The 231,866-nt window shown below is 42.1% G+C and overlaps 12 protein-coding genes, 3 long non-coding RNA genes and 3 other non-coding genes across 26 annotated transcripts; 12 read left to right on the top strand and 6 right to left on the bottom strand.

Moving 5' to 3' along the window:
* Positions 1–755: 755 nt before the first annotated feature.
* Positions 756–4,275, top strand: LOC118398315 (transmembrane protein 42-like). Its single transcript, XM_052470594.1, has 3 exons — positions 756–1,127; positions 1,767–1,913; positions 2,118–4,275. The coding sequence occupies exons 1-3, from the start codon at positions 948–950 to the stop codon at positions 2,247–2,249; spliced, it is 459 nt and encodes a 152-aa protein (XP_052326554.1). The 5' UTR covers positions 756–947; the 3' UTR covers positions 2,250–4,275.
* Positions 4,276–5,943: 1,668 nt separating this feature from the next.
* Positions 5,944–14,995, bottom strand: LOC118398314 (palmitoyltransferase ZDHHC3-like). 3 transcript variants are annotated; one of them, XM_035793525.2, is made up of 7 exons: positions 14,905–14,995; positions 10,885–11,219; positions 10,233–10,357; positions 9,289–9,385; positions 8,904–8,985; positions 8,323–8,453; positions 5,944–8,004 (listed from the first exon to the last, which is right to left on the bottom strand). In XM_035793525.2, the coding sequence occupies exons 2-7, from the start codon at positions 11,188–11,190 to the stop codon at positions 7,846–7,848; spliced, it is 900 nt and encodes a 299-aa protein (XP_035649418.1). In that variant the 5' UTR covers positions 11,191–11,219; positions 14,905–14,995; the 3' UTR covers positions 5,944–7,845. The 3 variants fall into 3 exon arrangements, with proteins under 3 accessions (XP_035649418.1, XP_035649415.1, XP_035649417.1); XM_035793522.2 differs by lacking the exon at positions 14,905–14,995 and adding an exon at positions 14,733–14,880; XM_035793524.2 differs by lacking the exon at positions 14,905–14,995 and adding an exon at positions 14,165–14,723.
* Positions 14,996–21,238: 6,243 nt separating this feature from the next.
* LOC118398313 (tetranectin-like) lies at positions 21,239–22,880 on the top strand. The gene is made up of 3 exons (XM_035793521.2): positions 21,239–21,485; positions 21,813–21,911; positions 22,030–22,880. The coding sequence occupies exons 1-3, from the start codon at positions 21,389–21,391 to the stop codon at positions 22,425–22,427; spliced, it is 594 nt and encodes a 197-aa protein (XP_035649414.1). The 5' UTR covers positions 21,239–21,388; the 3' UTR covers positions 22,428–22,880.
* Positions 22,881–23,028: 148 nt separating this feature from the next.
* LOC118397693 (CUB domain-containing protein 1-like) lies at positions 23,029–37,062 on the bottom strand. The gene is made up of 11 exons (XM_052470588.1): positions 36,838–37,062; positions 30,795–31,028; positions 30,170–30,520; positions 29,839–30,048; positions 29,326–29,682; positions 28,812–29,174; positions 28,331–28,528; positions 27,769–28,131; positions 26,774–27,130; positions 24,551–24,635; positions 23,029–24,419 (listed from the first exon to the last, which is right to left on the bottom strand). The coding sequence occupies exons 1-11, from the start codon at positions 36,902–36,904 to the stop codon at positions 23,888–23,890; spliced, it is 3,117 nt and encodes a 1,038-aa protein (XP_052326548.1). The 5' UTR covers positions 36,905–37,062; the 3' UTR covers positions 23,029–23,887.
* A 12,382-nt stretch (positions 37,063–49,444) lies between these two features.
* On the top strand, positions 49,445–65,215 carry ppp1r18 (protein phosphatase 1, regulatory subunit 18). The gene is made up of 4 exons (XM_035793520.2): positions 49,445–50,519; positions 51,688–56,037; positions 63,090–63,309; positions 63,595–65,215. Exons 2-4 carry the CDS (start codon positions 51,757–51,759, stop codon positions 63,612–63,614), a joined length of 4,521 nt encoding a protein of 1,506 aa, XP_035649413.1. The 5' UTR covers positions 49,445–50,519; positions 51,688–51,756; the 3' UTR covers positions 63,615–65,215.
* Positions 65,216–71,087: 5,872 nt separating this feature from the next.
* cratb (carnitine O-acetyltransferase b) lies at positions 71,088–94,023 on the top strand. Its single transcript, XM_035793519.2, has 15 exons — positions 71,088–71,587; positions 79,838–80,068; positions 80,294–80,412; positions 82,158–82,211; positions 82,500–82,653; positions 83,943–84,117; positions 85,402–85,492; positions 85,684–85,771; positions 85,978–86,078; positions 86,257–86,376; positions 88,160–88,282; positions 88,897–89,032; positions 90,110–90,172; positions 90,264–90,401; positions 92,050–94,023. The coding sequence occupies exons 1-15, from the start codon at positions 71,537–71,539 to the stop codon at positions 92,251–92,253; spliced, it is 1,848 nt and encodes a 615-aa protein (XP_035649412.1). The 5' UTR covers positions 71,088–71,536; the 3' UTR covers positions 92,254–94,023.
* Positions 94,024–96,351: 2,328 nt separating this feature from the next.
* Positions 96,352–103,839, top strand: LOC118398309 (lysosomal thioesterase PPT2-A-like). Of its 2 annotated transcripts, none has more exons than XM_035793517.2 (8): positions 96,352–96,862; positions 100,057–100,210; positions 101,096–101,191; positions 101,327–101,434; positions 101,570–101,653; positions 101,898–101,982; positions 102,508–102,562; positions 102,674–103,839. In XM_035793517.2, exons 1-8 carry the CDS (start codon positions 96,686–96,688, stop codon positions 102,815–102,817), a joined length of 903 nt encoding a protein of 300 aa, XP_035649410.1. In that variant the 5' UTR covers positions 96,352–96,685; the 3' UTR covers positions 102,818–103,839. The 2 variants fall into 2 exon arrangements, with proteins under 2 accessions (XP_035649410.1, XP_035649411.1); XM_035793518.2 differs by having other exon boundaries at positions 101,873–101,982; positions 102,674–102,822.
* Positions 103,840–108,980: 5,141 nt separating this feature from the next.
* LOC118398308 (40S ribosomal protein S5) lies at positions 108,981–111,939 on the top strand. Its single transcript, XM_035793516.2, has 6 exons — positions 108,981–109,130; positions 109,935–110,044; positions 110,315–110,524; positions 111,003–111,131; positions 111,480–111,578; positions 111,763–111,939. Coding segments are annotated over exons 1-6 (618 nt in total). The 5' UTR covers positions 108,981–109,129; the 3' UTR covers positions 111,832–111,939.
* Positions 110,104–110,235, top strand: LOC118398905 (small nucleolar RNA SNORA3/SNORA45 family). The gene has a single exon (XR_004828726.1). It is a non-coding gene; the product is annotated as a small nucleolar RNA SNORA3/SNORA45 family (small nucleolar RNA).
* Positions 110,693–110,820, top strand: LOC118398904 (small nucleolar RNA SNORA65). Its single transcript, XR_004828725.1, has one exon. It is a non-coding gene; the product is annotated as a small nucleolar RNA SNORA65 (small nucleolar RNA).
* On the top strand, positions 111,262–111,392 carry LOC118398906 (small nucleolar RNA SNORA3/SNORA45 family). The gene has a single exon (XR_004828727.1). It is a non-coding gene; the product is annotated as a small nucleolar RNA SNORA3/SNORA45 family (small nucleolar RNA).
* Positions 111,940–113,869: 1,930 nt separating the features above from the next.
* On the bottom strand, positions 113,870–121,671 carry LOC118398307 (N(G),N(G)-dimethylarginine dimethylaminohydrolase 2-like). 5 transcript variants are annotated; one of them, XM_035793512.2, is made up of 6 exons: positions 120,187–121,671; positions 118,303–118,979; positions 117,844–118,032; positions 117,144–117,263; positions 115,101–115,244; positions 113,870–114,076 (listed from the first exon to the last, which is right to left on the bottom strand). In XM_035793512.2, exons 2-6 carry the CDS (start codon positions 118,609–118,611, stop codon positions 113,960–113,962), a joined length of 879 nt encoding a protein of 292 aa, XP_035649405.1. In that variant the 5' UTR covers positions 118,612–118,979; positions 120,187–121,671; the 3' UTR covers positions 113,870–113,959. The 5 variants fall into 5 exon arrangements, with proteins under 5 accessions (XP_035649405.1, XP_035649407.1, XP_035649404.1 ...); XM_035793514.2 differs by having other exon boundaries at positions 118,303–118,975; XM_035793511.2 differs by lacking the exon at positions 120,187–121,671 and adding an exon at positions 119,937–120,086.
* LOC127909399 (uncharacterized) lies at positions 120,080–125,778 on the top strand. The gene is made up of 3 exons (XR_008071022.1): positions 120,080–120,157; positions 123,550–123,665; positions 124,411–125,778. It is a non-coding gene; the product is annotated as an uncharacterized LOC127909399 (long non-coding RNA).
* On the bottom strand, positions 125,097–135,883 carry clic1 (chloride intracellular channel 1). 2 transcript variants are annotated; one of them, XM_035793508.2, is made up of 7 exons: positions 135,731–135,883; positions 135,355–135,433; positions 133,185–133,294; positions 132,903–133,028; positions 131,468–131,574; positions 130,709–130,890; positions 125,097–128,989 (listed from the first exon to the last, which is right to left on the bottom strand). In XM_035793508.2, exons 2-7 carry the CDS (start codon positions 135,394–135,396, stop codon positions 128,828–128,830), a joined length of 729 nt encoding a protein of 242 aa, XP_035649401.1. In that variant the 5' UTR covers positions 135,397–135,433; positions 135,731–135,883; the 3' UTR covers positions 125,097–128,827. The 2 variants fall into 2 exon arrangements, with proteins under 2 accessions (XP_035649401.1, XP_035649402.1); XM_035793509.2 differs by lacking the exon at positions 135,731–135,883 and adding an exon at positions 135,652–135,730.
* Positions 135,884–144,622: 8,739 nt separating this feature from the next.
* LOC118397765 (uncharacterized) lies at positions 144,623–149,437 on the top strand. The gene is made up of 3 exons (XR_004828482.2): positions 144,623–145,239; positions 145,420–145,519; positions 147,200–149,437. It is a non-coding gene; the product is annotated as an uncharacterized LOC118397765 (long non-coding RNA).
* Positions 149,438–176,211: 26,774 nt separating this feature from the next.
* Positions 176,212–180,240, bottom strand: lye (lymphocyte antigen-6, epidermis). The gene is made up of 3 exons (XM_035793507.2): positions 180,054–180,240; positions 177,174–177,284; positions 176,212–176,942 (listed from the first exon to the last, which is right to left on the bottom strand). The coding sequence occupies exons 1-3, from the start codon at positions 180,103–180,105 to the stop codon at positions 176,725–176,727; spliced, it is 381 nt and encodes a 126-aa protein (XP_035649400.1). The 5' UTR covers positions 180,106–180,240; the 3' UTR covers positions 176,212–176,724.
* A 10,840-nt stretch (positions 180,241–191,080) lies between these two features.
* On the top strand, positions 191,081–192,204 carry LOC118397764 (uncharacterized). The gene is made up of 2 exons (XR_004828481.2): positions 191,081–191,749; positions 191,992–192,204. It is a non-coding gene; the product is annotated as an uncharacterized LOC118397764 (long non-coding RNA).
* An 8,223-nt stretch (positions 192,205–200,427) lies between these two features.
* spaca4l (sperm acrosome associated 4 like) lies at positions 200,428–210,974 on the bottom strand. Its single transcript, XM_035793506.2, has 3 exons — positions 210,807–210,974; positions 203,148–203,258; positions 200,428–202,650 (listed from the first exon to the last, which is right to left on the bottom strand). Exons 1-3 carry the CDS (start codon positions 210,856–210,858, stop codon positions 202,424–202,426), a joined length of 390 nt encoding a protein of 129 aa, XP_035649399.1. The 5' UTR covers positions 210,859–210,974; the 3' UTR covers positions 200,428–202,423.
* Positions 210,975–231,866: the final 20,892 nt, after the last annotated feature.

Below are 231,866 nucleotides of genomic sequence, written 5' to 3'. Positions count from 1 at the left end.
ACGACGAAACAGTCTATAGGGAGGAGGTCAGAGACCTGGCCGTGTGGTGCCAGGACAACAACCTCCCCCTCAACGTGATCAAGACAAAGGAGATGATTGTGGAAAAAGAGAACCGAGCACGGCCCCATTCTCATCGACGGGGCTCTAGTGGAGCAGGTTGAGAGCTTCAAGTTCCTTGGTGTCCACATCACCAACAAACGAACATGGTCCAAGCACACCAAGACAGTCGTGAAGAGGGCACGACAAAATCTCTTCCCCCTCAAGAGACTGAAAAGATTTGGCATGGGTCCTCAGATCCTCAAAATGTTCTACAGCTGCACCACCGAGAGCATGATTGCATCACTGCCTGGTATGGCAACTGCTCAGCCTCCAACCACAACGCATTACAGAGGGTATTGCGAACGGCCCAGTACATCACTGGGGCCAAGCTTCCAGCCATCCAGGACCTCTATACCAGGCGGAATCAGAGGAAGGTCCTAAAAATTGTCAAAGACTCCAGCTTTTATTTCTTGTTCTTATCCATATATTTTTTAACTGCATTATTGGTTATGGGCTCGTAAGTAAGCATTTCACTGTAAGGTGCATGTGACTAATACAATTTGATGTGATTTATATTAGGATTAATTGGGGGGCATTTGATGGATGAGACCTCACTCACAGACCGAAAGAGTCCTAAAAGAAATACATTCTTATCCAATATCAACAGAATTCCCAAACACGTGATGCCGCTGAATAAACTACTGATCCCACAATGCTACACAGCTGTGGAGTTATTTTGTCCAACCACGTCGTGCACCTACCCGCTGACAAAGTATTTTGATTGGTGTGGCTGCCTCGGGACGGTTGTTGGTAGGAAGTAGCCTACAGATTCTGCCCACACTCTCACTCAGCTCAATACCGCTGTAGAAATGTGATGGATTAGAGAAATATGTGCCTCGGTTGTCAATATGTTGTTCCCCGGCGTTTTCTATGCGCTTCTTGCGGGGTTTCTCGGGGCTGTCGCATCTTCATCTGCAAAGCTGTCACTTGGAGCCGATTACCTAAAAGGTGTATGTGAAACGGGGCTACGAACATGGGGAGAGCAGCGGAAATTTAGACAACCTGACGAAACTACCGCTTGTGACTGGGTGAGGAATCGCCGCCGTTTAAATGCCTGAATTATTAACGTGATGGGATTTGGGTGGCTTCTGAATAATGTAGATGTCAATTTGTTAGCAAAGCAATTCGTCCGCGAGTAGGGAAGTTTGGGTTTTCCAGTGATGAGTTTAGGGGTCCAGATTCCAGCTCTTGCGCTCAGCATCTCTCTCTGCTGGACAGGCGCGTGCTGTGTCAAGCTCGTGTCGTACACGCGTGATTGAACGACATACCTAGTGCAGTATTACGTCATATATGTTTGTGTTAAAGGAAGATATTTTCATATGTGTACTCAATCATTTTATTTATTGCGGCCAAATGCGAGTCTGGTTTAACATATGGGCAATTTTCCATTCAATGTCAATATCGTATTGTTAATTGGGCTGCTTGAAATGACCTTCATGACGTTGGGTACGTGGTGACATGATTTTTAAGGTTGATTTATTAGCCATATGATTTATTTGTATAGCCGTTAGGTAAATGCATGTGGAAAATATATATATATATATATATATCAAGACAAATAACTAAAATAGGCCCCAAATCCATGGAATGCAGCTCAACTATTTGATGTGACTATAGTCCAAAACAACGTTGTTTTCATTCATGTTGTTTGTGTGTGTTTGCTTCAGCTACACATCCCACTGAGGCTGATTTGTGGGGGGCTGCTCTTCGCCTGTAATGCTGTGATGTGGACGTTCCTCGCTAAGGCGCTCCGGTACTCTTCCTCCTCCACCCGAACCACTGTGACCACTACCGCTTCCAACTTCGTATCTTCCGTAAGTACATGTTTCCCTGTGGAAAAGACACTTTGTAAATAATGTATAGGCCTAATAGCCTACAAGTGTATGGTTTGAATTAATAAGCGTAACACAGATTTCCCTTTTTAAGTGTTGTCAGAGAAGTGTAATGTATGAAAAGTGTAATATATGAGAAGTGTAATATATGGTGCACTAAATTGAAATGCCTGTATTGTGCCACAGGCCTTTTTGGGGCAGCTTATCTTTGGGGAGACCCAGATTGCGTTGTGGTGGGTGGGAATCTCCCTCACGTTCTCTGGCCTCCTGGTGCTTCAGAGGGCGGCCCCCAACGACCGAGCCAGGAAGGACGAATGACAACCTGTCGGAAAGGCACAACTCATTAAGTGATATAGAAAGAAACCAGTAATGCAACCTATAGCCTACTATCTGTGACAAACAATGGCATTTCTCGGGTGAACGGCAGTCATGGCAACTTTGGAAGGGAAAGCACTGTCAAAACATACCATGTAAGGAACACAGAGTGATTTATCGTTTGAAACACTTCGACATCCTCAGCAATGTGTGCTTGCCATCGATTCTTCACCATGCTTACACTCTCCGCTCCAGATCACAAAAGCTTTCATTTTGCTCACCTATCCTAAGATGACACGAGCTGTAGACTTCCACACCAACGTTGCGTCATCGCATGCTCAAGGTGATGCGTGAACCCGAAGTGATAAGTCTCACAAATGCTGCTTACTGCTAGACATGCGCAAATACAGCAAACACATAGATATTCTCATCGCTTACTACAGTATCACACGTGACGTGGCTCAGAGAATATACTTCATGGCCTTCTGTTGTGTCATGTTTATAGCCGAATATATTGAGGGATTGACCCTCACACATTTTTATGTGGATTCTGAGGAGGTTTGGCCTTGCCTGCCTTTTTTTATAGCAAATGTCTAAAAGAAAGTTCCTAACGAGGTCTAAACCCAAGTAAGTCGAACCAAAGTACACAAATATGTTGATCCTGCCTGGTATCCACTGTAACCACAGCAAGGCTCTGTCAATGCAATGTGAAGTCAAACTGCTAAAGTGGCCCGAAAAAATAGTGACATTCTCAGCTGCCTGTAAAGTAATACGGTTTAGTTCACTCCAAAATCAAAATATGTAAGACATTTTCAAACCTCAAAAGTGGTCTAATGTTGAGATGAGACCAACTCCAATGAATGGAAAGTATAGGCACCGTCTAACTTAATAATTTTAAGAGGGTGCCTGTCTTTCCAATTCATTTGGAGTTGAGTTACAGAGCTGGATCTACACAGTAGACGGCCTGGACTTCTTGACATTAGCCCACGTCTGACCTCAATTTAAATGTTGGAGTGAACTATCGCTTATTTCCTTTGGCAGAAGGGACTTAATTCTGACTTAATAGGGTGTCCAAACAACAGTTACTCCAATATCTGTCCTTTTTAATTGAGTGCCACCAGCTTTTGTGTTTCAGCTGTAGACCCGTGTCACATATAATGTCCATCCTAGTTTTCCATTGCAATTAAACCCAGTTTGATGTTATCCTCGGGGTAAGGGAACCGTCCCGTAGCACAGTCCCTCCCTCTGCATCTTCCAAGACTTCCAAAAGGTCAAATGTTGCTGTGGGGTTTTTGAACCAAACTACAGAAAGTGGTGTTCTATAAACTGGCATGTTTGTACTCCCAACAGTGTACTTCCCTGACATTCCTTAACACTGTGATGCGCTATTGTGGAAATGGGCTTTGTGCGTAATACCGACAACAAACGTTACTGTAGACAGGAGTTTGACTTTACAACTTTACTATACGATCAAACTTTGCTGTTTTTTTTTATACATATCAAATGCATGCAACAACTAATAGTAGCTACCTGTATTCTGACTGTATCTATTAGACGATGATGATGTGTCTGTATAAATGTAGAAGAACGCACACTATGAAATCGATTCTCCTTCCAGTTGCAGTACATTACAGACTGCAGGTTGTGTGTGTAATGTAATCTACTTCCCCGGCAATGTGACGATCTATGCTATTGAATCAGGACGGGAGAAATTGGTGCCGAACATTTCTCCTGTGTTCAAGTCAGATAAACATTTACCTGTGACGCCACCATCACCGAGGGCAAGAGGAATCAAATGCATTAGAATAGTGGTTACATGAAACTCCTTTTGTTCGCCAGCCCCTGAATGGGTCACATTTGTTTGAACGAGTATACTGTAGATATGGATATTATAAACTGTAGAGATTAGTTTGGGAGGTGCATATGACTGACCTGATAAACTCTGTGTTCCTGATTAGTGCAGCACGGGGGCTCTACAGGAGGAATAAAGAAAGGGAATGTATTATAAATAAAAATGTATTATTAAGAATCCTTGAAATGGTTACTTGGACAAGCCACCTCTCCATCCTTTGAACATGTTGCTCTTAGGAAATTGTGTATGATAAGTGAGGAAGTCTCAGAAAATGGCTGTTAGCCAATAGAATTAGATTGCACATACTGCTGCTGTGTCTGTGTGTGACAAACTGTCATAATTTCTTGGACAACAGATGCAGAGAGAAACAGGTGTTTGGGCAGACCTAAATATTTTTTATTTATAAACCATATCTAGTCTAACAACCTATTTTAAACTAACATTTGTAAGTGTCAATATTTTCAATTTGACGGTGCACAATGTTTAATAAACCTCATCTCGGAAAGTGAACTTATGTTGATCTAAAATTAAACCATCAACGGAAAGAGATCCATACCCAGGCAGCATTTTTAAGATTACAGTCCAGTAAACTTCTCAGATTAGCTAATAAATTGACTCTGACAAAGGCCAGTGTGCTATTAGCATACCAAGTAAAGCATACAATAAATTGAAACTGTACAGAGAAAATAGACTTATGAAAACATAAAAGGTCATTCAGAATGCAACACTACACTCCCGATTCCACAGATACAATATTTACATTTACATTTAAGTCATTTAGCAGACGCTCTTATCCAGAGCGACTTACAAATTATAGTGTCTACCTGGATACAGTCTTAAAGGGATAGTTCACGCAAACTCACTATCTACTAAAAAACATTGAGTGAACAATCCCTTTAAGACAAATTAATGTTGAGACGGTGGACCATTTTTGAAAAAAACAATACATTTATTGTAAATTTCCATATGAAAGTAACTTAAACTTTTGCATTCAGATAAACATTTCAAAGAGATGCACATTGGGAATCTATTTACGGCAAGTGTGTGTTAAAAAGTGTATAAATAGAGACATGAGAGAATACCAGTCCCTTTGTCGTAACAGAATAGGATAGATTTGACAACTTCCCAGCATATCCTGTGTTAATGAGTAGGACGCGGTCTTAGCGCTTCTGATCTGATTGATAGTAATTAAAAAGAGACTGAGCAAATTGACATTGCCACAAGCAGCACCACAGATATTGAGATGAGTGAGATGCAAAACTTCACTCACGCAGTACCTGTGCATGGGTTCGCAGCAGTATGGAGTTTAGCCTCGCTCTTCCAACGAGCTTGACCCACCATGCGGTTTACTTTGTGCATCTGTGTCATATGGCGGAGTCCACCTTTAATGAAAGGGGCTAGGGTAACATGAGCTTTAAACCAGCCTCTTCCTAAGGAACCTCGTATACCCTTATTACACCCGTCTCTCCTCAAAAAGACTCTGGCACAGACGGACATGAATCAGATTCAAGAACTTCCCACTCCAGTACACAGATCTACAAATTATTAATACATGCCTGTGAGGCATACTGATATTGTACATGATCAGCTGATAATTAGTTGGAAAGGCAAACTGGAATGAGCTGAAAAAGCACATTTTAAATGATAAAATAATCAGTCTGGTTGGAGAAGCATTCATTCTGATAAGATAGTTAACTTTTAAAAACCACAGTATTTGATAGTCACTACATAGAGATAATAAGGGTTCATCAGTTCAAGCAGGAGATGGCAGTATTGAGATGTAGGTAGTTTAGAGTGTACCACTTTAAAAGAAAAAATGGGCATCAAATCAGAAAGAGACAGTAGTAGATTTGATTGAAGCATCTTTAAAAACTTTAAAAAGTCACCCATTCGGTAAAAAATAAACTACTTAGAAAAGGTGACTATCACAATACAAGTCACTAAAAGTAGCATTTACATTCAATCTTAATTGATTCTTTAGAATATAGCACAAATCTACAAACGTGGTCCATACACACTTCAAATGGCATCCATTCCTTTGCCAATGCACTCTGTATTCTACATTTAATTAGCAAACAATTTAGTTTGATGAACACAACCATTGTTCATACAGTGAGGGTCGTAAAACCAGAGAACATGTCAGCAAATATATTCCACGTAAATTAAGCTGTGTCTCAAATGGCACTCTATTCCCTACACAGTACATTACTTTTGACTACAGCCCTGTGGGCCTGGTCAAACGTAGTGCACTCTATTGGGAACAGAGTGCCATTTGGGACACAAGCCATAGCCGTTCTATTCGTCACCAACAGCCCATGTTTTTTCTACAGTAAGGCTCGCGAACACAATTGATTGTGTTATCATTTTCTCTTGATTGTTTGCAATCGATGCCTAATTACTTCGACTGCTATGTATCTAGGAGACCGGTCTGTGACTAAGTTTGAATTAGCTAGCATTGTACACAATGGTGACTTAAAAAAAGGACTAGGCAGTATGGTCTTTCAGTCTTCAATGCACATGTTCCACTGGCCTAAATTGCATCACCAATGTTTGCTCCACAAAGCTTAACTGTGCCAGATTCATAAACAGAACGTCAAGCCGATAACCTGTTTTTTTGACATGACATTTACAAATTCCATTCAGTGAACACAGGGAATTACACTTAGGTGCATGCTTCTGTTAAAAAAAAAAAAAGTTTAAAATAATATGTACATTTCATTGACCAGTTTAGTTATTGGGTGACCAATTGAAAAATCTCAGAGGGCATCGTGATCATTTTTCTATAGAAACAGTTGTCACATACACCAACCAGTAAGACAGTGGAACAACAGAACCATCCACGGCCACCAGCCAGTTCCACAGTTGGACTTTCAATCCATTGTTGTTCCCAATCTCATCTTCAGCCTGTCCTTTTGGAGGGGACCCGTCCTGCACATAGACATGACTGATAGCCAGTGACAGGAAGCAAATACCCTATTCAACTTAAACTTGAGATTACAAAAATCTCTTTACCCAATTTCAATTGTCTTATACGGCAAAGAATCTGCAGCTTGCAGGAAAAGATTTGGCTGTTCTAAACCGCAAACGTAATGCCTTGTAGGCCGTTAGTACTCCAACAGTGTGGCGCTGGCACCAAAGCCATAGCTTACACCATTTAGGCTACATTATGGAAAGGCAGAGGTACTGCTACATTGGAAGACAAAATCTGCCTTTCGGAACTGATTGGCTTTTCAGCGGACGAAAACCATATGAATTCAGCTCATGCGTTTGCTTCGTTTAAGCCTAGTCCTTAAACAGGAAATGACAAAATACAGGAAATACTTGGGTTTAAGAGCATTTCCATTTCCGTTTCTATCCCAAAGGCAAAGCCCAGTCTTTAGCCAGCTCAGATACAGGCTCTGGCCAGGTTACATCAGTAAGTGCTTTCTTCAATGGTAAAACGTGAGAAAAGCAGAGGGGCATTTTACAGTTCATGGTTTTGTAGGGCTTGGCAGTGATCGTAAACAGAAGAGAAATAGATATTACTTCATACAGATATCCAAATGTGTGGCAGGTATTCAAAACAAGCAGAAAAAAAATATTTTTCACAAAGAAAAAAAAATGAACAAAAACAGAAAAGAGAAAGGGTCATAAGAGTTCATGCTCAGTGAAGCCAGGCGGTGGGAAGACTATCGCCCCGTACGCGTCATCAGTCCGCACCCTGAAAGACAAGCTGGTAGCACGGGTGCTGGAGCATGGCTTCCCGTCTCAGACAACGTACTGGTAATAGTCTGCCTTCCCGTGGTCAGGTGTTGCAAAGGGACTTAGCCAGGCTATAGAGAACGGATGGCCAAATACCACCCTCATGTTCATCCACCTTGTCCTTTTAGCCCATCTCCTCTCCTCCTTTTTCAACTGCTCTATGCCCTGTAGATAAGATCCAAAAACATGCAAAACGTCAGCAACATAATCCTGGCTATTTACCGTATACTTCTTCGGGACAGTTCTTAAGACCCTCAAATAAAGCTACAGGCAATATGAATCTAAGCACTAAGCAGCAGGGTTGGGGTCAATTCCATTTAAACTCAGGAAGTAAACTGAAATTCTAATTCCAGATTACTTCCAGAATTGAAATTGACCCCCAACCCTTGCTAAACAGCGACCGTTAAGAAGGTAGAGAGGAGCACTGAGTGAGGGAGTGAATGGGAGCAAAGGGATGCTGGTGGTGGTGTTCAGTTCACTTACTGTCTCATCGGCACAGATGGAATGGACCTGGGTCCCAAACATCACTGAGGTAAAAATGAGGAAGAGGAGTCCCTCAAAGCAGAGGAGGATGAGGAGGATGACGGTCGCTGGAGGAGAGAATGTACTGCACTCTTGGGAGGGCCGAGGGAGGGAGGGAGGGAGGGAGGGAGGGAGGGAGGGAAGGAGAGAAAGGTTTAAACTGGAGGGCACTGATGGTCTCGAAGCTGAGGACAGGTGCACTGGATTCCCTCTCATCAGGTAAGTATTATCTTAGGACTCAGGGGACAGGAAAGGTGAGCCAAAAGTTGAAATCTTGTATGTATCAGGTAAATTGACCAATTAAGTCATGCTCTAACAAAGTGAGCCAATCAAAGGATGTGAAAGGAGAACAATCTGGGTACTGGAGAGGAAGACAACATGACACTTGAAGAAATGGAAATAAATAGTTACAAATGGAAACCACAACACCAAATCCATTAAATGTGTTTCTCTGTTGCAGACTTGCCACACAAAGTTAAAAAACAGTATGGTGGATTTGGCATAGCATGCTAATACATAGCGAAAAACAGCATGGTACTCACTCGTCCAGTCCGACTCAAAGCAGAAGATAAAATGAAAGGCAACCATGACCAGGGCATGGAGGGATATCAGTGCAATGTACATCTGAAGGGAGACAAAGAATATCGTAGTAGCATTACATTATTTAACCGTGCCGTACTCTTATTTCGAAAATGCAACTCTTTATTTTGTCAAGATTTTGAATAATGTGATGTATTGGTGAATGTGAGGGAAAGTTTACAGGTTTTGTAGGAGGAGATGGATAGTTGAATTAGTCAGCGTTAACTAAGAGGTTTGAATGCTTGGACACCAGCAACATCTCATGTGAGGGAGTGAACAACGGTGTGGAGTGAATGTATGTTTTGAGTAATAGGAGCATGTCGGAGTCGCTCGAGGCTACACACTCACTGTGAAAAGCACAAAGAATTTCTGGTTCTTCTCTCCTACGCAGTTGTTTACCCATGGGCAATGGTGGTCCATCTTCTTGATACAGCGTTTGCACACACTGCGAGGAGCACGCACACGAGGAGATGACATGAAAGCAGGGTATAGCCACATACAGAAGAGGCCTGGAAATATGGTCCAAACCGTGACCTACACACGCTGCTCCTTCTGGGTGCATGAAGACCAGCCAGAATGCATAGTTAATTATCAGTCAACTCAAAACACACACCAACGCACGCAGCAGAGAGAGAGAGGGAGGAGAGACCCACACCACCCCTAGTTGCACGGTACACACTCTCTGCATCCCAAATGGCACTCTAATTCCCTATATAGTGCTCTACTGTTGACCAGGGTTCCATTTGGGACAAACACCATGTATACATTGGAGGTGAGAGACGGGAATAACCTCTAAGCTGGATTGTACTCTCCATCACACAAGGGAGTCAGGGGACGTATATAGTCAGTCTGCTACCCTCGGATATCTCAACTAGGCCCTGAGACATCATCAATCGATCAATCATCTGCCCTATGGAGCTGCAAAGGCTGCAATATGCTTAAATAGAGGTCCTCTGATACCATGGCATTCTCCGAAGGTGGAACAAGTGTATAGTATAAATATCATGATACCATCCTGTACGTCACATCAATTGACATTTATTTTGATCAAATATAAATACCAAGTGTTGCTTCTTTTTCCTAATTCAACTTTGTTTTTAGCCAGTTCCGTCCCTTGAAACTAGGTTCAAAGCACTTCAAAGTCCGGGGAACTCCTTCTTAGCCATCTAGTAAGTACCAGTGGGTATAGGTAATGCAGCAGGACTGAGGCTGAACAACATTGGTGGGAAAGAACATTTGAAGAAAACAAGTGGAATTAGGACTGGGCTCTCTAGACCAGTCCTGTACAGAACCTGCAGTGGTGAGCTCTGTCGGGCTTGATACTGCAACACTTGGGACATTTGTAGACCACCTGACCGGGCTTGAGCTGCAGGCTCTCTATAAACTCCTTGGTCGCGTTCCCTTTAGGCACCGCACCCTGGGAGAGAGGCACGGGTTAGGACAGGGGCATTCAATCATACCTGAAAACCAATACACAGTTTCGAAGTTCTCTACAAGCAGGTTCTCTTGGGAAGACAACTTATTTCAAGATTGAAAGCTCAACATTTGACAGTTTTCGCCTGAGTCCCCACTCAATAACATCTCCTTTCTCCTGAAGTGTGCACTCGTTCACTACTGCCCACAAATCTAAAAGCATTGGATTGGTGGAGGCATGGGCTAGTGGGAATGTCCAGGAAGAAAAAGAAACGCACACCTATTAAGACGTGGTGCTGGCTAGCGGAGTAGAAACTCTAGGAGCTCAGATGCAAAAATGTTATTACCAACGTTTCGACAGCCAAGCTGTCTTCATCGGGGTAGTGGGAATGTCCACCATGTGATTTTTAATTCCAGTAATTTCCTTTTAAATCAGTGAAGGGACGTGAACAAGTGCACACTTTTGGGGGAAGGAGAGACAATTGGAAGAAAGCTACAGAATCACTGACAGACAGAGACAGCCAGACTAACCGGGTCTGTGCACATGGCCCGGGCGTGTGAGGCCAGGGCGAGGAAGGCGAGGACACTGAACAGTGCACCGTTGATTAGACTATAGAGCAGGTTCTTGGCAGGCAGCAGCACGACGAAGAGCACCACGAACTCGGCATAGAACACCAGGCACCAGGTGATGACGCCGCATACGATGCCGCAGCAGTCGCGGATGAACCACATGGTGTCGGAATGGGGGAGGGTTGGGGGAGGGGCGCAGTGCTCGGGCTGCAGGTAGCCGGCTTGCCTCTCGATGTCCCTGCAACGGTTTGCCGGGCTCTTCCTCATTCTAGAGCGGCCGCAGCTCTCGCCGCATGCTGCGGGGAGAGAAGGGTTTGGGACGGTTAGGGATAGGCTACAGATACAGGTGTGTCAATGAAGTGATGTCTGACGTGCCAATGTTGCATCGCATTTCCTGTGTCGTTGGTATGAGCTGTCGTTGTAGTGTAAATATATAGAGGGGGAAGTGACAAACTACAGGTGTATAGAGAAGAGAGAAGGAAGTGAGGCGTCAATGTTTCATTTTCTGTGCAGACAGTATTGTTGGAATGTGGTCTCTTTTCTGTTATGTTTGAACGTGGTGTTGTGGACTGTAAAAAAAAAATAAAAATAAATAAAAGGCTAGACACCTAGATAATGTGCAGTCTTTTAATATAAACTTATCTGAACCGTGGCGACGTATCAGCTATGACATGCAAATCAATCGTCTGTGCAAACAGACGATAACGGACAAAGGGAGTGCGGGAAGAGACGGCGGGGGAGAGTTTATGAAGTCTGTTTAAATATTCTGAAGTCTTTAATTCAATTACCCTGGTCAAAATGTCCCTGGGGTCAGTTTTGGCCCACATTCACTAGAAACAGGAAGTCAGGGTAATAAAAATTGCCTATATGTCCAAACTTATTAAGAAACAGCCTTACAAGTTAAAAACAGCTGAGTATTCCTAAAATAAACACCACTGCCTTTCAAATGTATTAAAATCAATCAAATGTGTTTTATAAACAGCATTTTGTCAAAAAGTGCTCATACAGATACCAGCATAAAACCCTAAAGTGCAAGCAATGCAGATGTAGAAGCACAGTGGCTTTCATCCATCCACATGGCCAATTCACTGGTATTTTCTGTGTAATCTCACTTTTATGATTAGCCATACTAGCTTAATTGAGTTTTAGCCAAATCGGCTTACGGGGAACCCTGATGCAACTGACATATTCCTGCCAAAACCGTTTTTATATCAAGTTTGTAAAAGCCCACTATTCGGGCATCCCTAACAGCGTCGTCTGCGTTAGGGGAGCGTTTATCCGGGGTAGGCCGTCATTGTAAAATATGAATTTGTTAACCTTTATTAGTCAGTTAAATCAACATTTTAAAAAACAATGAGGTACCAATGACATTAGTGTTGGGCGATGTCCAAAAGTTGTTGACATACAATTTATAAACTGGGTGGTTCGAGCCCTGAATGCTGATTGGCTGACAGCCGTGGTATATCAGACCGTATACCACGTGTATGACATAACATTTATTTTTTACAGCTCTAATTATTAGCAATGAGGTACCTCAGGGTTTGTGGTATATACTGTGTTGTGTCGTGCCTAAGCCCAGCCCGTAGCTGTGGTATAGTGGCCATAAACCACACCTCATCGGGCATATTGTATCAGAACAACCCGTAGGTGAATCAATGTTGAGAGATGACGGAGGGTGTCACTCCCATAAAGTGAACAAACTGTTCATTGAAACCCAATAAGTCAGGAACTTCACAGAAAAGTTGTACTATAAACATCTCTGGCCGCTGCATAAATCCAGTGACAATCTGTTACCAAGGACGATGCTACATAATGAATTGACTTCTAGCTGCTTCGGGATTTGTACACAAGCAAAAGCACTTTCAAGAAAAACACTGAGGCAAGCATCGATTAGCTATTATCTGCTAAATCAAAGCTCTTTTGATTGACTAGAAGTGGGAGTGTATAAACTCCACCACTGAACGACATGCTGCTGTTATCCTGAAGAAACTGATTGACTATAGTATCGTCTTTGTCTTACAGCAGAAACTAATTTCACAAAAAAACTGCCATTCTATTTTGCCATTCAAGACAGCAGTAATTGACAACAGTCACCCATTTAGCCCAAGTCTCTGAATTCAAGCGAGACTCCAGTATCAATAAACATAATGTCTAATAGATATGACACTAAACAACTTTGATGGACCAATTAACCATTATGGAAGACTGGATTGTGAGCACTACACTGTATGAGCTCTATACAGTTGAATGTTTAATAAATGATTTATGGGGCTGCAGGACGCCCTGCTGCTTGGATGCCTCCAACAGTAATTAATACAACTGAGGAATGATGGCAGACAGAGGAAGAGAGCACAGGATAATGGGAGTGAAAGCTGGGAGTTGATGAGGGATGTGGCTCAATAGGATGAAATAGCAGTTAATTAACAGTCTGGTGTGATTTACGTTAATAAGCCGCTGCTAGCAGCCCCTTGACTTACATAAGCATGTCTTGGGTCTTATTTAGTAGTCTAGATTTAACGTAGTAAGCCTTTGCTATGTCGATCACAATGATCAGTCGTGTCCTTAGTTTAATTGTTAAAATGTTGTATTTCGATGAACAATAAACAGCAAATGGTTGTGTCAAGAACCTTGTATAAAGTTTTCAGAATGGAAATCCCAAAGCAGATAAGTACCGTTACTCTGGCGCACGAGAAATCCGAAAGATTTTCTGCAGTTGAAGAGATGCAATCCTAGGCAAAAGGCCGGCAGGTGGCGATATTGATCTGGTATTGACGGTATTGCAACCATATCTATTCATTTGGAGATTTTTCTAACAAAAAAATTCCACTGACAGTAATAGCAAAATGACCAAAACGGAATAAAAATGGTAAATTAACCCGTCAAGTCACAATCAACGTTATTGAGCTAGAACTGCAAAGTAACATGGATTCATTAGCTAGCCATACTCATGAAAATCCTCTCGATTCCGTCAGATTCAGAATCTAATGCTAGCTAGCTAGGTAGTAGGCAGACACTAGGCTACTTTACTGTAGTGTATGTGGGAGACACCAGGGGATTGGGGGGGGGTGTTGGGGGGGATTGCACTGTGTAGTCTAGTGCATTTGTGTGTAGTTAGGTAGGTAGGTCCAAGGATTAGCGTTGTTTCACATATTTGGTGGCTTGATTTAGCTAGTAATAAGCTTGCTAATTTAGTTAGCTAGCGAGGTAACGTTTAGAAACAACCATGATCATTTCAACTCACCCCTTTCGTGGTCGAGGAAAGAATTTTCAGAGAACAGTCCTCTTTTTGATTGTCTGGCACGCTAACGTTAGCTAGGGTACACCATTCACAACAGCAAGTCGTAGTTGATTGTAGATAGTTAGGTAACTAGTTATCCTTGCGAGCGTGGGGTTAGTTGGCAGTACACCCCCTTGATGTGTCTCACGATTCACACTTAACGTGTCGAGTCCATCGTTAAACTACAAAACCATTTGGTTTCGATGTTCCGGGTATTCATATGGAAATTACCATACGTGCAGACCTCCTGGTTGGGTGGGTGCCCTTTCCCTCATTACTTAATCTAGAAAGATCTTTGGCAAGCAAGGAACAAACGGAGGAAAAAACAGGAAGTGCCCTGCCTTCCGTGCACAAGATTTATATGAGCTCTCTGGCGTTCCAAACACCTGAGGTTGCCTCTTAGTTAACAGTATATTTGTTGCCTCTGCTAGGAACATATATCTCTACCAATCTACTTAAAACCGACCTAGGATATCAGTGTAACTAATAGTTTAAAGGCCGACAGGTGGCAATATGAGTCGTTTCATCTTACCGTCCAAAGCAAACGCATGCAGCTGTCTATATAGTGTATACATATCCCCAGTGGAGCAGTTCATACATCAAACATACTCCAATCAGGATGGAAATGCATTGATTTCCTCCTTAACTCGATTTAATTGCAAGAAGGAATAAGGAATGTAAAAAAACGTGGAAAATATACATACTTTCTTTATGAAATACTTTTTCACCACCATGCTAGTGGCTAATGCTACTTCCTGATGATCTGCCCTGTATTCAGACAGGGGCAAACAACAGACTACTGCAACCTGATTGGCTGAATGCAATACACAACATCTAGGGGTGTATTCATTATAGAAACGTTTACTGTTTAATAGCCAAACGGAAGCAGACAAAACGGGGAGGGACCTACCTGAATTTGTCCAATAGAAACTCTCGTTTGCGTTTTCCATTTGGAGAACCTTTTGCAACAGAATCAGCTTAATGATTACATTTACATTACATTTAAGTCATTTAGCAGACGCTCTTATCCAGAGCGACTTACAAATTGGTGCATTCACCTTATGACATCCAGTGGAACAGCCACTTTACAATAGTGCATCTAAATCTTTTAAGGGGGGGGGGTGAGAAGGATTACTTTATCCTATCCTAGGTATTCCTTAAAGAGGTGGGGTTTCAGGTGTCTCCGGAAGGTGGTGATTGACTCCGCTGTCCTGGCGTCGTGAGGGGGTGTGTTCCACCATTGGGGAGCCAGAGCAGCGAACAGTTTTGACTGGGCTGAGCGGGAACTGTACTTCCTCAGTGGTAGGGAGGCGAGCAGGCCAGAGGTGGATGAACGCAGTGCCCTTGTTTGGGTGTAGGGCCTGATCAGAGCCTGGAGGTACTGAGGTGCCGTTCCCCTCACAGCTCCGTAGGCAAGCACCATGGTCTTGTAGCGGATGCGAGCTTCAACTGGAAGCCAGTGGAGAGAGCGGAGGAGCGGGGTGACGTGAGAGAACTTGGGAAGGTTGAACACCAGACGGGCTGCAGCGTTCTGGATGAGTTGTAGGGGTTTAATGGCACAGGCAGGAGCCCAGCCAACAGCGAGTTGCAGTAATCCAGACGGGAGATGACAAGTGCCTGGATTAGGACCTGCGCCGCTTCCTGTGTGAGGCAGGGTCGTACTCTGCGGATGTTGTAGAGCATGAACCTACAGGAACGGGCCACCGCCTTGATGTTAGTTGAGAACGACAGGGTGTTGTCCAGGATCACGCCAAGGTTCTTAGCGCTCTGGGAGGAGGACACAATGGAATTGTCAACCGTGATGGCGAGATCATGGAATGGGCAGTCCTTCCCCGGGAGGAAGAGCAGCTCCGTCTTGCCGAGGTTCAGCTTGAGGTGGTGATCCGTCATCCACACTGATATGTCTGCCAGACATGCAGAGATGCGATTCGCCACCTGGTCATCAGAAGGGGGAAAGATCATCGTCCCGTCCTTCGGGGCCCAGAGGAGATCCCTCCCCTAGGCGCCGCAGCGCTGTCAGGCCGTGGCCGCCGGGACCTAGGGTGTTGTGGGGGACCCTTCGCCTGGGGTCGAGGCCCCCTTCCTTTCGTACCACCCCAGGGCTTCCGTGGCTACCATGGCCACTGCCTGGGGGGTGGTCTCTACGTTTTTCGCTACCAGCAGATTACGGGAGGACCACAGTGCTTCCTTCAGGCACGTGAGGGTGGGCCAGAGCTTGGTGAAGGTCTTTGATGGAATAGGCCTTCGGCCCACCCCATACAGCACGAGCTGAGGTGTTAGGTCCTCCTCTGCTGGCAGACACGAGGAGATCAGGGGGCCTGCTTCCTTCCACAGGTCCCTGGCGGCTCTGCACTCCCAGAGCATGTGCCTCATCGACTCTTCTTGGCCGCAGCCTGGTCGGGGGCACGCGGATGTCCTCGCCATGCCCCGTGAGTGCATAACGGCCCTGACCGGGAGGATCTCGTGGGCGACCATCCAGGACAGGTCCCGATGCCGATTCAGGAGAGCAGGATGGGCCACGTTGCGCCAAACCGTTGTGGGCTCACCTATAGCGAGCCCGCGCACTGGACATACTGGTTCCCGCTCCTGCACAAGAGAGAGAAGAGAGCGGTGTTTTGTTAAGACCGTGACTGTTTCTTTTTCCAGTTTAAAATGTCTTAAAAAACTTCTGGAGCTGGACGTAGGGCGGGGGTAGCAGGAAAGAGACTGGGGCTCGCAGGTCGACTGGGATCAGCCTCAGAGTCCTGAGGTAAGATCCCAGCCAGAACCGTGCAAGGGCCTGAGTCTTGTTGTTGACCGGGGAGGTGGCAAGAGTAAGATGTAACGCTGTGTAGCGGCTGCCCAGGAACAAGTAGAGGTCAGGCAAGCCTTTCCCCCCCTTGGACCTGGGCCTCTTGACCACCTCCCTCCTCAGCCTCTCCCACTTGCCTCCCCACAGGAAGTAAAAAAGCATTCGCTCCAGGTCTAAAATACTCCTTCGAGAGGGGATAAAAACAGAACTGATTAATAAAAGCACAGGTAAAATCACAGCTTTAATGATTAAAACCTTGCCCTCAAAAGTCAGCTGTCGTAGTCCCCAAAAACCCAGTCTCTGTCCCACAGTCCCCAGGATTCCACTCCAGTTACCGCTCCCTCCTCCCCCCCGGTCAAACATTACCCCCAGTACCCTTATGTCCGTCCGTTTAACTGTCAGAGGTAGTCTGGTCAAGTCTGGGTCTGCCCACGGTCCGAAGAATTGTGTGGCATATCAAGAAGCTGATTAAACAGCATTGTCATTACACAGGTGCACTTTGTGCTGGGGACAATAAAAGGCCACTCTAAAATGTGCTGTTTTGTCACACAACACAATGCCACAGATGTCTCAAGTTTTGAGGGAACGTGCAATGGCATGCTGGACTGCTAGAATGTTTACCAAAGTTTTTGCCAGATAATTCAATGTTCATTAATCTACCATAAGCTACCTCCGTTGTTTTAGAGAAGATGGCAGTACGTTCAACCAGCTTCACAACTGCAGAGGGGTCTGCTGATGTCAACGTTGTAAACAGAGTGCCCTATGGTGGCGGTGGGGTTATGGTATGGGCAGGCATAAACTATGGATAACTAACACAGTTGCATTTTATCAATGGCAATTTAAATGCACAGAGATACCGTGATGAGATCTTGAGGCCAATTGTCGTGCCATTCATCCGCCACCATCACCTCATGTTTCAGCATGATAATTCACAACCCCACATCGATCGCAAGGTCTGTACACAATTCCTGGAAGCTAAAACTGTTCCCAGTTCTTCCATGGCCTGCATACTCACCAGATATGTCACCCATTGAGCATTTTTTGGGATGCTCTGGATCAACGTTTACGACAGCACGTTCCAGTTCCAGCCAATATCCAGCAACTTCACACAGCCATTGAAGAGGAGCGGGACAACACTCCCCAGGCCACAATCAACAGCCTGATCAACTCTATGGGAAGGAGATGTGTCTTGCTGCAGAAGGAAAACATTGGTCACCCAGATATTGCTGGTTTTCTGATCCATGCCCTTACCTTTTAATTGAAGGTATCTGTGGCCAACAGATGCATATCTGTATTCCCAGTCATGTGAAATCCATAGATTAGGGCCTAATTTATTTATTTATATTAACTGATGTCCTTATATGAACTCTAACTCAGTAAAATCTTTGAAATTGTTCCATATTGCATTTGTATTTTTTGTTCAATTTTAATTGCCATAGGCCTCGGGCATGTGCAATTAAAATTGATTTACCGACTGGACCCATCCTCTGTTAATTTAATGTGTAAGGTGATGAGAACTGCGCGAGCTCGTTATCTATGTCAGCCAATTCCAACTAAATAAAACGTATAGCTGAAACTGGTTCCGGCTGCTCACCTCACGTACGACTGCTGCTGAGGAGAGAGCGAGTGAAATGAACCTTGGCCTACCTAGGCTGCTGTTGATTGCGAATATATAGGTATTTTTCATTTAAGTAAAACCAAAGTTACAGGTGAACGAGTATAGTGAAAAGAAGCAGACAAAGGGATTGTCATCCGTGGGGACAAGTTTTAATATTGTAGTGGACAAAGATGAGAAGAACGTTGTCACGGCCAAATGGACTGTCTGCATCTCGCTATTCAGCATTGATGCAATTTTCAAACTTTAAAGTATGTATTTTCGTATTTATTATTATTTATTATTATGATTCAGTTAGGGCTGACCCCAATTCGTCAACCGAGATAGTTTTAGTCGAGCTTTGCGCTAATCAATTGCGCAGGCCTAGACTAAAAGCCTATTTATGCTTAAACCAATGTATTCTTGATCCAAAAATGTGGTAGGAGAGAGGCTCCATGTGGAGGGTTTGACGCAATTGCTGAGCCTCCAGAGGCATTCAGAGGCCATCCTGTATGAACACAAACTCACTTATATGACAACAGCTCTGCGAAGCGCAAGAAATATGAATGCTCTGACTTCTGCGAAGGCCACATCATCATAAATGCTGCATGGCCAATGCAGACGTTGGATTGACAATGCGCCCAGCTGCACGTCTCCAGTGCGTGCGCTCTCTCCTGCTAATTTGCGCTCATTAATTGTTTCATAACTTCATTGAGTGAATTGTTTGCGTTTGATTGTTAGTGTATTTCAATTCCCAATTACATATCACCAGTAGTACATTTACCGTTAATTCCTATAATGTCTAATCTACAATGTTTGTTACTTTGGATAAAGTCATTTATTTGAAAGCATTCAGTATTATTATTCCAGTCTTCCGATTGTCATTGTCGGAGTGGACACATTGTTTGCAGAGTACACAAGCTATGCTAACCGTATGAGAAACACGATTTCGTTTATTTCATTCCTTTTACGAGTTTTGTCAATTTTGTCATTGTCTTTTATTTGTGGTGTACGCCACACTGTAGGAGAAGGTGTGTTCAGTGGCCAGCCTGATCTTCTCTGTCACACACAACGGGACGGTCAACTGCGTCAGGAAGGTGGGAGGCAGCCTGGACCCAGAGAGCATCTTTGAGATGACAGAGGTGAGAAAGGACACCTGTGCTCCTCTTCATATCATCTGTCCTCTCTCACCCCAACAAACGTATTAGCATTGAATGTTCAGCTGTATCAAGGTTTAACCTTATCAGCACATCACAAAGTTGTTTACACAATTACACCCTTTGGGGGAATTTTGTGCAGAGGAAATTCATGAAGTGTGTGTGTACAGTTTATTTGGTTTATGTGAATGCAATGCAATGTATATGTATACAGGTGCTGCATACCGGAGAACGCTACACGCTCACACCCACACACAGTCTTGTACAACTAACCTAGTGGGGGCACACAATTCAGTCCCATCCAAAACCCTTTTTTCCCATAACCCCTAAACCTTACCCGTACCCTAACCTTAACCTGAAAACGTAACTTTAACCCTAAACCACACCCTAGCTTCTAACCCTCACCCTAAACCTAAGCCTAGCTCCTAACCCTATACCTAATTCTAACCTTAACCCCCTAGAAATAGTATTCAACCTTGTGGGGACAATTTTTGTTCGCTTACTATTCTGGTCCCCACAAGTATAGTTACACTCACACACACATATTTCTATGCTCTGTTGTATATCTCTACAGACGGAAACGGGTAGGGAAAGCCCTCATGGAGCTTCTCCAGAAGGAGAGTCTGGGAAAGAAGAGACAGAAAGTAGGCTTTAATTTTTTTTTAACTATTAGGTTTATGCAACAGTGTTAAATTTGTCTGTCTTCCTTACACTTCAAAGCAGGGACATTTTGAATCACCAATAGAAATGACCTGTATGAGTATTTTGATGAAAGGTTAATGATGTTTACTTGAGTGCTGAACTAAGGTGGAGGCGGCAGATGGCAAACATGTTTTTTTTACCACTACTGAGTTTACAAATAATGACCAAATTCAACACGTGTAACTTGAGCAGTGTGTTCTTGCCATTCAAATGGCTCCAATAAAAACTAATCCTCTTACTTTTGTCTTCCAGATTGGTCAGGATTAAACAAATGTTCAGCATTTAAGTGAAGTTAAAACCGTAGAGTACTTATACGGTATACCTCTATAACTGAATATCTTTTTCTGTAATTGAGTAGATACTCTTGACGGCGATAGTCACTGTGTCCTATTGTCCTTTAACACGTGTCAGATTCATCTGAGGAGCATAAAGTGCACATCCAAAAGAGCAGATGTGAGACAGGACCATTTCCACTGCCAAAGAACCGTAGCCTGGAGCATATGATCTACTTTGCCAGAGAGGAGACCGGTCCAAAAAAACCCGTATGTTTACTACTTCACCATTTAAAAACGTGACCAAGATCCTGAGTAAAAATAACAAATAAAAGCAAAGAAATTAATTTGCATGGCAATAACACCAAAGACAAATGATTTTAGTTGACCATAATGTGAGTAAGAGATGCCATTTGACTCAAATTAGAACCACTACACCCTATTGTTCTTTTTCAAAGTACAGGGTGGGACCACTGGGACATCCAGAAATCAGATAAGGATGTCACAGTGCATGTGATGTCTGGGACTGAGAGAGTATCAGGTTCTGAGGTTGGACAGCTCCAGCTCCAGGCAGCAGTTTTCAATTACACTGTTTTTTCCTTTTGTGGAGGACTTGAGGACATAAATTGCTAGGCTCCACATTGAAGCAGTCATTCAACAACAGACCTAACCATGGAGTTCAGAAGAACCTGTTTGGTTTTTGGAATACTCCTCTTGGTGAACTGCTCATTCCAGCAGGCTTTCTCTACGAAGAAAATGGTTAAAAAGGGTAGGTGGTGGGTGCCTCGCACTCTATATAATGGTCAGAATGATATTTATGTCCAGTGTTTAAATTATTTTTAAATCAATCATTTTGAATCTGAGAGAAATTAAATGTTTGTTACACACAGCTCTCATTGTTCGGAAGATGAACTATTTTGAGTATAATAGGATTTTATTAGTCTTGCCAGAACATTGCCTGCAATACACATCAATAATTTCAAGCAACACATCTGGCATTGCCACCTCACTAGAGCAGTAGCCTATTGCTCAAACTTTGCGTCATCTTTGAGTCCATCCTGTTCCCCTCCCCCGTTTCTGTTCTGTCATGCTCCAGATGAAGGCAAAGGCGCAGCCATAGAGGAGCTGCAGAAGCAGATCAATGACATTGTTCAGGATCTAAATATTATGAAGGAGCAACAGGCTTTGCAGTCAGGTGAGATTCACACACACTGGTATTGTTCAGGAACTTTTGGACATAAATAACAGTATCGGTTTCTGTTTTAACACTTCTAAAGACGCTCTGACACTACAATTTTCACTTGGCTCCTCAGTTTGTCTGAAAGGGGTCAAGGTTCATGGCAAGTGTTTCCTGGCTGAGCCGCTGAAGAAAAGCTACCACACAGCCTTTGACGACTGCATTGCCCTGGGGGGTGTACTCGGTACCCCCTTGTCCAAGGACCAGAACGACCAGCTCAGCGACTACGTCCACCAGAGCATCGGCCCAGGCGAGCAGATCTGGCTGGGCATCAGCGACATGGTGACTGAGGGCAACTGGATAGATCAGACGGGTAACCGCATCCTCTACAAGAACTGGGACTCTGATTCCAGATCCCCAAAGACAGATCGTTCCCAGAACTGTGTCATCCTCTCGGAGGCCACTGGTGGGAAATGGTTAGACAAGAACTGTCGTGAGGAGAAGGCCTCTGTCTGCGAGTTCAACATAGTCTAAGTCGTGCCATTTGTTAGTTGCATTTCCCATGCTTGAATTATATTTTTTGTTCGCTACCATGTATTCTTATCCACAATGTACGCTTTGGTTTTAAATTCAACCCCTGAAAATGTATATTTTTTAACATTTGGAACAAGTTAAACACTTTTCTAGAGATGATAAGGTTATCAAAAATGTTGGAGAATTCTTTATAAAACATGGTGGTTTCTTGGACACAGATTAAGGATTATCCAGGACTAGGATTAAACTGTCCGGCGAAACTGTCCCAATGACAATGACACATTTTCATGTGAATTTGCACAAGTATGAGATCCTTACGTTACCATATAGAATGCTTTCCTATCTAATTTACAACAATTATTTCAGAGTGCTAGCCCTTTGAATACTTGTTTGTTTTCATCACAAGATGTCTAGCCTGAACACAAAATCTCAATAAAAATTATGAAATTATAATAGGGGCTTGTCTAAGAAAATGTAAAGACATTGAAAACCCAACTATTACACATTACTGAACAAAGAAAACATCTTAATTTAACATGTATCAAATCTTGTAGCGGGAAAAGTGACGTATTTTTTAAAAATATACATTTTTAAACCTTCGAACAGATGAGACAAAATTGTAAACAGAGGTGTATTACCGCAAGAGGATTGTCATAATCTGTTGACCCTTGGCATCTTGCTAAAGGTTTGGTTGTTTCCCTTAAAAAGTCCCTCTTGGTAACTACTTAAATGAAAACCTGCCATACAATCATCCTGCCTTCCGTGGTTGAAGTTCCTGTGGTTATAACAAACTACAAGCCAGGACTTTAAAGGTCACAGGTTTTAGCCAAAGGATGAAAGAATGTCACTTTTCCCATCACAACAAGACACCTTCTGAAGCAATATTGTTTTGGATTGATTCCCTTATCTATCCTAGATACAGTATTATTCACAATATCACACTGTACTCAGACCACTCAATGTCTAAGGAATTTATAAAAATAAAAAAAATTGGCAGAGAAATTTATAAAAACACATATTTACAGAGGAAAAACCCTTGCCACAAGGCATAAACAACACTAGGTACAAAACAAGCAGCCCGGCTCTTAAACCCATAACACACCAGTGTCCAGGGCAACATTCAATATATACTAGCATATAAAACTATGAAAATACTTTGAAGAAATATACACAAAAACCAAGTAGACCAGTAATGTAAACACAGAAGAGCAGCACCGTGTGTCGTTTCAGAAATTATTCTCTGGGAGCTTGGAGGAAACAGACTCAGGCTCCAATGAAAGGCAGTAATAGTAATTTGTCTGATGGTCTTGTGCAGTAGGCACAACACCACTAATACAGACTCCCTGAATGTTACGCAAAGGCGGCACATTTACACCCCATTTCTCCACTGCAGTGAACCTGAAACACGTTGAGCTATGTGAAATGAGTAACAGTCGTCCATCTCACAGTACCGCCTCACGCTAAATGGATTCCTCCCCCTTCGAGTCGATGAAGGTCTCTGGATCCAGGATTTGGTTTGCCCCCGACAATCTAATCGTATTAATGTCCCCAGTGCTCTTGAACGTGTAGAGCTCATTGTCTACCATCCTGCGGTCCATGAAGCCCATGCTGTCCTGGCGGTCAATGGGCGTGCGAGGTCTCGACGGGATGAAGGTTTCCGACGGGTCCAAGAAAGGTCTATACTCGTTCATCTCAGGCACCAGTTCAGGCTCATGGTCTGCAGCTGTCTCTGTGATCTCTGGCACTCCATCCTGGAGCGCCATGAACGTCCGATAGGTGTCGACCGGCTGTCCTTGGAAGTGGTCCTGGATGGCGCCCACGTAGCTGGGCTCGCGCAACAGGTGGCTGTACACCATGGTGTCTTCGATGGAGGCGTAAATGTGAGACTCGCTGTCCGACCGAGTTTTGGGGAACACATGATCGCCTGGGATGAAGATATTCCCTTTCCCTATGCAGATGGAAGCCTCATTGACCATCGCTCTTTTCTTCTTCCTGCAAAGCACGAAAGAGGAATACAAATGGTTGAGTCAAGAAGACATCACACTATGGGGGGGGGCAAGTCATAAAATGACCTCAACATCAAAGCTATGTATGGATTGTTTTGGTGAGGCAGGTGTTCTTACCTGAACACCAAGAAGACTGTCAGCACAATAAGCATAAGGAGCAGCACTGCTCCCACAGCACCCAAGATGCCGCTCAGGAGCAGCTCTACAGAGGGACACACACAAGGAGAGAATCGTGATTACATATGGTAAGAATGAGACAAATATAGCTGCAAGTAGCAATAAAATGAGGTGCTGGCGTATGAGCAGGCTGGAACACAGTTGCATAGACGCATTATAAACCCTTCCTTGTAACAATTAAAAACACTCATCTTTGATGTATTGCGTTGCTTTTCTCAAATGTACTAGAGACCGTAATACATGCTGAGAGTTAAGGTTCACACCTGAATTGCATGCAGTTTCATTACAATGTTGTTATACATACACAGGACCTTCAGAAAGTATTCAGACCTCTTGACTTTTTACACATTTTGTTATAACTTTACTCTAAAATTGATTAAATTGCCCCCCCCCCCCCTCAATCACAGTACCCCATGACAAAGCAAAACAGATTTTTAGAAATGTTGGCTAATTTATTCAACATAAAAAAAAATGTAAGTATTTACACTCTACTCAGTACTTTGTTGGAGCACTTTTGGCAGCAATTACAGCCTCGAGCCCATTCTTCTATGCAGAGCCTCTCAAGCTCTGTCAGGTTGGATGGGGACCATTGTTGCACAGCTATTTCCATGTCTCTCCAGATGTTAGATCGGGCTCAAGTCCGGGCTCTGGCTGGGCCACTCAAGGACATTTAGAGACTTGTCACGGAGCCACTTCTGCACGTGTTAAAGCTATGTGCTCAGGGTCGTTGTCCTGTCCGGAAGGTGAACTTTCGCCCCCAGTCCGAGGTCCTGAGTGCTCTGGAGCAGGTTATCATCACTAGTCTCCCAGTTTGTGCAGCTGAAAAACATCCCCACATGATGCTGCTGCCACCATGCCTTACCGTAGGGATGGTGCCAGGTTTCTTCCAGATGTGACACATGGAATTCAGGCCAGAGAGTTCAATCTTGGTTTCATCAGACCAAAATAAATGTTTCTCATGGTCTGGGAGTCTTTAGGTGCCTTTTGGCAAACTCCAAGCAGGCTGTCATGTGCCTTTTACTGAGGAGTGCCATCTATCTGGCCACTCTACCATAAAGGCCTGATTGGTGGAGTGCTGCAGAGATGGTTGTCCTTTTGGAAGTTTCTCTTATCTCCACAGAGGAACTCTAGAGCTCTGTCAGAGTGACCATCAGGTTCTTGGTCACCTCCCTGACCAAGACCCTTCTCCCCCGATTGCTCAGTTTGGCCTGATGGCCAACTCTAGGAAGAGTCCTGGTGGTTCCAAACATCTGCCATTTAAGAATGATGGAGGCCCCTGTGTTCTTGGGGACCTTCAATGCTGCGGAATGTTTTTGGTACCGTTCCCCAGATCTGTGCATCGACACAATCCTGTCTCGACGTGCTACGGACAATTCCTTTGACCTCATGGCTTGGTTTTTGCTCTGACATGCACTGTCAACTGTGGGACCTTATATAGACAGATTTGTGCCTTTCCAAATCACTTCCAATCAATTGAATAGACCTCAGGTGGACTCCAATCAAGTTGTAGAAACATCTCAAGGATGATCAATGGAAACAGGATGCACCTGAGCTCAATTTCAAGTCTCATAGCAAAGGGGGTGAATACTTTAAATAAGGTAGTTGTTTTTTTATCAAATGTGCAAAAACTATTTGGAATAAGGCTGTCATGTAACAAAATGTGGAAAAATTCAAGGGGTCTGAATACTTTCCGAAGGCACTGTGTGTGTGTGTGTGTGTGTGTAGAGAGATATATCTCAACACCTGCTTTGAAACAAAGAGAAGTTGAGTTATTAGGGTTTGATTGAGAGCGCAATATTTATTTCCTAGAAAGTTGTGATTTTCTCTTCCATCTCTTGACATATCGCTGAGCTTTTTTCACACTTAGAGGGATGAACATATATTTTGAGTTGAGTCAAGCCGAGTCAATACTGTGTTGATGATTATGAGATCATCAAGTACCCCTAATAATTCCCATACGTGTGTATTGATGTCATTTACGATATAGACATCCAATTAAAACAGCTATTATTGTTTTCTTTTTGCCCTCAAATTTTAGATCACTTCAGAGTTGTTGAAATAACCAAAAAGGTGTTGTGAGACGAATGCTAGAATTATGCAGATATCTTAGCACAAACATATTAGGTCACAACTCTATCGTAACATTACAAACAGGACCCTTACGGCTAGTCTTCTGCAGGGTAACCTTGCTGAGCACACTGAAGTGTCCGTTCTCCGGCATACAGTTGGACATGTTGAGGTAGAAGCTCTCAGGGACCATCAGCTTATCCTCTGCCTCCTTATCCTCCCTTCGACTCAATAGCTCCTCTGGAGAGCCCAGGGTCTGCACCTTGATGAACGTGTGCCCCTTGCCACACTTGGGCTGGCTGATGTTGGTCAACAGCAGGTCGGCCTGGAGGTGGCCCGGCAGATTGATGATCCAGGACACGGTGGAGTATGGCTTCATGCCGCTGGGCCAGTTTGGGGTGGCCAGGAGGGCAGGGGAACCCATTCTGGGCTGGACTGTATATATGATGCTGTCTGAGGGACAAAAGGAAATGACGAAGAACAATACATTTTCAATACAGTTTGAACACAGTGGTTGAAGAGAGTGAGAATGTCATTTTCCATTGAAACGATTGTTAAAACAAATCCCCTTGCCATTGCTGTATGTTTGTGCCCTCTTGTGGATGTTACACAAGGAACCATAAAAAGGTAAGTGAAGAGAGTATTAAAGTAACTGTCCATCTATGAAATATGTCCTACAATTAACTATAAAATGAGTGAAATTGTTTTCCGTACAATTTGTTTAATTAATTAAGTTAAAAAGCAGCTTTTCTGTGTTGGAATGGTGGTGTACCCCCAACAACAGAATGGTGTGGGCTTATAACGGTGATTAAAAATATTAATTAGAAATAGACCGCTGATTGGTCAGCTCATCCTCCTCATGCGTATGACATAATACTCTGAGGAAACAGAAAGCATTTTTGAAACGGTCTGTTTGAGATACAAGTTTGAAGTGAATTTATGCTTTGGCCACCAATAGAGGTACAGGATGAGTCAACAACATTATTTGGGTATGAGTTAACAGAACTGTCAAGTGAGATTGTAACTGAATAATTACTTTAAAATATTTTTTTAAATGAAAAAAACAACAACTGCGAAACCAGTTAGCATACCTGAGATTTTTTCACTGAAGGACACATTGAGGAAAGGCCCTTGAATCAGGCTAAGGTCCTTCGCTGTGGCAGTAATAGAGACGTTGGAGTGCACTTGGATTTTGCGAATGATGCCTTCGGAGCAGAAGTAGCCAATGGAGGACCCATCACCCTCTGCTATGTGAAGGGAGACACTGCCATTGCACTCCTGTCCTGGCAGGGACTGCCTGAGGTTTCCTGTGGGGGACAGTAAATCCACGGTGCCATATACTGGGATAATGAGGTGCCAGGTGAAGCTTTGAAGTAGCGTAGGGAGGCACGTCGGCATTTTAGGGACCGTGAGGAGAGTCCCAGTCACGGAGCACGAGTCTAAACTCCGGCATCCTGGAATAGATCCACAGAGGCTTGAGATATTATAATGGGTTTACATACATTCATATTCATAGTCCATCACATCTTTAGATAAACAAAACACAAAGATCATTTGTTCTAGCTTTGTCACAAATACACTCTAATAAGAAGCTTAAGTTTCTATGTTTTGGAGGCAATACATGCAACGCTAATGTATGTATTGTTACAGTACCTATGGTTTTTACAGCTGTCAGACGTAGGTCTTCACTTGGACAGTCCAGGAAAGAAAGCCTGGCTTTGGTCCCTGAGGGAACTGTGATCTTCTCCTGGAGCACAGAGTCCTTCCTCATCTCACAGTAGGGGTCAGATCCCCTCTTCTCAAAGTGGAGGACTAGCCCTTCATCCTCTGACAGATTTACAGTGCAGAGAACTGACCAGGGAATAAAAGACACAGGCACAATCATCTTCTGAGAAATAGGTCACCGATTACCACTCATTTAATTTGATTGAATTAATGAATGAATGAATGATCCGGCTAATTTTAGGCTACAATATGTTTTTTAAACATTTATAATGGAAATATTAGTATTATATTGGTTTGGAAAAGTCTAGGGTTGGTTTAACAGATTGCATGTATAGAATAAAGAAGCATTTTTGTATCTTACAACGCAAATCATGTCATAACAATTTATGATTGCCAATAGCCTTTGTACCTGGATGGCCGCTCCTCATCACTGAGACCCTAAATTTGAGGGACAGGCCCGGTTTGGTCCTGTCTGTCTCACAGTTATATAGGGTCATGGTGAAGCTGCCCTGCCTGTGTGTTGGCTGGGGGTCCGCCAGGGTCTTCTGGATGCCCACCTTCCCACGCGCCTTGTGGTACATCACCATCACTTCCTTCTTCTGGCAAAGAGACTCTGTGTGATTCAGGAAGTTAACCGTGTAGTTATGCATGCCGGGCACCGTGAAGTCCCACCTCATCAGGTCGTCATCAGGGAAACCTTTAGGGTAGTTGGCTGAGAGGAAGTCTGTATCTGACACCCCTCGAGGTAGGTTGACTTTTACCACAGCCAGCACTGGACGGAAAGGGGTTAAATGAGGTATAATGACATGACAAATTCTGTAAAGGGAACTCTCCCGAATACATACAAGCTAATAGAGATTAACTCAGTGACCTCAACAGGCATTTATTTTTTATGGCTCCTCCAACAGCTGCCAGACACTCACTTTTAATTTCCGGTCCGACGGTGACCTTGAAGTCCAGCGGCTCCAGCTTCCTGTCCCCAGGGACCTGCAGGGACACCCGGCCCTTGTACAACACCTGGATCCTAGTGATGCTGCCGCCTGGGCAAAAAATGCCGATGGTGGCGAGCCCGGTGCGCTGGTACGTGATGATGGTGTAGGTATGCTCGTCAGGACAGGTCTCAGAGGGTGGAATCTGTCTCATTCCCGGCGATGGAAAGTCCAGCTGGAAGGAAAGGCCAGGTGGAACTTTCAGGTCCCAGGTGAAGGTTCTGTTGAAGTCTGGGAAGAGGGAGGACTCCGTCTGGACGATGTTCCCGCTGCAGGTGATCTCTGTGCAATCTGGAGGAGGAAAAACATTGTATTAGTGAAGCTAACAGATGAGCAGCTTTTGCACTGTCGAGACTATTTCATTGGGTCCATTGTGTTAGGCATGCTCAATCAAATGCTACTAGAAGTCAGGTCAGGGGCCAGGAAAATGGGTCTGAGGCGTCTTACCAATCTCCCTGTTGATCTCCACACTGAAGACATCTTGTGGCTGTGGGCAGCTGAACTTCACAGAGGTGTTGCGGGCAGCTCTCAGGACGAGTTCTTTGGGGTTGCAGGTAGGCCCCTCCCCAACACACACACTGCACTCTTTGGCTTTGGTGTTTCTGCTGATGGTGACGATAGTGTCTGGCTCTGGAGTCACGGAGATCATCCGGCTCTCTGAGGAAAATTTGAAATGTAAACACTAATTTATAGATCTGATTTCAACAAAAGATAATTCACTGTACATACACTTCTCACATTAGAGTTAGACATGAACAGAACAGTTGAAAGAGCTTACGTTTCTTTATTGGTTTGGCCGTGAATATAGAGGAATCCACCTCTCTTCCTTTTGGAACTTGCAAAGACACCGTGGCTTGGCTCGGTATATGAAGGTGAGCCACGAGGCCATTCTTGCAGTATGTCTGAGTTTTGACCTCTCGTTCAGTGTTGGTCCTGGTTACAGTGTACTGGTAGCCATCTTGACACAACTCTGATTCAGTCATCTCCTTCAGCCTGTCAACAGGGAAGTCCAAATTCATAACGGTCTTCTCCGGCACACTTAGGTCCCAGACGAGTGTTCTAATGAACTCTGAGAAGAGGGAAGGTTGAGCCACACCTGTGGCAGGGCTGCAGGTGTCATTGGTGCATTCTGGGTAAAATAAAATCACATAACAGGTAAGACCAGAAGAAACCTAAACAAAACCTGCTTAACGGTTCACCCTTGGGGCCAGATCTAAAAGGTAGCCTTAGCTGTTTTTATGCAGCATCTTCGCTGACAACTACCACCCCAGGATGTCAAATTCTGAAGCATCTGCCTGTGTTGTACATATTTTTGACTGTGTAAATACGGCAATACTGGTTTGATCGAATTGAGCTGGCAGTCTAAAATGAAATCCAATACTACAAAGTTTCTCTAGACTCACCGATTTTCCTGTGGATCTGGATGACGAAAGCACTTTGTGGTGGTTCAGTGCAGTTGAAGAGCAAGGTGACATCCTCATCGGGGACCAGGGCCAGCGATGAGTGACAAGTCGTCTGGGTATCATTCTCAGTGCCATTGACCTTGCATACGGAACACTGTTCCAATGGAAGGAGCAGTGAGGACGACACAGTCACAGTCGCATCTTTGTCAGGGCGGATGGTCATGCGCAGACATTCTGAGTGAACAGAACGAAGAAAAGGTTATTTTGAATATTTTGCAAAGTCCAAACTGAAAAGGCTAGTTCACTACTATGTCATTGTATTGAGTAGTAAAACTGTTGTTGGAGTCAATGAACAGGCTAAGAGTTTTGAGCTAAAGGTAACAAAAATACATGGGAAAAAAAATATTATAAACAGTGACATAGTAGTTAAGTTTCACTGAACATTGGGAGCAGGCTAGAACCTATTGTCATGTCTGGACTTAAGGCTGCACCAGTTATTTCACAAATACACATCTGTACAGAACACTACATGTTCCTTCAAAGGAAAATATGAATGGAGGTTCTGGGCAATTCCACAATAACGGAATTACGCTTTCACTTAGTTTTATTTCACTTTAAAAAAATGTATACCAATCAAAAACCATTGATTTCAAAGTTTAACAAACCATACAACTATGCACAAGGCCTAGTTTGAACAATTTCCACTGAAAATGTAACAACAACTAATTTAGTGGAAGAACTGTGCAGATGTAAACTTTAGTAACGGAAATATGGTCAAATCTATTTTTATGTAAGCACATTTTCCAAAAACTCTTAAATATCCACTCCGAATGAAGATTCAAAGATGTCTTCAGAAAGAATGGGGTGTCAAACTATGATTGAAAAAAATATATTTTGGTTATTGAACTACAGCAAGTGAATTGGATTTATACCTGGTAACGGAATTATGGTAATGGATTCCTGGTTTGTACTACACAGAAATGCCAAATTATGGATATGAATGTCATTCTCCTCATGCTTCACAAGTTTGGGCATCACACAGCAGAGCACAGTAGAGTACAGTGCAATACAGCACAGTAGGGTAGAGTTCAGTAGACTGCAGCAGAGTACAGTGAGCCCAGTACAACATACTGTTCTCTACTTCTTTACTGTACTCTTCTGTATTGTACTATACCGGTACGCCATCCAAACTTGTGAAACACGCCTATGATAGTCTGGTCTGTCTGTAGATGTTAACATCGGGGTCAGGAAGGGACCAAATTGCAACTACTATTCAACATCCATGAACGTTCGGTGCTCAGTGGTTGAGGATGCTCGTTACAGTAAATGGAAAGAGAAGGGGCTCATGGGTAGGTGTCAGTAAGAGCTGGGAGAAGTGACATTAACTGGAGCGTGAGAAAGGCAGAGAGGGAGAGAGAGAGAGGGAGGGGTTTTCCAGACTTGACTATTTAAAAACTCTTGTGGTTTGACCACCAGACAACAGAAAATGCCAACTGTGGTTTGTGACTATTTTGATTTCCCATTTTAGCCAATTCAGTTGCAGTAATTCTTTCCGTTTGGTAACGGAATTACGAGTTTTAATCACTTAATAATTCATAAACAAAATGTATGAGTAAAATCACTAACTAATTGGTAGGTCTGGCATTACTTGTTACTTCTGTGAACTTACATTATCCTGCCTCTTCATGAAGGAGAGAAATTAGAAAATATCTTAGATGTGTGGGTTTTTTGTAACAGAATCACAAGGCAATATTTCTTAAACTTACAGAAAGTATATAAAAAAAAATGTAAAAACTAAAATATAAGTGTTGATATTAGTTGGCAGAGGTCTTTACATCAACATTAGTGTTTTGAAGTATTTCTGATACCTTTTAAGACACCTTTTCCATCTGTTTATCCAGGAATCTTTCATTTTTAAGATGTAAAATTATTGAAAAATGCCTTAATTCTCCAAAAATAGACTGTTAGCTTCCATATGTCACCTAACTTGACATACCTAACTTGACATGTTCCAATCAACTATGGTGCTCATGGGTCCTGTTTGTTTTTTTTACCCCCTTTTCCTCCCCAATTTCGTGGCATCTAATTGGTAGTTAAAGTCTTGTCTCACCGCTCCAACTCCCGTACGGACTCGGGAGAGGCGAAGGTCGAGAGCAGCGCGTCCTCTGAAACACAACCAAGCTGCACTGCTTCTTGACACAATGCCCACTTAGCCCGGAAGCCAGCCGCACCAATGTGTTGGAGGAAACACTGTGCACCCGACCCTCCATAGGAGTCGCTAGTGCGCGATGGGACAAGGACATCCCTGCCGGCCAAACCCTCCCCTAGCCCGGACGATGCTGGGCCAATTGTGCACCACCCCATGGGTCTCCTGGTCGTGGCCGGCCTTGACAGAGCCTGGACTTGAACCCAGAAACTCTATTGGCACAGCTACTTAGACCACTGCGTCACTCGTGCGCCACTTGAGGCCCTCATGGTTCATTTTTAATGGAAATGCCCTTCTGTTACATTCAAATTGTCAGGAAGTACGCTGTATCAAGTCCTGTGTCAGATGACTGGTCTATGCCCAAACTTACCATGGTAGGATCTCTTTTGTCTTTGAATAGCATATCGACATATGAACAATTCAACATTAATAACATAACCAAACAATGAAATATACTCTATTGGCATATCCAAGTTCCAGAGTGGGGATCTGATGCTTTTACAGTTATAATATAATTTGTAAGCATTACCAACAGAGTATCCTCTACCAGGCTTTCACCTTTATATGAAAGCCTGTAGAAGTTCTTGTCAGAAAGAGGCTTAAAAAGGGATAGTTCACCCAAATTACACATTGGCTTCCTTACTCTGTAAGCAGTCTATGGACAAGGTATGAAAGCAATCCATGCCTGGGTTTAAATTCCTTGGCACGGTTTCCACATGCTAACGTTTGAGTATATGTGGCACAAATCCAATTCAAGTTATGGGACCGATATTACCCTTTTTGTCCATAGATTGATGACAGGGTGAGGAAACCAATATGTCATTCTATAATTTGGGTGAACTATATCTTTAAAATAAGTTAGAGTATCTAGAGACGGAAGCGAAAGCGAGACATCCGGCTCCCTTTATCTAATAGGGGCGGGGCCGCTCTGGTTTGCTTATTTGGGTGCATTCAGTTTGCGGAACGGTTTGTACTGAACAACACGTTACCCCAAAACGTTCTTGTACACTCTTGAACAGACAAAGGTATGTTGACACAGTTCTGTGAGTGTGCCTTGAAGCAATGAGTGACGTATTTAAAAGGCAGCGGTGCATTGCGGCCCACAACCCAAACCCTCTCCGTTTTTCAACTGATCTTTCAGTACAGCACCATTTCTATTTAATTCAACGTTCCACTACGTTTTTCCGTACTGGATACTGGAAGCCGAGGTTACCAACAGAGTGAATGAGAAAATAGATGAAAAATGTTCGCCCTCTGTGGGTGATTAGCAGGATGTGCAATGATACAAGTAAACAGAGGGCTGTGATTGACATCGTAGGCAATTTAACCAATTTCTCTGTAAAAAATGGACAACAACTTTAAAATTATGTTACACAATATATAGAAAAAGTAATCAGATATCGTCATGTTTATATTTATCAATATTAATTAATTAATTAAGAAAATTGTTATTGCAATCAAAATACTACTCATATTACAGAGCAAAGCGGAAAAGCTTAATATTTTTGCTTTGTAGCAACTGGCTATGTAAAAGGACCCATGAGCACCAAAATGCAAGAGTCTATATTTTTTTGAAAGTAAGGTATATCAAGCAGACGGAAAAGGGTTTTAGAAACATCTACCAGAAAAAGTCTTAATACATCAAAACACTATATTGTTGAAGTTAAGACCCTTGCCAACTAATATCAACATTTATATTAACTTTTGCAGAAATGATTTTCCTCTTGTAAATTGTATAAATATTTTGCAACTGCACATGGGGACAAAGATCATACTTTTTGGAGAAATGTCCTCGGGTCTGATGAAACAAAAATAGAACTGTTTGGCCATAATGACCATCGTTATGTTTGGAGGAAAAAGGGGGAGGCTTGCAAGCCGAAGAACACAATCCCAACTGTGAAGCACGGGGTGGCAGCATCATGTTGTGGGGGTGCTTTGCTGCAGGAGGGACTGGTACACTTCACAAAATAGATGGCATCATGAGGAAGGGACATTATGTGGATATATTGAGGCAACATCTCAAGACATCAGTCAGGAAGTTAAAGCTTGTTCGTAAATGGGTCTTCCAAATGGACAATGACCCCAAGCATACTTCCAAACTTGTGGCAAAATGGCTTCAGGACAACAAAGTCTAGGTATTGGAGTGGCCGTCACAAAGCCCTGACCTCAATCCCATAGAAAGTTTGTGGGCAGAACTGAAAAAGCGGGTGCAAGCAAGGAGGCCTACAAACCTGACTCCGTTACACCAGCTCTGTCAGGAGGAATGGGCCAAAATTCGTCCAACTTTTTGTGCGAAGCTTGTGGAAGGCTACCTGAAACGTTTGACCCAAGTTAAACAATTTCAAGGCAATGCTACCAAATACTCATTGAGTGCATGTAAACTTCTGACCAACTGGGAATGTGATAAAAGAAAAGCTGAAATCAAGTACTCTCTCTACTATTATTCTGACATTTCGCATTCTTAAAATAAAGTGGTGATCCCAACTGACCCAAGACAGGGAATTGTTACTAGGATTAAATGTCAGGAATTGTGAAAAACAGTTTAAAATGTATTAAATGTAAAATCAAGTCAGTATCTGGTGTGGCCACCAGCTGCATTAAGTACTGCAGTGCATCTCCTCCTCATGGACTGCACCACATTTGCCAGTTCTGTGCTGTGAGATGTTACCCTATTCTTCCACCAAGGCACCTGCAAGTTCCCGCAAATCCGCAAATGAGACAAAACCGTGACTCGTCAGTGAAGAGCACTTTTTGCCAGTCCTGTCTGGTACAGTGACGGTGGGGTTGTGCCCATAGGCGAAGTTGTTGCCGGTGATGTCTGGTGAGGACCTGCCTTAAAACAGGCCTACAAGCCCTCAATCCAGCCTCTCTCAGCCTGTTGCAGACAGTCTGAGCACTGATGGAGGGATTGTGCGTTCCTAGTGTAACTCGGGCAGTTGTTGCCATCCTGTAACTGTCCCGCAGGTGTGATGTTCAGATGTACCGATCCTGTACAGGTGTTGTTACACGTGGTCTGCCACTGCGAGGAAGATCAGCTGTCCGTCCTGTCTCCCTGTAGTGCGATTTTAGGCGTCTCACAGTTTGGACATTGCAATGTATTGCCCTGGCCACATCTGCAGTCCTCATGCCTCCTTGCAGCATGCCTAAGGCTTGTTCACACAGATGAACAGGGACATCTTTCTTTTGGTGTTTTTCCAGAGTCAGTGGAAAGGCCTCCTAGTTTTCATAACTGTGACCTTAATTGCCTACCGTCTGTAAGCGGTTAGTGTCTTAAGGACTGTTCCACAGGTGCATGTTTATTCATTGATGGTTCATTGAACAAGCATGGGAAAAAGCGTTTAAACCCTTTACGATGAAGGTCTGTGAAGTTATTTGGATTTTTACGAATTATCTTTGAAAGACAGGGTCCTGTCCAGTGTTTGTTATTTTGCCCATCTTAATCTTTTCTTTTTATTGGCCAGTCTGAGATATGGCTTTTTCTTTGAAACTCGGAATTCCGTAGTCGCCTCTTTACTGATGACGTTGAGACTGGTATTTTGTGGGTGCTGTTTAATGTACCCGCAACATTAAATATCTATAATATATATTTCTTATCTAATGTTATTTTAAAATGGACAAAAAGTGCCTTTATTTAAAAAACAAGGCCATTTTTATTAAGTGACCAAACGTTTGAACGGTAGTTTATCAAACTAAAAACGAGTGACCACTTTCTTTCTTCAGTTTAACGACATATTTTGCAACATTGAGAATGGGAAGGCCACACTCAATACATAATTAGCAACTGTTCGTTAACGCCTGCTTGCTAAGTTTGAAAGAATGTTATGAAAGTTCTCTCACCTGACAGGTTGAGGAGCAAAGTCACAATTCCCAGGAGCGCTCGAGCGCATTTTTTTGTGAGCCGCATGTCCAATGATAAAACAACAAAGAGATGTGCCTAAATGATTCCGGATAAATGTTATCAAACCCACGATATTTGCATTTTGAAAAATCTCAGGTTAAAACATTCGATGGCGGTGACAGAGCAGTAACTTCCTGATGTACATTACCTGTTACACACAGAGGGCGTGTACGCTACCATAAATGGGTAGGTAACCTGTTGAAACTTGACCGAATAGTGTAGTTGACAGGCTGGTCTCATAGACGAGACGTAACATAATAAATGAAAATCCAGGACACTCAAATTAGTATGATATAGTATGTTGAGTATTGGTGTGGTTACATAACAGAGAGATTACTTAAGGCAAAAACAAAAGCAGGGTGGTTGATCTGGTGCATAACGTGAACATATAGCAATTGTTTTTGTTTTTTACATTTTTGTCATTTAGAAGACGATATCATCCAGAGTGATTTACAATAGTGAGTGCATACATTTTCATACTTTTTTGTCATACTGGTCCACCCCCCATTTGTGTTCCAATCTCATCATGGACAACTTTAGCATTTTAGCTAATTAGTAACTCTGCATCTACTTAATCATTTTAAGATACAGTACCAGTCAAAAGTTTGGACACACCTACTCATTCAAGGGTTTTTCTTCATTTTAATATGTTCTACATTGTAAAATAATAAAACTATAAAATAACAGATATGGAATTATGTAATAATCAAAAAAGTGTTTGAGATTCTTCAAAGTAGCCACCCTTTGCCTTGATGACAGCATTGCACACTCTTGGCATTCTCTAAACCAGCTTCATGAGGTATTCACCTGGAATGCATTTAACAGGTGTGCCTTGTTAAAAGTTAATTTGTGGACTGAGCCAATCAGTTGTGTTGTGACAAGGTAGGGGTGGTATGCAGAAGATTGCCCTATTTGGTAAAATACCAAGTCCATATTATGGCAAGAACAGCACAAATAAGCAAAGAGAAACAACAGTACATTATTGCAATAAGACATAAAGGTCAGTCAATCCAGAACATTTCAAGAACTTTTAAAGTTTCTTCAAGTGCAGTTGCAAAAACCATCAAGTGGGGGCGGAGCTTGCATGTTGGAGTGAACCGCTGTGTGTGAGAGAGGCTCCTGCAACTTTTTTGCGAAACAATCTAACTTAACCTGGACACCAAAATCGAGGGCACTATTCGAACTGTGGCTTCGCAGCAGGGGCGTAGCCAGAATGTTTTGGGGGGATAGGCCTAGAAAAATTTGGATAGGCATTTTTTCTATTTGTTTATTAGATTTATTTTGCGATGTGCACCGTATATTATTTAGTAATACGATTGTTTTATACTAGTGCATAGTACTTGGAGCAACCTCGTTACATATACAAATAATTACCCATCCCAGCATATTAAAACAAGACAGTAACTTTAGACCAGTTGCCAACTTGCCAACAACATAAAACTTATCTTCAGGTGCACTTTAATCCTGATGGGCAAACAAGCCTATATTCGATGTTACCATTTATACCATGGCGGGCAGTAGTACTATAGTAGTAGTACCTTACCTTTAGTAGACATATCATAAGGCGTCACAAGGCGCAGACGGCGAGGCTGAAGTGGTTCAGCCAGCCGCTTGTCATTATGTGCGAAGACGATTTCTTATCCTAATTGTTGTTGAGAAAAGTCTCTCCACACTGCATGATGTCATTGGAAGGGTGACAATGAGCCTGAACAGAGTTTATATTAGGGAAAATATCATCAGAGCAGCTGTACACTCATTATGGAGGAAAAATAATTCTTTCCCATGTTCATTTTGCGACTCAACTGCTGAATAAAAACAGTGAATTCAGCATCCTCAATTGATATTAATGATGATCGCATGTGGTCTTCAGCTGCACTTTAAGGCCGCAGGTTTGAGATTCTTTGGAAAAGGAGGCTGCCGATTGCATAATCCCATACAGTGAGGGAAAAAAGTATTTGATCTCCTGCTGATTTTGTACGTTTGCCCACTGTCAAAGAAATGATCAGTTTATTTGAACAGTGACACAGAATAGCAACAACAAAAATCCAGAAAAACGCATGTCAAAAATTTTATAAATGGATTTGCATTTTAATGAGCGAAATAAGTATTTGACCCCCTCTCAATCAGAAAGATTTGGTGTCTTTTATACAGGTAATGAGCTGAGATTAGGAGCACACTCTTACAGGGAGTGCTCCTAATATCAGCTTGTTACCTGTATAAAAGACACCTGTCCACAGAAGCAATCAATCAATCAGATTCTAAACTCTCCACCATGGCCAAGACCAAAGAGCTCTCCAAGGATGTCAGGGACAAGATTGTAGACCTACACAAGGCTGGAATGGGCTACAAGACCATCACCAAGCAGCTTGATGAGAAGGTGACAACAGTTGGTGTGATTATTCTCAAATGGAAGAAACACAAAAGAACTGTAAATCTCCCTCGGCCTGGGGCTCCATGCAAGATCTCACCTCGTGTAGTTGCAATGATCATGAGAACGGTGAGGAATCAGCCCAGAACTACACGGGAGGATCTTGTCAATGATCTCAAGGCAGCTGGGACCATAGTCACCAAGAAAACATTTGGTAACACACTACACCGTGAAGGACTGAAATCCGGCAGCGCCCGCAAGGTCCCCCTGCTCAAGAAAACGCATATACATGCCTGCCTGAAGTTTGCCAATGAACATCTGAATGATTGGGTGAAAGTGTTGTGGTCAGATGAGGCCAAAATGGAGCTCTTTGGCATCAACTCAACTCGGCGTGTGGTCCTAGCCCACTTGAAAGCACTCTCTTCTGATATTATATTTTTGCAAGAAACCCACCTGAAAAACAATTCTCATAGCAGACTTAAATGTAGGTGGGTGGAACAAGTGGTCTTGCACAAGAAGTTTACATACACCTCATCCAAATACATTTAAACTCAGTTTTTCACAATTTCTGACATTTAATCCTAGTAAAAATTCTGTTTTAGGTCAGTTAGGATCACCACTTTATTTTAAGAATGTGAAATGACAGAATAATAGTTGAGAGAATTATTTATTTCAGCTTTTATTTCTTTCATCACATTCCCAGTGGGTTAAAAGTTTACATACACTCAATTGGTATTTGGTAGCATTGCCTTTTAAATTGTTTAACTTCGGTCAAACATTTTGGGTAGCCTTCCACAAGCTTCCCATAACAAGTTGGGTGAATTTTGGCCCATTCCTCCTGACAGCTGGTGTAACTGAGTCAGGTTTGTAGACCTCCTTGTTTGCACACACTTTTTCCATTCTGCCCACAAATGTTCTATAGGATTGAAGTCAGGGCTTTGTGAGAGCCACTCCAATACCTTGACTTTGTTGTCCTTAAGCCATTTTGCCACAACTTTGGAAGTATGCTTGGGGTCATTGTTCATTTGGAAGACCCATTTGCGACCAAGCTTTAACTTCCTGATTGTTGTCCTGAGATGTTGCTTCAATATATCCACATAATGTTCCTCCCTCATGATGCCATTTATTTTGTGAAGTTCACCAGTCCCTCCTGCAGTAAAGCACCCCCACAACCCCCGTGCTTCATGGTTGGGATGGTGTTCTTCGGCTTGCAAGCATCCCCCTTTATCCTCCAAACATAACGATGGTCATTACGGCCAAATAGTTTTATATTTATGTTTCATCAGACCAGAGGACATTTCTCCAAAAAGTATGATCTTAGTCCCCATGTGCAGTTACAAACTGTAGTCTGGCTTTTTTATAGCGGTTTTGGAGCAGTGGCTTCTTCCTTGCTGAGCGGCCTTTCAGGTTATGTTATGATGAACGTGGCACCTTCAGGCGTTTGGAAATTGCTTCCAAGGATGAGCCAGACTTGTGGAGGTCTACAATTGTTTTCTGAGGTCTTGGCTTACAACTTTTGATTTTCCCATGACATCAAGCAAAGAGGCACTGAGTTTGAAGGTACACCTTGAAATACATCCACAGGTACACCTACAATTGACTCAAATGATGTCAATTAGCCTATCAGAAGCTTCTAAAGGCATGACATTATTTTCTGGAATTTTCTAAGCTGTTTAAAGGCACAGTCAACTTAGTGTATGTAAACTTCTGACCCACTGGAATTGTGATACAGTGAATTTTAAGTGAAATCATCTGTCTGTAAATAATTGTTGGGAAAATGACTTGTGTCATTGCCAAACTGACTTGCCAAAACTATAGTTTGTTAACAAGAAATTTGTGGAGTGATTGAAAAACGAGTTTTAATGACTCCAACCTAAGTGTATGTAAACTTCCGACTTCAACTGTATATTCTGAACAATAAATTATCAACATTTCATCAAATCTGTCAGCCTTTCCTTTCTTACTTGGACCAGTCGTCGCTGTGAATTTGTACATTCTAACACGCTTTCAATTGTAATATTTGAATCGACCTTCTTTCTTTCTGCCTGTCCTTGTTCTGTATGTCACTTTGTATTATTTACTTTGTACCTAGATCTCTGGGTCTTTCTGTTTCTGTCTGTTCTTTTATGTTTAGATGGGAATTGCACACATCTTTTATACCTATACACCATTCTTGTGGGTGTTCAATAAAGAATATTTGAACATAAAAACCATCAAGCGCTATGATGACACTGGCTCTCATGAGGACCACCACATGAGAGGAAGACCCAGAGTTACCTTTGCTGCAGAGGATAAGTTCATCAGAGTTACCAGCCTCAGAAATTGCAGCCCAAAAAAATGCTTCACAGAGTTCAGGTAACACACACATCTCTACATCAACTGTTCAGAGGAGACTGTGTGAATCAGGCCTTCATGGTCAAATTGCTGCAAAGAAACCACTATTAAAGGACACCAGTAATAAGAAGAGACTTGCTTGGGCCAAGAAACATGAGTAATGGACATTAGATAACCGGTGGAAATCTGTCCTTTAGCCTGATGAGTCCAAATTTGAGATGTTTGGTTCAAACTGCAGTGTCTTTGTGAGATGCAGAGTAGGTGAATGGATCATCTCTGCATGTGTGGTTCCCTCCGTGAAGCATGGAGGAGGTGTGGGGGTGCTTTGCAACTGACACTGATTTATTTAGAATTCAAGGAACACTTAACCAGTGTGGCTACCACAGCATTCTGCAGCTATATGCCATCCCATGTCTGTCAAAGTTGAAGTGTACATATGATGAAAATTACAGGCCTCTCTAATCTTTTTAAGTGGGAGAACTTGCACAATTGGTGGCTGACTAAATACTTTTTTGCCCCACTGTATGTGTATTTTCATAATGTTGATGTCTTCACTATTACTCTACAATGTAGAAAATAGTCAAATTAAAGAAAAACCCTTGAATGAGTAGGTGTGTCCAAACTTTTGACTGGTTGTGTACTTTTCAACCAGTGGAGGCTGCTGATGGGAGGACGGCTCATAATAATGCAATGGCATCAAACCATGTGTTTGATGTATTTGATACCATTCCACGTATTACACTCCGGCAATTACCACGAGCCCGTCCTCCCCAATTAAGATGCCACCAACCTCAGGTGTTTGTAAATACTTAGCATGTTAGCTAACCCTTCCCGTAACCCTTCAACCTAACCCTAACCTTAACCCCTAGTCTAGCTAACTTTCATCACGTAGCTGACTTTAGCCACTACAAATTGGAATTCATAACATATTATACGTATTGCAAATTCGTATCATTAACCAGTAACATATAATACGAAATGGATGATGGACATCCACAAATTAATACATACCGTGCTAAACGTAACATATCGTACTACACTGAACAAAAATATAAACGCAACATGTAAAGTGTCCCATGTTTCATGAGCTGAAATGAAATATCCCGAAATGGTCCATATGCACAAAAAGCTTTTTTCTCTCAATTTTTGTGGACACATTTCTTTACATTCCTGTTTGTGAGCATTATCTTTGCCAATATAATCCATCCACCTGACAGGTGTGGCATATGAGGAAGCTGATTAAACAGCATGATCATTATACAGATGCGCCTTGTGCTGGGGACAATAAAAGGCCACTCTAAAATGTGCAGTTTTGTCACACAACACAATGCCACAGATGTCTCAAGTTGAGGGAACATGCAATTGGCATGCTGACTGCAGGAATGTCCATCAAAGCTGTTGCCAGAGAATACAATGTTAATTTCTGTACCATAAGCCACCTACCACGTCATTTTTGAGAATTTGGCAGTACATCCAACCTGTTTTACAACCGTATGGCGTCGTGTGAGCGAGGGGTTTGCTGATGTTCACATTGTGAACAGAGTGCCCCATTGTGGCGGTGGGGTTACGGTATGAGCAGGCATAAACTACGGACAATGAACAGAATTGCATTTTATTGATGGCAATTTGAATGCACAGAGATACCATGACGAGATCCTGAGGCCCATTGTCGTGCCATTCATCCGCCACCATCACCTGATGTTTCAGCATGATAATGCAAGGCCCTATGTCACAAGGATCTGTGTACACAATTTCTGCAAGCTGAAACAGTCCCAGCTCTTCCATGCCCTGCATACTTACCAGACATGTCACCCATTGAGCATGTTTGGGATGCTCTGGATCAATGTGTACGACAGCGTGTTCCAGTTCCCACCAATATCCAATGCCTTCGCACAGCCATTGAAGAGGAGTGGGACAACATTCCACAGGCCACAATCAACAGCCTGATCAACTCTATGCAAAGGGAATGTGTCACGCTACATGAGTCAAATGGTGGTCACATCAGACACTAACTGGTTTTCTGATCCACGTCCCAACTTTTAAAAATTTAAGATCTATATTCCCAGTCGTGAAAAATCCATAGATTAGAGCCTAATGCATTTATTTCACTTGACTGAAAAATCTTTGAAATTGTTGCATGTTGCGTTTATATTTTTGTTCAGTCTAATTTGAGTGTACCATCATTTTGTTTACAATGTAAGTCCAGGTTGTTGTTGAAGCCTTGAGCTGATACGTCGATGGAACCTCATCTGACATGACACCCCTCTCTTTGTTTCGGCTTTACTGATGCCCTACATTAATTATAGTATTTCATTAGTTGTGACAAGACTGCCTTTTTGAAAGTAAGTCTGTGTGGCAGTGTCAGTTAAATTATATTCTGAAGCATTACGGTAATAATGTGAAGATAGAAACCCTAGAAAGGCCACACGAGGGCAGCAACACACAAGTAATCTTCACTAATTAAAGTGTTTCCAGATTTCTGTTAAATATGACCTATAATTACTTACAATATGAGTGAAATTGTTTTCTTTCCAAAAAAGTGTAATTAAAGAATGTTAAAAAGCAGCTTGTTTGTGTTGGAATGGTGTGTGCGTATACCGGTCATTAAAAATATGAATGTGGGTAGTAGACTGCTGTTTGGCCAGCTCTTCTTCCTCTAGACTGCTGTTTGGCCAGCTCTTCTTCCTCTAGACTGCTGATTGGCCAGCTCTTCTTCCTCTAGACTGCTGATTGGCCAGCTCTTCTTCCTCTAGACTGCTGTTTGGCCTGCTCTCCTTCCTCTAGACTGCTGATTGGACAGCTCTTCTTCCTCTAGACTGCTGTTTGGCCAGCTCTTCTTCCTCTCAAGACTGCTGATTGGACAGCTGTTTCTTCCTCTCGACTGCTGTTTGTGCCAGCTCTTCTTCCTCTAGACTGCTGATTGGCCAGCTCTTCTTCCTCTATACTGCTGATTAGACTGCTGAAGAAGAGCTATACTGCTGATTAGAGGAAGAAGAGCTGCCAGACTGTTGATTGGCCAGATCATCCTCCTCTGGAGTATTACATCAGAGTCTATGAGGAAATAGCTATACTTCTTTTAACTGTCTGTTTAGGATACAAGTTTGAGGTAGAGTTTTTCTCGAATGTATGCTTTGGCCACAAGTACAAGTATAGCACGAGTCAACAACACTATATGGGTATGAGTTAACAGAAAATTAACTTTTTAAAGTGTGATTTTCACTGAAAAGTTACTTTAAATGAACAGACTGTCAAAACTTCACACGTGTTAAAGCATGAAACACACTGAGAATCTCACAGCCAATAGACTGCCAATAGGTACTTATCACAGTGGGAGGCTGTTCCTTCTCTTGCTAGAACAAAAGTGGTACCTGCTGCGTGAGGTGTGCCAACCCGGTAGCAACAAACCTACCGATTAGGGACAAGAACTGTGACTTGCTTTACTCTCCGGAGAAGGGTGCCTTTGAAAGGAGTGAACTGGAGTGGTGTTACGTGTTGAGGATGGCCAACTGTAGTTGTGTGATACCCGTCGTTTGGTGCAACGCAGACCCAGTGGAGAGTTTTGATGTAGCGTTTTTACCAGATAAAGTCAAGTTAGGATATGTCAGTTATCCCGTGACATCTTTTGTCCTGAACCCATTACGGTGTTTTAGGTGTCAAGCTTATGGTCATGTGGCAGCAGTGTGTAGGAGGGAGATTCCTAGATGTGAGAAGTGTGCAGGAGGACATGAGACCAAGGAATGTGTAGCATCTGTGTAAAAAGTTGTGTTTGTAAACTGTAGGGGCACCCATGGTGCTGGAGATCAGAGGTGTCCAGTGAGAGAAACGCATCAGAGCTTTTGACGTTCGTGGCCATGGTTGTCAACTGTACCGCAGGAATGAAACGTAAATCACAGAGGATAGATGTTGTGGTGACAGCTGCAGAGAAGTACTTGGGTGTATGAGATTTTACTGCAGAAGAGTTACAAGGTGTTTTGAACGATAGTGTCCTGTCCTCCCAGGCTGCTAGCCTGGTGTAGGATCTGATAGGGCCAAAGTTGTGGAATAGTGATGAGATTTTAATGGGTGTAGGGTTACTTGGTAGGGCATTTTTTCCCCCATACTACAGAATAGTAAACTAACACACAGCCAATACAGTAGGTGACGGCATGCTCCTGTAACATTTGTTTGCGGACCGCCATATTACCAAAGAAGAATTCATCCACGGATGAGCCAGTCACACTTAATATGCAATGTAGGCTATGGGATGGTGGATAGCTAAGTACTTCCTCCAAGATAAGTGTCCACTATGTGGCTAGTATTGTCATTGTAATTAAATCCCAATGGATTAGCTAGTTTCCATGAAATAGCTGCCGAGTTAGTGCAGTGTCCTTATGTTGCGCTAGCTAGCGAATATGCTAACAGACACTAGCTAGCTAAACATTTGGCTATGGGCTGGCACCTTCGGGATTATGGAGATTGAATTCAAGCATTTCTTTGTCATCTTGCTAGGTAGTTATCTAGCGGTGGACATCTGGCTAGTATCAACAAAGATTTGTATAACTAACTCAAGATAGACCAGAGCCTGTCATTTCCAATGGGTGCAAATGAATCACAGTGAACAGGACAAGCAAGGTCAATGAGGTGGGCAGAGCCAAGCACAAGCTAGAGAGATCCTATTGGCGCGGTCTAGCATGTATTTGCATATTTCCATTAGGGAACGCCTACTATGTGAAGCACGTGTGTGCAATAACTCAATACGCCCTTGCACTCCCTCTAAATATATATTTTTTTTAATTGTCAAAGAGTATAGTCTACATACTTAGTCCATTCTGTTTGTAATAGATTGTAGTTTTGGAAATAGAAAACTGTATTGAGATAAACATTTTCATCAATGAGACAATTTGCAGAATGTTGGCCAAAATCCATCTTGCTCCATCTTCTCCCACCGCTGGCCACTAGGCTTCCTCTCTTCACCATATTTGGTAGTGAGTGGAAACGGCAATCGGATGCTTCACATTTATATATCTGGTGAAATATCTTGCTCATTGTTCTATCTGTGGTATCAACAAAGGTTTTCTACAAAACAACAACATTCGTGCACATACCTTGGATTCTAGACCCTGAGCAATACGCACAGATAGGCATTGCCAAACAACTGAGATTGAGATTTAAGTCTGTATGTTGGCCGCAGCCTCTCTATGTTAGTGATGGCTGTTTAATAGTCTGATGGCCTTGAGATAGAAGCTGTTTTTCAGTCTCTCGGTCCCAGCTTTGTTACACCTGTACTGACCTCGCCTTCTGGATGATAGCGGGGTGAACAGGCAGTGGCTCAGGTGGTTGTTGTCCTTCATGATCTTTTTGGCCTTGCTGTGACATCGGGTGCTGTAGGTGTCCTGGAGGGCAGGTAGCTTGCCCCGGTGATGCGTTGTGCAGACTGCACTACCTTCTTGAGAGTCTTGTGGTTGAGGGCCGTGCAACTTTTTTTTTAAATCCACCTTCTCCACTACTGTTCTGTCGATGTGGATGGGGGGGGGGGGGTGCTCCCTTTGCTGTTTCCTGAAGTCCTCGATCATCTCCTTTGTTTTGTTGAATTTCCTGACACCACACTCCGAGGACCCAGTCCCTCCTTGTAGGCAGTCTCGTCATTGTTGGTAATCAAGCCTACCACTGTTGTGTCGTTTGCAAACTTGATGATTGAGTTGGAGGCATGGCCACGCAGTCATGGGTGAACAAGGAGTACAGGAGAGGGCTGAGAACACACCCTTGTGGGGCCCCAGTGTTGAGGATCAGCGGAGTGGAGATGTTGTTTCCTACCTTCACCACCTGGGGGCGGCCAGTCAAAGTCCAGGATCCAGTTGCACAGGGCGGGGTCGAGACCCAGGGTCTCAAGCTTAATGATGAGTTTGGAGGGTACTATGGTGTTGAATGCTGAGCTGTAATCAATGAACATCATTCTTACATAGCTATTCCTCTTGTCCAGATAGGGATAGGGCAGTGTGCAGTGTGATGGCGATTGCATCATCTGTGGACCTATTGGGGCGGTAAGCAAATTTGAGTGGGTCTAGGGTATCAGGTAGGGTGGAGGTGATATGATCCTTGACTAGTCTCTCAAAGCATTTCATGCTGACAGAAGTGAGCACAATGGGATGATAATCATTTAGTTCAGTTACCTTAGCTTTCTTGGGAACAGGAATAATGGTGGCCACATTGAAGCATGTGGGGACAACAGACAGGGATTGATTGAATATGTCTAAACACACCAGCTAGTTGGTCTGCGCATGCTCTGATCTTGTAGCGCATTCGATATGCTGGTCAATTTTAGGTAGCCTTGTTTTCAGATTAGCTTTGTTAAAATCCCAAAATACAGCCTCAGGATATATGGCTTCCAGTTTACATAGAGTCCAGTGAAGTTCTTTCTGGGCAGATGAGGTATCTGCTTGGGGTGGGTGACTATAATCGAAGAGAATTCTCTTGGGGGATAATGCGGTTCGGCATTTGATTGTAAGGAATTCTAGGTCAGGTGAACAAAAGGACTTGAGTTCCTGTATGTTATGATTGCACCATGAATTGTTAATCATAAGGCATACACCCCCACTCTTCTTACCAGAGAGATGTTTGTTTCTGTCGACGCGATGCATGAAGAACCCAAGTGACTGGACCGACTCTGACAACATATCCCGAGTGAGCCATGTTTCCGTGATTCAGAAAATGTTACAATCTCTGATGTCTCTCTGGAAGGCAACTCATGCCCTAATTTCGTCCACCTTGTCTAGAGATTGGACATTGGCGAGTAATGTGCCCAGAAGCGGTGGATGGTGTGCTCTCCTTCTAAGTCTGACCAGTAGTCCGCTCTGTCTGCCTCTCCTGCGGTGACAATGTTTTGGGTCGGCCTCTGGGATTAGATCCCATGTCCAGGGTGGTCCGAACAAAGGATCCGCTTCGGGAAAGTTGTATTACTGGTCGTAATGTTGGTAAGTTGACGTAGCATTTATATCCAATAGTTCTTCCCGGCTGTATGTAATAACACTTGAGATTTTCTGGGCTAACAATGTAATAAATACATAAAAAATAATTACTGCATAGTTTCCTAAGGACCTGAAGAGAGGCGACCATCTCTGTCAGCTCCATCTTGTTCATTTTATTTGTAATGGAAGTGAGAGTCATGATCAACAGCTATCTCGGGAGAATCAAAGAGTTGGAATACAAACTAAATATACAAGGAGCTCCAAAAGTATTGGGATAGTCAAAATGTTTGGTTGTTGTTTTGGCTCTGTACTCCACTTTGGATTTGCAATGATACAATGACTATGAGGTTAAAGTGCAGACTGTCAGCTTAATTTGAGGGAATTTTCATACATATCGGGTCAACCGTTTAGAAAGTACATCACTTTTTGTACATTGCCCCCCCCCCCCCTCCCCCCATTTTAGTGGATTTTAAAAAAAAAAGTATTAATCCAAGTATATATTTTATATCGCCAATGAACATAATGTGACATTTTACATTCCACCAACAAGTGCAAACTGCTGTTCCACGCGATATTTTTGTGTCAGAATTTGTTTATCAGTGCTGCATTCTACTGTTGTCTTTCGTTTTGTTGTTTTTGTCCAATTATTTTTGCTATGCCCCCCCACACACACACACACACATTCTGTCACATTTTGAACGTCTTTGTTTTATCCTTTTCTCTCCATAATCCTTGTTTTATTGCGCTGTGCCCTTGATATATCCTTTGTGTTGCAGTAATTGCTGCTGTAAATCAATGTAAGAGGACTTGAATAGCTGAATTCATTCCAGGGGATTCGTTGTATTGTCAACATGGACGATCGAAAGGAGAAGTTATTCATTGTTTCGTTACGTTATATAGATTTAATTACAATCACAAAACAAACATGGATACATTTAAGATATTGCACTGGAACAAATGATAAGCAACTACAACAAAATGTCAATAAATGCAAGCTGTAATACATTTCAAATCAAATGTTAGTCGTGAAACGCTTACTTACAAGCCCTTAAACCAACAATGCAGTTATGAAAAATCCCCCCAAAACTAAGAAATAAAGTAACAAATAATTAAAGAGCAGCAGTAAAATAACAATAGCGAGGCTATATACAGGGGGTACCGGTACAGAGTCAGTGTGCGGGAGCGTTGTACATGTATTTTTTAGAGTTACTTTAACTTTGATTTAGGCTCTTACCATTGATGTAGTCTAGGCCATTCTCTTATGCATGATTCCTCAACTGTCTGATCTGGGCTAACTACTGTAGCTGAGCCTGCAGATTATTTTACATAACAGACTGATTGATTTCCTGAGCATGTATCCTAGTGTAGGCCACTTTGATGTTATCCAGAATTTACGATGAATTCCACCCGGGACGAAGGGTTGAAGCTTTTCACATCACGTCGGGTAACTCTCATCACCTCAATCCCGACTGTCACCATCACGGTCTGACTGCGGTGACCCCCTTCTCTCCTTATTTCTTCTCTCTCTCTCTTCCAATTAGTGGGACGTAGGGATGAGGGGTGGGTGACCGGCAGACGGGAGTCTTCTTTAAACGCCTTTTATTAGGTCGGCCAATATGGTGTGTGCCACTAACTCCCCTGACGGGATTTAATGTAATTATAGGATTACAGTTGTCGGACAGCACTGCAGCCGGGGAATATTTACTACCAATGGAGGTGTTTTAAGTGTATATACACTGATTCACTGCGAGGTCATCTTTAAATAACGGAACCATATAAACATTATTAATCCTGACTTTTTGACATCGATTAATCAACTACATCGGAAGCTAGATACAGAACAACCTTCGAGGTAGTATCTCGAGCGCATTACGCACGACGGGAGGTACACAGTCGCTCTTCATTCAGCAGATGAAAACTCTCAAACCGACACAGAGGGGGATATAAAGTATTACTGCGGAATACCAAGGATTTGGTAAGTTTGGAGGACGATTTTTTAACATCATTTGCACCCAGGTTTAAAACAAGGAGTGCGAAATTGTGGAGAACGTTTGGAGTGCAAACGTACAGCTATGTGCAGAGGCATAGTGTGCATGTTACAAACCTGTTAAGGATGTGACCCTTTTTTTCAATTTTCGCCTAAAATGGCATACCGAAATCTAACTGCCTGTAGCTCAGGACCTGAAGCAAGGATATGCATATTCTTGATATCATTTGAAATGAAACACTTTGCAGTTTTTGGAAATGTGAAATTAATGTAGGAGAATATAACATATTAGGTCTGGTAAAATATAATACAAAGAAAAAACATAATTTTTTGTACCATCATCTTTGAAATGCAAGAGAAAGGCCATAATGTATTATTCCAGCACAGGGTCAATGTCGATTTTTCACACTAGATGGCAGCAGTGTATGTTACAGGTTTTAGACTGATCCAATGAACCATTGCGTATCGGTTCAAAATATTGTATCAAGACTGCTCAAATGTACCTAAATGGTTTATTAATACATTTTCAAATTTCATAATTGTGTGCTCTCCTCAAACAATAGCATGGTATTATTTCACTGTAATAGCTACTGTAAATTGAACAGTGTAGTTAGATTAACAATAATTTAAGCTCTAGCATTTTAACCCCATTCCTGAAAGCTAAGACTCTCTGGAACATGGACATGCCTTCTGTTTTCCTCTATGGTCAATTTGTCGCACATAAGAATGTAGTTGAATAGCCCTGTCATGGCCCTTCTAAGGACAGCCGTTCCATTCCCTGTTTTAATTAAATGATTCAATTTGTGCAAAATTATGGAATTCACATGCCATTTCTGTTGGCACGGAAATCTCTCCATAATGACTATGCGTCGATGGTATGTTAACTTTTTACGATTAGGGAAAGTAACCATGAGGGGAGGACGAAGCCTGTGTAAAATGTAATCCAGTAAATAGGCTACGTGGTTGAGTTACATAGCCTCTATACATGATGTCATAGAAATATACAAAGTAGACCTGTTAGTAAGCTACATTTCAATAAAAACATCTATTCGGATTTGAAAGCAAAGTGAGTCACAAGGAATATGCTATACAAATGAAATCACAACATATGGTTATTATATTTTTTATGAACATCTTGCTATGTCCTTTTTGACAGAACTGTTGCCAGAGCATCAAACGAGAGGACGATTAGGAATCTTGCCAAAAGCAAAAGCTCTTCTCTGTTATGTCTGTCTCCTCTTTACCGGAATGGAAACAACTCCTGCTGGAGCGAAAGAGGAGGGAGGAGGAGGAGCGAGAGAAGAGAGAAAAAGAGGAGGAGGCCAAACTTGCCAGCATGCCTGTTTGGAAGCGAGGGATCATCCAGAGGAGAAGAATGAAACAGGAGAGTTTCGGGGACAAGGAAAGAGAGGGCCCCCTCCAAATCAAGGAGGGCAGGTCCCCTTCTGATGCTGTGAGTGACCCAGACAGCGCTACACTGGTGCAGCTGGGAAGTGAATCACCACTCAGCCCAGAAGTCACAGGGCCTTGGCTGGATGAAGAGTCTAAACCGCAGAGTCAGGTGTTAAGGGAGACCATCACCCCTGTCCAACAAAATCCATTCATTCGCACGCATGGCGGGTTGAGAAGGGGAAGAGAAGAAGAGATGGCTGGGGAGATGGGCCACGAGAAAGGGAATGAGCAGGAAATAGAAGTAGGGAGAGAGAGGGAAAAGGAGAAGGAAAGAGGCCATGTCAAAGGTCATGATGGGGAGTCTGGGAGGGGAAGAGATATAGAATTAAAACTACAGCGATACAGGGAACGGAGTAGGGGCAGAGAAAGGGACAGAAGTGCCGGAAGAGAAACGAGCCGGGACACCGTGAGAGACAGGGAAAGGGAATGCCCGAGAGGGAGAAAGGAGGAGGAGAGGGAGGAGGGAGACTCAGATCCTCAAAACCCCAAGTACCCCCATCCACTAGTCCCAGGCCTTCGTACCATCAGAGCAGACAACATCATCATTATTGAACAGGACAGAAAGGGCAGTGATGAAAGGAGGGGTAGAAGGAAAGAGTGGGAGAGGGAGGTGATGGAAGAGGAGCAGGAAAAGAGAGACGTAAAGATGGACCTCAAGGAGTTTCTTTCTGGTGGAGGGAGTGTCACGGAGATCCGAGCATCAGAGGTATTGGTCATTAAACCCTTAGCTGGCACTGAGGACTGCAGGAGTGCAAGTCTAAAAGGGGCAGGCAGGGAAGGAGATGGCAAAGAGAAGGGAGAGAGAGAGGCAAAGTGCAATAAAGATGGAAGAAAGGACTGTGAGAGGGGGCTGGAGAGAGAGGTGGCGTGGTTGATGATGAAAGATAAAGAGAGGGAGAACTTGAGGGAGAAAGACCGACCACGAACACACACAGCTTCAGAACAAGAGGATAGGAAATGGGGTGACACAGCTGACAGTATCCACAATGAGAGAAGAGTTAGGGTGAGTGAGCTGCTGAGTAAATTTGGGGAACATACAAAGAAATTCAGGGAACATCCAAAGCCCCCGTCCCGGTCTAAAAGCTCAGATTGTTTCAGCCGGCCTGGCAGGGACAGAGACAATTTTGGTCTGGACGAGGACGATGATGGAGACAGGAGAGGGGAGGAGAAACGTGCAGGATTCAGGGGTGTGCCCAAGCGGTCATTCAGCTTCTCTGACCAGGTGATATGCACAAAGGAGAATGGCATGCAGGATGAGGGGAACCATGATAGGAAGGTGGTGGAGAGGACATGTTCAGACAGGAGGGTGGCGCCTCGGGGAGATGTAGTGGAGGGGGAATGGTCAGAGAGGGGAGGCAAGCAGGGGGGCTGGACCCGGTTTTCAGATAAAGAGCGGGTGGGGAAGCATAGAGAGGGATTCATAAAAACAGACAGGGAGGAAGAGGGGCAGCCTGAGAGACAGCCTGCGTTGGAAAGTAACACAGGGAAAGAGACTGACCATGGGGTCGAGATTGTAACACGAGTGGAGTTAGAATATCGTAACACGGGGACAGAGGAACTAACACAGAATAGGTGTGAGGAGGCAGGGTTTACAAGGGCCTCAGTTAAAAACACAGAGGCCTCATTTGCGCAAGGAGTGCCCATCAAACACGATGGGCGAGAGAGAGCAGTGGAAAGAGAGGTAAAGCGAATGACAGAAGAAAGAGAGAGAGGGATGGAGAGGGCGAGGAGCACAGAGAGAGAGGTGGTGGTTGGAAGACAGGCAGAACCTCAAGTTAGGGACAGAAGGGGGTCAGAAGCCATTAGAAGAGGATCAGATGCAAGGGATGCCAAGAGGATGTCAGAAGTAAGGGACTGCACAATGTCAGTTGAAACAACTCAGCAAAACTGTGTGATCACCCTCTCTGTAGACAGAGCCAGTCCTCCTCAGTCTGTCGAAAGCCATTACAGACGTGTCTCAGCATTGACAGAGTGTTCAACCACCTTGCTCAGCGCTGTGGCACACAGAGGAACAGATTGGCGTAGTAGTCAAGGAGCGCCAGGGAACCATTCAACCCAGTCAGCACTATCACAGCACCCGGGGGAACTTATCAACAAGACAGGGAGAGTCGGAGAGACAGCCAACGAACTTGACAATCACAAAGGGACCCAATCATTAACTCAGGATCGCAAACGTGTGACGAGGGAGGACACAGAGAATGTGAGAGGGAGCAAAGCTTACAGGGTGCCAAGTGAGGTGAGCAAGGAGAGCGCACACTCACCTGGCACACACGTGCACAGCCACGTCTGCCCCGAAATGTCCGTCCAGGAAGTGACCCCTGAGTCTCCCAAGTCTCCAAAGCACGTTGCCACAGTTGGAATCCCTCCAACGCTACTTGAGCGACACATACCCAGGACAGTGTTCTACGGTGTGGGGGAGGTATTAGAGAACAAAAGGCCAAGCCTCCAAAGCGACGACGACCAGAGCTGCGAAGGAGAGGGAGGGAAAGGTGTGGAGAGGCGGGATAGTTGGAGGATCGGCAAGCCTTTGTCTCGTATCGAATCCCTGCGAGAGAAAATCCGGCAGAGGGAGAAGGAGAAGGAGAGGCTGAGGAACACGGAGGGAGCGGTAGCAACGGGGGATGATGGAGATGCGACTGAGGGAATGAAAAGGGCTGGGACTAGAAGGGTTAGAAGAGCTTCAAGTTCAGATAGGTGTGATGAAGGAGAGAGGGGGGACGAAATGGGGCGAGAGAGACAGAGACAGGAAGGCTCTGCACAGCAGACAACATCCACTCAGTTTTACGTCACACAGGAAGCGAGCGTGTCAAAAGCCGACCCTGAGCTTCCTGTTCCTCTCTCATTCTCGCAATCTGTCAAAGGAGAGGAAGAAAGCGATCACACGATCGAGAGAGAGGAAGATCCAATAAAACATGTAGTAGATGAGTTACGGTGTGACAGGGGTCGGCAGAGAAAACAGGACACCAGAGGCAGAGGAGGAGAAGTAGGAGAGGATAAACTCTCGGAGGAAGAGGACAGGTTGCATTATCTGCCTCCTTCACCCTCTCCTTCACCCTCAGACTCTTTCTCCCCCTCTCTTGCTGAGATGAGCCGGATCTATAACCTGAAAACAGTGGGGTCCAGGACGGCGGTGTGCATGAGTGAGAGGACCGTGGATAGGCCTATCCCTATACATGCACCCAACGTACAGTCCCGCATATCAGCAGAACAACAGGAGCCAAGCAGTCTGGAGAGATCCGTTGGGATGCTGACACAGAAGCAGCTGTGGGGTGGTGGTGGGGCATCTGGAAATAAGGCCTCTTGTGATGAGAATTCCGGACTTCAGAAAATACAGCGTCAGGTGGAACAGCTTCAGTTGCGAGAACAACAGGAAGTACAGAGACTATCACACGATGACAACGCAGCACAGTCGACTTTTAGTAAAAAAACGAATTTGAAAGCTAAAGAGTCTGAAGCTCAGCAAAGCACAAGGATATCACACAACCAGCCTAATAAGGAACCTCAACAGATGCATCCGAGGCAAAAGGACCAGCAAACACCTCTAAATCCCAGAAAATGTCAGTCTAATCCGCAGTTGCACTCTGAAAGGCCTCCTCAACCCAATCGTGCCCGATCCATTACCATCAACTCCAGATCTCTCCTGACCCCCTCTCCTGAGAACTCATTACACCCAGACCAGGGAGTCCCGCCCAGCACATCATCCTCCCCATGCTCACCCTCCCCACCCCAGTCCCCCTCCGTCTCCCCCCCCCCTTCACCTTCTCCGATCCATTTCACCATCAGAACAGGCTCTGGAGGCCAGCAGGCCAAGAGGGGCACCACCATCACCATCACCCCAAGGAAGCCTGTTGGAGGGGCAGCCGTGGAATCGGTTTCAGTATCCTCAGGACCCTCAGTCAAGACGTCTACCAAGTCCCAGATGCCTGTCCTAACCGAGATAGTGGAGAGAGGCAAGAAGAGATACCCCACTACGGAGGAGATCGAAGTGATCGGCGGATATCAGAACCTGGATAAGTCTTGCCTGGTCAAGACTCCCAAAGGGAATCCCAAAGGGGTGAGTGTAGTGGGGTCATATGCCTGCAAATTGTATTGATGATGTATCAAATCAAATCAAATGTATGTATGTATAAAGCCCTTCTTGGATCAGCTGTTGTCACAAAGTGCTGTACAGAAACCCAGCCTAAAACCCCAAACAGCAAGCAATGCAGGTGTAGAAGCACAGTGGCTAGGAAAAACTCCCTAGAAAGGCCTCTTGTAGTGATGATTATATCTTGTGGTGATGATCATGGATCCTCTCCCCTAAGGTTGGATTTAATAAAGACCAAAAAACAAACAAACAAAAAAATAGCAGAAAATGGCTTCAATAGACTATCAATATGTTATGGGTGTACTGTGACTATCAGAAAACTTCACCTCCTCCCTGCCTGCCTCCATTTGAACCTCCAGTCCCCAGAATGCCCCCCCATCATCATGTAGAATCCCCTTTCGCTAGTATTAGTACATCCCGTTTGATTGCACTGAGGAGTTAGAACACGTCGACTGAGCTAAGCCTGTTAAAGCCTTATCAAGCACGACATCATGATTCTCAGCTGTAAAGTCACCTACTAGTAGCGGTGGCTCTGGTCTCGTTTAGTAATAAACAAATTATAAACCCTGTGTAAATCATTTGTTAGGGTAACTGTAATGTCTAGTGCTAACAGTCGATTTCAAATGAGCATTCATGTAACACTTGAGAGAGCAGAAAAAGTGGAGAGGAAACCACAATGACAGAGCCACTCAGCCAGAGGACTCCTCCTCCTCCCTATCTCTTTCTGTCTGTCTAACTTGAAGTTTTGCAGAGAGGAGCTATGTGGGTTGTGACTCAATCGTCACTTCTTTCTGTTTCATCTAGAAAGACAAGTTATCCCACAATAGATTCATTGCCCCCCCCCCCCTCTCCCCATTGCAACATCCTTTTTGTGCAATGAAATGAAAACAGTCGGAGCAATAGCCTGCTAGAGAGATGTTGCTTCTGAAATGGCTCCCTATCCTCTACAATGGCACCCTATCCCCCATGGGCCCTGGCCAAAAGTAGTGCACTACATATGGAATGGGGCACCATTTCAGACACGGACAGAGTCTTTTGGAGTACTTTAATTAGGACACCTCCATAACAAAGTGGCTCATCAGAGCAGAACTAAAGACCAGGCTTGGCAGTCTCCCCACACGAATGGAGCTTTAGAATGGGAAGAACGGGAAAGTTAAAATGGGATACCTAGACAGTTGTACAGCTGAATACCTTCAACTGAAATGTGTCTTCCGCATTTAACCCAACCCCTCTGAATAAGAGAGGTGCGGGAGTCTGGTGTAATCTGTTTATATAGCGAGGTAGACGAGAATATGCATAATTAGAGCAATTACGGTATACAGTATACACTGAGTATACAAAACATTAAGGACACCTGCTCTTTCCATGACATAGACTGACCAGGTTAATCCAGGTGAAAGCTATGATTCCTTATTGAAGTCACTTGATAAATCCACTTCAATCGTTGTAAATGAAGGGTAAGAGACAGAGTAAAGAACCATTTTTAAGCCTTGAGACAATTAAGACATGCCATTTAAAGGGTGAATGGGAAAGACAAAATAGTTAAGTGTCTTTGAACAGGGTATGGTAGTAGGTAGCAGGTGCACCATTTTTTTGTCAAGAACTGCAATGCTGCTGGGTTTTTCACGCTCAACAGTTTCCCGTGTGTATCAAGAATGGCCCACCACCCAAAGGAAGTCCAGCCAACTTGACAGAACTGTGGGAAGCATTGGATTCAACTTGGGCCAGCATCCCTGTGGAACGCTATCGACACCTTGTAGAGTCCATGCCACGTCAAATTGAGGCTGTTCTGAGGGCAAAAGGGGTGGTTCCTAATGTTTGGTATACTCAGTGTATATCTATTGTTAAACACTTAATCCTTTATGGCTTATGTGCAGTACTTTACTCAGACAGCATGATTTTTTATATAAAACACTTTGCTATTGTATAGGCATTTAGCTTATCAGCCTATTTTTTTCATCTAATTTTCTGTACATAATGCAAGATGCTACACAGATCCTTGGCCTGAGTCACACCATTGCATTGCAGGTTACTCCCTCTGACAGATCCTGTCTTTCAATGAGTCTGCCCTTGTTGCCTTTCCGACAAGTCTTCCTTTGTATTTTCCTGTTTCTGCTGAGTTTGTTTTGCTGCATTGGAATTTTGGCAAACACTTTTGACAACGTTGACCTCTTGGCATATGACAGCAGCATTTGCCAATGTCATCCTTCCAAGTCTTGTTGGAAATTTAGGCTAAGGAATTAATGATTGACTTGTTCATTTAGCCATGGCAGTAAAGTTGAGGAAGCTCTCACCATGTTTATTGTATAGTTTTCGCAACATCGACTATTGATACTGTCCTACTGTAACCTAATTTCCCATTTAAAAATTGTCATCGGGCCCAAATTTGGTGCGATTGAAGAGGAACAGTCTCTCATTTGTCAGTGAAACAGGAGGGTGGGGTTAAAGAGAAGTGGAGTGAGGGGAAACTCAACAACCTTGTGACTCCCTAGCCGAGACACTGCATGACCGAGTCCCAAATGGCATCCTATTCCTTACATAGTGCACTACTTTTCACCAGTGCCCTATGGGCCCTGGTCAAAAGTAGTGCACTATACAGAGAAAGGGGTGACATTTTGGACCTATCACTGGATATTTCCTCTTTCAGGCCTGTTTACTTCCTCTGAACGATAGAGACAGAGAAATAGCAAATATAGGGGGGTAAGATGTCTATTTCACCAGCCACATTGGAGGGTGGTCAGGGCTACATAGTGCGAGCATTTCACTTGCATTTGTGAATAAAAAGAATCAAGTATGATAACATTTATAGTAAAATAAGTACACTGAACAAAAATATAAATGCAACATGTAAAGTGTTGGTTCTATGTTTCATGAGCTGAAATAAAAGATCCCAGACATATTCCATATGCACAAAAAGCTTATTCCTCAAAAATCCCTGTTAGTGAGCAATTCTCCTTTGCCAAGATAATCCATCCACCTGACGGGTGTGGAATATCAAGAAGCTGATTAAACAGCATGATCATTACACAGGTGCAGCTTGTGCTGGGGACAATAAAAGTCTTAAATGTACAGTTTTGTCACACAACACAATGCTACAGATGTCTCAAGTTTTGAGGGAGTGTGCAATTGGCATGCTGACTTCAGGAATGTCCACCAGAGCTGTTGTCAGAAAATGTCATGTTAATTTCTCTACCATAGGCCTCCTCCAACGTCATTTTAGAGAATTTGGCAGTACGTCCAACCGGCCTCACAACTGCAGACCATGTGTATGGCGTTGTGTTGGCGAGGGGTTTAAGTATGTCAACATTGTGAACAGAGTGCCCCATGGTGGCTGTGGGGTTATGGTATGGGCAGGCATAAACTATAGACAATGAACACAATTGCAATTTATCGACTGCAATTTGAATTGCAGTCGATACCCGGGGTAGGTTGTGCCAAGAGACCACTTTTTTTGGACAAGCCATGTTTTCAAAACTATTATGTTTACATGAATTCTGATTATTTCGAGGGATACAGAACATCCTGAAATATATGTAGATACAGTTGAAGTCAGAAGTTTACATACACCTTAGCTAAATACATTTGAACTAAACCATTTCTTACATTTAATCCTAGTAAAATTTTAGGTCAGTTAGGATCACCACTTTATTTTAATAAAATAAAATGTCAGAATAATAGTAGAGAAAATTATTTCTTTCTTTCATCACATTCCCAGTGGGTCAAAAGTTTACATACACTCAATTAGTATTTGGTAGCATTGCCTTTAAATTGTTTAACTTGTGTCAAACATTTCGGGGAGCCTTCCACAAACTTCCCACAATAAGTTGAGTGAATTTTGGCCCATACCTCCTGACAGAGCTGGTGAAAATGAGCCAGGTTTGTTGGCCTCCTTGCTCGCACAAGCTTTTTCAGTTCAGCCGACACATTTTCTATAGGATTGAGGTCAGGGCTTTGTGATGGCCACTCCAAATACCTTGACTTGTTGTCCTTAAACCAATTTGCCACAACTTTGGAAGTATGCATGGGGTCATTGTCCATTTGGAAGACCCATTTGCGACCAAGCTTTGAATATGTCTGGGATCCTGACTGATGTCTTGAGATGTTGCTTCAATATATCCACATAATTTTACTTCCTCATGAAGCCATCTATTTTGTGAAGTGCACCAGCCCCTCCTGCAGCAAAGCACCCACACAACATGATGCTGCCACCCTCGTGCTTCACGGTTGGGATGGTGTTCTTCGGCTTGCAAGCCTCCCCCTTTTTCCTCCAAACATAACGATGGTCATTATGGCCAAATAGTTATATTTTTGTTTCATCAGACCAGAGGACATTTCTCCAAAAAGTATGATCTTTGTCCCCATGTGCAGTTGCAAACCGTAATCTGGCTTTTTTATGCTGGTTTTGGAGCAGTGGCTCCATCCTTGCTGAGCGGCCTTTCAGGTTATGTCGACATAGGACTCGTTTTACTGTGGATATTGATACTTTGTACCTGTTTTCTCCAGCATCTTCAAAGGGTTCTTTGCTGTTGTTCTGCGATTGATTTGCACTTTTCGCCCCAAAGTACGTTCATCTCTAGGAGACAGAAGGCGTCTCCTTCCTCAGCGGTATGATGGCTGCGTGGTCCCATGGTGTTAATACTTGCGTACTATTGTTTGTACAGATTAATGTGGTACCTTCAGGTGTTTGGAAATTGCTCCCAAGGATGAACCAGGCTTGTGGAGGTCCACAATTATTTTTCTGAGGTCTTGGCTTATTTCTTTTGAGTTTCCCATGATGTCAAGCAAAGAGGCACTGAGTTTAAAGGTAGCCCTTGAAATACATCTACAGGTACACCTCCAATGATGTCAATTAGCCTATCAGAAGCTTCTAAAGCCATGACATAATTTTCTGGAATTTTCCAAGCTGTTCAAAGGCACAGTCAACTTAGTGTATGTAAACTTCTGACCCACTGGAATTGTGATACAGTGAATTATAAGTGAAATAATCTGTCTTTAAACAATTGTTGGAAAAATGACTGTGTCATGCACAAAGTAGATGTTCTGACCGACTTGCCAAAACTATAGTTTATTAACAAGGAATTTGTGGTTGAGGGGTCGAAAAACCATTTTTAATGACTCCAACCTAAGTGTATGTAAACTTCTGACTGTATATTATTTAGAAAGAACATTATATTTCCCTTGATGTAGTGATGCTGAAAGTAAAAAATTGCTCGACATACCCCACTCTGCCCAAAATACATTTTGTGTTTGAAAGAATAAATGATGCAGTGTTGTTTATTAAACGACTATGCTGTAGGATGTGGATTATTCCTCATCATGACTCCCTTTCATGATAATCAGTGCTGTAACTGAATGGACAGATACTACGACCGATCTTCCAAGTACATCCAAACCTAATTGGATGCATTATTATACATACTTCCATTTACAAAATAGCCCACAACACTCTACTCAACAAATTGGATGCAGTCTATCACAGTGCCATCCGTTTTGTCACCAAAGCCCCATATACTACCCACCACTGCGACCTGTATGCTCTCGTTGGCTGGCCCTCGCTTCATACTCACCGCCAAACCCACTGGCTCCAGGTCATCTACAAGTCTCTGCTAGGTAAAGCCCCGCCTTATCTCAGCTCACTGGTCACCATAGCAGCACCCACCCGCGGCACGCACCCCAGCAGGTATATCTCACTGGTCATCCCCAAAGCCAATTCTTCCTTTTGCCGCCTTCCTTCCAGTTCTCTTCTGCCAATGACTGGAACGAACTGCAAAAATGACTGAAGCTGGAGTCTCATATCTCATATCTTTTTCTACAGTATTATTGACTGTATGTTTGTTTATCCCATGTATAACTCTGTGTTGTTGTATGTGTCAAACTGCTTTGCTTTATCTTGGCCAGGTCGCAGTTGTAAATGAGAACTTACTCTCAACTAGCCTACCTGGTTAAGTAAAGGTGATATAAAAACTCAGTCCACACTGAGTAATGAGAAAACCCCCCAAAATTGTTTCCTTTGTGTCAGTTCGGGACCTAATCCTGTAATATACTCATAGCGGTTAAGCACAGCTCTCATTTACTATAGTCGTCCTGCTGTAACCCTTTCGTAGCCTATTGGTGCTTCCTGGCCACCTGTTGCTCACGTTGCTGAGACTGTTTGACGTCAGCTCATCTTACAGAGGGGGGTGACTTACGCTCTCCTCGTCATCCTTGTTCAGATCCTCTGTCTCCCCTCTCTTCAATCCCAAGGCTCCCTTGTCATACAGTATCTCCTTCTCTCAAACTAGACCGAGGTACCATTCTCATAGACAGTGGCTGCCCCACATGTTGTGTCAGACATTTTTACGAGTATTTGTAAAGGTTCCGATGTGACTGTGGTGATTAGTGATTGGCACAGTGTGCTTCCTTTCTTCCTCTCTCTCTCTCTCTGGTTCTCTGTCTCTCCTCCATGTTCTCCCCTGCTGTGTTAGCCTGGGTCAATCAGTTCAGTCAGGGATTAACCTTCTGGGTCTGAGCTTGATTCGTCCAACGTCTCTCACACCAGGTTATTATCGGGAGTGTATGGTCAGTCAGTTTGTGGTGAATATAAATGCACTACGGTATATATGTACTACACCAACCTGTAATATAATGTACTATAAAAACCTATAATATAATGTACGAGGCAGAGGCCAGGTTTTCCTACTGTTCGGTGCAGGCAGCAATGTTATTTACACCAAAATAATCTCTCATATCCGTGCTAAGTAAACAAATTGTAGGTTTACATACATTTTTGTCAGGAAGGGACTGACTCAGTACAACTTAATCATGCCGTTTTAATGGGTGCCTTCCACATCACCCTTTCATACTAAATAAGGGCAAAAATGGGAAAGTACAGGTTATTTCTTGCTATTAATTGTTCTTGAAGCATGTCCATCCTGATTAAGTAACACTGCAATGTGGTCAGGCTGTCTGTAAGGGTGTGTCTCTATTGGGTGCACTGTACTAAGCCTCTCTCCTGTATCTGTCTTGTCCGCCCCCTCCAGGTGAAGGTGTGTTTCGACGAGACCCAGCTGGAGCAGGTTTTTGAATACCCATCAGAGGCCTCTATGATAGCCTTTAACCCCTACCCCATACCAGGTCAGGAGAAAGGGAAGGAGGATGAGGTGCAGGAGGAAGAGGAGGAGGAGGAGGAGAGAGGAGTGTTTGTGTCCGGGAGCAGCAGGAACGTGGGAGCAGCGGCTGGCCTGAGAGTGCTGAGAATAGGTCAGTATATGTCACTCCCTTCCATTTAGCTGAATACCTGCATACACAGGGTGTATTCATTAGTGCAACCCGTAGCAAAACATTCTGCAATGGACAACTTTTTTGCAACAAACCAAGCATTTCTTATTGGACAAGTTCAGCTTAGTCCCTCTCCATTTTCGTCCATTTGCATCCGTTTGGTTCCTAGTGAATACACCCCTCAGTTAGTCATAAAATGGGGTTGTCCATTCCATACCTGTATCTGAATTGTGTCTCATAACTCCTCTTTATCTCTCCATTTTACAGATGAGTCTTGCCATCGGTAGACGTCAGCTCGCCAAATAGCCCAAGTGATGTTTCATATTAGATTTTTGTTTCCTGTATTTTGTTTATTTAAAATGATATAATTAATGTTGGTAATCTTTTTTGATGTTCAATGTTTTATTTTACTTAGGGTCAGGGACTATTGGTTTTGAATTTTTAAAATGATGGTTTTGAGCAGTTTATGAGTTGAATGATGGCGCATGTAGCGGAACCTGACTGGACTTTTTATTTTACTTCTCTATTTCAAGGTAGAAGTGCAAAGGATATATGAAAGCACAGTACATATTGTAGCCTATAAGTTTGAATATATAAAAGTGTATGTCAATGCAAGTTAGTGGATTACTACAAAAGTATTGTAAAAGGGTCCGGTCAGTTTAGTTTTATTTGGCTTAGTTCAACAACACAATGGCCCTACTGTATATAAACGTTGCATCAGCACTGTAACGATTCAGGCTGCATTCCCTCTAGGGCACTACTTTTGACCGGAGCCCTATGGGCCCTGGTCAAAAGTAGTGCACTATAAAAGGATTAGGATGTCATTTTGGACGTATTCTCAGTGACGCTTATATCATCTGGTCCCTGTGCCTGCTTGATTTGCTCATACAGATGATATAAAGATCAGGTCATCCACAAGTCCAAGATATATTTTGAGTCTTGTGAACATCCCTCATCTGTACAGTGCCTTCAGAAAGTATTCATACACCTGGACTTATTCCACATTTTGTTGTGCTAAAGCCTAAATTCAAAATTGATTAAATCAATGTTATTTCTCACCCATCTACACACAATAGCCCATAATGACAAAGTGAAAACATTTATTTTTATTTTTACATTTTACATCTAATTTACACGTATTCATTCACACCCCAGAGCCAATACATCCAGCTCTTTCAAGTTGTTTGTTAATCATTGCTAGAAAGTCATTTTCAAGTCCTGCCATAGATCTTCAACCCTATTTAAGTCAAAACTGTATCTAGGCCATTCAGGAACATTCAATGCCGTCTTGGTAAGCAACTCCAGTGTATATTTGGCCTTGTGTTTTAGGTTATTGATTCAGAGGGAATGGGTTAAATGCAGAAGACGCATTTCAGTTGAATGCATTCAGTTATGCAACTGAGTAGATATCCCCTTTCCCTTATTGTCCTGCTGAAATGTGAATTTGTCTTCCAGTGTCTGTTTGAAAGCAGACTGAACCAGGTTTTCTTCTAGGATGTTGGTTGTGCTTAGGTCTATTCCATTTAATTTGATGAAAAAATATTTAAAAACTCCTTAGTCCTTTCCAATGACAACCATATCCATAACATGATGCAGCCACCACCATGCTTGAAAATATGAAGAGTGGTACTCAGTGATGTGTTGTGCCTTATGGCATTGCATGTTTTGGGATATCTTTATTCTGTATAGGCTTCCTTCTTTTAACCTTTATTTAACTAGGCAACAGTTCACTCTGTCATTTAGGTTAATATTGTGGAGTAACTACAATGTTGTTGATCCATTCTCAGTTTTCTCCTGTCACAGCCATTCAACTCTGTAACTGTTTTAAAGTCAGAATTGGTCTCATGGTGAAATCCCTGAGCAGTATTTTCTATTAAAATTGTTTTAATAATAATTTCAAACATAATTTCAATTTGACATTAAATGAGGTATTTTGTGTAGGCCAGCGACATAAGATCTCAATTTTAAATTCAGGTTGTAACACAACAAAATGCGGAAAAAGTCGAGGGGTGTAAATGCTTTCTGAAGGCACAGTCGTTTCTGGCAAACCATGGCTATATGTAACATGATGACAATTAACTTTTGTTCAATTACGGTTTCTGTTTGAACCACAAAGTGGATTTAAGCGAGACTTAATGCACATGATTGAAAAACCTGACGATACATGATGGAATGATCACCATTACAAGTTTTTATTTTTAACCACTAGTGGAATTAATGTGGTAGGATGAAAAACAGTAGTCTATGTACTGTATCTATAGTACTTTGACTGTATAGTTTTGAATGGAAAAGGTATTATGTTTGGGTCTCTGGTGTTATTATGTAAGACTACATACAGCACATGTGTGATATGGGTGGGGAAAAAAGACCATGATTTTCAGACATTTTAATATATAGAATGGTCCTTTGGAGTATGGATTGTTGACGTATATTTGACATTTGTATATAAAAGCATAATTGACCAATAATTAATCAAAGTTGACGGTTTGGCCTTACCCAGGTCTCCTTTAAGACTCCCTAATGATTTATCTGTAGGTGCTACAAAGAAAACATTGGTGTCATAGGAAGCTTCACCGCTTGCTTTGTAATTTGAGTAGCATTTTGTTTTCAATAACAATATTCTTATTAATTTATGAATATTGAAAAAAAAAATGATTTAGCAAAATGTTTAATATATTGTTGAACGTAATATACTCTACGGACATATCAAAGTTCCAGAGTGGGATCTCTGCTATTTTTAGAGTTATGATCCAATTTGTAACAGAGTGAATGTGAAAATGGATTCAAAATGGTCACCCTCTTCTGGTGATTTGCCGGATGTACAATACATTAAAATATTAGCCAAATTCAAATTGTATGTTTCAATATTTATGTTTATATTTTTCAATATTCATTCATTAATAGGAAAATTGTTATTGAAATCAAAATGCATCTCATGTTGCAGAGCAAGCGGCAACGCTTCATATTACACCAAGTTTGGCTTTATGGAGTCTTAAAGGAGGCCTGGGTAAGTCCAAAATGTAATAAATATGCCAACTTGTATTATTTCTCAATTAAGCTTTAGATACAAATGTCAACAATACTTCCTCCAAAAGGACCATTCTATGGATTAAATTAAGTGAAAATCCCCCAAATCATGGTATTTTTGTTGGTCCTAGTTCGTGACGAATCACCCGCATCCAAAATGAGGGCACAAATGTTATCATGGTTCCATGAGATGCTGTAATCTCAATTTTAGGTGCTCTTTTTTATGTGAAAGAATCTATCTGAAGAATATCATATATATGGTATATCTGATTTATGCTCCCATGTGATGTGTGCAATTTTGATACTTTGTTTTATTCTTTATGTTTTCTATTGCGGTCGAAGAAGCTGGCTTCAAGAGAGAAAAACATCTAATAAATGATTTGAAATTAAAAGTGGCATGATGGGTTGTGTAGATGTGACTATGCATACATTTATGTTTCAATTATATTTTGCGAGTATGAGATATTTTTATGTCAGGGCCAACATTGTTCCTGTTCCCAAGAAAGCTACACTAACTGAGCTAAACGACTACCGCCCGTAGCACTCACTTCCGTCATCATGAAGTCCTTTGAGAGACTAGTCAAGGACCATATCACCTCCACCCTACCTGACACCCTAGACCCACTCCAATTTGCTTACCGCCCCAATAGGTCCACAGACGACGCAATCAAAACCACACTGCACACGGCCCTAACCCATCTGGACAAGAGGAATACCTATGTGAGAATGTTGTTCATCGACTACAGCTCAGCATTTAACACCATAGTACCCTCCAAACTCGTCATCAAGCTCGAGACCCTGGGTCTCGACACCGCCCTGTGCAACTGGGTACTGGACTTCCTGACGGGCCACCCCCAGGTGGTGTGGGTAGGTAACAACATCTCCACCCCGCTGATCCTCAACACTGGGGCCCCACAAGGGTGCGTTCTGAGCCCTCTCCTGTACTCCCTGTTCACCCACGACTGCGTGACCATGCACACCTCCAACTCAATCATCAAGTTTGCAGACGACACTACAGTGGTGGGCTTGATTACCAACAACGACGAGACGGTCTACAGGGAGGAGGTGAGGGCCCCCGGAGTGTGGTGTCAGGAAAATAACCTCACACTCAACGTCAACAAAACAAAGGAGATGATCGTGGACTTCAGGAAACAGCAGAGGGAGCACCCCCCTATCCACATCGACAGAACAGTAGTGGAGAGGGTAGAACGTTTAAAGTTCCTCGGCGTACACATCACGGACAAACTGAAATGGTCCACCCACACAGACAGCGTGGTGAAGAGGCCTCAGAAGGCTGAAGAAATTCGGCTTGTCACCAAAAGCACTTATCAACTTTTACAGATGCACAATCGAGAGCATCCTGTCGGGCTGTATCACCGCCTGGTACGGCAGCTGCTCCGCCCACAACCGTAAGGCTCTCCAGAGGGTGGTGAGGTCTGCACAACGCATCACCGGGGGCAAACTACCTGCCCTCCAGGACACCTACACCACCCGATGTCACAGGAAGGCCATAAAGATCATCAAGGACAACAACCACTCGAGCCACTGCCTGTTCACCCCGCTATCATCTAGAAGGCGAGGTCAGTACAGGTGCATCAGAGCAGGGAGCGAGAGACTGAAAAACAGCTTCTATCTCAAGGCCATCAGACTGTTAAACAGCCACCACTAACATTAAGTGGCTGCTGCCATACATGTAAAAAAATGTATCACTAGCCACTTTAAACAATGCCACTTAATATAATGTTTACATACCCTACATTACTCATCTCATATGTGTATACTGTACTCGATACCATCTACTATTGCCTATGCCGTTCTGTACCGTCACTCATTCATATATCTTTATGTACATATTCTTCATCCCTTTCCCTTTAGCTGTTGTGAAATTGTTAGGTTAGATTACTCGTTGGTTATTACTGCATAGTCGGAACTAGAAGCACAAGCATTTCGCTACACTCACTGGACTGCCGCAATAATTTACAGTTACAGAGCAGAGGTTACAGTGTTGCTGTCCAGACCAATTATGTATATACACACTGGATTACTGATGCTGTGTATTGAGTTATTAAAGTGACTTATGCATAGATAATAACAGAGAGTAGCAGCAGCATAAAAAGAGGGGGCAATGCAAATATTCTGGGCAGCCATTTGATTAGATATTCAGTAGTCTTATTTTTATTTTTTTCACACTTTATTTAACCAGGTAGGCTAGTTAACTGAACACTGATGTGTCATCGGCAAAACTTAATGGTGGTGTTGGAGTCGTGCATTTGTAGTTCATTATGGTATTTGTAGTTCTTTATAATAGCCATAATAGTAGTTAGCATTTCATTTGGGGGGGGGGGTAAATATAGGCAAATATTACATTTACATTTACATTTAAGTCATTTAGCAGACGCTCTTATCCAGAGCGACTTACAAATTGGTGCATTCACCTTATGACATCCAGTAGAACAGTCACTTTACAATAGTGCATCTAAATCTTAAAGGGGGGGTGAAGGATTACTTATCCTATCCTAGGTATTCCTTAAAGAGGTGGGGTTTCAGGTGTCAAAATATATTGATAAAAGTCACCTTGTCCTAATGATATTTACACAGTTATCAAAACGTCACGCCAGGATAAGCTTACTATTAATGTTAAAAGTCATAGGTGTTACCCCATACAGTTGGGGGCGTCAATACACCATAGTTGGGTGTAGTTATTCCTATAACACCACCGAATAAGAAGAACATTCTCTGAGCCACACTTACAGTCCAGTTGGAGGCGGTAATGCACCTTAAAGTTGGTTGCCAACCGCCATATAAAATCCACAGAAGAAGAAGAAGAAGCAGTAAAACGTGTGAGTAGCTTCAAAGATTTTGTAAGTAAAGCAAGATAGACCACAGCCTGTCATTTCCAATGTGAACAAATGAGTCATAGCGGGCAGAACAAGCAAGTAGGTGGGCAGAAGCACGAGCTAGCGTGATCCCATTGCCGTGTTCTAGCATACATCTGCATATGTCCGTTAGGAAACGCCTATCCTGAAGTGCGCGTGTGCAATAACTCAATTCACCTTTGTGCAACAACGCGAGTTAAAAAAAACTTTTGCAAAGGGTGAAGTCTACAAATCGTAGTCCACTCTTTTCATAGCATATTTTAGTTTTGGGAACATAACTGTATTGAAATCAAATGTTTCATCGATTACAACATTTGCAGAATGTCAGCCAAAATCCATCTCGTTCCAATCAATTCAATTCAAGGGCTTTATTGGCATGGGAAACATGTGTTAACATTGCCAAAGCAAGTGAGGTAGACAACATACAAAGTTAATATATAAAGTGAAAAACAACAAAAATTAACAGTAAACATTACACATACAACAGTTTCAAAACAGTAAAGACATTACAAATGTCATATTATATATATATATATATGTAAATACAACCCATATTTATGCTTATTTATTTTATCTTGTGTCCTTTAACTATTTGTACATTGTATATATATATATATATATATATATATATATATATATATATATATATATATATATATATACATACATATATATATATATATATATATATATATATATATATATATATATATATATATATATATATATATATACACAATGTACAAATAGTTAAAGGACACAAGATAAAATAAATAAGCATAAATATGGGTTGTATTTACAATGGTGTTTGTTCTTCACTGGTTGCCCTTTTCTCGTGGCAACAGGTCACAAATCTTGCTGCTGTGATGGCACACTGTGGAATTTCACCCAGTAGATATGGGAGTTTTTCAAAATTGGATATGTTTTCGAATTATTTGTGGATCTGGGGGAAATATGTATCTCTAATATGGTCATACATTGGGCAGGAGGTTAGGAAGTGCAGCTCAGTTTCCACCTCATTTTGTGGGCAGTGAGCACATAGCCTGTCTTCTCTTGAGAGCCATGTCTGCCTACGGCGGCCTTTCTCAATAGCAAGGCTATGCTCACTGAGTCTGTACATAGTCAAAGCTTTCCTTAATTTTGGGTCAGTCACAGTGGTCAGGTATTCTGCCGCTGTGTACTCTCTGTGTAGGGCCAAATAGCATTCTAGTTTGCTCTGTTTTTTTGTTAATTCTTTCCAATGTGTTAAGTAATTATCTTTTTGTTTTCTCATGATTTGGTTGGGTCTAATTGTGCTGTTGTCCTGGGGCTCTGTAGGGTGTGTTTGTGTTTGTGAACAGAGCCCCAGGACCAGCTTGCTTAGGGACTCTTCTCCAGGTTCATCTCTCTGTTTGTGATGGCTTTGTTATGGAAGGTTTGTGAATCGCTTCCTTTTAGGTGGTTGTAGAATTTAATGGCTCTTTTCTGGATTTTGATAATTAGTGGGTATCGGCCTAATTCTGCTCTGCATGCATTATTTGGTGTTTTACGTTGTACACAGAGGATATTTTTGCAGAATTCTGCGTGCAGAGTCTCAATTTGGTGTTTGTCCCATTTTGTGAAGTCTTGGTTGGTGAGCGGACCCCAGACCGCACAACCATAAAGGGCAATGGGCTCTATGACTGATTCAAGTATTTTTAGCCAAATCCTAATTGGTATGTTGAAATTTATGTTTCTTTTGATGGCATAGAATGCCCTTCTTGCCTTGTCTCTCAGATCGTTCACACCTTTGTGGAAGGTCCTCCTCTTACTACCATATTTGGTATGGAGTGGAAACGCCAAGCGGGTGCTTCACATTTATACATCCGCTGAAATATCTGTCTCATTGTTCTGTAGGAGCTCTTTGGGTTTGGCTTACGGAAACATTGGACACGTGTCGATTTAGCTGTGTTATTTTTGCTAGAGAAATTAATCTGAATTCTTTGCGAAAGTCCCAAGATTTCTCACCACTGCTCTGTAGGGACCGTGACTGCTGGCGTTTGCCATTTTCTGCCATGTCAAAGCCCGTCAAAGTTTCCAAACCTGGAACGATAACTTTTTACCAGTTGGACAATAACAAAGTCTTTGACACCCCAAAATTTATGCAAGGACTCGAAGAAAACTCTCCTGTCATTTGTCGTTAGCAAGTTAGATAGCTGGCTACATTTGAGCAGGTTATCTACTTAGGAAAAGTGTACACTAGATATTTTTTCCAAAACACTTTCTCGGTCACTTGTTCAAGAAATTTCGCGCCTTTGATCCGGTAAAGGAGTGGCTCGTGAGTTGAGATGATTTTGAGAAAAATAACTGCGAGAACATGCAGAGTTTGGCTGTCTAGGGTGAGTCGTAAACTATCTGAATAGTTAAACCCTTTTGAATTGTAATACTGTGGCATTTGGAAGTTGTTTTGGTATGGGGAACCTCCCCCATACATACTTAGACTTCCTATTTAGGTATGTTCTGGCTGGTCATGTTTTGATTGGCACATCACTCGAACGCCCTTATTTTTCTGCATCTTACCAGAGATACTTTGAACTGTCCAGATGTCTATGGAAAATGACCTATAATTAATTACAAAATTAGTTAGTTTTCCTTCCCATAAAAATGTATTTATGCTGTGTTCATGACCAAGTGGGAAGGTGGTATTTACCACATACGTCCTCGAAAAATCCACATGAACGCTCTTCTCCCATCTACTAAGGAAATTACTTTTCTGCAGTTAAATGCAACAATTTGTTAATTAATTTGTTTACAAGCATGATAGCTGTACTTTTAGTTTCTCAACTAGTTCAAAGCATGTGAATGCTTCCAACTGGTATTTCAAATCAAACGTTTTTGTCACATGTGCTGACTACAACAGGTGTAGACCTAACCGTGAAATGCTTTCTTACAAGCCCTTAAGCAACAATGCAGTTCAAGAATAGTCAAGAAAATATTCACCAAATAAACTAAAGTAAGAAGTAACTACACTGCTCAAAAAAATAAATGGAACACTAAAATAACACATCCTAGATCTGAATGAATGACATATTCTTATTAAATACTTTTTTCTTTACATAACTGAATGTGCTGACAACAAAACCACACAAAAATTATCAATGGAAATTTATCAACCCATGGAGGTCTGGATTTGGAGTCGAAATTAACACTCAACACAAATTAACACTTAAATTAACACTTAACAACACTCAAATTAACACTTAAAGTGGAAAACCACACTACAGGCTGATCTAACTTTGATGTAATGTCCTTAAAACAAGTCCAAATGAGGCTCAGTAGTGTGTGTGGCCTCCACGTGCCTGTATGACCTCTCTACAACGCCTGGGCATGCTCCTGATGAGGTGGCGGATGGTCTCCTTAGGGATCTCCTCCCAGACCTGGACTAAGGCATCCGCCAACTCCTGGTCAGTCTGTGGTGCAACATGGCTTGGTGGATGGAGCGAGACATGATGTTCCAGATGTGCTCAATTGGATTCAGGCCTGGGGAACGGGCGGGCCAGTCCATAGCATCAATGCCTTCCTCTTGCAGGAACTGCTGACACACTCCAGCCACACGAGGTCAAGCATTGTCTTGCATTAGGAGGAACCCAGGGCCAACCACACCAGCACATGGTCTCACAAGGGGTCTGAGGATCCTAGAGGTCTGAGGATCCTAATGGCAGTCATGCTACCTCTGGCGAGCACATGGAGGGCTGTGCACCCCCAAAGAAATGGCACCCCACACCATGCCTGACCTACCACCAAACCGGTCATGCTGGAGGATGTTGCATTCAGCAGAACGTTCTCCACGGCGTCTCTAGACTGTCACGTCTGTCACATGTGCTCAGTGTGAACCTGCTTTCATCTGTGAAGAGCACAGGGCGCCAGTGGCGAATTTGCCAATCTTGGTGTTCTCTGGCAAATGCCAAACGTCATGCACGGTGTTGGGCTGTAAGCACAACCCCCATCTGTGGACGTCGGGCCCTCATACCACCCTCATGGAGTCCGTTTCTGACCGTTTGAGCAGACACATGCACATTTGTGGCCTGCTGGAGGTCATTTTGCAGGGCTCTGGCAGTGCTCCTCCTGCTCCTCCTTGCACAAAGGCGGAGGTAGTGGTCCTGCTGCTGGGTTGTTGCCCTCCTACGGCCTCCTCCACGTCTCCTGATGTACTGGCCTGTCTCCTGGTGGCGACTCCATGCTCTGGACATTACGCTGACAGACACAGCAAACCTTCTTGCCGCAGCTCGCATTGATGTGCCATCCTGGATGAGCTGCACTACCTGAGCCACTTGTGTGGGTTGTAGACTCCGTCTCATGCCACCATTAGAGTGAATGCACCGGCAGAATTCAAAAGTGACCAAAACATCAGCCAGGAAGCATAGGAACTGAGAAGTGGTCTGGTCACCACCTGCAGAACCACTCCTTTATTGGGGGTGTCTTGCTAAATGCCTATCATTTCCACCTGTTGTCTATTCCATTTGCACAACAGCATGTGAAATTTATTGTCAATCAGTGTTGCTTCCTAAGTGGACAGTTTGATTTCACAGAAGTGTGATTGACTTGGAGTTACATTGTGTTGTTTAAGTGTTCCCTTTATTTTTTTGAGCAGTGTATAACAAGGCTATATACAGGTGGTACCGGTACCAAGTCAACGTGTGGGGGTACAGGTTATCCTAGGTAATTTGTACATGTAGTTCGGTTGGTAGTACGTACTGGGCTGTACGCACTACCCTCTGTAGCGCCTTACGGTCAGATGCTGAGCAGTTGCCTTACAAGGCGGGGATGCAACCGGTCAGGATGCTCTCGATGGTGCAGCTGTATAACCCTTTGAGGATCTGGGGACCCATGCCAAATCTCCTGAGGGGAAAAGGTGTTGTCATGCCCTGTTCATGACTGTTGGTGTGTTTGGACCGTGATCGTTTGTTGGTGTGGCAAGCATTTTTTAGGTGTTTTTTAAAGTGTTTTTATTTTTGTATTTTTTTATTCCATCTCTCCAATTTATGCTTTGGCCACTGATACGAGTATAGGATGAATCAATAACACTATTTGGGTAGGAGTTAAAACAGAATATGATTTTCACTGACAGGACACTCAATTACTTTAAGAAATTAGGAGATGGGGAAAATCAATGAGGAGATTCCATTGAACTGTCCAGGGTACCCAAATGGATGGACTTTGCACTGGACGCCTTCTGGGCTTGAGTCAAGTGCCCCGTACTGGCTGACATAGGTTAATAAGCATGTAAAGTAATGAGTAGGATTTCTGTGTTTTCAATTCAAATGTATTTGTCACATACAGTTTACAGCAGGGATAAAAGGAAGGTGCAGTGAAATGCTAGCTCCCTCAACATTGCAGTACAATAATCAATATCAATAATAAGAGTAGGGCTGTCCCCGACAAAAAATCTTGGTCGACCAAAAATCGTCTTTTGACCAGTCGATTGTTCAAAATTATAAAAAATATTTTTCCATATATGAACACACTTGTGTTTTAATAAAATCAACTGTTTGATGAAAGACACAAATGACTCGAAGGAGCCAGAGACAACCTTAAAGTTACTCTCCTGAAGTTGCTGGTAGGAGTTGGCAAACTTGCTAATGTGGAATGCCAATTTATCTTACCATTTCTTCCAATCTGCGTGCCATTTATGGTTTTCATGTGCACATTTTCATGGAACAGTTTCATTAATATTGTCTTGTCTCAAAATCATTGTCTTGTGGTTCATCAAAATTCTATCCAAATGAAAATGATACTTTTTAGGTTTAATTTCTATTGCTTACAAAGCAAAACAGATAAAAACACTGCAACCTGCAGGTAAAAAATATCCTGATCAATCACATTGGCTACTTAACCCTGTCTGCAATGAACTTGAAACAATTATATTAACTATTAACTTGGGTCTGGCCAGAAGCTGGTGCTACCAAACTTGCCACATTGAATAAAATATTCTGGACCCACAAATCTTCCTGTGCCAGTGAGCTTGGGACAGACACAGCTGTAGGCTATTTGCTCAAGGGATAAGAATTCATCCGGTAGGCCTATTTTTATGGCGTTTCTACTGGATCAGAGTATGACTTTTTCCCCTTTCACACTGAGTGGTTATCTAAGGGGACAAAGCTGGAAAGACAATGACAGGAGCACTCCAAACAAAAGACAATGCCTGACTAAGTTGACAAAACTTGTAAATATAATGAAATAAACAAACTTGGTTCTCACAAGTGCAGCATAGGTTGTGCGCTCTGCAAACAACGTGTCTACTCCTACAATGAGAACGATAAAAGACCGGAATAATAACATTTTGAGTTCATTAACAGACATTACCATAACCAAACAAACATTGTAGATTTAGACCATAGGAATTAATGGTAAATGTACTACTGGTGATATATGGAATGGGGAATTGATAGATTCAAATTGATTGTTAGGGTCTATCTAATCAATTGGAATTCACAGACTGCGAGTTGAAGATAAATACTTTTACTAAGAGTATTAGTAATTGACTGACCAGGTCTCTCCAGATCTCCCAACAATTCTATTTCTAGGGTCAATCTAATATTAACTTTATGCTAACCCTACTTGAGAGCAATACCAGAACAAATGGTCTATTGATTCTGTATCTTCACAACAAAATCTGCAGAGCTGCGATGGTTGTATGCCCCAATTATCAACATTTTGTTGGTGGCAAGAATTCTGTATAATGATTTTAGCTGAAAAGCACGAGTCTTGAGTCTTGCAGCGTTTTACTCATACACCCTGTGCCATGGAATCGGTACATCATAAATATCTTCCCAGCTATTTTGCAATCTGTATGGCACAGCTGTCAACGTCCTGGTCCTCAACTTAAACTGGTATACTTTCCTATTTGTTATTTTTGTTCCTCAAGACAGTTTTGATCCTTTATATTGGGCAGACAAACCAGTTCCCTACCTCCCACTGCCACATGCTGCCTCCATTTTTTTGGGGTTATGCTGTAATCCATCTTGGATTGAGCAGACCTTCCCCATACAATTCCGATAGCTCCATGAAAGACACAACTCTACCGTTCCAATTTACAATATCATTTTAAAAACAAAATACCCCTTTCAAACATGTTTTCCATAAGTACAGGTAATTTATCAACCAACACATTTCAGTTCGACCATAATATTTGTTGTAATATTTGTTCCATCTTTTCTGGGGGATGAACTTGAAATCAGCTCTGCAACGCTTGTTTAAAAAAAAGACATACTTTGGAAAATAAGTATAATTTTCAATTAATCGAAAATGAGACTAGGCAATCTGCAAAAAGGTCATTTTTAAACAATGGATGAGCTTTTCTTAGTAATCTACTTGAGAACCATGTTGGGTTCAAGTAAAGCTTTTAGAGAGTGGTTTAGTGCTTTTATATTTAATAATCTCAACCCAACCAGACTAAGGAGTTAATCAGTGTAACTTCCCATAAATAGATAGGTATTTGCCTCTACATGGTTATAGGATCTTGTCTATTTTGACTAGTTTTCTATTGAAATTCATTGTGGAGAGCTCGTTGTATGTATGTATGTACAGTTGAAGTTGGAAGTTTACATACACCTTAGCCAAATGCATTTAAACTGTCTTTTTTTTCACAATTCCTGACCTTTAATCCTAGTAAAAATTATTATATTTTGAAGTGCATCAGCCCCTCCTGCAGCAAAGCACCCCCACAACATGATACTGCCACCCTCGAGCTTCACGGTTGGGATGGTGTTCTTCGGCTTGCAAGCCTCCCCCTTTTTCCTCCAAACATAACAATGGTCATTATGGCCAAACAGTTCTATTTTTGTTTCATCAGACCAGAGGACAATTCTCCAAAAAGTATGATCTTTGTCCCAGTGTGCAGTTGCAAACCGTAGTCTGGCTTTTTTATGGCGGTTTTGGAGCAGTGGCTTCTTCTTTGCTGAGTGGCCTTTCGGGTTATGTCGATATAGGACTCGTTTTACTGTGGATATAGATACTCTTGTACCTGTTTCCTCCAGCATCTTCACAAGGTCCTTTGCTGATCTGGGATTGATTTGCACATTTCGCACCAAAGTACGTTCATCTCTAGGAGACAGAACGCGTCTCCTTCCTGAGCGGTATGCCTGCTGCGTGGTCCCATGGTGTTTATACTTGTGTACTATTGTTTGTACAGATGAACGTGGTACCTTCAGGCATTTGGAAATTGCTCTCAAGGATGAACCAGACTTGTGGAGACCTTATTTTTTTTTAGGTCTTGGCTGATTTATTTTGTTTTTCCCGTGATGTAAAGCAAAGAGGCACTGAGTTTGAAGGTAGCCCTAGAAATACATCCACAGGTACACCTCCAATTGACTCAAATTGCCTGTCAGAAGCTTCTAAAGCCAAATAATTTTCTGGAATTTTCCAAGCTGTTTAAAGGCACAGTCAACTTCTGACCCACTGGAATTGTGATACAGTGAAATAATATGTCTGTAAACAATTGTTGGAAAACATACTTGTCATGCACCAAGTAGATGTCTTAACCAACTTGCCAAAACTATAGTTTTGTTAACAAGAAATTTGCGCAGTGATTGAAAAAGACTAGTTTTAATGACTCCAACCTAAGTGTATGTAAACTTTCAACTTCAACTGTATGTGTTATGAGTACCAAGTATGTCTACTTCACCGTCAGCCCATTTTATAGGTAAACTGCAGGGTAATGTAAAAGTTTAAATATTTTAAATGGTTCATGCTCTACAACATCCGCAGAGTACGACCCTGCCTCACACAGGAAGCGGCGCAGGTCCTAATCCAGGCACTTGTCATCTCCCGTCTGGATTACTGCAACTCGCTGTTGGCTGGGCTCCCTGCCTGTGCCATTAAACCCCTACAACTCATCCAGAACGCCGCAGCCCGTCTGGTGTTCAACCTTCCCAAGTTCTCTCACGTCACCCCACTCCTCCGCTCTCTCCACTGGCTTCCAGTTGAAGCTCGCATCCGCTACAAGACCATGGTGCTTGCCTACGGAGCTGTGAGGGGAACGGCACCTCAGTACCTCCAGGCTCTGATCAGGCCCTACACCCAAACAAGGGCACTGCGTTCCTCCACCTCTGGCCTGCTCGCCTCCCTACCACTGAGGAAGTACAGTTCCCGCTCAGCCCAGTCAAAACTGTTCGCTGCTCTGGCTCCCCAATGGTGGAACACACTCCCTCACGACGCCAGGACAGCGGAGTCAATCACCACCTTCCGGAGACACCTGAAACCCCACCTCTTTAAGGAATACCTAGGATAGGATAAAGTAATCCTTCTCACCCCCCCCCCCTTAAAAGATTTAGATGCACTATTGTAAAGTGGCTGTTCCACTGGATGTCATAAGGTGAATGCACCAATTTGTAAGTCGCTCTGGATAAGAGCGTCTGCTAAATGACTTAAATGTAAATACATTTTTTAAAGATCCGATAACTTTTCTGGCCTCGCTTTTCTGGCCTCGCATTGCAGGGTTCTAGCTTGCAGACTTAATATAAAGCTTGAGTAATCGGCATACATGGACACCTTTGTTTTTAAATCTTGGATTCTAATCCTCTGTTATTTGATCTGATTTTAATAGCTATTATTTTGATGGCCATAACGAAAAGATATGGTGACATCGGACACCCGTGTTTATAGCCTCTTGAAAGTTCAAAACTCTTTGAAGTATTTACTGTTCACATCTGGGGTTTCTATACATTACTTTTACCCATTGAATAAGAGACTAACCGAAATGTAAAAAAAACATGCATTTATATATGAAATCCAGTCTTATTTTAACCAAGGCCTTTTCAAAATCTGCTATGAATACCAGGCTTGGCTTCTTAGATGTTTCATATTCTTGTATTTCTAGTAGTTATCGTAGATTATCTCCAATATATCGTCCATGTTAAAAACCTGTCTAATCAGGATGAACAATACCTGGTAGAAACCTTTTTTAATTCTGAGTGCTATGCATTTTGCTAGTATTTTTGCATCACAACATTGAAGTGTAAGAGGCCTCCAGTTTTTTTTCCATCAAGGTCTTGTTTCAATAATAGTTAAATCAGACCTTCCTGCTGAGTACCTGACAGACTCCCAGTTAAATAAGCTACTAATGGAGCTTTGAGTATATAAACAAAAGGCTTGATATACCTTGGAGCACGGTGAGGATGGACGAGTTTCCTTCTAGTAATTACAGTTGGAGGAGCGTTCAAGTGGATATTTCCCAGTCATATGCTGGTATTTACCAAATGACAAGATGTTGTGAATGCAGCATTAGTCGAGAAACCTGCCTATTTCCCTCGAAAGGACGTAATGTCACGATTTCAAAGATATACGATATTACAGAGAACAAGTTTATTTCACATCTTGGAAAATATTTGTCATGTGCTTCTTATTCACGTAATTCATGCTAATGTTGGGTTTTTGAGCTAGCGCCTAGAATGCAATGTTGACAACGTAGGGTAACGTACACAATGAACATTAGTTCGAATCAAATGGAGTTTTTCCAGATCCTACTGTCCCTAGGTGGGTGACCCCGAAATACCCCTGGGTGACCCAAATAACAAATGTTCAAACTTAACTGTTGTTCAAATATCAACTCATCGTATTACTCAACATTGTTTATCTGGACATACATGTAGGTTGTGTCTGGATCCAGCCAGGAGAGATGCTTCTCCTCCTTGGTGCCCGCCCAGCCGGTGCCCCCGCTGGCCCAGACTCTGCAGGGGTACCTACGAGCCCTGGAGCCCCTGATACCTGAAGAAGAGCTTGTCCACACCCGCAAGAATATCCAAAAGTTTTGCGGAGAGGGGGGACTCGGTCCGCAACTTCAAGAGGGACTGGAGAGACGAGCTAGACACTCCAACAATTGGGTATGCAAACGATGTGGGAAATTATGCACAATTTGTAACCGACATAAATAGACTGAGATAAGAAAATATCAGTGGAGTGTGTGATTTTGGATGACACTTTATAGTACACACAATGCATGGTGCTAATTTGAGTTTCACTCTTTCCACAGCTGCCCTCCTTTCTGAACTGTACTGCATGATTGATAGTTGTTTTGCTGTTGTCCTTTCCCCTGTCCTCTACTGTAGATATCTGACTGGTGGGTGCAGTGGGCGTACCTGGAGAGCAGACAGCCCCTGCCCGTGCATTCTAACCCGGCCATCTCCCTGCCCAAGCGGGACTTCTCAGACTGGAGAGGCCAGCTTGTGTGAGTGCCAGTCAGCAACATACTGGCATACCTGTATGCACTATGTGCCTGTGAGATACTAGAGGAGTAGGCTGGTTTGCTGAATGTACACAGTCACCAGTGTTGACATGATCTGGTTGGATGATGTTGTACACTCACTCAGCATTTGTAGCTGTGGATTTGCTGAGTACAGAGTGAGAACAACTTAGTCGGTCCAACTGCAGACAGGTGGTTTTAAATTTAAAAAAAAATAACGATTGTATTTACATACGTTTTCAGACCGTTTGCTATGAGACGCAATATTGAGCTCAGGTTCACCCTGTTGATTGGAGTCCACCTGTGGTAAATTCAATTGATTGGACTTGATTTGGAAAGGCGCACACCTGTCTATATAAGGTCCCAGAGTTGACCGTGCATGTCAGAGCAAAAAGTAAGCCATGAGGTCGAAGGAACTGTCCGTAGAGCTCCGAGACAGGATTGTGTCGAGGCACAGATCTGGAGAAGGGCATCAAAACATTTCTGCAGCATTGAAGGTCCCCAAGAACACGGTGGCCTCCATCATTCTTAAATGGAGGAAGTTTGGAACCTTCAAGACACTTCCTAGAGCTGGCCACCCAGCCAAACTGAGCAATCAGGGGAGAAGGGCCTTGATCAAGGAGGTGACCAAGAACCCAATGGTCACTCTGACAGAGCTCCTCTGTGGAGATGGGAGAACCTTCCAGAAAGACAACCATCTCTGCAGCAATCCACCAATCAGGCCTTTATGCTAGAGTGGCTAGACATTCTTCAGTAAAAGGCACATGACAACCCGCTTGGAGTTTGCCAAAAGGCACCTAAAGGACTCTCAGACCATGAAACACGATTCTCTTGTCTGATGAAACCAAGATTGAACTTTTTGGCCTGAATGCCAAGCGTAATGTCTGGAGGAAACCTGGCACCATCCATACGGTGAAGCATGGCGGTGGCAGCATCATGCTGTGGGGATGTTTTTCAGCGGCAGGGACTTTGAGACTTGGCAGGATCGAGGGAAGATGAACGGAGCAAAGTACAGCGAGATCCTTGATTTAAAACCTGCTCCAGAGCGCTCAGGACCTCAGACTGGAGCAAAGGCTCACCTTCCAACAGGACAACAACACTAAACACACAGCCAAGACAACGCAGGAGTGGCTTCGGGACAAGTCTCTGAAAGTCCTTGAGTGGCCTAGCCAGAGCCCGGACTTGAACCTGATCGAACATCTCTGGAGAGACCTGAAAATAGCTGTGAAGCACCATCCAACCTGACCGAGCTCGAAAAGGATCTGCAGAGAATAATGGGAGATCCTCCCCAAATACAGGTGTGCCATGCTTGTAGCGTCATACCCAAGAAGACTCAAGGCTGTAATTGCTGCCAAAGGTGCTTCAACAAAGTACTGAGTAAATAAACATTTGCAAAAATGTCTAAACCCGGTTTTTGCATTGTCACTAAGGGGTATTGTGTGTCGATTGATAAAGGGAAAATAAACTATTGAATCCATTTTAGAATAGGGCTGTAACGTAACAAAATGTGGGAAAAGTCAAGGGGTTTGAATACTTTCCGAATGTTATTTCATACATTTCATACATCTATATCCTATCTATAGCTGTAGGACATATGAGGAACTTTTAACAGTTCCACCCCCATTTTATGATAATGCACAAAGTAGTATGTTGCAAGGTGAAGTTTGATTTGCATTGAACAAACAGTACTCTGTCTGGGCCGTTCTCTAACATCTTTTGTGTCGACCCAGGTTTGCATCCAAGCTGATTGCTGCTGCACTCGATTTCAAAAATCTAGTAGACAAGTAAGTGCCATTTCACGATTGTACTCTACATATACGCCGTCTTAGACCTGAAGCCTTAATATTAGCTACATATTACTGACCAGTTTTTCCAAGTCATGTTTCACCAAATGGTGAACCATATCAATATTTGTATCCTAGGTTGCAGAAACTCTCTCACAGCTATTTTAGGGTTTTAACCTTCTATCTCTGTGTTGGCCTGTATGCTTTGGTTTATATACCCAGTCTACATTTATTACGTCATACTGTCAGTAACTGTATCTGTATGCTCTCTCTCTCTCTGTATCTCAGTGGCCGTTTGCCAGTGGAGTATATGCGGGGCCAGCCACTCTGTATGGAGCTCTTTCCCCTCCTCTTCTCATCCTGTCGGATCCCAGGCCGCAAACACGACACTATCACCCATCACAGCCGTGCCCGCCACATCACAGTGGTGAGGAACTACCAGGTGAGCTTGACCCACAGTATGCATCAGAAAAGGATTTAACGTTTAAAAAAAAAAATTCAAGATGAGAGCGGCTACACAGAGCGAAGGGGACAGCTCCAATTGATCCCATATTACAGACTAATAAACATGGCAATGATACCCAATCAAATGTATTTTATTAAGCCCTTTTTACAACAGCAGTTGTCAAAGTGCTTTACAGATACCTAGCCTCAAACCCCTTAGAGCAAGCAATGCACACTCACAAGCAAAATGGCTAGGATAAACTCCCTAGAAGGCAGGAACCTGGGAAGAAACCTAAAGAGGAACCGGGCTCAGAACGGTGGGTGACCTGTCCTCTTCTGGCTGTGCTGGGTGTAGATTTAAGAGTACGTTAACGTTTAAAAGTAATTCAAGACATTGAAATGTTCATAGATGACCAGCAGGGTCAAATAATATTCATGGTGGCAATAGAGGGCAGAGCTTTTTCTGCATACCAAACTAAAAATATATAATGACTGGGACTAGGACAGCTATAAATCGTCAAGCTAGGTAGTCCTGAGGCACGGTCCTAGGGCCCAGATCCTACGGGAGGGGAGTTAGTGAAAGCATGCCTAAGACCAGGTTTTAGGAAAATGTTGGACATTTGAATGTTGATCAACTATTATTCACATAAGTGTAGCTATGCGCAAATGTTTGTTTCATAATGTAATTAGCTGGAAAACACTGTCAAGAGTGCACTGTATGCATGCAGGTTTCATGTCACATAGATGAAAATATCCATTAGACATTTAGAAAGGGAGATCTAAAGATGCAACAACTAGCATGGTTTGCTAGTATGACTATTGTGCCTTTGGCCACTGGACAATGAAAGAAAGTTGATTTGAAAATCAATAGAACATGACAAATGGGCAACTGGTTTAAATGGCATGTGGAATTCTAAAATAATTGCCTCCGCGTTTCTATGGTCAGATTTTTGTCTAGGCTACTTTGAATCACCACTTAAGGAACAGCCTACACACCACTTAAGGAATATCAGACCTGCCACTCTCTTAGTACCCTGAAAACAAAGGCAGTGTATAGTCCATGAAGATCTCCCCACCTCTTTAGCCAGAGGAATAATTTGATGAAATTATTTGGTTCTAGTCAATATTGTAGCAGCTGTGTTCTGCACTTACTGAAGTTTATTTAGGCCTAGTGCCATATCCGGGCAGCTTGAAAGTAGGGCATTGCAGTAATCTAACCTTGAAGTGACAAAAGCATTGATTGGCTTTTCCACATCACAGTTCAATTCTCTATTCTGTCCCGCCCAGTTCTTTCAGATGGACGTATACAATAGCGATGGCTCTCGGATGACAGAGAGCCAGATCCACGCCCAGCTTCTACGAATCAGGGCTGAGTCCTGGAAGACTGACAAGGAGCCAATGGGCATTCTGACCAGCGAGCACCGCCAGACCTGGGGCCAGGCCTACAGCCGCCTGCTTAAAGGTAGACACGATAGACACAGCATTATACTATACATACCCATAAACATACCCAGAGTATGGGACGTTCCAGGGTGTGTGATGCAGAGGATCACACTGTTTTCAAATACATGTTGCTAGTAATGTCCGCACGGGCGCGCAGTAACCCCGAGAATGCCACGCAGCTCCCAGTGACTGCCGTGCAGAGCACAGATGAAATATCAGCCCACGGAGAGACGCACGAGATTGAACTTCACTCAACTTCCTAGAGTTTCCCCTGTTAACACCACCGATGTTTCCCTTTACTGTGTCAATTGTGATAGAATCAATGCAATATTAGTCACTTTCAATGCAACTTAGTGAAACAAAACTTAACTATGCAAGATATTTTGCTGGATGCAGAATGCTTCGGAGTAGGATTACATTGCGCACTACTCAGTCCTTATTAATCTACAGAGACTGGTGGACGTAACTGATCAGAGCTGCAGTAGGCCCGTGTGGATCTGTGCCATTTATTTTGAACTGGACTGTGTTTACAGCTGGGTTTGTGAGTAGATGTGGTTGTTTTGAGATCATGTGCACATTTTGTTAATATCTTTTGCTAGTTAGTGAGTTATTAGCTCAGTTATACATTATTTGTAGTCAGCAGTGGGGGAGTGATTGCTTCCTATAAGAGCATAAAACGTGTACATTTCTAGACATCTGAAAAGAAAGTCTGGTAAAGAGCTTTTTTTTGTCTTAAAGGGGCCGTGTTGTATTTTAAGACAGGCTTGAATAAGCTTTGTAGCCAATAGGCAGAGGGTATAATAATAATAAGACATTGTATTTTGTAAAGTGGTTTCTTGCATCAAATAACGCAACAATTTTCAGTCACCTCCTTGTCTGAAGGACAAGTGGATAAACAGGTTAATGTTCAAACCTGCATGTTTTATCAAAAGTTTCATGGAATGTAAGGCTGAATGATAGAACAGCTATTTCCATGTTAAAATGTTATGGGATGCATTTTCTCGGTTGTTTTTGATGGTAGGCCCACATTATGATCAAATGGCAACAGTAGCCAACTTGGCCACTGTTAACTGTAACTAAAAGCAGGTACAGCCTCAGTGTTCACAGTAAACACGCGCTGGAAGTTGCAAAGAATTTTCACTACGTTCACGCTCAGCAGACCTGAAATTTGCTCAGTGGTGAAAAAAATTAGAGGGAACATTGGTCGCTACGTCTCTGAAGTCATAAATTATTGTTATCTTCAGTAAGGAGTGCTTTAACTCGTAACCTTTTTTTTCATGCTCTCCCTCTTTTCCTTACCCAGATAAATTGAACAAGGAGTCAGTGCGAGCAATTGAGAAGGGACTTTTCACCTTGTGTCTGGACTCTCCAGTCATGAGGGTCTCAGATGATAAGTATGAGCCACAATATTTTTTCTCTCAGCCTGTCTTACTATTTTTTTTCCAAATTGAATGCAAGTTGCTGTACAGTCTGAATACTTTTTGCTCAGTTATGTTTGACACACCAGGGACTTCATGACTAATTAAATCGAATAATCCAAAACGCATCAGTAATCAATGAAGTTCTGTGTTACTTTGACTGACAGGTACTCCAGTCGTATGGCAGCTCAAATCCTGCATGGGGGCGGGACACACTCGAACAGCGGCAATCGTTGGTTTGACAAAACACTGCAGGTGAGTGGAGCAGTAGAATTATCCAAATGACCCAACCAGTCATAGATCCCATACTTGATGAAAAGTCCATATGGGCTGGGCACCAAATGCTATATAACACTGAAATAAAAATAAATCAATAAACATAAATGATAATGGACTGAGCAACAATTGTTGGTAAACTAATTAGTTACCTTTCCCTTCCACTATTCCTCCTCCTCTTGTAGTTTGTGGTGGGTGAGGATGGCTCATGGGGGCTTCTGTATGAGCAGGCCACGGCTGAAGGTCCACCAATAGCCACTCTTCTGGATCACATTCTACAATACTGGTGAGATGAGACAGGGGAGGGTCTTATCTACTTTTGCTGCATTACTTGCGCAATTACATACTGTATGTATACGGTATTCACGTCAGTTTTTTATGATTTCAAAATACTTGAAGTTGAAGTCAGTTGATAAAAAACACACAATGCCAATTAACATTTACCCTCGTTCTTCTCTCTGCAGTAAGAAACCGGACCCAAAGAAAACCCCTTTGATCCCACTTCAGATGCCCAAGAAGCTTTACTTCAACATTGACCGTGAGATTAAGAGAGATATCGAGCATGCCAAGCAAAACCTTGATATGTGAGTTTGCATACCCTATGCATTTGTCATGCATTGTTTCATTACTCTTGTGTTATTATATATCATAGTCTTTTATTTGGTCTAAATGTGTGACTCGTTTCAGGAAACCAGGCATTTGTCGTGCGTCACTACACAGGAGAGGCATTTGAACGTACTTTTATTTTTATCTAAATGCCTTTTTAATAACAAACTTGTATGCCATCTGTAAATACAAATACAATTGGGAAATTACAAGCCTAGTTGTTGTAGCCATGGAAAATGTCAGGAACCTTCCCGCTAGCAATGATGGGCTGGACATGCAGAGAGATGAATTCGGATTGGTCTGCCATGTAGCACGCTTCTGTCTATAACATGAGCTGCTCAGTATGTGTAGGTAATCCTTTCTAGTGCTTCTTTTTTAAAGATATCACAAAGAACTGCAAAAGTTTTGCTAATGCTCTACACTTTCTGGAGGACTGAGTTTTGAAATCAGTAGCATGTCCGTTGGAAATCGAGTTAAGAAAATTCTGTCATTTGATTGCAAATATGCGGAAGGAGTCAAAAGGAGAACACACTAGGCCCCCAAGTGGCGCAGCGGTCTAAGTTGTCACTACAGACGCAGGTTCGATTCCAGCATGTGTCGCAGTCGGTCGTGACCAGGAGACGCATGAGGTGGCGCACAATTGGCCCAGCGTCGTCCGGGTTATGGGAGGGTTTGTTCTTATCCCTTTGGGCTCTAGCGACTCTGTGGCAGGCCGGGCGCATGCACGCTGACTTCGGTCACCAGTTGTACGCTGTTTCCTCCGGCACATTGGTGCAGCTGGCTTCCGGGTTAAGCGAGCAGTGTGTCAAGAAGCAGTGCGGCTTGGCAGGGTCGTGTTTCGGAAGATGCATGACTCTCGAACCTTCGCTTCTCCCGAGTCCGTACGGGAGTTGCAGCGATGGAACATGACTAACTACCAATTGGCTATCACGAAATTGGGGAGAAAAATTGGTAAAAAGCATTGCTTTTATTTTACATATTAGTTAGTAGGCCAAACTGTTTTCCGTGAAGACCGATTTTCGGGATGTCTTCTGGTCTGACAAACAGCTCTGTAGCTCTGCCACTTTCCACCTCAGATTTTGAAGGGCGAGATAGTGCTGGATTGACACGCAGCCCATACAAAAAAAAACTATCAATAGCTTAAACTGACAGATTTTGATGGGGATTTTTACAATTTTCATTAGATTGACGCACAGAATTTTTATATGGTGCGCATACTGACTGGTTCATCACACCTCAGACTACATTCCTAACACTGAGTGCATAAGTGTAGTTGGTGATACAGTACTACAATGACAAAGATAAGAAGCACCCGGCCTCTGTGTAGTCAATGTTTGCTTTGCTATGAACTTCAACACGACTCAGCTGAAATGAAAGTGACATGGACCAAAGCAAATGGAGGAGTGTAAACACGATTAGCTGCCCTAAGTGTTGATGTAACCTTGACAAAACACGGTCAGCATAGTAAGGCTTTGTTGCCTTCTGACCTACTCATTCTATTTTAAGTAATTGTTTGTGATCTGAGCTGGCTGTGTTTACCTGGGTTCATCACATTTGCTGCCATCCTGTGGCTAAACTGCCAACTGTCGATACATTTCTATCCCAACGGAGTGAAGAGTCATAGAGTCATCTTTATAATTTGAATTCAACAACTAACCTGGGCCTGTATTCATAAATTGTCTGAACAAGAGAGCTGATCAGTTCGATTCATTGTAATCTGATGCTTTATTAATGGAGTATGAATTTGTCTCCCCCCCACAGACTGATCAACGACCTGGATATCCGCTGCTTCAACTTCCAGAGGTTTGGGAAGGAGTTGCCCAAACAGCACAACCTGAGTCCCAACGCCTTCATCCAGGTGGCACTGCAGCTGGCCTACTACAAGTGAGCTCATAGGAATCACTTGCAAAGGGCATTCAGCCTCAAACTAGGATACCGAATGCAATAATAAGGAAATGATGTGTGCAGTTCATGTTTTCAAACTGTGGTACTGATTTTCCTAGACATGCTAGTACATTTTCACACAAGAAGCATTATATTCTCGTGGTTAATAAATGGGACAATAAATATTCTTGGCAGCCAATTCTGACTGGAATATCTGCATTTTCAATTTTGTAAATGAGTTTTGATTAACAACAATCACTGTGTCCAAATTCAATACTTGCGTTGCGTTCAGTACAACAAAACTGTTTGCAATGTTGAATTCAACTGAAACGGTACGGTACTGTACTGAATGACCAGTTGAAAAAAACATTGAGATTATGGTGGCCCAGAGGGCAGTTACCATACATATGGTGTGCTGCACGAGTTTTGCTATTTCAGATGGTCACACCCAGATTGATAAGGCCGCACCCACGAAAAGGGAGCAAGTATATTTTAAAGGTTATTGATGAACGGTGCACACCATTTTGGGGAAACGTGTCATTCAGTTCAAAACATCACGCAACACAGCAAATGTTAAAGCAAACTGCTCTCCCATTTCTCCTTTTCTCCATCAGAGTTCACAATGAGGTTTGTGCCTCCTGTGACATTGCCTCCCAGAGGATGTTTCGAGGGGGGCGCACAGACTACATCCGCTCTCCCACCAATCAAATGCTCAAGTTTGTGCTTACCTTTGATGACCCCTCTATCTCGGTGAGAAGCATTTTACTAAATAAAATAAATTATTATTACCATAGAGAATCAGACCAAAGTGTAGGCTACTGGCCTAAGCCTGTTGGCTTCTTTGCATATTCAAGCCTGTCTCAAAATACAACACGAACCCTTTAAGGCTCTCCTGGAGGATAGTTGGCCACCCTTAGTAGCCTATATAAAATATTACAACCAAATACTTTCTTTATAAAATAATTCCCTCATTCAATGAATTAGGGATCAAATGACTACGGTAGGCTACTTCAAAGCAAGGTAACTATGAGATGTTTGTCTATAATCTTGTAAGGCTAAAATATTCCAGAGTTCTAATTGACAGAATGTGAGTTATTTGTCTTTTTGGCTCATTTGAAGAATATTTTTAACAGTGTTGATTTACAGGGGAATCACAGCTTTTCAACCGTGTCAGGTTTATTTCTCAAGTCCCAATATCGAGCGCTTGAGAGATGGTTTTACAACATGAGTATGTAGCATTGGTAACGCACTCGTTTGTCAATTGCGTGCCTGTGAAACGTATTTTTTTAGGACATGACAATGACATTAATTACTGACAACTTTCCAGGCAACACAATATCTAGTTGTTTTTATCATTATTATGTTGCTATGTCTCTCTCCTCCGGCCCACTCGCACCGGCATACGCAGGTGACAAACCATGGCTTTTCCAGGATTTTTATGACCATACGAACTCTGTTTGCTGACCATAAATGAGCGGTAACTGGGTAAATAACTTACAAACTAGCAAGGAATATCAACAAATGTGCACTGACAATGATCTCAAAAGCCCATTTCGCCACCACAGGTGATTAGAGAAGTTTTTGTTTGCAGTAAGTCTGTTGTATTATCCCAAATGGACACGGTGATTTACAAATCGTTACGGATTCTAGCTTTAATGGGGGTTTGTGTTGTGCCTTCGCCCTTATCAATCTCTTGTTTCGTGGGTGGCTGAGAAAAGCAACCTACTTGCAGTTATTAACAAAGCCAACAATACATGGCAGCTTTACATAGGGTTTCTATTAATTGACATTGTTGATGCGTCTTGACGCTCTATTTGTGTGTTGCAGAGGGAGGCAAAGCTTGAATTACTCAGAGAGGCCATAGAGACCTACGTCACTCTCACTGATCAGGTGACTACACCCAATGCTTCTGCTGCCATCGTCTCAGTAATTTGTTTAACTATTCTGTCATCTAATTACTTCTGACCTTTTTCTAAATTAGGCGCTCAAAGGACAATCCATCGACCGCCACCTGCTGGGCTTGAAGCTTCAGGCCATCGAGGAGGGACTGAGCGTGCCCAGACTGTTTATGGACACCGCCTATGGGCTGGCCACCCACTGGAAACTGAGAACAGGACAGGTAAAGTTCAACTCCATTGGGAGTGGACAAGATTGCAACATTCATTCCAATGACAGGATATAATTATGTAATCTAAAGGTGAGTGTCGGATAATGCAATATTATATCGGGTCTGTGTCCCTCTCTCTTTACATGTAGTTTAGTATGGTGTTTTTGTGCGCACTTGTAGTTTATCAAAGTCAACAGGTAATCCTGCCAGGTAATCCTATTTACATCAGGGATTTGTCATTGTATTCAAGTCATTCATGTAAATAAATTAATTTGAATGAATGGGCTATGCATATTCATTCTTAATTGGGTATCGGCTGAGTGAATTGTTTTAAAGTTAAATATTTGTATTGGTTTTCATGAATGATATGACATCATTTCATTCTTCAGGTGGGGGGAGGAAAGGTGGAGGTGTAACATAAATTCTCAAAAAGGACTTCTTTCATACTGCCATAAGCAATCATTGGGAAAGGGGGATACCTAGTCAGTTGTACAACTGAAATGTGTCTTCCCCATTTAACCCAACCCCTCCTGAATCAGAGAGGTGTGGAGTGGTGCCGCTCAATCCACTCTCTGGAGTTGCGCTCCCAGCACATGCCCTCCCCCTCAACTCCCGAACCCAGACATTGAAGATGTTGATAAATATCTTTGTTTGCAGGTGAACTAGGTCACGACCAGTGCAGAGAGCCGCATGAATAAGTGTCCCCTGGAAGAGGGCCAAGCAGTCCTGGCCTCCAAACAAATGCCCAGCAAAATGTTTGCTTGAAAAAATATATATAAATAAAATACCAGTCCAAAGTTTGGACACCTAGAATGCCAAGTGTGGACACCTAGAATGCCATTCAAATTAGTGGATTTGGCTATTTTAGCCACACCCATTGCTGACGGGTAAATAAACTCGAGCACAAAGCCATGCAATCTCCATAGACAAACGTTGGCAGTAGAATGGCCTTACTGTTGAAGAGCTCAGTGATGTTCAATGTGGCACCATCATAGGATGCCACCTTTCCAACAAGTCAGTTTGTCAAATTTCTGCCCCGCAAGAGCGGGCCTGGTCAACTTCAAGTGCTGTTATCTTGAACTGGAAACGTCTAGGAGCAACAACGGCTCAGCCGCGAAGTGGAATGCCACACAAGCTCACAGAACGGGACGGCCAAGTGCTAAAGCACACAGTGCGTACAAATAGTTGGTCCTCCGTTGCAACACTCACTACCGAGCTTCATGAAATGGGTTTCCATTTCCGAGCAGCTACACACAAGCACGAGATCACCATGCGCGGTGCCAAGCGTCGGCTGGAGTGGTGTAAAACTTTGTGATTGAGCCCTTTTACCAGAATAGTGTCCACGGTACTGGAGTAGGGCTGAGTTATAAAGTTGCTAAACAAGTTGCAGATCTGCAAGTGTATGTGTTATATATATATTTTTTTTTAAGGCTTTTACCTGATGTTTGGCAATTTATTGGTTAACACCTATCGTCTTGTGGGTACCATGTTCAGAAATGTTTGCAAGACACACATTTAGGGAACTATTGTGCAAACCAATTTAAAGTAAATTGTTTGATCTGTAAAAAATGCATTTATTTTGCCACATATGTGAAAGTAACTTTATACCCTGTCTTCCTTCTCCCCCAACTTCTCAACTATATTAAACCCCTTACACTAGGTGCCTGCAAACACGGACAGTGTAATGTGTTTCGGACCTCTCGTCCCAGACGGATACGCTGTGTGCTACAACCCCCAGTCGGACCATGTCCACTTCTCCGTAACAGCCTTCAACTGCTGTGAGGAAACCCAGGCTGAGACACTGGCCGCCACACTGCACAGCACCCTCTGCCAGCTCCAGGAGCTACTGCAGCCTACTGTATAGTGCTGTGCTATCTGACACAACAGGAGTGTGTATTCATTAGGCAACAAATATAAGAAAACCAGCCATTGTCCAATAAGAAATGCTCATGTTTCTTAACTTTTTCAGTTGTGTGCCCTAATGAATATAATCCAGGACTTAAATGAAAAACGTCTGAGGTGCTAATGCTTTGATTAAAAAGGAATATTTGGCCTTTGTTGTATGTGCTAGCATTAGCTTGATTTGCTGCTAGGTTTATGTTACTGTTTGTACTTAAGGGCAATTGAATAATATTGTTAGAACTGTTTTATGTCCCTACTTTTTAAGGCCATAGCAGACTACTTGATAAGCTGCTTTATTGACCGGCGACGAAATAGATTTTACTGTATGTTATCTAATACCACCTGTGTTTTGTATGCAATTTGGAATCTTGTTTGCTGCAATGCTTTGGCAGTCCAATGAGAATGTTGGTCAACCATCCAGTCTGTCTATTACTTTTCATTTTGTGGGCAGATTCCTGAAAAAAGACCAAATGTTAACAAACTGCCTGTGTCTGCATAAAGCTGGAGCTCTGAGTACTGTTGCGCTCTCCCTGGATGCACATAAGTTCTGTTTCTTCCTGTGCTTTTGTAATGCAGTTGAAAGGAATGAAATCCTGCAATTTGGTTCAGCCGAGCTCTATTCATGACCCAGCTTGTCCAGTTTTGTTAGTAAACTCATGTAGGTTCAGCCCTAATTTATGTGCTCTCTATCACCTGGAACTGCATGGCAAATTGTCCAGGAACACAAGGAAAGGACAATAACCAAGGACTAGTCAGCCATACCCCCTCTGAGGGGAGAAAATGTACATCTCTCTTTGAGTATTCAGAGGACTCACTATTGAATGTGTGATTAATACCAAACATGGATACTATAGTATTATTATTTTATCAAACTTCTCTGAGGATAACTGGTGCTTTCTATACTGAGCAAAAATATAAACGCAACATGTAAAGTGTTGGTCCCATGAGCTGAAATTAAAGATCCCAGAAATGTTCCATATGCACAAAAGCTTATTTTGCTCCAATTTTTGGCACAAATTTAATCTAGCCACCTGACAGGTGTGGCTTATCAAGAAGATAATTAAACAGCATGATCATTACACAGGTGCACCTTGTGCTGGGAACAATAAAAGGCCACTAATGTGTGCAGTTTTGTCACACAACACAATGCCACAGATGTCTCAAGTTTTGAGGGATCGTTCAATTGGCATGCTGACTGCAGGACTGTCCACGAGCTGTTGCCAGAGAATGTAATGTTAATTTCTCTACCATAAGCCGCCTCAAATGTTTTTTAAAGAATTTGGCAGTAAGTCCAACTGGCCTCACAACTGCAAACCACGCGTAACCTCTCCAGCCCAGGACCTCCACATCTGGCTTCTTCACTTGCAGGATCGTCTAAGACCAGCCACCCGGACTGCTGATGAAACTCAAGTATTTCTGTCTTCAATAAAGCCCTTTTGTGGGGAAAAACTCCTTCTGATTGGCAGGTCTTGGTTCCCCAGTGGGTGGGCCTGGCTAGGCCCACCCATGGCTGCACCCCTGCCCAGTCATTAGGGCCTAATGAATTAATCCAATTGTCTGATTTCCTTATGTGAACTGTTAACTCACTACATTCATTGTTACATGTTCCATTTAAATTTTTGTTCAGTATATATGCTTTGTTAATGTCAGTATTGCCTTGTAACTTAAGCGGTATGCCTTGTGTGTGAATTCATTCATTTTACAAAGTAATTAAATACACTTGTAATTATAATTCCTTTCTCAGACATTTCTTGATTGCCTATTACTGTAACTCAACTATAGTGTTTTTGCATATTGCTATTTATCTTCTGGAGTCAGTTCATTTAGTGGTCTATTTTGCTTAGTCGTATGTGGGTTAGATATAATATACATACAGTACCAGACAAAAGTTTGGACTCGTTCAAGGGTTTTTTCTTTATTTTACTATTTTCTACATTGTAGAATAATAGACATCAACTATGAAATAACACATATGGAATCATGTAGTAACCAAAACGGTGTTCAACAAATCAAAATATATTTGAGATTCTTCCAAGTAGCCTCCCTTTGCCTTAATGACAGCTTTGCACACGCTTGGCATTCTCTCAACCAGCTTCACGAGGAATGCTTTTCCAACAGTCTTGAAGGAGTTCCCACATATGCTGAGCACTTGTTGAGTGCTTTTCCTTCACTTTGCGGTCCAACTCATCCCAAACCATCTCAATTGGGCTGAGGTCAGGTGATTGTGGAGGCCAGGTCATCTGATGCAACACTCCCTCACTCTCCTTCTTGGTCAAATAGCCCTTAGACAGCCTGGAGGTGTGTTGGGTCATTGTCGTGTTTAAAAAAAATGATAGTCCCACTAAGCTCAAGCCAGATGGGATGGCATATTGTTGCAGAATGCTGTGGCAGCCATGCTGGTTAAGTGTGCCTTGAATTCTAAATAAATCCCCAACAGTGTAAGCAGCAAAGCACCCCCACAACATCACATCTCCTCCATGCTTCACGGTGAGAACCACACATGCAGAGATCATCCGTTCACCAGCTCTGCGTCTCACAAAGACACGGCAGTTGGAACCAAAAATATCAAATTTGGACTCATCAGACCAAAGGACAGATTTCCACCGGTCTACTGTCCATTGCTCGTGTTTCTTGACCCAAACAAGTCTCTTCTTATTGGTGTCCTTTTGTAGTGGTTTCCAGTGGTGTGAAGTACTTAAGTAAAAAATACTTTTAAGTACTACTTAAGTAATTTTTTTCAGTATCTGTACTTTGCTATTTATATTTTTGACTACTTTTACTCCACTACATTCCTAAAGAGAATCATGTATTTTTTACTCCTTACATTTTCTCTGACACCCAAAAGTACATTTGGAATGCTTAGCAGGACAGGAGAATTGTCTAATTCATGCACTTATCAAGAGAACATCCCTGGTCATCCCTCATGCCTCTGATCTGGTGGACTTAATAAACACAAATGCTTTGTTTGTAAATTATCTCTGAGTGTTGAACTGTGACACTGACTATCCGTAAATTTAAAGAACAAGAAAATTGTTTTGTCTGGTTGGCTTAATATAAGACTTTTAAAAGTATTTATAATTTTACTTTTGAATCTTAAGTACGTTTAAAACCAAATACTTTTAGTAGTATTTTATTGGGTGACTTTTACTTTTACTTGAGTAATTTTCTTTTAATTAAGGTATCTTTACTTTTACTCAAGTATGAAAATTGGGTACTTTTTTCACCACTGGTGGTTTCTTTGCAGCAATTCGACCAGGAAATTGTCAAAATAAAGAAAACCCTTGAATAAGTAGGTGTGTCATTCTCATATGTATACGTATATACTGTACTCTATATCATCTACTGCATCTTTATGTAATACATGTATCACTAGCCACTTTAAACTATGCCACTTTGTTTACATACTCATCTCATATGTATATACTGTACTCGATACCATCTACTGCATCTTGCCTATGCCGCTCTGTACCATCACTCATTCATATATCTTTATGTACATATTCTTTATCCCTTTACACTTGTGTGTATAAGGTAGTAGTTTTGGAATTGTTAGTTAGATTACTCGTTGGTTATTACTGCATTGTCGGAACTAGAAGCACAAGCATTTCGCTACACTTGCATGAACATCTGCTAACCATGTGTATGTGACAAATAAAATTTGATTTGATTTGTGTCCAAACTTTTGACTGGTACTGTATATGATAATTATTACTCCACTACAGTAATGCCCATTGTAAATGTAAATACTGTGTGAAGATGTAATGTTGTGGGTGAGCAAAATAGTAACTGAGCTACACATTCAATAGTTGTATTTTGGTATGATGACCAGGCCGTATGCACTTGAATTATCATTTGAGTATGTATTGACTGTGAGCTACACACTTGTTTACAATAAATGTTGCCGTCCTAATTGTGTTATTTTGGGAAAAGGTGCATGCGGCCTTTTTCTGTGTCGGTGTTATTTTTCTTTCTAGGATAGTTGGGGCCAGGGTTGGGGCAGGCGGCTCCTTTGAGAAGCTATCGAAACCGGAAATGACTTACTGCGCGGTGTCGGGTTTTGATCAAGAACCGGAACAAACAAACCCCCAAGCAAATATTAAGTGGCGTTGTGTCTGAACACCTGTTATATGCAGAGGCTAAATGCAGAGATTTCGCAAGGGTGTTAATTTTTTTAAAAACACGATTTAAGAAAAGGAACGAGAGTAAAGAGTAGCACATGAGATGGCAATTTTATGTAGGACCTATTTATTTGCAAAATTGTCTAAAGAAACAGGAATTCCCCTAAACCAAGCACGATTTTAACCGGAGTACGGTGTCGGGCAGATTGTGTACAGTGTACGATATTTTAGTATTATCTGGTTTTTACCGCGATTTAATGTTTTGTTAGAATAACTATGAAAGGGCCCTCTGCCGTCTCTAGTCGGAGGAAGAGCGGGGTGACGAGGCTGTTGTGGACACTGTTTGGTGCCTGCCTTGTTGCTACAGTCATCGGGTACAAACCAGTGGTCATAGTCCATGGTTTGTTCGACAGCTCCGGGGTATTTGTGGAGTTGCTTCGCTTCATCAATCAGGTTAGTGCATAAAAATATACCAACACAAATATAAGTCAAGAAAGATTGGATATGGGTGATAATAAACGCCTGTTAGGCTATGTAATAACGGAACAGATATGGCAGGCTGGATTATATAGATTGTAACATGTCTAAGACCCATATCAGTATCTTAAACTATAACTTGTTTGTATTAGGGTTTCCATTGTGCTGCTGTAACCTGGGCCCGCGCTTAAATTTACTCGTCAAACATGCCTGTGATCTGCTTGAATGGCACGAAACCGTGTTTTTTTATAATAATTTCGGTCGCATCAGTGTTTCCAATCTCTCTGGGACTGTTACATAAGTGTCACATTGTTCTTCTATGAAGGCGATGTTCTAATGAAATCAACGTTTGTCGCCGGTCATATCAGCTGAGCTCTTCATGAATACTACTGAAATAGGCTGTTGTTTGTTGCCAGATTCTTGACATAATGTTGCCTTTGCTACTTTTACTTGGTCATCTGAATCAGGGTTAGTTTGGCAACTGGGGTGAAAGAGGAGCGATTAGGATAGAGGGAACCAAGTTTATATTTAACTTTAGCCTGCGGCTTTGATATGTGCTGAGAGAAGGACAGTGTACCATCTAGCCATACTCCCAAGTGTATGAGGTGACTACCTCAAGCTCTAAACCCTCAGAGATAGAGATAGTAATCACACCTGTGGAGAGAGGGGCATTCTTCTTACCAAACCACATGAGGTGTTCAGAACAAGTTATGGGTAGAGAAAGCTTGTTGGACACAAAGAAAGCTTTGTTGTAGAGCATTTAACACAAAATCCGGGGAGGGGCCAGTTGAGTATAATACTAACATCTGCATATAAATGGATGAGAGGGTTTCCTACTGCCTGAGCTATGTTGTTGATGTGAATTGAGAAGAGCGTGGGGCCTAGGATTGAGCCTTTGGGTACTCCCTTGGTGACAGGCAGTGGCTGAGATAGCAGATTTTCTGACTTTATACACTGCACTCTTTGAGGGGTTGTTAGCAAACCAGGCTAAAGACCCCTCCGAGACACGAATACTCCTTAGTCGGCTCACAAGAATGGAATGGTCTACCGTATCAAAAGCTTTGGCCAAGTCAATAAAAATAGCAGCACAACAATTCTTAGAATCAAGGGCAATGGTGACATCATTGAGGACCATTCAGGTTGCAATGATGCATCCATAACCTGAGCGGAAACCAGATTAGAACAGTGTGCAGGCCTTGTTCTATACCACCCTGCTGAGGAACCCCAACCACCTCTACTGTGGCAAAGAACGTGTCTGCTGAAGTAACAAAAGGCTCAGACAAACTCTTGACTTCAACAGATCACTTTAGGGGAACCAACTCATTTCTCCGACCACAAAATATAACCGAGTGGCACAGTGTCACTCAACCCAGCAAAGGACATCTCCCTATAATTGACACCTGAATCAGCCTCATCCTGTGGAAGTCACATCGCATACAGTGCCTTCAGAAAGTATTCATACCCCTTGAGTTATTCCACATTTTGTTACAGCCTAAATTTGATTTTTAATTGCTTTTTTGGGGGGGGGGCTCTTTTTTTAGAGGGATTGCCCCTAAAAAGCAACTTCTCGTTTTTAAAATGGCCTATGTGGCATGGATATGAGTCAAACATTTATTCTAGTGTCAAAATGTATTACAAAGTGTAGATGGGATCATTTGTAATAAAATCAGCCTCGTCCAAAACAGAGATTTGCAAGACTATAGTAAGACATGGAATGGAGGGTACGTAGCAGTTTTCCATGGGTTGGGTTTATTTTCATCAATTAGGATTGCAGCTAAAACCGACCCGATCATAATGCTCATGGTCAATTTGGTTTGACATTCAATATCTCTATGGGATTAGTTAAGGACTGTCAGTAAATTACACAATGTACCTGGGACAATCAAACTTCAAATTAACTCCAAGAAGCCCAAACGGATATAATATTTGACACAAACATAATTTCTAATTTCCTATACGATCACATATCTCTCTTATGGGTGGGAATAGCTTGGAACAGATTTCCAAAATGTAAATCAGGAAGGGCTGATTTTCTGGTGTTTTTAGTCTTATATCCAACAATTCATTCAATTCAGAAAGGTTGGCGTGACAAATAAAATCACCCGTGGGAAAATTCGTCCCACAAGGCCGCCTGTTGGTGAACCCTGCCTTATGGTAAATTGTGACGGCGAACAAAAATAACTTGATTGGACATTTTATTATTTAAGCCTGCCAGCAGCACCATCATGCAGATGTCCCCCCGCACAGGTAGTCTCCAATGAAGACTGACATCAAACAAAGTCCGTAGGCTGTACAGTTTCAATTCTGGTCTTATTCAAAGTTGACTTAAGCTGCAATATGCAGAAAACGTTCTGCCGTTTCCTGGTTGCTAAAATTCGAATCATTTGCCTAATTTCAGTTTGTGACAACAAACGTGTAGAAAATCATTGGTCACAGCAGTGTAGATGGTAGTCTTTTCCATTACTAAAGTTGTTTGTATTTTCAGTTGTTTAAAGCTGGTGTACAAAACTGAAAGTAAAAGACTTAAATTAAACTTAAGAACTGGAAGCATAGAAACAGCGCACATAGAACATATCTACCACTTAGACTTGCCTTCAATGAGAATTACATATCTAGAACTGAATTTGGTCAGGTCGCCCAAAAAGTTACACATTTCAGCTTTAAGTCTTGATTATTTATATATTTTTTTAACTTGCAGGACATTTCATATCATACAAGAAGCGTTTGAAGAACCCATTTTCGTTTCCATATAGAACCCTTTCCACACAGGGTTCCACCTGGAACCTAGTGCACAAAAAACTGAACACTTTTGGCTTGTGAGCACCACTTTCAAAACTGCTGGCTGGGTTGAGTTTTTGCATAAGAAATGCTGAAATCAGTTGAGACATTTTACTTCATGTATTGACTAATTTGTCATCTTCTCTGACAATCCTAGGTTTATAGCCTTCCAAATAAACCTATCTTTGTTATAGTCAAGTGGGTTAACTGCCTGTTCAGGGGCAGAACGACAGATTTGTACCTTGTCAGCTCGGGGATTCGAACTTGCAACCTTTCGGTTACTAGTCCAACACTCTAACCACTAGGCTACACTGCCGCCCCAAATTAGGATTTGTATATTCTAATTCTATGCTTATAGTGCTCTAATCTGTCCCATCCTCTTCTTCTGACAGTCTCACCCAGGAACCAATGTGTCAGTCATCGACCTCTTTGACCGCAGCTCCAGCTTACAGCCACTATGGAAACAAGTGGAGGGCTTCAAGGAAGCCATCTATCCCATCATGCAAAATGCTGCAGATGGGGTGCACTTCATCTGCTACTCTCAAGGTGTGTGTGTGACTCTGTGTTATGCTGAATCTTCTTTTAATACAGCTTTATATTCAATCAATCAAATGTATTTATAAAGCCCTTACATCAGCTGATGTCACAAAGTGCTGTACAGAAACCCAGCCTACAACCCCAAACAGCACTCAATGCAGGTGTAGAAGCACGGTGGCTAGGAAAAACTCCCTAGAAAGGCCAGAACCTAGGAAGAAACCTAGATAGGAACCAGGCTATGAGGGGTGACCAGTCCTCTTCTGGCTGTGCCGGGTGGAGATTTTAACAGAACATGGCCAAGATGTTCAAATGTTCATAGATGACCAGCAGGGTCAAGTAATAATAATAATAATAATAATAATCACAGTGGTTGTCGAGGGTACAACAGGTCAGCACCTCAGGAGTAAATGTCAGTTGGCTTTTCATAGCCGATCATTGAGAGTATCTCTACCGCTCCTGCTGTCTCTAGAGAGTTGAAAACAGCAGGTCTGGGACAGGTAGCACGTCCGGTCAACAGGTCAGAGTTCCACATCCGCAGGAAGAAAAGTTTAAACTGGAGCAGCAGCACGGCCAGGTGGACTGGGGACAGCAAGGAGTCATCAGGCATGGTCCTAGGCTCAGGTCCTCTGAGAGAGAATTAGAGAGAGCATACTTAAATTCACACAGGACACCGGATAAGACAGGAGAAATACTCCAGATATAACAGACTGACCCTAGCCTCCTGACACAAACTACTGCAGTATAAATACTGGAGGCTGAGAGAGGAGGGTGTCGGGAGACACTGTGGTCCTATCCGACAATACTCCTGGACAGGGCCAAACAGGCAGGATATAATCCCACCCACTTTGCCAAAGCACAGCCTCCACACCACTATTCACCCTTGTTCTGTTACAGGTGGACTGATTTGCAGAGGGATCCTGTCTACTCTCCCTAATCACAATGTCCACTCCTTCATCTCTTTGTCCTCGCCTCAGGCTGGACAGTATGGAGGTGTGAGTTCGTTATAAATCATCAACTTGATCTTTGTGCGCAACAGCCAACGTGATTGTTTGAAACATGATACATTGAAGTTCTGTGCTAGTATGTGCTGATGCCTGAATTAAACTAACTTGTGTTTCTGTTCAGACACAGACTACCTAAAGTACCTCTTCCCCCAGTTCATGAAGTCCAATCTGTTTCATTTCTGCTACACTGGAGTGGGCCAGAGGATATCCATCTGCAACTACTGGAAAGGTGAGTGTGTTTAGGACAAAATGTACGTTCCTCAACCTTCCCTCGTAGGGTTCCCAAGGAGTCACTGTGGATATATTGAGGGTCTTTGGTCGTGGTGAAAAGTTGTTTGACTAAACTGTTTGTTCTCTCTTGCAGACCCCCATCACACAGACATGTATGTGAACGGCAGTGATTATCTGGCTTTATTGAACAGTGAGAGGTCAAATCCTAATTCAACAGGTCAGCAACGCTGCTAATGTGAATCTTGTCGGTCCCCTTTGTTGTGGGTTGTATATTCATCCACTATTTCAGAGAAGTGTTACTGTCTACTCTATTGCTGCTGAGTCAACGTTGTCATTGGTTGTCGTACTCTGCATTTTATAGGAACCTTTTGGTCATTGTACAGTATTGTTGTTATGTGTATTTTGTTATGTCAGTAATTACAATTATATTATATAGTTAGGACATATTCTTTCTCATTCAGTGTGGAAAAAGAACTTCCTACGTATCAAGAAGCTGGTCTTAATTGGGGGGCCAGACGATGGAGTCATCACACCCTGGCAGTCCAGGTGAATAGTTCATCCTTCCTCTTTCCTAGAGTATACAAAATGTTTAAAAAAAACACCTGCTCTTTCCATGACATGGGCTGACCAGGTGAATCCAGGTGAAAGCTATGATCCCTTATTGATGTCACTTGTTAAGTCCACTTCAATCAGTGTAGATGAAGAGACTGGTTTAAGAAGGATTTTTAAGCTTTGAGACATGGAATGTGTGTGTGCCATTCAGAAGGTGAATGGGCAAGACACAAGATTTGTCTTTGAACGGGGTATGGTAGTAGGTGCTGCTGGATTTTCAAGCTTGACAGTTTTCAGTGTGTATCAAGAATGGTCCACCAGCCAAAGGACATCCAGCCAACTTCACACCACTGTCGGAAGCATTGGAGTCAACGTGGTCCTGCATCCCTGTGGAACGCTTTCGACCCCTTGTGTGTTAGGTGTTCCCAATGTTTGGTATGCTCTGTATATTCTGGTAAAGCATTGTTTCCATTCTATCTGCTTGATATATGGTATCTTGGTTTCTTTTTTGCTCTTTAGTCAGTTTGGATTTTACAATGACAACGAGACTGTCGTTGAGATAAAGGACCAGGATGTAAGTATTATTTTAGACCATGTTTTTGCATAATTATGACAAGATTCCATCTTGATGCTATATGCTATATTCTTATAATGATTCCTTACATTTGTCTCCTCCCTTTCCTAGCTATATTTGAGAGATGTGTTTGGCCTGAAGACCCTAAACGCTCGTGGGGACCTGTTCCTGTGCTCAATGGCTGGAGTAGAGCACGTCAAGTGGCACTCCAATGACACTGTGTTCAACACCTGCATTGAGAAGTGGCTCGTTTAGTGCCGACTACTCCACCAAACAGCATTACAAGAACAGTCATATTTCATACAATCTTTACAGTGAAGCACACAGTTTTACTGCTGCAGTGTGATTCACACAGTGGAAATATGAGTTTAACTCTGTCTGCACTACATTGTGAACTACTCCTCATGTTCTTAAGTTTGTGAGAATGATTCAAAACATACCGTCATCATTACACTAAAAACCCACGTGTACATACTGTTACATGTGTATCCATGTCTGCTTTACCTATACATACCTAAGAAAGTACCACACAACATTTACATTTACAGTGCCTGACTGAGTGAAGTCCTGTTCATTTTCAGACCCACTGCCCAGTTCATCTCTTTACTCGAGTGACTTTTACCATTGGTTATAGCTGGTAACAAATGTCTTTGTCTTTTTAACCTATAAAGAAAGCCCTTATGGTGGTCGTTGCTGTTGCTAAGCTACCCGGCAGACCGCTGCAGTAGAAATCATGCCTTGTGTTTTTTGAGTGTTAGCCATGTGTCTCAGTGTTCCATTTTTATATGTCTCCAAACCGAAGTGTTATGACACACTGCCTACAGTGATGGTGCTAAAAAGGTGGAGTGGAAGGGAAAAAAAGGGAAGAGATACTGGAGACAAGAAATGATTAGAAAGGAAAGAGGGTTTAGGAATGTATGGAAAGGGAGAAGTGTAAAGAGTGTTATTTCCCTGTCTTGAACATAATGTATGTGACATACCTGTGCCTCTCGTTGCATTTAGATATCTCAGGTTTGATCAGAAGCCTATTTCTGTTTTTGTCAAAGGGAATGTTTTATTTTTAACTCAACTGTTTGTTATACTGTTATGGGTGTTTTCTTATGGTTGTATGAAAAGGGGGATTGCCTGTGGGACTATAGTGAAAGTACTCTGTTACATTGTGAAGTAAGATAGAAAGCATTGCACAAAGATTAAAATTGTAACTAGAAATGAGACTGTCAGGTACGAGGGATTGCTATAGCTTGTAAAATATTTGTAAAGTTGACATTGCAATATTATGTGTGTGTCTTCTTGGTTTATGTTCTGCTTCTAAGGGAATTTAAAATTTTCTCCACTCATACAGGAGTAAAGGTTTAATGCACTAATTTGGTGGGGGGAGGATACATCCCATGGCTATGGATGAAAGTGAAAGATTTTTTTTCAATATCTTTATGCAAAATGACTTTTTAAATACATTGAACAAAAATATGAATGCAACAATTTTACTGAGTTAGTTCATATAAGGATATCAGTCGATTTAAATAAATTCGCTAGGCCCTAATCTATGGATTTCACATGGCTGGGAATACAGATATATATTTAAGACTCCAAGTGGCGCAGCGGTCTAAGGCACTGCATCTCAGCGCAAGAGGCGTCACTACAGTCTGGTTCGAGTCCAGGCTGACTTGCCTAGTTAAATGTAAAAAATATATAAAACTATTGGTCACAGATACCATAAAACATGTTTGAAAAGTAGGGGCGTGGATCAGAAAACCAGTGTGACCGGAAGTTACGAATGTAACTCTGATTCTACGAATACCTGGAAGACGGTCACTACGGTGGAAAGTATGGTCGAGTAATTCATATTAAAGTTACACTGGTGGCGTGACCGCTTGGGAGGATGTTCCCCCGCGGTTCATATTATATTAAACCGCTGTGGCAGGATGCAACGTTGACCTTGTAAAATATTGAGAGCGTGCAGGGTGATGCCCATGTGGCAATTCCAGTCCTCGGGGCCTGATTGTTGTCACAGTGTTGCCCCAGCTAACCTGACTCAAATAGTCAACTAATCACGATCTTCAGTTTAGAATGCAATTTGATTAATCAGCTGTGTTTGCTAGGGATGGAGAAAAAGTGTGACACCAATCAGGCCCCTGAGGACTAGAGTTGCCCTGATTGTAGCAGGTCTGCCTATCTCATTCAGGTGGATGTCATTCAGCGCAGCTCTGATTGAGGCACCACTTCTGGCCGAGTGACATATCACACCTTCTGGGACCAGGGAGCCCTTCTCCTTTGTAGGCCTGAGTGAGGATGTCCACAACCCAGTGTAAAAGCCTCTGCTTGGCCAATGCAAGGCCTTTTGACATGTCTGGTGAGTATGCAGGCCATTGAAGAACTGGGACATTTTCAGCTTCCAGGAGTTGTATACAGATCCTTGCGACATCGGCCGTGCATTATCATGCGCAGTGGCAATTTTAGCATGTAAATCTTGGTGCCCCCCCCCACAAAAAAAAGTGGGATGCATGCCAGCAAAGCCACTACACAATACATTCACTGCATTATAATGGTGACAAACGGTTCCCACAAACTGTAAGTGCCTACACAAAGCTGTCCCAACGTCTTACCACTGCTACACCTGGCTGACAGTGGAGCCTTGTCTGGCAGTGAAACTGTTAATTCAGCCTCATTTACTGCCTTTTAAAGAAACATAGCTGATATGGCTGACTTGCTTAAACAAATGTGGTTTCTAATGAACTGTGGCATAAGGGGGACGACAAGCGGATAAGAGGCAATCCGTAATTTCGATTAAGACAATGAGCGAGCGAGGACAGACGTAGTCAATATAACTATTTGTTTGGCACATTTGAAATGTATAGCGACAGAATTCAGAACATGGGCCGTTCTTAGTATTCTCCCTGTACAAGTCAAAACCGTAGGATAAATAAAGGGGGCATACAATTAAAACTTACAATATTCAATGATTAGATTGATTTAAAACAGGTTATAGGCTACATGTGCACCACCAAGTCAGAACAGTAAGTGAAATTAAGAGGGGTAAATAGACCAAATTATTAGGGTGAAGCACATGGGCTACTAACAGCTTACTACACAACAGACACTTAGTATTACTTTCTTAGCTACAGTATACATATCTCCCTGGCATATTATATAATTTATGCTGCAGCATACAAGACATTTTTGGATTCACCTTGTTGTGCTGTGCTCACTTGAACAGGAAGGTGGCACGGTGTTCCTTCGTGGGTAAATTTTGTCATCAAAGTCTGTCATTCTCTGGATATATGGTACTTTCAAGACAACTGGGAACTCGGAAATAAGCAAGGTCGATTCATGATGATGTCATTGATCTTCAGGTCACAGCTCTAGAAAGAGGCCCGAGTTCCCAACTTACAATTCCTAGTTGGATGACCGTTCAAAACGTATTTCCCAGTCAGAGCTAATTTTTTTCGGAATTCCCAGTTGTCTTGAAGTCAAATTTTCACAGTTCCGAGTTAGTTGTTTTGAGCGTGGGACAAATCATGCTTCATTTACAGCATGGCCAATATTGAATATTTATCCTTTTAAGCTTGGAAAAGAGACCCATAAACCCAGACTTGGACCACACACCCACTCCTCTGAATAGCAGGCTAGTGATTGCTTTGCCATGCTTGCAGTTAACCACTGATTCCTTCCAAACCACTTATTGTTGAATTAGCCATTTCCAACTTGTTGTGGAATGTTTATGTCCAATGGTCGATGAGCACTGATGTTTTATCTATAATTCCTCTTCATATAAGGATTAAAAAGGATTTGCCAGTAAATTGTCGACTTGATTCATGATGATGACTAGCTAAGATTATGAAAGTATGATGTTGACATGATCAGTCCAATCAAAGCTACTGTACATACAGTTGAAGTCAGAAGTTTACATACACCTTAGCCAAATACATTTAAACTCAGTTTTTCACAATTCCTGACATTTAATCCTAGTAAAAATTCCCAGTTTTAGGTCAGTTAGGATAACCACTTTATTTTAATGTGAAATGTCAGAATAATAGTGATTTTTATTTCAGTTTTTATTTATTTCACATTCACAGTGGGTCAGAAGTTTACACGCACTCAATTAGTATTTGGTAGCATTGCCTTTAAATTGTTAAACTTGGGTCAAACGTTTCAGGTAGCCTTCCACAACAAGTTGGGTGAATTTTGACCCATTCCTCCTGACAGAGCTGATGTGACTGAGTCAGGTTTGTAGGCCTCCTTGCTCGCACACACCTTTTCTATCCACAACATTTCTATGGGATTGAGGTCAGGGCTTTGTGATGGCCACTCCAATACCTTGACTTTGTTGTCCTTAAGCCATTTTGCCACAACTTTAGAAGTATGCTTGGGGTCATTGTCCGTTTGGAAGACCAATTTGCAACAAAGCTTCAACTTCCTGACTGATGCCTTGATGTTGCTTCAATATATCCACATACTTTTCCTACCTCATGATGTCATCTATTTTGTGAAGTGCACCAGTTCCTCCTGCAGCAAAGCACACCCACAACATGATGCTGCCACCCCCGTGCTTCACGGTTGGGATGGTGTTCTTCGGCTTGCAAGCCTCCCCCTTTTTCCTCCAAACATAACGATGGTCATTATGGCCAAACAGTTTCATTTTTGTTTCATCAGACCAGAGGACATTTCTCCAAATAGTACAATCTTTGTCCCCATGTGCAGTTGCAAACCGTAATCTGGCTTTATGCCGGTTTTGGAGAAGTGGCTTCTTCCTTGTTGAGCGGTCTTTCAGATTATGTCGATATAGGACTCGTTTTACTGTGGATATAGATACTTTTGTACCTGTTTCCTCTAGCATCTTCACAAGGTCATTTGCTGTTGTTCTGGGATTGATTTGCACTTTTCCCACCAAAATACGTTAACCTCTAGGAGACAGAATGCGTCTCCTTCCTGAGCGGTATGACGTCTGTGTGGTCCCATGGTGTTTATACTTGCGTACTATTGTTTGTATAGATGAGCGTGATATATTTAGGTGTTTGAACATTTCTCACAAGGATGAACAAGACTTGTGGAGGTCTTGGCTGTTTGGCTGACTTTGGCTGATTTTCCCATGATGTCAAGCAAAGAGGCACTGAGTTTGAACTTAGGCATGGATGGGTACTTCTAACGTCCCTCAATGGCAGCACCCAAGGGGCTAGAATTTTTAAAGTCTTCCCTTAGACTTGGAGGGGATTTTAGTGTCCCCATGAGTGACAGAACACTGAGCCAATCATGGTGCAACGCTTCGTATTCTCTGCTTGCTTTCCCCACCATTTCCTTTTTGGGCAAAACGTGTGGGGCTCAAAACATGTGGGGCTCTGCCCCACCTGCCCTGAATCACTGGTCGCCACTGATCATGCTGAAACATGATTAATTAGATGAATTGCAAGACAATGGACCTTTCATCACAGTATCTCTGTGCATTCAAATTGCAATCGATAAAATGCTATTGTTTTCATTGTCTATAGTTTATACATGCCCAGACAATAATCCCACCACTACCAAGGGGCACTCTGTTCAACATTGACATCAGAAAATCTGCACGGTACAGTTGAAACTGGGATGAATTCGTGAAGAGCATACTTCCCTAGCGTGGCAATTGAAGGTGAGCACTTGCCTACTGAAATTGGTTACAATGCCAGACTGCAGTCAGGCCAAGACCTAGGTGAGGATGACAAGCACGGAGATGAGCTTCCCTGAGATGGTTTCTGACAGTTTGTGCAGAAATTCTATGATTGTGCAAACCCACAGTTTCATAAGCTTTCCGGCAGGTGAAAAAGCAGACTGGAGGTTCAGGGTTGGCGTGGTCTGCAGTTGTGAGGCTGGTTTGGACCTACTGCTAAATTCTCTGAAATTACGTTGGAAGCGTGGTAGAGAAATTAACATGAAATTCTCTGGCAACAGCTTTGGTGGACTTTCCTGCAGTCAGCATTCCAATTGCAAGTTCCCTCAACTTGAGACATCTGTGGCATTGTGTTGCGTGACAAAACTGCACATTTTACTGGCCTTTTTTTCTCCCCAGCACAAGGTGCACCTGCCACACACGTATGCCACACCTGTCAGGGGGATGGAATATCTTGGCATAGGAGAAATGCCCACTAACCGGGATGTAAACAAATGTTTGTACAAGATTCGAGGGGAAATATCCCTTTTATGCATTTGGGATCTTTTATTTCAGCTCATGAAACATGGCACCAACACTTTACATGTTGCGTTTATATTTTTGTTCAGTGTACTATCCTTGCGCCATCTAAATTTAGTAGGACCTATTATTTTAATTGAAACATATGTGGATCATCACATCAATAACTTCAATATGAGGGTTTATGTAAAACACGTCAGGGAAATGATATACTCCAATTTCAGTTGTCATTACATTTCCATAATTCATGTTAATATCGGAGATGAAATTTCTACCATGGAACTAAAGTTCCATAAAAGCCGTGCAATCCGGATACTTTTGCTTCATTTCCGCCTTGCTGGATATCTGCATGAGGCAACCTCACCAGGCCCTTTTACGTCTCTGAGAAGTGTGGTACAGAACGGCAGACAAGTGAGTGAAAAGAATATACGATTTTCATGCCCAAAATTGCACGAAAGAGCACAATGTCAAACCAACATACGTGTAACATTACTCGTTCGCCTTTGCGTCAAAAGTATATCACAATTTTTAGTTCAAAGTTGTTTTTAAAGAGTCTGAATGTTTGCTCCGTGCTCAAATGATTTCATCAGGCGAAGATTGTTAGCGTGATGCTAGCACATGTGCAACACGAATGTCTCGCTAGCTACACGTTTAGCTTCCTCGCGGGATCACTCAGCGCATGATGTTGCTTTACAATATATCTAGTTTGCTGTTTAACACATGGCTACTTGAAATATATTGTACTTTTGCTCACAATTTGACGTTGGCTGGTGAAATTATAACGTTACTGTAGCTAACTAGCTCCCGCTCGTTGGTAGACTCGAGCTGATAGGCTTTTGGGCCTAGAGTGTAGACTCATTTGCATGGTCTGTTTATTTTATATTCCTACTAGTTAATTACAGGTAGTTGTTTACACCTGCATTTATGCGGTCCATGTGTAACCTAACCCACGTTGCCAACATCACTAGTAACCGTTAACGTTAACTAACTATTCGTGTGTTGGCAGCAGTGGCAGAAATTCCTTCGTGGTGTTTACTCTTGCAATCAACGAATAAGTTGATCATGATGTGTTAATGTCATTGATTAATGTAGAATACCATTATTACAAGGCCTTTTGCCTTGTGGGATCTGTGGCCAGACATTGCGCGCGTGGTACCTTGAATCTCATAATTAAATCATCAGTATTACCTGACCAAATATTATGATTCTCTCCAGTGACTTCAGAGTCGTGGGAGACTGCCCCAGCAGTGGCTGAAACGCCAGAAATCAAGCTCTTTGGGAAATGGAGTACCGACGATGTTCAGATCAATGACATCTCACTGCAGGTGAAGCATTTCAATGTTTGACTGGTGACCCTTCTAGGCACTAATTTGTTATTTGTGTAAGCGAGGCTAGAGTCACGTCTTTACAACCCTCATTGTCCTGGTGTGCTAGAGTGCTCGCATAGTAAAATTCTTTGCATATTCATTGGCTGTAGTCTCTTGTGTCCCAGTCAATCACCAGCTCAGAAATATGTATGTATTCCCTTAACCTGGACATTCAAACCTAAATTCTTGGGACGGGAACTAATATTTATGCTTTTTGGTTCACCTCAGGATTACATTGCCGTGAAGGAGAAGTATGCTAAGTACCTGCCACACTCTGGAGGCCGTTATGCTGCCAAGCGTTTCCGAAAGGCCCAGTGCCCCATTGTGGAGCGTCTCACAAACTCCATGATGATGCACGGCCGCAACAACGGCAAGAAGCTGATGACCTGTCGCATCGTTAAGCATGCCTTTGAGATCATCCACCTGCTCACTGGCGAGGTATGTACCATCTCTACCTGAACCAACATTGTTTTTTTCATCCCAAATAGCAACCCGTTCCCTTTATAGTGCATTACTGTGGTCCTTGGTCAAAAGTAATGTACTAATTGGGGAATAGGGTGCCGTTTGAAATGCAGTCTTTGCCTTAAACTCCATGCCTGTCAGTCTCCCGCCACTATGCCGGTCTGTTTCAGTGACCTGAGTATAATCCAGTGGAGGCTCAGATGGACCCAGCTCTAGGAAGCAGTACTGCCTAAACAAATGGGCAACTCTGTGCCGAAAGGCCTGGAACACACACCACATGGAACTTCTAATGCTTTAAGTCCATGCCTACTCTCCTGTTAGTTATCACTCCAATTTTAGTTCAGTCAGCTGGATGTCTCAAATGTAGGCTGTAAGTGGCTTTCCCTGTGATTTGTACCCCTGAATATGGTTTACAGTTGTGGTGGTTGACCTTGTCTCTCCTCTGCCCCCCCAGAACCCCCTGCAGGTGCTGGTCAATGCCATTATCAACAGCGGACCCCGTGAGGACTCCACCCGTATTGGTCGTGCTGGTACTGTGAGGAGGCAGGCTGTGGACGTGTCCCCTCTGCGTAGAGTCAACCAGGTAAAGTAGACTGCCTGCACATTCTGCTCTCCAACTCAGTGCCTGTGTATGCTGCCACTTGTTTCACTGCCAAAAATCTAGGCTGTCACAAGTGAAGTAACAGCAATATGAAAGACTTGTCATTTGTGTACTTGAGGCTAGAGTCACGTCTTTACAAACTTATTGTCCTGGTATGCTAGAGTGCTCGCAGAGTGAACGTCTTTGCCTATTCATTGGCTGTAGTCTCTTGTGGCCCAGCCAATCACCAGCTCAGATACAGAATGTCCAATTTGACTTGTTTTGTGTAGATTCATAACGTAGTTTATTTATGTTCTGTGTTGTTCATGTCTGCCCTCCGTGTTTTGTCAGGCAATCTGGCTGCTCTGCACTGGAGCAAGAGAAGCTGCTTTCAGGAACATCAAGACCATCGCTGAGTGCCTCGCCGATGAACTGATCAACGCTGCTAAGGTGAGACTGTTTAAAGTGTAGTCTCAAATTCTGTTTCAGTACTTAACATTTGGTTCTGAACCAGTCTGCAGTTTTCATAATGTTCATGTTTTTCTAGTGTGCTGTTATGTTAGGGGGTGCTTTTTTACTAGTTCTCATGTCAATTTATTTGGTTTTGATCAGTGTATTGAATGTTTTGTCTCAGGGTTCTTCTAACTCCTACGCCATCAAGAAGAAGGATGAGTTGGAGAGAGTCGCCAAGTCCAACCGTTAAAGTTTGCTTTCTAGAAGAAAAAAAACGAGGAAATAAATTTGAACTTCATTTGTTTAATGTGGTATGGTGTTTAGTAAAATGCATACTTATAAAGGCATCAATACATGACTGGGTTGAGAAATTAGTCAAAGGTTTAAAATGTATTTGCTCTACTAAATACAAAGTTCTAAACATCACATACAAAGGCTACACTAAAACGCTGAATTTGAGTACAAATTGAGTTCTTGTTTTAATTATGTAGGTAGTTGAACTATAGAAATCAATGCAGTGTCTTAATTGCATACTACTGATTTGTAGTCTAATGGGGAGTAGGCCAGTGGCAATGTTTTATCACCAATGAGGACTTTGCAACAAAGTACAAATCCCGGGTACTGTGACTCAAACAATGCCAGTTTGTTCCAAGTTGCTATATCATGGTCTGGAGGTGTTGAGCAATCGTGTACAACCCTCAGTTATGTTTTTGACATTATGAACAACTGTCAGTGTTTCACTCCATAGGCCTTTCCAATTTGGGCCGTGGTTAATCCACAGGAACAAGTCAACTGTAATGATGGAAATTGTTGAAGGGGACTTCTGAAATCGTTCCTTCCTTGGGCTTATTCATTTGACCGTTATCTCAACCATCAGGACATTCATTTTAGTGTGTACAATTCCACAAATCAGTCGTTATGTCCTTGGGGGTATGACAAAGAATATAACAAAATATTATTCATACCTATCTATATAAAGCACGCAGCCAGGCCTGGTGGCAGGATACATTCAAAAGCAGACCTTCCAAATCTGCATTTTAGGTTTCACCTGTGTTCTAATCCAACAAACGTGCATTTATAATCCCCTTTACAATAAAGCCTTACATGCATCTATCACATTTGCGTGGTGGCATAGGCCTACAGTTGAGCAGAGTTGTTTAATTTCCTTCAAATCTACTTTAGCCTACATGACTGGAGACGATGTTTTTTTTAAATTATGCCCCACGTTTTACTGATTGGCTACTCTGACACTGAGATACAACATCGTGGTTATGCAACAGATAGCCCAAGCCAATGAAAATACAAACATGTTTTTTTAGTTGTCTTTGTTGCCGCCTAATATTATACAATGACGTTGGCGAGAGGTACTAGGGATTATTTTTTCACGTATGGTGTGCTGTATAAACTTCCTTCCGCCTACTCTTTGGATTGGTGGATAACGCTCGTTAATTGAGTACCATTTTTGAATATTCGATTAGTGGTATTGACGTCAACCCCCTATATTTAACCGGAAGAGACGCTATACTTAAGGTGTTTTTTTTTTCTTCTCAAAATTACCGGGAAGTCACGTGCATCACAGTACACTCGTAACAACTTCCGCATTACCAAAATTCTACTCTGAAATAAGCCTCGCGTAGCAAATAATACAAAAAATAGATTCGAGACCCATACAAAAATCGGCTAGTTATTTTCGTGCGGACAGATTGTTGAATTAGTAAAACCTCTCGCTGCGCCTCCGTGTTCGCAAAATATTGATTTGAGAAAATGAGAGATTCGTCTTTTTAGTACGAGGCATTTGCTCTCCAAACTACTTTTTATCTGTGATTGTATTTAGAAATTTGCGGAAGGTCGATAAAACCATAGATATGGAATCCATTCAATTCAGGACCGGCAACCATTGCAAGTTTACCACTCAAATTGTAAAATGTTGAGGTGGCACGTCCCTTCTATGGCCGCAACAAAACAGCCTACTTGGAGCGCGAATAGTGTGGGTTGGAGAATGGATGAGTATTTAAATACAAGTTGTTATATAGGGACATAAAATGCCCGCATACAGAACACCTACATTCAAATCTACAGCCTATTAATGTTCATCAAGCCACGCTGCTCTCTTTCCACAGTAGGGGGAGCAGTTGTGCAGAATATGCACATTGAACCCTCTAGTCCGGTGTAGTGCCGGGCTCCTTGGGATGTCCCTACCCTAAGCACTGACCTTAACCATACCCCTATCTGACCCGTTTTCAACTTCAGATCTGGGATATCCCATTAAGAATTTCTCTTCTCCTGCCCAACAGTTGATGTCTTTGTAATGTCCACATTTGTATTTAAATATAGTCAATGAAGGTCTATGTGTCTTCTATGGGAGAAGGGCAGGGAATTTAGTAGTATGTCTTCCTGTTGATAAGTAGGCAGAATGAAGTCAGAGACCCTCCGAGCTTGGAGGCCTCACTGCACGCTGTGGGGAGGAGGGTGTAGTCCGTCAGCTTCTGGAAGGCCTGGGGGGCAGGAAGAGATATAATACCATTTTATTACATTCACATTTATAGGGAGAATCTTTGGCCAAGGACTGCGATGGCTGGATGACAAGCTTTTGTGTTAGTAGTCTACTGTTCATCCGCCATTCTTTATTCTAGCACGCACTTCATCATGTGACAATTTCATGGTATTTTGCATCAGGAAAGAAAATGAAAGAGTTAATGAAATAGAACATCATGCCTATATCATGGCACTCTTGGAATTGACTAGAGGGATTGTACTGAAAATAAAGAAATGAGTCCCCTTGACATTTTCCACATTTTGTTTTGTTACAACCTGATTTTTAAATTAATCAACTTGAGATTTTGTGTCACTGGCCTACACACAATCTAACACATCACTGAGTACCAACTTTCATATTTTCATGCATGGTGGTGTCTGCATCATGTTATGGGTATGCTTGTCATCTGCAATGACTTGGGAGTTTTTTTTAATATAAAACTAAATGGAATAGAGCTAAGCACAGGCAAAATCTTAGCGGGAAACCTAGTTCAATCTGCTTTCCAAAAGGCACTGGGAGACAAATTCACCTTTCAGCAGGAAAATCACCTAAAACACAAGGCCATATAGTTGCATACCAAGACAACATTGAATGTTCCTGAGTGGCCTAGTTACAGTTTTAACTTAAATCTATGGCAAGACTTGCAAATGGCTGTCTAGAAATTATCAACAACCAACTTGACAGAGCCTGAATAATTTTTAAAGAATAATGTGCACATTTTGTACAACCTGGGTTTGCAAAGCTCTTAGAGACGTACCCAGAAAGACTCCCAGTTGTATTCACTGCCAAAGGTTAGTGTGTGTAGATGGGTGAGAAAAAAAAGCAATTTAATCAATTTTAAATTCAGACTGTAACAACAAAATGTGGAATAAGTCAAGGGGTATGAATACTATCTGATGGCAATGTATTTGCCAAAGGCACAATAACGTGGATATAAAAATGTACTGCTGCATAAAGTAACCTAAAGACCACTGTTCACTCACAGGAAAACTTTCGGGACACTCTTCAGTGGGCGGGTGAAGCAGGTAGTCCACTTTGGAGGGGCCCCTGACGTAGACACAGTTAGCTGCTGCACCCTCAGGGACCGTGAGCACTTCGTAGTGGTGATCAGTCAGCTGCTCCATCATCTACACACACAGAGGCAGGGCTAACAAGTTTTGCATGACAGCAGCGGCCAGGGTCTGTTCACATTAGAGTAGCCCACACAAGGAGAAACTGAAATGGGCATGAGCCAATCATCTCCGGATGGGGACCAAATAGAGTAGACTAGAGGTCGACCGATTAATCGAAATAGCCGATTAATTAGGGACGATTTCAAGTTTTCATAACGATCGGTAATCGGCATTTTAGGACGCCGATTACATTGCACTCCATGAGGAGAATGCGTGGCAGGCTGACCACCTGTTACGCGAGTGCAGCAATGAGCCACGGTAAGTTGCTAGCTAGCATTAAACATATCTTATAAAAAACAATAAATCTTAACATAATCACGAGTTAACTACTCATGGTTGATGATATTACTAGTTTAACTAACTTGTCCTGCGTTGCAAATAATCAATGTGGTGCCTGTTAATTTATCATCGAATCACAGCCTACTTCGCCAAACGGGTGATGATTTAACAAGCAAATTCGCAAAAAAAGCACTGTCGTTGCACCAATGTACCTAACCATAAATATCAATGCCTTTCTTAAAATCAATAGACAAGTATTTATTTTTAAACCTGCATATTTAAAAGAAATTCATGTTAGCAGGCAATATTAACTAGGGAAATTGTGTCACTTCTCTTGCGTTCTGTGCAAGCAGAGTCGGGGTATATGCAGCAGTTTGGGTGGCCTGGCTCATTGCGAACTGTGTGAAGACCATTTCTTCCTAACAAAGACCGTAATGAATTTGCCAGAATTTTACATAATTATGACATAACATTGAAGGTTGTGCAATGTAACAGCAATATTTCGACTTATGGATGCCACCCGTTCGATAAAATACGTAACGCTTCTGTATTTCACTGAAATAATAAACATTTTGTTTTCGAAATTATAGTTTCCGGATTTGACCATGTTTTAATGACCTAAGGATCGTATTTCTGTGTGTGTATTATATTATAATTAAGTCTATGATTTGATATTTGATAGAGCAGTCTGACTGAGCGGTGGTAGGCAGCAGCAGGCTCGCAAGCATTCATTCAAACAGCACTTTCCTGCAAATCTATTCAAATCTATTCATCATGCTTGAAGCACAGCGCTGTTTATGACTTCAAGCCTATCAACTCCCGAGATTAGGCTGGCAATACAAAAGTGCCTATAAGAACATCCAATAGTCAAAAGGTATATGAAATACAAATGGTATAGTGAAATAGTCCTATAATAACTACAACCTAAAACTTCTTAACTGGGAATATTGAAGACTCATGTTAAAAGGAACCACCAGCTTTCATATGTTCTCATATTCTGAGCAAGGAACTTAAACGTTAGCTTTTTTACATGGCACATATTGCACTTTTACTTTCTTCTCCAACACTGTGTTTTTGCATTATTAAAACCAAATTGAACATGTTTCATTATTTATTTGAAACTAAATTCATTTTTATTTATGTATTATATTAAGTTAAAATAAAAGTGTTCCTTCAGTATTGTTGTAATTGTCATTATTACAAATATGTATATAAAAAACGTCCGATTAATCGGCAGCAGATTTTTTTGGTCCTCCAATAATCGGTATTGGTGTTGAAAAATCATAATCGGTCGACCTCTAGAGCAGACACTAGGGTAATGTGGGCTTATAGGGCTCCAAACTACACCATGATAGTTTAAAACAACCCAATAAAGCTTGATTTATCCTTTACATTATTCATCTGAGCACAGTGACATAAATACCGGGCTGGAGAGAGTCTTTTGAGGTGATCACTTTGCATGTCTAGAATGGGAGTTTGTTGTGGCAAGCAGAATGTGGTCTGAACATGGGTAGAGAGCTACGGTATATTCATTCACAATCTTTCTCTCGGACACACACAAACACACACACTCACCCGGAGGGTCTTCTTGGCCCCATCACTGTTGCTGATGATGATAGTATCAGGACCTCCCATAGAGCAGATGTTCTTTAGACGAGCTCCCCCACACACTGGCACCGTGGACACAGCAAAGTCCTAAGACAAGGACAGAGACGGTTAGAGCAAAATATAAAATATTGTACACAGGGATATGGTCGTGTACTTGGACATCAAATCAAGTAAGAAATCAGATAGAGTAGATAATAAATACAGTGTAAATATTGCATGTAAAGCAACAAAAGGATATCAGACAGATGTCAGACACAAACAAAGCCCTCCACACAATTGCATGCCACACCCTGAGTGATATTGAATATCCAAATCCAACAGGTTATGGTATTAAATACCATTACAAGTCCATTAAAATGTAAATAAACAGACCTGCCTGTGAAAACGTCATGTCTAGTTTATGGGAGCATGGTAGAGATGTAAGAAGTACACATTTACATTGTACATAAAAAAATAATTTGTCTTTTAACTATAGATCTCATAATACAATAGGGCAATGGCCACCTGCTCATCCCTGTCGCAACACATGGGTTCTTTCCCAATTTGTCTTTCCTTGATTCCTTTGCTTACCTTTTTCTCAGAACATATTGGAGGAGAAGGTTGGAGGGGATGGACTTTGGATCTTGTCCTCTCATGTGGTTTGAGAAAGGAATCAAGCTATACTCACTCTGAAAGTGTCGGCCAGAACCTCAGCTCCTCTGTAGTTGGTGTGGGAGGAGATTCCCACAAAGAACTCCCTGCCAGTGAAGAGCACGTCACTGCCCTCCAGCGTGGCCCCTGCGGAGCCCCCCTCCTCTGCCCCCATCTCCACCACTGTCAGGTTGAGCTCTGACATCACCCTCCTCACCGCTTCAGTCTTAGCGAGATAGGAGAAAGGGACAGGGAGAGAGGGAAAAGGGGAGAGAGAGAGTTGATTTTCCAGGTCAAACTGACTCTACTGCAACATTAATCTACAATTAAAACATAATTAACAACAACATAAATCAATAATTTAGACAGAACTACAACATGTTTAGTGGAATGATTCACAACACACACACATCTCCTTCATTTAGGGTAAAAAATAAATAATAATCTGCGATACAGAGAATAAAATTTTTTCTCTGTTGTTGTGGTCAGTGTTTACCTCACTGCGTCTCTGCTGTTTGAAAGGCCTGGTGATGAGTGCCGTGTCTCCCTGTATCACAGCTACATCCTCTATCCTCCAGCTCTCTGGTAGCTCTGGGTCTGCAGGGATCTCTATGAGCTGCAGCCCCACCTTCTGTCTCAGCGCCCCTGTCAGCACCCCAAACTGTCGCTGTGCTTTGGCCAGGTCCATCGTGGTTTCCCCGTTTTCGACCTTGTTGTTTTTCTCGTCTTCAACCTTCCCAAAGGTCTCTGGGATGCCCCGCACCACGGCGTGAGTGAAGCGGCCGTACGGCAACACGCTTGCCATAATGTGTGTGTGCGTGTGCAGGTGTGGGAGTACCCTGGCTATGGGCTAGTAGTGGTGTTCAGCCACTACAAGACAGAACAGTGAAAGTGTGTGTGTGCCACTAGATGAGTGGGAGAGAGAGGGTGAGAGTTCTTGTCAGATTGTGTTCCCAACTGTTTGAGAAGCTGCGAGGTGTGATGGCAAGACCAGCTGGACACTAAAGGGATGTGATGGAGAGAAGCAGCAACTCTATGGGGTGTCTGTCAACCAGGCAGGAAAACACACAGGAGAAAGTCATCCTTGTTCTTCCACTTCAGTGATCAGCCACTCCAATACCCACCGCATTGATCCACGGAGGTAAATATGGGGAGTTTCAGTCTGATTGCTGTCTGAAAGAAAGGAGGGAGACACGATTCTCTGGGGCTTTTTGATGTGAAGGATAGAACTCATTAGGTGAAAGTTCCTGTGATCAATTGTGTCTGCTCTACTGCACGCATCTCAGTCTCTTCGACTGTAGGACATACAATAGGCTACTGTCTGGACCATAACATATTTTCGTCAGAGAGACAAAAGTCTGTTTTGTGGTGATGCTGGAGTTGGACAGAGATGGCATGAAAAAAAAGGATAATCTGAAGTGTCCAGTGTCCACCACTATACAGCCCCCATATGCTACTTGATTTAAATGATTGAGACCAACTAAATAAAAACAATTATTCAACAGCTAGTCATGTAGATAGAGACACTATTCTTATTTCAAATTGAACTGTGAAACAGAATTAATACAGATAACAGAGTGGACTGGAGAATACAGACAAGGGCTGCATTGTTCAAGGGCAGATTATTTGAGCACAACATCCTACAATGGCAAATATATCCGCTCATTGCCTACAGTTTAGAGACAATCACTGCTTTGTTATCCTCCTTTAGTGAATCCCAGCGGCAATATTTGCTGAACGCAACAAGTGTTGCCGGATTGTCAATATTATGTCCGTATATGTTCACATTCTGCCTACAGTTAGTGTATTCTGGATAATAAAGAGAGAAAAAACATTTGATAGCAGGGTGGTAATAACCATTCACGGCGGAATTGAATTAACTATCAGACAATAACAAACAAAAGGGATGTTTCTCAGTATTGATTTTAGGAATGTAGACTACCTAAAACCTAGATTTAGGAATATTTCTCTTACTAATTTATTTCAATGTCTTTTTAGCATCCCATGCCAGCCATCTGCAGCTAAAAACAAGTTGCACGAAAAAACATCTGAAATATTTGCCTGTTTAAGAGCTCATCACGCTCAGTGCAATGTCAATATTCAAAAATCTAAGTGAAGATGGAAGCCTACCTTATTATTGTTTTTACAGAGGTTATTCAAATTATGTTCTTTTCCCCTGGCTGTGTTTTCCCGGTCATCGTATCTCGTTATTATCTTCTCTTCTACATGTCCCTCTCCCCGTCTCACCCGTTGCCCTGTTCACCCTTTCATCCCCCCACTTCCCCTCCCCATCCCCCACCAGTCCGTCCTGTCCAGGATTCCACCTCTCCGCTCAACGAGAAAAGTTGACAGTAGGTTATTATCACGATTTGCTTCTTACCTTGTATGAAAGTGCAGATCGAATAGAATTCACCCACCGGATTTCAACTCGCAAATGATTCTGACTTCTGTCACTTTAATAAAGTAGGCCTAGGTTTAACAGCTAATCTCTTTATAAAATGTTGCCCAAACCCGTTGAAATGTTGCTTCTAACGTAAACTCTTTCTATGCAGAAGTCATAGTAACAAAGATTGATTTCAAGTGGTCATCGGAGAGATGATTTTATTCATATTTTCCCCCTGATCCATTGTTTCCAAGTGTGACAACCCCCAACACCCTCGTCTAATTTGTACCCGCCCATTCTACATAATATAAACGTGAACAGTTATATACATTTGCAATGCTATTTTCTTATCGTGCGCTCATCAGATTAAATTGGCCACATTATTAATTCCCAAACTTTCATCACTTTTTTTTTACAGACGCAATACATTTGACTATTCAATGATTGTGTGTGTGTGTGTGGTTGGCCTCTAGTCTTTGTCTGTGAAAAATAATCCGGGCTTTTCTGCAATATGGGTCATATATCTGTGCAACGGGTCCAAGAGAAAGAGATATGACGGAGTCACACAACATAGTTTGTCAAAGTGTCTGTTTGTCTTGATAAATTAAGATGCCGGTGGTTTATCACACTCGAGAGGTTCGTCCTACAAATGTTGAGCATTACTCAGTCTCACATTTGAGACATTCATCTCTGGTGAAATGGTAAACACAGAAACAGACCCACTAGTGACAGATGGCGTGTTTGACCTGCAGACAGGGCAGGGCAGTGCAATGTTCCCGTCTAGCGACTGGCATATGTTACTGCAGTCAAAAATGTCAAAACAGTCCACTGCAGATTTGATTGGGAGTCAGAAAATAAGCTTGGAAGTTCATTTGATGACGTGAGAGAGAGAGAGAGAGAGAGAGAGAGAGAGAGAGAGAGAGAGCGAGAGAGAGAGAGACAGACAGACAGACACACACGCACACACAAACACAGGATTAACAAAAGAACACCATCTGTCAGCCCAACTCCAGCCCACACAAAAATCCAATTGAAATACAGTGAAGGATCTGTACTCTACATACCAGCACTAGAATAGGCCAACCAGCCAATCCTCCCTTCCCCATAGCAAAACATATTTTTTAACAGAAAATGAAAAACAAGCAGTTCTTATTGGACAAGTTCATGTAGTTCTTCTCTGTTTCACTCTGTTTTCTTCCGTTCTGTGATGTATGAACTTGACCCTAGCCTATCTAATGGGTTTCAGGAAGGCTGGCTGTGTGTGGTGTGCTTAATGCCTGGTAAACTGTTTATCCGGCCTGATCCCACCCCTATCACAAGACTCCTGTCACTTGACTTACCCTCCTTGCCCACCTCAGGGCACTCTATAGGGAGTTATGGATAATGCAGTTACTTTCTCTGCCTCTCTTTACTTCGTCTTCTGGTCTTCCTCTTGCGCTACTCTTACTGCAATTATTTATTTCTGTCTCTTTCTTCGTCATTCTCTGTCCGTCTATCTCCCTCCCGTTCTCTCTTTATTATCTCATGCATAAGCTGAATGCAATAAGCTTTTCAGCAAGAAATACTCATGTATATATATATGCCATTTAGCAGACGCTTTTATCCAAAGCGACTTACAGTCATGTGTGCATACATTCTACGTATGGGTGGTCCCGGGAATCGAACCCACTACCCTGGCGTTACAAGCACCATGCTCTACCAACTGAGCTACAGAAGGACCAATGTATAAAATGCATCATGATATACTGTAGGTTACACATACAGTGCATCCTCTCCACTGTTTTTACTGTGTCGTCTGAATTCACATCTGTGGGTGTAGCCTTCATTTTGGACATGTGTAACTTGCCTTGCTATTTTTGAGTCGGTACAATATAAATCACCACCATACAATATAAATCATCACCATACATGTCACATTTAGTTGTTATCTTAAAAGTAAGGCCCTCTGTGTAAATCCATGTCAGTTTAAGCACTACATGGTTACCGTCCAAATTACATTTGGAGAGTTTGGGGTGGAAAACGTTGCTCCCAGAGTCTGGTTGGTTAGGAAGAAAGAGCACCAGAGATAGATGGGGAGGTAGATTGAGGGAATTTACAACTGACCATCTGAGGACAATACAAATGACATCTGGACACATTGCACTTTAAGAGAGAGAAATAATACAGTGAGACAAAACAGTGTGGTTGACTGGGAGAGAAAGATTGAGAATGGGATGGATTGGATTGGATGCTGACTTGGAAGGAAGGAAAGATATATAAATATATTTAATTTGGGTTTGAATGGAACATGCTACCTATTAACTGCTAGTGGAGTTGGTAGAAGAGAGAGGCTGGAGATATCAGGCAGGGACATTTACCAGAACGAGAGAAGAGTTTGTAATATTTCTAAAGTGCCCAAGAATAAACTTCTAAGATGTCTTCTCCACAACTGTTCCTTCTTTTCCTGTGCTGTCTTCCTTTGGCAGGTATGTAAGAAAAGGATGGAGATGAGAAAGTTTGAGGAAAAGAGATAAGCTTGATAATGCCTAAGAATACTCAATTCAATAGGTTTAACAAGGACAACTAACTTTTTAGATTCGACCCATAGCTCAATAACAGGAGAAATGCATTGATATAATTCTACATTATCTAGTCAACCCGGTCTCAGAGCATTTTGTATTATTCTGTATGTAAATCTGAAAGCTCCATTTACTATGATATGTTACCTTTGGTATGGTTATGTAAACCAGATGGTTACTTAAATTAAGGCAAGGTCAAAGTGGATGGGTGGGCTTATAACGCAAATGTCTAGCAACCCAAAGGTTGCGAGTTTGAATCTCATCCCAGAAGACATCAGCATTTTAGAAATGTTTCAACTACTTACTACTTTTTAGCTACTTTGCAAATATGTAGCATGTTAGCTAACCCTTCCCCTAACCTTAACCCTTTAACCTAACTCCTAAACTTAACCCTAACTTGAACCCTAACGCCTAGCCTAGCTAACGTTAGCGAGCTAGCTAATGTTAGCCACCTAGCTAGAATTCGTAACATATTGTACATTTAGCAAATTCATAACATATTGTAAGTTTGGCAAATGCACAACATATAATACGAATTGTTATTCGTAACATATCATGAAATGGTTAATGGACACCCATAAATTAATACATAACATACGAAAAGTAACATATTATACTAAATTAAGTGTCTTGGATTTACATACAGAATAATACAAAATGCTCTGAGACCAGGTTGCAACCATTAAAAAGTTTAGGGGAAAATGAATATCTTTAGTCCTGAGTTGTCTTTTTTCCCCACCTTCATACCCCCATTAGTATGATGTACATCTTATATTTGATACAAAATCCCTTTCTTTATTAGCAACTCTGTGCTGTTACACATGTTTCCTGCCATCTCTCCTATGGACTGCCTTAAGTTCCCTCAGGAGTGTCCTGCCGGGCAACGCTGACGAGCTAGCACAGCAGTGGAGATGCAAGGTGAGTGCAGGCTGTACGTTTGTGTGTGTGTGTTTACATGCGTGTGTTTGTGCATGTGTGTAGGCATTGGAGACAGTATTGGGTTTCCGGTGGAGGTGGCATGACAGAAACTATACAATAATGTTTCATGATTGTGTATTGGATTGGATAACAAACTTGAGTGGCACTGCAATTGTGTAATGTTAACTAAAGTTGAAGAGTTAAGTGTGGGAGATGTTTTATGGCCCACTATGCCTGCCTAGCCTTGCCTTCCTGCTGGGTATTCACTACATAATATGAGACAAAAGGCTAGCTGAAAAGACCAAACGTCACCACTATTCTCTCAGCAAGCCGGTTGTTAGCTCCCTAATGCCTGTGATGCCATCAAATTATCTCTAAAAATAGCCAAACGCTAAGTGGGTGGGACACAGGATTCTGTTACTCTGAGGATAAGAGGAAAGGGACCGCTCTGAAAATTATTTTTTGCCACATAATTCGATTTGAGGTCAGTAATTTGCAGTGATTGAATGTATTGTGTTAACACCTTTCTAAATGCAGAGCTGGTGTGGTCTATCCACTGACTTTTGGTGAGCCAATTGTATGTCTCTTAGTGTGACAGTAATACATCCCAATGTCTGTCAGTCTAGCAATTACACTATCATCTCCTCTTGTCTCTATTTCAGTCAGTGCACTGACAAGTAGGCCTCGACTTACTGAAGTGAAATATACAGAATACCATTGAAATTACCCTTTTCCTCATCTGTAGGCTCCCTGCATCTGGTCCTGTATGAGAAGAGCTGTGCCAGTCCCTCTCAATGTGGTTTATCTGGGGAGAAACACGCTGCATGCCTGAACTTCACCTACCAAAATTACCGCTGTGACACGGACCTGTGCAACGAGGCTATGGCCCATGCTGCCCCCATCTGGAGGGGAGGTGCACTGTGCATCCTAGTTATTTTCTCTCTCATACTAAGCTGATATCCAAATGTATTGCATTTTATATGTACATTCCTCATCATACAGTAACATGCACAACCTATACTGTAAAGGGGTGAATCACACACACACACACACACACACACACACACACACACACACACACACACACACACACACACACACACACACACACACACACACACACACACACACACACACACACACACGCATCCTAAACAGTAGTGCACAGTCAGTCACCTGAGGGTATAGTGCACAGTCAGTCACCTGAGGGTAGAAATGAGTCATATGTCTATTGAGACATATCACAGTGTTAAAATTACAATGAAACTAGTGGCGAAACATAATCCATATGTTGATCAAATCTGCATTCATTTGTAAGAACATTCGTTTAAATAAGGGTTAATATGGCTTTCTAACTATTCTACTTTTCTATGGTGCTATATTTAGCATAAATGTTGAAAAAGGATTGGCAGCCATTAATAAACAAACAAGTAAAGAAACAGTAACCAATTGTGGTTTTATTTTGACCGTCTTTTCAGGATGATTAAAACCTACAAAAGAAATACTAAGTTTGATTGTCATTGACTCAATGTACGCAACATAATCTAGGTTAAGTGCTATTGCCTTCAAATAAAATTGAAGGTGAAGTAAAGGGCTGAAATACGTGGAGGAAAGAATGCATCAAAAGTTAGGAAGAAAATAAACAACAAAAATGAAGATGGGTCTTTTAAAAAAAGAGGATGGGTTTGAGGAGGGGATAAAGATGGAAAATAGATATGTATGAAATGGAGATTTAAAGGTGAATAATACATTAAATAATCATTAAAGACGAATGTAAAAAGTCCCTGAAGTCATCACTAATCTTACAGTAAAAGGAAGTTCAAAAAATAACTGTTACAAGCTTCAGTAAAGGACAATACTAGACTACAACAGGCAACATTGAAATGAAGACTTGGTCTCTTTTTGACAAATAGTTATGACAACAGGACTATAGACAATTGACCGGTAAAAGTAGGTCCATAGAAACCAAATAAAATCCATAAAATAAAGGATTCAGTCATGTAAAATAGTAATGGGTTTTATGAAGATTTTTCTTATCTATCAGCTGTGGAGGACATGTATGGGTTTTAAACTACAGATTCATCCCACGGTTTGATGACTCGACTGTATAAAATAGCTGACATAACAATGCCAACTCAGATGCTAAATATATTGCAAATGACATCTTCATGTTTGTACTATTCAATAACGTGAATTGCACTTAGTGACTGTCTTACAAAACCTTACCCTGGAAGACATACAAAATATATAGGTTCTGTCTTCACTAAGCTGTTGTAAATGTATGTCATTATCATGAATGCACCATCTATCAGTCAGTCTGAGAGCTCTATTCAATCTGTATCGCTGAATCGTTACAGAGTGTGCAATAGAAATTCAAATGTAATTTCTGATTGAGCCGGCATATGCAGCATTTACCGTGAATGCATTTTCCACTAACGCGGTAACATTGCCTTTGAATTTCAATCAAACGCTGACCACTGACCTATGGATTAAATAGAGCCCAAACAAATATGTCCAGTTCTTTCCCAGGGGACTGAATTTCAAGTCAATGTGAAATGGATTACTTATTCAAAGTCACTACACACTACAAAACCTTAGTGCTGAACGATTAACTGACATTTCGTTTTTTTCCATGTTATTAAACAACTAATGGACCAAAGTCGGTTAAATGACTTGAATTCCATTTAGTTAGTCAAATCATTCAGAAAATAAATGATGTCAAGAACTATGTGGGACCCCGGGTTGAAGGGAGTTGTTTTCATTTAACAAATATTCAACATAGTTCAGCGCAGAAACGTCATAAATAATTACAATGACCACAATCCATTGCGCCAGTTTTCCCCCGAGCTCAAACAGATCAGAGGAAGAGGCCAAACGAGAGGTTTCACTTTCGCCAAAATCTCGCCAAAATAAACCGAATGCAATGCGCTTGGAATGACTTAGGCTTGTCGTTTGCCTTGTCTCATTATTAGGGCGGAGAAATTAGCATCTCGTCATTGTATACTGATCTCAGGACGGATACACTTTTACGCATGCTACGTTAGGTTAGATACACAGACTGAATAGACCACACGAGAGAGGAATATACACAACACAACGACGAGAGGGACAGAGACAATTAATGAAAGTATGCCTTATCTACTTTGAAGATCTAGTCAAATGATTTCGTGAGAAAGCTCTGCAGCATACTTAGGCAGGCTAGCTAAATAGGATGACTAAAGACAGTATAGTATGGGGAGGACGTAATGTTACATGGCCTGGCTGGCTGATTGCTAATGCCTGAGCAGAGATGAGATGATTACTTAAGGAATTAAAAATAATAATGTAATCCACTAAAAACGAAGTAATATACACATTTTATTATTTCATTGTAATTTTCAATTTTTCTATTGACGTTTACCCAATGTGGACCTGATCAGAGACAATGGAATATTTTAAATGTTTTGGAAATTCAATGTTTACTATTTTTGGCTTTGGAATTTTCATTAAAAAGCTCTAAAATCATGTCATTATTTCATAATGCATTTCATATTTAACAAAAAGAATCAAAACCAAAATTAAAAACCGTGATTATTTTGCATTAATAGAACCGAAAACGAATGACCTAAAAAAGATCAAATTGCTCAGTACTACAAAGCACAGGACTTCAAAGGTTCAAAGGTGTTTAAACAACTTAAACAACACCCAGCTCGATAGACCTGAAGTAAAACCTTTCATTTGTCTCACTAAAGGTTCAAACTTCTCTTTTTTCAAGTTCAAGTAACCATATCAAAAAGTACAAATACACAATCCTGTAGCATTCTCTCTTTGAATATTTCAGTTATCTATGCAATGTGCATCTCTATTTTTAATGAATGTGACGTTTGTGGTTTAGTCATGCGAGGAGCCGTGTGCACGTCTGCATTACATCCTGTAGTTTTCCCTCAGATTACAGTGAAACATGTGACTGAACCGGCTTGGCGCCTCAAGGCCATACAGAGTCAAGTACTTTAATAACCTAAAGTTCACACAAAGCAGCAACTATAGCCACATTACTTCGTCTGGAATAACTCAACTGTCCTGCAATATGAGCCTCTCACAGTTTTTTTTATAGTATAAAAATATCCTTCACTTTGAATGGGGGAATGGAGGTCGATTACTAATAGCAAAAGAACCTTACAATGGGGGGGGATATAAACTTGATTAACCCTTCACAGCGCTACAAGGCGGAGAAAGGGGAAGCCGAGGTCTGCTGAAATCATTTCCTGTGTTGGTAACAGTACAGTGCTGAGAAACACCTCTGTATAGTGTGCCCCGATGTACTATTACATGCCCAAGACCTGCTTTCCTATTCCCTGAACCTAATCTCGGACCATTTAGCATGTATAAAACGACTGCTTCAAACTGACCATGTTAAAGACGGTTCGCCCTGAACAATATATCAACAGTGTAATAATATATATGTAATAATGTATAATTATAGACACACCTATACAGACCTCTCTCTTTCAGCTGCAGGTAGCAGTTAAACTGGTATGTGTGTGTGTGTGTGTGTGTGTGTGTGTGTGTGTGTGTGTGTGTGTGTGTGTGTGTGTGTGTGTAATCACAACAGAAGAGCAGTTTACGGCCTGGCCAAGAGATAGAAGCTAATAATAATAATAATAATAATATATGCCATTTAGCAGACGCTTTTATCCAAAGCGACTTACAGTCATGTGTGCATACATTCTACGTATGGGTGGTCCCGGGGATCGAACCCACTACCCTGGCGTTACAAGCGCCATGCTCTACCAACTGAGCTACAGAAGCTAATAGCTGGCAATGTATGGAGTGCAGAATTAATCATAATGACTGAACACCTTTAGTTGGATATGTAACCTACTGCCCATGTATAGAACTTTAACTGTGTGTAACTGACACTGAATATATGGTATTAAGACTGGATGCGGCATGTGACAAAAAGGGAACCATAAACTATAAGTCTCAGTTTCACAAACTCTTAAATGGCCAATTAAATGTTTCCAACTTGCTACGCTGTTGAATAATATGTGTGTCTGAGAGAGTGCATGTGTGTGTGAGCGCATTAGTGTGTGTTTATGCTGCCACATGTACAGTGTGTGCGTAGGTGAGTGTATAAGATGTATTCACTGGTGTATGAAAACTGATGGAATCCCCTTCTACTCCTACTTAAGTGCTTTAGCCACGGCTGAGTAGGCGATGTGTATCTCTGTGTCGTTGGGGCAGGTAGAGGAGAACTCCTCGCGGGCGTACGCAGCGTCCAGGTACCGCCACAGGTTGGAGAGAGACTTGGGGACGGAGAAAGTGCGATACTTCAGACACACAACCTGAGGATTGGACAGGGAGAGAGAGAAAAAAAGAGAAAGAACGGAGAGATACATGTAATTTCCCCCCCACTGCAAATCATCCTGTAACATTGCTTTTATGCATACTGTACATCTGTCTCTACATGCAAAGTTCTAACTAAGCAATAAGGCCCGAGGGGATGTGGTATATGGCCAATATACCACGGCTAAGGGCTGTTCTTAGGCAAGACGCAATGCGGAGTGCTAGGACACAGTCCTTAGCGGTGGTATATTGGCCTTATATCACAAACCCCAGAGGTGCCTTATTGCTATTATAAACTGGTTACCAACGTAATTAGAGCAGTAAACATAAATGTTTTGTCATACGGTACCCATGCTATATGGTTTGATATACCGCGGCTTCCACCCAATCAGCATTCAGGGCTCAAACCACCCAGTTTATAATGTAGATTATAGTGTTCATAGTGCGGTCTGTAAAAAGTATGTGGACACCTGCTCGTCAAACATCTCATTCCAACATCATGACCATTAATATAGAGTTGGTCCCCCCTTTGCTTCTATAACAGCCTCCACTCTTCTGGGAAGGCTTTCCACTAGATGTTGAAACATTACTACGGGGACTTGCTTCCATTCAGCCACAAGAGCATTAGTGAGGTCGGGCACTAATGTTGGTCGATTAGACCTGACTCGCAGTCGGCGTTCCAATTCATCCCAAAGGTGTTCGATAGGGTGGCGGTCAGGGCTTTGTGCAGGCCATTCAAGTTCTTCCACCAATCTCGAACAAACCATTTCCGTATGGACCTTGCTTTGTGCACGGGGGCATTGTCATACTGAAACAGGAAAGGGCCTTCCCCAAAACTGTTTCCACAAAGTTGGTAGCACAGAATCATCTAGAATGTCATTGTATACTGTAGCGTTAAGACTTTCCTTCACTGAAACTAAGGGGCCGAGCCCGAACCATGAAAAACAGCCCCAGACCATTATTCCTCCTCCACCAAACTTTACAATTGGCACTATGCATTGGGGCAGGTAGCGTTTGTGAAGCATGATTCACATCACTCCAGAGAATGCGTTTCCACTGCTCCAGAGTCCAATGGTGGCGAGCTTTACACCACCACCACCACCACCACTGAAAATTGCAGAACTGATTTGTTGGAAAGGTCACATCATATGATGGTGCCACGTTGAAAGTCACTGAGCTCTTCAGTAAGGCCATTCTACTACCAATGTTTGTCTATGGAGATTGCATGGCTGTGTGCTCATTTTATATACCTGTCAGCAATGGGTGTGACTGAAATAGCCGAATCCACTAATTTGAAGGGGTGTCCACATACTTTTGTTTATATAGTGTATTTTATCCGTATAATCTGATTAATGTGCCTGTCTGTATATTCTGTTTATTGTGGCAGGATCATTTCAGAGTCAAATTCCTGAACATGCAAATGTCTTCGCTGAATAAAGGTTTTTCTGATTCTGAATAAACGTGGCTACTGAATAACCAAAATAAAAGTAAGATCCAAAAAAGTAAAGACAAGAAAAGTAACAGTTATAGCCAAGAAATGTTTACAGTACAAAAAGGAATGATCAAAAGAGCCCATTGGATCTTTGCAGTTCGCACTGAAGTTAATGTTGTACATGTGGCAGCATTTAGCTCACAAGTGGTCCACCAACCCCAATTAATACTGATTTGATTATGGACTTCACACTAGGCCACAAGCAGGGCTTAAAACAAAGAATTACCTTGACAATGTTCAGCTTGGGCAGCAAGTTGCAGTCGGCCAGAGTGAGGTCCTGCCCATCCAGGAAGGGGCGGGCGGAAGAAGTGACCTCATCAGCACTATTCTCGTCAATCTCCTCAGGAAGTGGTGAGCCAAGGTAGTCATCTAGCTTCTTCAGGGCCTTGAGCAGGCCTTTCTCTAGGTCTGACCACACAGAGAACACACAAAGTACAACACATTTATTAAGACGGACACGTACATAAACAAACTGTAGTACGCGCAAAGCTAAAGCTCCTCACTAGTATCATGCAAGTAAAGCCTTCAGAGAGCTCCCTGCAATTATATTGAAACAGGAATTGAATGTGCTGCACCATGAAACAATGCACAATACAAAGGAAATATGACTAACACCCATAGAAATATAATTACTTTAATTATTTGAACAAAAACATAATTGGACTTGAGGACTTGAGGTACAGATGTAAATTGCTGAGTTAAAGAGTAATTTAAAATGACTCATTGCACATAACAAATGCTTATCTTAGTGTGTACTTTTCACTGTACTTCTGAAAGCGCTGCTAAAAATACAAGACCACAGGCAACCGGTTTGTGAAGAGACGCAAGGCTCAGAGCATAATGCCATTAACAAAGACACTCCCTGCTGCTCTGGAATACAGAGACAGATTGTGGGAGTTCTTGCAGGTGCTTGTTAACACGCAATAGTGTTTCTGTACATGAAAGGGTCGGGCTCAGTTCATCCTGAGTTGTCATTGTCACTCACTGTCATTGAGCTGGGGGTTTGAATTCTTGATGTAGGCCGAGAACTTGGAGAACACGTCCAGGCCGGCTGTGTTAGACTCAGGGTTCCTGGAAGCCATGCGGGGGTATCTGGGAAGGGGGTGGAGGACGTATTACAAATTTGCCATCTAGCAGACCTCAGTCAGCAAGTTATCATGGGAGAAAGCATGTTGTCTTCAGAGAGGAACACAGGAAGTAACGTTAAACACATAAAGTACATGCAAGGACAGTACATAACCTATCAACATACTTTACAGAGGCAAACAACGCACACAAATGATTATACAAAGGAAGCCAAGCTTCTCCTAAAGTAAATTGAAGGAAATTGCCAACCTTATATAATTACTTTTGTCTATACAGAAATAATTCAAATCATTCCAAATAAGCAAGTACACCAGAAAGCATGGTTTGGCCCCAGATGATCATTAACTTCATTAAAAAAAAAGAAGCTGTGGATTGTTCTAAATCACAAGTGAATAGTCTACAGTTGGAAGGCCCGCAATTTGGGCACTGCGCGCATTTAAATACCAAATAGATTATTGTTGTGTTACGACTGTCAGTGAAAAGCAGCTAAAATAGTGCCAGACATATCACTATATTTCAAAATACAATTGCTATCGCTGGAAAGAGAAGACAATAAAAAGTCTCTAATCTATTTTTTTGTTATCAAAATTCTCAATTTGAGCAAACCAAATTATTGGCAAATCTTATTGGCACCAGCAGAGAGCATCCTCCTTATCCCCGGTGAGTGCGCATATTCACTCATCATTAGATCAGTGCAACTTGAAACTTTAGATGGCCATCTGTATAATTTCTGTCTCCTCTTTTCGTAGGCCTAGATTAGATGCCTGCAGACAAGGTCGTAATTATTGATCTGTTTGTCAGCAGTAGCCTATACTTTTTGTAACCCTGTACATTTTGTTGTATTCAAAAATATTCTGCTTATGTCTCCAGTCATACAAAGTTTAGTAGAATTGAAATGAAATGTGTTTATAAAAGGCCACATTTCTTCCTGTGAAAAGAAAGGGGAAGAAACGTATCTGATATAGCCTATAGCCTAGGCCTACTCTGCGCCACACACGCTCAGCGATGCATTGAAGGGTATTTTTTGGAAACAGTGATTGAGTTATACTATTAGCCTAAATGATGACTATCCAATCTACTCAGAATAGTAGATTGCTAGTAGTCCAATCTACTCAGAACAGAATAATCTTACATAAGTCTACAAATGCGATGATAGATGCATGGAATGCTTTATTATAAAACAAATTTGCTTCCCCAAACTTGAAATTCACGTGCCACCTATGAACATAGATCTGGAAGGATATGGAACTTAACTTGATGCAAGTAGCAGCATAACTGTTTGATGGTTTGATCAGAGGATGGAATAAGAATAGAATGATGGAAGGAGTGATTACTTTGGAGGGGACAGGTTCTCCTCCAGGAACTCTTCTATCTTGTTGGTGTCTGTTTTCACCTCCGTCCCATAGAGCAGGAAGGGGGGCTGAGCACCAGGTGCTAGGTCCTTAAGGATGTCTGGTTTCCTATCAAGAGAGAGAGAAATGACAGAGGAAGAGAGGAGAAACAATGACAGCATTAGAGTGAGTAAGTAGCTTAGACATGTGCAAATGTAATATAAATGTATATGTAATATAAATGTATATGTAATATAAATACAGATTGATAGGCATTAGACAGACCTCTTCATGTCCACGGTGGTGACGTTGAACGTTACTCCTTTAAGCCACAGCACCATGAAGAGGCGCTGGGAGAACGGACAGTTGCCAATGCTCTGGCCATCACTGCCTGCCTAGAATGGGATAGAAGGCCACATATTATGGTCATTCATCCGAACAAGAAGATCATATACTACCCAAGAGAGATCGGGGAAGTCAAAGAGTGATTACCCTCAAAGAGGGTAATGTGTGACAGAGCAGGCCTGTGGGTCTCTTGAAATTTGAATGGTGGGGAAATGAACAGGAAGTAAGTATTTTAAGCTGCTACCACAAGGACATCTTTCATACCTGATGAGAAAAAAGGGTTCTAAGTCTAGATATTCACACAGAGAAATCATTATAAGAGAGTGAAGAAAGGGTACCCTATCTTTATATTGGACCGTGTTTTCCTCTGAATGACCACACCCCTGGGCTGCTCTGGCCAGCTTATGAAATATACACCGAACAAAAATATAAACGCAAGAATTTCAAAGATTTTACTGAGTTACAGTTCATATAAGGAAATCAGTCAATTCAATTGAAATAAATTATTTTAGGCCCTAATCTTTGGATTTCACATGACTGGGAATACAGATTAGCATCTGTTAGTCGCAGATACCTTAAAAAAAGGTAGGGCGGTGGATCAGAAAACCAGTCAGTATCTGGTGTGTCCACCACTTGACTCATGCAGTGCGATTACATCTCCTTTGCATAGAGCTGATCAGGCTGTTGATTGTGGCCTGTGGAATGTTGTCCCACTCCTCTTAAATGGCAGACATCGTGTATGGCCTGATGGCGGTGGACGAATAGCACGACAATGGGCCTCAGAATCTTGCCATTGATAAAATGGAATTGTGTTCATTGTCCATAGCTTATGCCTGCCCATACCCCACTGCTACCAACGGGAACTCTGTTCACAACATTGACAACAGCAAACCGCTGGCCCACACGATGCCATACACGATGTCTGCCATCTGCCCGGTACAGTTGAAGTCCGGATTCATCCGTGAAGAGCACACTTCTCCAGCGTGCCAGTGGCCATTAAAGGTGAGCATTTGCCCACTGATGTCGTTTACGACGCCAAACTGCAGTCAGGTCAAGACACTGGTGAGGACGTCGAGCACGCAGATGACCTTCTCTGAGGTTTCTGAAATTCTTCAGTTGTGCACACCCACAGTTTCATCAACTGTCCGGGTGGCTGGTCTCAGATGATCCAGCAGGTGAAGATGCCGGATGTGGAGGTCCTGGACTGGCGTGGTTACACGTGGTCTGCGGTTGTGAGGACGGTTGGACGTACTGCCAAATTATTTAAAACAACGTTGGGGGAGGCTTATGGTATTGAAATTAACAATAAATTATCTGGCAACAGCTCTGGTGGACAGTCCTGCATGCGAGCTCCATGCTCCGTCAAAACTTAAAACATCCTGGCATTGTGTTGTGTGACAAAACTGCACATTTTAGAGTGGCCTTTTATTGTCCCCAGCACAAGGTGCACGTGTGTAATGATCATGCTGTTTAATCAGCTTCCTTGATATGCCACAACTGTAAGGTGGATGGATTATCTTGGCAAAGGAGGAAATTCTCACTAACAGGTGCACAATATTTGAGAGAAATAAGCTTTTTGTGAGTATGGAAAATTTCAGGGATTTTTGTTGTTAGCTCAAGAAACATGGGATCAACACTTTTACATGTTACGTTTATATTTTTGTTCAGTATAGATTAAGGAGCCTATATATCATATGTATTATATTAATGTGCATTTAATTAGATTATAAAATGTTCTGGCCATTCAACCGATGTGCCAAATGGGGTACAGCAATAGGCATGGCTAATATGTTAATCAAATATAGCGTAATATATGGCCGCCCTATCTACTATCTTATGAATACCATGAAAACCCTTAGGCCTGCTTTCTCTAGGCATTCAGTCTTCAAACAAATGATGCGAGGGACCAGTGGCAACAGTTTACTTTTCTCACTGATAAGTTATCTTGCTGCAGAAATGCGTGGGTTATAATGACGTTTTAGTAAAATAGATTACATTGTACCACATAATGACATTTTGGCAGCGAAAAGTAATGGCGCATTGTTTACAAAGTAACTTGTCCCAGATATGATTATGCATGTCACAGAATGGATTTGATGACGTTGCTTACCTTCACAAAAAGTTCAACTTGAGGTTGATTTTCGTCACTCATCTTTTTGTTTCAAGTGTTGCTGCTGGAACTGGAATACCTAAAGGAGACAGGACTGATTAGTTTTTGGATGGGTAACGTTAACAACTCGCAATGTGCAGTCTTGCACTAACTTTCAGATATTTGACTAATTTCAATGATAAACATAACCGATGTCGACCAAGGGCTTGGCCGCACTATCTGCTATAGTCAGTCAGACAAATTCGATAGTTTATATAAACTAATTACAAACAAGCAGCAGGAAAAATAAGGTCTTACTGTAAACCGTTATGACTTCATTAATAACAACCTTTCACGCGAGTTTGGTGAGTAACAATGTAGTCTAAATTGTTCTTACCTCGCTCACGTCCTGTGTGGAACTTGCAGTTAACGCCTTTTCGGTTTCCCCTCCCTCTGTGTCGCTTGCTACACACTCATTCCTCCATTTCCTGGAAAGCCCACATACAAGTGATGTTTAGAACTCCGTTGTAACCCTAACCAAGCGCCCCGAGCGAATAGCGGTGATAAGAAAGAAAGGCACCCGATTGTGTACGTGAACGAGATGGGGACAGGGGGTGGGGGTGGGGCAGGGAGACCTTGGTGGCCGTCGATGTCATTTGGGTTATGAAATCAAAAAACATTGTAATACAGTAGCATACCGAATCTGAAGACAGCAGATATTTAAGGATCTGACCCTTACAAAATAAAAACTAAACATTTTCGCCTAAAATGACATACACAAATCCAACTGCCTGTAGCTCAGGACCTGAAAGCAAGGATATGCATATTATTGATATCATTTGAAAGGAAACGTTTTGAAGTTTGAGGAAATGTTCAATTAGTGTAGGAGAATATAACACATTAGATCTGGTAAAAGATAATACAAAGAAAAAAACATGCATTTTATCTGATTTTTTTTGTTCCATCTTTTAAATGCAAGATATGGCCACAATGTATTATTCCAGTTTAGGAGCAATTTAGATTTTGGCCACTAGATGGCAGCAGTGTATGTGCAAAGTTTTAAACTGATCCAATGAACCATTGTATTTCTGTTCAAAATGTTGTATCAAGTTGTATCACCTGGTTCACAAACTACTTCTCTGATAGAGTTCAGTGTGTCAAATCGGAGGGCCTGTTGTCCCGACCTCTGACAGTCTCTATGGGGGTGCCACAGGGTTAAATTCTCGGGCCAACTCTCTTATCTGTATACATCAATGATGTCTCTCTTGCTGCTGGTGATTCTCTGATCCACCTCTACGCAGACAACACCATTCTGCATACCTCTGGCCCTTCGTTGGACACTGTATTATCTAACCTCCAGATGAGCTTCAATGCCATACAACTCTTCTTCCGTGGCCTCCAATCCTACCGATCCTCGGCGATGTCATTTACAAAATAGCCTCCAACACTCTACTCAACAAATTGGATGCAGTCTATCACAGTGCCATCCATTTTATCACCAAAGCCCCTGTACGCTCTCATTGGCTGGCCCTGGTTTCATACTCACCGCCAAACCCACTGGCTCCAGGTCATCTACAAGTCTCTGCTAGGTAAAGCCCCACCTTATCTCAGCTCACTGGTCACCATAACAGCACCCACCCTTAGCACGCGCACCAGCAGGTATATCTCACTGGTCACCCCCAAAGCCAATTCTTCCTTTAGCCGCCTTTCTTTCCAGTTCTCTACTGCCAATGACTGGAACGAACTGCAAAAATCACTGAAGCTGGAGGCTCATATCTCCCTCACTAGCTTTAAGCACCTGCTGTTAGAGCAGCTCACAGATCACTGTACCTGTACATAGCCCATCTGTAAATAGCCCATCCAACTACCTCATCCCCATACTGTATTTATTTATTTATCTTGCTCCTTTGCACCCCAGTATCTCTACTTGCACATACATCTTCTGCACATCTACCATTCCAGTGTTTAATTGCTATATTGTAATTACTTTGCCACCATGGCCTATTTATTTCCTTACCTCCCTTATCCTACCTCATTTGCACATACTGTATATAGACTTTTCTACTGTATTATTGACTGTATGTTTGTTTATTCCATGTGTAACTCTGTGTTGTATGTGTCGAACTGCTTTGCTTTATCTTGGAGAGGTCGCAGTTGCAAATGAGAACTTGTTCAAAACTAGCCTACCTGGTTAAATATAGGTGAAATAAATAAATAAATACAAAAGTCTGCCCAAATGTGCCTAATTGGTTTATTAATACATTTTCAAGTTCATAACTCTGCACTCTCCTCAAACAATAGCATTGTATTATTTCACTCTAATAGCTACTGTAAATTGGATAGTGCAGTTAGATTAAGAAGAATGTTATCTTTCTGCCCATATCAGATATGCCTATTTCCTATTTTCCAGTCTGATTTCACCAGGCAAGCAGGGCGGCACTGAGAGCTACAGTTACAGAGACATGGACTGAGCAAGCCCTGTTACACAAGTCTGTCTGGCAGCATGAGAAGCTGCTGGTGTTCAACCATTTCACACACACACATAATGTAGTGTCTCGTAGTAGTAGGTATTTTTTTAAAGTGTCATATGTGGTATGTTTATTTATTGTACATAGAATACATAGAAAGTTTATCTTTATAAAAAAAAGTACAGAGTGTAAAATACTCAACAACTCATTAGATATGAAGATAAAGGATAGTGACATGGTTGAGAAGAAGTTATGCCATTAAAAAGTGCTTAGTCACTCTGACATGTTCCCAATGTAAATACAGTGACATTGGTTAACTGTTCATACCGATGTTGTTTAGTCTAAGCCCTAGAGGTGCAACCAGTTTGAGTTGGTACTTGGAACTAAAGCTTAGTGAAACTAGCCTTAATAAACATTGCAGTCTTTCACAGAATAAAACCAGTTTCAGTACATTGTGTATTTAAGAACTACAACCTACAACAACCCCCTTCAATGGAAACCTATGGAGGAGGTGTCCTTATTGTGAAGGGTTTGTCTAGGGGCAAAGGTGCTCCAAATGGAGCCAAGGGCCACAGTGAGACTGAGTTGGACTGCACAGGTTGGTGCTCCACTAAACATACAAACATACTGTCAAATACATATTTGCATGTTTAGTGTTAGAGACAATATGCATATTTTCTAAAGGTCAAAATGTCTGCTCCCACCACTGTTAGTATGTTTTCCTGAATGAAGGTGAAATCTTATAGTCAGGGAGTAAACGTTAATTATATTGAGGGATACCTGGATTTAATTGGACCTCTTTGAAATGAAAATGCATGGCCCTCCCTGAGTAATATACATTTTTACCTGGCCCTCACCGAGCAATTGAAAAAAAAACATCTAACCCTCCCCCTTCAAATGATAATTTAAATAGCTGGAATATGAAATCCCTTTTTAGTATGCTATCAATGTTGCAGTCGTGATTTCTATCAAATCAACACGCGGTTGAGAACCACTGCTGTAGTTCATATCATATTCATCTGCTAGAGGGCAGCATATGCCCATTTAAGCATTAAGGACCGTCCACACCACCGATAAATTACACATAACTATAAAATGTTGGCGAGCATCCACACTTGAGGAAAGTTTATTGTTCTACAGTAGCCTAAACCTATAATTAACTGATCAAAGCATGCTACTGCACGCTGTAGGCCTATGAATAAGGTGTTAACACAGACCATTCAGTGCTTCAGGGTGTGTTCATTGTCATAGCAACAACTGAAAGTAATAGGCCTACTTCAATGCAGACTACATATAGCCCAATGAAAAATATAATATAGAAACTCTTATTTAAATTAAATGTAGAAATTCAACAACAAACTATTCAATTTTTTTTGTTGTGCAAGCAATCTTTTTCTTCTGGCTAACAGATGATGAAATGGCAGATCTGTGCCTTCCTACAGGCTGCGCTCTGCAGTCCCCAGGACATTGGGCACACAAAGCTCCACTACTGATTAGGCCTACGTTTTTAAACATGATTCTTTCTATAGGCTACAACAACACGGTGCAAGAATGTGTTATTGTTTTCAAGAGAGTAGACCTACTCAGTGAATGGCTATGGCTGTAAACTGCAGTGTTGTAAGCTAACTTGAATAACCGTTCAAACGTCCTGTTTTGAATGCTTCATGCCGAAATAACTGCATACTGCCTAGGCCTGATTATGCAACCATTTGGATCAGTTACAGTGCCTTGCGAAAGTATTCGGCCCCCTTGAACTTTGCGACCTTTTGCCACATTTCAGGCTTCAAACATAAAGATATAAAACTGTATTTTTTGTGAAGAATCAACAACAAGTGGGACACAATCATGAAGTGGAACGACGAATCAGTTTTTGATTTGTTAAAAAAGTTTGAAATATCCAATAAATGTCGTTCCACTTCATGATTGTGTCCCACTTGTTGTTGATTCTTCACAAAAAAATACAGTTTTATATCTTTATGTTTGAAGCCTGAAATGTGGCAAAAGGTCGCAAAGTTCAAGGGGGCCGAATACTTTCGCAAGGCACTGTATGGGTCTATTCGACAGTTTACAAGGTCCAGAAAGGTACATTAGTTGGCTACTCACATGGTGTATTTTGATCACACCATCGCATGCTCTCTTTCTCTCCTTTCAAACTCACAGCCAGTTCTTTCGGGTTTCTGTATTTTACATTCAGCAAGCAAGAGCAAACTGAAATCTCTCCTCGATAGACTAGTAGTAGAAAAAAAAAATCTTGAAATAAGTGTACGACAAGCTATTGTATGCCTAGTCTTGCTTTTACTGGTACTCCAAGATCTAAAGAGGAATCATTGGGAATAATACTGCAGTGATAGCCTTGTAAAAAGGCTGTCCTGCTCCTCTCCTCTCTACCTAACATCCCCTCACAGTCCCTTAAATGTGAATCACATTTTTATTTGGCGTACCCCTGACGGCATTGCACGTACCCCAGGGGGAACCCCAGTTTGGGAATACCTGTTCTATGGTGTACTTGACAGAACCCTCCACCCCCTCCCCCCTTTGATCCCCTCCCTTTGCCCCCCATACCAACCCAACTCTGACGGAATATAATCCCAGGTCTACAACTCATGCTTCACCACTCTGTTGTCACTGCCAACTTTAAGTACACTAGACTTTTGAAAATAATTCTTTCTGGGATCAAAACTCAATTCATCACTTTTGTCAAGATGAACAAAATCATTTTCAGAATCCTTGCAGTTGCTGCATCTTTTATGCCGGGTGAGTCTAATCGATAATCAATGCCACTCACTCACAAACAAAACTGAGGATGCAGTTTGCTTGGACAATATTTGATTTCAATGGTTATCATTTTAGGGAAGGGCCAATTTAGCTAAAGGGTTGTTAATCCAACAATCCTCCGCCATAGGTTTCATCATGTGAGTTAAAGTGTCAATGCCATTCAGTTTGAAGGGTCAGTTCATTTTTTTATTGTTTCTTTTTCGACTTATCCATGGTTGTCGTTTCATCCATAAAGTATTTACTGAGTTTGTTGGCTGGTAATGTAGCAATATCCAGCATCTCCAGGCAAAACATTTTTTAAGCACGTAGCGATGCTGGTGGAAAAGGAAATCATCGGCTAGTGGTGTATTCTACAGCATGGAGAGAGCAGGGGAGTGGGTGTGGAATGTAGAAGGTAGAGACCACTTTCCCCATTATTTTGCTTGCACCGCTAGGGGATTTTTCAAAGAAATCGGAGATTACTGCATAACACTTGTAGAGACCAACAGAGAATAATGGAGACTAGAGAGATGAGTTTTAAATGATGAGAGAGGGATTTGTATGATCAATGCAGTGTCTATGTTGTAATGGCATGCCATTTCAGTGATTTTCCTCATTCATTGAATAGCACACCAAACAAGGGTGTGGTCTGTGGTCTTCAGATGTCTATGGACATACATCAAAACTGTGTGTGGCCTTCAGTTCAACCACAGCAGGTTTTGGTGATGACTATTGCTTTGGTGTTGGCATAGAATTCATATAATGCACAATAACAGTATAGAACAGAATAGAGTGACGTAATGAATGTGCGTCATGTTTCCTCTCACTCTCTCTCTACCCCCAACAATGAATTACTTAGTGACAAAACAATGGGCATTCATTGTCTGTGAAGCCATGTTATCTAATTGTCTAACACCACCCAACGTTGTGTGTTTCAGCCGAGTCCGCCTCAAAGTTTGGACTTGTATCCCTGACATGCAACAAATGTAGTGTGGGCCTGCTGGGTGTTTGCATGAACACTGCGGATGAGGTCTGAATAACCAACACAAGTAGCTGCTTTCCGTAAGAAATATTCAAGTTTGATTACATTATAGGGTATCTGAGGAGTGAATAGAAATATATTTCGACTTGTTGAAACAAAGTTCAGGGGTAGATTTTCGAATTATTTTTTCTGCATGTTGAACGTGTGGATTACTCAAATCGATGGTGCCAACTAAACTGACTTTTTGGGATATGAAAGAAGGATTTTATCTGACAAAACGACACTACATGTTATAGCTGGGACCCTTTGGATGATAAATCAGAGGAAGATTTTCAAAAAGTTAGTGAATATTGTATCGTTATTTGTGAATGTATGAAACCTGTGCCGGTGTAAAAATATTTTGATGTGGGGCGCCGTCCTCAAACAATCACATGGCATGTTTTAGCTGTAATAGCTACTGTAAATCAGACAGTGCCGTTAGAATAACAAGAATTTAAGCTTTCAGCTGATATAAGACACTTATACGTACCTAAAATATCCATACATTTTATGATTATTTATTTGAATTTTGCGCCCTCCAGTTTCACCGCTAGAGCGACGCCTATCCCTATTAACATGTTTTATTTTTTGTAATTTTTTACCCTTTTTTCTCCCCAGTTGGTAGTTACAGTCTTTTCCCATCACTGCAACCACCCGTATGGACTCGGGAGAGGCGAAGGTCGAGAGCCATCCATCCTCCGAACCACGACCCTGCCAAGCCGCACTGCTTCTTGACACACTGCCCGCTTAACCCGGAAGCCAGCCGCACCAATATGTCAGAGGAAACACCATACAGCTGGCGAAATCAGCGTGCATGTGCCCGGGCCCGACACAAGGTGTCGCTAGAGTGTGATGGGACAAGGACATCCAGCCGGCCAAACCCTCCCCTATCTCGGACGACGCTGAGCCAATTGTACGCCACCTCATGGGTCTCCCAGTTGCGGCTGGCTGCATCACAGCTCGGGATTGAACCTGGATCTGTAGTGATACCTCTAGCACTGCGATGCAGTGCCTTGCGCCACTCAGGAGGACCTCCATCATTCTTAAATGGAGGAAGTTTGGAACTACCAAGACTCTTCCTAGAGCTGGCTGCCAGGCCAAACTGAGCAATCAGGAGAGAAGGCTCTTGATCAGGGAGGTGACCAAGAATCCGAACTCTAGAGTTCCTCTGTGGAGATGGGAGAAGCTTCCAGGTGTGCCAAGCTTGTAACGTCATACCCAATAATATTTTGTGCTGTAATCACTGCCAAAGGTGTATAATGGGACTTTTAATATTTGTGCTTTTCTGTTAACTGATTTTTGTGTTCTATTCATGTGCTGTTCTAATAACCAATTTCTGTGTTCATGCAAGTGACTGATTTAACGAACCCTTACTTATCAGTATCTGAAATTTGGCAGTACGCCCAGACCTTGTTTTTAGAATAAACAAAAGATATCTCAGATTCAAGGTCTCAGTTTAGAGAGGAGAAGCCTTGTGAGATATTGGTCTGTCACATGTTATGAACCAGTGCTGGTCGGTCACATGAATGAAACAAAACGGTTATGATTAATGAATTATGCTAAATCATGCAAATATAACTTGTCTGTGTATAGTCATATATAAGACAACTGCTGGGCCTGCCCAGGGAAAGCACCTGATTGACATGTGTACTATGGTGCATTGAATTGGTTGGAACCTCTCCAGAATGCTGGCAAATAAAGGATGATTCATTTAAGATTGACATCGAGGGTCCTTGTGTAATAACTTCAACAAAGTACTGAGCAAAGGGTCTGAATACTTATGTAAATGTGATCTTTCCGTTTTTCTTTTTAATAGATTAGCAAACATTTCTAAAAACCTGTTTTTGCTTTGTCATTATGGGGTATTGTGTGTAGATTGATGAGGGGAAAAAAATATTTAATCAATTTTAGAATAAGGATGTAACGTAACAAAATGTGGAAAAAGTCAAGGGGTCTGAATACTTTCCAAAGGCACTGTATTTTTTAAAATATTATTATTCAACATTTTTATCAGGGGGTGCAGCAGCACCCTCAGCACCCTTACTTCCCGCAGGTAGGGGTGCTGTATTAATCTTTATTCACCAACCTACTTACTTTTTCTATTGTTGTTGCACTGTCGACAGGTTAACCTACAAGTAGCCATTTTATTGCACTGTGTACTCCATGTATATCATGTGTATATGACAAATAAACAAGCTTGAACTTGAACTTAGAAGGGAAGGGGGGGTAGCCAGAAAGAGAGGGGAAAAGAAGAAAAATACATAGGCTTTTAGATGGTCTCCCCAAATGTTAAGTAATCTAGAAATCTCACATTAGCTGGAAGTACTGACCAAATTAAATTAATCAGTCTTCTAATTTATTCCATTCCACAGTTTTTTTGTGTGTTTTTTTTTGGCTCATGTCTTTATGTTCATATAGCCTAGGGGCTATGTAGCTTCTTATCTATCATGTTTAGATTTATATTGCTCTGTTATGCGGACACTTGAATTTTTCTTTATAGTTGAGTTGCCCCGGTCGTGTCAGTATACAGTAACTTTAAAGAGCAAATGCTCCTAAAAAGCAACTTCTCATTTAGAAAACCGCGTATATGCCATCATATAGTCAGAAACATTTATTCTACTGTCAAAATTGACTACAATAAATAGGATCATTTTGGTCATAAAGTCAGTCTCGTACAAAACTTTTTTTGTCATTTAGTAGACACTCCTATCCAGAGCAACTTATAGGAGATATTAGGGTTAATTACCTTGCTCAAGTGCATATTGACAGATTAACCTTTCGGTTACTGGCCCAACATTCTGAACCGCTAGGTTACCTGCCAGCTGGCAGCACGCAAGTAGTCAATTCAGAGTGCAGCTGCATGCAACCCGATTGTAATGCCTGTGGTAAACTATAAATAGTAGAAATACATATACAAATATTGAAAAGATTTTATGAGACAACTCAAAAATTGCAACATGAAAATATTGTACCATTTACATTATGCAATTTATTGACGGTCCCTAACCAGCCCCGGAGATATCCAAAGTCAGGTCGCACAGCAGCCGGCTGAAGCTATTGGCAAAATAATTTGGCTAACTCTTCCCACCTGCGAACACACATATGAGACACCCACAGTAAACCACCCCAAAACCAACTCACGTTTGAGTTCAGTCATGGCTGCTAGCATTTCTTATTGAACCAAATTTAAAACGAGGTCAAATCAGGAAGTGCAGTTATCCTTTAAAACTAACTAATGACATGTTATACAACTACCTTGCTTCCTTGCAGATGAGCCAAGGAGGTGGACAGATAAGAACAGCAGACAAGTGGAGCACTTAGAACAGCAGCCAGGGGCGACTGGTAGGGAAGAGGATGATTTACGTAACACAGACACAGGCCAAAAATAAGTTAAGCTACCCAGTATCCACTTGAACGTTTTGGATTGTAAAACTAAAGAGTCACATCAGACAAGACAGAAACAGCAACATAAGAATAAATGATAGAGAGAGGCACCAGACAAGACAGAGAAATAGCAACAGAATAATATTATATGATTGAGAGAGACATCAGAAGAACAGAACAGGCTATAACTGAAGAGGATAGACAGTAACAAACAAGAACCCGAGACAGCCACAGGTACAAGACAGAAAAAGTGACAGAAGAGATGGAGAGAGAACAGAGGTGGGTTGAGCACACAGTAGACTGTATCACTTCAACCTGCTATATAGATTCTAACTCTATTTGCACAAATTATAACAGGTGAAATACAGACAGTGAAAAAGTTAAATATTGTTTACAAAGAATTTGCAGGTGAGGTGAAAATGCCAGAGAAATTACCATTACATTATTTTTTACATCTAGGACAACCCAGGTCAATGAAACTGATTCCAGAGGCCGACCCAAAACAACTTAGGAGGCACGCACACCATCCACCGCTTTTTTTGTATTTTTTATTAACCAGGTAGGCTAGTTGAGAACAAGTTCTCATTTACAACTGTGACCTGGCCAAGATACTTCAAATTTGCTAGCTATGTGTCACAGTCAGGAGAAGGTCAAAATGATGACTACAGTGTCATGTGCCTGTTTGCTACCTGGCAACAACAACCATCATCTTGGTATGATGTCACTGTGCCAGATTACTTGCTGTGGACTACACAGACATCTTATAGAAAAGTAAAGGGCTGATATGACAATGTTTTGACAATGTTTTCAGTTTTTTAATTGGTTTGAGCGGGAACCGGGGAGGAGAACAAGGAAAACCTGTTTGTCCTGCTAAGTAGAAAAAAAGCCGCTCTGAGGAAAGGATTGTTTAGGGGTGGAGAAAATTCCATGACACTGACAGACAGTACCAAAGAACACAGAAGACAGCAGAGGATTTTGTAGAACTTTTAAACATTTATTGAATTATTTTAAAACCCCTACAGGATCGGTGGGTCCCCCACGGGACAGTTGAGCTAACGTAGGCTAATATGATTAGCATGAGGTTGTAACTAGCAATAACATTTTGCAGGACATAGACATATCTGATATTGTCATAAATCTTAAAATCTTGTTAATTGAACTGCAATGTCCAATTTACAGTAGCTACTCCAGTGAAATAATGCCATGCTACTGTTAGAGGAGAGTCCACAGCTATGAACTTAAATGTATTAATAAACCAATTAGGCACATTTTGGCAGTCTTGATACAACATTTGAACAGAAATGCAATGGTTCATTGGATCAGTCTAAAACTTTGCACATACACTGCTGCCATCTAGTGGCCAAAATCTAAATTGTCAAAAATGATGGTACAAAACATTTTTCTTTGTATTATCTTTTACCAGATCTAATGTGTAATATTCTCCTTCGTTAATTTAACATTTCCACAAACTTCAAAGTGTTTCCTTTCAAATGGTATCAAGAATATGTATATCCTTGCTTCAGGTCCTGAGCTCCAGGCAGTTAGATTTGTGTCCTTTTATGTGAAAATTTGCAAAGTCATCCAGCCATCACATACAGTATACACATTTACACTTTAAAAAGTTTTTAAAAGTCAAAAATGTTTCAGATTTACCCAATCAGTCAAGCCATTCATGATTAGTACACGGCTAACATCAAATTAGTACGCAGAGTTCTTCCCAAACAAGAAAGTACCTTGGATAAATTTCCAGTTAACCAGTTTCCAGATATCCCAATAACGATAACAGATAAACACATAGAACTTTAAAGCTTGTTACAGTAACTTAGTGTGCAGGCTAACTCAAATGAGCTGCTAACGTAATGTAATTAGGCAACTTTACATACTGTATAGCTATCTAAGTGAATTAAATATCACCATCTAGCTAACTTCATATCAGCTAGCTATCTATATTGATGTATTTATCATTTTAAAAAGCTTGCAATTGCATTTGTAGCTAGCTAGCTAAAAGCCATGGAAGAGGGTGAAAGGATTAGTAGCTCCAGCTGTCAGAGAATGGAGAGAGTAGACTAATATAGATAGGGCAGGTACCTTTGTAGGAGGACATTATGAAATGTTGATCCAGTTCCAGCACCTAGCGAGAGAAACTATGAGGATAGAGAGATAGAGAAAGATAATATTCAGTGCAATTTTAGTATAACAAAACCTGTTTCTTTGTGATGTTTTTTGTATTCATATACAGAGATCTGTGAAACCCTGTATGCAGATGAAGAGGTCCCAATGAACGTCCCAAGAGAATAAGAGTACATCTTTGTATACCATGGGTTATACACTGAGTGTACAAAACATTAGGAACACATTCGAAAGCATTCAACAGGGATACTGGCCCATGTTGACTCCAATGCTTCTCACAGTTGTACGCCTGTCACCTACTACCACACTCTGTTCAAGGGCACTTAAATCTTTTGTCTTGCCCATTCACCCTCTGAATGGCACACATACAGTACACAATCCATGTCTCAATTGTCTCAAGGTATAAAAATCATTCTTTAACCTGTATTCTCCCTTTCATCTACACTGTTCGAAATGCATTTAAGTTACATCAACAAGGTATCATAGCATTCACCTGGATTCACTTGGTCAGTCTATGTCATGGAAAGAGCAGTTGTTCCTAATGTTTTGTACACTCCGTGTCTGTTAGCAAATGTTGTCAACAGAAATACAGTTTAAAAGTCACACACAATGGATAAACCTATTACAACTGGAGCAGGCCAACCCTGCTGGGTGTGCAGGCTTCTGTTCCAGCCCAGCACTAACGCACCTTATTCAACGTATATCAAACCTAATTAGTTAATAATTAAAGTGTCTATTGCTGGGCTGGAATAGAAGTCTGCTCACCAAGTAGACCAAGGAACAGTGGAGCGAGGACTTTTTTTTTGTTCACCTGAAATTATGCCTTAGTAGTTATAGCCTACTTGTTACTAAGATGGCTAACCTTTACATATGACTTAACTTACTTACTTGTTAAAGTGTCGAGTCTTTGAAGTGAAGTGTTTAAACTTTTTTTAATTGTTAACTTGAAACAATTATTCAAGATGAATTAGTGTCAATGTTGATTAATCACAGATCACAATCCTCTAATCAAGAGGGAAAGTGAATGTGTATCTAATTTGTCTGTGATTCTGTGTTGTACTCTCGAAGGAACATTACAGTTTTGTTCAGTTGTAAGCTCTCCAATTAGTTTTTGTTTGATTGTCACTCTCTCTCTGCATACTATGGCTGCAACACCTACAGTATGATGGCATTAGCTTTATTAGCATTTGCAATGCACGACTTGACATTGTGCATCTGAAGCAGAGAATAGCTTGACTTGATATTGTAGAGCTATACGTTCTCAATTTAAAAATGATACCAGTAGACAATAATACTTATTTTCCACCATAATTTGCAAATAAATTCATGAAAAATCCTACAATGTGATTTTCTGGATTTTTTTTCTCATTTTGTCTGTCATAGTTGAAGTGTACCTATGATGAAAATTACAGGCCTCTCATCTTTTTAAGTGGGAGAACTTGCACAATTGGTGGCTGACTAAATACTTTTTTTGCCCCACTGTATATTAAGGGTTGTTGACTGTTGTTGACTGTCCCATTAACAGGACAGTTGTAAATCTCGCAGTGCCTTGTCACAATCGCAGATTTTAGAAAAACAGCAAATGTCGTAACATTTTAGGTGTCTTTAAGTGTCTTATATCGGCTGAAAGCTTAAATTCTTGTTATTATTACTGCACTGTCCAATTTACAGTAGCTATTACTGCAGAAAAATGCCATGCTATTGTTTAAGGAGAGCTCCTAACAACAAATAACTTTGTCACCACGATAGGTTTTATAAATTCCCCTCTGAAGGTGAAATTTGTACTTTCATTCTGAAATGTTGCTCTGATTTATCATCCAAAGGGTCCCAAAGGCAACATGAAGTGTTGTTTTGTTAGATAAAATCATTTTTCATATCCTAAAAGGGTCCATATAGCATGCATGATCGATTTTTTATTTCCACTCAATTTGCAAAGAAATTAATCTGTAAAATTCTAACCCTAAACGTTGTTTCAACCAGTCAAATCACATTCGTATGAATTCCTCAGAGATCCTAGAACGTAACCAGACTTCGCTATATCATTAGGGGTTTAGTATATCCTATAGGACTCCAAATTTGGTCAGAGAGCAATGCCTTCATGGCACGCCGATGACGCGGCCGGTCTTCATTTGATCGACTGTATTTTTGTCAAATAAGCACCAATCGGGGTCAAACAAAGTTAGCTAGATAGCCAATGAGCTGGGCTTTATGGGAGTATCCGGAAACCCAATATCTGTCGTAAAATGTAGCTACTAACGTTGTGCGACAGCATGCCTTTTTCTTTTCGACAAAAATGATAAGAATATTCAGTAATGAGTTATGAAGTTATGAAAACTGGTTGTTTTGCAAATGTTGAACTTATAATATGGCTACTAATACTGGAAAAGCTAAATCAAAGTCCAAGTATACAGATTTGGCAATATTCTTGCAGAAAAATGTTATATGAATGCAAATGTCTCCTTCACAATTTGCCTAAATGTACCTGGATGACTTCACACTAATGTCATGTAGTTCGCTCATACTTCGCTCTTACTTCAAGGTATCCATTCAACTTTGCACCCACACTGCTGCCATCTTGTAGACACCATCGGAATTACAACCAGAGTGATGGCTAGAACTGGGACCTTTATGTTGCATTTCAAAGATGGTGGTAGAAAAAAAACTGGTTGTTTTTTTCTTTATATTTTCCTCTACCAGATCTATTGTGTTATATTCTCCTACAGTCAAATCACATTTCCACAAACTTCAAAGTATTTCCTTTCAAATGGTACCAATAATATGCATGTCCTTGCTTCAGGGCCTGAGTTACAGGCAGTTAGATTTGGGTATGTCATTTTAGGCGAAAATTGAACAAAAGGGGGCTATCCCTAATTAATGTCCATACATTTCCCCTCCTCTTATGAATGAAGTTCTCAACCAACTATCATTGGTTCAGTGCCACTGGAGAGTTTTTTAAGACAGTAATGTCCTCATCCAGGCTAGATTGACGTCACATTGTACAATTTGTCTCTCCCTTTGTTGTAGGTCTAGATTAGATGGTTGCAATTGTGGTAGAAATTCTATAGTAAGAGAGACTGTAGATTCCTCAAACAACAACTTTATTCTAGGATTAGCAAAAATAAAGCAATTAATAACAACCACTCAACAGTGCATCGTTAGGAAAGCCCAACGAACAGAGTTGTCTCTCTCCTCTCTGTTCAGATTAAGATAGTTGACGTTGCCACCATTGTCTGTTCCTTCCTGCATGTTTCCACCCATCTAAATTTCTGTAGATTGTGAAAACAGGACGTCACATACTGAGATAGCACCCAAAGGGCTCTTACCTGTACACCCAGACTTATGACCAAGTAACATAAGACAAGCCTGTATTAGCAAAAATACTAACATATAACAATGGACAATTATCCAAATAAAAACAGCATGGTAGGTCTAATAAAACAGTATAGTATGTCATGAATATGTGATCGACCGCCTTGATTCGGTCTTATGTAGCAACATTTGAAATGGTGTTTTTTACATAGGATAAAAGCAGAGACACAGAGCTACATGGTATATCATACACTGCATTTGAGGAACAATGAGAAAGTAATTCTGCTTTGAAAGTTAATCAACTTGTAACCTCACATTTGGAAAATAGCCTTTGAATATTTTGGTACCTACTAGAAAGCTCTTCTTTGTCTACACCCATTTAGCATCATTCACACCCTCTTAAGCTTTAGCTCCAGCTAGCTATCATTAGCCTGCTAGCTAACAGTACACTTGAACTTAAAATGAAAATACTTTGTCAAAATGAGAAATGTGTAATATCTGAAAAATGTAGCTAGCTAGACTATCTTACCGTTGATCTGAAATCGGAGTAGATAGCCTGAGCGAATTTATCAGCTATGTCTATCAACATTTGTTGCAGTGACATTCTATTGAAATGGATAATTGCATAGTGGAGTAGCTAAACAATTAACCATAATCCCAACTCATGACAATACTAACCTGCATGAATCTGTAGGTAGCTAACCAACCAGGTTCAATGTTAGCTAGCTAACATTAGGCTATAACTAGCCAAGCAAATGGCTCTGATATATGAATAATAAGATCATACACATAATGTTAAGTAGCGAGCCAGATAGCTAACTTTAGCTAGCTAGTTAACAGTACACTTTAACTTGAAATGAAAATTCTTGATGTCAAAATTAGAAATGTGTAACATCTGAAAATGTAACTAGCTAGACTATCTTACCTGTATACGTCATTGTTGGATGTTTCTCCCTGTCTCGCATGCCATGGTTGCTCTTAGTTTGGAGATTTAATCCAGAGACAGGTGTTTTCTCCATCTCCTTAGCTATCATACTCTAATTCCACTGATTTCAAAACTCAGTCCTCCAAAAAGTGGAAAGCAACACTTATGCAGTTCTACTAAGCAATATATTTAAACAAATATCTAGTTTTGTATTTTTTTATATCAGGGGTGCTGCAGCACCTTCAGCACCCCTACTTCCCACAGCTATGCATTCAAGACAAGGTCATTGTTTTATTGATCTGTTTGTCAGTGTCAGCTGAGTAGGTAATACATTGTGAGTTGTCTTGTTAAAAAATATTCCACTAATGTCTCCAGTCATTCAAAGTGTCGTAGAATTGAGTGAAATGTGCTAACCAAAGCTAGCTAATGCTGGCTAACTTATTCTTATTGTTTACACCTGGTTAGCATAACAGCTAACATTAACAACAAAAAACAATTACCTTGTAAATTACCTCATCATTACCTCAATAAAAGTTTGTACCAAAATATGTAACCTATTGAATAGCCTATCATTCTATAAAATGGATAAAATGCATTTTCCAATTGCAACGTTTGCCTATGCCCACACATATTGTCAAGAAAGTGTTCTATTTTGAATACCCTCAAACACCAAGTTAGGCTCACCTCATTTCAAAATAGGCCATCATCACTGTCAATCATGAATGATAATCTTCACGTTTTACCTGTGAAATGTCCAAACTGCATCTGCATGCCAATCAGTTTTGTGGAAATATGCATTTAGATCGTCTTGAATTATTGTTTCATGAGCGAAGTAGAGCAGATGGTGTTAACAAACTATACTGAACAAAAAAATATGAATGCAACATACAACATTTACAGTTCATTTAAGGAAATCAGTCAATTGAAATAAATTCATTAGGCCATGAAGCCATTGGTGGCATAGGCCCAGGCCCACCCACAGGGGAGCTGGCCCAGCCAATCAGAATGAGTTTTTCCCCACGAAAGGGCTTTATTACAGAGAGCTTCTGGTCAGCGGGGTGGTGGCACCGGGATCCTCATCTCTCCCAAGTGGTCATTCTCTCTTTCTCCCCTCACCCATCTGTCTATCGCCTCCTTTGAATTCCATGCTGTCACAGTTACCAGCCCTTTCAAGCTTAACATCCTTATCATTTATCGCCCTCCAGGTTCCCTCGGAGAGTTCATCAATGAGCTTGATACCTTGATAAGCTCCTTTCCTGAGGACGGCTCACCTCTCACAGTGCTGAGCGACTTTAACCTCCCCACGTCTACCTTTGACTCATTCCTCTCTACCTCCTTCTTTCCACTCCTCTCCTCTTTTGACCTCACCCTCTCACCTTCCCCCTACTCACAAGGCAGGCAATACGCTCGACCTCATCTTTACTAGATGATGTTCTTCCACTAACCTCATTGCAACTCCCCTCCAAGTCTCCGACCACTACCTTGTATCCTTTTCCCTCTCGCTCTCATCTAACACCTCCCACACTGCCCCTACTCGGATGGTATCGCGCCGTCCCAACCTTCGCTCTCTCTCCCCCGCTACTCTCTCCTCTTCCATCCTATCATCTCTTCCCTCTGCTCAAACCTTCTCCAACCTATCTCCTGATTCTGCCTCCTCAACCCTCCTCTCCTCCCTTTCTGCATCCTTTGACTCTCTATGTCCCCTATCCTCCAGGCCGGCTCGGTCCTCCCCTCCCGCCCCGTGGCTCGACGACTCATTGCGAGCTCACAGAACAGGGCTCCGGGCAGCCGAGCGGAAATGGAGGAAAACTCGCCTCCCTGCGGACCTGGCATCCTTTCACTCCCTCCTCTCTACATTTTCCTCCGCTGTCTCTGCTGCTAAAGCCATTTTCTACCACTCTAATTTCCAAGCATCTGCCTCTAACCCTAGGAAGCTCTTTGCCACCTTCTCCTTCCTCCTGAATCCTCCTCCCCCTCCCCCTCCTCCCTCTCTGCAGATGACTTCGTCAACCATTTTGAAAAGAAGGTCGACGACATCCGATCCTCGTTTGCGAAGTCAAAAGGCACCGCTGGTTCTGCTCACACTGCCCTACCCTGTGCTCTGACCTCTTTCTCCCTCTCTCTCCAGATGAAATCTTGCGTCTTGTGACGGTCGGCCGCCCAACAACCTGCCCGCTTGACCCTATCCCCTCCTCTCTTCTCCAGACCATTTCCGGAGACCTTCTCCCTTACCTCACCTCGCTCATCAACTCATCCCTGACCGCTGGCTACGTCCCTTCCATCTTCAAGAGAGCGAGAGTTGCACCCCTTCTGAAAAAACCTACACTCAATCCCTCCGATGTCAACAACTACAGACCAGTATCCCTTCTTTTTTCTCTCTCCAAAACTTGGCCAGCTCTCCCGCTATCTCTCTCTGAATGACCTTCTTGATCCAAATCAGTCAGGTTTCAAGACTAGTCATTCAACTGAGACTGCTCTTCTCTGTATCACGGAGGCGCTCCGCACCGCTAAAGCTAACTCTCTCTCCTCTGCTCTCATCCTTCTAGACCTATCGGCTGCCTTCGATACTGTGAACCATCAGATCCTCCTCTCCACCCTCTCTGAGTTGGGCATCTCCGGCGCGGCCCACGCTTGGATTGCGTCCTACCTGACAGGTCGCTCCTACCAGGTGGCGTGGCGAGAATCTGTCTCATCACCACGCGCTCTCACCACTGGTGTCCCCCAGGGCTCTGTTCTAGGCCCTCTCCTATTCTCGCTATACACCAAGTCACTTGGCTCTGTCATAACCTCACATGGTCTCTCCTATCATTGCTATGCAGACGACACACAATTAATCTTCTCCTTTCCCCTTCTGATGACCAGGTGGCGAATCGCATCTCTGCATGTCTGGCAGACATATCAGTGTGGATGACGGATCACCACCTCAAGCTGAACCTCGGCAAGACGGAGCTGCTCTTCCTCCCGGGGAAGGACTGCCCGTTCCATGATCTCGCCATCACGGTTGACAACTCCATTGTGTCCTCCTCCCAGAGCGCTAAGAACCTTGGCGTGATCCTGGACAACACCCTGTCGTTCTCAACTAACATCAAGGCGGTGGCCCGTTCCTGTAGGTTCATGCTCTACAACATCCGCAGAGTACGACCCTGCCTCACACAGGAAGCGGCGCAGGTCCTAATCCAGGCACTTGTCATCTCCCGTCTGGATTACTGCAACTCGCTGTTGGCTGGGCTCCCTGCCTGTGCCATTAAACCCCTACAACTCATCCAGAACGCCGCAGCCCGTCTGGTGTTCAACCTTCCCAAGTTCTCTCACGTCACCCCGCTCCTCCGCTCTCTCCACTGGCTTCCAGTTGAAGCTCGCATCTGCTACAAGACCATGGTGCTTGCCTACGGAGCTGTGAGGGGAACGGCACCTCAGTACCTCCAGGCTCTGATCAGGCCCTACACCCAAACAAGGGCACTGCGTTCATCCACCTCTGGCCTGCTCGCCTCCCTACCACTGAGGAAGTACAGTTCCCGCTCAGCCCATTCAAAACTGTTCGCTGCTCTGGCCCCCAATGGTGGAACAAACTCCCTCACGACGCCAGGACAGCGGAGTCAATCACCACCTTCTGGAGACACCTGAAACACCACCTCTTTAAGGAATACCTAGGATAGGATAAGTAATCCTTCTCACCCCCCTTTAAGATTTAGATGCACTATTGTAAAGTGACTGTTCTACTGGATGTCATAAGGTGAATGCACCAATTTGTAAGTCGCTCTGGATAAGAGTGTCTGCTAAATGACTTAAATGTAAATGTAAATACTCCTCAGTTTCATCATCTGTCCAGGTGGCTGGTCTAAAATGACCCTGCAGGTAAAGAAGCCAGATGTGGGGTCCTGGGCAGGAGTGCTTACACTTAGTCTGTGGTTTTGAGGTCGGTTGGATGTACTGTCAAATTCTCAAAAATGACGTTGGAGGCGGCTTATGGAAGAGAAATGAACATCCACACTTCTGGTGGACATTCCTGCAGCCAGCATGCCAATTGCACGCTCCCTCAAAACTTGAGACATCTGTGGCATTGTGTGACAAAACTGTACATTTACGAGTGACCTTTTATTGTCCCCAGCACAAGGTGCATCTGTGTAATACATTTGTGCACAAAATCTGAGAGAAATTGTGCATATAGAACATTTCTGTGATCTTTCATATCAGCTCATGAAACATGGGACAAATACTTTACATGTTGCGTTCATATTTTTGTTCAGTATATTAGCCTTTCTTGTATTTTGTTTATATCAAAGCAATCACTACATACTATATACAAAAGCATGTGGACACCTCCTTTAAATTAGTGGATTCGGCTATTTCAGCCACACCTGTTGATGACAGGTGTATAAAATTGAGCACACAGCCATGCAATATCCATAGACACACATTGGCAGTAGAATGGCCTTACTGAAGAGCTCAGTGACTTCTAATGTGGCACCGTCATAGGATGCCACCTTTCCAACAAGCCAGTTCGTCAAATTTCTGTCCTGCTACAGCTTCCCCGTTCAACTGTAAGTGTCATTGGAAAAGTCTAGGAGCAACAATGGCTCAGCCACGAAGTGGTAGGCCACACAAGCTCACAGAACAGGACCGCCGAGTGCTGAAGCGCATATCGTGTACAAAACATCTGCCCTCAGTTGCAACACTCACTACTGAGTTCCGAACTGCCTCTGGAAGCAAAGTCAGCACAATAACTTTTGAAGAAATGGGTTTCCATGGCCGAGCAGCCGCACACAAGCCTAAGCTAATCATGCACAATGCTAATCACACTCAGTGTAGTCAGCTCATCTATCCCCATTGTGACCGTGTCTGTGCCTCGACCTAGGTTGGTCAAAACTGAACATGGCGGTGTTCGCCTTAACAATCTCACTGGAATAAAGACCTCCTCCATTCCTGCTATTATTGAAAGATATTGTGATACCTCATATCTCAAAATAGGGCTACTTAAAACCTCTCTGGGATAGGGGGCAGTAATTTTCACGTCCGGATGAAAAGCGTTCCCAAAGTAAACTGCCTGCTACTCAGGCCCAGAAGCTAGGATATGCATATTCTTGGTACCATTTGAAAGGAAATACTTTGAAGTTTGTGGAAATGTGAATTGAATGTAGGAGACTATAACACAATAGATCTGGTAGAAGAAAATATAATGAAAAAAACAACCATTTTTTTTCTACCACCATCTTTGAAATGCAACATAAAGGTCCCAGTTCTAGCCATCACTCTGGTTGTAATTCCGATGGTGTCCACAAGATGGCAGCAGTGTAGGTGCAAAGTTTAACAGCTAGCTTGAAGTAAGAGCGAAGTATGAGAGTATGAGCTAGATTTGGATAGAAAACACTCTAAAGTTTCTACAACTGTTCAAATCATGTCTGTGAGTATAACAGAACTTATTTGACAGGTGAAACCCCGAGGAGAAACCCTCCAGGAATTATTTTCTTTGAGGTCACTCTATTTTCTATAGATTTTCTATGGGAAACTAGATTTCTGTGGCATATGGTTGCAGTTCCTATGGCTTCCACTAGATGTCAACAGTCTTTATAAATTGGTTGATGTTTTTCCTTTGAGAAATGAAGAAGTATGGCTGTTCAGAACGAGTGTAGAGCCAAGTGTACTCTTGTTTGGTGCGCGCTCCACGTCACGAGCTCCACGTGGATTTTATCCGCTATTGAACACAGTTTATTCCGTCTTTTAGGATACCTAAGGATGGATTAGGAAAGTTGTTTGAAATGTTTGAACAAAGTTTACAGGTAATTTATTAGATCATTTGTAGTCATGTTGGACGAGTTGGAACCCGTGTTTTTCTGAATCAAACGCGACAAATAAACTGACTTTTTGGGGATATAAAAAAGGAGTTTATCAAACAAAAGGACCATTTGTGATGTTTCAGGGACATATTGGAGTGCCAACAGAAGAAGATCTTCAAAGGTAAGGCATGAATTATATCGTTATATCTGACTTTCGTGTCACACCTGCTTGGTTGAAATATGATTTCATGTGTTTGTATGATGGGGTGCTGTCCACAGATAATCGCATGGTTTGCTTTTGCCGTAAATCCTTTTTGTAATCTGACACTGTGGCTGGATTAACAAGAAGTTAGGCTTTATTTTGGTGTATTGCACTTGTGATTTTATGAAAGTTAAATATTTATAGTAATTTAAATTTGAATTTGGCGCTCTGCCATTTAACCGGATGTTGTCAAATCGATCCCACTAGAGGGATTTGATCGCTAAAAGTAATGTTAGATCCCTCACTACAAAGGCAGTTATAGTCAATGAACTAATCACTGATCATAATCTTGATGTGATTGGCCTGACTGAAACATGGCTTAAGCCTGATGAATTTACTGATTTAAATGAGGCCTCACCTCCTGGTTACACTAGTGACCATATCCCCCGCGCAAAGGCAGAGGTGTTGCTAACATTTATGATAGCAAATTTCAATTTACAAAAAAAAACAGACGTTTTCGTTTTTTGAAGTTCTAGTCATGAAATCTATGCAGCCTACTCAATCAGTTTTTATAGCTACTGTTTACAGGCCTCCTGGGCCATATACAGCGTACCTCACTGAGTTCCCTGAATTCCTATCGGACCTTGTAGTCATGGCAGATAATATTGACATTTTTGGTGACTTTAATATTCACATGAAAAAGTCCACAGACCCACTACAAAAGGCTTTCGGAGCCATCAACAACTCAGTGGGTTTTGTCCAACTTGTCTCCGGACCTACTCACTGCCACATTCATACTCTGGACCTAGTTTTGTCCCGTGGAATAAATGTTGTGAATCTTAATGTTTTTCCTCATAATCCTGGACTATCGGACCACCATTTTATTACGTTTGTGATCGCATCAAATAATCTGCTCAGACCCCAACCAAGGATCATCAAAAGTTGTGATATAAATTATCAGACAACCCAAAGATTCCTAGATGCTCTTCCACACTCCCTCTGCCTATCCAAGGATGTCAGAGTACAAAAATCAGTTAACCACCAAACTGAGGAACTCAATTTAACCTTGTGCAATACCCTAGATGCAGTCGCACCCCTAAAAACAAAAAACATTTGTCATAAGAAACTATCTCCCTGGTATACAGAAAATACCCAAGCTCTGAAGCAAGTTTCCAGAAAATTGGAACGGAAATGGCGCCACACCAAACTGGACATCTTCCGAATAGCTTGGAAAGACAGTACCGTGCAGTATCGAAGAGCCCTCTGCTGCTCGATCATCCTATTTTTCCAACTTTAATTGAGGAAAATAAGAACAATCCAACATTTATTTTTGATACTGTCCTAAAGCTAACTAAAAATCAGCATTCCCCAAGAGAGAATGGCTTTTACTTCAGCAGTGATAAATTCTTTGAAGGAAAGATCATGATTATTAGAAAGCAAATTACAGACTCTTTAAATCTGCTTATTCCTCCAAAGTTCAGTTGTCCTGAGTCTTCACAACTCTGCCAGGACCTAGGATCAAGGGAGACACTCAAGTTTTTTAGTACTATATCTTTTGACACATTGATGAAAATAGTCATGGCCTCTAAACCTTCAAGCTGCATACTGGACCCTATTCCAACTGAACTACTGAAAGAGCTGCTTCCTGTGCTTGGCCCTCATATGTTGAAAATAATAAACGGCTCTCTATCCACCGGATGTGTGCCAAACTCACTAAAAGTGGCAGTAATAAAGCCTTTCTTGAAAAAGCCAAACCATGACCCAGAAAAAAACGAATCGACCTATATCGAATCTCCCATTCCTCTCAATTGTTTTTGAAAAAGCTGTTGCACAGCAACTCATTGCCTTCCTGAAGACAAAAGGTTTCAGTCTGGTTTTAGACCCCATCATAGCACTGAGACAGCACTTGTGAAGGTGGTAAATGACCGTTTAATGGCGTTGTCTATGTTCGTTTTTCTATGTTGTGTTTTGCGTTTGGCCTGGTATGGTTCTCAATCTGAGGCAGGTGTCGTTAGTTGTCTCTGATTGAGAATCATACTTAGGTAGCCTTTTCCCACCTGTGTTTAGTGGGTGATTGTTTTCTGTCTTTGTGTATGTCACCAGACAGGACTGATTTGTTTCGTGTCATTCTCTTTGCTATTTTTGTTTTAGTGTTCTGTGTTTAATAAATTCATCATGAACACGTACCACGCTGCGCATTGGTCCTCCGATCCTTCATACTCCTCAGACGATGATGACGAACGTTACAGTATATATATCCTGCCTTGTGGCATGCTCTGTTGAGTTTTAGCACAGGAGAAAAAAAGTTAATATCCAGCTTCAGCTAACCATCACTAGAAATTAGAAGTATTTTTGGTGTAACAGTAATGTTATAGGCCTACTATGCTATGGTAATATATTCGGTTCTGTTATTTAAAATGCAAATGAATCATTATGGGATCTTGCATGACATTTACTCAGCTTTGATCTAACTTTACTGAACCCTGCACCATTTTGAGAAGTGATAATCTTATATTAGTAATAATAATGTGATCAGTAGGACTATTAGGTGTAGAAAACATGAGTGTTATTGAGTGTTATTGAGTGTTATTTTAAGCGATTGGAGCGCCCTTCATGGTTCTGAAAGGACAACGCCAGGATCGCACAATGATGTTAAAGAAATGAACTAACTTGTGATGCTGAAAAATAGCTAAAGGCTAGCTGAGAAGCGGCCAGTTCAGAAACAAACAACAATAACTTGCAGTATAGCCTACGACTGTGCGATATAACTATTTTTATGCTATAGCCTAATGTCAATACAAATACATATAACTTAATATCATTGCACTGTTTGCGAGGAGACATTTAGTTGCGAATAGGCATTTGATTGTATTGTGTAACTTACACTGTACCATAAATACGTTTTGATTGAACACATGGTTACAATATACCCTATTACAGAATAAAAGAAAACAGAGAGGTTAACTATCGATTCATGGAATTTATTTTTATAGACTAAACATGCTATCAAATCAGTGTACCAAGTAGTGAACATAAATCATTACTATTGAGAATTGCAGGAAATTCATAAAACAGCCATAAAATCAAGCTTTTAGGGTGGTTTATTTGCATCTCAATATATTATAACCTAAATGCATTATTACCTCCAATTTGGCCTAATTCACATTTCCAAATGCTCACCCTGGCATAGTTAGAACGGGCTGTGCATCTCAACCAACAGCCAATATAGGCTAAATATCCCAAGCACTGGTACAGCAATTTCCAGAGAGGGTCAGGCTCTTTGGGCTTTGCAGGTAGCCTGTCTGGTTAGGGGTCCGAGAATGAACAGTAATGACCTACATGGTCACATATCATTCTGGGTTCCATTGTGCAAGAGGGGGTCTGTGGAGTTATGATTTTTTTTCTCACCTTTATTTAACCAGGTTGTCCCGTTGAGAACAAGTTCTCATTTACAACTGCGACCTGGCCAAGATAGTGCTAAACAGTGCTACACAAACACAGAGTTACACATGGGAATATACAAATGGGCAGTCAATAACACAATAGAAAAGTCTATACACAGTGTGTGCAAACGTTGTAAGATTAGGGAGGCAAGGCAATAAATAGGCCATAGTGGCAAAATAATTGCAATCTAGTAATTAAACACTGGAGTGATAGATGTGCAGAAGATGAATGTGCAAGTAGAGATACTGGGGTGCAAAGGAGAGAAATAAATAACAGTATGTGGATGAGGTAGTTGTGTGGGCTATTTACAGATGGGCTATGTACAGGTGCAATGGTCGGTAAGCTGCTCTGACAGCTGATGCTTAAAGTTAGTGAGGGAGATATGAGTCTCCAGCTTCAGTTATTTTGCAATTTGTTCCAGTTATAGGCAGCAGAGAACTGCAAGGAAATGCGGCCAAAGTAGGCTTTGGCTTTGGGGATGACCAGTGAAATATACCTGCTGGAGCGCATGCTACGGGTGGGTGCTGCTATGGTGACCAGTGAGCTGAGATAAGGCGGGGCTTTACCTAGCAGAGACTTATAGATGACCTGGAGCCAGTGGGTTTTGCGACAAATATGAAGCGAGGGCCAGCCAACAAGAGCATACAGGTCGCAGTGGTGGGTATTGTATGGGGCTTTGGTGACAAAATGGATGGCATTGTGATAGACTACATCCAATTTGCTGAGTAGAGTGTTGGAGGCTATTTTGTAAATGACGTCGCCAAAGTCAAGGATCGGCAGGATGGTCAGTTTTACGAGGGTATGTTTGGCAGCATGAGTGAAGGATGCTTTGTTGCGGAATAGGAAGCCGATTCTAGATTTAATTTTGGATTGGAGATGCTTAATGTGAGTCTGAAAGGAGAGGCAGACACATGGTGAATTTACATTTTTCTTTAATGTTCTGATTGGCCAAAGTGGTCAAGCCTCAGACAGGCCTGCCTCTGCAGTGCGCTGCAACCTGGTCTCAGAGCATTTAGTTTAATTCTGTTTGTAAATCTGAGACACCCCATTTAGTATGGCATGTATTCATTTGTGGATGTCCATCACCCATTTTGTATGCAATGTTCCGAATGACAATTATATGTAACGTACTATATATTACAAATTTGCAAAAAGTATATGTTACAAATTCTAGCTATGTAGCTAGGTGGCTACCATCTGTCTTGTGTAACCAAATGTAACATATCATACTAATTTGAGCGTCCCGGATTTACGCTTACTATGTTAGGTCTATTCTATGAGACCAGACTGTGCACACACGTAACCTACAGTTCTTCATCATTCAAGTTTCCTTACTTGCTTCTCCGGTGTAGCAGTTGAGTGGAGTCACACACCATGTTCACACCATGTTCGTGGAAAAGAATGATGTCCCAAAGACTCCAAACACTGCACTGCTTACAGGTCAATGACTGGGCTATGGAACATGGATGAGAGGCAAGAGAAGTTGATGAATCATGTAAAACACAATGCAAACAATGATTCCGTAGGTACTGTAGATAGAAACACCTGACTGAACATGTGCTTGTCACGAATGGCATCGGGTTGAAGAATGCAAGAAAACAGAATGACATACCCATAATTCACTCAGTAATTAATGATCAAAAGCTGTATGTATATAGAGTAAGATGAGTGGTCTACTCTATTGTATAAATTGATATTATACACATGGTACAGCCCTGAAACCAGGACTGTTCACTGGGTTCTCGCATCTACAAGCTTGCTAATTAAATGTGGTTCAGTCATTACAGTGGAATGAATATCATGTAATTAGTGAATGTAACGCTACCAAAGGAGACTCAATTTGTCATATCAGAACGGCCTAGGTTATCAAGGCACAAGGCTATATCCAGATGCAGACACAGGAGTCAGATGGTTGGAGTCTTAATGTTTATTAATCCAAAAGGGGTAGGCAAGAGAATGGCCGTGTACAGGCAAAAAGGTAAAAACCAGTTCAGAATCCAATAGGTACTGAAGGGCATGCAGATTCAAGGCAGGCAGGATGATCAGGTGGAAAAGTAGTCCAGAGTCAGGCAGTGGAAAAAACCGAGAAGACTGGCAAAAGAGAATAGAAAAGGAATACGGGGGAAAACACGCTGGTTGACTTGACTAAACAACCAGACGAACTGGCACAGAGAGACAGGAAACACATGGATAAATACATGCACCTGGAAGGGGTAGAGACAGGTGAAACAGATCAGGGTGTGACAGTACCCCCCCAGGGACGCCTGGCGTCCTAACTGGGCATATACCTGGCCGACTGGGGTGTCGGCGGTGGAAATCGGCAATAAGGGCCGGGTCCAAGATGTCTTTAGCAGGAACCCAGCACCTCACCTCTGGGCGGTAAACCCTCCCAGTCAGCCAGGTACTGGAAACCCCTGCCCCATGGTCAAACCCTCAGGAGGCACCTCACAGTATATGCTGGCATGAGTGGTCCGGATGGATGAGGATGGGTGCTGTTGTGAACCTTGTGAACCTTGCTTCAGGTCCACAAAGGCTTTGTCGACAGCAGACCATTTGATCGGTACCTTGGGAGAAGTGAGTACCGAGAGGGAGCCCACCAGGGTGCTGTAATCTGAAAAGAAACGATGGTAGAAGTTAGCAAAACCAAGAAACCGTTGCAACTGCACCCTGGATGTTGTTTGAGGCCAATCCACCACTGCTTTCACTTTCCAATATCCATCTGAACATTGACCTCAGCAATGACATATCCCAGAAAGGTGATAGTAGAGTGGTGGAACTCACACTTCTCGGCTTTCACGATCAATTGGTTCTCCAGGAGGCGCTGAAGGACCTGTCTGACATGAAGAACATGTTCTTTGGCAGATCGAGAAAAAAAACAGGATGTCGTCAAGGTAACCGAAAACAAAATGCTTCAGCATGTCTCGGAGCACATCGTTGACCAAAGCCTGGCGTTGGTGAGTCCAAATGGCATGACCTGGTTCTCATAATGTCCACTGGCTGTGTTGAAGGCTTTCTTCCACTCATCCCCCTCGCGTATCCAAACCAGGTGGTAGGTATTCTGGAGGTCCAACTTGGAAAACATGGTGGCCCACTGGAGAGGTTCAAACGCAGAGGAGAGGAGAGGTAGGAGGTAATGATTTTTAACAGTAATGTCGTTAAGTCTCCGGTAGTCAATGCACGGATGCAGGGTCTTGTCCTTCTTCTACACAAAGAAAAACCCTGCGCAAGCAGGAGATGCAGATGGACGGACAGCCCCTGTGGCCAGAGACTCCTCTATGTACTCCTCCATAGCTTTGGTATCTGGTCCGGACAGAGAATACATCCGAACCCGTACCTGGGAGAAAATCAATGGCACAATCATAGGGACGGTGCGGGGAAAGGGATGTAGCACGTGCCTTACTGAACACTTCCAAGAGGTCATGGTATTCAGTGGGAACAGCAGAGGCATCCACAGTTTTGCTAACATCCTGAGGAAGACGACTTGGGGAAGGCTGTGCTGCTTGAAGGCAGTGGGAATGTCAAAATGGGCTCCAACCCAGGATGGAGCTCGTGTTCCAGTCAATCACAGGATTGTGCTTTTGGAGCCAGGAAAATCCCAAAACAACCAGAACATGGGGAGATGCAATGATGAACTGTATGGACTCATTGTGATTACCAGAAACCCATAATTGAAGGGGCGCAGTACAATAACTTCCCATATAGAGGGTCCGTCCAGTGCCCTGGCATCCATAGGAACAGAGAGAGGCTGAGTGGGAATACCAAGCTCCGAAGCAATAGTGGCATCGATAAAACTCCCATCAGCCCCAGAGTCAATGAGCACTCAGAGAGATTTAGATCGGTCTCCCCGATCTAAGGTGTGCGGGTGATGGGAATTAAGGTTCCAGTCTAACTCCCCATAGTACTGGTACCCACTAGAGACAAGGGTTTCCTAATAGGGCAGGTAGCTATAACATGTCCTGGCTCTCCACAGTACATACAACAGTTACTATTCATCCTCCATGAGCATTCCCCAACTGATAACCTAGCGCTTCCCAACTGCATAGGCTCAGGAGTATCAAACTCACCCGTTGTAGATTCACGAGAGGGCTCTGGTGGCTTCGAATCCTCTCGGAAAAGCTGCCTTCAGAAACTTCCGGAAGGTGAACGAGCCATAGCGGGTGTACGAGTGTGCCGGAGACCAGACCTCCTCCCACACCTGCGATTTTAATGGTTCGGGCGATAAGGGAGTCAAGGTCTACCGGTAATTCCTGAGCAGCTAGCTCATCATTTACCTCCTCAGATAATCCGTGCAGAAAAGTATCGAAAAGAGACTCCGGATTCCAGGCACTCTCGGCAGCCAATGTGCGAAAATCAACCGTGTAGTCTGCCACACTACGGGAGTTGACGTAAGTCAAACAGTTTACTGGCTGCCTTTCTCCCGGATACCGGAGACTCAAATACCTTTCTCAACTCTGCCATAAATTCCCCCAGATGATCACAAATGGATTGTTGCTCCCAAACTGTCGTAGCCCAGGAGAGCACCCTTCCCGACATTAGCGTAATTATATGCGCCATCTTCAATCGGTCTGAAGGAAATTAAGATGGCTGTAGCTCAAAAATAAAAGAACCCAGGCTGGTACCATGATTCCCCGAATATTGCTCCGGTGGTGGTAAAGCAGGGTTCTCAGGGAGCCAAGATAGACTGTACAAACTCACCACAGATAGGGAAAAATTACTGGGTGATTGGGTTTTTTCCCATGAGGTGGCAGGCAGCCTCTGAACTAACTCCCTGATTTGCTCCATAATAGCCTTTAACCCATAGTCGTGGCATTCCCAACAAGAAACTGAGACCTTCCAAAAGGCCCTGTAACAAATCCTCATGTCTGCCAATGGTGGCTCCCTGCAGGGAGACAGCTTGGTGGGGCTGGTCCAAGTCTGCTGGGTCTGTCATGGCCAGTTCGTACTATCAAGGCACAAGGCGAGACCCAGATGCAGACACATGAGGCAGATGGTTGGAGTCTTACAATGTTTATTAATCCAAAAGGGGTAGGCAAGAGAATGGTCGTGTACAGGCAAAAAGGTCAAAACCAGTTCAGAGTCCAATAGGTACCGAAGGGCAGGCAGATTCAAGGTCAGGGCAGGCAGGATGATCAGGCACGTGGAAAAGTAGTCCAGAGTCAGCCAGAGTCAGAGCGGGTTGTGAAGAAAGCGCGACAGCTCCTTTTCCCCCTCAGGAGGTTGAAAAGATCTGGCATGGGCCCTCAAATCCTCAAAAAGGATTGCATCACTGCTTGGTATGGCAATAGCACCGTCCTCGATCACATGGCACTACAGAGGGTGGTGCGTACAGCCCAGTACATCACTGGGGCTGAGCTCCCTGTCATCTATATTAGTGTGTGTGAAAGGAAGGCCTGGAAAATTGTTAAATAGGAATTTCACCCTGAGGGATCTGGGCTTGTTTTCATCATGTCTGAGGCATTTCTAGGTCAGTGAGAAGTGTTTCACAGTAGTTGCCCAGGTAGAAAGCCAATTTTGGGCTTTGCACCCTATGATAGCTTCAGGTGTATTGATGGGGGGAGGGGGGGCGAGAGCTCCCTGATGGCTCTATGTAATACTGAGCACACTATACGTTTTTGTGCGTGTAGATATGGTTGGCCTTGTTCAATGCAGACATTTGATGTCTTTATGCAATGTTCCTATTTGCGGATTCATTGCTAAATGTAGTAACCCGGTATATTTATGTTACTAATAGATGGCAGTATTGACTCAAGACGGAGGTTTGCTTTACGCTATCCGTAGCTGTTTTCTATGTCTGCCATATATAAACATACTCGAGAAAGCCTCATGTAGCTTACGCCAGGTGCATTCTGGGAATGTAAGTTCCTAAGTTACAATTAAATACTAAAACGTACTTACGTGTCTGGTGTCATCAATCTAAGAAGCATCTTAAGATACTACACTAAATATACAAGCTGACAATAAAATTATAGTCTCTGAAAGACTACAGCTTGTGTGGGCCTGTGCTTCCTGCTCTGGTCCTGTCCCTTTTTTGAAGGGGAGGCTGACACTAGCAACACAATCCTGAAAGTACTGACTAGACCGCACTGGCTTAAAGTGATTCCTCTCATCAACACACATTTGGCAGTGTACCTTTTTATTTATGTTCTAGTTGACTTTAGTGTATCTACTGAAACTCATATTGTGTATCGCTAACATATTATTGTGTTACAGTGTGAGAAATCTAATTATTTTTCTAATTTAAGTAGCTAGCTAGGTAACAGTGTCTAACCCCATTCCGTACAAATTTGCGTAACAGCGGCATTCAAACGAGGCTGCAATGAAAACGAATGGGACTGTAGCGGCTGTGTTGGAATCAAAATAGGGTGTGAACTACATTTCTCTTCAAGGGTTGATTGACATGGTAATGGCCTGATTGTATTGGAGAAAAGTTGAGAAAACTGACCCCTTTGACGCTGTACGTTAAATTATGATGGGTCATGACGTAACGTATGCAACTCATTCTGTGTTGTACAGCCTCTTTCCAACAGGCGCTTCTCACGCAGATTAAAAACAAGAAAGGGACAGGGACAAGGGTAGTCAGTTGTACAACTGAATGCATTCATTTTTTGAGTCAACACTGCAAGTCATCGTGACTCTCAAAAGCCGCGACAGCAGCTGTTCACTTCTGAAAACTTTAGTGCCACCCTAAAAACCCGATTCAAATTCGATACAAACCTTCAAATAGGTGTAATGGGAATTGTAATGTTAGTGCTTTTCTTATAACCAATTTCTCTGTTCATGCAAGTGTTTGACTGAACAAATCTTCCTCTTCTCAGTAGCTGCAATTTGGCAGTACGCTCAGGCCGTTGAGAACAAACTAAAGATATCTCAGTTCCAAGGTGTCAGCTTAGAGAGGAGAAGCCTCGTGAGGTGTTGGTCTGTCACATGTTATGAAACAGTATTGGTCGATTGTGTGAATGAAACAAAACGGTAATCATTAATGAATTATGCTAAATCATGCAAATATAACTTGTCTGTGTATAGCCGTATATAAGACAACTGCTGGGTCTGCCCAGGGAGAGCTCCTGATTGACATGTGTACTATGGTGCACTGAGCTGGTTAGAACCTATCCAGCGCGCTGACAATAAACATTGATTAATTTAAGATTGACTTTGAATGTCTCTGTGTAAGAATTTTACCACAAAATAAGTACAATTGAAGTCGAAAGTTTACATACACTTAGGTTGGAGTCATTAAAACTCGTTTTTCAACCACTCCACAAATTTCTTGTTAAAAAACTATAGTTTTGGCATGTCGGTTAGGACATCTACTTTGTGCCTGACACAAGTAATTTTTCCAACAATTGTTTACAGACATATTATTTCACTTAAAATGAACTGTATCACAATTCCAGTTGGTCAGAAGTTTACATACACTAAGTTGACTGTGCCTTCGAACAGCTTGGAAAATTTAAGAAAATTATGTCATGGCTTCTGATAGGCTAATTGACATCATTTGAGCCAAATGGAGGTGTACCTGTGGATTTATTTCAAGGCCTACCTTCAAACTCAGTGCCTCTTTGCTTGACATCATGGGGAAATCAAAATAAATCAGCCAAGACCTCAGAAAAAAAGTCAAGTCTGGTTCATCCTTGGGAGCAATTTCCAATCAGAGATTTATTGTATCTTGATTGTAAAACCTTTTCTCTTTTTAGACTTAGATATGGCTACTAAACAGCAAGTTACAACGGGTAAACAACCAGCTAGGTTCACCAGCAAATGTTAACACATGACAGGAGTTGTCTAGCTAGTTAGCCTGGCACCTGCTAACTTGTTATACGCCATGCCTTGATTTTGTAACTTGTTAGTAAACATGTACAATCAGCTCCTGTAAATAATTTTACTAGCTACCTATGTAACATAATTGACGAGGGTTGACATTTGTTATGATTATGAACGTGGATGCATTTGAATCTCATACAATTATAGTTATGATGCCAGATAGGATTCAGAACAGATGTAAATAACAATTATTAGCTATCCAGCAAGATAGCTAGCTAAGTTTACTAGCTAAAAGTGAGGAGAAATAATAATACCCTAATTTACTGTTGTAAAATCTCAAAGGGATTATTACAATTACTACTACTATTAAAACAATATTTGCCTAAGCATGCTTGATAGACATGGCTTCAGCTAGATACTGTCTGCCTACCTACCTAGGTACATTTGTACGGTCTGGTCACTGTGCAAAGGTTGAGGGTTGTGCAATATTTATTTCTATTAGGGTAGATATTGTTCTAAATGTAATGTCTGTGCCTGTGCATGTGTATGCATGTTAAACTATTTTACTCTAATGTTGATGTTATCAATAGAGCATAATATATTACCATGTGGTGCCTGGGCTTCTTCCTGGAGTGAATTCTAGATGAATAGAAACATAAATATTTTGCATGCGTGTGTCATTGTAGCACAACTGTATCCCGTGAACCACAGACGTTGGTGGCACCTTAATTGTGGAGAACAGGCTCGTGGTAATGACTGGAGCGGAATTGGTGGAATGGTATCAAATATATCAAACACATGGTTTGCAGGTGTTTGATGCCATTCCACTTGCTCTGTTCCGGCCATTATTATGAACCGTACCCTCAGCAGCCTCCCTTGCCGTGAACTGTATCCTTCTCGATGGATTGGACAATATGCTGGATTTTAAGCAGAAGATGACTCAAGAGGACCTGAAGGGTAGTTTGATCATGGCAACACTCCTCCCACAGTTGTACAAGTATTCCCTGAACTGATCATACTGTATTTTCTTACTGTATGTTTCTTTGTGAATGGCAATTTCATTATGACCAACTCTACCATCATCTGCTGATCATCATCTGATGTAACACCAGATAATGTTATTTAGCCACATATTTTTAGTTTCCATTACTGGGAGTTACAGGATAGGTACTGTTTGGTATAGCACAGTGAATTTCCGTCCAACCTTATCGATCCTGTCTTCTTCCTCGATTTGTGGAAACAGGAGTTTCATAAAATGTCTGTGTGTAGTTGCAGGCGGTCAGTTTGAATTTAAAAAATGCTATGTTATTAAAATGAATACAAGTTTGGCTCCATGAAGTAATCTAACAATGTGTATGCTGCCATCTTGTCTATTTCAAGACTTCTCTTTTACTTTTTATTAATTAAGTATTTATTTTAATAACAGAGTATTTTCAACTTTTTAAAAAGGACCCCTGCAACTGGATGCAAATCGAGGACAAAGACACTTATCGCCAAGGTAAAGGTTGGTCAAAAGTTCTCTGCTACACCATATAGAACCTATCCATTAACTCCCAGTAATGGATACCAAAAATCTTTGGTTAAATCACATTATCTGTTGCAACAATCTGTAGCTACAGTTCTCTGCACTTTACTACACCTGAGACACACTCTGACACACTGAACTGCATACTGTGTTTAATGTTAATTTTAACATATAACATTCTTGTTGAATACCCAGTTCTCTATGCGAGTTAGCAATAAATAGTGTACACTCCCCTGCATTTTAGATTTTGACAAATAAACATTCTTTGGCTATATCTGAAAATCAAACATATATTTGATGCCTCAGAGCAATGTACAGCTTAAATATGTTATGTCAATCCATAAAGCCAGAGTACTTTCGAAGATTGATATATTTTATGGTGGTTCTGCATGGTCCTATGCTGTTATGCCATTAGTTGTTGCAACAGCAGCAACTACTTTTCCTAGGGTCCACACAAAACATGAAACATAATACAGAATGACATAATACAGAACATCAATAGACAAGAACAGCTCAAGGACAGAACTACATATTTTTAAAAAAAAGGCACACATAGCTTACATATCAATGCATACACACAAACTATCTAGGTCAAATAGGGGAGAGGCATTGTGCCTCGAGGTGTTGCTTTATCTGTTTTTTTTTAAACAAGGTTTGCTGTTTATTTGAGAAATATGAGATGGATGGAAGTTCCATGCAATAAGGGCTCTATTTGAAACTGTACACTTTCTTGAATTTGTTCTGGATTTGGGGACTGTGAAAAGACCCCTGGTGGCATGTCTGGTGGGATAAGTGTGTGTGTCAAAGCTGTGTGTAAGTTGACGATGCAAACAATTTGGGATTTTCAAAACATTAATGTTTCTTATAACAATAAGTGATGCAGTCAGTCAGTCCTCAACTCTTAGCCAAGAGAGACTGGCATGCATAGTATTTATATCAACCCTCTGATTACAATTAAGAGCAAAACATGCCGCTCTGTTCTGGGCCAGCTGCAGCTTAACTACGTAGGTATTTCCTTGCAGCACTGGACCACATGACTGGACAATAATCAAGATTAGACAAAACTAGAGCCTGTAGAACTTGCTTTTTGGAGTGTGCAGTCAGAAAAGCAGAACATATCTTTATTACGGCCAGACCTCTCCCCATCTTTACAACCATTGAATCTATATGACAGTTTACAATCTAAGGTAATTTAGTCTCCTCAACTTGTTCAACAGCCACACCATTCATTACCAGATTCAGCTGAGGTCTATCCATTATTAAGGAATGATTCGTACCAAATACAATGCTCTTAGTTTTAGAGATGTTCAGGACCATTTTATTACTGGCCACCCATTCCAAAACAGATTACAACTCTTTAAGGGTTTCAGTGACTTCATTAGCTGTGGTTGCTGATGTGTATATTGTTGAATCATCAGCATACAGTGGGGAGAACAAGTATTTGATACAGTGCCGATTTTGCAGGTTTTCCTACTTACAAAGCATGTAGAGGTCGGTAATTTTTTTATCCTAGGTACACTTCAACTGTGAGAGACGGAATCTAAAACAAAAACCCCGAAAATCACATTGTATGATTTTTAAGTAATTCATTTGCATTTTATTGCATGACAAAAGTATTTGATCACCTACCAACCAGTAAGAATTCCGGCTCTCACAGACCTATTAGTTTTTCTTTAAGAATCCCTCCTGTTCTCCACTCATTTCCTGTATTAACTGCACCTGTTTGATCTCGTTACCTGTACAAAAGACACCTGTCCACACACTCAATCAAACAGACTCCAACCTCTCCACAATGGCCAAGACCAGAGGGCTGTGTAAAGACATAAAATTGTAGACCTGCACAAGGCTGGGATGGGCTACAGGACAATAGGCAAGCAGCATGGTGAGAAGGCAACAACTGTTGGCGCAATTATTAGAAAATTGCTGAAGTTCAAGATGACGGTCAATCACCCTCGGTCTGGGGCTCCATGCAAGATCTCACCTTGTGGGGCATCAATGATCATGAGGAAGGTGAGAGATCAGCCCTACATGGCAAGACCTGGTCAATGACCTGAAGAGAGCTGGGACCACAGTCTCAAAGAAAACCATTAGTAACACACTACGCCGTCATGGATTAAAATCCTGCAGCGCACGCAAGGTCCCCCTGCTCAAACCAGTGCATGCCCAGGCCCGTCTGAAGTTTGCCAATGACCATCTGGATGATCCAGAGGAGGAATGGGAGATGGTCATGTGGTCTGATGAGACAAAAATAGAGCTTTATGGTCTAAACTCCACTCGCCGTGTTTGGAGGAAGAAGAAGGATGAGTACAACCCCAAGAACACCATCCCAACCGTGAAGCATGGAGGTGGAAACATCATTCTTTGGGGATGCTTTTCTGCAAAGGGGACAGGATGACTGCACCGTATTGAGGGGAGGATGGATGGGGCCATGTATCGCCAGATCTTGGCCAACAACCTCCTTCCCTCTAGAAGAGCATTGAAGATGGGTCGTGGCTGGGTCTTCCAGCATGACAATGACCCGAAACACACAGCCAGGGCAACTAATCAGGACTACCTGACATGATGACTCCTTGCTGTCCCCAGTCCACCTGGCCGTGCTGCCGCTCCAGTTTCAGCTGACCTGAGCCCTTGGACCATGCCCCAGGACTACCTGACATGATGACTCCTTGCTGTCCCCAGTCCACCTGACTGTGCTGCTGCTCCAGTTTCAACTGTTCTGCCTTATTATTATTTGACCATGCTGGTCATTTATGAACATTTGAACATCTTGGCCATGTTCTGTTACAATCTCCACCCGGCACAGCCAGAAGAGGACTGGCCACCCCACATAGCCTGGTTCCTCTCTAGGTTTCTTCCTAGGTTTTGGCCTTTCTAGGGAGTTTTTCCTAGCCACCATGCTTCTACACCTGCATTGCTTGCTGTTTGGGGTTTTAGGCTGGGTTTCTGTACAGCACTTTGAGATATCAGCTGATGTACAAAGGGCTATATAAATAAATTTGATTTGAACTAAGGAGTGGCTCCATAAGAAGCATCTCAAGGTCCTGGAGTGGCCTAGCCAGTCTCCAGACCTAAACCCAATAGAAAATCTTTGGCGGGAGCTGAAAGTCCGTATTGCCCAGTGACAGCCCCGAAACCTGAAGGATCTGGAGAAGGTCTGTATGAAGGTGTGGGCCAAAATCCCTGCTGCAGTGTGTGCAAACCAAGAACTACAGGAATCGTATGATCTCTGTAATTGCAAACAAAGGTTTCTGTACCAAATATTAAGTTCTGCTTTTCTGATGTATCAAATACTTATGTCATGCAATAAAATGCAAATTAATTACTTAAAACTCATACAATGTGATTTTCTGGATTTTGTTTTAGATTCCGTCTCTCACAGTTGAAGTGTACCTATGATAAAAAATTACAGACCTCTACATGCTTTGTAAGTAGGAAAACCTGCAAAATCGGCAGTGTATCAAATACTTGTTCTCCCCACTGTACATGGACACACATTCTTTGTTTAATGCCAGTGGCAGGTCATTGGTAAAAATAGAAAAGAGTAGAGGGCCTAGAGAGCTGCCCTGCGGTACAACACACGTTACATGTTTGACATTAGAGAAGCTTTCATTAAAGAAAACCCTCTGAGTTCTATTAGATATTAGCCCTGAATCCACAATATGGCAGAGCTTAAAAAGCCATAACACATACGGTTTTTATGGTTATGGTCAATACTTTCAAAGGCTGCACTAATATCTAACAGTACAGCTCCCACAATCTTCTTATTAGCAATTTCTTTCAACCAATGTATGCTGATGATTCAGTCATTTGTGTCAGTGCAGTACATGTGAGTGCCCTTCTCTATAAGCATGCTGAAAGTCTGTGGTTAATAAGAGCTGGCAGCAAGCTTAAAGGTCTGCTGTTAGAACCAGTAAAGGACTCTTTACCACTCTCGGGTATCGGAATTCTTTGGCTTGCCTCCAGGCCTGAGGACAAAGACTTTCCTCTAGGCTCAGATTAAAAATATGACAGATAGGAGTGGCTACAGAGTCAGCTACCATCCTCAGCAGCTTTCCATCTAAGTTGTCAATGCCAGGAAGTTTGTCATTATTGATCTATGGCACATTCAATCTTTGGGGAAGATGGAAAACAACAAACAGTAGGGCTCTAGACAGCCACAAACCCAGGACAATCCGTTGTCCCAGCCACAATGGCTAACCGCGTCACAGGCCGCGTTCAAGAAAACCCTGCTAGCTTGATATGCAACTGGCTAGCTGCGATGCCAAATAGCTCCTCAGACCCGTCCTTGGTCAACAGGATCACTGCAAAGAGACAAGCAGTCCCAGCAACTAATGCCAACTGCATCGCGGGATCCAAACTAAGAAGCTAGCTCGCTACCAAGAACTTTGGTATAGGTGTCAACAGATTGGGAAATCTAAGTGTTGAGACAGACTAGTGTATTGTTTAGGGACAATGAGGGACATTGGGAGCTGCTTTTAAGAAGATCAGTCAACAAAATGAAAGGGCTGGGGGTCTATAGAAGGTGTAAAGTAAGGGCAATTCTTACACAGTGTGGCACCTTTCAATTGTTCTCATACACAACAATACATTTGCTGTCTCTCTAAGCACAACCCTGCACAACTAAAATCCCCTTTGTCATGTCAAAGACATATCTGTAAACGTCCCGCAGCCCAATGACTTTGACAGATCATTCTTGTCAGTAGTTGCCCTTGGCAGAGGATTCTTTTAGACAATGTTGTGGAAGATTCAGAATTTGTTGGTAACATTTGTACTATGTTTTATATTTATCAAATGTGTGTAAGTTTATTTCTCATCAGAAGGGTATTTTTGTATAATACTGTGACGAGGTTGCAGTTATCTGTTCTATGTCAAAACTAAGTTGCATGGGCCACAGAGAGGAGAGAGGTCAAAGTGTCATCATGTGTAAACATATCTTTTACTCCCTACCTTTCCCAGTGGGGAAAGGAGGGTGGCAGTGTCTGGGATCATTCTATGCTCCCTCTAATGTTGTTTTTATCTTAACCTATAGCCTCACTCTCCTCTCCATGACTTGTCCAGGTTTGGTTGTATTTTGAGTTGGTTGTATCTAAATGACAATTTGATATATGCCTGTTGATTTGGAGGATTGGTTTATGGTTCTGGGGTTTGGGAAAGGAGACAAAGCTGAACGATGAATTATGTCTATGCTGTCTGACTATGTGTGATCCTTGCTATAAAGGATCCCATTTTGCCATTGTGTGGGGACTATCAACTTTTCATTAGAGATACTGAACTGTTGAAAGTCAAAATGCTATAGAGCTTATATAATTAAAAATGGACGTTGATAACTAACTCTGACTTGTGTGTGTGGTTTGCTCCCATGATTTGGTAAGAAGAGGAAATTTCCACGACAACATGTCTTTGTATTGTGTTTTGAGAATCTGTCAGCCCTGCTCCTGCTCCCCCCCCCCCTGGCACTCAAGGGTGCCAGGCTGCCCATCATTGCGCACACCTGTCACCATATTTACGTGCATCAGCACTTCTTTGGACTCACCTGGACTCCATGACTTTGTTGATTGCCCCTCCTATATCTGTCTGTTCCTCAGTTTGATCCCTGTGTCAGTATTAATGTTGTTTTGTTTCCACTGTCCAGACGCTGTCCTTGTTTTGTTTCATGACAGTTATTTATCAAATATTCACTCCATGTACTTACTTCTCGTCTCCCAGCATCTGTCCTCACAGAATGCTGACACCAATATTGGAAGCATCAGGGAGTGTTTTTGGTTGTTTTGGTTGGTGACGTCGGGTCCGGGTGCCGCTGCCGTAGGAACTTGGGGTTTCTCAGCTGGCTTGTCAGGCTTCAACACACCTTAGCTGGCTCGAGAGGTTTCCTTGCCTTGGTTGGCTCGGCAGGCTCCCACCCCACGTCATGCTTCAGCCGGCTCGTCAGGCTCCCACACCTCAGCCGGCTCGTCAGGCTCCCTCGCCTCAGCCGGTTCATCAGGCCTGCACGCCTCAGCCGGCTCGTCGGGCTGCCACTTCGCCATCATTACACACACCTGTCATCATCGTTACGCAGATCAGCACTTCTTTGGACTCACTTTATCCTCTTCCATGAGGGTGTGAAGAGGATGTTTGTCGGTATAGAAGAGGAAGGAATGCAGACAGGATTTATGTCACATTGGAATGCTCAGTCAAAAAGTGAGTTAAATGTGTGTAGTCTTTATTTTATTATTTGTTCAACCATTTCACACACACACAATGTAGTGTCTCATAGTTGTAGATAATTCTTTAACGTGTAATATGTTTATTTATTGTACATAAGAATACATAGAATGTTATCTTTATAAAAGAGTACAGAGTGTAACATACTCACTGGGGAAAATGAAAAGTTGCTAGATAATGATAATTGATAGTGACATGAGTGAGAATTTATGCCATTAAAAAGTACTTGCGTCACACAAATAAGTTCCCAATATAAATACAATGACATTGATTGAACTGTACATTACGATGCTGTAGTAGGATGTTGTTTAGCCTAGAGGTAAAATCAGTTTGAGTTGGTACTTGGAACTAAAGTTTAGTGAAACTAGCCTGAATAAACATTGCAGTCTTTCCCAGAAAAAAAACAGTTTCAGTATATTGTGTTTTTAAGATCTACAACACACTTCAATGGAAACCTATGGAGGAGGTCTCCTTATTGTGAAGGGTTAGTTTAAGTGAAAGTGCTCCAGATGGCCACCAGGGCAGCACCAAGGGCCACAGTGAGAGGGAGTTGGATGGCTACGGCCCCATTGCACTGGTCGGTGCTGCAGCAGGTCTGTGTGACGGTGTAGCCGGCTGTCAGGATGCTACCAGTGGATGTGGTGTTGCAGAAAGCTGTGGCCAGGCAACCCTTGCGCTTGAGATTCACGATGCTAGTGGCATTGAACACTGGAAGAAGGAGGAAGAACAATTGCAAATACAGGTAGTTTTTGTTTGGGTAGTACTTTATTTTACAGTACAAATATTACTAGATATTATTAACTGATAAATTACATTCTGAAATGGGAATTACACAGTAATAATCTAAGAATTATACAGTAATAACCTAGAATTACACAGTAAGTCAATGACCTATTTTTATTGTAGCTTTCTACTTGGACGAAACCACAGGGTCAGTACCTGCTTCTGCAGTGAAGCAGTTGGGCTGTTCGGTGCTACATTGTGCAGTTGAACCAATAAAACAAAGGCTGGACAACCCCACAGTACATGTGTTGCACTTCAGGGACTCGGCTGTGAGATGGAATGAGATGGAGAGACACAGAGCAACGAGGAGAGATAAGAAAGAGGAGAGAAACAAATAAGATTGCTGTCATCATGACACTGTACAATGACATATGTACAAACATACACATCATTTATTTATTTTTTATTTTCTTTGTTCAGTCCAGTCCAGCACAAAATAAATATTAGGGTAATACCTGGCAGTTTAATTAATGAATTGAAGGACTCTATTTTGACTACTTTAAATTATTGATTGTACAACCATACACCCAGAGAGAAATTATTCTTGGACTGAAAAGCACTTTTAGCGGAGTGTTGTCCTATTAAAGTTCCCATTTGGTGACGTCTGATAGTAGGAAGTGGTGTATAGTACTTAAGAACAAATACATGAAAGTACTATTTAAGTAGTTTTTTGGGGTATCTGTACTTTAATTTACAATTTATATGTTTTACTTTTACTTTTAATTCACTACACTCCTGAAAAGAAAACAATGTACTTTTTACTCCATACATTTTCCCTGACATTACATTGTGAATGCTTAGCAGGACAGAAAAATAGTCCAGAGAACATCCCTGGTCTTCCCTGCTGCCTCTGATGTGGCGGACTCACGAAACACAAATGTTTTTTTTGTCAATTATGTCTGAGTGTTGGAGTGTGCCCCTGACTATCCATAAATACACCGAACAAAAATATAAATGCAACAATTATCCATGTCTACCGGATGTGGATGTCCTGGGCTGGCGTGGTTACGGTCTGCGGTTCTGAGGCCGGTTGGACGTACTGCGAAATTCTCTAAAACGAGGTTGCAGGCGATTTATGGTAGATAAATGAAAATGTAATTCTCTGGCAATTCTCTGGCAATTTAATTCAGGTTAACTGAAAAGCAATCTCTTCACTGGAACTCCAGTATTCTCCAACCTGCTTGAAGTTTGTTAACAAAAATGTATTTAACACCAAAAATCTGGTGGTTACCCACACCAATAGTGTTAGAGCAAAATTGTACTTAGCATCATCTGGATATATGTGTGCAAAAAAAGTTAAACATTCACCTTCTGCTACATTTTCTGTCAACTCCAAGGTATACACCACACTTCTCCAGTGGATGTGTCGTAACATAGTCTACCTGAACACTTCTCCCTCGCTCAAATACAGCTGTGCCTATTCAGAGATCGTTGGCGTGGGAAACGGCACATTCCCTGAGCAAATCTGAGTTATTGAGAATATTTATTTTAATCTGGATATTTTATTCTTCAAATATAGCCTAATTTCGGATCTCGTCAATATTTTGCATATTTTCAGACAGATCCGAGGTCAGTGGCCACCGGAGTATGAGTGGAGCTGAGCTGGAGCATAGCGAGGAATAGAGCATGCCCAATTTGACTGGAGCGCAGAGCAAGATTCCCAAAAGCTGGAGCTGCAGCCTTCGCTGCTCCAGTAGCGCACACTTCATGAGCTGAGGGAATACCCGGTCTAGTATGCATTTGAAGTCTACTTGTGTGCTGCTATAGCCCCTTGGTTTAGCTATTGTCACGGAGTTTGCTAAATATTTTCCTTGCTAAATCAAGGTTACTTACAGGAATGAGAACCAAGAGCAAGAGAGGGAGTGCGGTGATGTAGAGTCCAGAATCATTGTGGAATCTGAAAATACACTTATCCCGAAAGCATGATAGTTTTCTTACTACGTGCACATGCTAATAGAAAGAAATCAGGTGGGTAGATAACTAAGTGTGTCATTGTAGCAAAGTATTTATTTACTAAAAATCAGATCTCTTCATTTTTGTTCTATTATCCATACAATAGGCCATCATTGATTTTGTCCCAATATTCCCATGTTCAATGAGTTTTCCGTTTTGATTGAGTTATTTTGCCTAAAAACCTTTAGGCAAACCTATTCTCTGCTGTTCAGCCTTTTCTCCAGGCACAATCGCATGAGCCTGATGACACAGACCGGCCAAACTCGTGTTTCTAAAATTGAATTACAAAAATGAATTAAAACGCACTAATATGTCATTTTTCATTTAATTTTGTATTTAATTCTAAGGAAATTCAAAGCTAATGTTCCTACCAGCCGATTGTGTCGCACTCGCAAACGATTCACACTATATTTATTTGTAGGCTATAGCTTTGAAATATACATAATATAGACGAAATCATTCATTGCCATTCCTTCTTAGGCTCCCTGTCTGGATCTTGACCTATTTTGAGTGTTTATATGCTGTAGAATATGACATTTAGCTTATTTGAAATTATGTGCGCTTCTTCCATTCACATGTTCATGTTTATTCAAAGACTTTTCATTCAAATCCATATGGTTTGGTTTTAATACTTCAAAAGCAAATCGTAGGTCCAGGTAGTCGCACAAATAGATGGGTGTTGGTTAAATTGTGATTTTAATGAATGGCGCGAATTTGGAGTCGCAGTTTTTTATTTTTGTGAGCTAGGACTGGTTTTTAGCGGAGCGGTTGGAAAGGTGGTTGGAAAGGATGTACAGAACCGTGCGCGACCACCACCATGAGCGATAAACGGGATTTCCGACTGCTCAACTCCACTCACATGCAAGCATGATCCAACCGAGCTTGACTTTTTGCGCACCCATTCTTCATATCTCCAGTCTTCACATTTGTTGTCATGATCGCAAACAAAGAATCAGTTAAAAACTTTTGTGGATTTTAACGGTAATTTTTTTCCAATTTACAAAAAAGTATTTTTAGAACAAGCCCCAATTTGTCTAATGAATAATAATAATAACCTTCCCAGAGAGAATAAAACCAACTTACCGACAGCAAAGAGTCCCACCAGCGCCACACATCCCCACATTAATTTGTTCATCTCTATGCAAGTATAGGGAAAAATATCAAAGTGAGTATAATGAGTATTGGAATAATGCAACTCAGATAATCCAGAGTCCAAATTGCAATTTAATGAGGTGCCTAGCTGTGTAGAATGAGGAGCACCAACTTGGACAACCATTTATATGCTGAGGGTCTGATGGAGATTTTGGAAACAGGATGATAATAGGGTGTAACAGGCAACAGGGTCATATGACACCCATAAGTGGACAAATTGAGATGTTGATGAGTAGTATGAGAGGAATGGCTGATGTGGGTGGAGAAAAGGTTAACGAGTGCTTACAGATCAATGGCAGGGTAGAGAATCAAACAAAGGGAGTATGATGTTATGTTTGCGACACCTGTACTTACCCAGAGATAAAGACAGAGGAGGAGGAGGAGGAGGGAGAGACAAAGACAGAGGAGGAAGTGGAGGAGGAGGAGGGAGAGACAATCAGACAAAGACAGTCGGACAGACCAACACGTGTGTGAGTGTAATAATATTAATACACTTTCATTTGTATAGCGCTTTTAGTTACAGAGTTTTCTCAAAGCTAGATTCACAGTCCTACCAGAAAAGTTTCTAAAGTTTCTAAAACTGTTAAAATAATGTATATGAGTATAACAGAACTGATATGGCAGGCGAAACCCAGAGGACAAACCTCCCCCCAAAAACAATTCAGCCTACCACTGTTTTCAATGGCTGTCACTTTTATTATAAGGCGAAACCTCCCAGATTGCAGTTCCTAGGGCTTCCACTAGATGTCAACAGTTTTTTGAAAGAGTTTCAGACTGGTTTTTGGAAAATTGAGGCAGAATTTGTAGTTTTTCTAGGTGGCTCCCATTTTGGCTGTAGTGTTCCCATGAGCGTGGAGGAAAGCCAGTTCTTTGTTATTTATCTCCGGTAATGAACATACTATTCTCCGTCGTAAATGTAATTGTTTATTTACGTATTAGGTTACCTAAGGATTGATTATAAACATTGTTTGACTCATTTGGATAAGTTTATTGGTAACGTTTGGGATTCATTTTGTATGCATTTTGAAGGAGGGAAACCAGTGGATTATTGATTATTGAGTTTTTATGGATAGAAAGAAGGACTTTATCGAACAAAAGGACCATTTGTGATGTAAGTGGGACCTTTTGGAGTGCCAACAGAAGAAGATCTTCAAAGGTAAGGCATTTATTATATCACTATTTCTGACTTCCGTGTCACATCTGCCTGGTTGAAAAATGTTTTTCATAGTTTTGTATGCGAGGTGCTGTCCTCAGACAATTGCATGGTGTGCTATCGCCGTAAAGCCTTATTGAAATCTGACACAGCGGCTGGATTAACAAGAAGCTAGCCTCTCTGGGATATGTGGGATGGTAGCGTCCCACTTGGCCAAAAGCCAGGGAAAATGCAGAGCGCCAAATTAAAATAAATTCCTATAAAAATCAAACTTTCATGAAATCACACATGTAAGATACCAAATTAAAGCTACACGGGTTGTGAATCCAGCCAACATGTCAGATTTCTCTCCTCTGCTCTCATCCTTCTAGACCTATCGGCTGCCTTCGATACTGTGAACCATCAGATCCTCCTCTCCACCCTCTCCGAGTTGGGCATCTCCGGCGCGGCCCACGCTTGGATTGCGTCCTACCTGACAGGTCGCTCCTACCAGGTGGCATGGCGAGAATCTGTCTCCTCACCACGCGCTCTCACCACTGGTGTCCCCCAGGGCTCTGTTCTAGGCCCTCTCCTATTCTCACTATACACCAAGTCACTTGGATCTGTCATAACCTCACATGGTCTCTCCTATCATTGCTATGCAGACGACACACAATTAATCTTCTCCTTTCCCCCTTCTGATGACCAGGTGGCGAATCGCATCTCTGCATGTCTGGCAGACATATCAGTGTGGATGACGGATCACCACCTCAAGCTGAACCTCGGCAAGACGGAGCTGCTCTTCCTCCCGGGAAGGACTGCCCGTTCCATGATCTCGCCATCACGGTTGACAACTCCATTGTGTCCTCCTCCCAGAGCGCTAAGAACCTTGGTGTGATCCTGGACAACACCCTGTCGTTCTCAACTAACATCAAGGCGGTGGCCCGTTCCTGTAGGTTCATGCTCTATAACATCCGCAGAGTACGACCCTGCCTCACACAGGAAGCGGCGCAGCTCCTAATCCAGGCACTTGTCATCTCCCGTCTGGATTACTGCAACTCGCTGTTGGCTGGGCTCCTGCCTGTGCCATTAAACCCCTACAACTCATCCAGAACGCCGCAGCCCGTCTGGTGTTCAACCTTCCCAAGTTCTCTCACGTCACCCCGCTCCTCCGCTCTCTCCACTGGCTTCCAGTTGAAGCTCGCATCCGCTACAAGACCATGGTGCTTGCCTACGGAGCTGTGAGGGGAACGGCACCTCAGTACCTCCAGGCTCTGATCAGGCCCTACACCCAAACAAGGGCACTGCGTTCATCCACCTCTGGCCTGCTCGCCTCCCTACCACTGAGGAAGTACAGTTCCCGCTCAGCCCAGTCAAAACTGTTCGCTGCTCTGGCCCCCAATGGTGGAACAAACTCCCTCACGACGCCAGGACAGCGGAGTCAATCACCACCTTCCGGAGACACCTGAAACCCCACCTCTTTAAGGAATACCTAGGATAGGATAAAGTAATCCTTCTCACCCCCCTTAAAAGATTTAGATGCACTATTGTAAAGTGGCTGTTCCACTGGATGTCATAAGGTGAATGCACCAATTTGTAAGTCGCTCTGGATAAGAGCGTCTGCTAAATGACTTAAATGTCATGTAAATGTAAATTTCAAAAAGGCTTTTCGGCGAAAGTAAACAATGCTATTATCTGAGGATAGCACCTCCGTAAACAAAAGAGAGAAAACATATTTCACGCAAAACGCAGAAATAAAAATATAAATCATGCCTTACCTTTGACGAGCTTCTTCTGTTGGCACTCCAATATGTCCCATAAACATCACGTCTTAAAGTTTGCTGAAATTAAGAAGGTGTGTGTGTAGGAGAGTGAAAAAGGTTATTCTATCAAACTTCAAATTATTAGAATAGTACACAATGCAGAACATAACAACCAGGTTGGGGGTCAGTGGCCCAAGCCCGCGAACAGGAATATTTCAAGTTCAGACAGAAGGGGGGAGTCAGATCGCTATGATCGCCAGGAACTTTCCTTTTGGTGTCTATTTTTAATTGTTGCGCTACTGGTGCTGCCTGTTGATGTTAGGTAGGCAGCTACAGTAGCTGAATGATGTTAACACCTTCGGGTTTGGTTTCATTAAATGTACTTTATTTCATCTGGGTGCTTGCTTCACCTACTAACACCCTGGTACTACCCGTAGCTCCCGTTCTCCTCAGTCCGAGAAAACACTGAGAGAGAAAGGTATGTGTTGCAGATTACTCCTTTGTAGTAGTCCATAACGTGAAATAAATAAAACATCCCAAGGTTAATGCTGTATATATTGTTATAAGGGAGTGTGAGACTATTGAAACATGTAACGTTCAGAGTTTTATTGTTGTTATTAATATAGTTGCATGCTCTTCAACCGATCGCTACCTGCACCTACCCGCCTGTCCAACATCACTACTCTGGAAGGCTCTGACTTAGAATACGTGGACAACTACAAATACTTAGGTGTCTGGTTAGACTGTAAACTCTCCTTCCAGACCCATATCAAGCATCTCCAATCCAAAGTTAAATCTAGAATTGGCTTCCTATTTCGCAACAAAGCATCCTTCACTCATGCTGCCAAACATACCTTTGTAAAACTGACCATCCTACCAATCCTCGACTTTGGCGATGTCATTTACAAAATAGCCTCCAATACCCTACTCAACAAATTGGATGCAGTCTATCACAGTGCAATCCGTTTTGTCACCAAAGCCCCATATACTACCCACCATTGCGACCTGTACGCTCTCGTTGGCTGGCCCTCGCTTCATACTCGTCGCCAAACCCACTGGCTCCATGTCATCTACAAGACCCTGCTAGGTAAAGTCCCCCCTTATCTCAGCTCGCTGGTCACCATAGCATCTCCCACCTGTAGCACACGCTCCAGCAGGTATATCTCTCTAGTCACCCCCAAAACCAATTCTTTCTTTGGCCGCCTCTCCTCCAGTTCTCTGCTGCCAATGACTGGAACGAACTACAAAAATCTCTGAAACTGGAAACACTTATCTCCCTCACGAGCTTTAAGCACCAACTGTCAGAGCATCTTACAGATTACTGCACCTGTACATAGCCCACCTATAATTTAGCCCAAACAACTACCTCTTTCCCAACTGTATTTAATGAATTTATTTATTTTGCTCATTTGCACCCTATTATTTTTATTTCTACTTTGCACATTCTTCCATTGCAAAACTACCATTCCAGTGTTGTACTTGCTATATTGTATTTACTTTGCCACCATGGCCTTTTTTGCCTTTACCTCCCTTCTCACCTAATTTGCTCACATTGTATATAGACTTGTTTATACTGTATTATTGACTGTATGTTTGTTTTACTCCATGTGTAACTCTGTATCGTTGTATCTGTCGAACTGCTTTCGTTTATCTTGGCCAGGTCGCAATTGTAAATGAGAACTTGTTCTCAACTTGCCTACCTGGTTAAATAAAGGTGAAATAAAAAAATTAAAAAAATAGTTTACAGAGTGCTAAAAAGTGCTGCTGTTGCTAGCTAGCATGCCTTTCTGTGATGCAGACGATTAGCTGAGCTGCCGACTGCTGCTGGAGTTGCATGATGGAAGATTATAGTTTTGGTCCTCTAAGGTCTGAATGGGATAGAGGCGATTTCACGTTGTAACTTGTTTATGTTGCAGTGTTTTTGTACATGAGTTGTTGTATTTTGCTACTGTCAACACTGAATGCACCTAGCAATGTATTGGGGATGTGAGACAGGATATGTGTTTTACCTTTCTTCGTGCTCCTGTGTAGAACTGATGTGTTCCTGTCCTGTTTTTCACAATACTATTGCAGGTATGGTTCTATTGTCTAATAATTAAGATTATACATTCTTTGTATTAAGGACTGGTTATTATTTTATACTATACATTATGACTTTATGTATGAATGTGATTGTGTGAGTTCGAGAAAACACTGAGAGAGAAAGAACAACTATTTAAAACTAGTTTTAATAGATGTTGCATTGGAGACTGACTGATCTGTTCCTGTCCTGTCTTTTCACAATACTATTGCAGATCGACTTAAAAGCCAAAAAGACAGCCGTGGTTTCGCTCTTCATTTTTTGGTTCTCCTGTGGATTATATAAAAACCACTACACACAGAAGCTTGAGGATTCTCTGACTGCCGCAGGCTCATTCTGCCTGCCTGTTTCATTACAAATCAAATCAAAGTTCATTTGTCACGTGCGCCGAATACAACAGTCGTAGTAGACCTTACAGTGAAATGCTTACTTACTAACAAACAGTGCATTTTTTATGTAAAAAAATGGTATTTAGGTGAACAATAGATATGTAAAGAAATAAAAAGCTAAAAGTAAAAAGACAGTGAAAAATAACAGTAGTGAGGTACACTGCACCTTTTTACCAATGATAGATTACAAATTAAAGAATTAGAATGTCTAGAACAGAGGATCGAGGTGAATAAACTTGTAATAATCACAACTATATGTATCTCACTGTCCGGATGTTATAGATCTAATTTATTTCTCTGTCACACATGAATGCACCAGGCCTGGGATCAATTACTTATGTAAGGTATTTCAATTACATTCAAAAACATTTCGAAGGAAGTATTTGGATATTTTTTCTTTAAAAAAAAAATGTAAGCACAATCTTAGAAAAAAAGGTGCTATCTACAACCTAAAATGGTTCTTCGGCTGTCCCCATAGGATAACCCTTTGAAGAACCCCTTTTCTGGTTCAAGAAGAACCCTTTTGGTTGAAAAAGAAAAGGAGAGCTGCACAATCCAGGAGCTCAGATGCAATAATTTAATAACCTAATAACCAACTTTTCCACAGACAAGCTGTCTTCATCAGGGTATAATAACAAACACTGCGGGTCACTAGTTTATATCATGTCAAAGGACACACACAAGTGTCTGTAATCATGGCCGGTGTGACTTGATATTATTTACAGATTTAAATAGATCATACAAAAAACATAGCATACGATCATAGATACAATTTGGCTGCATAGGACTACAAACATTTACAATGAATATCAAAATCACAATAATGACAACAATGGTATCAGATCAAAGTCTACGTTGAGACTGAAAGAAGCAATGGTCTTTAAGTAAAAGATCCAGGCAGCCTCTCGTTTTAACAATAAATTGTGTGACGTATTCAATGCCGATATAACGTAGGGACGAAATCGAGAGGTTCGCTTCCAAAAAGTGGGCTGCAACTGGGTACATTGAGTTTTGGCACCTAATGGTGCTACGATGCACCGAGATTCGTTTGTAAGTGCCATTGCATTGAGCGCAGCCATTACACGTGTAGTTTCCATCTGGTAGAGGCGCAAATAGATGTTGTACAGGACTATTTGGGGGTGGTCAATCAGAGTTTATCAATTGATCTCTGAGGTTTCTGCCCAGTGAGAGTACGACCAAGGGAGGGTCCGAAAACACATTACTGATACTGTCATTGGATCTTAGAATGTGCCAATGTTTGTGAACGATTCCCTTAATTTGTTCAGAGCACTATCAATAGCAGGTGACGTTAGTAAGAACGCAAGAATGCTTCTTTTTGCGAGACTGTCCTTGAAAGAGATCACGTCTCGATTTGTTTTGAATTTTCTCAATGGCAGTATTAATCTGACCATTTTTTACCTCCCATCCTTTAATTTTCTTTGCATCTCAAACATATTTCTGTCGAAATCTGATTGTTTGGCTGTAGGGCAAAGGGAAGCGGGTGACACTTATATGCCCTCAACACACTGTTACAATCTGTAGATTTTCTGTAAAGGTCAGTGTAAATAGATCATTGTCCTCACACAAATCAAAAGATCAAGAAAACTGGTTTGTCAGATTGCATAGTACATCTCAGGTGCTCAGAAAAACATGGAATGTCTGGAGCTGTTTTGCATCACCCTTCAATAGAGCAAAAATGACAGCAATGTACCTTTTCCAGATAATAATGTTGGGCAATATCTTTGTTGAAAGGATTGAGAATTTACCTTTTCTCCGTGTAACCATGTAAATTAGCATAGTTAGGAGCCGTAGAAGACCCCATAGCAGTACCCTTCGTCTGAATAAGAAATCATTTAGGAACATGAAGTAGCTGTGTGTGAGTACTATTTCAGCCAATTTTATAATCCATGCACTGGGGGGTAGTTCATTAAGGTTATGTTGCAGAAGAAAATGTTCCATGGCATCAATTACCGCCCTCGTGTGGAATATTTGTGTATAACGACTCAACATCAAAAGTAACTAACAAAGTATTATCAGGGAGAGGATCAAGAGAGAGATTCAATAATAGAGATCCTCCTGCTGATGTCCTTTACAAAAAGGAGGGGAGCTGTTCTGCGAGTGGTCTAATAAAAAAAGTTAACAAAATTCGATAAAGGGGCTGTTACTGCATCAATACCCGCTACAATAGTGCGCCCTGGAGGTTTTGTAACATTCTTGTGTAATTTCAGCAAAGTATAGAAAGTGGCAATTTTATGGTATTGAATAGCGAAAAAGTTGTGTTCTTTTTTTGGTGATTTGACCAGAACTTAAATACCCATCGTAAAAAACTCATCTAGGACAGTAAATATAGTGCTCTGAAATTGGGAAGTGGGGTCACTTCTGAGTTTCTTGAAAAAGGTGTTGTCAAGCAGTTGTCCTTGACACTAATTTACATAAACTGTCTTATCCACGAGTACAACCGACACACCCTTATCAGCAGGGCGTATAAGGACTGACGTATCGGATTGTAAATCAAGTAAAGCTTGTTTTTAATCTTTAGGTAAATTATAGAAATATACACTACCAGTCAAAAGTTTTAGAACACCTATTCATTCAACGTTTTTCTTAATTTTTTTTCCACTATTTTCTACATTGTAGAATAATAGTGAAGACATCAAAACTATGAAATAACACATATGGAATCATGTAGTAAAAGTGTTAAACAAATCAAAATATATTTTAGATTTTAGATTCTTCAAAGTAGCCACCATTTTCCTTGATAACAGCTTTCCACACTCTTGGCATTCTTTCAACCAGCTTTATGAGGTAGTCACCTGGAATGCATTTCAATTAACAGGTGTGCCTTCTTAAAAGTTAATTTGTGGAATTTATTTTCTTCTTAATGCGTTTGAGCCAATCAGTTGTGTTGTGACAAGGTAGGGGTGGTATGCAGAAGATATCCCTATTTGGTAAAAGATCAAGTCCATATTATGGCAAGAACAGCTCAAATAAGCAAGGAGAAACGACAGTCAATCATTACTTTATGACATTAAGGTCAGTAAATACAGAACATTTCAGGAACTTTGAAAGTTTCTTCAAGTGCAGTTGCAAAAACCATGAAGCGCTATGATGAAACTGGAGTTCACAGAGTTCAAGTAACAGACACATCTCAACATCAACTGATCAGAGGATACTTTGTGAATCATACCTTCATGGTCGAAACACTGGAAAAAAACACTACTAAAGGACACCAATAATAATAAGATACTTACTTGGGCCAAGAAACATGAGCAATCGACATTAGACTGGTGGAATGGACATTAGACCGGAGTCCAAATTTGATTTTTGAAAGACCACTGTGTATTTGTGAGATGCAGTGTGGGTGAACGGATGGTCTCAGCATGTGTATTTCCCACTGTAAAGCATGTAGTAGGAGGTGTTATGGTGTGGGGGTGCTTTGCTAGTGACACTATCTGTGATTTATTTAGAATTCAAGGTACACTTAACCAGCATGGCTACCACAGCAATCTGCAGCGATACGCCATCCCATCTGGTTTGGGCTTAGTGGGACTATCATTTGTTTTTCAACAGGTCAATGACCCAACACACCTCCAGGCTGTGTAAGGGCTATTTTTCACCAAGAAGGAGAGATGGAGTGCTGCATCAGATGACCTGGTCTCCACAATCCCCCGACCTCAACTTAATTGAGATGATTTGGGATGAGTCGGACCCCAGACTGAAGGAAGAGGAGTCAACAAGTGCTAAGCATATGTGGGAACTACTTCAAGACTGTTGGAAAAGCATTCCAGGTGAAACTGGTTGAGAGAACGCCAAGATTGTGCAAAGCTGTTATCAAGGAAAAGGGTGGCTACTTATAAGAATATAAAATATAGTTTGATGTGTTTTACACTTTTTTGGTTACTACATGATTCCATTTGTATTATCTCATAGTTTTGATGTCTTCACTATTATTTTACAATGCAGAAAATAGTAGAAAATAAAGAAAAACCCTTGAAGGAGTAGGTGATCTAAAACATTTTACCAGTAGTGTATGTACTCATGTTTGTTCCAAAGGAGATTATCAACATCTTTTTCAACAAGTCTGAAATATGTCTCAATAGGGTGATTGCGTTTGGCTGGAGGTACAAAATAACTTACTTTTAAAAGGAGTCGGAGTATGTGCTGGTGAGCAGCCTACATGTTCAATTGAAATATCACGATTAGGGGAGCTAAAGTATTCCCTTAAACGGTTGTTTCTTTAAAGAAAAACTCAAACATGTCTACCTTGACATCAAAATCATTGCAGTGGTTGTAGGCTTGGTTCCCAAAAGAGTTACACCTGGAAACAAAGGGTTCTTCTATGGGAAAAGCCGAATAACTATTTTTTTTAAAAAGCGGTGTGGAGTAACTACAATGTTGTTGATCCATCTTCAGCTTTCTCCTGTCACAGCCATTAAACTCTGTAACTGTTTTCAAGTCATCATTGGCCTAATGGTGAAATCCCTTCCTTCCTCTCCGGCAACTGAGTTTACAAAGGACGCCTGTATCTTTGTAGTGACTGGGTGTATTGATACACCATTCAAAGTTTAATGTTCAAAGGGATATTAAATGTCTGCTTTTTATTTTTACACATCTACCAATAGGTGCAATTCTTTGTGAGACCCTGGTCTTTGTGGTTGAATCTGTGTTTGAAATGCACTACTCGACTGAGGAACCTTACAGATGTATGTGTGGGGTACAGAGATGAAGTAGTCATTCAAAAATCATGTTAAACATTATTATTGCACACAGAGTCAGTCCATGTAACTTATAATGTGACTTGTTTTAAGCAAACATTTACTCCTGAATTTATTTAGGCATGCCATAACAAAGTGGTTGAATATTTGTTGACTTAAGCCCTTGCAGCCAATCCACTGAGGCAAAAGACTAAGGGGAGAAAAACACTACATGACCAAAAGTATGTGGACATGTGGACCTGCTCGTCAATCATCTCATTCCAGAATTATGGGCATTAATATGGAGTTGTTCCCCCCTTTGTTGCTATAACAGCGTCCACTCTTCTGGGAAGGCTTTCCACTAGATGTTGGAACAATACTGCAGGGACTTGCTTCCATCCAGCCACAAGAGCATTAGTGACGTCGGCCACTGATGTTGGTTGATTAATCCTGGCTCGCAGTCAGCGTTCCAATTCATCCCAAAGGTGTTCGATGGGGTTGAGGTCAGGGCTCTGTGCAGGCAAGTCAAGTTATTTTGCATTGATCTCGTTAAACCATTTCTGTATGGGCCTCGCTTTGTGCACGGGTGCACTGTCATGCTGAAACAGGAAAGGGCCATCCACAAACTGTTACCACAATGTTGGAAGCACCGTATCGTCTAGAATGTCATTGTTGTTACATCTGCTCCTGCCACGCCCTCTACTTCTCATCCTGGACCTCCCTAACCTGCCACCACTCCCCCAGTGCTCTCTCTCTACCGCTCTCTCTGTGTGTATGTGATTGTGTGAGTGGAGACAGGTGTGCTGGAAGCAGAGCAGATTCCCACCAGCTGCAACCTGTTCCATAATCAAGAATCCTACAAATACTCAGCCCTGCCACTTCCACGCTGCCAGATCGTAGCCTCTACTCAGTCAGTCTGCATTTCTAGCTGTTAGTTCCTGCATAGATGTTGTTATCCTGTTGTGCCTGTTTTCCCTAGCCTCACACTGCTTTTTCTCTCTGCTACAGTCCCATCTGCTCTGACTCTGATGCCTGTCTCCAGTCCCTCATCTCCTCAGTCCTGCCTCCCTGCCCTGGATCCCCACTCTACTGCTTCATTGGATTCTGCTCCAGACCTGCTTATCTGGTTCCTAATCTCCTTTTCCCCAGCCTCAGTCCGGATTCCCTACTACCCACCCGAGATTCCCCTGGACTGCACCCCATCTCCTCTCCCGCTTTTCAGTAAATACATAGGTTACCTATCCTTGTCTCCTCGTCTGATTTTGCATTTGGGTTCACCTGCTCCACCCTGCGTAACAGTACGAACGGGCTAGTGATATGAACCCAGCAGGCTTAGATCCTCTCCACCAAACCCTCGCCGGCCAAGGCGCCCTGCTCGAGCAACATGACCAAGCCTTGAACCCATCTGGAGCACATCAATACGTTTCACGGAGCCTTTCTGACCTACAGGGCCGAACTTTCGCCCCGAGATCACAACCAGTCCCAAGTCCTTCTCCTTTGTCCCGTGAGCTGTTTGTTCCGACTTCCGAGTGTTACGATGGCAACCTCAGAGCTTGCAGAGCCTTTTTGGTACGATGTTCACTAGTATTTGAGCAACAGCCCCACTCTTAGAGCAGAGCAGATTCTCAACAGCTGCAACCTGTTCCATAATCAAGAATCCTACAAATACTCAGCCCTGCCACTTCCAAGCTGCCAGATCGTAGCCTCTACTCAGTCAGTCTGCATTTCTAGCTGTTAGTTCCTGCATAGATTTTGTTATCCTGTTGTGCCTGTTTTCCCTAGCCTCACACTGCTTTTTCTCTCCACTACAGTCCCATCTGCTGTGACTCTGGTACCCTTCTCCTCAGTCCTGCTTCCCTGCCCTGGATCCTCACTCTAGTGCTTCATTGGATTCCTCTCCATACCTGCTTACCCGGTTCCTAATCTCCTTGCCCTCAGTCTGGATTCCCTACTACCTGCCCGAGATTCCCCTGGACTGCACCCCATCTCCTCTTCTGCTTTTCAATAAATACATTGGTTACCTATCCGTGTCTCCGTCTGAGTCTGCATTTGGGTTCACCTGCTCCGCCCCGCATAACAATTGTATGCTGTAGCGTTAAGATTTCCTTTCACTGGAACTAAAGGACCACGAACCATGAAGGTAGCATTGTCCTGGCATCCGCCAAAAGCCAGATTCATCCTTTGGACTGGCAGATGGTTAAGTGTGATTCATCACTCCAGCGACTGCGTTTCCGCTGCTCCTCTCCACAGGGTCCTTTCACCTATAGCTGATTTCATGGATGAGCTCTCTGACAGGAATTCAGTCACCAGCTGCATGAGTTTGTGTATGACTTCAAATGGAAGACATGGACCACAGTGAAATTAACAGCTTGTTCTGTTGTTCAGACATCTCAAATAAAGTCAAAGTTTGTTTGTCATGTGCGCCGAATACAACAGGTAGACCTTACAGTGAAATGCTTACTTACAGGCTCTAACCAATGGTGCGGGAAACAAAATGTGTGTGTGTGTAGGTAAGTAAAGAAATAAAACAGTAAAAAGACATTTGAAAAAAAGAGTAGCAAGGCTATATACAGACACCTGTTAGTCAGGCTTATTGAGGTAGTATGTACATGTAGGTATTGTTAAAGTGACTATGCATGTATGATTAGAGTAGCAGAAGTGTAAAAAGAGGGGTTGGTGGGTGGTGGGACACAATGCAGATAGCCCGGTTAGTCAACGTGGTTGGTCGGGCCATTTAGGTAGTATGTACAAGAATGTATAGTTAATGTGACTATGCATATAAGATAAACAGAGAGTAGCAGCAGCGTAAAAGAGGGGTTGGAGGGGTGGGGAACACAACGCAAATAGTCCGGGTAACCATTTGGTTACCTGTTCAGGAGTCTTATGGCTTGGGGGTAAAAACTGTTGAAAAGCTTTTTTGTCCTAGACTTGGCACTCCGGTACCACTTGCCATGCGGTAGTAGAGAGAACAGTCTATGACTGGGGTGGCTGGGGTCTTTGACAATTTTTAGTGCCTTCCTCTGACACCGCCTGGTGTAGAGGTCCTGGATGGCAGGCAGCTTTGCCCCAGTGAAGTACTGGGCCGGACGCACTACCCTCTGAAGTGCCTTGCAGTCAGAGGCCGAGCAATTGCCGTACCAGGCAGTGATGCAACCGGTCAGGATGCTCTCGATGTTGCAGCTGTAGAACCTTTTGAGGATCTCAGGACCCATGCCAAATCTTTTTAGTTTCCTAAGGGGGAATAGGCTTTGTCGTGCCCTCTTCACGACTGTCTTGGTGTGTTTGGACCAATCTAGTTTGTTGTTGATGTGGACACCAAGGAATTTGAAGCTCTCAACCTGCTCCACTACAGTCCCGTTGATGAGAATGTGGACGTGCTGGGTGCTCCTTTTCCTGTAGTCCACAATCATCTCATTAGTCTTGGATACGTTGAGGAATAGGTTGTTATTCTGGCACCACCCGGCCTGGTCCCTGACCTCCTCCCTATAGGCTGTCTCGTCGTTTTCGGTGATCAGGCCTACCACTGTTGTGTCGTCAGCAAACTTAATGATGGTGTTGGAGTCGTGCCTGGCCATGCAGTCGTGGGTGAACAGGAAGTACAGGAGGGGACTGAGCACGCATCCATGGGGAGCTCCAGTGTTGAGGATCAGCGTGGCATATGTGTTGCTACCTACCCTCACCACCTGGGGGCGGCCTGTCAGGAAGTCCAGGATCCAGTTGCAGAGGGAAGTGTTTAGTCCCAGGATGCTTAGCTTGGTGATGAGATTTAAGGGTACTATGGTGTTGAACGCTGAGCTGTAGTCAATGAACAGCATTCTCATATAGGTGTTCCTTTTGTCCAGGTGGGAAAGGGCAATGTGGAGTGCAATAGAGATTGCATCATCTTTGGATCTGTTAGGGCGGTATGCAAAATGGAGTGGGTCTAGGGTTTCTGGGATAATGGTGTTGATGTGAGCCATTACCAGCCTTTCAAAGCACTTCATGGCTACGGACGTGAGTGCTACTGGTCTGTAGTCATTTAGGCAGGTTGCCTTTGTGTTCTTGGGCACAGGGACTATGGTGGTCTGCTTGAAGCATGTTGGTATTAGACTCAATCAGGGACATGTTGAAAAGTCTCAGGCCACTAGGAGCGCCGCCTCTGGGTGAGTGGTTTCCTGTTTGCTTATTTCCTTATACAGCTGACAGAGTGCGGTCTTAGTGCCAGCATCTGTCTTTGGTGGCAAATAAACAGCCACGAAAAGTGTAGCTGAGAACTCTCTAGGCAAGTAGTGTGGCCTGTAGTTTGTCACAATATACTCTACTTCAGGTGAGCAGAATCTACAGACTTCCTTAGATTTTGTGCACCAGCTGTTGTTTACAAATATGCGCAGATCCCCAGGCCCTCTGCGTCACTTCCTTTTGCGAATAATTGGGATGTCTGCCCTGTGGGGTGTTTGGAGAATATCGTGTCAGCCCTGCTTGCTGCTGTTGTTGAAGATCTTTGTCTAATCCGAGGTGAGTGATCACTGTCCTAATATCCAGAAGCTCTTTTCTTCCGTAAGATATGGTTGCAGAAACATTATGTACAAAATAATTTACAAATATCGCGAAAACCCCCACATAATAGCACAATTGGTTAGGAGACCGTAAAACGGCGGCCATCTCCTCCCGCGCCATTTTCATAGTCAGACACGTTTTATTTTATTCCATAGTGTAAACGTCTGTTCATAGCAGACACTGTTCTACTATTTTTCAGAAATATCTATATTAAGAAATATTTGTAACTACACTGACACTTTCCAGTGCAGTATAACTGCAGCTCAACTGCAGGACACTGCAGTAGTTATTCTGCAATTACTGCATCCAAAATACCAGTCGACTGCAGTCAGTGTTGTGTTCGAGACCGAAGGGGGACAAGGAGTCCGAGACTGAGTCAAGATCGAGATCAGAAAAAGTCATATTCAAGAGCTTGATTGTAATTTTGTCAACTCACCACCATAATAAGAGTTCAAAATATCCAGTATTGCTGGGTTCATATTTCAGAACATCATATGGATTCTTTAAACATTCAAAATGGTGAAAAAATGTGTGCTGAAGGAAAATAGAGCCAATCCGCTAATTATTACTAACCCAAACATAGTGGGGAACAATGGGTCTTCTATGCCTTCAGTGAAGGGTTAAGAATTCATTAAAAAAATGATTATAATAATAATAATAATAATACTAAAATTACTATTTTGGATGATTTTCTGATTTAATCTCTTCAGTTTATTTTGGAATGGAAAGGGTTAACACCGAAGAGAGAAAAATATCCAATCAAGATTCTTTGCTGGTCTCTGGGGAGATAAATCTAGCCAGCTAAGTCAGCCATTTGCTCGGCCATCAGAAGCTAGATAAAGGCATCTACCATTCAACTGTATTAGGGCAAAAATGTGACAGCTGAATCAACCAATCACATTTTGACTTAATGGGTGGGACCGTTTTTAAGAGACTTATGGAAACTTCTGCCTTCTTGAAGGCCAACAGGCCAACAGGTCGCACAATAGCGAGCAGTAGTTTTCCTACGCTCGAGCTAGCTAGATTTTGTTGTCGGCTACATTTCAGCAGCTGCAGCAGGTGTTATCAAAAGGATGTTGTTGCTAATTTGTTAGCTTCTCCCTTTCAAGAATACATTTCAGTGTTTTTTATTGCAGCGTGCTTGCTGTTGTTAGCCATCTCTTTCAAAATAACTTATGTTTGTAAAAAATTGTTGCATTTAAAACATTTTAGCAACATTACATCTTATTCAAATCTGGTCATATACACCCCCAGGAAGAAAATTACATCAATAGATGCGCTAGCCTATTAGCCATGTTATGACTGACTGTGATCATTGCCCTTGCTAGTTTGATTGTATTGACATTCCCAGCCTTTTAATTTTACCTTTATTTAACCAGGCAAGTCAGTTAAGAACATATTCTTATTTTCAATGACGGCCTGGGAACAGTGGGTTAACTGCCTGTTCAGGGGCAGAATTTGTACCTTGTCAGCTCGGGGGTTTGAACTCGCAACCTTACGGTTACTAGTCCAACGCTCTAACCACTAGGCTACGCTGCTGCCGTTTCTGTCCAGAATATTGAGTAATTTAAACTGAAACAGTGCATCCCGAATGGAGGCAGCAAACAATGTACCAGGCCAGCTGTGATTTACAAACTGATAGCAATATTTTTTGGACTGCCAAGAAATGTATTGGTGAATTATATTAATCATGCATTGAACTGCATCCATCTATTCTGTCAAAAATGCCCATCAAAGGAAAGTCACTTTGAAAAATCTGTGTCTTCCTATAAATCACTTAAATCGCTTAAATCACACTTTTGTATATAGATAAATACAAAAATGTGATGGTCTAATTCCACAACAATGCTTAGCCACAGAAATCTGAATCGGTGGGCCTGTTAGCTCCTGGCTCCCCAGTGGGTGGGCCTCTGTTCACCCAGGCCCATCCATGTCTATGCCCCTGATGCAAACAGCACATGACAATTGCGCATCACAAATAGCCTACTAATCCAAAACACTTCAAACTAAACTTTTTCAATAGATGGTTTGCATACCTATTGCTGCCTTAGTTAGCATTTACTGGTAGATGTCGTACGTTGAAACGTCTTTCCTACCCTACCGGCATTCTTCTGTGAACTGCACAATCTTGCTGCCTGCAGATGATATTCTGCTGAAAATATATTTAACGTGCTTTGCTGTTGTGTAGGCTACTTTGTACATGATTTCTCTATTGTACTATACCTCCACTACACTACTTTGATACGCATCAGTAGGGATTAAGAAGTGAGTATGGGCAGTGGCGATTTTAGCATGTAAATCTTGGTGGGGCAAACTCAACAACAAACAAATGTAGATGCATGCTAGCAAAGCAACTACACAACATACCACAACACTTAACAATAGAGTAATTGTACTATAACAGTGACAACAGTGCCCACAAACTGTTAGAGCCTAAATAAATGTCACGACTTCCACCAACATCGGTTCCTCTCCTCGTTCGGGTGGCGTTCGGCGGTCGGGGTCATCAATCTTCTAGCCATCGTAGATCCACTTTTCATTTTCCATTTGTTTTGAACTTGTTTTCCTATACACCAGGTTCTCATTTCCCTCATTAAGTGTTGTGTATTTAACCCTCTGTTCCCCCCATGTCTTTGTGTGGAATTGTTTATTGTAAGTGCTTGTGCACATGTTGACTGGTGCGCGACGGGTTTTGTACCCATGTCTTGTTGTTCTTTATTACGTTATTTTCTGCAATTAAACAGCTCCGGCTATTACCTAGTTCTGCTCTCCTGCGTCTGACTTCCCTGCCACCGGTTACGCACCCCTTACAGTAAATTTGTCCCAATAGCTGAGTCTTGACAGCTTACCACTGCTACACCTGGCTTTCAGCAGAGCCTTGTCTGGTAGCGAAACAGTTAATTCAGCCTCATTCAGCCTCATTAAAAAAACAGCTGATATGGCTGATGTGGTTTCTACTGACAATTGAGATGTACAAACTATGGCATAAGGGGACAACGAGCAGATAAGAGTCAATCCGTCATTTCGATTATGACATTAATGAGCGAGCTAGGACGGACGTAGTCAATATAACTATTTGTTCAGCACTTTTGAAATGTACAGAGACAGAATTCAAAACATGGGCCGTTCTTACAAGTATTCTCCCTGTAAATTAAGTCAGAACCGTAGGATAAATAAAGGGGGCATATAAGCAGACAATGAAAGCTCTTACAATATTTGATGATGACATTTCTCTAAAACAGGCTACATGTGCACCACCAAGTCAGAACAGTAGGCTAAGTTATGATGGGAAAAGGGACCAAATTATTAGGGTGAGGCACATGGGCTACTACACAACATACACCTAAGTATACTTTAGCGAAGAAAGTAATACTGTCTCCCTGGCATATTACATAATTTATGCAGCAGCATACGATAGCAGCATACAATACATTTAATCACAGGAAAGTGGTGCGGCAGTCTTTTGTGGGCAAATTTTGTCATCAAAATTTGTCATCAATGTCTGTCATTCTCTGGATTTATGGTGCTTTCAAGATAACTGGGAAATCCAAAAAACAAGGTCGAATCATAATGATGTCATAAATCTTCAGGTTGGAGCTCCAGAAAGAGGCCCGAGTTCCCGACTTGAAATTCCGAGTTGGATGACCGTTCAAAACGTATTTTCCCAGTCGGAGCTCATTTTTTTTCTGAGTTCCCAGTTGTCTTGAACTCACTGAAGTCGAAGATTTTCCTATTCCCGAGTTTCCAGTTGTTTTGAAGGTGGCAGAAGTCATGTTGGATTCACAACCTGGCCAATGTTGAATGTTTATCCTTTTAAGCTTGGAAAAGAGACCCTTAAACCCAGACTTGGACCACACACCCACTCCTCTGAATAGCAGGCTAGTGATTGCTTTGCCATGCTTGCAGTTAGCCACTGATTCCTTCCAAACCACTCATTGCTGAAATTGCAATTTCCAACTTGTTGTGTAATGTTTATGTCCAATAGCCAATGAGCACTGATACGTTTTATCTATAATTTCTCTTCATTATTTCTCTTTATGACAAGGATTAAAAAATATGTGCCAGTAGATTGTCGACTTGATTCATGATGATGAATACTAGCTTGCTAGCTAAGATTTGTATGATGAAGTATGATGTTGACATGATCAGTCCAATCAAAGTTACTGTAGATATAACGCGATTTGACTTCATTTTATCTGTGGCCAATGACCTTGAGTCTTTATGGATGGGCACTTCTAATGTAACTCTATGGCAGCACCCAAGTGCTTGAATTTTCGAGCTCAACTGTAGATTTTGCGGTGACCTAGTTTTCCCATGAGTGACAGAACACTGAGCCAATAACGGCGCAACTAGAGAACATTACCAACCCCTACGCTCTGCCCCACCTGCCTTGAATGACCTGTTGCCACTGAGTATATGCAATGATCACAAAAAAAGTGGGCATACTGCTTATACCTCATTATAGCCTTCACTACACCACAAGCCCTTTTGTGTTTCACAAAAAGTGAGCTCTCTCACTTGAGTGTGCTGTTATTATGGTTGCTGTCCTTTCAGAATGAGGAACTGGTCACACACTGAAGGTTCGCCACTGCTCAAACATGTCTCAAAGGCTGTTAAGATAATGTATTCATGTTTGAAGAATATTTGGCGAAGCGGTTTTATGCGCTGACCAAATGGAAGTTCTACTCTGCTAGTCTCAGAAGATGTTAAGTCCTCACTGTCTGAGACCGAGTAAAGACCCTATGTAAGTACAAATGCATCTGACACCGAGACACTATGTAAGTACACATGTATCTGACACCAAGACAAGGCCGAGACACCAGGTGGTCTCGAGTACCACAACACTGACTGCAGTTACTGCACTTTTACTGCAATTTCAAAACTGCAATCGTATTTTCGCAAAGGATACAATCAAGTTATGAAAAACGACTTATTTCAGCTCCAAAAGAATAGCCCGCAATTACACAGAACAATGTTGTTTATTTTATGTGACTTTAGAGCACCAGTCTGCCTACACTAGTCGCTGCTCAACATTCATTGTAAATTGTGGAGTTGCGTTTAATCTAAATGACGCTTTCAAAAAATACGTCTGCATCCCGTCAAAAGATAATTCTGCCATCTCCTATTGCAGCTTAAAGCACATTTTCTATCCATTTGAGAGTTAGGGTAGGGTGCAGGCCCCAGACGGTTGCGGATGGGTTATTATCAATACTAATACAGGGTTATTAGCAAATACTGCTTGTACTTGACTACTGAACACATAGGCATGTTATAGAAAGTATGAGGCATGTGACAATAGAAATGTTTCGACAATGTTTTCACCAGCTTTTGAATGAGTGGGCACTGGAGGGGAAGAAGGAAACCTCTATGTCCTGCTAAGCCACACTGAGGAATGGTTTGTTTGGGAGTGGGAAAAACATGACGCCAATAGAAAATAGCAAAGCATTCAGAAGGCAGGGGATTTTGTAGAAGTTTTAAACATGTATTGAATTCTTTCAAACTATTTTGCAGCCACACAGAGTATACACATTTCCAGTTTAAAAAAGGTTTTACAAGCAACAAAGTGATCAGACATACCTAAATCAGTCAACCCATTTACCGTTAGTACACGGCTAACATTAAATTAGTACACAGTTCTTCCCAAACAAGGAAATACCACAGACAAATCTCAAATGAACCTAGAAAAGAATCCCAATAATAACACAAATAAATAGCACTTAAAAGCTTTATTTAACTCTATATTAATACTGAACAAAAATATAAACACAACATGCTTCAATATTTAAAAAAAAAACGGATTTATAGTTCATATAAGGAAATCAGTCAATAGAAATAAATAAATTAGTCCCTAATATATGGGTTTCACATGACTGGGCATAGGCCTATCCAATTGGAAGCCAAGACCAGCCAATCAGAATGAGTTTTTTCCCCACAAAGGGGGTTTTATTACAGACAGAAATATTAGTGTTATCAGCTGTCCGGGTTGCTGGTCTCAGACAATCCCGCTGGTAAACAAGCCAAATTCTCTAAAACGATGTTGGAGGTGGCTTATGCTAAAGAAATGAACATTACATTCTCTGGCAACAGTTCTGATGGACATTTCTGCAGTCAGCATGCAAATTGCAAAACTTGGGACATCTTTGGCATTGTGTTGCGTGACAAAATTGCACATTTTAGTGGCCTTTAGTCCCCAGCTCAAGGTGCACCTGTGTAATCAGCTTCTTGACACACCTCAGGTGGATGGATTATTTTGGCAAAGGAAAAATGCTCACTAACAGGGATGTACACATTTGTGCACAACATTTGAGAGAAATAAGGTGTGTATGAAACATTTCTAGGTTCTTTAATTTCAGCTCATGAAACATGGGACCAACACTTTTCATGTTGCGTTTACATTTGTGTTCAGTATACATTCTAATCTTGCAAGACAAATACAATAATTACTTTAGGCAAAAAGGAATTCATTTCAATTCCTAGTCAACACAAGTTGAACCACATTGTTGTTTGCCCTTTCTAGAGAGATAGATGCCTTGTTCAAAACAACTGAAAAACAGCAGGTCAAATCATGACATCAGTATCTTCGGGTCAGAGAGTCTGAGCTCTAGAAAGAGGCCCGAGTCAGAATTCCAATTTGGATGATCGTTCAGGCAGATTTTTCCTCAGTCGGAGCTAGTCCCCCCCAGAGTTCCCAGTTGTTTTGAACTGCCTGAAGTCGGAGATCTCAGAGTTCCCAGTTGTTTTGAACGTGGCAAGACAGAACAGTCAAGCATTAGTCCCTCCTTCCTTTGGTCTAGGTCAGGGGTGGGCAATTCCAGTCCTCGAGGGCCTGATTGGTGGCACAGTTTTGCCCCAGCCCCAGCTAACACACGTGACATAATCACCTAATCAATTTTATTAATCAGCTGTGTTTGCTAGGGATGTGGGGGAAAAAAAGTGTGTCACCAATCAGGCCCTCGAGGACTGGTGTTACCCACCCTTGGTCTAGGTCATCACGTAGCTCAAGAATTGGGGCAACATGAGGTCACATGGCAATTGCATTATTCATTGTAAACTGAGTGATCAGTAGAGCTCCCCAACAGCAAGTGGGGCTGGATAATGGGAGAATTAACAGTGAAAGTCAATTTGAAATAGTGGTTAGAAATAAGCATTCTTAACTAACACCAGAGATAGAAAATAGTCTGTTAGCTGAGCTCCCTGTTGAAGATCAATGAATTGTCAGTATGAACAGTCATTGGTTATATAATGCTGACTGACAGATTCCCATCACACTAAAGTGTCTGAAGACATCAACTCAATTATGTAAATAGAAACTTGCCAATTGTACGTGAGCATTCCATACAAAATAGTTTAAATTCAATGCTTTCCATAAGTGCAACTGAATAAGGGTCTGTGTTTAAGCTAATCTGTGTTTGAACAACTGCATTTCCAAGTGAGCCATAAAACAAATTGAGAAATTTCCAGAGGCATCAAGGACAAATCAAATTCTTTAATAGAAATAATTTTAAAACGTTTAGCTGGTATATGGTACACTTTAACATATGTTTCCTCCTTTGCTTAAATTATACAAACTTAATGCAGTTCTCATACACACAGACAGATTGGTGCTAATGTTTGATGAGTGTGTGTGGGTGTGTGAACCATCAACCTACATGTAATATCAACCTCTGCATATGTATGTGTGTAGGCCACACAGAGGGATTCGCCTCTTTACACCAGGACTTTGGTCATGAAGGCAGTGGACAGGGTGGCGAGGGCCAGGGGCAGGATGCTCATTCGGGGCAGGCCCGGGGCAGCGTTACACAGGTCCGTGTCACAGCAGGCCTTCATTATGTCGTACACTGTGTGGTTGGAGCTGGTAGGGAATTCGGTTGTGGTCGTCTTGTTGCATTCATTCACTTTCAGGCAGCCTTTCATCTTGATGTCCACAAACTTAACTGTGGATGAAAAGGAACACAGAAATAACTGAATTACTTAGGCTTTGTCGTGCCAAACGGCACACACAGTAAGGCCTCTTAAGTTGTCAAACTATGAAACAAGTTGTTTTTCATTAACTTTTGCCGCAAGACAGAATGCTGGAAAGTGACATTTAACCATCTGCAAAAGGAATATTTGCAGCTTGTCTTCCTTCCTTGTTTGCTTCTGAAGAGGACAGAGGCACTATGGGGTGTAAAAACATACTAGCCAAAACAAAATCCTTACATTCAAACTTGTCTTTTCTTTCCAACACTGATTTTGCTGATAGCGGCTTTCATCTTACTTGCAATGACTGCAATATGTGTTTGTTTATCTACAGTACCTTAGTTGAATGCACCGACTAATTCGCTCTGGATAAAGCGTCTGCTAAATTATTACAATGTAATTATACGACACATATGAGCCACCTATGACTGGTGTCTGCCAGGCCTTGGGTCCTTTGGTATTGGGTCCTTACTTGCTTTTCCGACACCGCTGAAACAATTCTCCCCGGCATTGCAGTTGACTTCGGTGGTGTAGCACAAGTCCCAGAGGCCCAAGTCACATTTGTAGCACTTCAGAGCCTGGCCTGGGATAACAGAGATGGAAATAAATAAGCAATATATTACCATATGCCATTCTACAAATTCTCTTCATGTTCAAGTAAACATTCTTGTAGACAACTCCCTTGACCGCTTTGTTGATGCAATCCTACGTCATTGGGATGGTTGGTCTCTAAACATGGGATGGGCCAAACAATGGTTTAGCCAGTTGACACTCCCCGGTTTTACTGACTGTGCACTTTAATGGATGAGAAGCGCAACCTGCGCAAGTTCTTACGATGTTAGTTCATAGAAGGGCATAGTTGTTTGACAATTTGTCCACTTCTCAAAATACAGGGTGAATGCTTTGAGTGTAGCCTTCCTTAGTTCTTGATAGGGACACACAATGGCTGCTTCCCAGTGAGTGCCACTCCAGACAGAACCAATTGGGTCATGGAACTACCCTTTGGCCCCATAATTCTTATGCCCTTTATAATGAGTAGTTTGGTGCTTTTAGGGGGTGGAGGAGGAACAGTCCGCAATAAACGACATAATTAACCGAATGACAGTGAGACCCACAAATTCAACCAATTAGTTGCAAGATGGAAAGTCCCTGGGCAAGTTCTGACTTCTTCTGCAAATAACACTACAGACACGCAAGTAACTAAAGGAGTTAAATACCTGCCACTATTTTGTTTGTTCCTTGTTTGAGTAAAGTTACTCAGTCCATTTGCATTCATGCCATTCAAGTGGTAAAGACGTCGTCACGGGACGATTCTACAGAACAGCATAGCTGCCATTTTAAATGAGTGACGCATATTGGTCACATTTAGGTACCAAATTCATTTTTATTCATTTTGGCCTTCAGTTATGAATGTCTGGTTGACACAAATAATCTAAGCAATTTGTGATTGAGCCAAGGAACATTGAGCTGCTTAGCAAGGTTGTAAAAATGCCATGCCAACGCCTGACCCCCCCCCTTCCCCTCCCAAAAACTGGTTTCGGTCACACCCCATGGAAAAGGAGTTCACAAGTGACTCGGGTTACAAAGAATGCTACTCCTGTTCCAAACAAACAAGTTATACACTGAACAAAATTATAAAACGCAACATGTAGTGTTGGTCCCATGCTTCATGAGATTAAATAAAAGATCACAGAAACATTCCATACGCACAAAAAGCTTATTTCTCTAATTTGTGCACAAATTAGTTTACATCCCGGTTAGTGAGCATTTCTCCTTTTCCAATATAATCCTTCCACCTGACAGGTGAGCCATATCAAGAAGCTGATTAAACAGCATGATCATTACACAGGTGCACCTTGTGCTTGGGGACAATAAAATGCCCCTCTAAAATGTGCAGTTGTGTCACACAACACAATGTCACAAACATCTCAAGTTCTGAAGGAGCCTGCAATTGGCATGCTGTCAACGTTATGAACAGAGTACCCCATGGTGACAGTGGGGAATATGGTATGGGGAGGCATAAGTTATGGACAACGAACATAATTGTATTTTATCGATGGCAATTTGAATGCACAAAAATATTGTGACGAGATCCATCGTGAGTCCCATTTTTCCAGTGGATGCATATCTGTATTCCCAGTCATGTGAAATCCATAGATTAGGGCCTAATACATTTATTTCAATTAACTGATTTCCTCATATGAACTGCAACTCAGTATAATCAATTAAATTGTTGCATGTTGCGCATTTTTGTTCAGTGTACATTCAGTGCATCCCCACAATCCAACCAAATGACTCTCATTGATCACATGTAAAGAGGGATGCAACAGAATCGGTGTCGGCTTGGGTGTCCACTTATATCAAAGACTATCATTATGTGATCTTGCAGACATAGATTCAGCTTTAATGTAACTTTATTTAACAAGCATCCGTTTACCTGAGTAGCCTGCTCTCTACGTATAAAGTAGAAAATATATACACATGCGCAGAATTGTGGTCTGCACATGCAACAGAAGCTTTGGGAACTTTAGTCTGGTGGACTAAAGATCCCAAAAAAGCAATTGCCAAGTGATCTGATCATTCAATCAATGTTTGAATTCCATTCTTTAGGTTCAAATATCAAATAAGGTGTCCTTCCGGGAAGGACAAATACATCCTTGAGAGAACGCAGATGAGTAAGACATGCCAGCGCACAAGTAAACTTCCACTTGTCAAACACCCTCCCACTCAAGAATGCTTTCACCAAAATGTATTGAGGCTGCGTTTACATAGGCAGCCAAATTCTGATATTTTTCCACTTATTGGTCTTTAGACTAATCAGATCAGCTCTTTTGACAATCGGTCAAAAGATCAGAATTGGGCTACCTGTGTAAATGCGGTCTAAGTGGCGGTTCCCGATACACAGATTAAGTTTTAAAAAGCTATTTTAAATGGAGAGTATTGACCACACTTTTTAGTTCAGGAATAGGTTTAAATCTGCTTGGGAAACCGGACCTTAGAGTGAAAACAATCAGCAGTCTTCCATCAGAATGCCTCTTCCCCTACCATTACATACAGGCCAACATTACGTAAATGAGTCATGATGCACATTTCTCTGTCAGCCTCTGCCTGGGGGTTTGGGGCCACGCCTAGACTATCCCCTTCAGAAATCCAGTCAAAAATCGGTTCCCTTCGCAAATGTCACACCACCAATCTGTCACCGCCTCATACACACACACTCATACAGGTGAAACGGGTGACAGTCAGGTTTCGCAAACAAAGCTGCCTCTTGGCTTACACACTTGGCTGTACTCTAGCCACAACAGGTAATTTACAGAGGCAATGAGGGGTTAAATTAAGGAGGAGCGCCCAAGCCTTGATTGGGTAATACGGAGCACGGGGAAATGAGTCATACGGATTAGGGGGATGATGTTCACAATTGGTCTCCACCATCTCTCATTATTCTTACCTTTAAGAGGACTGAGGACACGGTGCCCATTGAGTATGAATAAACATTTGCTCATACAACTCACGCAAAAAAAGCTACAAGATAATTTTCCTGTGGCCTATGACTATCAACGTGTTTTGCTTTTGTGCAGACCACACATTGTCATTGGAAATGTTCTTGATGATGATTATTAACCCTATGGTTTGTGTTATATGTACCACATAAGGGGAATCATTATTACATGGACAAAGTGTGATGGGGGGGGGGGGACTGACCTGACCATCAGTTGTATTGTCCCCTGTACAGTCCCCAGGCAAATATACACTGAGTGTACAAAACATTAGGAACACCATCCTGGTATTGAGTTGCACACCCTTTTGCCCTCAGAACAGCCTCAATTCATAGGGGCATGGACTCTACAAGGTGTCAAAAGCATTCCGCAGGGATGCTTCCCAGAGTTGTGTTAAGTTGGCAGGATGTCCTTTGGGTGGTGGACCATTGTTGATACACAGAGGAAACTTTTGAGTGTGAAAAACCCTGTAGCATTGCAGTTGACACTCAAACCAGTGCGCCTGGCACCTACTACCATACCCTGTTCAAAGGCACTTTCATCTTTTGTCTTAAAAATCCTTCAACCTGTCCCCTCCCCTTCATCGTTGAAGTAGATTTAACAAGTGACATCAATAAGGGCTCATAGAATTCACCTGGTCAGTCAATGTCATGGAAAGAGCAGGTGTTTCTAATGTTTTTGTATATTGTCTGGTGTTGTTTTTATGTCATGTAATGAGTTTTTACACTGGAGACATACTGGTGGTGGAATTGGAAGGAACAGTAACATTACTAACAAAGAGGTTGGGTATAGTGTATTTAAGGAAAGAACCAATGCTGTATTGTGTAATTGGCCAAATGGGAGAGCAGAGTTACTCTGTTCAACTGGTTTCAGATCAGGGCCGATAACCACAAAGCCAAGTACCACAGTTCAAATCAGACTACTGTTGCACTCTACAGTTCACTCACTGCAACTACGTCAAAGGAATTTATAAGTTCATTATGAGACCCCATGATGATGGGAACCATGGATACCATAACTGGGATTCCAAAACACCAAACATTGGTCAAAATGTATTTTGATGAATCCTATTCAAAGTAAGGCATTTGTGTTGGGATATGCGAAACAAGTCTTGATACAGATTTCTAAAAATAATACCAAAGTTGTCCACATGCTGGCAATGTTGCCTGAGACTGCAATGGTGTGTCCTGTCTTCTCACCAAGAGCCTGGATCAGAAGTATTCAATGGGGATGCTAATAAATCAAATCAAAAAGGTATATTTGACAATTACAAAATGCAGTTGTCAAATAATATCTATAGCCCGTCTTCACAACCCTAATTGAGCAAACACGTTTTACCTTGAGGGTAGTCAGTAATATATACTAGTTTTACTCCATAGTGTCCCTGAAAGGTTTAAACTAATGACTTCCTGTAAATCGCCAACACCTGCCACCCACAAGGATTAGGACCAAACACCTAACCTTAACTGCTTTCTTAATGTCGCTGTCACAACATTAACACTAAAGTTGAGCTCAATCTAACTGAGCTGCAGACAACTCCCTTTGGCCTACTCTCCACACAGTATACTAAGAGGCTCATTAGCCTACACATCAGCCAAGTGATTAGAGTCACGGCATCAATGTAACTGGCCGTGAATCAAACCTGTGACACCAGGGGTGTATTCATTAGACAAAGACCGTAGCAAACAGTTATAAAATGTTTGGCAATGGAAACCTTTATTCCAATCTGAGGTAGGCCCCTCCCCATTTAATTCCTTTTGGCTCCTAGGGAATACACCCTAGGAGCCAAGACTGGGGTACGAGCAATGCTGTCGGGGGTACGCCCATTAAAAATGTGAATCACATATAAAATCTATAATTGTTAATATATACATCTTTTTTTAAATAAAAAATAAATGCCTTCACATTTTCAAACAGTCCATTTATATTTTCCAAAGGGGCTATACATTTGGGTGAGGTTCTCGCCTGAGTAGCCTCGTTTCACTGCCAAAAATAAAATAAAATCATCTAGTGTTCAGCGAAATAACAGTCAAATATAGGTAGCCTAGTCAAATAATTAACATCCAATCACATTAACTGTTACTCTCTTTTGAGAATTCCATTAACAGTCCGTATGTAGCCAAACGTAGCTGCTGCTCATTCTGTTTGCTCGAAAATTGATAAATGGTTAAAAAAAATAAGGCCCACATCCAGAGACACATACCAGCTCTACAGGCTGGGACAATGCTAGGGGAAAAGGCAGAAAAAAACTATACAGACAATGGCTTCATCAAACAACACTTTCACGACGCATCAGTGACACGGCAGAAGATTTAGAAAAAATGACTTCCCATGCAAGCCAGTGAATTCTATGCATTTACAGCTGGATGAGTCAGACGTGGCGGGCCTGGCACAACTCCTGGTATATGTCCATTACATTTCTAGGGGGTCAATTAAGTAAAATATCCTCTTCTGCATACCATGACAACAGGAGAGGATATTTTTAAAGTACTGGACAGCTTTGTGTCATCAAATAGACTAGTGGTCAAGATGTGTTGGTATCTGTACTGATGGTGCAAAAGCCATGACAGGGAGACATAGTGGAGTGGTAACGCAAGCAGTTGCTCCCGACGCCACTTGGGTACACAGCAGCATCCACCGAGAGGCTCTTGCTGCCAAAGAAATGCCTGACAGGTTAAAAGACATTTGAGCCACGACAGTGAAAATGGTTAACTTTGTTAAAGCAAGGTTCCTGAACTCTCGTGTGTTTCCTGCACTATGCAATGATATGGGCAGAGCTAGATATCATGATCTGAATCTAGGATTACAGGGACTCTCCGCAACTATATTCAATGTGCGGGACAAAATTGAGGCTGATTAAGAAGTTGGAGCTCTACTCTATCTGCATTAACAAGGACAACACAACGGTATTGCCATCAATGTTTGATTTTTTGTGTGCAAATTAACTCAATTTTATGGACAATGTCAAATGTGATATAGCGAAGCACACGAGTTAGGTGCGCAATTACGCAGGTACTTTCCCGAAACGGATGACACAAACAACTGGATTCGTTATCCCTTTCATGCCCTGCCTCCAGTCCACTTATCAATATCTGAACAAGAGAACCTCGTCGAAATTGCAAGGAGCGGTTGTGTGAAAATGTAATTTAATCAGAAGCCACAGCCAGATTTCTGGATGTAGTAGGCTGCGCTCAAAATATCCTGCCTTGGCAAATCACACTGTTAATAAGACACTGATGCCCTTTGAAACCACATACCTATGTGAGAGTGGATTCTCGGTCCTCACTAGCATGAAAACTAAATACAGGCACAGACTGTGTGGAAAATGATTTAAGACGGAGACTCTCAATACAACAACATTGCATCATTTCAAGCACACCCTTCTCATTACCCTGTGGTGAATTATTCACATTTTTCGATTAACAAATAAGGTTTTATATGTAAGATGGTTAAATAAAGAGCAAAATTATTGATTATTGTTATATTATTATTTGTGCCCTGGTCCTATGAGAGCTCTGTCACTTCCCACAAGCCGGGTTGTGACAAACTCACTCATTCTAATGTTTAAGAAATTTATCATATAGTGTGTGTGTGTGTGTGTGTGTGTGTGTGTGTGTGTGTGTGTGTGTGTGTGTGTGTGTGGTCAGGCTTACAATGATGGCAAAAAAACAACATTTGAGAGTATGCTGACCCTGGTGCTAGAGGGGGTACGCAGCTGGTTGAATGTTGAAGGGGTACGGGATTATAAATAGTTTGGGAACCACTGCCCTAGAGCACTACACTCAGAATGACTGATACTCTCCAAATTAAGGGCCAAAAGGGGAAGCCAGCAGAACTACATTTTCTCATGTCTTAGTTTCACTAAAATGTTTTGTTAGGGAACCTATGCAAACGTTGTATGATATCGTGTTCCCGAAAATATTTGGTAAAGGTCATGAGGATTACATATTCAAAATTCAGGAAGAACTCAATCAAGGTCGACAACTGCAGAAAATTATACAATAAGGGTGTGGTTTGAAACCTAAGATGGGGACAAAGACTTGTTTAGCGGAACTAAGTGACCTCAACTATGGGTCATATATTAAGGCAAGAATAATAGATTATTTAGTCTTTACAGTTGAATATTCTGAACCATTCGCTCAGAAAGGCTCAGAAAGTTTCCCCCAAATTACATAATGGTTTCCTTACACTGTAAACGGTCTGTGGACATGATTTTTATTGTAACCTGCGTATGGGAGAATCTCAACCTTCAACTACAAACACTAGGCTGCGTTTACACAGGCAGCCCATTTGAGATATTTTTACACTACTAATTGGTATTTTGACCAATCAGACCAGTTCTTTTGCCAATAATTGGGCAAAAGATAAGAAACACCGGTTTAAGACGTCCAAATTTTCTAATTGGTTGTATTCGGGTGTAAAGCTTGCCTATTTATATGATAAACTATAATGCCTCTTTACAATACATTGAAAGTATACATAGCATTCGAATTGTGAAAAAACGAACATCATTTTGACTACACAACTCATTACAATCGTATCAAACATTTTGCTTTGGCTATCAAAATGATAGGCTAACTAAACAACGATTGAAATAAGCAAACAAATACAGTTGACAAACAATTTTATCTTACCAACTGAAAAACACAGGCCAACTGCGAAAATGCTGAGAAGAATTCTGTTCATCTTGGAAAATGTAAAAAATAAAAAAGATCAGTGTCGACAACTTTACCAGAGTTCTTTTCCGTGCCGCTATATGGACAGTTAGCTAATGTGATCAAACATAAAAATTCGTCACCAACTCGCTATTTATGATCTCCCACCCATTTTCACAGACGCGTCACCGTTATCCTATTCAACATAGAAGTGTCTGGGCCACGTTCAGTTGCTAAACGTTCTTGAACGTTGCCGATATAAATTCCATCAAGAGAGCGGACCCACTGAGCAATTCAACCTGTGTCAACATGCTAGAATAGATCACTCACTGTCTGAAGTTGTCTGAACAGAAACGATCTTCCTCCGGCACTAAGAGAAACACAATTATTTCCGTTATTGGCTTGGCTTCTGCAATGCAAGATTGCTATTCTGTTTTGTTTGCTTGTTTTCCTGGTAACACATTGGGCACAAACTGGTGCAATAACGTTGTTTCAACGTAATGTGTCAACTAAGTGTGACGTGGAATCTACGTGGAAAATACAAAGGCTTTGAAAAGTCATCAATTTAAAACTTTTTTTTTTAAATGGGCGGGGTGATGACAACCAAATCTCAACACAGACAAACCTTGAATAAAATATGTATACATGTTGTATTTAGAACAACATCAAATGTTCAATGTTATATCCACTATTATGATGGAAAAAAAACGATAGGCTGGGCAGCACCTCCTATTGGAGAATTGATCTATCTACAGCTACCTCTTGGCCTCCCATCCAAGGTTTTAACCAAGCTCAGCCCAGCTATCATATTTGTCACTGACTATTACCAACATACTAACTATCCTGAGAATGATTGTTGAGACATCTCCACTTAAAGAAATTAAATATGTTCACTGTTGCTACGGAAGACATTCCAAAGGGTAGGCTTAACAAAGGAAATGAAATGTGACCATACTTTATCAATCATCAATGATGTTATTTAGGCCTACAGTATATAGCATTTGCAAAGTCATCAACAGATACTGTCTCAATTCAACCCAGAATTAACAAAAAAAAATAGACACTATAATAGGCCTAGTGTTTCAAGCTCTGGTTGATGTCAAATGTAATGATATTTAGTGCTATTCAATTGTGTTTGGTTGTCAACACAACCAAATATCAACATTTGAAGTAGATGTATTAATTCCGGTGTGTGTACAAAAATAAAATAAAGGTATATGTTGGATTCACATCCTCCATCTCAACCAAAAATGTAAATTAAAGAATAGGACTAAAACAAACTTCACATGAAGTATGATTTTATTTATTCCTTTTCTATCATTTTTGGTTGCGATGGAGATGTGACTCCAACATATCAATTAGTAATCGAACTTATCAATTAACACAATTCAACATAATTGTTTTAATACAATAAATATCCCATTAACTTATCAAGAAGTTAACGAATTATATGTTGGAGTAGGTACATCTCCTATAAATGTTGGTATTTAGTTGCATTATCAATTTGTTTGTCGTTTAGCAGATGCTCTTTTCCAGAAGCAATTCGGGTTAAGTGCCTTGCTCAAGGGCACATCAACAGATTTTTCACCTAGTCAGCTCAGGAATTCGACCCAGTAACCTTTCAGTTACTGGCCGTCAATCAAACACAATTCAATATTACTTTTTTAATACAGTAAATAGCCTAAAGTTAAGGCTATAATCTCACAAAGTAATCTCACATTTAACCTTAAAATGAGTAACACATCCATGGCCACATTGAGGTTGATCTGCGCAGAATTTCGAACGGCATTGATTACTTGTACTTTTAATGTAATCTCAACTGCAATCCAGGTCATTTGGTTCTGCTATTAGATGAAACTATACAGTAGGTTGTAATCTTTGATCAAGGACTCAATCAAATATTACCCAATTATCCACAATGAAATGAAGTAGTGTGCCCAGTCGGAAGTCTGGTCTTGCAGTCTGTGCAAGCATCTCTAAATTGTGCTCATGATATGTCAGCTTTCAGGTTTGAGTCAGCAAAAGACCAAACAGTTAGCAAATGAGTTAACATTGACTCCCACCAGTGTAACTGGAAAAGCAAATATTGGTTACTTTTGAAAAACTGCTTGAGTTTATCTTGAATCATTGTTTCCCTACCCTGTTGCAAGATTTTCGGTGATTGAGTAAATATTGTTTGTGATACTGTATGCATTTGCATGGTCGGTGACCTTGAGCAGGAAAGACTGTTTGTGGCTTTAAGGAGCGGTTGTGTCTCCTCTTCAGAGGGAAACAGTTATGAAATGCCTTCATCAGAGTCATTACCTCAAACCCTGAATGCAGTCTTTGTTTTGCCCACAGATCCCAGAGTCTCTGACATGTTTCTCAACTGTTGTCATTAAAGCAAAGGGCATTTGGGAGTGAACAACAATGCTAATCTCTCTTCTGATCAGTCACTGCAGCAGAAGAGATCCCAGGAGTTATACAAGAGAGGAGAAATGGGAGTATGGAAAGGATTGGAGAGGTAGATCTTTTGATTATAATGTAATTGTGGACAATAATTCTTCCTCCAAAGGTGTTTTTTTCTGGAGTTGCAGTTGGCTTAAAATTATTTTGAAAAACAATTGTAAGAAAGAGCCCACTGTAGATCTTAGGACTAAGAGGAGTAAGATATTTTTTTTTTTTTGCGGAGGGAAGGGTGTGGTGAAGCCAGCAGGCTTGGTGAGGGAGCATGTCACATGACTCTGTGAGCAACAGGCATACTGTCACGGATAATGTGCTGTTACACTAATTGTTTTTCATTGTTCCAACTTCAGACTATACATGCATTTCCATACAACATAACATACGCAAGCACACACTCAAACACAGATCGACTGAACAAGCTTTTGAGGATTCTTTTGGATCCTCTCATACAAATTCAATCACTCTTATATATTTTTTTAAATGACTGTATGTCGCCCAATGCAATCCCTTGAGTGCTCTACCCAGAAAGCAAACACTCGATCACAAAAACACAATTGTTAAATAATGGTCATATCAGTAAGAAACAAAGGAGAAACTTGTTGGCCTCCTGCCCAGTGTGCCCAGGGTGGTGTGAGAAGAGACCAAGGGAGGGACATCCTGATGCTGTGGTTAAAACTCCTGAGTAGTGTAGGCTCCCCTCCTCTCCCTGGACAATGTGACGGAGACAGGGCAGGCAAGGCACATGGTTGCATACAGCTCATTTTACTAAAGAGGAGCAGCACTGTCTTTTGGGGGAAAAAAGTAGAAGACAATAGTCTTCATTTTTAAAATTTTACCTTTATTTAACTAGGGAAGTCAGTTAAGAACAAATTCTTATTTTCAATGACGGCCTAGGAACAGTGGGTTCACTGCCTGTTCAGGGGTAGAATGACAGATTTGTACCTTGTCAGCTGGGAGATATGAACTTGCAAACTTTCGGTTACTAGTCCACCGCTCTAACCACTTGGCTACCCTGCCTCCCCATAACAAATAGTCTACTGGCAAGGCTTCACAGTTTTGGATTTTGCCATGGCATTGGTCTTTCTTGTTTACACAGAAAAACACATTAAGGAAAACATTTCAGAGATTAAGCAGATTTTTAAAACATCTTATAGAGTAGATTCAGTGCCGTGAAAAAGTATTGGCCCCTTTCTGATTTTCTCTATTTTTGCATATTGTCTTATACTGAATTTTATTAGATCTTCAACCAAAACCTAATATTATATAAAGGGAACCTGAGTTTACAAATAACAAAACAAACGTATACTTATTTTATTTATGTAATTAACAAAGTTATGCAACACCCAATTCCCCTGTGTGAAAAAGTAAATTGCCCCCTTACACTCAATAACATAATGTGCCACCTTTAGCTGCAATGACTGCAACCAAATGCTTCCTGTAGTTGTAAATCAGTCTCTCGCATCGCTGTGGGGGAATTTGGGCCCACTCTTGCATGCAGAACAGCTTTAACTCAGTGACATTCGTGGGTTTTCAAGCAGGAACTGCTCGTTTCAAGTCTTGCCACAACATCTCAATTGGAATTAGGTCTGGACTTTGACTAGGCCATTCCAAAACTTAACATTTGTTGCATTATAACAATCTTCATGTAGACTTGATTGTGTGTTTTGGATCATTGTCTTGCTTCATGACACAGCTGCACTTCAGCTTCAGCTCACAGACAGACGGCCTGACATTCTCCTGTAGAATTCTCTGATACAGAGTGGAATTCATGGTTCTTTCTGTTAAGGCAAGTTGTACATGTCCTGAGGCAGCAAAGCATCCACAAACCATCACACTACCACCACAATGCTTGACCATTGGTATGAGGTTCTTACTGTGGAATGCAGTTTTTGGTTTTCACAGTAATGCATATTCTTTCACGATATTTTTTTAGCTTAATACAACAATTAAGGTCAAATATATATATTGTTTTATATTGTAAAGTAAGATAATCGTGAAGAAAATGTACTAATAATAATAATAATAATAATATGCCATTTAGCAGACGCTTTTATCCAAAGCGACTTACAGTCATGTGTGCATACATTCTACGTATGGGTGGTCCCGGGAATCAAACCCACTACCCTGGCGTTACAAGCGCCATGCTCTACCAACTGAGCTACAGAAGGACTACTTCAATCTAGTCCTCAATCTATCCCTATGGAAATGTGTTAACTTCCTGTAAATAAATAAGCCCTGTATGAATTTTCACAAACATGTGACGCACCACATTGCCAGGAATTAAGACACACAAAGTAAGCCCTTAGAATAGAAGAGGTTGGATATATTAGTCACACATTCACACACACACACATTTTTACCTCAGAGCATGTGCTTGCTCGCCCGTATGCATAGCAGAGGGAAGACGTTTAGAGTTGGGTTGAGAAGAAAAAAAATCCCCTTCATAATAAAGCATTACATGCATCTATAATTGCATTTGTGTAGTGAGCAGATGCGTTTTTAGGATTTCCACACATGGGGGACATTATTTAGCAGGTTAAAAAAAAGAAAGAGCCTTCTGTAAAGACATTTCTATGTCATTTACATGAGAGAAGGCGTTAGCGGAATCATTTTGAATGCCACGCAAATGACTGAAATGAGTGGCTACTCTGACAAAAACAACCTTGTCTTGAATGCAAACAACAGCCCAGGCCAAGGAAGAGACACACATATAACCCCTATAAACATTGGCTTGTGTGATGTGAGCTCTCTACTGCTCTTATCATACAGTGGACGCATAAGCCTATAGGCCTATGCATGCGATGCCCTAATGCATTTAGTGCTCAAATCTCTGACAACTGAGGTGGACAAGTATTGTTTAAGGAAAGTAAAAAGTGGTGAGGACTGGAGAACGTCCTCTCCGAGGATGCAACAGAGATCGAAAGACAGAGGCACAGTTTGATTAGGGTTTCTACCTCTCTGAAGAGTCCTCTTGTTTGTGGGTGAAGTTGGGCCAAAGTGTAAGCAACCTCAGGGACAGTGCTGTATGGGGTATGTTTTGTGATTCCTCCCAACATGTGGAGTTGGAGCTGTAGACGACCTGTGTCTAGCTGCGTGGGGAGGTGAAGCGATTCAAAGGACTGTGAATCCGTAGCCTTATTGACACCAGCAGAGAGTATTGTCCATATCCCAGGTGAGTGCACATATTCACTCAATAGATCGGTGCAAATTGAAACTTTGTTTTTGAACAATCATTTCCTCCTCCAGGTTAGATGGACTTCATTTTGTATGATTTCTGTCTCCCCTTTTCATAGGCCGAGATTAGATGGTTGCAGACAAGGTTGTTTGTAGTGATCTGTTTGTCAGTGTCAGCAGTAGCCCTGTAATTTGTCTTATTAAAAAATATTCTGCTAATTTCTACAGTCATATAATGTGTAGTAGAAATGCGTGAAATGCGTTTATAAAAAGAAAAGAGAAGAAATGATCTTATATAGCCTACAGCCTAGGCCAACTCTAAGCCAGTGGTGGTCGGTGCCGTTTAAGATGAGGGAGGACGATTATTTTTTTCATGGGCATGGCCTTATTTCTATTACAGCATATTGGATTACTGTCATTCATATTCCATTCACCCAGTTCAATGTAACATCGACAGGTTTACTACATCACCCTCAAATGTGTTGCAAAAGGAGCAGAGAGTTAAAGAACGATAACGAAGAGACAAATTTAGAAAGTAACTTATGTTGGAGTAATGTTGGAGAAAAAGTATGTTCAGCTTCTGGAAGAGGATTGTTCCATATCACCGAAGGACTGTAATGTTTGCCTTCTGTCGATGGAGCTAGCTACCAGCCGGCGTGATGCTAGCTAGCTACCCACCAGAGTGATGGACATCAAAGAATTGTTACCGACATCAGAAGCGAGACGTGATTTAGTTATAAAAGATTACATACAGTTGAAGTCGGAAGTTTACATAAACAAGTTGACCGTGCCTTTAAACAGCTTGGAAAATTCCAGAAAATTATGTCATGGCTTTAGAAGCTTCTGATAGGCTAATTGCCATCATTTGAGTCAATTGGTGGTGTACCTGTGGATTTATTTCAAGGCCTACCTTCAAACTCAGTGCCTCTTTGCTTGACATCATGGGAAAATCAAAATAAATCAGCCAAGACCTCAGAAAAAAATTGTAGACCTCCACAAGTCTGGTTCATCCTTGGGAGCAATTTCCAAACGCCTGAAGGTACCACGTTCATCTGTACAAACAATAGTACGCAAGTGTAAACACCATGGGACCAGGCAGCCGTGATACTACTCAGGAAGAAGATGCGTTTGTCTCCGAGAGATGAACATACTTTGGTGCCAAGTGCAAATCAATCCCAGAACAGCAGCAAAAGGACTTTGTGAAGATGCTGGAGGAAACAGGTACAAAAGCATATCTATATCCACAGTAAAACGAGTCCTATATCGACATACCCTGAAAGACAGCTCAGCAAGGAAGAAACCACTGCTCCAAAACCGCCATAAAAAAGCCAGACTACAGTTTGCAACTGCACATGGGCACAAAGAGCGTACATTTTGTAGAAATGTCCTCTGGTCTGATGAAACAAAAATAGAACTGTTTGGCCATAATGACCATCGTTATGTTTGGAGGGAAAAGGGGGAGACTTGCAAGCCAAAGAACACCATCCCAACCGTGAAGCACGGGGGTGGCAGCATCATGTTGTGGGGGTGCTTTGCTGCAGGAGGGACTGGCACACTTCACAAAATAGATGGCATCATGATACAGGAAAATTATGTGGATATATTGAAGCAACATCTCAAGACATCAGTTGTTAAAGCTTAAAGCTTGGTCGCAAATGGCTCTTCCAAATGGACAGTGACCCCAAGCATACTTCCAAAGTTGTGGCAAAATGGCTTAAGGAAAGGAACAAAGTCAAGGTATTGGAGTGGCCATCACAAAGCCATAGAATCCTATAGTACATTTGTGGGCAGAACTGAAAAAGAATACGTGAGCAAGGAGGCCTACAAACCTAACTCAGTTACACCAGCTCTGTCAGGAGTAATGGGCCAAAATTCACAACTTATTGTGGGAAGCTTGTGGAAGGCTACCCGAAACATTTTACCCAAGTAATTTTTTTTAAAGGAAATGCTACCAAACACTAATTGAGTATATGTAAACTTCTGACCCACTGGGAATGTGGTAAAGGAAATCAAATCTGAAATCAATTACTCTCTCTACTATTATTCTGACATTTCACATTCTTAAAATAAAGTACTGATCCTAACTGACCTAAGACAGGGAATTTTTACTATGATTAATTGTCAGAAAGTGTGAAAAGCTGAGTTTAAATGTATTTGGCTAAGGAGTAGTATGTAAACTTCCAAATTCAACTGTACAAGGGCCAGAATCAAATCAAATGTAAAAAAGGACTTTGTCAGTACATTAGCCAATGTCACAAAGTGCTGTACAGAAACCCAGCCTAAAACCCCAAACAGGAAGCAATGCAGATGTAGAAACACAGTGGCTAGGACAATCCCTAGAAAGGCAGGAACCTAGGAAGAAACCTAGTGAGGAACCAGGCTCTGAGTGGTGACCAGTCCTCTTCTGGCTGTGCCGGGTGTAGACTAACAGAACATGGCCAAGATGTTCAAATGTTCATAGATGACCAGCAGGGTCAAATAATAATGATCAGAGTGGTTGTAGAGGGTGCAACAGGTCAGCACCTCAGGAGTAAATAATAATAATAATAATAAATGCCATTTAGCTGACGCTTTTATCCAAAGCGACTTACAGTCATGTGTGCATACATTCTACGTATGGGTGGTCCCGGGAATCGAACCCACTACCCTGGCGTTACAAGCGCCATGCTCTACCAACTGAGCCACAGAAGGACCACGAAGATCTCCCCCACGGCACGAACCCGTGGGGGGCGCCACCCGGACAGGAAAATCACATTTACATTACATTTAAGTCATTTAGCAGATGCTCTTATCCAGAGCGACTTACAAATTGGTGCATTCACCTTATGACATCCAGTGGAACAGTCACTTTACAATAGTGCATCTAAATCTTAAAAGGGGGGTGAGAAGGATTACTTATCCTATCCTAGGTATTCCTTAAAGAGGTGGGGTTTCAGGTGTCTCCGGAAGGTGGTGATTGACTCCGCTGTCCTGGCGTCGTGAGGGAGTTTGTTCCACCATTGGGGGCCAGAGCAGCGAACAGTTTTGACTGGGCTGAGCGGGAACTGTACTTCCTCAGTGGTAGGGAGGCGAGCAGGCCAGAGGTGGATGAACGCAGTGCCCTTGTTTGGGTGTAGGGCCTGATCAGAGCCTGGAGGTACTGAGGTGCCGTTCCCCTCACAGCTCCGTAGGCAAGCACCATGGTCTTGTAGCGGATGCGAGCTTCAACTGGAAGCCAGTGGAGAGAGCGGAGGAGCGGGGTGACGTGAGAGAACTTGGGAAGGTTGAACACCAGACGGGCTGCGGCGTTCTGGATGAGTTGTAGGGGTTTAATGGCACAGGCAGGGAGCCCAGCCAACAGCGAGTTGCAGTAGTCCAGACGGGAGATGACAAGTGCCTGGATTAGGACCTGCGCCGCTTCCTGTGTGAGGCAGGGTCGTACTCTGCGGATGTTGTAGAGCATGAACCTACAGGAACGGGCCACCGCCTTGATGTTAGTTGAGAACGACAGGGTGTTGTCCAGGATCACACCAAGGTTCTTAGCGCTCTGGGAGGAGGACACAGTGGAGTTGTCAACCGTGATGGCGAGATCATGGAACGGGCAGTCCTTCCCCGGGAGGAAGAGCAGCTCCGTCTTGCCGAGGTTCAGCTTGAGGTGGTGATCCGTCATCCACACTGATATGTCTGCCAGGCATGCAGAGATGCGATTCGCCACCTGGTCATCAGAAGGGGGAAAGGAGAAGATTAATTGTGTGTCGTCTGCATAGCAATGATAGGAGAGACCATGTGAGGTTATGACAGAGCCAAGTGACTTGGTGTATAGCGAGAATAGGAGAGGGCCTAGAACAGAGCCCTGGGGGACACCAGTGGTGAGAGCGCGTGGTGAGGAGACAGATTCTCGCCACGCCACCTGGTAGGAGCGACCTGTCAGGTAGGACGCAATCCAAGCGTGGGCCGCGCCGGAGATGCCCAACTCGGAGAGGGTGGAGAGGAGGATCTGATGGTTCACAGTATCGAAGGCAGCCGATAGGTCTAAAAGGATGAGAGCAGAGGAGAGAGAGTTAGCTTTAGCGGTGCGGAGCGCCTCCGTGATACAGAGAAGAGCAGTCTCAGTTGAATGACTAGTCTTGAAACCTGACTGATTTGGATCAAGAAGGTCATTCTGAGAGAGATAGCGGGAGAGCTGGCCAAGGACGGCACGTTCAAGAGTTTTGGAGAGAAAAGAAAGAAGGGATACTGGTCTGTAGTTGTTGACATCGGAGGGATCGAGTGTAGGTTTTTTCAGAAGGGGTGCAACTCTCGCTCTCTTGAAGACGGAAGGGACGTAGCCAGCGGTCAGGGATGAGTTGATGAGCGAGGTGAGGTAAGGGAGAAGGTCTCCGGAAATGGTCTGGAGAAGAGAGGAGGAGATAGGGTCAAGTGGGCAGGTTGTTGGGCGGCCGGCCGTCACAAGACGCGAGATTTCATCTGGAGAGAGAGGGGAGAAAGAGGTCAGAGCACAGGGTAGGGCAGTGTGAGCAGAACCAGCGGTGTCGTTTGACTTAGCAAACGAGGATCGGATGTCGTCGACCTTCTTTTCAAAATGGTTGACGAAGTCATCTGCAGAGAGGGAGGAGGGGGGAGGAGGATTCAGGAGGGAGGAGAAGGTGGCAAAGAGCTTCCTAGGGTTAGAGGCAGAAGCTTGGAATTTAGAGTGGTAGAAAGTGGCTTTAGCAGCAGAGACAGAAGAGGAAAATGTAGAGAGGAGGGAGCGAAAGGATGCCAGGTCCGCAGGGAGGCGAGTTTTCCTCCATTTCCGCTCGGCTGCCCGGAGCCCTGTTCTGTGAGCTCGCAATGAGTCGTCGAGCCACGGAGCGGGAGGGGAGGACCGAGCCGGCCTGGAGGATAGGGGGCATAGAGAGTCAAAGGATGCAGAAAGGGAGGAGAGGAGGGTTGAGGAGGCAGAATCAGGAGATAGGATGGAGAAGGTTTGAGCAGAGGGAAGAGATGATAGGATGGAAGAGGAGAGAGTAGCGGGGGAGAGAGAGCGAAGGTTGGGACGGCGCGATACCATCCGAGTAGGGGCAGTGTGGGAAGTGTTGGATGAGAGCGAGAGGGAAAAGGATACAAGGTAGTGGTCGGAGACTTGGAGGGGAGTTGCAATGAGGTTAGTGGAAGAACAGCATCTAGTAAAGATGAGGTCGAGCGTATTGCCTGCCTTGTGAGTAGGGGGGGAAGGTGAGAGGGTGAGGTCAAAAGAGGAGAGGAGTGGAAAGAAGGAGGCAGAGCGGAATGAGTCAAAGGTAGACGTGGGGAGGTTAAAGTCGCCCAGAACTGTGAGAGGTGAGCCGTCCTCAGGAAAGGAGCTTATCAAGGCATCAAGCTCATTGATGAACTCTCAGAGGGAACCTGGAGGGCGATAAATGATAAGGATGTTAAGCTTGAAAGGGCTGGTAACTGTGACAGCATGGAATTCAAAGGAGGCGATAGACAGATGGGTAAGGGGAGAAAGAGAGAATGACCACTTGGGAGAGATGAGGATCCCGGTGCCACCACCCCGCTGACCAGAAGCTCTCGGGGTGTGCGAGAACACGTGGGCGGACGAAGAGAGAGCAGTAGGAGTGGCAGTGTTATCTGTGATGATCCATGTTTCCGTCAGTGCCAAGAAGTTGAGGGACTGGAGGGAGGCATAGGCTGAGATGAACTCTGCCTTGTTGGCCGCAGATCGACAGTTCCAGAGGCTACCGGAGACCTGGAACTCCACGTGGGTCGTGCGCGCTGGGACCACCAGATTAGGTGGCCGCGGCCACGCGGTGTGGAGCGTTTGTATGGTCTGTGCAGAGAGGAGAGAACAGGGATAGACAGACACATAGTTGACAGGCTACAGAAGAGGCTACGCTAATGCAAAGGAGATTGAATGACAAGTGGACTACACGTCTCGAATGTTCAGAAAGTTAAGCTTACGTAGCAAGAATCTTATTGACTAAAATGATTAAAATGATACAGTACTGCTGAAGTAGGCTAGCTGGCAGTGGCTGCGTTGTTGACTTTGTAGGCTAGCTGGCAGTGGCTGCGTTGTTGACACTACACTAATCAAGTCGTTCCGTTGAGTGTAATAGTTTCTACAGTGCTGCTATTCGGGGCTAGCTGGCTAGCTAGCAGTGTTGATTACGTTACGTTGCGTTAAAAGAACGACAATAGCTGGCTAGCTAACCTAGAAAATCGCTCTAGACTACACAATTATCTTTGATACACAGACGGCTATGTAGCTAGCTATGTAGCTAGCTACGATCAAACAAATCAAACCGTTGTGCTGTAATGAAATGAAATGAAAATGTGATACTACCTGTGGAGCGAAGCGGAATGCGACCGGGTTGTTGAGTGCGGAAGTTCTATTCAGTAGACGTTGGCTAGCTGATGGCTAGCTAGCAGTGTCTCCTACGTTAAGGACGACAAATAGTTGGCTAGCTAACCTCGGTAAATTAAGATAATCACTCTAAGACTACACAATTATCTTGGATACGAAGACAGCAAAGACAGCTATGTAGCTAGCTAACACTACACTAATCAAGTCGTTCAGTTGAGTGTAATAGTTTCTACAGTGCTGCTAATCGGTGGACGTTTGCTAGCTGGCTAGCTGCTGGGCAGAGCAGTGAAGACTACGTTAGGACGACGAAATACGATAATTACGCAATTATCTTTGATACAAAGACGGGTATGTAGCTAGCTAAGAAGAAATTGCTAAGATTAGACAAATCAAACCGTTGTACTATAATGAAATGTAGTGAAATGTAATGAAAAAGTTATACTACCTGCGGAGCGAAATGCGGATGCGACCGCTCGCTCCAACCCGGAAGTTCAGTGGGTTGAGTCACGTTAGTGACTCAACCCACTCAAGTGATGCACCCCTCCTAGGGACGGCATGGAAGAGCACCAGTAAGCCAGTGACCATGTTTAGCACTAATTAAAGTTTATTTAGTGTTTTATCTGGGTAGCCGGAAAGTAGAGCATTGCAGTAGTTTAATCTAGAAGTGACAAAAGCATGGATACATTTTTCTGCAACATTTTTGAGCAGAAAGTTTCAGATTTTTGCAATGTTACGTAGATGGAAAAAATCTGTCCTTGAAACAGTCTCGATATGTTCGTCAAAAGAGAGATCATGGTCCAGAGTAACGCCAAGGTCCTTCAGTTTTATTTGAGACGACCGTATAACCATCAAGATTAATTGTCACATCCAACAGAAGATATTTGTTTCTTGGGACCTAGAACAAGCATCTCTGTTTTGTCTGAGTTTAAAAGTGAAACATTTGCCGCCACCACTTCCTTATATCTGAAACACAGGCTTCAGGGAGGGCAATTTTGGGGCGTCACCATGTCGAATCGAAATCTACAGCTGTGTGTCATTACATTTACATTTAAGTCATTTAGCAGACGCTCTTATCCAGAGCGACTTACAAATTAGTCATCTGCATAGCAGTGAAAGTTAACATTAAGTTTCCGAATGACATCCCCAAGAGGTAAAATATATAGCGAAAACAATAGTGGTCCTAAAACGGAACCTTGAGGAACACCGAAATGTACATTTGATTTGTCAGAGGACAAACCATCCACAGAGACAAACTGATATCTTTCCGACAGATAAGATCTAAACCAGGCCAGAACTTGTCCGTGTAGACCAATTTGGGTTTCCAATCTCTCCAAAAGTATGTGGTGATCGATGGTATCAAAAGCAGCACTAAGATCTAGGAGCACAAGGACAGATGAAGAGCCTTGTTCTGACGCCATTAAAAGGTCATTTACCAGCCTCACAAGTGCAGTCTCAGTGCTATGATGGGGTCTAAAACCAGACTGAAACGTTTCATATACATCGTTTGTCTTCAGGAAGGCAGTGAGTTGCTGGGCAACAGCTTTTTCTGACATTTGAGAGGAATGGGAGATTTGGTATAGGCCGATTTGTTTTTAATATTTTCTGGGTCAAGGTTTGGCTTTTTCAAGAAAGGCTTTATTATTGCCACTTTTAGTGAGTTTGGTACACATCTGGTGGATAGGGAGCCATTTATTATGTTCAACATAGGAGGGCCAAGCACAGGAAGCAACTCTTTCAGTAGTTCATTTGGAATAGGGTCCAGTATGCCATTTGAAGGTTTAGAGGCCATGACTATTTTCATCAATGTGTCAAGAGATCTAGTACTAAAAAACTTGAGTGTCTCCCTTGATCCTAGTTCCTGGCAGTGTTGTGCAGACTCAGGACAACTGAACTTAAAGAGATTTAAAGAGGAGTCTGTAATTTGCTTTCTAATGATCATGATCTTTTCGTCAAAGCAGTTCATGAATTTATCACTGCTGAAGTGAAAGCCATCCTCTCTTGGGGAATGTTGCGTTTTAGTTAGCGTTGCGACAGTATCCAAAAGAAATGTTGGATTGTTCTTATTCTTCTCAATTAAGTTGGGAAAATAGGGTGATCGAGCAGCAGTGAGGGCTCTTCGATACTGCACTGTACTGTCTTTCCAAACTAGTCGGAAGACTTCCAGTTTGGTGTAGCGCCATTTCCTTTCCAAATATCTGGAAGCTAGCTTCAGGGCTCGGGTATTTTCTGTATACCAGGGAGCTAGTTTCTTATGACTCCCGTTTTTTGTTTTTAGGGGTGCAACTGCATCTAGGGTTTTGCGCAAGGTTCAATTTAGTTCCTCAATTTGGTGGTTAACCGGTTTGTATTCTGACATCCTTGGGTATGTGGAAGGAGTCTAGAAGAGCATCAGGGAATCTTTGGGTTGTCCAAGAATTTGGTTGGGGTCTGAGCAGATTATTTGTTGCGATTGCAAAAGCAATAAAATAGTGGTCCGATAATCCTGGAGTATGAGGAAAAACATTAAGATCCACAATATTTATTCCACGGCACAAAACTAGGTCCAGAGTATGACTGTGGCCGTGAGTAGGTCCGGAGACATGTTGGACAAAACCCACTGGGTCGATGATGGTTCCGAAAGCCTTCTGGAGTGAGTCTGTGGACTTTTCCATGTGAATATTAAAGTCACCAAAAATGTGAATATTAATCTGCCATGACTACAAGGTCCGATAGGAATTCAGGGAACTCAGTGAGGGACGCTGTATACGGCCCAGGAAGCCTGTAAACAGTAGCTCTGGTTAGTGATTGTGTAGGCTGCAGAGATTTCATGACTTGAAGCTCAAAAGACGAAAACGTAGTCATCTTTTGTTGTTAAATTGAAATTTGCTATCATAAATGTTAGCAACACCTCCGCCTTTGCGGGATGCACGGGGAATATGGTCACTAGTGTATTCAGGAGGAGAGGCCTCCATTTAACACAGTAAATTCATCAGGCTTAAGCCATATGTCATTTAGGCCAATCACATCAAGATTCTGATCAGTTCATTGACGATAACTGCCTTGGAGGTGAGGTATCTAACATTATGTAACCCTATTTTGAGATGTGAAATATCACAATCTCTTTCAATAATGACAAGAATGGACGTGGTCTTTATTCCAGGGAGATTGCTAAGGTAACCACCGCTATGTTTACTTTTGCCCAACCTAGATCGAAGCAAAGTCTCAATGGGGATAGCTGAGCTGACTACACTAACTGTGCTAGTGGCAGACTCCACTAAACTGGCAGCCTGGCCTGCACCCTGCTGCCTGGCCTGCACCATGCCTCATTGTGGAGATAGGAGTTAGAGCCCTGTCTACGTTCATAGATAAGAGCACCCCTCCAGCTAGGATGGAGTCCGTCACTCCTCAGCAGGCCAGGCTTGGTCTCGTTTGTGGGTGAGCCCCAGAAAGAGGGCCAATTATCTACAGATTATATCTTTTGGGAGGGGCTGAAAACAGTTTACATTTTTTTTTTTTTTTTTTTTTGAATTTTCCAATTAAGAACATTCAAAACAAAAGTGAAAAGATATTAGACAACGATAGGACAAAGTGACAGTAACAGACGAGTGTAACAAAAATAAAAAATCATTCTAATTATATAAACAAACATACAATAAGAAAAAATAAAAATAAATAAAAATAACGAGACATTGGATCACCTGCCGTAGGCTACATATTATACGTTACGTGTGAAACATTGTGAGGATTATATATAGATTCAATCAATGAGATGTGGGGGGAGATTCTCCATATAGTCAATAAAAGGTTGCCAAATTCTGTAAAATGTCTTTAACTTATTCCTCAAGCAGTAAGTGATTTTCTCCAAAGGGATACAACTATTAACTTCCGATAGCCACATTGCAACTGGCAGGGAGGAATCCAATTTCCATTTCAAGGCAATACATTTCTTGGCAATCGCTAGCAATATTTCTGTTAGCTCTATAGTATGGCTTTGCCTAAGATTGGTGTTAGTAAAGTTACCCAGTAGACAGACCTCCGGGTCTAAAGGGAATGCAACCCCGTGAATTGAGGATATGGTATCGCATACCCCCTGCCAGAAACTGTGTAGTTTTGAACACTGCCAAGTGGAATGGAGGAATGTTCCTTCATCTGAGCCACATCTAAAACATAGGGAGGAGATATCTGGGTTGAACTTGTGCAGTCTAGATGGGGTGATATAGAGCTGATGGAGGAAATTAAAACTGGATCCGTCTGTATCTGGAGTTCAATGTGGATGTAACCCCATCCCTGCATAGGTCACTCCATAGATCCTCATCAAGATCAATACCCAGATCTTTCTCCCATCTAAGCCGGGGTTTATCTAGCCCAGGCAGTGTTAGTCCTGACATAAGAGCATTGTAAACACGGGAAATGGTCTTGAACAGTGGTTGGTCTGCGTGGCAGAGTTGTACAATAGGTGACATCTTAGGTAGGTTCCATTGTCCCTTGAGTCACCCTAATAAAGTTTTGTAGTTGTAGGTAGCTAAAGAAGTCCCTGTTAGGCAAGTGGTATTTCTGTTTCAGCTTATCAAAAGACATAAGAACTCCCTCCCCGTAACAATGTTCCAGAAGAGTGATCACCTTATCAGACCATGGTCTAAAGTTACTATTCTGGAAAAACATAGGGATCAATCTATTGTTCCATAAAGGGGTTTTAGGGGAAAGGAATCCCCCTCGTCCGAACAGCTCATGCAGTTTGCACCATGCCAGGACAGAATGTATGATTAAAGGGTTGTCTGTGATGGTTTTTATAGATTTTCTGTCCCATTTGTAAAACAAATCTGCCCCAGTGTCATCATTTACCTCAAGCTTTTCAATGTTCAACCATGAGGGAGAGGGACCATTGTCAAACCTCTGAGCCAGAAACCTAGACTGTGCAGCCCAGTAGTACATTCTACAATTGAGGAGGTTTAAGCCCCCTTGACTGTAATCAAGGGTCAGTTTATCCAGGCCAACCCTCTGGGTTTTGCTGTACCAGACAAACCGTCTGGTCAGCTTGTCGAGAGAGGAAAAAAATGCTGCGGGAACAGGGATAGGGAGAGATTGAAACAGATATAGAAACCTGGGCAGGACATTCATTTTAATTACATTGATTCTACCCAGTAGAGTGAGAGGTAAGTCCATCCATATTCAAAGGTTAAAATCCACCTTTTGCAACAAACTGGCCAGATTGAGTTTATTGAGGTTGTTCAGATTACCATCCACCATTATGCCCAAATATGTGAAGCCCATAGGCGACCATCTAAAAGGAAACTTGTGCTTGATGGTATGATGGTCAAAGACAGACAACGGTAAGATTTTGCTTTCATCAAAATTGACCTTATATCCAGAGAAAGAACTATAACACTGTAGTAGGATCTGCAAGTGAGAGAGGGAGTGTTCTGGGTTTGTTAGAAATAAGATAAGGTCGTCCGCAAAGAGTGATAATTTATGGGTATGGGGGCCCACCTCAAAGCCATGTATGTCAGGGCACGTTCTAAAGGCCTCAGCCAACGGTTCGATTGCGAGGGAAAAGAGGTGTGGGCTAATTGGGCAACCTTGTCTGTTCCCCCTATAAAGAGGGAAAGAGGAGGAAGTAATCCCATTGGTAGCAATCCTAGCTTTAGGAGATTTGTAGAGTGATTTTATCAAATTTACAAACACGGTACCACAGAACTTTTCCAAGACGCGAAAGATGTTTGGCCATTCAACCCTATCAAAGGCCTTTTCAGCATCGAGGGAGACTGCGACACTAGGTATTTTGTTTTTGTTAGCAAGGTGAATTATATCAAAGAACCTTCTGAGATTATTGGAGGACAATCTATTAATTATGAAGCCAGTCTGATCTAGGTTGACCAACAGGGGAAGACATGACTCCAGTCTCTTAGATAGCATCTTGGTGACCAGTTTACAATCTGTGTTAAGGAGAGAGATTGGTCTATAGGAGGCGCACTTTATCAGGTTTTTCCCTTTCTTGTGGATTACAGTAATCACTGCTTGAGAGAAGGACTCTGGAAAGCAGTTGTATTCTCTGGCTTTTTTAAGTACCTCCATAAGGTAGGGGACCAACAGCTCCCTAAATTCATTATAGAACTCTGGAGGGAAGCCATCCTCCCCAGGAGATTTATTAGAAGGTAAGGATTTAATGGCCTCCAACAATTCAGGAACTGAGAAGTGTTCACTCAGGCGCTCGCTGTCTTCCCCTGACAAGCATGGGAGGTTGAGAGAGGAGAGAAAGGAGTCAATCTCTGATAGATCATCGCTTGATTGGGAAGTGTAGAGGTCTTCATAGTATTTCTTAAAAGTATTATTAATTTCAGTAGGGTCGAAATATCTCATTAGTAAGAGATATGGCATTCATTTATCTTACTTTCCTCTGCTTTCAGTTGCCATGCCAATACTTTGTGAGCTTTCTCTCCTAGCTCATAATAACGCTGTTTTGATTTAGTGATGGCCCTCTCAGCTTGATATGTGTTCAGAATATTTTAAGTTTTTTATTTACCAAAAGCCTGTATAGATCTTTAGTCGGGCCTCTATGGTAGGTTCTCTCTAGCTCTGAGATTTCAGATTCAAGGGCACTCAGTTCTGCACCGTGATTTTTCTTCAGCCCTTTAGTATAGGAAATAATCTGTCCCCTCAGATAGGCCTTCAATGTGTCCCAAAGAATGAAGCCGTCAGGAGCAGAGGGTTTGTTTGTCAAAGTAAAGATATTGATCTGCTCTTTGATGAATGCACAAAATTCGGGTTGCTTTAGGAGTGTATAATTTAGTCTCCATCTATATGCTCCATTTACCTTCGTAGGAATGGAGATTGATAATACCAGAGGAGAATGGTCACTAAGCAATCTGGGGAGATACTCGACATCTAACACTCTATGAAACAGTTGTGTCGAAAGTAAAAAGTTATCTATGCGTGTGTGTGTGTCTTGTGTGGGTGTGAATAAAAAGAGTAGTCCCTATCCTGTGGGTGCAACTGTCTCCAGATGTCTAGTAAATTGAGATCTTTCATGAATGACATGATGAGCTTGCCGGCTTTGGTAAGAAGTTAGGGTTTATCAGAAGACCTATCAAGAACTGTATCTAAGCAAAAATTAAAATATCCTCCAACCAGTAGCCATCCTGGTGGTGCTTGAGCAACCTGAAGGAAGACATTCTGAATAAACATATGGTCATCGAAGTTAGGAGCATAAATATTCAATAGGGTCCAAGACTCTGAAAACATATGCCCCTGCACCAAAACAAACCTGCCAGAGGGATCAGAGATGGCGTTGTTGACGCAGAAGGGGATGTCTACTTATCAAAATTGCAGTTCCTCTTGCTTTGGAGTTAAAAGAGGATGCAAAAACTTGTCCTACCCATTCCCTCTTCAATTTCTTGTGTTCACTGGCTGTAAGATGTGTTTCTTGTAAAAACACAATGTCAGCCTTTAGTTTCTTAAGGTATGTATAGACGCTTTTCCTTTTAAATCGGGCTGTTAAGACTTTTTACGTTGAATGTGACATATTTTAGTGGATTAAGCATAGGTTGGGTTTCAAATATGTAACTGAATAAAAATCTATCATATGCAGATAATTAGGAAATGTTTCAACTTTGGTTTGAGCACAAAAGTGACCTGTGTCTCTCTTTAGGAAGGAAACAATAAACATAGAAAAAAGGTAGAAAATAATAAGAATCCCACCCACCCACCCCGATTGTCAGACGAAAACAACAATCCCAACATGAATACACTTGTAGAGAGATACGTTGCTGCTCGCTTTCCATCTTGCTCTTACTAGCTAAACCTTGGCATAAACTAAAACCTGCGAGCTCTCTAAATTGAAAACAAACGTGAATAGATATTTATGGCTGAATATTTACTGCCCACGGTAAGGGATGCTTGAGTCTCTTTTCGGAAGATTAACAAATGAGGGGGAAAGCAGTGGGCCTAAACCCACTAATTGCGTCGCCCAGTAGATATGGACTAAACCAAAATATACTCTCCTGTAAATGTAATAGAACTCACCACGGGAAGATACGGTTAGTTGAAAACGTACAAATCAATTATAGTGACCGGGAGATACCAGCAGTTCAATCCGGATAAGAGAAAACAAACGAACTGAATTTGATCCCCCAGAGACACAGTCCTGGCTCAGATGTTGCTCAGTTCTTTGAGAAAAGTGTGCACTTCTCCCGGTGTGTTGAAGAGATGGCTTCGGCCTTTGTACTGAACATTCATCCGCGCAGGGTGGATGAGGTAGCCGGTGATGTTCTTCTCCTTCAGTGCTTTGGTGGCAGGTCTGAACTGCTTGCGGCGTCTGGCGAGATCCGCGCTCATATCTGGGAAAAGGCTGACCCTCTTTCCATCGATGGTGATGTCCCCTTTGGCTCTTGCGAGTTGCAGTATCTTCTCTCTGTCTTGGAAACGGAGGAACCTGATCAGGATGGCTCGTGGGGGCTCGGCGCTGATGTTCTGTGGGCGTGTTCGATTTCCAGCGGCTTGGTGAAGTTGATTATGCCTAGGACCTCCGGGATCCATTGAATGAAGAAACGGACCGGGTCACAGCCCTCGCTGTCCTCTTTCAATCCCACCACACAGATATTACTACATCTACTCTGGTTCTCCATCTGATCTACTTTGTTTTTGAGGTAGGCATTGTCCTTTTGCAGTTGTATCAAGTCCTGGTCGTGTCTAGCGATGGTATCTTCAACTGTGCTAATGCGCAACTCTGCCTCAGTCGTTCTCAAAAGGAGGTCATTCATGGAGGATTTCAGGTCGTCAATGGAAGAATGGAGTTCAGCCGATTTCTTATCAATTTTCAGAGAAAGACCTCTGTTACCATCCTGAATTTCCCGGAGGAGAGTAGCCAGCATGTCGGCAGGCTCGCAAGAGGCTGCTGAGAGCAACAGTCTGGAACTGTCGTCTGAGTTATGAGGGCTAATGCTAATCTTGCTAGCTGTAGCATTATCTTGGGAATCAACAACGTTGGTCGTCCTTCTTGCCTCTCGGTCAGAGGTCCATTGCTCTTTGGGAAGGTAAGTACTTGACAATTTATCAGCCGATGTTAGAATATTGTTTCAACGTTGTTATTTAGGTAAAAATATAATAACTTTGAAGAGCTC

The sequence above is a fragment of the Oncorhynchus keta genome, chromosome 19, assembly GCF_023373465.1.
Source record: "Oncorhynchus keta strain PuntledgeMale-10-30-2019 chromosome 19, Oket_V2, whole genome shotgun sequence".
NCBI lineage: Eukaryota > Metazoa > Chordata > Actinopteri > Salmoniformes > Salmonidae > Oncorhynchus > Oncorhynchus keta.
The sequence above is the reverse complement of the archived record's forward strand: the minus strand, read 5'-3'. Positions and strand labels throughout refer to the sequence as shown.

Bases quoted from the DNA above. Each gene is read 5' to 3' on its own strand.
- LOC118397693 (XM_052470588.1), bottom strand. From the start codon at position 36,904: ATGCGGCTCACAAAAAAATGCGCTCGAGCGCTCCTGGGAATTGTGACT. The intron at 31,029-36,837 runs GTGAGAGAACTT...CTGTTCACTCAG, and splicing joins TTTGCTCCTCAACCTGTCAG to AATGTCTGCGCATGACCATC. The intron at 24,420-24,550 runs GTAAGAACACCT...CGTGCTTTGCAG, and splicing joins ACAGTCTTCTTGGTGTTCAG to GAAGAAGAAAAGAGCGATGG.
- LOC118398315 (XM_052470594.1), top strand. From the start codon at position 948: ATGTTGTTCCCCGGCGTTTTCTATGCGCTTCTTGCGGGGTTTCTCGGG. The intron at 1,128-1,766 runs GTGAGGAATCGC...TGTTTGCTTCAG, and splicing joins AAACTACCGCTTGTGACTGG to CTACACATCCCACTGAGGCT. The intron at 1,914-2,117 runs GTAAGTACATGT...ATTGTGCCACAG, and splicing joins CTTCCAACTTCGTATCTTCC to GCCTTTTTGGGGCAGCTTAT.
- ppp1r18 (XM_035793520.2), top strand. From the start codon at position 51,757: ATGTCTGTCTCCTCTTTACCGGAATGGAAACAACTCCTGCTGGAGCGA. The intron at 56,038-63,089 runs GTGAGTGTAGTG...CGCCCCCTCCAG, and splicing joins CCAAAGGGAATCCCAAAGGG to GTGAAGGTGTGTTTCGACGA. The intron at 63,310-63,594 runs GTCAGTATATGT...TCCATTTTACAG, and splicing joins CCTGAGAGTGCTGAGAATAG to ATGAGTCTTGCCATCGGTAG.
- cratb (XM_035793519.2), top strand. From the start codon at position 71,537: ATGATTTTGAGAAAAATAACTGCGAGAACATGCAGAGTTTGGCTGTCT. The intron at 82,654-83,942 runs GTGAGCTTGACC...TGTCCCGCCCAG, and splicing joins CAGTGGTGAGGAACTACCAG to TTCTTTCAGATGGACGTATA. The intron at 90,173-90,263 runs GTGACTACACCC...TTTCTAAATTAG, and splicing joins ACGTCACTCTCACTGATCAG to GCGCTCAAAGGACAATCCAT.
- LOC118398313 (XM_035793521.2), top strand. From the start codon at position 21,389: ATGGAGTTCAGAAGAACCTGTTTGGTTTTTGGAATACTCCTCTTGGTG. The intron at 21,486-21,812 runs GTAGGTGGTGGG...GTCATGCTCCAG, and splicing joins GAAGAAAATGGTTAAAAAGG to ATGAAGGCAAAGGCGCAGCC. The intron at 21,912-22,029 runs GTGAGATTCACA...TTGGCTCCTCAG, and splicing joins GCAACAGGCTTTGCAGTCAG to TTTGTCTGAAAGGGGTCAAG.
- spaca4l (XM_035793506.2), bottom strand. From the start codon at position 210,858: ATGAACAGAATTCTTCTCAGCATTTTCGCAGTTGGCCTGTGTTTTTCA. The intron at 203,259-210,806 runs GTAAGATAAAAT...CTGTTATCCCAG, and splicing joins TGGCCTGTGTTTTTCAGTTG to GCCAGGCTCTGAAGTGCTAC. The intron at 202,651-203,147 runs GTAAGGACCCAA...TTTCATCCACAG, and splicing joins CAGCGGTGTCGGAAAAGCAA to TTAAGTTTGTGGACATCAAG.
- clic1 (XM_035793508.2), bottom strand. From the start codon at position 135,396: ATGAGTGACGAAAATCAACCTCAAGTTGAACTTTTTGTGAAG. The intron at 131,575-132,902 runs GTAATCACTCCT...CCCCCTTCCCAG, and splicing joins GAGAACCTGTCCCCTCCAAA to ATACCCCCGCATGGCTTCCA. The intron at 130,891-131,467 runs GTGAGTGACAAT...CTGTGTGGTCAG, and splicing joins AAACCCCCAGCTCAATGACA to ACCTAGAGAAAGGCCTGCTC.
- LOC118398307 (XM_035793512.2), bottom strand. From the start codon at position 118,611: ATGGCAAGCGTGTTGCCGTACGGCCGCTTCACTCACGCCGTGGTGCGG. The intron at 118,033-118,302 runs GTAAACACTGAC...TATCTCGCTAAG, and splicing joins AACAGCAGAGACGCAGTGAG to ACTGAAGCGGTGAGGAGGGT. The intron at 115,245-117,143 runs GTGAGTGTGTGT...CTGTGTGTGTAG, and splicing joins GGGCCAAGAAGACCCTCCGG to ATGATGGAGCAGCTGACTGA.
- LOC118398309 (XM_035793517.2), top strand. From the start codon at position 96,686: ATGAAAGGGCCCTCTGCCGTCTCTAGTCGGAGGAAGAGCGGGGTGACG. The intron at 101,654-101,897 runs GTCAGCAACGCT...TTTCTCATTCAG, and splicing joins GTCAAATCCTAATTCAACAG to TGTGGAAAAAGAACTTCCTA. The intron at 102,563-102,673 runs GTAAGTATTATT...TCCCTTTCCTAG, and splicing joins TTGAGATAAAGGACCAGGAT to CTATATTTGAGAGATGTGTT.
- LOC118398308 (XM_035793516.2), top strand. The intron at 111,132-111,479 runs GTAAAGTAGACT...GTGTTTTGTCAG, and splicing joins CTCTGCGTAGAGTCAACCAG to GCAATCTGGCTGCTCTGCAC. The intron at 111,579-111,762 runs GTGAGACTGTTT...GTTTTGTCTCAG, and splicing joins AACTGATCAACGCTGCTAAG to GGTTCTTCTAACTCCTACGC.
- LOC118398314 (XM_035793522.2), bottom strand. From the start codon at position 14,796: ATGAACTGCTCCACTGGGGATATGTATACACTATATAGACAGCTGCAT. The intron at 9,386-10,232 runs GTTCTGTACAGG...TGCTCCTCGCAG, and splicing joins GACAGAGCTCACCACTGCAG to TGTGTGCAAACGCTGTATCA. The intron at 8,986-9,288 runs GTGAGTGTGTAG...GTCTCCCTTCAG, and splicing joins AATTCTTTGTGCTTTTCACA to ATGTACATTGCACTGATATC.
- lye (XM_035793507.2), bottom strand. From the start codon at position 180,105: ATGAACAAATTAATGTGGGGATGTGTGGCGCTGGTGGGACTCTTTGCT. The intron at 177,285-180,053 runs GTAAGTTGGTTT...TCCATCTCACAG, and splicing joins GGTGGGACTCTTTGCTGTCG to CCGAGTCCCTGAAGTGCAAC. The intron at 176,943-177,173 runs GTACTGACCCTG...TCCTTCTTCCAG, and splicing joins CTGCTTCACTGCAGAAGCAG to TGTTCAATGCCACTAGCATC.